Below are 288,358 nucleotides of genomic sequence, written 5' to 3' on the forward strand. Positions count from 1 at the left end.
TTATACGCAAGAAATGCCCGCTGGCCAGTGCGACGCGACACAGGAATGTAAGTCCCCGTAATCTCCATGGGACTTATCAAAGGACTTCGTTACTGCGTGCGATGTACCGCAATACTCGCGAGTTAAATTGTGCTAGTGTGCGAGAGAAAGAGAGAGCATTATGAGAAAGCCACCACATATATAATACGCGGAATGCATTATTCCCAAAGTCGGAGTATTGTATATAATAGGGGCGCTCTCTCTCTCTCACATACAAGTGGGGACGGGGGTAATATCTCTCCCACTCTCTCGCTCTTCGCATTTCAACTTCGACTTCCCCCAGGAAGACTTCCCATCGGAACAATACGAGAAGGATAATGTCGGCGCGGAGATTATAGCGCGGAGATAGCGCGTGTATAACGCACGATCGTATAATAACTCGCGCGCGCGGAACTCGTGAAATTTCAGTAACGAGTTTCGCGGTGTGTAACAACAAAGCGGCCGGTGGGCGCATTACGCGTAATTAGCCGCGATAGGCAAGCAACTCTCTGCACGATACGTGTTTTCAAGTTGCCTTCCTCCCTCCGCGCGCCGAACCCTTTTGCCGAACCGCGGAAGTCCGTTTGAGTAGCTCGCCAGTCACCAAAATATCTGTCGGCACGTTGTGCGATTCCGCATCGCCGCGCGCCGTGCTGCGATCCTGATTAAATTATTTCTGCCTTGTTTATCATCACTCATGTGGTCTAATGCAGAACCGATAATTTTGCAATTGCAAATTGTATCGTTGAGCGAGATATCGCCGCCGCGAGTTCCCAATTTTGGCTCGCGACGTAGGTATCGTCGCTTTTCGTATCTTCGATTTTCGAGTTTAACATACAACATGAAATAGATATTTCTGTCGAAGCTGAATACATAAAATAATAAAGCAGGAAATAAAATAAATTGAAATAAAATAAGAAGGATCCTGGAGTGACAGCGACACTGACGTAATCGGTCTAAGCAATATCTTTGAATTGGCTGAACAGAATGGAAAATCCTTTTATACGATTAAAGTACGCACAAAAATGTAAAGGGCTGTACATGATTTTTTTTGATAAACTAAAAAAAAATTTTATTTTTATAAATATTGTCTTCACCTGACGACAATATTTGCTTTATACAAAAATTCTGCAGTTTTTCTATAGAAAATAGTGATGCAGCCCTCTACAAAAAACTGTCAGGAATAATATCGTGCAATTAGAAGTAAGATTTGAAGCCTAAAAAAAAATATTACTTAGTTAACCCAGTGTCGTGCGTATGTATGCGTGCAATGTTAGGTGCTATCCTTGTCTATATCCTTGTCTATGCAAGATATAGGTCGATAACATATGGTAATTTTGTCGGTTATACAGACGGCTCCAGCATCACCTTAATACCTTTCTACAGCTCTAATGTAGAAAAACTCACGCAAATAATTTAAATTGTCAATTCTAAATCTGAGTAACAATGCCTGGGTGTATTCTAATAAATAGCTATTAATATTTATACGAATGTTCGTCATTAAATCGGCGAGCACGTGCAGCTTGCGGGAAAATAATAACGTGCAATTTATCAGCGGGATTGCAGCCGGCCAGTAAATGTCGATACATCTGTGCGGCCTCGGTCAACTTTCCAACGACCTGAAACGCTGCCAAGTTCTTCGACAAGGCGTAAAACGATAAATTATACGCGTTCCCCGCACCCCCATCGAAATCAGTTATCAATTATGGGATGCGACGTCATAAAAAATTTTCTCTCTTTACATTTTTAAATATACACGAGTCGTAATGTCCGTTGAAAATAATTTAGCTTGATTAATAATTTATGTATACAGTACATGTCAATCAGATGACCTGTTTTTACCATTTAAACCTGATATTATAGGATGACGTTTCTTGTGTTATTACTCGCTTTTATTTTATCAGATTTTTGCTTAATAAAAGCGTTGTATTTTTACACGTTCCGCTGATATTTTACATTAATATAATATTCTAAATTTTTATAGCATTGTGCACAGAAAATATGTTATTTGAAGATATTTCTCCGGAAAAACATCGTAACCCCATAATGCTTTTACAAGATTGTAATGAAAATGTTTATTTTGCGACAAAGTATTTAACAAAATTAGTTACATTTAGAACATATATATTTAAATCATTGCATTTTATAGAAATATTTTTATATTTATTTCTTTTCTAAACTGGACTAACAAGTCCGCTTTTAAAAGAAGTTTTCTGTCAGATTCGCGTACGTAAACTATCGCGGTATATCGATTTTGATAAGATTTTTCAAACAAAAATTCTGAGAACTTATACATCACTGTCTTACAATGGACATATTGCAACTGTCCGGAACCAATTTGATTCTTCTTGAAATATATTGTTAAAACAGTTTAAAAAACTCGTTTTTTTATAAGTGCCTATTTTGAGATTTAAAGGATAAAAGAATCTCTCAAAGCTAACGCTCATTATTCTTAGCAATTTCCATCAAAATGGATATAACAAAATATTTAAAAAAAAACTTATGTATTTCTTAATGTATTTCTTACTGTGTTTTTCAAAATATTTCTCAAAGTCGAAATGATAAGATACATAAAGAAATGTTTAAACAAAATTTTCATGATTATGAAAAAAATATAAAATTTTTGGAAAATCTAAATAGTTATAGTTATATAAAGTATGTATTTAAAAAACCATAAATGTTTTGTCTGAAAAATTTTTTTATATATCTTATCATTTCGGTAAGAATTGCTTAGAATCAAATATAAACGTTGAGTTGTTTTACCCCTCAAATCTCAAAAATAAAAAAATAGGAGTCTCTTGGATTTTTATGTTCAATAACATATGTATTTCAAGGAGAATAAAATTGGTTCCAAATAATTGTGACACATCTTTTATTAGAACTATGAGATTCATCTTGAACGAAACATCGTTCGTTGAAGCAGCCTTTTATCATAGTTGCCGTTTACTCACGTATCAGAATTATTCGCTCTAAGGATATGTAGATCCTCGCAAACACACGTGTTACGTGGAACGATATTTCCGCACGACAGCTTAAGGATTTATCAAGACAACCGGCACGGATGCCAACGCAAACAAATCCTCAATTTGCCCGACGAGCAATCGGGGCGACAGGACCGACGCGACGCGACGCACACGTAAGGCCCTTATGCACACGATCGCGTGTGTTCAATCGCGCGAATGATGCGCACCCGCCGATCGAAGGACGAAGCCGATCGTTTGGTTTTCGAGTCCACCAGTGCGCAGTGGTGCAACAGCAAAGTGGAGCTATAGTCGAACGTGACTCCCTCTCGACAGCGCGAGAATAAGAAAAGTTTCGCGATCAAACGAGACGAAACTAATACAGAGCCATTATCGGGAGTTAACGGCGCTCCGTGCCGTAACTGCACGCCAGGATTTATTGTCTTCCGTCTTCGACCGAGAGAAACGACGGGGAGAAGGAAAAGAGGAAAAAGAAAGGCGCACAGGAAAGGTTGAAAATTCTCCCGTCACCATCGCTTCACATTACACTCGCAGGATGGACAACGATCGAGGTTCAAAGAGGTTCATGTCCCACTTCGCTTTTATTTATCTTCCTGAAAGACAAACTTCCGCGAGGGAGAACTTTGCCGCGCCTTTCTTCACGCATCGCCTCGTTACTCGCCAATTCGTTCCTCGCGTATTAACATTGCACTTCGATATTCGATCAATGTCATCTGAGACTCACCTCTCGATTTGTTAACGCGGCTAGGATTATTCGACGACGATTGTCACACACGTTTCTTGTTTCACGTTTAATGATCTCTGTCCGAGCTCGCGCATGACCGTCATCGAATCTCGTTTAATCATCCCTTCGAGCAACAGCGATCGAGGATTTCCGTCGTCTATTTTCCTAACTTGACATCGATCGATGTCAATACCTACTTTAGAAACGAATGTGACGTCGACATCGAACAATCGAACTTGTCGAATTACGGAGGAAGAATAATGCGAAAACGATTTATTTGCCGCTTGCGTCAAACTCTCCGTGGTACTTGAACGAGGATCGATGCGCACCGCGCTCCATGTAATAATTGGATGACTGATGGGCTCTTTGGTTTTCATTTATTATTAAAATCGCAATTAGAAGATCGACCATCGCGTGTCATCTAAAATAGTCTCGAGACACCTCAATCAATATGGTTTGTACGTGCAAATTAAACAATTGTAACCGTCACCTTGTCGACCTTGATCTAAAATATTCATCGAGCCTCCCCTCGATACTTAAACAGCAATTTTCGTAAGCTCCGTACGATCCTCGTCGTCAATTTTAAAGGTCGTAGCGAGCAAAGCCGAAGAGTGATCCCGCTATGCGCCGTCGAATTATGATCGAATTTACGGAGACGAATTATAGACGCCTCCCATTTACTCTCGATCTTTTTTTATTACGTCGTGAAATCGCATCGTAAATACGGTCGCCTCGTTTTGAGACACGATACGTGCTGCGACTGACAACGAGTTATTGACAGTTTGCAGAGTAGGGATTTGCTCGGCGCGTTCTGCCACTCGTAATCCCTCATTCTGTCTCGAACTTGATCGACAGGCGACACTCGCGATGTAGTAATAAGATGATCCCAGGAGTTTCCTTCGCGCCGCGCCGAGTTTTCTCTCTGTTATTTCTCCGGTGCCGAAAGTTTCTATAGACATTAGCCCGTAACTTTCCACACGCCCACCGTTTTATCGTATGCGAAAAAGAAGACGCCGCGCCGAAGGTAATACATCATTTATTCAAAAATATCGTGGGAGAGAGCCGTGATACTTTTTCATATAAATTTCTTTATCACTTTACGTTACGATATTGATTACAATCGAGGCCAACGCGAAAATAAACAAGTGCTAAGAACGCAATATAATAAAACAAACAATCAATTAACGCGAACATTAAAACAGGCTGCGCGAGAATACACGGCGGCCGATAAATTTGCACGCGGAATAATAACTCCTGGGAAAATATACGAGCTGTTACAGTACGCAAGCATCATTGAATTATAACAGGCTTATAGAATGGATTATAGGGAAAATGGTTTATTTGCGCCGAACATTTTGTAATCTCTGATTGTGATTTGACGCGAAGCGCGAAATACTCGTCGAAAGAGAGAGGCGGGGTAATAATATAGGGGTAATGGAGTTAATTCCGGAGTGTTGCCCGCGTCGTACTTTACATTACGATACGAGTTGCCCATTAGCGTAATCCTCTTTTAAACTTTTTAATGCGCCTCTTTTTCGAACATCCGCGGCAAAAAAAGCGAAGTAGTTCCGCCATTCGTAGTTAACAATCTGTAACATCTAACGACCGTTTCAAGATTTACTTCGCTCCGTCAAGAAACTGCTATATTATCCCACATTTCGTTACACGGAAACATTTTTCTAAAAGCAGTATCGTATTATATCATACGAGTTTTTGTTAATAAAACGCGGTCTTGTTATTTATTTTTTAAATCTTATTATTATTATTATTATTATTATTATTTTAACTTGCTCATGCCAGGCACAATATCGGTCAAAGTTGGAAAAAATTTCTAACGATTCCTGATGAACTGGTTGGCTCATATTTTACGTATAGTATCGATTTCTACTTTTCTTCATTTCGAGTGGCAACGAAACACGACAATTTCGCGATAGTCGATGCTGTCGGGAACACGCTTTTTTCATTAGCAACCTGGATCGCTGCCACGAATTCAGCCTTATAAGAGCGAGTCCGCACTTGTATAGTGTTACGGGAAAACAATTTGTTTTCCATAGAAACCTTGCACACAATTCCGAATTGCGCTTTGATGCGGCGGATCGATCAACACGACCTGTACTCAAGGATAATTATGACGATCATCTGGCTCTCCTCGACACGCTTTTTTTTTAATTATCTCGCCTCACCATTACTCTACCCTCTATTTTAAGAGGAGACCAATGTGGACAACGAATTATAGGTAGGGCGGTTCTATGCTCGATTTGCGTGCGAGATAGTCGTTACTGAAATAAGTTAAGTGATGGATGGAAACCTCTGATCGGAATCAACGAATCGAGACCTTGTCGAGGATTACATTTGTCGGGATACCTGTTATTTTCCGTACTTACCTCCTCGACCTTTTGATTATTGTTGGTTATTATTCGCAGATAGCTAAATCATTTTTCTGGTATCCGAATAACGTCCAGCATTGATAGGAAGAGTGAATAAAGTTGTCGAAAAAAATTCGCAATTCGTTGCCGATATAAATAAATAGCAATTAATTCTGGAAGTATTACGCTTGCGGTAAACGAGGTGCCAAGAGCATATTTACATGCTCCAATTAAAGTTACCTCATTTCGCTACCGTAACGATTGCAGACGTAGTTAGGAAACTTTTACTATTTTAACTTGTCTCTTCGGTCGGGTTCCCGAGGTCTTCGTATCAAAGGCCACCGCATTATGGAATGAGGCAGGATTAGCCGGCCTGCTCTCTCTCTCTCTCTCTGTCTATCGAACGATCTTAAGACACGGCATAGGTGATTTAAATTTATGCAGCCGCAATTCCGCTCGTAGACAGTTCCGCTCCTGCAACAGGGCGAGCGGAAAAAGCGTTTGTCGATAACACTTACGACAATGCTTCCTTCGTTGCGATAGCGCCGTCCGTTTCGATAATGCTTCGAGAGGGATAAAATTCTATTCCCCTGGCACACCTCGAGATCGTCCTTGTACGAGAAACGAAGGAAATAAAAGTCGTAACGAGCGGCTTGGAATCTTTTAAAAATTCAAGTCGTCAATTTGGAGGATTTCTTCGCTTCAAAACTTAAAGCGAAAGTACGAACTACAGGATATTTCGGTCGATTATCTTAATAATCGCTAATATAAAATTGTTTATGTTATTTTACACTTAATTGATAAAAATTCTAAAAGAAGTACATCTTTTAAAAAATTAAGAATAGAGAGAACTCTCTCTCTCTCTCTCTCTCTCTCTCTTGGAAGTACATTTAAAAACATCGCAAAAGCGATGTGTTTCCGTAAGAAAAAGAATTATGGAAAACGAGTATGGTCTCATTGCCAGATGCACCGATATTTGCCTTACATTTATTTTGCTCTGCCGGCTTATCAAAAACATGTTACCGGTGCACCCGCGATGAAGCAGTCGTTGCTCACGACGCGTTAAAAGCAATGAATGACCATGCACCAGTGTCGGCAGATAGGTACGTCGCTCGCATAATTAAGGCCACGGTAAATGCGGCGACACGATGCGATAATGCGAAATCGGTCACCGTATTTTGTCGTGGAGAAATGGATCCTGTCAGCGACAATCGTGACACGAAAGACAGGAAGCTAGTTTCTCCCTGTCTACCCTCTTGCCGTCTTGTTTCTATTCGCGACCTATTCCCTTCTACAATATAAATTACATAATACGTTATTTACGTCATGTTATTTTATACCTTTTTATCGAAATTACTGGTATTCACGCAAACCAGTTTCGCAGCGCTCATTTAATTGCAAAACTGATAAATTAATAAACGAAAGGATTTATTTGCGGCAATTTAACACAAAACTAATAACGTAGTATAAATCAACCAATATATTAATGCTAATTTATTACATTTAGCAAAATAGTAATTTAATACATTATTAGACTAATTTATATTGATAGTCCCGCCGGAATTTTAAAGAGAGAAAATGCGGTGAGCGGTGAATATATATCAAAACAACGGTTATCTCGTCGCAATAGTCACGTGCATTGCATTTCGTCGTTAACTCCGGCGACAGCAACGTTGATCTGCTTAGCACCAGCTGTCGGACATGGAAGCGGCGATATTAAAAGGGATAAAGGCAAATGGAAACAGACCATATCGTGCGCAACGGATGTGCGGGAAAACGACGGCCGGTAACCGCCGCCAAATTACGGCTAGGTATCGCAGTTTGACGTTTGCATTATACGGCGGCCAATAAATGTTTCGAACACGTCGATACTTTGCCAATTAACAACAGCATTCTCACTCGCATTAACACACGAGCCACTTTTTAATTCTATATATGTGGTTTATTCCTATTGTCAGAGAAAATTTCATCGCTTTAACGAGTACCACTTGATTCTTGATTATCGTTAATCCGTTCTCGCGATTTAATAGGATCTACTTCGGAATGAGATTATTTTCAAAGCCGTCGCTGCTACTTTTCATGTGACTTTTATACAACAGTCATATGAATGTGTTATCAATTTTTCGTTCTCAATTGATATTAATGTCTTTCGTGACGAGTCCTTATTTTTGTAAGAGAAAAATTTTTAAATAAAACGTTAAAATTGGCATTATGATTGATTACCGACAAAATTACTGGCAATTTAAATTTATATGTAAATTAAACATGTATTATTTTGCTCCCTCTATCCTAAATTATATTATTATATACAGTATGTGTGTGTCTGAGAATCAGATGTTTATTTGTATTTAGAGCAGACGTTTCGCAGGATATACGGCAGCCTGGCAAACGTTGATGGTAGCTAAAATAATGCGCATCCCTTATTTTTACGCCTGCAAAGTTTCGCGGAGAGTTGTAAAATACGTCGTTGTAAAATACGTCTGTCATCGGGCGCGAGCGCGGGTCAAGGAAAACATCGTACCAGGGGGAAAAGTCGGGCGGATGATTTCGAGCGTGAGTTACGACGGAACTACACGAAGCGGAACGGAGCGGAGCAGAGCGGAGCGGAACGGAACGGTTACGCGAGATTAAAGCGAGTAGGGTAGAGAGACACAAAGTGGAAAACGCGGAAAAGGTATAGAAAGCGACGTCGATACCCGGCGAAGCATCGGCCAACGATACAGAGTTGGCGGGGATCCGATAACTAAACCAATTATCCCGATGCCGATGAGGAAGTTTTAATCCGCTCTCCCGCCATTGCCGCCGCCGCGAGTTTCCTGGCGTGGAAATTTTTCTTCCGACTATCTCCGCCGCGATACCGCGCGCCCTTTGTGTCGACGTAACTTTCTTTCCTCTTTGTCCATTCTTCAAAACGATTTACGTCTATGATCGCTGAGTCGTTATGATCGAACAAGCGCGGTGTACCGAGCTTTTCTTCTATGGATTCAAATGGCTATTTGATAACGCACGCCTCGCAAATGGCGGTTGAGGAAATTCTATCCAATGAAATTATAATATCCAGTGAAATCAAAATACGACATGAGATAATTAAACGATGTGTATTAATAACCCTGTGTACATGTTTTATAAAGGTAAAATACTCGATTCTTTAATTCGTGACTATTTAACCAAAATCGTATTAGAGAGAGAGATCTCCTTCGGTGGAAGATACAATTGTCAGACATGAAAAAGGCAAACTTATTTATTGAAAGTCAAGGACAAACGGATTGACAGATGGGCCATAAGTGTACATAATTATCGCTGTTCGATTTGTTAACATAACGAGGTATCTGACTGTCCATTAATCTAGCAAACGTTCAGCGTCCACCACTGTCCAGCGATATCCATGAAACACGTTTGCTGTTTTGACCATACCGCAATAGCTCAAATTACGCGTATGTGCATTGTGTCATTCGATAACTGTGAATGCGATACGTCGACAGATGCTCTGAAATCCATACCCGAACTCGAGCTACAAACGGCTCCGCTTTTGCGCATAACGCAATATTGCCGAGAAGTGGAGCGACGGATCGACTAAAATAAAAAAATAAAAAATTACATAGGCGCGAAGAAAAGAGATATCGAAAGGAGGCTTTTATCAGATCGGAACGAGCGTGTTTTCCCAAGCGTGCGTTTCGTTGACACCTCAGGTATTCGTGTCATTCCGACTATTCATAGTTGAGTAATCAAACTTTAACGTCACCGGCGCGAAACGCCCGGCGATATCCGGTCGAAATAGGTTCGATGGAGATTGATCGTCCCGGCCATTTGCGGTTTGCGCTAAGTCGCCCAATCGGATCTATCTACGTCCACTCGTGGCGCAACGCGCGAAATTAGATCTTCGTTCCATTACATCGCGGCGAACAAAAAGAATTCCGCCCAGATGCAACCACATTTGTCACGATTTGCACGAGGTGCGAGAGGCGAATTTTCTCTCAAAATCCTTCCCTGCAGAAATGTCATCGGCACATTTGGGGATAAAATAAGGACGCGGACGGAGATAGATAGGAAAGAAATATTCTATTATTCGCGATAACATCGTCTATTCATCTGTCAACCGTGATTTATCAAAACGCTCTATCCAATCTTAACTTAATCGTGAATTTTAGTAACCGTCACTCTATTTTCGGTTATACAATTTTCATAGCTTGTTATGAAAGATATTAGTAGCATTGTTTTACTGCATTGAGAAGCAGATCTGTGCTTCTCGTCGCAAAAACATGACATCTGTGACATTCTATTTTAATCTCCTTTCATGTAATTTAATGTACATGCAATATTGGATATTCCTTAATTGCTCAAAACGTTCGTGGACAATTATAGCGGGCACATGGATTATTCTCCAAGACTAAAATATAGCAAGAATAGACTCGCGAAAAACTTTCATTTAACTGATGATACGTTACGGTAGGCAATTTTTCAAGATCACACGTGCGTTTCTCAGGTTTTCGTCCTGTAACTCACGCGAATTACCCGCGGGACGGAAACACGGCGGCACGGCTTTACGTGCCGCGATCGATTCGCGGTGGAAACTAATTGCACGCGCGGTTCCGAGAATTCTTTGCGTTAACTGTAGCAATGAGCTTCCACCGCGTCGTAACGATAGCCGGGAAACCCGGGCCAGCTCTCCCGGCACGGGGCTAGACAAGGAGAAAGCGTCGGATTGCGTTCACGTACGTGGCTTTGCTGCTCTGCCCCGCCCGGCCCGTACAAACTGCACTTCGCAGGGTAATCATTTCTCTGAAAGGATCACTGATCCGTGACTTACGTTCGTTCCTGACGTGACGTAACGTAACGTACCGAGTCCCGGTAGTTTCTCTCGACATATTTAAACATGGAAAAATATCAGTTTTCATAATCAACGGAAACGTCACGTCTCCTATGACGGCTCCCTAATTGAGTTTTTCTTATTCAAGATAGAGAAATGTTTCATTATCGTGACGTCTGAATGAATTTTACATTTCCGCGTTCTACATTAAAATATCAGGAATGCGAGTCGCGGGGATTTCAAGTTGAACAAAAGCGATACTCCATTCGACGCTCGTATTTTATATAATAGGGATTATATTTTTGCGATCGAATTTAATTCTCGGACGAATTCGCGGTACTTCGATACTTTAATTCGATTACGGGCGAATGGGGAGATTCCTCGAAGCTCGAGTTTCATTACCCCTCGCGTATGGTCCGTACTTGTGGGATACAGCGGACGAACATACGTGCGTAGGTACCCCATTCAGGCTTACCGCGAGGACGAAGTTAACGGCGCACCGACGCGGTCGGGTTTTCCTTCTTCCTGGAACCTCGACGGCGCTTCCTCCTTTCGAGATGAATAGCCCGGAGGAGGTCGACGGGCGTTACAAGCTCGTTCGTGACGCAGTGTGCCCTACGCGGTGGTTACATTGTATTAACGCGCCCGCCTATTCGTCGTCGGGCCGGATGCCCGCCCGCTAATGTCGCGTAAAAAACGCGCAATAATTCTTGGCAGCTGCCGCAAGCCCCCCGCGCGGTGCGCTATAAGTAAGTGCGGTGCCCACCCACCCTCTCGTTCTTTTCTCGTCCTGGCAGTCGCGCTGCTGCAAATCAGGCCGCCTTAATGGGATTACCGCGGCGCGGCACACCCCCGGTGTAGCGGGAGGGAAAACTACTTCGACGAGCTTTATGATCGAGATTTTCATAAGGGGAGGAGACCCCCGGTTGGCGGCCGGAGGTCAGGGAGGTCGAGTAGGTAGCCGTGCAGGTAGGATATATTTTACTTTCAAGGACGAAAGCATGGAGCGTGCCCCAGGCGCGCTCCCGGAAGTTCGGCCGTGATTTAAGCGGCCGCGCGCCGGCCGTACTTCGAAAGTCGCGGAAACATTTATAAAAAGCGAATAACGCTCTCTCGGCCCGAGAGGCGAGTAACTCGCGCGGTTTATTAAGCGGTGCGCGCCTGCGGTTAAACGGGTATTGTCGCGAAACTAGCCGGTGTTTTTCCGCGGAGATTCGTGTGTTGCATCTCCGATGACGTTTCTCGCGTTTTGATTGCGCTCCTTTGTTACACGAAACGCCGAGCAACAATCCGGGGCGAGAAAATTAATTCCCATTTTGCCGCAAACAATTTTCATTAATGTAAAGTAGTTTAATGCTAATTACGCGTCGGGGTAAAACTTTTACATCGCGCGCCGAGTACGTTTGCGGCTCAAATTCGCTTTAGTGAACAGAACCGACTGTGATTTAGCATGTCGACGTAATTTTAGAATGCATCCTTAATGTCGTTTTAAAAACGTGCAAAAACGACCGAACGTTATCGCGCAAATTGGTCGACTGTCGGAGTATCCGTGGCTCCTAATCGACATCCTGTTGAATTTAACAGAAATTTTCCCCAATTTTCCTCAATTCGCGACAAACGTCGGTCGGTGTGTCCCCGCGCGAGCGAATCCATTTAACTGACGGTTACATACCTCACGTATGAAGGTATGAAGGTACAACACACGAGTGTCGTATAATGAAATCAGCGTTTCGCTTGCGCGCGGCTAAAACGGGCTGACTTAAAATGTAGGGGATTTTGCTAGCACCGCACGCTGAATCCGCCCGAGAATTTTCGGTCGCTTGATTTCGCCATTATGTACCCATGTTAGATTCATGCGCTACCGCCGCGAGATATCGCCGCCTTCATCAGTCACGTGTAAACATTGGTGACAGCTGATTTGCTAATTGGTCCCGTACATCTGAGCCTAGCCTTTGGATATCCGGGCACACAATCGCCATAGAGGCGCTAATGCGGCTGCAAATAGCGTCGGTAAATTGCCAATCCTGGCGATTAATCGAATTTGATTAGATCTTCGCGTGAAACTCGATTATGCTGGCGCGGCCGAAGTCTACTTTTATGACCGATTGCTCGCATACGTTGCAGCGAATTTAGCATCAATCTGTATTTGGTGTAAGGCCCTTTGTACAGATATTGCAAAGTTTTGCAATATTGGGAATTGGTCAATCGACGATGCTCTCGAAAATGTCCGACTACATGCCTCGAGAAATACTCTGCAAATTGTAGCTGTTTGTAATAATAATCTATTTTAATTTATAATCAAGACTCTAGAATGAACGGGTTAAAGTTTAACTATGTTTAACTATCTGCACAGTGCTGCACGTCGGATATTTAACTTAACGTCGCTTGGCGTGGTCGGAAATAATTGCATCAGCGCGTTGCGGTGCCCTCGAGGGGTAAGGCGTGCCCCATTTCGCGACAAAAATAATGGGATTTCGGGCAATAATGCTCTCCATACGGTGTTTATCATATTATTTGCATAAAGCGTGGCCGTGTACGCTTTAAAAACATCAAAATCAAATGGCGCGAGTGACCGGAAGGCATTGTATAATGTTTCTGTTGCGCGCGTTTAATTTACGGTCCAACGAACCCGATTTGCGCGAACGTCAAAGTGAAAAGTTCGAGATCGATCTGACGGGCGCGCATAATTGCGCGAATTTCTCGACCTGGTGCGCGTATCAAGAATTCGCGAGCGCGCGACCGTCATCGTCATCGTATCGAGATTGGGGATTTTCTCTTCTTCGGCTATTACCCCTTGACTGCGGGTTAATCTATCAACGTCAGCCGCGTTATCCGTTGTTACTAACGCTCGGATTCAAGAGCTCGGCCGATATTACGTGGCGAGTGTTATGCAACTTCAGCGGTAACGTAGCACCTGTAAAAATACTGGAATAATTACCGCCGCCGCATAAGCAATAAGAGAATTTTATAATAAAAACATTTTGAGAAGGGCGGTCGGTTTTCGTGAATACTTAGGGGAACGTAGTGTAACCGCATAATGATCTTAATGCTAGATTCAAAATTCACCCCGGGCTGTTCCAAATAATCCGTATTTTCTTATATCCGAGAAACGAGAACTATATTTTCAGAGATGTCACTTTGGAAATTCGCCATTTTATCCCGCACACCGTCGCATTCGAGTTTTGTTTAATTTTAAAACGTATTTATCCGTCGATTTCGATCATTGTTTATTTATATACATGTTCACGACTGGATATAGCAGCGTCGATCACCTTTGTTAATATTAAAACGCGCCGTTAATAAACTCATAGTGGTGCGAAATTGCGGTGTACAAAATGCAATAACTGGTGCACTCAGACTAACAATTTACTTTTTGTTCCTTTCTTATGTTTTTACAGACTAAGCATTAGAATTTGAGAATAATGAGTATATGGCTAGACGATGCTCCGCATACGTTTTGCATGAGACAGTTTAATGTCTCATAAATAAAGGTAATAGTTCATGTTTTTGTACTATAAGAAGTCTCGCTTCATCGAGTTTCTTCCAATAACAAGACACTTTTCGTTAAAAGTTAAAAGTATAGTCTCTCGCCTCGGCCTTCCAATCCGTGACTGCACGGATACAAGAAGTTATTTTTATTAACGTTTGAGCTAATTGAATGCAATTACGTAATTGTGATATTATGGCAAATATATGAAACTTTAATATTTTTCAGCAATATTATTGATAATGTAATTATTTCTTATTTTACGATGGCATTAATGAAAATTATTGCGACAACAGTAACGTGCGTTTCTAAGCATTTGTAGTTACATTTATTTTTCAATTTATTCTTTCATTATTCTGAAAACGGTATTGCAACTCTAGTTTATGTAATTTCGAACATGTTAATACTTTATTTTTATTCTAATTGTAATAAGCAAAAAGAATTCTGGGAAGATAGCTATTACACGAATGATTTTTGTGAGATATTACAGTTTCGCAGTTATTGTGTTGAATTTTTCGTTAATGCAATCAAATCATGTCAAGAATTTATGTTACATTTAATGTTATTTATTATGATGCTTTTAAGAACTCCATAAAAAAGCCAAAAAATCATGCATTTGTAAAGCAGCAGAAGGAAAAGATAAATGGATGATATGACTTCATACGCTTTCGCTCTCTCGTACAATAAATTAAAATCTTAAACACCGCCACGTCACACGATAACGCACGCCATGCATTTTCAACTTATGCAAGCACATTCAGCGCCACACGTCTTGTCGCGTTACATCAGCATCTCGCGAAGGTGTGAAGTGTGTATCGTCGATGTCGTCTACCACCGAAAAGCCCCCAGGCAATTTTATCCCCTCTCGTGTTTGCTGTCGATTTACTTCCGCGGGTTGTCGTCTCGCGAGTCGCTCTTTCTCTCTTCCTTCCCTTCCCCTCTGTCTCACTTTTTTCCCCGAGACGCTGATGCTCGTTTTCGCTGAAAAATGAGCGCTTCTTGCGGCCGCGCGGTCGTTCGTCGAATTGCGAGTCGTAAATTAGCTCGCGCTACCAGACGGACGTCTCGGTGGAAGGGAAAAAAAATACGTTCCGGAGCAGAAATCCATCCCCCTTGGATGGATGCACGCAGGGGAGGGAGCCGTACGGGGGTGAAAGAAATTTGACCCTCTTCGAGCTCGAGCGCGAACGCCGTTTGATCCCTTTCGTTGATCCTTACCGGCGCGGCGCGATGTTCTTGCATCAATCTCCGGTCAAGTTTCGGCGTGCCCTCTCAGCCTCGATCAGTGTCGAACGAGCTGTTGCATAGACGGTTACAAATTTCTCTCGGAGAATTTGTTCCAGGGAAACCGCGCTGTTGCGCTTTATACACGGTGTATGAAGATTCGTCAGTGGTTTTTTATTCATGTTATTACACGGAGAGAATTTTTTACCCTTAAATTCACTACAAACTTGGAACAACTTGGCAACCAAGGAATTTTTAAAATATACAAAAGACATTTTACAAACAACGTGATAAAAATTACCAAGCTGATTGGTAAATTTTGAAAAATTATTGAAATTTCCTAGATATATTTTAGTAAAATTAATCAAACATATTTTACATTTTAATGTAATAGATATTAATATTTTTTATTATGGTAGATATTAATCAGAATAACTCGCATAAAAATCTTGATGGTACATGTTGTTTCACAACTACCATGATTTCAGGGTAAATTTTAAGAGAAAATTCTCTTCGTGTGTACCAATCAACTTTCCGTGAAAAAACCAGGAGTTAGAAAATGCAGGATATTTATGTTCCGAATGGTATATATACTTACACCGCGTAAATTAAGTTAGTAAAAAGAACGTAGGTTGAGAAAATTATCTTTAATAAATAAATAAATAAATATTAAAGTAAATTATTTACATCAACTTCAACAATGTTACTTTCTATTTCGATTTTTCCTTTTAGAGCACGAGGTATGATTCTTATTAAATAGGCCTCAAGTTCATTAGCGCAAATCTTGGTAAGGCAACTCATCGCTCCTGCGTGCAATGAGGGGAAACCTGGTTGCAATTTAATATCGCTAAGAAACTGCATAAATAATGCACTTAAGTATCTCTCTGCTACTTCAAAACGTACGCTGCGATAATGAACTTTCACGATACCCGCGCACAACACGCTGCATTAATAATAACTTCAGCATTGCACTCGAATAAGGCACTTAGGTTCGTCTCGCCGCGTAAGAACTACGCGAAGAACTCTTGTAGTTTCGACGGGCAAGTTTGAGCCAACCAGTAAGTGATTACCGATACGGTACCTGAGGGTTCTCGCTTTAAGGTTCTCTGGAGGATTCCCAGGTATCTATACCTCGCCGGCGCCGGCGGAGAGATTGGAAGTTTAATTCTAACGTGTCGCGTGTATGCGCGGTTTACGTTTACGCGTTTGCGCCGTTATATCGAATGCGCCGTTGTATCCAATGCGCTCAGTTGCGGGCAAACTCTTGAGAAACGCGCGACGCGGAAACGCCGCTGGCGTCAACATTTGGACGGAATCTCAGTTTCTCGGGAATCTCGCCGTTTGTTGCGAGCGAGAGAGATCGGAGGGGACAAACAGTAGCGCTATTGCAATATCTAGCGTAATGTCAGCTTAAATATTTGATTTATCTGAAATCGATACAGGACGGAGGATCTCCAGCTTCTGCGTGCACGAACATTTTGGGAAAACCTTATATCTGTTGAAGCACACATGACTATTTGATAAAGATGCTAGTTTTTTGTTCTTAGTTTTTTTTCATCACGCTGTCGTTATTCATATTTTATTACCTACCTGTGTTTGAATGACTTAAAACGAGTGATTAAAATGTGATTGCGGCTCCTGAATTATTTAATTCATGAATGATGAATTTATTGTGAAGTCGAAGTATAAAAAAAACCTTATAACACCGCGCGCGATCGCAAACTTTATATTTAAATTGATCAATAATACGCTTTCATTTTGCTTGTTACGAATTGTAGCACAATCTGTAAAATCAGTACGTGGAACGAAATTCCATGTTTGTTTTTCATCGTGACATCCTCAAATATTTATTGTTCGCAATAATTAATGTGCAGTCTAATGGGTTTCTAATTTTACACAATCATGATTAATTATTCGTGATTATTCTAAACGTAGTATTGCTTTAATTATTATATGCATATATGTAGAAGTTTATTCTAAAGTGCTACCGGCAATGAAACAAATATATATATATATTGCACAACTGCGATTAAATTGGCTCGTTGTTTAATTAGTTTCATGCCTATATTTCTCAAATTTTTTTGTTCCGCGTGTCGTCAAATGTTACAAAGACGTTCGAGTTCAAAACTCTCGTTACAAAATCTATGACCAAAATGAAGATCGGAGGTCTGGGCCGCCCCATGCCGTAGTTATTTCTCATGCACACAAGTTTCCCGAGAAGCGCGAAAGAGAAATGAGAGAGAGAGAGAAAACGGGAAGCACAGGCGGTGATGTAAATTTTCCATTCGCCGCACCCCTGACCGCCTAGTCCCCGTCTGCAAAATAATTTATGTGTATGCGGCTTTCTTGGGTTTCAGGGGAGCATCCGGCGGCCATGCAGCACGGGAACTCCAGCAACAGCGGCGCGGCCACGAGGACGCTCGCGTTGCTCCTGTTGCTCCTGCACGCCGGCTCCTTCGCAAGGTGACTGGTCGATCACGAGGCGCTGCAGTAAGAGAGTAACGGCCGATAGTTTCACCCAAGCGAGAACGGGGCGACGCGCGACGACGAGAGGGTGATGCGAGAGAGAGAGAGAGAGAGAGGGGCCAGGAGAGGAGGAGGGGAACGGGAGCACCATCCACGCTAACCATCACCTGCCAGACTCTATAAATCAACTCGATCTTCTTTTCGTATAGTGCAATCGGCTCTCGCCGGGGTGGAAAAGTGCGCGGAGAGCCGAAAGAGACGAAAGAGAAGACGATGAGCGGCACCGTTAACAACAACCGCGGCGTAAGAGAGCTTCGCTGGCTTTGCTCTCGCTTCCGGAGCAAGAATCCGGCCGGCCCTGCCCGGCCGGCTCGCGTTTCCTTAAAGTTAAAGCAACACTACTGTGTCCCGCGTGTCCTATGTCTTGCTGCACGACGAGACTTGCGCTACAACAATCGAGAACAACAATCCGTAAATGTGAGACGACGAGCGAATTCGGGGATGTGTAAACTGGACGACGAATTCTCTTTGAGAGTATATGAGCGACATTCCGAAGGACGAACGAATCATTCTAACGCGTTTCGACGAGGACGAATGATTTTCTCTTACGTCAACATTTGCGACAGCGGAATTAGCATTTCTTTTCCCCCCCGGGGCGATCGCGTAGATGTGGAGATTTATTGGCGAACGCAGCTGACTGTCGTGGATCTCGAGAGGTAAGAACCGATGTGTTTTCGTGTCCGGTCAGACTAACCGGCGACCCAGATACGCCGGGCAAAACTACCGCGTGGAATTTCACTCAATTTCTGGTCGCCGGATGCGGTATCGCTTCTTCCCCCGAAGAGAACAAATATTTTGAGGTTCGTCGTACTTATCCTCACTCGCGCAAACTTCCGAGATACCTATATACACGCGCTCTGCGTCATACGAATGTCTCGTAAGCCGCCGGATGTGCACTCCGACTTGCCTGCCTGGAAAACTTTGCGTCACCGGCGTCCAAATGCAATTTTTTTCAATTGCAAATGCGCATATCTCGTACACGTTGCAATCTCATATTTTATATTAGAATATTATTTTTGCTGTTAGGACATTTAGATGCCAAATTTAAAATATTTTAAATTTGACCTATCTCAACGTGCGAAATAATCATTCTATATCTTTGCAAAAGGTAAAATATGCGGCTAATTTTTATCTCTGCGTCATTGAAGGTATGCAACGACGAGAAAAATAAATTGCGCAGATACGAAAAAATGTATTATTGTAAATTGTACGTCACTCTTTCGGGCTACTTACTAAGACCGTAACTTTTCTCGCCGCGGGGGCCTCCAGCGCTCTCTTTCAGTTTGATTCTCACGCGAAAGTTTCGACGAATATAAATATTTCACCTCAAACGTGCCCGCCGCCTACTACGGAACTAGCTAACGGAATCGGCTATGACAATAATCGATTTTCGCCTTTCGCGAAAGACGAAAAAGCCACTGAAGTATCTCTGAATTATGCGGCTCGGGCCGTGCGGAATTCGTAGTTTGGCAAGGGAGGACGACGCCCGCAGTTTCGCCCGGGCCGGGCCGGGCGTCCCATTTGCATCTCAGGACGCCGAATTTACGAGCCCGAGGGTCGTCGATCCTCTCTACGGCCACCGAGACCCGTCGCGCGTATCCGTGTGCGTGTATGATAGACTCGATAAGTTATATAACTAAGCTCGACGTACCGTCGTTCGCGAGAGGGAAATATCGGCGTGGTCGATACAGGGTTGAGCTGATATATATATTTTCTCGCTATTATGCTGACGCGGCGCGTTCAACACGCATATTTAATTAGAGATATTAATTCTACGCGATTATTTTCTTTCACAGCCAAATCAAAACTGCTCGGATTTTACTTTTATGCAGAGACTCATTCGCGCGTATATAATATTAATTTCTCTTTTTAATTCTTCCCGTTAAGAGTATCGTCACAATTTGATCGCTTAATCTGTCATATTTCGCACGTATTAAATATATATCAAATTAATTGCATTCCCATCCGAGATGATCAAAATTATATCACGTCGACGGTCGACTGTGCGGTCGCAGTTAACGCAACCAGCTGACGCGCCCGGAATGTTCTTCGAATAAAGTTCCATTCCAGCGTTCAGTTGCGGCATCCGAGAGCAGCGTCGACCCCGGGAAATATATCGGTCGCGGAAAGTGACGGAAAGTTTATTCCGGAGAAACACGGAAGCTCTCACGGTGGCGCACGATACCGCGGCTACGATTAATTCGATGCTCGTGCTAAGCCCTCGGTGCAGGGATTTCGCTGATTTCGACGCGATAGAAAGCCCCCGGATTTCGAGTTACGACTTCAGGCGCGTCGATTTCAGCTCGCGGATCAGGTATCCGAGACCTACCTGCGTTTCGACGTGTCCTTGAATATATCCTCAATCTGCTTCCACATCGCGCGATTCGATTTCTCGGAATTATCCGCACGTCCGAGTGCGCATCCGGCACGAGATTTTCACCGCGACTAGATAACTGGAAGATATCCCGCGTGGAGCTGGACACATCGAGCTACGTCGTGCTGCTAAGCGGACAGGTTGACGTTGAGTGCGGGGACTACGGAAGCGAGAAAATGGTGTTCCCGGCGACGGGAAAAGCGCGGCGCGGATGACGCGCGCGAGGGACAATGCGCGCGTACTCGCGCGCTCGCTAAGATAACGTTAAGCTTTAAGTAATTAAAGAATCGTATCGTACTGGTCTATCCGTGTATACGTCTTCATAGATCTCCGATCGCGAGTGGGTCGGTCGTGGCGTAGCGAGAGGAATCCGAGGCGCGTATGCAGACGCGATTGCGGCGCGCGACGTGGAACGACGTTGTTGCACAATGCATTACAACTATATTTTCAAAGGATATATGTGTCATTGCTAAATAAGTATGTCAACCGCGAGAAGGACAAAGTTATCGATGATCGGAAAAATCGCGAAAGAGCTCTATTCTGATGATTCGTTTATTTATTGAGATTTCTGGTGGCATTGTTTCTAGCGAACAGCTAGAAAATTATATGTAGTGCTCGTGTTACGAAATGCATTTTATATTTGGATCTGTCGGAAAGTCAAGTCACTGGCCTAGTTTATAGTGTTTACACCAATCTCTTGATACGCGTATCAAATACCTATAGTATATTTGAGCTGAGTAGCAAATAATAAAACTAATTTACTATAAGTTATTTACTATTTAATACGCGTATCAAGTGATCGGTGTAAACTAGGCCAATGTGTAAAAATAAGTACACGTAACTACCAATAATAAGCTCTTCTCTTTTTTGTTATAAATACGTTTTTATTGGTACATTTACATATAACATGCTGTGCAAAGGTTTTGGAGTAATTCTAAAATAACTTAACATCTGTAAGCTTAATTATATAATTCTATTCTATTGTTGGTTTTACTTCTGTTACACATATTTATTTTCGAATTCGAAAATTATCTCATATCAAATTGTAAAATGCGATGGATTTTAAATATTACACAAACGCGAGTGACATGAAAACGGTAGAAACTGAAACAGTAGAAAATAGAAGAAAATTTCCTCGACGGTTCTTATCCGCTTTATCTTTCCGTTCGAGCAGAAACAACTTTTGCGCCGAATATCACCCTTCGATACGCCTCGGATACGCATTATCAGCAGTACGATCGACCCACGAATAGCCGTACTGTACATACCTTCTTGAATGTAACGATAAACGATCGCTGTAACTCTCTTCGGCATGATTAAGAACCACGATGTAATTCTTACTAATTCACACTCTTAGATTGATTGAGTGCTTCATCATCTAAAACGCAGTCGTTACACGAGACTTTCGTCATCAATCAATAGTATCGATGATTGTGGTCTGCTAAAAAAATTCTTGACGCGCTTCAGCGAGTGAACTTTCCCTTAAAAAAAAGTGATCAATGAGAATCTCGGAAAAAAAGGGAAACGTTAATAGAAAACGTAGTATAAATATGTTTGGTTTCCATGATTATCATGCTGAGCAGAATCAATCGATACAGTCGAAATAGACCATCTGAACCACCGAGCGGAATCAGCCATCGAACAAAATTAGGAAACAACTCTCGACAACAAAAATAAAATAAAATTAGCAAAGACGCGGCACAGCCTTTGTAAATAAGAAAAATTCGATTTCCGATCGCGATTATCGTTCACGGTTTGCCTGTGCGAACCCAGGGGTGCACAAAACACGAAACTCTTCACTTTATTCGCCTGCGTTTTTACTCTTTTCTCCCGATACGCAGCACGCGGGGCACCGAGGTGTGAGCATATTAAATATTAATCCCTCCGAGTCGCCGAGGAGTAACTTACTTTCAAACTAAATTACAGGGGGGAAAAAGGTGCGCGCGCCGTGGTAATATTAGGAATTTTGCTGAGCGGCGGAGAGGTCAAATATACTCCGGCGCGGAGCGCGATGAAATTTTGCGCACCCCTGAGTCTAATATCTGGGTGGCGAAGACCGTGAGGTCTCCGTTACGACGAGGAGAAGGCGCGAACGTGGTTGTATGTTCCTGGAGAAGAGTTTCCCGACGAGACGCGTCCTCGACGACGGTCGTTCCGCCGATCGTCGTCGGGCGACGAGAACGAGTTCTGCAAAATCACCACCGCATCTCCCTTTTCCCCCCTCCCTTCTTTTCTCCGCACCTTCATCCATCCATCCATCTATCCCCCGTTACCCCCTGCCCCGTGCTTTTTTATACGTCGAACGAGATCTGTCCTCGTTAGTACTTGTAAATGGCTTTCGCGCACGCGGGTGCCGCTAATCCTGCTTCTGTATATTCCGGAAAGATATATATAAAAACGGGACTCGGACGCGGGCAATGATTAATTGGCTCGCGTCCGAGTCGCAAACGGAAACGAGAACGAACTGGTAGCGAATAAGTTCAACCCGATTGTACGAGATCAATTACTTGTTAGCACACGAGCGATCAGCGAATATGCTCTTAGCGAACACTACTCGAAGGATGTTAAACTATCGAACGTACCATTAATGTATATATAAACGAGCAGTACCGATTTACCGTTTATGTTGGATCCAATTGTACCAGAATTCCTAAGACAATTAAAGGAGAAGAAATAACGATTATTTGTGGGAGACATACGGATGAGGATTTTTATTCCACTCCGCCAGCTCTACAGCTGGCTGCGACGCACGCGCGTCCATTTTTTTCCAGTTTAAAAATCCGCACGAAAGAAATTGGGTCGCTTATCTGCATAATGTTTCGCCTCGACAACCGTCACATTTTTAATTAAACGATCAGATATTTGATTGAATCTATTTTAAGATCCAGCCCGCTCTGCGTGGATAAAGTGGAAATTGATAAGTTGTTATCGAACTTGGTTAATCTCGAAGAGACTCTGCGCGAAAACTGAAAATGCCAAGTACTTTGTTTCGTTTTTATCGTGCTTTGTTTCATTCAATTACTTATACTTCGTGCAGATATCACTATTATTTTTCAGTAGTGAAAGATGACAGCCATATTCTGGCGCGCGTATCTCAACGAAAATGCGTCACTGTCCTGAAACATCGAACGCATTTCAATTCCATCCTTCGTCCCAGTTATCTGTCTCCTTTTCCCGCAGTTTCCCGAATCGCGGAGAAATTCCTAGCAGTCGATACTCAGCGCGTAAGAAGAAGCATCGATAAAGACAACGGCAACGGAGCGGCCCAGCGTTTTCGTCGCCTGCTCATCGCTGCACCCGGAGCTGAGGTCCGTTTCGCCGACGGGTAAGTACCTTGGTCCTTTGTCTACGGACGTGTACTATCGACGTGATATACGGGTGTCATTTGCATCCCGGGAGTCAGCCTCGATACAGCGACAGTGTCGATAAACAGCGCCCTGAGTAACTGCGTAAATGCGTCTTCCTATGCGCGTACCCCGATAGGGAACGTTCGGGCATTCAGCTGCGCGCGGTCGATGAATACATAACACGCTCGGCCATTCCTCATATCTTACTATACTTAGCGGCACTTAAGCGGATATCCCGCAACCTGCGGAGGCCGGTTGCGAAGGAGTGCTGGGCCGACCGGCCGGCCGGCCGGCCGGTTGCCAACAGGAATAATTTCGACGTAAGCCCTTGAGTCCGGATGGGGCGCGACCAGATTAGAATCGATCTAGGTCAGTACGTGGACACGCTCGAGGAACAACGGGCAAATATGATTTCGCCCGACGTTAATCCGTTTAGCGTCCGAGTCCGTAAAATCAATCGCGATTTGCCATGAATTTCGTAACGTCTGCATGCAAGTGAGAACTTGCCCGATGCCCTTATCGAGTGTATTGGCGGTTTTATGAAAGCCCCGCGGCTTTTGGCCGACTGATCGAGAGATTGAATAATTGGTATATAGACAAAAGGAAAGTCAGCTTTTCCCGCAATACTGCCGGCATGATCAAGTTTTTTGCAATGTAAAAAAGTGGACAAAAGAAATTTTTATTCAATAATGAGATTATAAATTGATTATATTTTAGTAACTAATTTATAATAAATTATAATAAATTTACTTACAAAATAAAAATTAAAATTAAATCTTTATATAAGAATTTTTTGCAGTTTTTATTAATTTTATAATCATAGAAATATAAAGTGTAAAGAAAAAATTGTACATATTTTTGTTACATATTTTAAAATTACATATTCTAAAAATTTAATATTTCCTCTAAAAGAAGGATTAAAGGAGATTTTTGTATATATTTCTACAAAATTTTATTATACAATTTTTATTATACACATATAAATTTCCGTTATATACTTTTTTGCGCGTTCGGAGCGAATATAAACAATTCAGATTAAGCTGAAGATAGAATGCCAAAAAATAAAACACGAATTTATTGTTGAAAATATGGCTGGAAAAATATCGGTTTGAGTTATTTATCTCGCTCGAGTCATATTTACTCAATTGCGACGAAACGTAATAATGATGAATGTTAATTAAAGTAGCAGAATTGGTTTGTCCCAATTTCTCCGACGTAATGTTTCACAGCTGGCGCGTTTATCTGACCCGCTATAGTTTTTATCACTTCGTAGCGCGGCAATAATTTCGTTTTAGCCGACCACGTGTGAGAGTAAGCAATTCGCGCCGATGCGATTCTCAAATTTTGTACAGTGCTTCCGCAACAATCACTTTTACAATATAAGCGCTAAACTATATATAGTAGTTTAAGTGCGTCGTGCGCCCGTAAACAAGTGTCGTAAAAAGTGAGGACGATAGAGAGAAAGGGGGATTTTCAGGATGTACCGTAGTCGTAAATCCACTCGGGCTCGTTTGTCGCGTTCGAAATAATATTAATGCGCGAATGTGTACCATTCTCCCTTCCTCCCTATCGCGCCACAGCACATGCTGCTGAATTTTTCCCCATAAAAATTCTGCGACGCCACCCTCCCTCTCCCGTTGCGACAACAGCTTTTTACGACGTCGCCCCTGTCGCTGTCACGTATTGACGAGACGTCGCAATTAATAATTTTCTCGCAAAGCGGCGGTATCGACGGCGTTATCGCGAATGATACAAGATAACAAAAACGGATCTTCGCTGCACTCGATGGTTTACGGTTTACATCCTACATCCACGGTATTTTCTATACGTGCGGATTAAAAAAACAATATTGTTCAAGCGTTTAAGCCGTTTGTTTTGAAAGAGCTGTCCAATCGAATCGTGAAAAGGTTTATTAAAGCAGAGACGCAGCATGGACAATTGGTTTTATGTAAATAAGTTGTATTGCTGAATTTAATTTACGTGTGGCTTCCAAGATAAAAGATTTCACTTTAAGTAGCGGGGTTACCTACTTAGATTTCGCCTCGAGTGTCCGCGTAACGCATTTTAAATATTCCTCAGTCTGTTTCTTCCGTATGAAAAAGAAATCGCATTTTCTTGTGTTCCTAATTTTTAAAGATATTACACCGTAGATGCATCGCGTTACTCGTGGAGCTGCTGCAAAATTAAAAAACGCATATATTTAGACGAGTTCAGAGCAAAAATATAAAGAACAAGTAATATTCTTAATGTATACAGACAACGCCCCTGAGAGCGCAAGAGTGACAAGAGTCACAACCTATTTTTCACAGAGTGGTGGAAATGCGATCTCTTGGCAGTTGCGCCATTAAGAATTGGCCTTATACGTATAATATAATATTTTCCTTCTCACAAAAACATATTACAACTACATTATCATTACTGTATGTTATTATACGCTTTAATTATTTAGCCTTTAATTATCGCACAATATATTCTATTTCGCTCATATGATACGATTTAATTTACATCGGAAAATTTAAGTGATAAAATCTGACGGAATATTCGCTCGAAACTGGATGAAATTCACATCAATTAACCAACGCCATAAATCGAAGGGCTGTACGCGAGATAAACCGTTAGAGAGACGTATCCCCTTACCGTTTGCTGTTTCAATTCTGAAGTTAGGCTTGCGGGCTAGGTTGGTCCAAGATACAATACCACGATCGCCTTTTGATCTAGCTGATGCGCGTGCATTTGAGAAGATGCGCTTGGCATTCGCCATCGAGTTAACACCGCAATAATGGATGGACGTGTGGTGGAGGCTATATGCCGGCGTCCGCGTGATACCGTTATATGTGCCCGGGATAATTACATGGGCAATGCACATAATAACGTGCAACGCGAACAAAGGATCGCGCTATACGAAATTAACATCCGCCATAATTACCTTTGCATTCTTCGTTCGATGACGAAGAAAGTCGTTAGTCTTCGCTATTGCAGCAGCACATGGTCGAAATTAGACACAGAAGTGACACATCAAAGATGCGAGAGATGGTATATTCCGACAGTTACAATTGTGCTGCGTGTATCTTCTCCTAGTACCGGATACGAGAGTTTTAATGAAGACGCCAATTACGCGAATAGTTACGTTTCGCGATGTTTGCCCTGCGCGAAGCCCGCGCGCGCGCGCGCGCGCAATCGTAAATTATTAATCCTGACTGGATTCTACACGGTATTGCGCGATTCCTATAACGATGTGTCTAAATTGAATATTGACGTCAATATTCATACCCGTGTCGCGCGCGTACTCGCGCGGAAATCGTAACTACGAAAATCCCACGCATAACTATTGTAATATACGATATCTGGAAGTTTGGAATACCGCGGATTATTAATAATAATTCGCGAGCATATTTCGAATTTGAAACGCCAATTAGAGGAAAAACAATACGCATTAAAGCGTATTTTATCGGTACGTATTGATTTTTAGTTTAACAACAACATTTTCAATTTTTAATTATTTCCGCGATGTTGCCCGATGTATTATCTGCACCAGCGCACCAGCTCTTTTAAAGAAATATGTTTGATAAATTATTTTAATTGATCATTCGAAAACAATTTATAAAATACAATAGAAGCACAATATATTTGGCGGAAATGTACAGGAATATAATTTTACCGGTGTGTTTTTGATTAAAGTGCATGAGGTGTCTGTATAACACGTTGCTGGTAACAAGCAGACAATCTGGAATATGAAATCTCAAGGGTAAATTGCTTGTCGGGCGTTGTTCCGCAATTGCTTGTGATTATCGTTGGCAAACACCGTGTAATATTTAAGTTTACCGGCGAAAGTGGACATTCCACTCGCAATTCAGGCATCGGCGTGTCTGCGAGAATTGCAAATGCAACGTAGATTAGTTGTAGCGGCAATGTGTGTTTTGGTCTCGTGCTACGTATATATCGCGAATCAACGATAAACTACGGCACTCGCCGGTGTGACAGGTGGAACAGCGCCGTTTTCGCGTCACTTGCGTAATTTCCGTAAAAGGGAAATGTTTTATAAAATCGTCGGATTAATGGCATAATTAAGTAGGGCACGCAATAGAGTTGGTATCCGTCGGTGAAATATTTAAGTATTCCATTACGTAGGCTACGCGTACGCGCCTCGCGCGCAGGTGACATTACAATTTGCGCGTGTACACGATGTCCAACATTTTGATTGAAGCCCGGTTATTTGCCCGATAATCGTAATTAACGCGAAAAAATGAGCAGTGCAGCGTGTTTTGGTGAAATTCTTCCGGTGAAAAATTAGTCTCTGAGGAAACGTGCCTCCTACACTTAATGGCATCCCCTAATTCCCGGCTGATCTCTAAATTAATCAACTCTTCGGCGAATGCCTCATATCTCGTCATAGATTTCTCATTATTATTCATGCGATACGTGCTTGCGACTGCATTTGCGTATAATGCAAACGTTAACGTATTCGATGAATAGATTCGCTGGTCGGCCGTCCGATCTTTTCATACATATTCGACGTGTCGTATACGGTTACCGTAGCGATAATTACGTTCCTGCCCGTGGCCTCATTATGACAATATACCTGTCACTTGTCAGCCGTTCAAAGCGTCAGATACCGGCGCGGCGGGAACATTCGTCTCGCCCCCGTCTCTCCGCCCCCGTCCGAAAATAATTAAGTCGAAGCCTCGAAATAATGTTTCACCCATGGTGCATGAATATTTTATGTTTCGCTGTTTCAGGTCTCGGACGGCACATGCCGCCGCTCGCACATACGTAATTCGGCTCGCTCAGGCAGCCTAGGGCGAAACACTCTTTCTAGCTGAGCATACAGTTTTTCTCCATTGCAGAAGGCACGGGCGGATTTATGCGCCGCATTCCCGCATATGCGCTGCATCCAATGGGACTCGCGCCTTCGCGCGGCTCGTCGTGCTTTTAATTACAAAAGCGCGGTGCGCCTCGCGACGAAACGAGAAGGTATTTTACGGTGAGCGGATAAAGGATTGTAACCTTGCTTTAGTTATGCGCGGAAAAAAAAACGTAATTCTCTATAGTTGCGCGGACAATTTGTAGTGTCGGATAAAAGATTTCTCACGTATCACGAAATTTCTCATCTATCGCGAAAATTACATTTATATCTTGCAAAAAGGATAACGTTGCTCTCTCTCGGAAAACTTCGGATCGAAAGGATCAATGTACACACTTTCTTGCGCGCAGATATTACATGAAATTACTCTGATAATTTTCTGATGAATCCCATTATAGCTCCCCCGCAAACTGTCGCGCCTTAACGTCTCTGCAGGTTCGCCGGTAAGAGAGAAAAAGGAAATAACGAGAGCGTATTCGCGATTCCTGGAAGCTGCCCGCGGAATATTCATGACGCGGGCGGGCGTAATCCCGGAGCGTGAGAGCCCGGGTGTATCCTACGAAGACTGTACTATGCATATTCCGGAGACGTTGCGGCATTAGTCAGAGTTACGGCTTGCGAGTAAAGACGCGAGCCTGGTGTTTATCCGCTTGTCTGCCACGGCGACAATTTCCGCGGGAACCGGAAAGATCTCTGAAATCCGCTTCGGGGGCAACCGTGTAGCTCGCGAGCGTTAAGTAGCGCGAAATGAGATCGAAGGAGATCGGGTTACTGTTTCTCGTGAGAGAGTGCGGGAACGAGACTCTCTCGTGCAGGCGAAGCGGAGCTCGAGGAGCGCGCACGTGCTGTATATGCTCGTACGGCCAGGCTGATAAAGGCCACCCAGGGCGTTTACGACAGCCCATACGACGAGGTGCTTTCACGGGGACGCGTAAAAGTGCGACGGTGGATGAAATCACAATCGCTTAATGAATTTGCGGGGGCGCTGCGCTGCGGAATTGGGGTCGGCGTCGTCTAACTGCGCTCGCATTAGCTCGTTACCTCCTCCCCCCTCCCTCGACTGGAGAGGAAAGGGGGTACTTGGGCTTTTGCTGTAGCACGGGGCACTACGGGAGTAGTCTCAAAGCGAGGAACGAGTGAGAGACCATTACACCGAATTCGCTCCGGAATTTGCATATATAACGCGGGGCGCGCGACGGAATCGAGGGTAGCCGCTATGGGACGGGGATAAGTGCTTGTCTTTGAGCGGCTCAAACCTTAGGATTATTCAATTAATGAATTCATTGAACTGAAGCGAGGGCAGAATGCTCTGAACGGAGCTGCCCTCGGCAGCCCGAGGTAGATTTCACGGGTAATGTGTTTTAGCTTGTGCGATATTTACTGCAGATGATAAAGAAAGTTAAATCCCTTCATTAGGAGAGTAAATCACACACGTGATGTGTGTTCTCGCACATGAACAGTTTTTTTCTTCACTTTTAATTACTTTTAGATATTTTATTATATTCTCGTGCAAAATGCTCTCTTTGTGATTCTCCGTCCTTTGCCCTTTCGTTAATTCATTGATTTTATCATTTATTTATATTGACGGTCAAAAATATCGTTGATTTGTCGGTTGATAACATTAACGAGCGACGAATTCTGAAACGTGATGTTAAAAATGTAGCGACATAACAAATAAGCCAGCCTTTGCACACGTAAAGAGGAACGAACAAGTTAATTAGAAATAAATTATATAGTGATATTATTAATTTATATTAATTAAATGAGAAATACGGAGTAAATATCATTTAATATATTCCTCAAAATGAGCTAATAATGGATTCGCATTACCGTTTAATCGAAGTTGTGGCAATTGACAAGTCGCGTAATGTATACACGCAAAGGCTCTGTAATCGTTTGTCCAGCCATGTTATTTGTATAAATTATGAAAATTTGCTAATTGCTACCGAATATTATTTACTTCATAAGATCAAAGGTGTAATGTGTGATGAATGTCACGAACAGGAAACCCAGGGGGGGGGTTAGCTCTTTACCGTCGTATAGTTTTTAAACAAATGACTCTATCTGCAACAAAATAATGTTACAGTATCGTTATTTTTAAGTTAAAGCCAACGTGCAATCACATCCGTCTGTTATTTTTCCAGGCAAACAGGACCTCGCGCTCGTTCAAACAATACATATGCGTCAAAATATAACTGAACAAAAAAAATGTTGATTTTTGTTGAACTCGTATTTTAATCTCGCGAAGATAAATCTTACGCAAACTACCGCGCCTACGATTGTTTTTTGCCAAGAACAATGATTGACAACGTAAACCGGATATACATTTAATAATTCCTTTCAAACGTCCGTTTAATTATTATATTGAACGATAAATTTTTGTATAATATTTTATGACATATGTATAATGTATATATATATATATATATATACATATATATATATATATATATATATATATATATATATATATGTATATGTATATGAAATAATATCAATTATTTTTTATTATTATCCGGCAATTTCACGTCACCGGCAGTGCTGTGAAAACGTGGTATTGTTTGCCTTTTCCACTGCTGGTCCTTAATTAATTTCATACTCGAATTTTTTTGCGAACTGAATGCTTAAATTATTTTCTTCCGTACACACTCATTGATGAAACATCAGACGCGGAAATAATTAATAACAAACGCCGCTTTTGATCACATCGAACAATGCGCGTATCGAGCGCGAATGGAGCCGCGACTGGGCTGATAAGTTCCTCTTTTTTTCCCGATATTGGGATATACGGTACGCCAATAATGCGATATGTGCAAATTTGCACGATACGCACGGCCATACACATATCGTAACGTGCCTATAAAAGCCTCGTACACCTCGCGACGAGTATCGCTGCATTAACCGGATCGACTATGGCGGCGTGGACGTTCATTCGGCGTGGCTGCGCCGCCGATGCCGCGATAAAACTCATTGTATCGAGAGACTTTCGTCCGATAATTACTCGGAAGAACATTACCGGCTAAAATTGCCGTAGCGACTAAATATCGGTGCCGAAGCTTTACGCGATACGATTAGCGCTACGTCGATTATGCACTTTGTCGCTAATCAAGGGAAAGAGACTCCGGAAGTCTGATAGTGTGCAAAATTCGATGTCACAGTTTCGTTTTTCTTTTTTTTCCCACGTGCAGCTTTTGTTACTTAAATTATTAATGTTTACTTATCTGCGTTGTATTGATTTAATAGCCAACTTTGAAATGCCTTAATCTTTTCCAGCGGAACGCTAACCAACCTCCTTAATAATTATAATTGATTTAATTATGTATATGACATTTAGAGTGCTATATTTTCTTTCTCTTATTTTTGCGAAGAAATATCATGACATAAATATAAACTTATCGATTATATTTGATTTAATTTAGTAAATCAACGGGAAATTGTATTAATCTTTTCCACCGTCAAATTAATAGAGACGTAATATTCAAAACTGCACGGAATTAATTTTATAAGTGTAACATTTTGATACTCTATACTGTTAAATTCATAGTGTCAAATTATACTCAATTTGAGTCATTTTTAATATTTCTATAATAAAATAATACTGTGTTGTGTCAAAATAATGCATTTTTGATACACATGGTAGTTAAAAATAATAAAATGTTATTTTTTAATCAAGATATTAGTTAAAATTTTATCCTTTAATATTTAACAGTGTATGTGTATTTTTTTATATATATTAATTAAAATATAAACTTAGCAAAAATCGATTTAGCTACACGAGACGTTTTAGAATGCCTGCGTTTTCTTTTCTCCATCTTTACGTGGAAATATCGGGGCGAATAAACCTCCGGTCGGACGGTAATATCGTAATTGCTTCGGAAAAATTGGCTTACTCGCCGAGAGGACAGATTACGTATACAGATACACGAACGGCGACGACCGCGACGGTGAGGGAACGACGCGCGGGACGGAAACGGAGAAACCAATTAGCATTTAGACGGGTTTTGCAAAAAACAGGAAGGATGAGAATCCGGAAGGAATGGGATGGAAACCACGTCTCTCGTTCTCTTCCGCTCTTGCATGGCGGCGGCGTTAAAGCGGATCATCGAGAATCAGCGAGAGATCCGAAAGAAAATCTCCCGGCGACCGCGCGCTCTCGCCACGAAAACCGATGGTCGACGGCTATCTCGTTCTTGGCTCGCGATATAACGGCGAATTATCCGCGGGAACGAAATGAGAATATCTACGAATCGGCGACTCGACGTGGAATATCAAAGACGGCGGCTAGGCAGTCGTCCGTAATGGTAATAAATTGCGCAGACAATTAAGTTTTAATAACTCTGCAGATAGTTCGGCAGGTTGCTTTGACTGTAATTCATAAGATTCGATTTATTTCTACAGTACTGATAATCTTTTTAATCGTATTTTTATTTAGTGGAAATTTTTTAGAAAACACTGCGCTATTGGCTTTTAATTTTTATATTTTAAGCCTCTATAAAATAATCTAGTTGTAAGTATTATTACCGGTGTAACCGCATATGTTTTATATTAATGAAGATTTATATGCAAAATTTACATTTTAAGCTTTTTTTGTATTAATGAGAATTACATACTGCAAGTGCGTAAAATTAAATAAGTGAAACGTAAATTTTTTGCCTTACTGCAAGTTGGATGAAACTGAATTCGACGTTATAATTATAATTAAACAGAATCTAGTATTTTATGAAATTAATTAATTATGGCATGGTCGACGTTCAACGCTCGGGGAATATTTCTTAGCTTTGTGTTGCGCGCGTTTGCTTAATTAACGAATCCCGATAAGGAATTCCTGGAATTATTTCGTAGTGGAGTTAATTGTGCATCGCGGCGCGTATAAAGTATTTCGCGGATGTGATAAAGTGGCACGTCCAAACGGCCACCTTAGAATTTAGCTCAACGAAAATTTCGGTGTCGGTGCCATGCCATTTAAATATGTACGCGGTGCACGCGCGGCTGAAGTCGCCGCAAAAAGGGACCTCTATTTAACACCTACCGCACACCAGCCGATACACAGCACGCAAAATGGTGTGCAAAGTGCATTAACTTCCCCGGATGCATATTCCCAGAACTATAAATTATAACGAAGTAATTTCTGCGCTGACCCCGCGATAGCGGAAGCGCCTTGGGAGCTAAACGGGGTAATACGAATCTCGAATTCCGAGTGCGGATGCATGAAATGATTTGAATCGCGCGGCCGTCGCAGTTTACGCTTACTTCGGCGCGCGGAGTTAACAATTTGTTATCAGAAATTACTCGCACCTCGAGTCGTTAAACGAAGAAAATTGCAACAAAGCGATTCAGTTCGCTATTTTCATTATTTTATATAAATTATTTCTCATAATTATATGAGAAATAATTTATAAAATAATTATAACGAAATAAGGATTATTTCTTATAATTTGTCAATTTTGTATCTCGGACATATTAATCGCGAAAAATAAAAAATATTTTATTATTTCATTCTATATTGTCATAGTACACACACGTCAGTTATGTGACATTTATCGGTGTGTCGAGAAAAGAATAAGGAATATATATATGTATATTAAGCGTTCTATATATTTATATATTAAAGCATTGTACAATATATGTATGTACATCTATGACGAGTGCATAAGTTTGAATACCATGCTAGCCTAAACGAAAGCGTGTGACGAGTTTTTGCAATCGTATTTACAATTTCAGAAGGCGCGAGGAGGATGGCCATACGTGCTTCGCATTTACGCTGGAACAAGAAAATTATAGCACTCCGCGTAATATCGCGAGGTTGCCCTACTTTTGCCGTAAATACAATGTTTTCGTAAAATGGCTGGTCGAAACGGTCCGAGGAACTACGTTTTTCGAGGTGCCGTACATTGCTATGTAAATGTAGCGGCAAAGCGTTTCCCCCGACATTGTCAGACTGGTCGTAAATTCGCGAACAGACGGTGTCACGGTGCTTCGCCCCACTTATTTCCTCCCCGGAATAATCGAAAATTTGCGAGGTACACACATCGATCCGCGTAAATCCCCCGCGTTTGATCGAGATGAATAGGCTAACTTGTTTTCAAAAAGTTATATAGACAGATATTGTTATATCACCAGGGGAGAGATGGGAAAACTGTGTGATTTGTTTTATGAAACCTTTATTGTGCAAAAATTGCATCTGACAAAGACGCGCGCGCGCACAAAAAGATAAAAACAAAATAGATGAAAAAGATACGAAGGATCAGAATACGGAGGGAGAGAGATCCATGGAAAGAGCGTTTCTCTTTAAAAATAAATATAATTTTCTCTCGCAGAACGCTTACAAATCAGTTTTATTCAAGGTATACGGTGCTTATGAAAATATAAAATAATACGCATATAATGGGACGCGAGCGTTTTAATATCAGACAATTTTTAATTATTACGTCCAACCACGCGCGTTCTCGCGTCGCTTCCGAAACTATGTAGGGATCTTGCTAATTACGGTAGAGGGGGAGAGAGATCCCGGGGTATTATGAGAACTCGGTGCCGTGAAAAATTGCCCCGGCTACCGGCAACGGGGGCGTTATATCTAAATCGTAAACGCGCGAGCGCGTTTCGCGGGGGCCGTTTTGGTCAGGATAATCGGATATGGGCAGTACAAACAATCGGATACCGGTGACCTACGAAGGCATTTCGATATGCACGATTCAACACGCGGTCGCGGCCGCACTCGACCCGAATATTTAGTTAATAAGCGACGCCCAATTGAAACTAAAGTGCCCGGGGTACGAGTTGTTACGAGTGTACAATTATTCAGCATCCGCGGCACTATAAACCGTGCGCTCTCTCGTTGCCGTGCCTTCCTCCACTCGAACGAATCCGATTTCCGTTTGATCGGCTGCTCGAATCTCATTATTGACGAGTCATTGGACATAACTAAATGCCAGGAGAAAAAAATATGGAGAGAATGACTCTCATTAGAGGAATTCAATTTTATCATTTGTACAAATCCGAATGCCGCGCGTTGCCGAAGACGAAAGCTCGCTCGAAAGATTTTTATTTATCTGAAAAATCGTTGCAGCGCATCGCGTGAAATGAATATCAAATGCTTAAAATGTGTACGTGTATCACTGATTTGGGGATGATTAAAAGTTGTCCCATAAATTATACCGGCATCAGTCGCGATACGATATTCACAGCTTTGTCCGCATTGATATATGTCTCGCCTTATTTTCGTGTCAGCTTAATTATCATTGTTATTATTTTTCCCGGAGCGAATTTTTATGCCCTGTCACAAAACAAACGAGAGAAAATTTTTCAAGAGAGCGGCCAATTAAATTGCTTCTCTGTTTCTCTCTGTGTGTGATGTCCATCGCTGAATTTTTATATATTATGCAAAATTCTCCTAGTTGTATGTGAGCACGTTTTGCATTACACATCCGCGTACACACACTACCTCACACGGTATTTATAATAAATTTATTATATCTTAATCTGGATATAACGCAGAGAGAAACGTGCAATGTTTAAACATACATATGTCGAAAATGTTTTCTGCAGTTGTGCCGATCTGCCGATTATGTGTACTTACTTCTATTTTAATTTTATACATATCCGATATATTGGACGGAATTAACAACTGCAGCAATTATTATCTCTCGCTAATTATCGTATGAATTTATGGGTCCTTAAAAATCGATTATATATAAGCACTCGTACGATCGAAGTCGTATCTGTAATCGATTTTTATTATCGAGCTTATCGTTGTTTGCGGCGTTTGCGCTATTGAAATCTCCGCGGATTATATTTTAGACATTTTGCGAACAGTCTATATACTCTTTTTCGTAATAGATTACATTAATAAAGATAAATGACAATTGGCGCCTTCGTTTATTTTACTTTATTTTTATGCTTTTTATTACACCTGTACGTGGAGTGAGACTTCTGGAGAATTGGCCAACGTCTAATTGTTTATCAAATCGAAACAAGAGCGCAGAAAGGTGCGCCGCGTTGCACACATCAAAATACTTGCGTGATGTAAACGAGAGTGCGGAACGAGCTCCCGTTATACCAGAATCATAATCATGGCCTTAATTAAAAGAGCATTAATTAAAAGCGTGCGCCGCCGAGCTTGCAATTAATAACGGTCCAATTTGTTCTCGTTATCCGACAACGCGCGGTCCAGCGACATTTACCGCTCCCGCTTTTACAGCGTCACGCTGAGTACGCGCAAATGTTACCCGAATCCTTGTAACTTTTTTCTCTCTCTCTCTCTCTCTCTCTCTCTCTCTCTCAAAGAAGATTCCTTTCGTACATTTGATGCGGAGGGATTTTCTTGCGCGCTCTGACTAGCGGTAACTGCATTGCACTAATTATCAATTATTTATAATCGCGAGATGAGCAATATTACGCGATATGGCCGTCAATTACATGTCGAAATTTTGTTCGTTAAATTTTGGCACAAATGCAATTTAATGCACGAAAGAAACCATTTTACGTACATCCGCGGAAGCCGCATGTGTGTGTTTGCTAAACTGGAAAGCTGGCGATCTCATCGATACCTAGCGTAAAACTGGGCAGCCATATAGTATAATATTGACATAACATTAAAATGCGGGCTTCCATCGGCTATTGTTAACAATACAATAGCCGGTTTATATTCACGAGATAATCTCACGCTGATGATTACCGATGAAATCGTATCGCGATGGGAGCGGGAGCTATAAATAATAGAGCAATGGTCGCCGGACCGATTCGTTGTAATCAACAGCATTATGCTGATTTGCCACTGTATAATATAACGTGTGGTTCTTTCATGAGCACTTGCAATGTCATCGATGATGCAGTGATTCAATCATAATGCATGTTTTTGGCGACCGCAATGTACAAAACGGTTAACGTTGATTTACTATGGAAAATATGAATAGAGTCATTAGCATTTCGCGGTTGGTATAGCAAACCGTTAATCGATGTCGACCCGAAATAGTTCGGCTTTTATTTTAATAACGAGAATATATAAGCAACTTCTATATTTTCATATTTCAACAATTGGATTCTAGTTACACGAATTAGATAGGTATCTTTTTAACGCTGTTCGTGATCGATCATGTATCTTTTTTTAGTACCTATTACCAGACGCCTTGTATATTGAAAAAATCAATTATATAAAAAAATGTGAAATAATTATGCATTGCAATATAAACGCAATGTTAATTTTTGTAGAAAAAATATTGAAGTAAATAATATGTTGTATAATAATGTGTTGTATAACATTTTGTAATCTCGTTAAAAATGTTTTCCAAAAAAATATTTATTGATATATTCCAACATCTTCGTCAGGACTATTGTTATTGTTGGTATTACACGTAACATGGCAAGTCGAGGTTCTAAAGTTTATCATGGGAATTAGATCCTCGTTGTCCATCATAATTGGATCTGCATGTAATTGGACCTATACAGAATGAATGTAATTAGAATTACGAGATCATATTACAGTCATGTATGTTATTTGATTATTAAATCGTGACTCTTGTTATTCACATTTCTTAAAATGAAATGTTTAAACACAATTACTATTTAATTTCCGTAATACTTGCGCAGTTACCTGCGTATGAGAATATCTATTAATCACTGATTACATTAGATAATAAATAAATGGCAGCATATTCAAATTAACAAAACTTGATATAAACTTGTTCAAATAATATTGTTTAAGTCGAATAATTATAACATTTATGAAAGACATACATTAAATATTATACTGAAAATATTTCTTCTTCTTCTTCTTCTTCTTCTTCTTCTTCTTATACTAGGACTGTTGTCCTGTCTATTTTGACTCTGTCACCCCTCTTGCGAACCTGATGTCCAACTCTCTACCAGCGTTTAGGTGGTCTACCTGGCAGCCGAGTTGTGCTTGGTCTGTATGTCTTTGCCCATTTTGCGATTCTCTTCGGGCCCATTCTCTCGACGTGGTCTCTCCACTGGCGCCGTCGCTCTCTCGTCCACCTCACTATATCCTGGATCTCAATTTCAGTTCTTATTGTCTCGCTTCTTATCTGCCCTCTTTACGCCTTTGATAGTCCTCAGTATCTTCATCTTGGTTGTTCTCATTATTCTTTTGGTCTTTAATGTTTCTGCTTTTGTTTCAGCTGCGTAGGTGAGAATCGACTTTATATAGATCTTATAGATTCTAACTTTGCTCCGCGCGCACATGTAATGGTTTCGCCATATAATGTCCCTGAAGCAGCCAGATATTCTTGCTGAAAATATTTATATTTATATTTATATTACACTTTCTATAATTTTAAATGTTAGATGTTAAATTTTTTATATGTTGTACACAATAAAATATATTAATAATTCAGGATAAAAGACTAATATTTGAAATATTTACTTCTGTCGATCTTCTTGATTTTTAAGAGATTGGGGATGTGATTTCCGTGATGAGAACTTCAACCGGCATATTTCCTTCATCTATGAATTGTTGTATCATACCATCTGCATCATTATCTCCAGTTCTTTCTTCACATCCTGAATATTCGTTTATATTATGACGTTTATCCAAGTGAGATTTTAAGACATTTATTCCTTCAAATATTTTAACACGGTAATCGCAATATTTGCAAATTGCATAACGGATTAACGGATTGTGAATGTGAAATGTCGCGATAACCAGGTATGAGTAATTTCTTCTCGTATTGCAACTACTATTTCTTTATGAGCACGATTCATATGATTATTTATAAGAGATCTGCTAAATGTATCCTTAAGTGATTTGCCACAAAGGTTGCAATATGCTATACATCCGTCTCTTAAAAAATATCGCCAAAGTAAATAAGTGTTTTTTCATCTTAAGTGGTCTTCTTTATCAAATACTTCAGGATATCTGATTAGATGTTTTTTGCATTGAATGTATTATTTTTATAAATGTCACCACAAATCTTGCATTTTATTGCAGCAGCGTTTAATTTATCAAAATGTTTCCATATTGGACTAACTTTCGATGACATTATTATATTCACTCACAATCAGTATCACGGACCACATATTACTAAAAGAAACATGTTCAGTGAAACTGTTTGGGAAAGGCTCGGGGAAAGGTCTAAGAGACACATGTTAACCTTTACTAAACATAAATATTGATATTTTGTTTGAATCTTGCTAACAGTTAAGTTCAGTTAATTAGCTTTGTTTCTAATTACTCAATCCTAGTAATCAAACATTTAGATTAAAGTACACGTTTTGTTTACATTGTCAAACTAAAAAGTAAAGTTTAGTTTTAAAGATTATTATAAGAGCTTCATTAAAATTGTTTTTTTTTTTATTTTTCGTCTCTACGATTATTACAATATTAATTATACTAATTATTATATTGTAATAAAAAGTAATGTTTACATTTTTAATTTGTGTTAAAAATATTGAACTGATAACGCATAAGAAGTTAACATTAGTGTTCGCATATGAAATTAAACGTGAAGATAACCCAATGCCAATGGTTAGCTTTAACTGATTCTGAAATAACAAATTTAAATTATCAGAACTTGACACAGACTTAAGTAAATTAGATTATTTAACTCAAATATTTATTGGATATTTGATATTCATTATATCAAAATTTTTCTACTTTTATTAACATTGAATTATAATTAGATACATTTGCACCGTAAGGGAAGATGTATCAAGCCAAAGCTTTACACATTAGGTACACATATAGAAAAAAATGTAAGCAGTAAGACTCAAACAGTACACCAATTGGCCAATTAGAGCCGAGAGTTTTAAATCGTAGCCTTAGCTTTTCCACAATTCCCGATTGATTGGCCAATTTACTTCCCGCTTAAATTGAACTGCTTACGTTTTTCCATCCCTTTTATTGTGCCTGGTCCGTATATCGTGAAGGAAATGTTAAAAAAGTATTACTCTCCTTTATTTTGAAGTTCTGATAATTATTGTGCAACATTTTCTCGGATACCGGAACGGTATTATTTATAAAATAATTATGTTTGTAATACGTTATCTTCTACCATTCTTATTTCGACTAAAATTACATTATTTCACAAAACGATTTTCTTACAACGCGTGTACATTATTGAGACATGATAAAGCTATTATGGTCCAGATTCGGTTTTAAGCACATGTTTTAGATGAAAAACATAAATATGAAAATAAGATTTGTAATTATCTCTATTAAAATTAGCAATCAAAAAGATACAAAAATTTTTTTGCAATTTCTTATGATAATTTGTAACGTATATTTTATAAATTGTTATCGCGATTTTAACGTAAGAAGAGAATTTCAAACTTATTGTACCAATTTCAAACTATGTACCAAAATTATTCTTTTCTTTTTGCAGTCAATGGAACTAATTAAACTGAAGAGAAGATCCTTTGCTTTTAAAATTATTAAATGATTCGTGACCAGTATCTATATGATCAAGAGACTAAGAATTTTAAATTTCTTATCAGCAAATTAAAAACAAAAGGATAACGATATACTGTAATATAATTACATAATATAACATTATAGAATCTCAATGTTTAAAAGGTCTTTCATTCTTTCTTTTAAACTTCCTTCCTTCCTTCCTTCCTTCCTTCTTTCGTTATATTTATTCTTTTTATTTAATCTCCGTTACCTCCGTTACGTCGTATATATAGATCTATGTATATAAGATTTAACTTTATACAGTCATCGTAAAACATATTTGTACACAAAACATGTCACGAGCAGTGTTAATAATGTGAAAACGAAAATTGCTTACTGAAAAAAATATGACACAAAATTTGTAAAAAATTAAGAAGATTATAATAAAAAAGTTTTATAAAACTTGTCTGAAAAACAATCTCGAATACATCCAAAAGAAAAAGGGAAGTCTTTGTTGACGTAGAAACAAATGCTAAAATACTTAAATTAAATGTTTATAAATGCATATAATTAATATTATACTCTTATTAATACGCTATTAACTCTTCGATATACCCAAACTGTTAAAATATGCAATAACAGTCGCTCACGCGCTCAATAAGCGCAACGAGAGAATCAATCGGCATTTCGGAAAAGCAGCAACAATAAACTTTGATATATGCGAGTATTGACTTTATTGTCTTTTTGGAGAGGGATTTTAATTAATAACATTTTCATATAAATTACCTACGTAGTACATTTTATGAAAAGTGCGATAATTTTCCAGTGAACATCTCCCGCGGAAATTCCGCGGAGAGATGAGTGACGAAGACACAGCTGAGCCATAAATTCGGTGTGTTCATTTCGGTGGAAACCCTAACATGTGCCTAATTAAGTGCAGCCTTATCTCCTTTGGACACTCGGTTTCATTTCGTATGATATTTAAAATTAATGCTCATTCTCTCGGTACGTTGCAATTGCGAGATGTTTCATTATTCTGCTCGGCTTTCGTTATACGTCACGTTGAAGAAATATGAACGGCATTACGAAATATACTGTCCAATTAGCTTGTCTCAAATGTTACCATTATCCACAATCGAAGATACTGATTGTGGATAATGGTAACATTTGAGACAAGCTAATTGACAAGAATGAAATCGAATTTATGTATAATAAATGAAATCAACTATATTTAAGTATTCGATATGCGGCAATGCAAACTTTTATACATATTTACTTTATATGTGCATAGGAGAATAGAATTTATATTTATATTTATATGTGTCATTAAGATATTATATCTTTTATATTTTAAATCTGAATATTAGATGTTTCTTAAGTACTGTTTAATATTTTAGGAATTTTTATATCATTTTCTAAAGAGAAGTTTATTTGAACATATCTTGAAAGTCTCGTTTCAGGGGGCTACAAAAGTTAACAGGTTAAAAATTCTATGAAATTATATACTATATAATTTATACCATATACATTATGCATTTAACTGTGTAATTAAATTACATTTAATCATGACTATCTATTATAATTAGATATATGCTTTTTAATAATGTCTTTATAACTGCACCTTCGTGCGCGGGCGAGAATTATGGAGTTGCACCGCGAGACATATACGCGCGAACTACGTAATATTTCCTTACATCACTCAAGAAGCCGCAAGACAGCCCCGAGACAAACGATACGTCTTTTCACGACCGTCGGCGGTCGCGTTGCTGTAGAGCATTACCATCGCAATCAGCTGGAACGGACGAATACGACTGCGGATCCCGAGTGGAGCGCGTCGCTCCGAAGAAAAGTCGCAGGCAGGCAAAATAAAAACAAAAGAAATAAGAGAGAGAGAGAGAGAGAGAGAGAGAGAGAGAGAGAGAGAAGAGAGGTGAAGGAAAAAATGCATCTACCGTGCGGTCGTATTTGCGTGTAAATGGATTGTTTTAATAACACTGAAAGCCGCGACGCGCATCGAGGCGTCGCCATCAGTGTAAAACGGTTTCGCGCGAACAAGCGCGAATGCGAGGAGCGCGAGGGCGCAATGCCGTTTTGTTGCCCTCCGGGCCGCGTCCTTCGTGCCCATGCCGGGGCCGGGAGGAAACCAAATGGCCATCTCATTGACGAGGCGCTCGCTCGCGAAGAACGAAATAGCGCATCTTCGCGCGCTCAAGGAAGCCCCCATTAATCTTGGGTAATTAATGAGTCGCAATTTTCTTGCGCGACTCTCTCTCCCGGCGAGCCTCTAACAGATGCATAAGCTGCATCGTGGCTAGAAACAACCGTGGATGTACTTCTTTCTCATCCTACGTATGCAAACGTATTCGTGAAACTTCTCACAAGAGACGTGTGTGTGTGTCAACTTTACTCTTTCGATGAAACTCAGTACCTTTGTGGAAAAAAATCTCAGATTTTTTTCTCTCGGTAAATAAAGACCGCGTTATTAAAAGAGCTAAGTAATACGAGAAAGACTCGGTTCCGCAGTTGAAGATAACTAAAATTCACATATATATATATATATATATATAGTATACCGGCGTACCGGGGACACGGTTCTCGAACTTTGGACATCGCGAAAGTTCTCAACGTGATATCTCGTAAGAAATCGTTTCATTCGAATTACTTACCGAACGCATTAAACCGCTTCGTGTCGCGGAGAACTTTGTCAAACGGCGAATAGAAAGCCTTATAATTCTTGTCGCGAATCGCTGCTCGCCGTGAGAGTCGTAAGTGTACATACCGAGTGCAGATTCCGCGCACAGGCACATCAGGTCTCACAGGTAGACAGGTACGCGTCGATACTCAATCCTTCGCGTTTCATCCCGGTTGTCAATCAAAGCGAATTCGCTCCTTGTGAGCTCCCGTCATATTTCTAATCACCGGCAGCGAATTACGTGCGCCGTCGAGCGTCCGGAGAGCCGAGAATGACGTCACAACATATCGATTCGCGGATCGACTGTAAATCAATCGATGCGAACTCTCGATCGCGTAGTACGCGTACCACCGAGTCGGAGTCGGTGGTGTCTCGCCGTGACGTCACGGCGGCGCCGGCGGCGGCTGGCTTGTTCGTATTTTGGAGCGTACGGTTTTCTAGTTCGAGGTATATCGTCGCTGTGTGTATGTGAACGCGTGTGCGATGCTGTCTAGCTGTCTTCTGTCACCTTCGCGAGAACGATTCTTTGAGTAAATCGAGAGGCTGATTCAGTCGCAGATTACGGGTGAGGTCAATGATCAGCTGTCCGCGGCGATATGGTGAGATTGGTGAGTGAGCAGCAATGTTAATACTTGCTGTACTTGCATAACTGATGTCCATTTCTATTAATGTAGATTAATTTCTATATCAGTTTAACATTGTTAAATTCGTAGTGTCAAATTATATCAAATTTGAGTTATTTTTAATCATTTCTATAGGTCGCAACTTAATGTGAGTGTGTGAACACGTGTGCGATGCTGTTTTCCGTCACCTTCTTGAGAACGAGGATTCTTTGAAGAAACCGACGAGGCTGGAGTCGCAGATCACCGGTAGGCCGGTAGGTCACTGATCGGCTGTCCGCGGCGATATGGTGAGTGAGCATGTTATACACTTGCATGACTGATGTCCATTTCTATTAATGTAGATTAATTTAATTTCAATCTCGGTTTAACACTGTTAAATTCATAGTATCAAATTATAGGTTCAACTTGAGTTATTTTTGATCATTTTTTATAGCTCGCCACTGCTCCTACTTAATATGTCACTAATTTAACTAAAACAGTGTTAATTTGACTAAACTATTAAACCAATTAAAATTATAATAATTAATTATCATTAAAATAATAAATTTTGACACACGTTAGTTAAAAATTTAGTTTAAATTTCATTCTTTAATATTTAACAGTAAATTTACTTTTTATCTTTTTCTAATTCTAAACACATATATATATATAGAAATAGCTTCACAACTAGATAGAATGATAAAGAGTATATAAGTAATTTAAGATATAAAGAAGAATGTACGCGGTTGTACAATAGCTTCTCTCGAGCGATCGCGAGTAGGGCGGAAGGTGAGAGGAAAACGGAGATCGGGAAAAGTAGGGTTGCGGAGGCCGCGAATGCACATATAGATATAACGCTTTGCGAGTTCAGAAACTGCCCCGCTTCCTGAAATGGTTCGGCGGCTTTACCATGGTTTAATGGCGGCCCGAGAGTCCCATGTACGGTCCGCTTTGCAATATCGCGTGTTCAGCTGTGATAATTAAGTGTTACGGTTCTTGGTTCGTTATCCACTTAGTCGCCGCAATTACACGCTGGATTACGCCGCACATTCGGTAAGCAAAGTAGCAATTTGTTCCAAAGCGCCGGCAATCCGGATGAAGTATGACACTGTGCGGCCGCGTGACCCGATTAAGACGGTTATTACATCTAAGAGTCGTTATTTCTCTTTCCAATGATAATATTCACGAGGACACATGTATTTCTGTGACGAAATTAATAATGGGCGCTCCGATTTCTGCCGAGAAAATTAATAATGGGTCGCCGCGAATCGCGACAATAAATTAAGCAAATATATGCAAATTTATTGAGGCTGATAAATTTGTAACGTTTACTAACGGAGATAAACTTTTATATAACTTTTTTATAGTAGAGAGTAAAGAAATTATTATTTTTAAATAAAAATCAACTCTGTAACTATTTTATAACATATGTCATGTATTAACTGTTTTTGACGGCATATTAAGTACGGACGTGGATCGATAAAGAATGCAAGAGAAGTATATACAGAAGAATATTTTCTATTTAATGTATACAGATCGAAGATATAAAATATTTGATAGACAATAGACAGCTTTAACGATTACTGTATAATATTCAAGAATAGAGATTAGCCGCCTTCCCCTGGTTACTTTCTCCCTTTCTCTCCCTTTCACTTTCCCTATCTTTTCTTCTCTTTTGAACAACGAGATTATCAACTATTTATAATAGTTCTTTTTTTTCAGCGGCTTATAAACATGTACAACATTAAAATCTTGATTGAATCAAAGACAATAGCGAGACTTTACGTGCGTACGTATATGTACGTGTGGACGCACACGTATGGCTAAAGTTGCAACTTTTTTTGTGGTATTTGCGGATACTGCTACTCCCTTCTTTGATTCAATCCTCGAGTGACTTTTTGATTCTGTCCGAACAAGATTAGCGATAATACAGTCGTGATAACATTACTTACACTGCATGTCAAAATAGTATCGAGAGAGTGGCGATCGTTGCTGTTGGGCAAAAATAACTTTCGCTACACACTTTTGTTACATCTCATCTACAGCTCGACATATAATCTGCTTTCAGCTACGTAAAATATAGATAGACTTATGTACAGTGTATTTAAACAAACTTCTATCTTCTCGTTTTAAACACAGTTGCGATTATTAGCGTAATCTAGAAGTCTATACATCTGCGAAAGTCAAAGTCTTGCCCAACAGTCATTGCCGCGCACTTAAGTCTCTGCATTAGTATGGTTGATACTTAGTTAACATTTACTCACAACCAGCTGATGATTTGTGATCGATTAGCTTTCCGCTTTAATTTAGTCGAAGGAACATCATTGCACACACTTACAGATACACGGTCGACACGCAACTCCATCCTTGTACGCTCGCCCTTGCATAGCCACTCACACGCGATAATAGTAATATTTCATATATTAAACATGTATTAACGGTTAATTGCTAGTGACAAACAAATCAAGCGTTTGTATATGTACAAAGATTTTGAACTCTTAACGTGAGGAGAATCGGAAATGTATATGTATTCGCAAAGTCACGCGTGAAAATGTAAAGAAGCTAAATTTTAGCTAGAAATATAGATGTCCAAAGTAGTAGAGGTAAAGGTTCGAATATATTTTCAAACCTTTTGCTTGAAAGTTCTAAAAAACCGTAGACATTTTTTTCGAAATTCTAAGTGATTACTATTTCTTGTTTGAAAGATCGAACACAAATTTCCGAAATATTTCTTTATGCTGTTGCGTATCCTTTTAGAAAAAAAATGTCCTTTTGTCGTTTAATATCTGCTTCTCATTGAATTAACGAGAAAAGTGTGAAAGTCCGCGAAGTAGAATCCCGCGGATATCAAGACATTCAAAAAGTTATGGCCAGAGATACGCATTGCGAAAACTCGAAGGGGATCTAAAGCCCTACTTGCACTCTCTTTCAACAATATGCTTCTCGCGCGTCTACTTCGAGTGCTATACTCAAAAAAATAGAAAGGAGAATGTGCACGAAACTTTTTACTCTTGCGCACGTACGCTATTTCCCTACTAAAAATTCTTTCCTATCGCGAATCTCTCTAACCTTTTGTACGCACTTAACCCGTATGACTGGAAATGGACCAAAAAGATTCCGCCGTATGTGAACGTAATACAAATAACGTATATCGATCTCAACGTTTATATTTATAAATATGTGTGATTTTTAAAATTTGCTTAGAAATATGTCTTTTAAAAATGAATTGATTGCAATGGGTTTTAAATTAATTGCCGAATATTAAATATCTAAATATTTTTGGAGAAAAAGAATTGCAACTGCAAATCATTTCTTTCATTAATTTACTCCACTTTGCGTCTGCACCTCCGTTAATTTGTGCATAATAGAGAAACAGTTAAAGATTTTTACAAGTCTTGCTCTCTTCTGTCTTACGCTTACGTTTACCGATAAGTAATTCTTTTACTTTTTTTTGGTTTGGTCTTGCGGGAGAATAGATCCTTATCGTGTTTAAAAGATACTGTGAAATATGTTAATAGCATTGTAGATACTGTCGCAATTGACAAAGTCGGATTAATTCTACGTCGTAGTCGCGAGATATAATTTTAATCGGAGAAGTCAACAGAGACAATACTCTCTCTATAGTGCCGCATCGACATTAAGAAATGAGGTAACTTTGGTTAAGACGGTACTTTACAGCACCCGCAACTAGCCGTAGCAATTATATCATAGTTTCCAACGACGATTACATTCACAGGAAATCGAAAGACTTTAAATCGTGATTAGAATAGCGATGAGTGCTTCCTGCGCATTATTTCAATGCTTAAATCGACTGATATTATATGTATGTCCAGATTAATATTTATATTATACAAAATCTGCGATTGGTACCGAGTTGATAATTTTGAAGTAATTCAAAAGTGTCGTCTTTAAAATTCTCGTGCAGAATAATTCGAGGGTCGAAATTATTATTTTTAACATCGACTTCAGACCGTATCTTTAGTCATTAGTGTTATTTTTGCAATCATGTATATATATATAGATATCAGACGAATATATCAATTTCATAATTTTCGACGATGACCTTATTAAATGTGAATTAAGCTACTGCTTTTCTTGCATTATAAATTGTGGTGGTAAAACTGGACTCGTTTGAAGAATTCAACGCTCTCCAGCGATTAATAAATAAAAATTCGTAATTAAATTTGTACCTGCACGAGACTCAAATAGACTCATGAAATTCTCTTGGACAATTGTAAGCGCCAATCTTGTCACTTTTCCACACGCTATATCGCTAAACCGTTGTCCTATGATTTTATTATTGATAGATAGCTTAAGAATACTTGTTGTCAATAAGTTGTCAATAAGAAGAGCATCACGTTGCTTTTTTAACACGATAAAATGGCACAAGATTATACTAAATAGGTACTGGTATCTTCTTTTTCTTCATACTGATTGCGCGGAGGTCTTAAAACCCCATACGTCCGTCTTTGATTGGATACAATCAAACGGCGGGTCTTACTTATATGTATGCGATAATGCGATGTTACATTTTGGCGTGGCGTTAATAGTAACCGCGTCAATCGATAATCATCATCCTTCGTATAAAGTGAGATCTATCAACAACGATAATGGCTGCCTAGCGCAATGCATGTTCAATACGTAACTAGAGTTATGTACAAGGAAGTGTATATGACACATATCGATGTCTATATATAGCGCTCACGTGAGATTATTAACGGCGTGCCGCGAGTAAACACGAGTACATGTTATAGTTACGTGCGTATAAGTGCGCCAATAATAAAGATCGCAACTTCTTTTTTTTCTGAACGAGATATTTAGAACGTTTCAAGGTACACTTGGAGCTTGATCGCCGAAACAGGGCACCGGGATCATTTATGGTTCCGATTGGAAACGCGAATTTTCGACTAGCAAAGTTCGGAATCGGCTTACCGTCCACTATATATTTATTTATGCGACGAAACGAACAATATTTATTATTACATAATAATTTTCGCGTTCGATTTTCTCAATCTTCTTTGTTCGCAAAATATCAAAGGCTTTTTTATGTTCGATTTTTCAAATCTAAATACGCATGGTAGAATAACTGAAACACGAAATTGTGCCAATCAAAAGCCTGTCCGAATCGAAAAAAATCACTACTCTTTATTCCGTCGCAACGGCAATAAGCCGATCGCAACGCTAGACTAGAAAGCTCGCACTTTCGATCGGAATTGTAAATAGGTGCCCAGAATAGCAACTTCGTTGGCACTTTGACAGAAAAGACCGACGTAGGAAAGACATTTGTTGTGCCGCTGCACAATAACGATTAATAATCTTAATTGAACGATAGCAATTATGAAATTTGATAATTAAACTAGCTAAATAATTTTTGCATGTAACATCACATAAAAGTTTTTCTGTGATAACATAGATACTTATTAAATACTTATGACTAGCATTTCGCTTTAAATAAAATATAAACGCGAAATAAAATAACTCTCTAAAAAATAATAGATAGTATCTTATTTACCCAATGACCGATCAGATTATATCTGAAGGATGATCAAGAATTATAATTAGAATTCGTAAAGACGCTATAGCCAATCGTAATATATTCAATTTCTTTTGTACACTCTAGAAAATATTCTTCCAAGTTATATGACAGAGCTGCCTGATTTTAACGTCACGTAAAAGAACACACGGGGATAAACAAGAGAGAGAGAAAGAGAGAGAGAGAGAGAGAGAGAGAGAGAGAGAGAGAAACGTGAACGTCTAGACAGCTCTGCTATACGACGTGTTCTACGGTTACACGTTGAGACTCTGAATTACACAAACTTTTTGTTTTTGACATTTTAAGATCGATTGCATCGACGTCAACTACTGTTTTATTCATATAATTAATTGAGTATTCTTTTTTTTAACACTGCCATAGACTGAACCATAATGTAAGAGACATTGTTAATTAGGGCTGATCTCATAAGGGTTGTCGATGCAATCTCTCGCTCATCGCGCGATCTTCCTTCAAATTGGCACAACGAGGCTTTGATAAGAAGTGGGCAACCTCTTGAAATGGCCAGTAGTATTATTTTTCCAAAGATGTCTCGCGGATTATGACAATTCTTAATAAGATTAAAAAATATTACGAAGAAATTTAATTAAAAATTTCATTCAATAAAATGAAAAGGGCTTTGTGCCTTGATATGGCTCTGTTTTTTTCCATTTTATTTATTGATTTCTAATTATTTGAGCCTTCTAAAATTAAAAATTTCATGTTTCACGTTTATATTAGGTATTCATTTAATTTTTTTTTCGTGAAACCAAAAACAAAGTTAGTTTATACCATGTGTTAAAACTAGATGTTTAATAACGAGTATCGATTTTTTGGTAAATTCTTTTTATTTCACTGAACTGTGGTATTATTACTTGAATTTCCTCTTTTATTTTCAATTTAATTTTGTCATTTTACAGTAATGAAAAGAGACGTTACCCACTTTCGATTTAGATCATTCGCGACAAAAAAAATAATGAAGTCGAGGAAGAATTAGTATTAAAATTACAGGGAAAACAGCGATACGCGATCGGTATAAACTCGTAGAAATAGAAATCGCATAAATTTCAATATTTCAATTAATATTTCAAACGCAGTCGTGTCCAGTCATATGCTGAAAAGAGCAATTGTTTCAAAGTATCAAGTATTTTCAAGTAAATTTGGCTAAATTTATATAAACGTGCTTTGAAACATATACAGTTACGCGAAATAATAGTACAAAAATCTGTACAACTATATAAATTATAAAAGAATTGTATAATTCGACTTTTTCAATAAATAAAAGTAATTTAAACGCGATTTTACGATCAAACGAGATCAGCCGTCGAAAATTATCGCATGCGGTATCTGAAATATAATAGCCGCTTGAGCGAACAGGAATATTTGGATCCTAAAGAGCGTTAATAATTAATGATTGTGACAGTGATATGCTCCGTCTAATTTCTAAAATTATCCGTAAAAGATCAATCACGAATTCTATTTTTCCTCCTTTCCTTTCTTTCTATTGTCTTTGAACTTTCAATGGTGAGTATCTTTTTTTTCTCACTGGACGCTTCGTAGTTATCAAAAGAACCTACACAATATTCTAAAATAATTCTCACGATCATGACGTTTAACATTACTGCCCAATATGGACACGTTCAATCGTGTCCATTAAAACATCAATGGATTCCGCGATTTACACGGTTAATCCATCCTCTACACCTAACAGGCAAAAATCTCGAGAGATTTTTATCCAAAGTCGGTCGCATTAGTCAATTTAATTTAACGCAAAAACATTTTTAAGTAACCGATCAATTGTACGAATTAAGAAGTAATCTTTTTTTTATGTTCTATTATTCGCCTACGGTTGATACAATAGTATCGCATGTTGAAAGATCAGAGGACAGCGTGCAAACCATAAACGATACTTTTCGAAGACACAAGGTACACATATGTAGTCTGCGAATCACCCGGAGATTATAGTCGAATCGACTTTTAACGATAGCTATATAATTCGATAGGAATAACGATAGCTCGATATTTACAATTAATTAAATTGGTCGCACGTCGTCGTCTTCGAGAAGCGCAGACTTTGCGAGAGGAGAACATGAATATCAAGTTTTATATCAATTGCCGTATCATGCTTCTTTTTTCTGTATGTGGTTGGAGAGTAAACCCTGATTGATCGGAATGCCTAATATACGTGCTGTTCTAATGTTTCGATTCGCGTGGCACGACCTTACACGAGACACTTTCTCTAATTTTAAGGGATACAAACGCGAGTAGCGTCTTTTTGCCTCGTCGCCTTTTCGAAAGGCGGCGGCACACTTCGAGGAGGAAAAAAACCCTTCTTTCTTCACGTATTTGATTAGAAACGCGCGATCTGCACGCCATGATTTCCACATTTGAGCTCGAAAAGATCGTGTGCACTTTGCATGGCGGGAACGTTAAGTTTGTAGAGATGCAGAAGCGCATCCGAAAGTCTCTTAATAAACGTAAAGCTAAAAATAGACGGTTGTATATATATATAATATATGTATATAAATTTTTCGCTTGAGATCCCGCCTCTTTTTTCTTTCTTTGCACAGTGCGTGTGTCAACGGAATCCCAGTTCCAAACTGTCTGGTTATGTCTTGCTATTGGTATAAATGTTGAATAAAAATATAGAGGCGGGCAAGAGAGACATATTGATCTGGAATTATGTTAAGTATAGTTGATATGTATACCCTTTTGTATAAGATTTATGTCTCGCTTGGCAAACAAAGAAAACTTGTATGTATATAGTTTTGCATGTTTTGGAATTAATAAATGTTATTTTAACAATAAATATCCGGGTCAGAACTAGAATCGAAAATTCAAGACACGTTAACAAAACAAATTGTTTAACGAAAACGAGATATTACGATACTTTTATACTATTTTAGAAAATAATGGTTCAAGGTTTTCAGCTGTTTGACAAGCGAGTTTCTTTGCTTTGATACTCGCAGCAATAATTAGAACAAACGGAAAACAGCGATATCGTTATGCTATTGATTGTCAGAATATAATTTCCCATCACCCCTTTTTCGCTTCTCATCGATTCTCTCAAACGTACTTGTTTGAACTGCTCATACGCCTCGCACAATAATACTGGCTCGATTGAGCTTAGCTAAACTAAAATCAATGATGGTTCTCTTTGTTACCTTCACCGGAGATCAGCCGGTGTTAACGACAGCCTTTATCTTGTAAAAAATTCGGGTATTCCGTGAAATATGGATCATTTATCGGGCCGATCAAACTGACCACATTTCTGAATGAGATTATTACTTTATCAACGACACGGAGAGATTAAGCATAATCATGTTATTACGAGAGAGTCTTTCTACATTAATTAATATTTTGTATTCTTATCTTCATCAGATTTTATGTACAGAGTCACGCTTGATCTGGAATCTATACACGTTACTATTAAATGCTCTTGTTAAAATCTGCGATTTTCTTTGTCAGTTCGTTTCAAACTTTGGATAGAAATAGGACATTTATCATCTTAAAATTTTAAGTATAAATAAAATTAACTGCAGTAATAATGGAAGAGAAGATAATTGAAAGACAACCCCGATAGCAAGTTCTAATTACACGAAAGTTCCTTTCAAATCCAATTAATTTCGCTACAATTTTCTGCTACTGTTATATACCTATTAAATAACGATAAATTTTCTTTTGCGAATTAGAGGCCGATTCTGTGCGACGATGAGATCATTGTTGAGCTTATTTATATAACTCTTGCGTAAATATGTCGCGATAGATAAAAATGAAACAACAACAGAAGTTAACGGACGTTACGTTACAAGCGAAAGTGGACAGAAATGGACGGGGCTGATGGCACGACGAGTCACATTCGCGATCGTCGTCGATCGGCCGGTCGCAACAAATGGTTTATCTTTTCGAACCTAGACTTCTCTTTTTCATCCATTCTTCTTATCTAGTGAAATGAAGGTAGAGTTGAGTTGCTTCATACAGAATTTCGGGACGAAATGAACTTATTTTGTAGACACGTGGCTGACCGAAGGGGGTAGATCTACCATTAAGGTAGAACTACTCAACCTGGATGTTCTGGGTTCGAGGTCCAAGGACATGCGATACAAATCCTTCTCGTTCAGCAAGAGCGACGTGTCCAGTAGATAGTTGGTTACCTTAGTGACTAGTTCGATCTTATAAGGAGTTTGCTGAAAATGCCGTATCTCGCGGATTACGTGAGAAATCTGAAAAGACATGTAATATCTTCTTGTAATTTTGTTTATTAATGTGTGTGGATAGCAAATAGTAGATGTAAAATAATTAATAAACGGTACATGCATCATTGGTTTTAGATAAATCATTCTTCAATTCTTCTATATTTATTACCAAATAGATAATAAAATAAAGAATTTGAGGAAAAAGAGGACTTTAAATATAATTCTTAAATAATTTGTGAAGAAGTATCGCTCACCATTCGCATTTTCGAGAAATTCAAAAGACCCTCGGTAACGTTTGGAGTACCCTCTTCAATAAACGAGAGGTCGGTGAGGTAAAGACCTAAATAAGGGATACAGGGTGGATCGCATCGGTGCAGAGCGTCTCGCAAATTTCTAAAGCGCCCGTCAGATGAGACGATATGCTGTAATCTTTCTATCGTTTGTTTTGTCTGGAAATTAATGATAATCATTGTGCATAATTTGCGAATGCGTATTAATTATAATACCATAATATAAATATTACGTTGTTTAACATAAAAATCCATTGACTAAATAGACTTTACGTTAATCATAAATATCTTTTTAAACACAATCAACACAATAAATTCCTTTTAAGGGCTAAAAGTCCTAACAATATATTTCATTTTAATTGCAATAAAACTTCTTCAACATGTCGCATTTCACATGTAGTTATAATATGCAAAAGTACACTAAAATAGTCCTTTTTGCAACTTTAACTGCAAATTTTTCAAAATTGTGGCGTGTGTGTGATAGAATAATTTGGATTATATTCAATCTAAAAATTATTGCCCTCGTTCTTGCGTTCCAAAAAAAAAATATGTTTTGTTAAACAGTGTTAATTGCAAAAATGGATTTCAGTGGAGTGTTGCAAAAATTGATTTTTGCTGTCAATAGCATTCACTATTTACACAAATCTATTTTCGAGCCAAATGAATTATGTGCAAAATTGAATTTATAAATTATTCAGGAATTTTCCATCAGCGTACCGTTTTGGAAACTTTGTCCCAAGTTTTCTTCAGCCTGTACACGCTGCTGTTTGTGAACGCCGCGCAAATCTGCAGCACGCCGTTGTAATTATGCAGAACCCTATTGATGTCAGCGACCGCGGCCCATTTCTCGATAGCGGCAACTCTGGCCGACATGTTGGAGCGACGAATAATCTCGGAAACAACCAGTTGCGACACTTCGTTGAATCTCTTCGTCATAAGAAGAATATGGGGCGCGCGGGTTGCCTTATCCGTTTTCATCCATGCTTGTCCAAGAAACTCTCTGCAAGATAAATTCCTACGTACTCAAACAGCACAACGATGTGATTTAGCAATCCGTTACTTACTCGCTGGAGATAGAGACGAATATATGGTGGTCCAGATACGTCATCTGCTCCGCGATCTCGAGTGCAGATAATGTCTCGATGCTTTCCTTACTTGGAATCTGAAGAGAATTCATTATCGAACATTAGCCCGGCTAAATTTTATGAAATCATTATTATTATTAATGATTGTTTTGTTTCCTATAGTTTTTTTAGATTAAATATAATCCCAAATGATTCTATCACGTTACAATTTTGAGAAATTTGCATTAAAGTTGCAAAAAGGACTATTTTAGTATAGGGAAGACCGGGGCTAAACCGTTAACGGGGTTGAACCGTCAAATCAAATATCTCGGAACCTGTATATTGTGCGAACTCGCTATTATCATTTGTAAACGCTGCTTATAGTACCCATGTGACCAACGGAGTTTCGGCAGGTTACCTGCCGTATTATGATGATTTTTACGAGGGCAAACGTGTTTTTGGAAGGTGAAAGTGAAATTTTCTGCGCGTGGAAATTTTGTAATATCTGCAATAATATTTGCTCTCCAAATCTCGAGGCACGAATCCAGTGTAGTTTTTTCATTATCGGCCCCGGTCTCCCCTACTTTCGCATATTATAACTATGTAACATGTTGGAGAAGTTTTATTCTAATTAAAATAGAGTATACTGTTTAAAAAGATATTTATGATTAATAAAGTCCAAGTTGCAACTTATAAGCGACTTAAGGGTCTGCTAAATATTTTTTAATTATGCAAAACATGATAGAACAATTAAACAAGATCATATTTAATGCCCAAAAAAACTACCAGAGACGATTATCTTCGTTCGTGTATTTTTTTGTTAAACAATATAATATGATATTCTAATTAACACGCCTCCAGATTATGCACAACGATTATCATGAATAATATTAATAATAATTTAATAAAATTATATATCAAATTAAATTCGCGCGCGTGTAAAAATGTTACCAAAGAACTGTTCTCCATGAATGTCAGTCTAAAATGAAACAATGTGGTTGCGCACAATACTTTATTTCTATTATTAATCAATATTGAATGAGTAGATTATTGTTAGATATTACTTACTGATGGGGGAGTTAGCAATTTCTTCAAATCGACCTTGTTGCTCTCGGTTTCTTCCTTGGTAATCAATCGCAGAAGTTGAGTGGCTGCCTTGTGTTCAGCCGGCAACAAATTGGGACTGTAATTGATATCCTCCAAGAACTCGATGGTCATGCTCTTCAATTTCTGATCCATCTCGAAGTCCTGGGCGTGCTTGGACACCCAGTGCCTCAGAACGTTCAGCACTCTCATCGTCGCGGCGGTCGACATCACGGACTCCTTCCGCCTATTTCTATCCCGGCCGCGATTGTTGTCGTTCCCGGAGGACGGCCCTATGTCCGGTGGATTGCTCGAGGCGGAAGTCGCAATGGCAAACGCGGTCGCCGCCGTGGACGTGCTGCTCCTGAATTCAGGACTGATTTTAGTAACGACGAATATCGGCGACCATGTTCGTGAAAATAAAAATCAGAGTCTTTTTAGTCGTCGAATCCTCGACCTTTCTTCATCTCGACTGATCTACGCGTTCGCTTTACGTTCTACGTTGCATTAGGCGAATCTCTATCGTTTTAACCTGGCAATCAGGTCATTCGCGTTGTATTTAAAGCATGCTACAGTACTGTGCTGAAGGAACGGCACGAGGAAAGATCCGGTGATTGTCTATTTTTCTACTTTTTTTTGTAAATAATACTTGACTATATTATATCATGTAATAAGCATCGTGAGTAACTTAAGCAAATAGAAGTTAATGTGCATCTCGATTTTGCAAAAGAAATTTTAAGATATCGATAAGTCAGCGGTGTAGGTACTGTTTATTTGCTGTTTTTATATTATTGTGTCGCTACAAAGTATATATATTATTTGGAGAAAGAATTGTAACTGGCATAGTTTCAGCGAGTTCAAGTTTCGATGCTATATAAATATAAAATAATGTATCTAACGTTAGATTGTGCTGAAAGAATGGTTCGAGAAAAGATTTAATGAATATTATTTTTTCTATTTTTTTTTAAATAATACTTGACTATATTATGTCATGTAATAAGCTGATGTAACAAACAGAAATACATTTCAATAGCATCGAGATTCGAATTCACCAGAATTATTGCCGATTTCAATCGTTCTTTGGAATATCCAGCGCTATAAAAGCACGCAGTGGCACAAGGCGGCTATCGGGTAAAAACTATTTCTATTTCGTTTGGTCCATTCTCTCGTTCACTATGGTGCATTCTCTAAATGATGAAGAAATAGACTGAGTGAAATTGAATCGTGTGTAAGCGAGTAAACGGCGCAGTTAATAGCAAAGGGAAAGAGACGCGTTTAAGGATTACATTACGATTAAAATTATCGAAAATCGATAACTATAAGTTTCGACCAAGCCAGAGATTTGTATAATAACAGAGCAGAGCACAAGACACGCAAGACATTCCAGGCTTTGTTTCTAACGATGCCGCAAGCAGGAGGATCGCAGCCATGCTACACGTAATAAGTGGATAATGACGCTTTTCAAAATGAGTCCACTTACCAGATAGGTTCAGGTCCAATGCTATGAATGACACAAAACAATACATGAAAACACGGTTGAATAGAAACGGCAGCAGGAGTATCTTTCTGATCTAAGGATTCTCACTTTAGTTCGATTTTGACGACGCGACGGTGATAAAGATATAATTTAAATCAAACAAAAATGGAGCAACAGTTTTGAATTGAGTGATTTTTGCATTATAATTATTATAGAATTTTATTTATCGATTATAAAGAAACTAAAGATTGAGATATTTACAAGTTAATTAAAAAGAATACATTGTATTAAAATGAGTTGTAAATTATTTATAAAACAGTTTTCATGATACAGGCATAAAAAATTTAACGTATTTACAATATATTTACAATTCTTTTGAATATTAAATAGGCACAAACCAGAAATGTTGCATTATATCGGGTTTTGAAAAAATGAATTTTTGCACAAAGCGGGAGAAATTATATGTTAACTCTAAATTATCTACTATCTTACGGACTAAACTATCAGAAAACACGCCGAATAGTCTATAAGACATTATCCTTTCTCTTTAATATATTCTCCAATTTCTCCACCAATTTCTCCCTCTAAGAATGATTTTAATTATAACTCTGATAAATGAAACATGATATCGAGAAGAAGCTCTCATGCGTTAGAAGGCGGAGATTGCCATTAACGGCACTCAACATTCAGCAAGAACGAAATAGAGATAATTTTTATCGATACGAATGCCTTCGAAAGTTTCAGAGACACGATAAAATGCAGGTAACACGTAAAATAAAGGCTTTAATTAAAACGAACCTTCGATGACTCTGCCGAAAGCTGGTTATTACCACACCGGCCTTACTGGAAACCTGTGGGTCATGCTGATAGCCGCTTTGCTGCGAGGAGCACTCGTCATGCATCGACCGTCTGCTCACCCGATAATTCTACAAAAATCCATCGCGAAATTAAAAACATTCATTAAACCGCACACAAACAATTGTGATTATTATATAAATTATTATTTTGGGAGCTCATAAATATTTAATAATTAAAGAAAGATTCTTTTTTTCCCCCGATTAATTTAATTTACTACGCCTTTGAAGAAATTTTCACATTTTGTTATTCACACGTACGCCAGATATGGTGGAGACCGAGCCGCTCCTTGGCCCGGTGGATGCAGGCGCGGAAGCAATCGACGCCCTATGCTCCGAATATTGTTGTTGATTCTGCTGCGCCGATTGACTGATCAATTTAGAAGAGGTTACACTCTCGTCGCCGTTCGGCGTAGCCTGCTCTTCTTTACTTTCCTTAGTTTCCTTTATAAACGGAGAGACAGGCGTTTTCGGTGTTTTCGGTGTTTTCGGCGTCTCCGGCGTTCTTGATGTGTCCGGCGTTTTCGGTGTTTTCGGCGTTTTCGGTGATTTCGGCGTTTTCGGTGATTTCGGTGATTTCGACGTTTTCGGTGTTTTCGGTGTTTTCGGCGTTTTCGGCGTTTTCGGTGTGTCCGACTTGACAGACTCGACCGATTGCGATAATGACGGTATGTCGTCATAAGTAAATTGTACTTCTATAATTTATTTTGTACGTATTAATTATATATTATAAACACCGAATTTAATTAGAAAAACAAGCGGTGTAATTGGATTGTAATTAGTTTATATCTAATGAAAGATTACCTCTTGCATCCTCTTCTGATGTTGTGACTGGTGTTTCGATATCCGAGACACGACGCGAGTAAGTACCTCCCTCTTGAGGACTTGGATCCGATCCGGAAGCGGATCCGGATCTGGATCCGGATCCGGATTCCGTCGAGCCGATGAGCGTCACGGAGCTCAAGTTGCTTGGCGAAGATGGTGCGCTGATTGCTGTAACGTCTTACGTTCCAAATATTTTTCACACATCAGTATATTACAACTTTATCAAATAAACGAAATATATGTATAAAATTTCAAACTAATTTACCTATATAAAAATTCTCATTCTAATATTTCTCTTAAAGTTAAACAGTATAAAAATATCGGAAAAAACGCTTTCCCCTTTTGTCTCTAAATATTATAATTTAAACCTGCATTAAATTTAAATTTAACAATAATTTAACATTGACTTTTTACATATAATTCAAATTCTATAGCTTTAAGAGCTTGCATTAATATATAATTAATATCCGCGCTTATACCTGTGAGTGTCTCAGAACTGGACGACACAGCTATTACTTTCGGTATCGTTAGATGACACCCGTCGTTCTCACCGTCTTGATCCACACGAATACTGATTTTTCGTGACACAACCGGAGATTGTGACGAGCTGGATGGACTGGACGTTGGACTGCGTTTTATGACCGGGGCCTCGGAGATGAGTCCGAGCGGTTGTTCTTCATCCACTAAACACGAGAAATTCTATATCGCATTTTGATACACTTTTACGTTACGTTACTTTTATTTTAAGTATTTTTTATTATTACAATTGATTTTTTTTTCAATTCTAAATTTAATTATGTAATATATTGTAAACCGCGAGATACTGACGCTTTTTGTATCGCCAGTGAGTTTTTGAATTGTATCCGCTTGTATTAGCGTCAGAGGACCCATGAGATTTCGCGTCGCGGGTATCGCTCACTTCTGATCCATATCCTATATATGAAGCAACTCGCTATTAATAATTAAAAGCCGCAACTATCTTATATCGTCCTAGTAATATATTATTAATTGTTGATTGAAAAGAAGCTTTAATGTATGCACCTGATACTGAGCTCGCGCCGCTAGTTCGTCTCGGTGAGAAGTTACTTTTTCTTCGGTCCTCGAAATATTGTGTTTCGCTGGCATTTGCTCCTAGTACGTCTAAGGATCTGGAATATAAATATAAAAAATATTTTTCTATAGTAATATAATACTCACAAAAAAGTTTTTTTTATCACATATAATATATTATCGAGTTTTTTTGATAAATTGATAATTATAATCATTCTGTTCAATTCTTAAAACTAAATAAATTTTAAGCTAATAATTGCTGTCACTCGTTATCATATTTACACGAGGGATCCGGTGGGTATTTGCGCGTCCGGCGGCTCGGCTTCGTAGAAAACTTTCTTGAGAGCCTCCAGCACCGTGACGCCGTCGGTGAACACTCGGTACGTCAGCAGAAACGTGTTGAGAAAATCGATACTGAGGAACCGGAGGTCGGTCAGTCGCTGCAACAGCCGCTCGGGCGTCGCGGAACGAATCTGCGGTATTTTGCAAGAATTCAAAGTCCGACTGAACCTGATGTCCACATCGTCCTTGAACAACTTCGGATCGTTCCGGATGGACTGCGGCATCGTGACGGAGCTGGTGTCCGATAACGATCCGTGGAGCAGATCGTTAAAATGAACGTTGTCCATACATTGACTAATATCACTGACCCAAGCTGCTTTTTCCTGCGAAAAGTTTTCATAATGCATATATGATAATAGAAGCAAAAACGATCTATAAATTTTGTAATTCTATTGTTTTTATTTATAATTGTTTTACAGCTCGAATACGAAGTGGGAGTACAGCTTTAAAGTGCATGCTCTGAATAGGTAAATTAATTTATAGAGTGTATACTTAAATACTGGGCAGTATTCTTGTTTCTTAATAAATAAGAAACTCGTGTATAAATAAGAATTTCTTATTTATACATGCATATATATTTATATGCACATATGTATAAATAAAAAATTCTTATTCGCCAAGAAATGCCACGGCTATGAATATCTGTCCTGTTCGACGACAAGATTATCTGTTTTAATATTTTATAGTTTTAATATGTGCACTTACTTGCATGGTAGGTGCCACGAGGTGAACGATCACCTGCGGTCCACCGGATTTTATATCGAGTATAATCTTGAAGTCGCGATTCTGCAACTGGGAAGTCCCGCTGCCGCTACCGCTTCCGCTACTCTCGCTAATGCCACTTGACATCGAACATACTGACAGTCCTAAAATTAGTTTATGGTCGCTACTTTGTAGCATCGAATAAATTCTCTATCTCTAGCCTTTGAGACAACACACAAACACACACACGATCTATATATTACATAAAGAAAGAGCAAGGATTGTATACGACATAATTTTAAATTACTTGATCCTTTTCGTATTCTTAATCCATCGATAATTTAACCCTCAGTTACCTTACGTTTTCACTACCCGTTGTTATCTCACCAGGGTCTGAGAAACCCCTGTCGTCTTTTCCAGCTTGTATCTTTAAAACAAATGCATCAATTTGACGTCTTTTTTTTAATCGATACATCTTTTAAAGATCTACAGAACTGTGTAAGTTAGATTATTCCAATTTAAAAAATGTAAATGTTATTTAAAAAAAAAAGAAAACTTGTTTTTTCTGAAAAAGCAAAAAAAATTGCTTTTTTTTAAATTGACGTAGTACCGACTAAAAAAAGATACAAGGGTTTTATGAACGTTTTAAAAACCCTGCATGTTTTAACAACGTGCAGGGTCTCTCAGACCCTGGTGAGGTAACTGAGGGTTAATATTGATTTTTAATTTGACAAAAATTCTTTTAAAGAGATCTCGAAAGAAGCTATAAGATACCAGGTCATTACTTTTTCAACGAGTGAATAATTACCATCGTCATCTGTGGCACCCTGATCGCTCGGATCTTCAATCAGCACCGCGTCGGAAAGGGGTATCTTGCCAATCTGCGCAACAAGATTTAAACGGCCGTCGTCATCGGACTGGCGAGTCGTGAGCAACAGATGATTCGAGAAGAGAAAGCACTGTCTGACAGCCTCCCTGTCGCTCGCGGCTTTGCCGCCAAATGTAGCGCTTAATCTGCTTCGCGCACCACGCGGTTTATCCACAAGTTGTATGAGCGTACCTGAAACAAGCCGGTAGGACAGATTATGCAAAGTCGATCGTGATCCGCGGCGATTTATACGATTATTATTAACATCGTCGCAGAACGAAGTTCTCCGTTGGAGGAAATAACGCCCGACAAGAATTATTTCATCTTTCTGGCTTGTCGGCTTTCTAGCTCCAAAACGAGCTATCTTAAAATAATCGATACAATTAGGGGAAGCTGCCTATGCGCATTTAAAAATAGCAGGACGGACGGGAATGCGAAATACGCAATATCGTGCCTGCGCTGTTGACGTCATACAGAAATTGAAATTGACTATTCCGCGGAGTTCAATTTTCGATACTGAAATATATTGTCAGTAATGCAAAACATATCTTTTTGAAACTGTAAACCGAAATCTGAATTCGCCGGTATTACGCCGGCATCGTTCATTCATCGTAGATTTATCTTTCTCTAAATGGAGAAAGCTAGATAAAATCAGGTAGGTTTTAAGCCATTTAGATTTTAGAAAAAAAAGTTGAAAATGTGACTGTTCCTTTAACGGCTAGCTAAGTCAATTTAAATTAAATATCCTTCACGTCTCTTTCTTCCTAAGAAAAAGACGTTGCGCACTTATGTTTCTATAAATAAACCAAACTTATGTTTCTACATATAAATAAATCAAAACTTATGAACGAATTAACAAAGAAAGCAATTTCATAGTTATCTGATATTGACGTATCCAGTTCTCTTATTCTAGGATTTATTATTCATTTTTTGAAACCTTCAACCGAGTCCTTCCAACATCACTGAAAGAGCAACGCGTGTACCTTATCTATGTACATCCAGACGAATAGCTATAGCTGATTCTTTGCGATTATCCTTGGTCCCTACCATCAGCGTCACACACATCGCTTGGTCCCACCTTTCTCGCTATCGACGCTATTACGTTAACAGAAACAGGGCTCGCGAAACTCTCGTGGTCTTTATGCGCGATGCACCGTACTGATGGACCGACAAAATGGCAATGCCGCGGATTGGTCGCCGCTTGTTTTCGTTCGTTCGTTCATCGACCTCTAGGCTCGCAATATCGCCGAATATCCCCGGACACAGAGGTAAGGCTCGAAGAAAATCGCGACCCTCGTTTGCCTTGGAACGAATCGTGACGTTCGCACCGGCTGATTTTTTGCCGCAACGAAAGGCGAACGAGGGATGACGTTCGCGGGATGGTCTGCTCTGCCGTTGGCGACCGAAAGACGTTTACGTGATAACCATGTGATGTGGCGTCAAGCACGAGGAGGGTTGCCAGGATCGTGTTTATAGGGCCGGCTTACCACAAGACAAGAGTTTTACTACTTGTACTTGAAATAGTTTCGCTTTACTTTATTCCTTGCTTACCTTTAGCGAAAATATGCGACCATTTATTGCAAAACAAGATGTTTCAGCCGTACTTTTTATTTTATATTCTGCTTTCTTTTAAATAATAATAAAAAATTAATTTAATAATATAATAAATTAATTTTTGAACATGTATACAACTCCTTGCAAATATGGATTTAAATTAAATTTTAAGCCTCTTCTTTCAATGTTCAGGTCATTATTTAATATTCTTAGCAGATATCTAAGATTTGAATTGTATTGTATGGAATTTCGAATATTCTTTAGTAATTTATGAACGCGATTAAACACCAGAAGAGCTACTTTATCGAATTTGAAACGACTAATGAAATTACAGTTCCTGCAATCGCGCGACATTCCGCTTGCACGCAACTGTGTCGAAATTTGCTATTGAGTCATGTAATCGACGTGGCGTAAGAATTTTTCGTCTGACGAAAATCCGCCAGTAGTAGAACAGTACGTCGGCCCTGACAGGACACATTGCGCAGGATCGAGATGAAACCAAGTATATACCGACGAAAATATATCGACGCGACCAAGTTGCGTCATCGATTTCGAACATGTAACTGTGCGTTTGCGCCCTTTGATTCCCCACTTCCGCTTTCCCCATCCCTGACGATGGGGAAGCCTATCGAGCTTTACCGACAGTGATCAAGTCTAGAAACGAGTTTCCCAGCCAGAGATAAACCGTGAGGGATACGCGAGTTATCAGGTAGCCTCGATTTTATCGACTTCGGCAAAGTAAAATATTTTTTTTATATGCAAAAATAATTTTTCATACTCGGTAGTTTCAACATTGTACTGGGCACAGCTTGTCCAGATTTCATTTAAAAATGATTAAAATAGAAAATAATAGTTATACGTACCATATCGTTAGAACGCGAAATAATTTTGACTGTTCAATTCTCGCGTAAATTTTTAAATACGCAATATTTAAATATTTTTACACTTGAAATAAGCCCTTTATAATAAGCCTTCTTTAAAAAGATGAGTCCGCAAAGCATGTTTAAAATAAATAAAAGACTACGAAAGAGAGAGCATTGACGCACTCACCCTGTCTGACGAAGACCTGATTGACGTCCAGTAAAATATCGCATCCTTCGATAATCATTCGCTCCACTGCTAGATTCTTTCTCAGATTCTCAGTCTCGCTGACCTGAATAATGGGACATGTTTAATTAATATTTAGAGCGAAAATAAAATATGATTCTTATATAGAGTTAATTGACAAATACCTCGTCGTGCATTTGCCTCGAGAGGTCCTCCAGCTGTTGCTTGGCATGCTCGAGGCTCTTACGTTCCACGTGATCGTACGGCGTATGCGCCAATAACTCGCACAAAGTAATTATATATCTTGGAACCTAAACGAATAAAGTAAGTAGCTGGATTAAGGAACTTGTCCTTAAATTCCACTAAAATCAGAGAGAGAAAAAAAAGAGAAGAGAAAGTTAGGAGAGTAATCGTGACGCGAAACTTGTCAAACAGACTTTAAATTTTACTCTTCTTAGAGATATCGGTAGAGCAGAAATAAATTAGAAATTAATTAGTAGACTAATGTAGATTGCAGCATAGAGTAAAAAAAATCTCACTGCAGTATTTAAAGCAAATTTAAATTATATTTCACCAATAAATTCAGATAGAACTTTCGCGTTCTGCGGAAGGACGCGATGGAATGTATATATTCTTCGCATCAACTCCGCTCACTTTATAAGATCGTTAGGATCTCATGTAATATTCATGGAAGCTATACCAAACTATTTCATATAATCGATAATTTCCAAAGAGGTATTCGTATCACCGAGGAAAATCCTTCCATTTTTCTATCATCTTTCTCGCGAGAAGAACAGCGAGGAAATTAATATCGCGTTTGAGGCATTTTCTTAGCGATATTTCTCTCCATAGCGATAATAATACAAAGCGATACCATTGAACGTTCAGAAACTCGTGGCGGTATTCTGCATTTTACGTATGAGAATTGTATTGGTGTTATCGGTTTGCGTCAGTTTCCGCGCATGGCAATCCTACCTGATGCATAGGATATGTTAGAAAGGTCTCCAGGGATCGTCCGTGGCAGGCAGTCTTGTTCTCCAACCTATTGAGCAACGCCACGAACGGTGACGATTGCTTGCACTCAGTCAACACTTGAAGGCTATAGTGGTGGTTTCGCACGTACTCTTGATATATGGATAACATCGGTAGCAGCATGTCGAACAAGTCACCTGCATTGACGAGACATACCGTGGTCAATATACATTTACATTATTATATCCACTTACATTATTCTCTTACAAAATTGTTGTATTCGCATAAATTAATATCGTTAGGGGGAAAAAGAAATTGTAGACACTTAGAATGGCAAAACTTTTTGCGTCTTTTCGATTCGCCGAATGCATTAGGGACATAGGCCAGTATTCGTAGTCGGTTCTTATTTCAAGACCGTCTTAAGTAATATCTTATGATGCTAATACGGCTCTGTGCGTGGTTCATAACATCTTAAGATCGTACTTAAGACGGTCATAAATATAAGATCCGACTATGAATACCGGCCATAGACTCGTCGTCCGATATATCGACCTGTATATATTACTTACAGTAGTTTTAAGTCCATACCTAAAACTAAAGTGGGCCAGCTCTCCATACGCGAGGTGAGACCCTTCAGGAATATTTGATGGAGAAACAGCACGGTTTCGCTATTCAAAAATATGCTATTCACGTCCTCGTGACTACATGGGGGTTTCTTTGAACTGGCAGCCATCTTGAAAGGCCTCAGAAAACAGCTTACTAAAATCTCCATCTGCTCCGTGTACTCCTCCTCGACCTCCACCATTTGGAATACCAGGCTGAAATAGGACACGCGTTCAATACCCACCGATAGCGCAAATTAAACGAAGCCAATAATCGTCGATTTTACCATCGCTGTTATATCGCAAATGAATGAAATATGAGGAAACGCGGTTTGATTAAGAGAAAATTTATCAGCGGCGGGAGAACAATAATAAATTTATTTTTATTACGCCGCGAAATAAAATTATTATATTGTGTTATTACTGCAGTTGTATTTATATAACAGTCAGAGGATATAATTTTATTTCATATAAAAAAAAGCTACGCTGTTCTACATTTTTTTCAACCTTTTTCGAATGTTGCATTAAATTTCATCGACGCTTATCGCGTTTATTTTCATACGGCCGTGCGAAACGTAGCCGTATGAAACTCGCGAAGCCACGAACAAACCGTTAATGGAAAAGCAAAGTGCGCGAACAAGTTGGACGTCATCGCGTCGTACGACGAGGCAGTAACAATTACCTGTTCCGCTTGCGCATACTCTCGGCGTGCGGGCTCTTGATGTACTGCTCGACAATCTGCTTCCAACGCCGTCGGCACAGCCAGCCCCTGAAGAAGCTCTGGACCTTCTTGACTTTTTGCATCTCAATAGAGTCCTCCCTGATTTCACGTAAACCGGGAGCGAAGCTGGGGGAAGCGTCTGCGTCGTTGCCAAATGGATGGAATGTGCTGTATAAACTTCCGGTACCTTGGGACATGGTTCTCTGAACCGCCGGTCGGTTGACGTATATCGGCATCATGGAAGGCCTCAGCTCCTTTTTCAAGGCGCACAGCTGTAACGAGAACCGCGAAATCCGTAAATCTCAACGAAGATATAATCCCGGACAAACAGCTTTCTGTATTTTTTAAGTAAACCAAGTGGAGGATGCTCAAACGAGATTGAATTAAATATTGACCGAGCGCTTGAATGAAATATCAGTTCTTCTGACGTAATAATTTTATTAACTTCGATATGTTATCAATTTCATTGTCACAATTAAACATCCGATGAAATTTTAACGAGAGGGATTAAAGACTAGTGGCACTATTCGAGTTAAAACGCGAAGTTTAATTTTAATTCTAAAAGTGCTTCGGAAGTTGTTTTCCATATTTATCATCAGTATAAATTAAAATCAAATTACAAAACATATAGCAGAAAATACAATTAATTTCCGTGACATCGTATTGCGAGAAGTGACAAGTATATTTGAAAAGGGTAAAACTTCTATTTAGGAGAAACAATCCTCCAATAACGTCCTCTTTCACATATGTTATAAAGATCATCCTTCTGACAATGAGTAAGACAATTCTGACAATCAACAGGAGAACACAATAAGCCTCCTAGGCTGCAATGCATAGGTCTTCAACCACCCTTTGTTCAATATTATTATTAACGATTAAAAGATCTTAGCCGTCTGCACTGTTTATTAAAAAGTTGTTAAAAAAAAGTTAGTGTACGATACGAATAAGAAGGAAAAGTAGTCTAAAAAGAAAAAGCAGTCTTGTTCTTTTTATACTTTACACAGTTTTTAATCTTATCATGCAAATAGTATATATAACAAGATAAAGCCAAACTTTTGTAACTTTCGTATCTTTTGTAATTGATTCACCCCACACCGCCCGGTGCTCGTAGTGCGAAACAAAGTCTGTCATTATACAATTCCACATGTTGGAAACCGCACTGCGCGGTGTAGGGTGGACCTCGCTTCGAGTGGAAAGTTGAAAATCCATGTAAAACCATTTCATGTTGAGAAACAATTTTCTCTCATACGAGTCGCCAAAAAGGTACTGTCACAGTGATATAAGTTAAGTTTGGTTTTTTTAGGGTGCAGGGAGAGGGCGGATCCTCTTCCCTACTCATTACATGTACTATTTTCACATACATATATTTGTCATTTATGACTCTCAGTACTGAAAATAACTGTTGTATTTTTCAAACTTCTTTCGTTAACAACTTTTGTTAACAACAAACAGCGAGCTAAACAATGGTTAAAATTATTTGAAGGTTAGCAGAAAAGCAGTCATAAAATATCTATTCCTGAAAGGCATGTCCCCTCAGCAGATTCACGAAGATTGAGAAAGAAAAAGAGATTTGAAATTGAGAAATTGATTCTGTGACGTGATGGCTGCCGTAGTAACGAATGTGATTGGACAATCAGGACAAAGACTTCTATGCGAGTGGTATCAAAGCACCGTAGCCCTAGTGGGCTAACAATAAGTGCGTTGAAGTAGGAAGGGACTACGTTAAAAAGTGACAACAAAACGATAACAAAAAGATGCCAATAAGTCTCTCAAATATAGGTCAGAATATACATTTTTTTTGAACAATCGTCTATATAGATATTTTTTTTCTGAGACAGTGTCGTGAAAATTTTATCCATATGCGCTATTGTAATTTTTGAAGCATTAATATTAAAATAAAAATAAAGTGTGCAGAATCCCTCGTGCAATATATTTTTTTCAAAAATGAATTTATTCGTTACAAATGGTTTTACTCGTTACGTAACAAAATGTAATCACAGAGCAGTTTTGAAATAAAAATACACGCGGGTACGCAGAACAGAATTACCGCGGAAAATATCACGAGGTAAATATATAACACGGGCTGATATGACTAACCTCCGCTCGGAGTTTTTTTATCTCCGACGCCAATTCCTCGCACTGCTGAGTGTACTGCCACTTGGCTGTTTTCTCGCTCTCGACGATTTGCAACAGGTGCAGGTGCTTCTGCTCGAGCTCCTCCTTTTGTAGCAACAATTTGTTGAAGCTAGAATCAATACCCAAGAAAAAGGATGCCGAGTCAGAGCTTGCCTCTCGTGCGCCCCTATCTCGTGCGCCGCGCTTAAAAGTGTTATTTAAGCGGAGAACCCGTGGTACAAAGGAAAAGTAAAGCGCTCGATCGTACGTGGCCTGGAAAAATGCACGGAGTGCGCATTCCGACAGTTTTGCGTGGAAATGAAATTACGGTTTTTCCGCTTGCAGTCACGAGGCGTGTGAGAAACGGAAAATATCGCAAAATTTCAAAATATTTTCAACGACTTGAAAACCAGCGAAACAAAATTCGCACGCATACGTAGTTGTGATTTTGTATTTTTATACAGTTTTATATCATTTTTATCCTGGATTTAAACTTTTTTTAAAAGAAAGAAGTTACTTTAAACTGTAGTAAAAATTGTATAAAATTCTACAGATGAAAAACCGTTATAATCTATTTATAACGTTTATACTCATATTTAAAATGAATATTTTAAGAAAAAAATTACCTAAAATTTATAGAAAATTTTGTAGATAAAAAACGTTATAATCTACTGTTTATAACGTTTATACTTGAAAAGATTATTTCGGTTGTAAATTAAACTACCAAACTTCCCGATGCCAAATGATTGATTAGTTCTCTTAGGATCTCTCTCATTGCCTCGTGTAACTAGCGACATTTGACATTTATATCTTATCAGCATAATCTACGCAAAAAAGAGGGTGCGAGGTTCCGAACTTAGCCGATTCTGTAAGTAAAGTGATACGAATGATATAAAATACGAACCAAGGCGTAAAGTATCTTTCCCCGGAGAGGAACATGTCACGCGAAAGATGATACGCCACGTGTATATCTTTTTTATATTAAATATTGCTGCAAAATTATAATATGAATAATATATTCTTCCACAAGAAAATGACTTTTTTCGAGTATAAAAATAAGGATAATCTTTTCTCATAGCTTTTTTTTTAGCTATCTCTGAATACGATTCCGTTTATTAAATTGCTCACAATTTTAAGAAATTTGCTAAAATTGCAGAAAAAAAAATTTTATTTTGAACAAAAGCCCTTTTTTGTAACTTTAACCACTTTCTCAAAATTGTGACGTATAGACTAATACGGTATATAGGATCGAATACCATAGCGTCTAAAAACTATTGGAAATGATTACTTTCGTTTTTGTGCATTTTTTTGTTAAATAGTGTAATATGTTAGGCAAGATGTACTTTACTTCTGCACGTCCTAACGTATATCTTGTTTTTATTAAACTTTGTTTACTACTAAACTAATAACATAGAATCGTCTTGAATCTTTTTTCATAGGTTTAGAATTCTCCTAACATTAAGCAAGGATTTCACAGCGTGGTGTCTCTCTCATCAAAAAGATTAAGTAAGAGATTTCCTTTCAAACTTAAATTTTAATTAAGTTGCTCTACATGCATACCCATAAGCCGTGTAAGTACATAATACAACTCGTCCACATATCGCGGTGTTCCGAGAAGCTCCGCTTGAGTTTACGCAGAACAAGCACTCTCGAGTGGTCCAAGTTGCATGAAAAAATTATCACGGTATCGATCGACTCTATGCGTGAAACGAGATACTCGAAGAAGTATCAACCCTGTATTTTCGAGCACGACATGGCAGAATTGCTAAAGTAACACGGATATCATTATCTATGCATATTACGGTGCAGAGTAGCAGTAATCTGAGAAGGCAGCCGAGCCGTTCCGCAGGGATGCGAACGTATATAAGTCGGCCGGTAAAATGAGGACTACGCGAAAGGGAAATGGAGCTTCTCATACCGTGAAATATTTAAAAAGGACGAAACATTTTTGCGTCATATAAGCGATATCAGATAAATATATTATTTACGGTTTCTCTTATATATAAATGTCAATAATTAAGAGAAAGCAAATATAATTTAATTCTCATTGAATTTTGGATTGAGATTTAGATTTTAAAAATTATCCAGGAATAATTTACAGTCATCTATAATCATTTTTTTTTTATTCAAAAAACAAAATAATAAAAACAATTGCCGCTTAATTAAGAAATAATACTTTGAGTGATGACTAGCCAAACAAAGAAGACAAAAATGTTGGCGAAGATGACGTAGGATTTCCGAAGTCGGAACATAAACGTACAACTTTTATTCTTCTCTAGTCATTTTTAGAAGCGTCAGGCAAAAACACGGATCTGCGGCTGTCATTTTTTCTCACGTAATAGTATCACGCACGCAATATGACATTAGAACGACGTTTGACACATCTGCGGGCATCAGTGAAACGATCACGTCCCGCAGGAGACGCATCTGCGACGGAAAAGTTGTCGGCTGATTGTTTCGGACGCATCCATAAACGGAGTCGAGCTTGCTGCAAAATCGTCAGCGGAGACAAATAACTTGCGTGAAATCCTTTATCTTGTAAACGAGAGAAATACGATATGCGGAGAAGCCCTTTTACATAACTGATTTTATATTTTATTTTCGCGGGAATCGTTTCGAACGAATTGCACTAACAGGTGAACTATATTTGTAATATTTGCATCGTATCCTCGCAAGGCCTGTTCGCCGGGATTTCCGCAATAACCGGGCTGTTACGGCCAGCTCTCTCCGCTTGGCCCATAAGACGCGTTTGATAGCATGATGAAGATTACTTCGGCGTTAATGTGCACAAATTACGGCACCGGGATTAATAGAGAGGTGGTGGCTGAGACGGCTCGATGTTAATGCGGTGCCCGTAAGCGTATTTATCAGCGCATCAACGAGATTAAGGGGGAGTCTCTTGAATAATAGACCAAGAGTCTACAGCGGAGTGTTGATAAAATAGAACGATATTGGAGAAACAAAGTTAATTATTGCGCCACGCCGCGAACCGTATTGTCCATTGCGAGATTATTCCGTTAGCCTGCACGTTTCTCCTTTCGTTCTACAAAGCAAATGCGCGTCAAGTCTCAGGCGTCGCAAGACCCAAGATTATTTTGCCGTTTATTAAAAATAGAAGACTTATTAAACACGCGGAATGAAGAAAGTGAGTCCGTCCGCGCCTCCAGTGAGGCCGTATTAATGAAAAAGTTTGTTTCCCTCGCGCGGCGTGATATACCGAAAAATTATACAAATTGCTTTATAATTCAGTCGAATAAATGAAGCTTTTGTATCGCGCGCGTTATTGTCGGTGATCGCATTTTGAGCCCGCACGTGCCGGCTCGAATAACGGTGACGAATATCGGAATATATCCCTATGTCCCACGTGCATAATTGATTTATATCTGAAAAACATTTAACGAAGCCGTGGAGTTTATTGACAATGTCGCATTTAATTTTCTCAGAAAAGGAAAACAGGGAAGCTCGGTGATGTCGAAATCGATTCAAACACGTTCAATAGCCCTGGCGGTAGAATCGACGGCAAAATCGACAATGGTGGAAGCTCTTTTGTCGATTCCCGCGAATCAAATTAATTCGACGGGACCGAAGCAGTCGCGCATCGGCGGCAAATTTAATTAGACCTCGAAAACATTTAAAACGCATGGCCTGCCACACTCGATCATCGGTGTGGCTGACCGTGGTGATTTACGCGGGACGCGAAATCTCCGCGACGTGAATCAAGGCGACGCGCGACGCCGCGCGTCATTTTAATCGGCCCCGAGATCTTCGATTCGGGCGCGCGAGCCGTCGTTTACCTAGCTTCTCGTATCGCATCGATCCACGCTTTGCAGTCCGTCTCTGTAGCCGCTTTTAGCTCGTATTGCCGTTGGTTCTCCCTCCTGTACGATATCGCAAAACAGTGCTGCAACAGAGGAACGATAAAAAATTCAGTTATCTCCAATGCACGGCAGTAACGACGACGAGCGAGGGGGGGGGGGGGGACCGACCAAAAAAAAAAGCGCGATCTCTTTCGCATGTGTGTTCGATTTGCGCTCCGTTGTTGCACGTATGAAAAATGCCGTGCTCAAGCAATCGCAATGGGGGTTTCAAAGCGTCGAGAGGCAAACGAGAATCTCCCTATGCGCCGTGTGTGCCTCCGCCTCTGGCGCCGCATTCAATTTATACATGCTCTTTCGCTATTTATGTGTTATACCGGACGTGTACAAATCCGGAAATGCGGCCTCTCACGGATTTCATTAAACTGCCCCGTAAATATCCGCATAATGCAAAAAGCCTAGGAAACCGTCTCTATTCTCCACGGGTAGCGTTGTTGTTCTCCTCCCGCTTTATCCGGGGGATTTTATTCGCGCGACAGCAGCTTTTACGAAGACATTAACCATGCAAGCCCTTATTACGATTTCATTCAGCTGCATGGCGATCGCAAATCAAAATTGCGTGCAAGAACACACAAACAGCCGTGTGTCGAGCGTGGTTTTGCTCGGACAGTTTTCAGATGCGTACCCGCTGATCATGCAAATTCGGGAACCGACGGATTATTTCCGTACGACCGCGAGTATTGACATATATATACACCAATGACAACATTCTCGTATATACTTTCTCTTCTTTTTTTTAACGTGTCAGATTTTAACTATAAAAGAAATGTGACCATTTAAAGAAGGCACCGTGTACGCTGCACTTTGTCAGCGCATGCACAGGATTCTGCATTTTAAGGTAAAAGTTCTCGGCCGTTTTGTGCTCGACGACATTCCACAAAGCAATCATGCATGAGGTAGGAACGTCTTGTCAGAGGGGAAGACTCGCTTTACCTTTTCAAAGAAAATTCTCGGAACGTTTTTATCTATTCACGAAGCGTGTTCGGTAGCTCGTGAATGTCTTTCTATAAATCGAATCATTAGATACCTACCATCATCCTTTTAACTGCGAGATTGGATATCCAGTTCGATCACGCGTACAATATATTGCCTCAATAAACGCAGATATTTTGTTTCAAGTTTTACGCAGGCCTTTAAAACAGAGGAAGAAAGAATTCGCAAAGAGGAAGGAATTAATTCGCAGTACTTATTATAAGCAAATTGAGTAAACTGAAAAACTGTGATTACGTGAGAGTGCAGTTACCGCCCTTTTCGTGCGCGTTATGATATATGAGTTTACCGAGCAGAAAAATGACGAGTTTTTGCTAGGCTGAAACGGGTGTACATTTAATTACGCTAAATGGCGTTACTTCGTTTTGAAAAAAAGGCTGACTTTGCTTTTTTTTTTATCCAGCACGTGAAGAAAAAAAGAAAAAAAATTTTGTATTCGGAACAACGTGGAACAGCTCGCAGCAATTTAATATCTCCTAAATGAATTGGAAGATAGATTCTGATACCTGAATGCATTAAAATTAAAGCAGCGCGCCTATATTATTTCGTTTCCACAGCGCAACGCGGAGAGTGCATCGGTTAATTTTCGTCCGCGGCTTATAACGCATTGTACACCGATACTTTAATTAATTAAAATCTGAGGTGACGACGTTAAAATAGAAGCGTTAATTATACTCGCGGTGCATTAAAATACGATAACGACGATAGGTTTCTCCGGGCAAAACCGGATTATGTGCACGTTCCATATCGATAATTTGCATAGATCGAATATTTCCAATTTCTAGTAACGGACGTGAACTCGTCGCATAAGCTTGCGATCAGAATCGCTAACTATATTTTATCGGTTTATTTAATACCTCGGAGAATCGCATAAATCAATGATTAAAAGGATTAAGAAGGATTTTGCAAAAATTGAGATAACGTATTATATGTATATCTATTTATATATGTAAATTAATAATGCCTAAAAAATTGACAGAGCACTGTCGCTTCAAATTTATGTTAATTCGTTTTACTTTTCGGCAAATGTAGTACGTTACGTACGTTATATTTAGGATTCTCTCTCACATCTCTCACGTGACGAAGGATATTTACGTCAACGTCAACCGATCTGGCATGGATATACGCTTCAAATTAACTTCGTTTGCGCTACATTAGCTTTCTATGGGATCATTACCGGAATAATTGGTGTGTGTGTGCAGTGTGTATGCGTTTGAGCGCTTGAGAGATGCGGCTAATTAATTAAGGCGCGCATCGACGTTACTTTAGCTTCGTTAACGTGGCTCCGCGCAACATTCTTCGGGACGTTTACAACCAACGCGGACATTTTGTCGTTAACAAAATGTCCGCATTGGTTGTAACGTCCCATTGTAATCGGCGACAAAAGGCTCGCGCGATACGTACTACACATTGTAGGACATGCGCGCGTTATGTACACGGGACATGAGCAGCGGGCCAATTGTAAGTAGAATCAAGTATAATAACAATGACTATCCGCGTAAATATTCATGACCCATATCGCCGGGAAGGCAAGTCCGTGCGTACTAAGTGCTTTCTATGATATTACTTTGAAATTCGAGTCCGTGCCGTGCCGGTCACGAAACAGTCGGAGTACAGAGTTTCAATTATGAAAACGCCATTAGTTAGCACTATCGATTTGCGATGTCTAAAGATATCAGTCATTCAGATAATCCCATTATTCGAAATGGGTAATAGTTTATTAATTCCCCTGCGGAAGGTAAATGAATTAGGAAGCGACTTTTTTTCTTGCTGTCATTCCTAATCCACAATACTTCCTCGTAGAAAAGTAAGTCTGTCTACCAGGTCTGTTGAGCAGAGATCACTGCTTTAACTATTTTTCTTACTGATGGAGAAAATCTAATACATGTAAATCAATATGCGACGGATATTACCAGCTCTACTTTGGTAATATTACGTGAGGAAACAAAGACAAAAATATACATATATGGATACATTGCATATTGTTTCACATCCAATCAGAAATCTTATTCCGGATATAAGACATATACAGGTTTGGGTACATTAATTTTTTTTAAACCAAGTTAAGGGGACTATCTGGTTTGGAGTGTGTTAAAAAATAATAATTTTTATACTTTTGTTTTAACGGTTAGTACTATCAATGTTTGTACACATATATTTTATTTATATTTTATAAAATATCCATGAATTTTGATATATAAAAATAATATAAATCAGTGTGAGAACATATCTACTGCCCGTGTAGATATCTCAATAATTTTATATTATTTATCTTTTTCTTCTTCTTCTTCTTCTTCTTCTTCTTATACTAGGACTGTTGTCCTGTCTATTCTGCCTCTGTGACCCCTCTTGCGAGCCTGATGTCCAACTCTCATACCAGCGTTTAGGTGGTCTACCTGACAGCCGAGTTGTGTTTGGTCTGTGTGTCTTTGCCCATTTTGCTATTCTCTCCGGGCCCATTCTGTCGACGTGGTCTCTCCACTGGCGCATGGCGACGTCGCTCTCTCGTCCACCTCACTATGTCCTGGATTTCAAGTTCAGTTCTTCTTGTCTCGCTTCTTATCTGCTCTCTGAGGGTTACGCCTTTGGTAGTCCTCAGTATCTTCATCTCGGTTCTTCTCATTATTTTTTTAGTCTTTGATGTTTCTGCTCTTGTTTCAGCTGCGTAGGTGAGGATCGACCTTATACAGGTCTTATAGATTTTAACTTTGCTCCGCGTGCTTATGTACTGGTTTCGCCATATAATGTCTCTGAGGCAGTTAAATATCCTTGCTGCTTTTTGTCGGCCTGCGTTCGTACTTCTCTGGTGATATTCCTGTCGCTTGCCGTTTCTACTCCTAGGTAATTAAACTTCACCTGTTGGATAATGTCGTCATTAGCTACTACCTTACATCGGACCGGATCTTTAGCGATCACCATCGCTTGGGTTTTACCAATTGATATAATCATGTTGAATTTTTCGCCTTAAATTTGCATAGGAGTTGCTGTAGGTCGTCTTCCGTTACTGCTAAGAGCACGGCGTCATCCGCATAGCACAATATCCTCAATATTCGATCCCCCATTCTATAACCGCAGCCTACTTTGTTGACGCTTCGGATAATTTCGTCCATGACCAGATTGAAGAGTGTGGGGCTTAGGCTGTCGCCTTGTCTGATGCCTGTGGTGACCGGGACTTCTTTTATTAGCCCTTGATCTGTTTTTATCTTTGTTTTTTTGCTAGTGTTGAGCTCCTTGATTATATCTAGATGGCTAACTTTCCTTTGCCTTAGGATGGTGATCACGTCGCGTAGCCTTATCCTGTCGAATGCTTGTTTTAGGTCCACAAAGCACACAAACACTGGCTTGTTGAACTCCACGGACTTTTCGATGAGTTGTTGCAGTATGAATATTGCGTCCAATGTTGATCTGTTCGGTCTGAATCCTTGTTGTCCTTCGCAGATGGGTACTTTATCCGTGATCTTTTTCGTTGAAATTTTTGTGAGGAGTTTTGCTACGGAGCTTAATAGCGTTATGCCTCCATAGTTTATGGGATCACACTTCATACCCTTTTTGAATACAGGCACCGTAATGCTCTTCCATTCCTTTGGTGTCCAACCTGTGTCCTCGATGACCCGGAACAGATGCGCTATATGGATCATTAGCTCGTGGTCGCCGTACCTAATCATTTCATTGGTGATGTTGTCAATGCCTGGTGATTTACGATTCTTCAGCTTACCTATAGCTGCTAGTACTTCTTCTGATGTGATTCTATCAGCGGCAATGTTATCCTCCGTATCATCCATATATTATTTTTGTATATCAAAATTCACGGATATTCTATAAAGTATAAATAAAATATGTGTACAAACATAAAATTAATAGCACTAACCGTTTAAAAAAAATGTATAAAAATCGTTACTTTTTAACACTCCAATTACAATATAAATCATCAAATAAATTTAATATTTTATTTGTAAGTTAAGTTTATATATAAAATATATAACAAAGAAATTTTATTTTTTGTATCAAAATATATTTTTATTATAATTATGAAAAACTAATAATAGTTGTAAAAATTACATACAGATAAACATAGTGGTTTTTACATAGGATATTAATAATTATCGTAAAAGAAAAATGAAATTTTAATTAACAAAAAATGCATGCAACCTTGTTTCCACTTTGTGCTAACCATGTCTGCACGCTCTTTGACAATTATATATAAAAACGAACTACACCAATAATTACAAAACATCGATATAATACTTGTGCAGAATTACATACATCGTAGAATCGCATGTTAAAAATAATGATAGAAAAAAATATTGGTGTCCAGAGATGAAAAACATTTTTAACTCAGGAAAAAAGTTAATAAGTTTAAGTTTGTGTTTTAAAAATAATTAGTTAAAGTTAAAAGATAACTCATTTTAAATTAACTAAGCTAAGTTAAAAGTTATTAATTTTTTAACTTTTTTCTTTAATTTTTAATTAATTAACTAGTTACTACCCAACTGGATATACGTAAAATATGTCTTCGTCACATCCGGAAAAGAAGATCTACACAGAGAGAATTTTTTATTATATTTAAATTCACCCTTAAATTCACTACAAACTTGGGACGACTTGGCAACCAAGGAATTTTTAAAATACTAGACACTACAGACGCGCGCTTCGCGAGCGCTATTTAGCTTTAACATTATGCTATTACTATTACACTATTAACTCCTTGATACACACAACTGTCAAAATATACAATGACAGCTGCAAATGAAATAAGCGCAGCAAGAGAACCAATCGGCATCGCGGAAAAGCGAAAACAATAAACTTCACATCTCCTTTTTAGAAGAGGATACAAAAGACCTTTACAAACGTGATAAACATTACCAAGCAGATTGGTAAATTTTAAAAAATTATTGAAATTTTTTAGATATATTTTAGTAAAATAAATCAAACATATTTTATATTTTAATGTAATAGATATTAATATTTTTTATTATGGTAGATATTAATCAGAATAAAATAAAATTCTTGGTAATACATGTTGTCCCACAACTACCATGATTTCAGGGTAAATTAAAAAAAAATTCTCTCCATGTATATAAGCGTTAATTAAACATTTCACGCATTAAATCTTAATTAGATGCTGCTTCTTACATGAATGCAGAGAGAAAAAGGAGATAGCAAAATACATATTTTACTTTTAGATTTCCAATAGCTGCTTCTTTCTTATATCTCGTAGTGCTCTCGCATATCCCGCATTTTGAGCACGACATTGTTTTTACGCTATTACATTTATGGTTACACGTCTCTAAAATTTTATTTGTAATGTATGAGACTGCAATGCGGGCAATACGCAACGAGCAAACCGCGCGCAAGATTTCTTATACAATACTTTGCAACATGAACAAGTTTTTCTGACTGTAAAACTTATGAGAAAATTAGATGGTTGAGTTTATCTCAAGAATGCATCGTGATTCTAGCATGTGCTTGCTATTGCAAAAAAAATCATAATTTTTTGTAGATTACAATTTAAAGCCATTAGATCGCGCGATCGTACGAATCATAAATTTTATATTTCTTTTATCGCGAAAAAGTGTGACAATTAATACATTCCCAAATTTTATATTTCTGTTATCACGCAAAAATGTAACAATTAATACATTCCCAAATTTTATATTTCTGTTATCACGCAAATGTAATAATTAACAGATATATTTCCAAAGGTGTAAATTAAATATGAATTTTTTTTAAATAATATTTAACATATTTTCTGGGACAAAAGTTACAATATATTAAATACTGTCCCATTACCTTTGCTTGTAATAATCCTAACTTTTAATTTCTATCTATATTCTGTCTACGATATTACACAAGCTTAAAGATTTGTATTGCTTATTTTATAATAATACTATAAATGAAAATTGCAATAAGCCGAGTGCTTAAAGACTATATTGTGAGATGCATTTTCTTTCACTATGCGAGAAGAACATTGTGATCGATCAATGTGACTCTTTGATCGAAGGGACTTCCCTTTTCCGGATTTCTAAGAAACATGGGGATTTAACGGCGATGCGAGAATACGGGAACTCTTTCTCCCTTTTTCGAAGAAAGAAACGTCTGTAATGGCCTCTCGAGGACAGGAAAATAACGGTGAGACCGTGTAAACGTATCGCGGTTCCCACGTGTATTTGACGAGAGCTCTTTGCTCTCGAAACTAGGACGTGGGTGAAGTTCGTTTTCATCCCAACATTCCAACGAGAGCGTGTGTGCTGGAATGGAACTTATTTGAGACCGTTACAACTAATGCAGTAATTACGCTCTTTGTCGTCTTAGTCGACATGTCAGCGGTCTTTGATACCATTTCATTTAGGCATCCTACATATGTATGTTATGTGGAAAGTTCGAGAGCTTTATGCGAGAGCATAATCGCCCCGGGCGATTAATCTCGACGTTGCGAAATCATTTAAATCGAGAATTTAAAGACTTTTATTTAACAACTTAAATTGCAGATACTCGAAAAATTTTGCAAATATCAGAAAGAAAGAGTGTCATTTTTTCCACAAAAATTTATGTATTTCTAGATTTTGTATAAAGATTAAAGAGATATGTCAAACTTATCTTTGATAAATCTATCTGAGGTATCCGTTACATTCACGTCCGATACTAAAAACGACACACGCGGACAGGTCCGAATTGCCAGGTCGGTTACGCGCAGTAAACCAACATTAAGCTGGCAATCCATCACACGACTGGTAATCGCCGGCTACGGTTTACTATCCGGCCACATACTCGTAGTTAGTTAAAAACAGTTTCCAGCGATATCGTGCACAGAGGGAGAGCGTCTTGCCCTGATAACACATCCGGACGACGGTACGGAATCCTCTCAGTTTCTACGTCTCTTTCATCACGGAGCGAAACTTGTGTCAACTTGCATTTAGATTAGAAGATGCAAATTCCACTTTGCTTTGCTTGCACAGAGAAGTGCAACTGGCTAACTCTAACACACTCTGTTTAGCACACTCGTCTTTCATACCCGCGCGCGTTTCCTTATCTTAAATAATAATTTAAATAAAGATTTTACTTCGTGATTTATATCTCGTTTAGTCATTTTGCATATTCAAAATTTCAAAAATGCGACAATCGCGACAGTGACGAGCATATTGCTGGGTATACGCAGCTGTCGTGGAAGCGGAGGATCCTCGGCACGAATTCCGTTTATATCAAGGTCGAGCTGTCGGCTTAATCTAGAATTATGTACAACCCTGCATTACACATTACGGTGAATCGTAAATCTGCCGCTTTCATAAAGTCGCGACGCGACGGTGGCAAAGAGTCTCGCAGTGTAACGCGCTAACTGGCGAGTCATCACTATTTGATGGAGAAGACCGCTAATCGTATTTTTAATTCATGACTTAATGCGCGATTAATGAGCAGGCGTTTGCTCATCTCGCTACCGACCGGAGGTTTAAAGTGATAACAGCATTTCGCGTCGCTATATTCCAGCCTTTTCGTTTATTAATTACGGTTGCCCGATTCTCGGGAACACACAAACTGGTCCCAACACCTGTACATGCGGTTATCAGGACTGATTATTTAGTTATTGAGTCTCATTAAATCACTACAAATTCAAATAATTAACAAGAGAAAGGCCAAAATCACCTCACTTTGATAAAATATATCTATACTGGTGAAACATGCGGGGTTATACATTTCACATAATAGAATCAGAAAGGACTAAATTAATTTATCAATATAATGTTGAAAAAGGCTGAACATTAAAAAAAAACATTTTACTTTTATTTTCCAATATACTGACGTATATATATTTGCATTTTTAAAGATAAATATATAGGGGAGACCGGGGCTATCTGTCTACGGAGGCTATGTGTCCACAGTACTGCTATCTCAAGTTTTAAGAGACAAATGTCTCTACCATTGTAACAAGTAATTGAAAAATGCCCTACATAAGAAATTTAAATGTTGTTTGTTTTCTTGTGATGCCTCTCGCAGACGCTATATACGTTTAAAAAAAAGCGAAAACAATTATTTACATTTTTTGACGGTCGAAAAATTTGCTGTGCGACAGTAGTTTAACTCAAATTAAAGTAAGCAATTCATAATATTATCAATTAATATATAGTTATCAGGTGTGAGAAGAATCAAATCTTAATTCCGCATTATCTAAAATTGGCAACATATGTTAAAGACTGAAAAACGTGGTCGGGGCTATCTGTCCTATTTTTCATGGGCCAATGTATCCACACTTCAATGACGAATTGTTCTTTTATAAATAGATAATGATGCGTAACTACAAAAGAAAAACTTTCCTTAAGACGGATAAGATAGACATATCTAATAAAATTATATTTAGAGCGATTATAAAAGAATAAAAATTGAGCGAGAATCTTTTCGTAAAAACAGTGTTAGACTTTAGAATAAATGTTCGAGCTCTCACTCGCTACTGTAAAAAAGTGACCTACGAACAACTACTTGATCCTGCGATTCAAGAATCGTCACCAAATTTTTATTTTAAAAATACACGTCAAGTTAAATATATGACTTTGTCTTAAATTATTGAGTATTTTCTATTTCAAACGCTGCCGAGGATAAAGTAAAGGCCCCAAATAAAAAAAAAAAGATCAAAGAATTGAGGGGACAAAAGAAACTCATCACATTGATTTTGCAACGGACTCAAAATCAGTTTGATGCCATATAAAGAAAAGTCAGCTATACGCAGGAAACTTGTCAAAAAATCTACACAAAAGTGCCTACTACTTCTCTGACTCCAACGACTAGGCAGTTTTTTCAATATTATATATTAATAATAAATAATATTATAAATAAGTATAGAAATTAATATAAATAATGTGTTTTTTATTATGTGGAGAGATAGCCCCGCATATGAGACCCCGTCTACGCTTGACTTATCCACTTAAAAAATTCGTCTCTTTAAAATGTTAAAAGATCAACGATTCTAATTATGTTTTTTTTTTAATAGCAAAGTTGAAAGGTTATACCATTAAAATTTTAGCCAAATATCTTTATTAGTTTTTTAGTAAACTTGAAAAAAGCGTAAAGTGTGTGGACACATAGCCCCGGTCTCCCCTACCTACATCTCTTTTGATAAAAAATGTATATATTCCACGTAATATTTCGTGGTATTTCCGAGTAATATTTCGATGAAAGAGCAAACTAAATTATATTTGACCCACTTTTAGCAGCCTAAGGATATTATGATAACCCACGAGTAAAAAACTGAAGTAACTTCGTCGAATTCAATTTTTCGAAATATATTCGTTATAGTTATTTGTTTCATTGTTATGTTTCCGTTGTCACGAGCAAACAAAGAACTCTTTTTTTTCCCCTCCGTGTAATATACAGAATCAATATTACGTCAGTGTGAATCCCTGCTGAAAAGTTTGCCCTCGCGCTCTTAAATTTTTAAATGAAAACTGCCATCCAAGAGTCGCGCGACAGCCTCAAAATGCAATGTTTATATTACGTGCACGTATAAGAAATTGAAAATAAGTTTAAAATAATAAAAAAGGAAAGGCTCCCTCTCTATCTATCTATCTATCTATCTATTTAGCTTTCTTTCCGCGCAGAGGAATAAAAGGACCGAAAAAACGCGAAATAAAAAATGACCATTTCAAAGATGTATAAAGATAGAAAAATAATGTGTGAAAAAAAATACGTGAAAAAACAACTCATGTTGAGCACGGAATGTAAAAGTTAGTTCGTATTCGAGGGCAAAAGCGACACCCGCCGATAAACAATGCGCATTGTAAATTATAAAGAATACACAATGAACGGAGTTTGTTATAATTTTTATAAGCCGTGTACCCTTTATTCTCCGTGTTTCACGCGCGTATACGTGAGTGAGTCTCCTGTGTTACATTTAATAAACTCGTAAAAACAGTTTCTACCATCTGAACTCGTCGACGTTTACCTTATGATGTTATTTTACGGCAAAATGAAACTTATCCGAGCTGTTTTAATCCGCGCGACTTTCTGTACGCGGGATTAAAACTGATTAATAATGAGTTATATAACTCGTTCCTCACCCTAGTCCCAACTTTCTCGCGCACATATAACGCTAGTTAGAACGATCGCGTAGGTTTTCTCCGCGGGGATATAGATTTATCGCGAGCTGCATCGTAGAGCACAATTCGCGGCACGTTCGAACGTTGTTATAGATTTTCGCACGCGAGAAATGAGACTTCAATAAAATCACTCGCGTCAGAACGCGGTATATCTCCGGATATATATATATATTTCCGCCGTGCGTTGCTACGGACGTGCAGATGCGCTGCAATTCGAACAACACTGGTTTTCCGATACATTTCACCTCTCGTCAGTTAGAGATTAGATAGACGTTTCCCGTAAGGAGAGAGAAGAGAAAGAGGGCGAGGGAGAGCTCAAAATTCCTATTTATCAAACACTTGTGCCGATCGATAGAATTCGCGATACGTTGCACGAAATAACGCGTTTCAGGCATAATAACAGCCGCAAACGTACTGCCGGTTAATGCAAAAATAAGGGCCGGTAAGGAAATTGACCGGGACAGAGCGATATATCCCTGTGGACAGCTAATAAACTTCTTTAAACGCACCATTCGGGGCTCGTATATAAGAAAGGTAAATTACGCACACCGGCGCTCGTGCACACGGTCCCCTGGTCGTCGGAAAATTAAGATGAATGCCAAGGGTAAACGTTTGACAAGGGAAGGGGGAAAATAATTCGCTTCGGGTCACAAAGTTGCTCCTGCTCATCCCGTACGCAATACATACAGGTGGAAGGTAAGTATATACATATATATATATATATATATATATATACATATATACATATATATATATATATATATATATATATATGTATCATGCACGCAACAACCGCGCGCGATTGATTATTAGCTCGCGGTGTTTGCATTGCAATTTATTCGAATTAAACACAATAGAAACTGGAATTTCAATTTGTGAGGACAACCGAAAGGTATGGTATTAAATTACGCGCGCGTGTAACGAGTATTAATGCGAACATAAAAATAATATGTTCCATATCGATTTGCATATGCGGCTCTAATCGAGTTTCATGTGTGTGTATGTGTGTGATTCGCGCGTATAAATGCATGCGGAAAATTGGTGAGATAGTTACGCTGAAAATTGGTTTTCAGTATAAAGCGAAAGAGGAGTTACTACAAACTGAATAAAAAACACAAAATCCTAATAACGGATTAAAAAGTTACCTGATAATTTGCAGCGTTGAGTAATTAAATCATACAAGCTAGCCGCGCGTATAATTTGATGTTGGCAGGTATTTTCTGATATGTACGAGCGCAAAATTTACACAAAGTTTCTGCTAATAATTATGTGCATTTGTACAAATTCGTACATTTCGTAAAAATAATGTATAAAATAGTCTTTTAAAAAACCTTTATTTTATTAAATATTAAATATTAAATAAAAATATTATATAAAAATATTAAATTTTATTAAATATTTAAATATGTATAAAAAACTATATATATATGTGTATATAAAATATACATTATAGACAAAAAAACGTATGAAAAATACATACATATTTGTATGTATGCAAAATTTTTTTAATGCAAATCACATTCATCTTGTAAAACAAATGATAGAATAGTGCATAATACCTGCATTTATAATATATATACATATATTATAATTTAAATGCAATAACTTCACATGTTGATAAAATGGAAATTATTTTACGTTTTGATATTATTGTACAATTAACATATTTAAATTTAAAGCAAAAGAAGAGAAAAGAGAGAGATTGTTATTCATATTACAGATACAAATATTAATGTAGAGCGTGATCTACTAAATCATAATCAACATATTAAACTAACAAATGATTTGACTTTTCATTATCAAAACACATTGTATTATTATATACATAATTATAATGTTGCTGGCAGCATACATTTTAGCATATAGCGCTGCAAATGCACAATCTGTCTGAAGAGCACAATCATTTTGAGTGAGACTAAACTCGAAACAACGAGATAAAGCATGTTGCCATGTTGCATCATGATATGATAGATCTAGATAGATCTGGTTTAACTGCGTCAATTTTATTTAAATTGGTCGAAAGCTTTCATCGCCACGTATAAAAAAATGTTAAAATATGTTACAGCTTTTATCAGGTCATTAATTCTTGAGATACCTTAATTAAAAGCACATTTAACGTGAAATTTCTAGATAAATTGCTTGGTGACGCGGCGTTTTCTTTTTCCTTTTCCTTCTTATGCATTTGATTCTTATGCGTCATCCCGCGCTACATTTACACGCGGTCGTGCAATCGAGATATGAACGATACTTATATTATTTTAAGGAAGACGATTCTCTTGCGAAATATTTCTTCCGCGGAAAAAGAAATATTTCATAATTCTTCAAATGCATGTAAAATAATGGTTAACCCTTTGGCTACGACGAAGCTGTACCATTGTATACACCGAATTTGATTGAAAAACGTCCTTTCAATAAAACAAATGCAGATCAGAAAAATTGAGGACATTCTGATCTGATAACAAAATATTGATGGCAAAATATCAAAGCATAGGAAAGAATATCGCTCTAGTGTATTTTCGTTTCAAAGAATCAGTTAGCGGAAAACTGATTCACTACTATATAGTGGCGTGTAGTAGCCGAAGGGTTAATATACCACGATACCGGGAAAGGAATGTCCTCTAGTAACGGGGCAGACAAAACTACGTGTATGTAAGGAAGAACAGTTTTCCGCCAAGGGTCCTTTGACGACCGGCTGAGAACATTGTTCTCAGATTCCAGCGATTCATTACGTTCCGGCGCGACGCGCTCACCTACGACCTACATCCTCGCGTTGCTCTCGGCCTCGCTCTCCCGTCCCGCCGAGGTCACTACGAGAGCACCTGTTAATCTTAACTACATATACATCATCGCCACTGAAATATTCCCGCTTGAAGTCGTCCGATCGACAGGCGTTTGCGCTCTAACTCTCGACGGACGTTCTATCTACCGTTGTCGCATTGTGCAACCCCTGCCATCCCTTCGCATGATGCATTTCCACCGTTACACGATCCATTTCCGCAACGGACAGAAATTAGTGTCCCCCGGGAAAAGCCGGATGTAGTTGATCCGGCTGTTGATATGATGGGAGAAGGACATGAGAGTAGGAGAACGCGCAGAGAGTGAATAAAAAGCTCTTATTACCATATTGCCATTCCAGGACAAGTCAAAGGGATAATCTCAATCATAAAATATGGTAAAATTAGTGAAAACATTAAAACGTTTAATGTGCAAATATATGAAATTAATTAATAGGACATAAAATTAATAACATTGTAAAAGCATCATTAAGTTTACAAAAATTCAAACGTTTAATCTCAATCGCTAAAATTATGTGAAAGCATCCTAAAATAATTAAAGATAAATGAAATTCTAACAATTAGGTAACGCGCATCAAATTGCTTGTATAAAAAAAAATAAGTATTAAAAAAGGTTAATATGTAGTATTTCATTAAAATTAAAATATACGCGTACAACCTTTTATCGCAAGAAGTAAGCTAGTTAAAATAGATATGACGGATAAATTAACTGCATGCCAGAAGATGACAGGACCGTGTGTTAGTCGCGGAGTGCTGTTATGTTAAATGTGTGTCACAGGAAAATGACGCGTAAATTGGATTTCAAGTTTCAGGTAGACCTCGCAAAAACGTAATTAACGAAAGCAGGAGGGGAGGAGGGAGACGGGTGACTCGAAGGGGAGGGAGACGAAGGGAGATAAGAGATAAGCGGCGCGGAAGCTGCTCAGCGTGAGGTAAGCTCCCACGAGGAGCTTATTTTTAGCTAGAAACAGAATCGATTCATCCCTTCTGATGCTATGCCGGTTGCCGCGGTGTGGTACCAGCAACGTCGAGCCCAAAGCCGTCGCGGCGGCCGAAGGGGAGGCCGAACGAGAGTGAGAATAAGGCCGTGGGGCGACACGAGTGGTGGCGGCTGGCGCTCACCTGCATATCTACGTACGAGAGGGAGAAAGAGGCATAAAAAAGGAAAAAGCGGACAAATATATATATATATATATATATATATATATATATATTCTTCCTATATATATCGTGCTTTCATACCTATATATTATGTGCGTAATGCAGCAACAGGCAGGATCAGATCACACCAGTCTCGAATGCGGTCTCTCTCTCTCTCTCTCTCCCCCCCCTCTCTCTTTCCTTTTTTCCCCCCTTTCCTTCCTCTTTCTCTTTCTCTCTCCTCTTCTCGCCCTCTTTCCACCGCCCTTTCTTTTTCATCTTCGTGCCCCCCTAACCCCCTTCCGCCGGCCTACCCCGGTGTAGCCTTGTACCGCGCGTGTGCATGCAGCATCCGCGTAGTCATAGCAGCAACGTAGTCAGGCCGATGTAAAATTCAGTGCCTCCCCAGTTTAGTATCCAGGATATTTTTTCCCCCTCGAAATATGCGCCTTCCCTCTGCCTTCCTTTTTTCTCTTTTGATTATATTTTCTTTTATTCCGGTCGTCTTTTGATCGCGACACCCCGCGGCGCCGCTACGAGAGGAGGACCCCATTAGTCGCCACGACTTTATCAAACTCCCAAGGATTTCTTACTTTAATAATTATTACGAACTTGTAATACTTACGTTACTCTCTGACTCGCAGACGGTTATTCTGAGAAGTTACACTTTGTACAACGAGGAAATATAATGCAGATATACTTTCTTTGCCAGTAGATTCTAGAGAGAGCTAATTTTAAATTAAAGATGTCATATATAAATATCCAGCTAAATTTTAATGATACTAACGGACTGTTAGTATCTTACTGTTTAAATAGAAAAAAATCCCCACTTCCGACATAAAATATAATCCACTTCCGACAATGTATATTTAATTTCAGACACATTCGACAGGCATACATGTAGAATTAATCTGAGAGTCGATCGAACGTAAATATGTATAATTGATCGATTGGCTGGAGCACCCGACGGCATCGTTATATGTATCGAATGGCCAGTGTGTGTGCCGCTCTGATGGCCACTATCCATCAATCTTCGTAGTTGGCGATGGATTCATTCAAGAGTATTGTGAAGCGCCATTGATAGACTCCCAGATATAGATTTACGCGAATTGTCGATACTTAGCGAGCTCGCGACCGCGCGAATATCGAGGTATCGGGCCGAATTTTCGAAAATTAATTTGCGCGTGGAGTAAAATTTCGTTGTTTGCGCGCGGTATTGGTGCGCGCAACCGCGAATTCAATGCGATATATATATATTAATATATTGCAAAACATCACGAACGTTAAAAGCTTTATACGCAATTTTATAATCAACCCTCCGATGCCAACAATTATAGCTAATAGAAGTAGCGCGGTGGATTTTACGTTTCTATAAAAGTGAAGTGTTTGACGGTGCGGTAAGCTGGGCCATAAAATGAGAGACACCCGTCTCTCATATAACACGATCGCATAAACATGCCAGTTCAGATCTTTGTGGACGTGTGTGGCAGAAAAATATTTAAACGCGCGTCGCCTTGACGTTTTCAGAGAGAGAGAGAGAGAGAGAGAAAAAAAGTGCGAGACGAGAAGCATATATTCGAGTCACGCTTGACCTCTCGCTCACGCGAGAAATAGCGTGGATTTTCCCGTGGCGCGGTGGCGCGGCTTAAATTTAACTCCCGTGATATATTCGTGGGAATGGATTTAATTTCACGGCGAAAGCTCGAGAGGGAAGGACGCGAGGTGTTACGGGCGGCAGTTATCGGCGTGCGACGGCGACGGCGGGCTAGAGCGACGCGAATTGACGATAAGAACCCGTGATGGGGCGGAGAGAGCGGCGCGTGCAATCTCACAGTGCAGCGCACACACATTGCGGCGCTGTCGCGCCTCAGCCGTGCATAAACGCGAAACGGTGGCGGCCCTTCGAGCCCTAATTGTCATCGCAACTGTCCGACATGGCAGTCGTCGAATTAAACCCGCGAATGCAGAATGCATCGAACGCCGCTACATTTACGTCACTTTGCGCGCAGATCACGGAGTTGCGCGATTCCGGTGTGTTCAGTCCCCGTGAGAGCGGGCGCGATTGTCACGGGGGCTTTCTCTTCGAGAATCAATTAACGGGCGAATTTGTCGTGGCCTGCCGCAGTTGATTACCTCGCCTCCCCATCGGGTGGTTAAATAGCGTCGCGCGATTTCAGCATTCCAACGCGAGATTTTACCTCGCAGGAGTATCGAACGAAATGTTAATCGTCGCGTTAATAAAAACTGACCTCTCGCTCTTTTTTTTTTTTTTTAGTTTAATAACGAGGTGTTTAACAGCAGGAGGAAAATGGCGTTTGAATCACTATTTCTCGTTGGGAGGACTAGAATTTTAATTCTGCGGGAACAGAGCGAGGTAAAATTTTACTTTAAATCTAATTAACCGACATCACCGTAGAGAAGTCGGTGGCTCTGCGTCGAAGAGAATCTTTTGTTATTTTTTTAACTTTTTGCACGGGCAAAAAAATTCCGAAAGAATGAACACCAATCGTTCTGTTGAATCTATTTTTGAAGTTACGCGTCCCGCAGGGTCAGGTGAAACAACCCTCGAGGCAGTCTCCCGCGTAAAATTGCAATTCCGCAGGGGTTTCTGATATCCCGGCTCTCATATTTCTCGGCGATGTGTATCTGAAAATCTTTCGCGACGCCAACACATACACATACACGTGGCCGACAACAAATTTCGCTCATTTTTCACATGTACCGTCTCTCCGGTTATTTGAGCGTTTCCTATAGTTTGTTTGACCTTCTCTCCATAGTAGTTTGTTCCATTATCTTGGCGTTTGCGGAGAAACCGATTGTGCTTTTATTTAGAGATTCAACGTTTCGAGCGCTCAACAAGGCTGAAAAAAAAAGAACGATGCAAATATGGAAAAGGTTTACAGTTACACGGTAGATCGGCATTCCGCGGGGTTTCGAATTAATCTTTCCGCATTGCGTCTTTACGCCGATATCGATTATCCTTCGACCCGCGTTTATCATCGGTTCCGTTATTAACGTTAACGCGCCGATGTTAATTACATCGCGACGTTAATTAGCGAACTTTGGTCGTTGCGCATTATAGTGGGGAAATAATTAATTACATAGTTCGCGGAATTAAAACTGGCGCGCGTAACAATGAGAGCGTCCAATACCTACGCGGACTCGCAGCTTTTAAAATAACTGGTCTGGATGCACCGTTTGACGATTGAAGTTGCAATTCCACCGCAGTGCGTAAATTGAGAATCTCTCGGAGGCGGAGTGCACAAACGTAACGTTTTTTCTTTTTAATAAACGCGAGACTTTCAAGAAATTAATCTCTCAAACACTTTCAATCGTTAGAGAAACTCTATACTAGGATTCTGTATCAAAAAGCACAGCGCGATTCTGGATTTCTGTAACAAAATGAAATCTGCGAGCTTTTGAAGAATTCTGTGTAGGGAGTCAAGTGGAGTGATTGATATCTTTGGATACATACGAGTAGAAAAGTTTAATAGAAAAAATTTTCCAACGGCATTGAGAAGAGAAAGGAAAGAGATAAAAGCAAGAGATAAAAGCAAGAGATGCTTTAGTTATATTAATTAATCAAGTCCAAGCCTGTATATTTTCTTGTTCTCAAATTTCCAAAGTTGCATATCTAATCTATTTTCTCGCTATTCTACTCTCGGTTTAATTAATAAGCAGCATCACTTATCGGTCAAAGTTTTACTATTATTAATATCAGTAAAAATAAGTTGGGGGGGAGGATAAAAAAGCAAGATTGCTTTAATTATACTAATTAATCAAGTCTGCATTTCTATATTCTCCATTTCCACAGTTGTATATTTGATCGACTTTTTCAATATTTTACTGTCGATTTAATTAATAACGTTATAAAGTACATAGGTATATAATAATTACAAATGATAGCAAGTAAACATCGCGATAATATAAACATATAGGATTGATATTATTTTGTATTATTGCGAAAACGATCAATTAGAGAAGCCAGTATCCCACATGTAGGAGGAGGAAGTTACCGTGATATTCTCCGACATCTATTATCTGTACACCACGCTTCGAGAGCGCATAAGCGGATAAGCGTCAGAACATACATCGTTGATAATAATCATGCAGCTTGCACACGATTACGAAAGCAGATTGCAGCTATCAAAGATATGTCAGACGCGGAGGCGCGTTACCGACAAATCTCTTTTAACATATATGAAAGCCAACATCATCGCGGCATCGGTTCGAGGAACGCAATTTACATTTTTACTTATATTGTTCTATAATTTTCTATTTACAAAAACAATATCTTTTTCATTAAGCTATTTTTAATCATCCTCTCGTTACACATCGCAGCTGTGCAAAAGACGGTCGGATGTTGAAAAGACAGACGATACTGTCTTTTATTAGTGGAGAGTTACTGGCGAGATATTTCTGGATCGTATAATATTAATGAGAGGTACGCGACGCGCGCGCGTGAAAGACAGAGAGAGAGAGAGAGAGAGAGAGAGAGAGAGAGACCGTGACTCGAAAATAACAAAATAGCGGCTGGCGCTATACATATATTTGCGCGTCAATTAGAGATAACGCCGGGATATATTTCTGCCTCCGTGGAGGAGGAGCGTGTAAAAGCTCGAAGGTGCAGAATGCTCGATTAAGAAACGTCGGATTTAACCGTCGCACTCGACATTATATAGGGTCGGCATCCTTGACCTCCTCGACTCGATCGCGAGTATGAGCGAGTGAAGAGTATCTCGGCTCTGTCTCACACACCGATGCAGCGGGAAAATAATTTATTAGGTAAGCGTTCTTCGGGGCTGTTCTTTATATTTCCAGAATGTAACTGGTTATTCCGCCATTGTAATTAAACAAAAAAGTGGAGCTTGTGGAACGAAACGATAGCAAATAAAGCGGTATTTCGATGTACGATTATTCAAACGCTTGATGCGAGCGTTTGATTAATTAATCAAGACACGATTTACTTCCCCTTGTTCGCGTCGTGTCGCGCAAACTTATTACAATGACTGTTCTGATTAGAGGTTAATCGGGAAATTCATACTACGGGAGATAAATACAAGACAGGTGTGGTCTTGCGGTGACGGTGACGAGCAACCCGGTCGGTTTACACGAGAGAAAAATGTTTCGTTCGTGCAACAAATGACAATGTTCGATAATGCAAGGAATTCAAAGCGGCCGCCTGCGGCAGGGACATAGAATATTCCAGCAAGTGCTCTCCTAGAAAGGAAGATCTACATTTGTCCGCGTCCTAAGGTCGCAATAGCTGAATTAAAAAAGCAAGAGAACCCTGCGTGATGATGCAGCGTAATGTTTAAACAGCCGAATTATCCTAATATCGCTCAGCATTTCTCAAGTCTTATCAGTAATTATACATATAATCACTTGACAAAATTGTTGAAAATCAACTAGTGATTGTAACGATTATTATTAAAATTAATAGTTCATTTTCTCATATTATATTGTCAGAGATAAATATAGTTCAATAATTCGTAAATCACAACTAACATAGTAATTAGCATATTTCGCGAGTAGTTGTCGATCTTTCAGATCGCAGAAAGGAAATTAATTCTAACATAATTCATAACATAACATTAATTTACAACATAAAATGAAAGGATTTAAGCACATTTCACTTACGCGAGTTAAAACGCGGTAAACTGCGGTAATATATTCATATAGCAACGCGTCAAAATCACGGTACATTTAGACGGCTATTCATTTTGTTAGCTGGCGCTTTAAATTTTCATAATTTTCCTGCAACTTAACTCGTGAAACGAACAGTCACGTTTACCTCGAGAATAGTCGTCGGCAAATGAGAAGCTCGCGCCAACGCGAATGCGTCGCCCGGATAATTCGTATGCGGTCGTCAAACGGATCCTGTAATGCTAATTCCGAGGTTTGCATAATCATTTGTCACCGTGATCGACCAATGGAAATATTATGCAGCTGTGCGGAACGATTGGTAATTCCGGGTAAATATGTAGTTAATAGGCCGTTTGAACGAAAATGCAATATATATTTCCTCGATTTCCCCCATTTGCCACGGCGCCCGATATTGGAATTGGGTATTTTTTACGGTCCTCTTATTCGCCACATGTATTTTCCGAGTCCTGTTGTTGCAATTGCGCCAAATCCAACATTTTATAAAGAAACATTTTCGCTCGCACAGTAGCATCACAAATATTTACTATAGTATACATATATGTATATATATAGGTAAAAACCGCACGAATCAAAAAACTATATATATATACATATATATATATATATATATATATATATATATATAGTTTTTTTATTCGTGCGGTTTTTACGCATCGATAGATAAGTTACTCGCGCGGGGCAAAATTCGTATGAATAATATATCGAAATAATTTTTTCCACGTATAACGTGTGTATGGAAAATAAAAAACGGAGTATTATTGTAGCCGGTAGCTTTAATTGTTGGCGATTGCTTGTTGAATTGACAACTACCTGTACCGTAAAGTGACGCTAAATTGGAGCAGATGCTTGCGGAACAGCCGACACTCTCGTGTCGATACCGTGCGAACGCTTCAATAAGTGAGCATCCCACGTGAAAGCCATCCAATTGTACCCGGTTATAATTGTACTCTTGTATAACAAATGCATTGCTTTATCTGGCTTATACCTTCAGAAGTACATAGGCGCATTCCCTGTGAAAGATAAATGAAGCGCGTCACCTAAGACACGGCAGGCATTCAGCCGAGCACGAGACTATCACGAGGAAGAAATGCTGCGGCGTTATCGAAGTATCGGATAATCTCACCTTGTCGCATCCCGCGACGCGCGTTTGACATCCTTAATTAATTTACGTTTGCCGAGTAATAAACACGTCTTTCCTCTGCAAAAGAGATGAGGAAAAGGAGGGTGTCATGTCCGCGGAAAAGGGGGCGCGTAACTGGACCCCGCGGGCATCTCGCGTCGTTGCATCTCACGGCGCCATTGACGGACAATAGGGTACGTAAAACGGGACGAGCACATTCAGACGTAAGAGGAACGTCGTCCCGTTGTTCTTGCAACGGGTGCAACATAATGCGAACACGTCGTCGATGCCGCTCTTTCTCTCGCTACAAAACAATTTCGACTGTGCGAACCGCGCACAGAACTAAATCAATATTTCTACTTTAATTAATTCGGTTAACTAAGAAAATTGAGTTACGCAACTAAAAGCTAAAATTTAATTGAAGGTATTTCGATAATGCGGTCTAGGTCGACCTACAGATATTAAAACCATTTTCTTAAATATTATATTAAAATAGGTTATTTATTTATTACAGTCAGATACATAGCAACGTTAACATATATTCGATCTTATAATCTCGGTTGCGTTCTAAATATAAAAAAAAATGGAAAATATTTATAATTATTTTAAAAAATCTATTTTTTATTTTAATCCTCGAATCAAAGTGCTATTAAAAATTTTTTGTTTATTAAAAATTTAGAAATGAATATTTAAATTGATCTAAAAAAACCAAACCAAGTATAAATTCTGCAAATCACCTTGGATATGCTTTGCAGCTCCGCTCGGTGATAATTGCGGCGCTGAACAAAGTCGAGGCTGTTAAAGCGGCCGTTGGAGTTACGCATTATTTTTCGCAGCAGGCGCGTGCGATCGATTTATCGGGCGCAACGAAAGTGGAAATAAGGAAAAAAACAGTTTCCTCCTTGTCTAGGAGACTAAAAGAAAATAACTGAACGGCCGATATATCTTTAGAAAAAGCGGGAAAGCATGGCCAGCATCACGTGACCTTTGCAGAAATCAATACGCTCTCTATCCCTATCATCTCACGCGACCACATGTTGATGAGCCTCTTAATTGCTTGGCGCATTTCGAATTCATCCGTTTAACGGAGAATGCTCGTTTTGCGTGAAGTCCGTGCGGATGAAGGCCCGAGAGGTAACGGTATGGATCGTAATGATTTAGGACTTGCAATACCAAAAGTTTAAACAACAAACTATAGAAATATTTCCGTGCTTTAGTTATTTATAAATTGAAAAGAAAATTATTTCGTGCTATTTAGCATTAAATGCGTTCGATTTTGATCTCTCAATATTAAACCAGTTCAATGTAGTTGATAAAAAAAAGACTTCGAAATCAAACGACCATATATTTGGCGCTAATTGCGACGTTTTTTTTTTATAACAGAGAGAATCCCAGCCCGTGTCACGGTATTTCGACAGGTTTATTTTATAAATTGCAGTTTGTTCCCGAAAATTTACATGTCGCTAAAAAGTGCATGCACATATCGCGAAAATTACGGCTTTTTTTTACACGGGTTTTTTTGTGAAACGTCGATAATACTACGCGAATTAAATATCTTCAAAAAGTGAAATTATCACGGTCCCCCATCAATGTGGGTTAAAAGCGGGGTATGTTTTTAAATTAAGGCACGTGCGTACAAACGACACATTAGCCTTTGACATTAAATACATTGACATACAGTAAACACTTTTGAATTATCCATTACGCGTTTGAATGCATTATGATCGGAAACAAATGAGGCTGGAGAATTGCATTATTCTGCGTGTCGCCGTCTATCAATTTTTGTACAGTAATCTAGCTTGGAAAAAGAAAGAAGAAAGAAAAACTTAATTGACATTCGTAAATTTTCTTTTCTATAAACGTGAACTGTATGTTGGAACGACTTTCGCTGTTTTGTGAAAAATGTATAACTTTGTGTTTCTAGAAAAAGTTTAAAGACAGCGCTGCGCGCTTTATCTAGACTTCGACAGCTTCGATAACTCGACAGGCTCATATGCAATATATGCAATTCCTGTTGGCGCATGCACGATATTAAAGTGGGACAGAAACAGCGTGCGCTACATCGAAGCGAAAATGGAAGTAAAACAGGCGCGAGCGGCCGTTTAACTGACTAAAATTCTTCGATCGCGCGGGGGTGCGTCCATTGCAGAGAGCTCGTGCGCTCGCCAAAGCAACACACATTGCGTACCTGTTTATCCGGCTCTTTGCCTTTGGCGGTGATGAGTCGATCGCAATAACAGCCTTCCAGCAGAACGACGCCACTGGGTCGTGAGCAAGTCTCGTTCTCGTAATAGAATAGCAGATTCTGTAACAGACGTCATAGCCACGTATGGTAAAGCTCGCTTTCCTCTCACGAGACGGGAAGGAAACGTGAGAAAATAAGCATCTGTGTATAACTTTTTGTATATAATACGCGCGGACGCGGAAAATAATGATATGTCACGATATTTAATGTTTCACGCCTGGATATTTCACGCGGTGCTGTGTCGCGCGCTTTTAATTTCGCAAATAAAATAAACCTTTCAACAATACAACCCGCGTGTCTGGTATTTAATTCAAGTCGAGTTAAGCCACAATATTGTGTCGCTTAAGTTTCCATTACAAGGTTTCCACCGCCAGGAATGTCTGACCATACGCCGACTGTTTCTACTGAAGAACTGCTTCACTCGGTACGCGGGTACGAACCACGGAGCCGTGTTCTCTATGCTTGCATAGAGTAAACAAATTTCAGCGAGGCATTCAGAGAGAACGCAGTAAATAAAACTTAAACTTATTTAGGATTGTGTACATGTAAAAAATATACCTTTGCATATTTCAGTTACGTTACGGCGCGATATGTGTGCAATAGCATAGCGTTAAATTCAAATACGTTTTTATCTTTCATTACCGAAATAATGGCTTGTAATACACGTTTATGAAGGGCGGAAAACAGAAAACCGTTCCCCTCGGTTCTGCGCGAAACTAAAATATCGCACAAATTTACCTGCTGCGCGTTATTAGAAAATAAATGCTTACAAAATAATATCATCTGGTTTTACGTTAAATTACATGGCGCACGTGTGTGTGTGTGTGTGTGTGTTGCGCGGCGCAAGATTTGCGGAATGAATATTGGAATTGTACGCACACTCATATCATATAAAAGCCAGTTACGTTCCGAATAATCCGCCGGATAAAATTCGCGTTGCTGATACATGATACAACCTGGAACACTCGGAACACAACAATTTCGCTTTTGTCGCGCCGTGACATTATCGACAAGCATCCGAAAATGTTGTAATCGACGGTTTAAATAGTATTCGACAAACAAACGAAATTTTAATTGTCCATAATATTTGTCTAATTGCGCCTATCTATGCTCGGATTTCAGGTCAACTCGTGCCGTGCAAATTTGTGCAGAAATTGTTAACTGCGAATTACAAAACGGAAACGTTGCGCGTTTGCCGACAGGTATAATACAGTTTGCGACAACACTCGTGTTTTCGTAATAAAATTCTATGAAACGAACTTACTTCTCAAAGTAAGAAACGGAGAAAAGGAGATACCCCGGAGCACAAATCTTTGATTAACTTAACTTCAACTCGGAAATTGCATGTACGCAATTTGCCGAGCGTCACGAGAAAGAATGAGTTTTATTCCTTTTATTTATTTATTATATAATTGCTTCAAACTCACACTCTTCGGAAATTACGTAAGCGTTCTCGCGTGAAATAATAAGGCACCGATTTTCATAGATTCAAGATAAGTTTATTAAGCTATAAGAGCGCAAACTCGAGTTACCTCCATTATCCGGTGACTCGAAACGTCTCTCGTCAATATACACTTGATTATCGCCGCGAAAGTTTCGATTCGCGACGCCGACAGGTGAAACAAGACTCCGCCGCGCGACGATATCTTCGTTTACTTGACAAACTTTCGCGAAAGAATGCGATATTCCACTTTATTTATTACTTTATCCGAGATCTTATTTAAACGAAAAGCGACGGGGTCTGCGCTTCCCCCGTATTTATCTGATCCTATCAAAACGAAAAGAAAAAGGGCAATACTTCCCGGTATTTATCCGCTCCTACTTATTGCTTCCCGGTACATAGCCGTTTCAAGATCGGGTAGGTAAAAGTGCGCGTGGCAAATCCCGTGGCACTTCGTAGATTGTTTTTCTTTAAAACTAAAATTAGTTAAACGGTTCGATGACAAACTTTTCTTTGAAGAAGAAAAAAAAGAAGAAGAAAGCTGAAACTCATTTGCGATGCGATAACACGGCTCTTAATAGAATAATTAGAAGTTTCGTGTCGGTGCCGTAATTGAGCGGCTTGATGATCGTGAAAGCATATAACGAGAAGATTTACCGCTGGGCTTAAGGGATCGTGCGATATTAGAACGGGGAGAGAGAGAAGGGAAAGAAGCGAAGACCGAATTCTTGGCATAGATATGCTCCTATAAGTGAGATATCTGTCACGAACTGTATCGAAAGTTTCCTTCCTTAATTGTATCAGTTAGTTGGCTGGCCCGAAACGCCGCGGCGCCGTAGCAGTTAATGAGGCCTCATTTTCGAAGTTTGTTAGGCCACGAGTATAGACGGCATCCCCGCGAGCGATGAAGTTTCCGCGAATCGAGGAAGACGCTTTTGTGCGCAGTATACAAGTTCCCGCGGAAACTTAGGTATTGTCATTATTTTAATTCAACGATTATTATTAATAGTTGAAAATTCCGCTCTAAGGTATGACGTCGTTTTATTTAAAATAACGCTGACTACGCTGACTTGATGATAACTTCGCGATAACTTTCCCGCCGCGAGTAAACTTCTTGCGGGGAGCTTTGCCGATTAATCTCGAAAAGTTACGAACTGGTGTGTCGCATGAGGTATAATGCTAATCGCAAAGTTCGATTTTCTAGACTGTATGAAAGAAAAGGAACTACGTATTTCAGATTAATGAAGGGAGACATTACAAGAAAAACTCTATTTTTAATCAACAACATTTGGCAATGTCGTGACAATTCGACCATTGGTTTTGATCGGATCAATCGTCACGTTTCGACCATGGGGGTTTTGGTCTTTTCTAAATTGATCTAATCTTTGATACTTGTGTGTATAAGCATCTCATTTTTAATAAATTTAATTATTAAATTTATTACGAAAAATATTACCTCAGGCAAATTTATTTATAAATTCAGATTCTGATTTGAGCGTGAGATTCTCAAATTGGATCACGCAAATTGAATCGCTCCGCCTCGGTAATGTGCTCGATCTAATACACGACGATACGGTCAACAGTTCATCAAACAATTCACTGACCTGATAGAGAACGAACCATCGTTGTTGCCACTTGGTGGAGTCAGCTGTCCGCTTGTACAAATACCCTGCCAGCGAATGATCGTAATGTGCTTTCTCTGAGAGCATGACCAGCTGGGAGTCGTTTACCCTCACTGTAACACATCATGGGCACGCAGCTTTTGTGAATGAAGCGATAAAAGCGGTGCGTATATAGCTATTCAGATTTTAACGTGTGTGAAGTACGCAATGCCGCTCGAAATGTCATCGCGCGAATTTTCCCCGAACATATTTGCAAAATAAAAATTGTGTGATGTACAGAGAACAATTCATTCGCAAAAGAAAAAAAAACAATCAGCAAATTTTCATGAAAATGTCAGGCGTTCTATTAAAAATATTGCGGCGCATAATTAAATCGTCTACATTATCTCGATTAATTTCGTTCTTTGTAATGAGTTCGCGTTTTGAATTCGCTCATCTCTGAGTTTTTATGCTTTGCACCGCGACTTTTCTGAGAATTAATTATAATAACGCGAATAGAGTGATCTCCACCTGTGTGTATACCTGTAAATCAGCGTGGCGTGTGCAAACGCCAAATTACATCCGAATTGCAAAGTCACATACCGGATATATACATTTCGCATGGCACAACAATGCGCGCTGCATCACAATCGCGCATCGAATTATCTCGCCATGCGACCGTTCCAATAATACGGGGCTCAAAGTGCCGGCGAATCTTGTTTGCCGCATCGCATCAATCGTAAATATTAATAATCTACCGAGAGCAAGCTGCGATGATAAACAACGATAGTCTCACCGTTCGTACGACGAATCAATACCCGACGCGATACTTGTTGCAAAGTCGGTCTCCGTGATTAAAAACGCGTCATTTGAGCAACGAACTAATGAAATTCCGCGCGAAGGCAAACAATTCGCGGATAAAACAAAATTGCGATCGATCGCGACCGAATTGGAAGTTTAATCGGACACTTGGACGGTCGTCGGGAATGGGTCGTCCACGTTCGTCGCGCGTGCTTACCAGCGCTACTTCCGAATAGATTTCAATCTCCGACACGGCGACACGATTTCCAGAGTTCAGTTTCCGCGTGTGAATGTGACTTTGATTTAACTGCAGCTTCGCGAGCGTGACGCGAGACGCGAATCGTCGAGCGCGCGACAGTTATATAGGTTGTATAGCGATCGTTCGTCGCGTAACTGTCACGATCGTGTGTTTAACTTTAGCGCAAAGATACGCGACGTTTGAGAAACTTTGTTCTTCCGTTCGAGGAAATCGAGCCCGAAGTTTCACCCTCCGGCGAGAACGAGGAAACTCGCGTAATCCGTACCTGCCCGTGCACGCAGGCATGCACGGGCTCGCATGTATGTACTGTACTATACATACGTGCGCCGTGTGGAAAAACAGAGGGGGAAGGTGAGAGCGCGAATCGAGAGATTCGCGGTGTTCCATTATTATTTGTATTTATATCCTCGCGCGGAGATGGAAAATTTAATCTCGATATGGCGAGGAAAATTTCCCGGCAAACAATGGATTTATAAAGCAGGCACTATCGCAGATGAGAGAGAGAGAGAGAGAGAGAGAGAGAGAGAGAGAGAGAGAGAAGGCAAACTTTCCAACGCAAACATTGTAGTACCGAGAACGGGGAGCACGAAAACCTTTGATGTTTGCGCTGTTATATTTAATATATAAATCAGCAATATATATAAAATACACTATTTGTTTGCCAAAACAAAAGTACCATTGGAAAGTCTATGCTAGCAATTTTATACATAGTTACATACTAGATAGTACGTCGTGATTAAATGCACTTCGCAGTTGTCAATTAAATAAATGATGATTAATGCCTGTCGCATCTCTCCTGGAAACAGCTAAATAAATTCCTAGAATGCGAATTTACGAAATGCATTCATTTGTCACATTTCAATTTCATTAAACAGCAATGCATATTCGAATATATTAAACGTTATGCAATAAGCTTGTATTTATCATACGACCTTGTTAATCTCAAATTCGGTTATATTAAACAATTGTTTTAATCTTAGACACAATAAAAAAATAAGAAACGAGATGAACTCACCAGTTTTTTGCATCTTGGGGCTGAGCATGATTGCAAGTCGTTACCAGGGAGGGTTGTTTCCTCACATTTAATCTTCACAGCGGTGATTGATTGTCCAAATTACCTTGTTTGTGTTCGAAATAAGAAAATAATGCCTCGATGTTAAAGCGTCGAGAAACGTATCTCGATCTCGCTTTCGGTGACGTCGTAGATTCATCAGAAGCCGTGCCGCTGCATCTGCACAAACGCGGAGAGAAGAATCCGCTCGATAAATCGCGCGCAACACGAGAGCGCGGATCCGTATATCAATAAAATTGTTAGTTCACAATCCGCGCGGCGGTGTTACCACCGTGTCCGATTTACTAGAGGGTAAATATTGTTGACAGATACCATTAATATCTATTAATATGTTTATCGTTACGGAAACATATATTGACGTCCAATTTAACACTGATGTGTTCCCCGTGTAACGAAGTATTATCGAGTTTCATCACAGGGACCCGCCCGCGCCAATAACGTTAATTTGTATGAATCAGATGGATGATGGATCATTAATTCGTAACGGATAAATATTGTTATCGAGCCGATTCGACGTATAACCGAAATTATACGTGTATCCCTGAATAAACATCGGAATAACTAACTCGCGCACTGGCATCCCGCGCGATATAACTATGCGCTGAAGCACAATAATTTTATGGCGACTGAATCGGAACTGTATAAAGTAAAACTTAATTTTCCGTACACGCCGCGGTGGCGTTAATTAAAAATCCTAATATCACATTACAAATCGCTTCCGATCTCTTAACTCGTTTATTATATAATACGTCGGGATCATTTGTTCCGCGTCATTCTTATCCTCGTAAAAACGAGCGAGCGCGCGTGAACCGCCACTACAAGCAGGAAATTGAAACGACGGCATACGTAAGGACCCGAGGAAATAAGATCTTGCTGCTGTTTACGATTAAATTCGATATTCTCGAGTACTTAATAGCTTTAACGTTAATGCGATTCCAATGATAGCCGTTACGATTACTTCCGATTCCCGCTGATTGCGAGTGCAACTTTGACGCTTTTTTATACATGAATCACATTAATCCTTTTTCCGAGATATCGAGCTGCCGAAGCGCATTAATGTTCTACAATCCGGTTATATTGAATAGAAGAAAAATATTATTTTATTCTTAGGCAAGAGATGTTATATGCGTTCTAATGAAAAGTTTTATATAGGATACGAAAGTAAGAGTATTACAAACTGTATTCTCGGAAAACTGAAGATGGCAACAAAATCTTTTCTAGTATTTCTGGATTCGCCTTTCATGTGATATATGAGCTACCGCTGTCAGAGAACGGCAAGGAAGCAAATCCTTCGTCTTTTTAAAAATAAAATTATCTTTTCTTACACAAATTGGCTTCTCTCGGCTTTTTATGTAACACTATTAAACTAGGGTTCATCAAAAATGCATATTTTCTCTCCGTAAGAGATATTTTACATTTTATTCTGATATATTTTGATATAAAATGTGATATATTCCGTAAAAAGCATTCATTTTCTAATGACCTTACTTTGTATGTAGAATGAGGAGAAGAATCGATCGACGCAAAAACAGACGTAACGGCATTCGAAGGAAAAAAAAACAATTGCACATTGCGGATGCATTATATTTATGTGCAAAGAATAGAATCATAAATCGATCAAAGGTCAAAGTGAATCTTTTATTCAATATTTTATATTTTATATTAGAATATAATATAAAAGAAATCTTTATTATTTGTTGTAGAATTGTATAAAAAGAATTGATCTATATATATATATAAAATATTTGTACTTCAAAAACAAAAAGTTAATAATGGTAGTCCATATACATGAATGGCCCCGGCAAACCTTAAAATATTAAAGTTGATTATGCCATCTTTAATAATTCACAAGGAAATAGCTTGTAACTGTAATTTCATAGTCTGTATATATGTATATAATGACTGTATTATCCCTATATAATAATTTTGTGCGCAACAACTCCATAATCGATGGAAATTAATCGATATTGTACGGTTTATCTTACGGTTTATAAATACTGCCGCATTTACGCCGACAAAATGATGAAAGTAGGAGGAGATTCGCATGTAGTCTGTTTACAAGTGAAAATATGCTGAGTTATACGATAGCTTTTTATTTAAAGCTCGTAAGCCGCGTAGCTCTAGGAGTTTTCCGATAAATACACTCAGCCATACGGATCCATTTTTTTTTATAACACTCGCCAGATATATACCCATTTTAAAAATACCCCTGCGCATTTTCCAATCTCATAATCAATTGCTCCATTTATTAATTTCTAATATTCGTAATAGAAATTTTAAATTATCGTATGTTTACATTCGTTTTCTCGAATCGTTATCCTTAATCTCGGAGCCAGTGAGAGAAGAGAGGAAGGATATAATTCGGATCCCCGTATAATTTAAATCCGCTTTCCCCCCTCCTCCACTGTTTGCATTTATGTTAATGAGCTGTGATAGCAGCTCTTTCCATCGATATCTAAATAAAGATCGTCACTTCTACCAAGAGAGGCTATAAAAGACCGAGGACGCGCACGAAACTCGAAAAGACTACTTAGAAGTATTAAATAAAACAAAAAAAAATTGACACAATAGGCAGATTTGGGTGAATCTGCGAAAGGTGAATTTTTGAAAGGCGGAAGAGCTTATGCGGAAGCGTTCTTTCAAAATCCTCCCCCTTGGCGGAGAAGAACACGAAATGAGGAAGGGAAGAAAAGAAGGATCAGAAGATAAAAGAAAAATTCAAAGTGCGTGTCCTCTTTCACAGTACCTGCACGTATTTCGTCGCACGCGCCGTACCGCCACTCTCCCCGGTTCGCCCTCTTTTTCGCCAGCCGCACCGAGTCCTCCACCGAGAGAGGATCCCGCCTCGCCACCTGTTCGTGCGTGCTCTCAAGACCGCATGCCGTGTAATCACCACTCCCGTTCCCTTTCCTCCTTTCCTTCGTACGTCTCTCTGAAGAATTGCCGAGATACGGTTCCTCTGTCCCCCTCGCTCTCTTCCCTTCTCTCTTTTTTTTCTTTGTTTTTTTGCGGCCGCGAGATCACACCGGAAGAGATCCGTCGGTGCGTGCAGCCACCCGGTTTTTCTCGCTCCGGTCCTTGACAACAACGGGTTGACGACGGGGGTTCCCGGACGCCGATTTTTTATTTCCGGTACGACCAAGGCGGCGATGTAGACACGTGCGATATAGACGCTGGCGGAGACGACGTCCCGTGATGACGGCCGGCGGCGACGGCACCTGACGCTCCTCTTCTCATGGTCGGGAAGCCCGGCGACCTGCGACGTGCTACGGTGTTGGGGGTTGCGACGTGCCTGACGCGCGAGGGCGACCGACCGACCGACAAGCTCCGTCCCCCGCCTATATATCGCGGACACGCGCGCGTCCACCGCCCCGTGAAAGGATCCCGGAGGCTGCGCCGGATGGGCCCGCCAGTGCGCAAGCTCGTATGCCTCGTAAACTCACCCTTTTGCCCGTAGGCACCTCACCTTCTCGCCCTTTTGCGAGCAAGAGAGAGATAGAGAGATAGAAGGGGGCGAAAGAGGGAGGGAGAGAGAGAGAGAGAGAGAGAGAGAGAGGGAACTATCTATGCCTGCTCGCCTGACTGCCTGCCGCCTAGCTCTTGCCAAGAGGCCACCTTGGATCCAACATCGAAAACACCCCCCGTTAGCTATGCAATTCAGGTCGGACCAAGTTGGGTTATATATTAGCGTTAACAGCAAAAAGTGCTTATTTTAGTCCCGAAGAAGAGCCTTGATGGATAAGCGCAACAAGTACATAGTCGAAACACCTTGAAGTGCCATAAATGAATAAAATAGGGTGTAAAAAATGCACCACGTAAGCAAAATGTAATACAAAATGTAATGCATGTTACGTTAGCGTGCGTGTATATATTCTACCATCCATTAGAGCTCTATTCTGTTATGCCCTATAATTCCTTTAATTTATGCATGCACACTCTTTCCCGCTTTCAAAGAGACATTCTTGGGTAAAATAAAATATTACGGTCTTGCTTTTATTAACAAAGACTTTTGTCTTTACAATTTGTTCACGATTCGTCCGTTAAATACGAGAGGACACTTTAGTATTGAAATTAATGAAGCGCGGGTGTTGCGAACGCGTGTACAACCAAAGATATTACAAAAGGAACTTACGAGGGTGCGTGCCTCACTCCTGGAAATTAATAATGTGTCGCTCAGTGACAAGAGTTACGTTAGTGACTCAACCTAATTCGCCGAAGTCCACGGCGTAATCTTTACATATTTTATGCATGTATTATATATTTATGTCGCTGAATAAGCACTTATAATGTTTCTTTTGAAAAAAAAGTATCTCTTCGAAGAAGGGAGTTTTCTTATTAGAAGAATTTTAACTGAAGCTATTAAAAAGTAGAGTGTGCATAGCTTTCTGTCTCCCGAGAGAAGTATCAATTAAAAATATTTTAAGATTATTTAAAATTAAATATTAAGTAGAATTTTGTCCTCGAAGCAAGTTTTGCATCTTTCAACCTGGATTTCTGAGAATGCTTTAATTCTTAATTGCGTGTAATTAATAGTTACAGTCTCTAGACTCTATTAAAAAAAGATTTACCTCACTTTGAAATCGCGTTCTTAGAAATCGAGCTTCAAAGCTGCAAATCTTGTTTCGAGAACTATACTGTATACTTAAGAAGAACAGAAAAATTAAAATAATGTTAATTTGATGTCATATTAAAAAAATAACGTAAATTTGGTCAATACAGAAGGTCAATGTTTTACCAGTTATTATACATTTTATATCATAAAATTACTTTATTATGTACCATGACATTTTAAACATTTTCTAAATGTTTTTCATAACATTGTCAAGTTGATCACTAGTTATTTTAATACAAATTGTTAAAAGAATAATTCGTTCTTTCAAGTTATTTCCTGAAATAAATTTCTCCGAATATACACATTATCCTTTAAAACCCCCATGAGAAAATCCTCCCGCGATTATCTTACATATTTTTATATACAGAATAATGAGAAAAATCGATTCATGCTAAAAAAATATATATGTATTTCCATTTTTAAGAAAAATGTAATTGTATCTTGCAAATGTATTGGTGTATTATTTAACTTAAAAATACATAATCACAAAAAAATGATAGATTTTAAACAGTAATTTTCCTCTGTTTTTTGTTCTATTTTGATTTAAAAAAGGAGTTATAACCCAGTTCAGTTATTAAAATCGTTCTGCATACATAATCTATCTTTGCTTATAGTCGGTATAAGAGAAAGGCGCCAATCCGTGCGGCAAACGTAATTCGGTGCTGCGCCAAACGTAGGCGTTACGCGGAAAAGGAAATAATCGCGGGTGCACGAGGACACAGTGGCGCAATGACAATAATGAGCAAACTCAGTCGCGTATTGTTTCCCGCGAAATGGAATTATAGATACGTTCCTTTGGTTATAATCGGATTTACTATTGTCGGGGCGCCAATCGGAATATCGTAAAGCGCAACTGGCGGCGCAGGGTGCACCGGGCGCGCTTCGTGCATCAGGAGTGATGCGGTAAACCCCACGCTGAAACAGACGCAATTTACAGCCCTCTGGCCCTTCTGCGAAACTCCGTTGTCCGCATACGTTTCACCACGCGCGCGTTGTATTACGTTCGTATATAGAGAGATATTCTTTCCTCGACTCTCCAAGTTTCTCTCAGGTTCAAAGGAACAGTTTTCTGTCAGTTTCTGTATATGTTTGAAGGTAACTAGGATATTGCGGCGTATTACACATATACACATGCTGTCGTACGCACAGATTCCCATTACGGAAGCTTAAAGGCACGTAGCGGAGTTCTTTCGCTTTACGTTCCCCCCGGGATGTAACTTTTCATAAGGTACAGAGAGATTTCTTTAAGTATACACGTCTCTTGTAAGCAGCGTTTCTACTTCATATGTTATTGGCAATTTATAAAAATTTCCGCAGAAAAGTCACTTTTCACGTAATTTGTGCATTTATTGCAAAGTTCATTTTAAATACATATTTTTTTTACAAATAAAATAACACGGGTACAACTTCGATTAAACAAAGAATAACAGCGTATAAGTGAAAAGAACGTCAAAAAAGTTGTATGCATACCAAGAAAATAGAGCTAGTAACAAATAATATTCTAATATTTGTATAAAATATATATTGTTAATCTCTTAATGCGCGCGTGATTGTTAAATACGGCAATACGTAAAGGTAACAATATCTTGCCTCTTCCGCTTTTCCGTCTCTCTTTTTTTTCGCGCTGAAAATCTCTCCGTTACAAAATACCGCTATATTAATACGAATATCAGCGAGCGTTGCTCAATTTGTGATGTATGCTACACCGATAGATGAATTTCTCTCTCTGCCAGTCAAGCTGCAACGTATTATCGCGTGTCTACGTATTTTAGCGTAGCAGTAGCAACATAAGCGTGATTAAATTATTGCGTACTTACAGTTCTGTCTGTTCTAGATTCAGCCGATCCCGCATTTCCAGAACGCTTCTTCTCATCCTCGAGGGAACTGAATGATCGTCGTTATTGCGAGAAGATATGATCAAAGCGCTCGTCTCAAAATTAACTATTAGTAAACGTACGTAAAGTACAAATTACCTGTGTTCCCGTTTAAGCTTTAAATCGCGCGAGTATAATTCCGTTATCATCTTCTCATTATTTTCAGCATCGAGAATTTTGGAGTGAAACTTCTCTTCACTCGTTTTCCCGCTTAAAGACGATCTATTCTCCCTCGTGTACTGCTTACGCAAAGTGAATTTGTTGTAAAACCTATGCTCCTGGGTATTATCCCGACAGCTGTAGTGATCCTTCCTGGTTTCGATATGTGCGGTATTCGAATCGGCGGTATTCTCGGCCGTGTGGGAGCTCAAAATATTGATTCGATTATGCAGCTCCGACAGCTCCTTCAAGTTCAGCGACTAGAAAGAATAACCGCGTAACGAACCGACGCAAAAAAAAAGTTATTTATTAATCGATTCCTTCGCGATTACCTGCAGCCAACTGTCCGCGTCGAACGAGCTCTTCTCGATTTTCATAATGTCCTCGAATCTCGCTTGCAATCTTTCGACGTTTTCATTATGCCTTTTACGAAAAGCGTTCAAGCTGCTGTCGTACTTTTTCTTCAGTAACGTCAATTTGTTCTGATACTCCTCCGTTTGGCACTGTCAGGTGGAAGAAAAAGTATTTTTAAAACATGACGCTGTGAACGAGAAAGAAAACTTGCGTGCGTACTTTAACTTTAGTTTGCAGATCGTCTTTTTCCTGCAACAAATAGGTAATGCATTCCTGAAGGCTCTTTATTTCGCTATCTCTTAGTTTTACGTCGTCCATCAGGTTCTTAATTTCTCGCAGTTTTTCTTCATATTGGCCTTCGAGGAATTTTAACTTGCGCGCGGCGTTCTCAAAATTATAATCTACTTCTTGAGCGGCAGGATCTAATATATCCTCATCTTGCTGACAAGACTGAAGGAAAATTGCAAGCATTAGTGCAGTTGTATTTGATACCGAGACGTTAATAGTCATTTTAACGAAACATTTTGATGAAAAAAATTTAATAAGCTCTATAATTTAATGAGCAATGAAATTTAATAAGCTTTTTGAAATTTCTACTATATATCTTAATTTAATATAAGCTTTTTGAAATTTATACTACGTATATACTCAGGCCTGTCCTCTTATATTGTTTTTAATAAGCTCGTTTACGTGTACCTTATTAGCATATAATTTTTTCTGTCGCTTTTCTCTCTCATCTTCCACTTCGGGAGCTTCTTTACTTGGATAACATGTGTTCATTGTCTCTTTATCATATTCCATAATTTCCGTTCGAAGACGCAGAATTGTCTCGTAAATTCTTTTGGGAAGCGTGTACAGCGCATCCTTCAGAGACGACCTCGTGTCCTCGGAAGGATGTAACAATTGATCGTTAGTGCTTTTTACAATCTCTATATCCGCCACCAATGTCTCATTTCCGTGCGACAACGCTCGCAGTCTGCTTTCGACGCTCGCGGTGGAACTCCGGTAACTCGATATTTCGCTCTTCAGATAGTCCACTTGCGCCAACAGCCTCTCCTTATCCACGTCCAAGTCCGACAGACTTGCCCGTAGGACATTTATCGCGGCCGCACTGTCGCTTTCCCTCCTCAATGATAATATCGTGTCGTTACTGCGAGCGAGTTCAACCTCAGCCTCCCTTAACTGATCGCGCAGCGATTGATTCTCGTCTCGCAGCTTCACGACATCGCCGTGCTTCTGCGTTATCATCGCGTCGTATTTAATACTTTCGTGAGTCAGAGCGATCCGGTTCTTCTCGTCCTTACATTCCAGCTCGGCTATGATCTCGGCGTTCCTGGTGACAGTCTCGTTTGCCTGTATAAGCTTATTCGTAAGATCGTTGTTCTTCATCTGCAGATCGATCAATCTGTTGAATCGACGAGTCGACTTTTAAGAATGATGGATTGAATATTAATGGAGATTAAAATAATAACGAAATTACACTAACTTCTTTTTCATGTTCTCGGCATTATTCGCTTCTTCCTTTAAGACGTCGACGGTCCGCTTCAAGTCGTCTATCTGCTGAGTTAACTCGCGCATCTGCCGCCTCTGTGTTCTCAGTTCTTCACTTCGCGCGTCATTCTCCTTCGAAAGTAAGCTCCTCGCATCGATGAGCTCGGCGTTCTCGACTTTCAACGCGTCGCACTCCGCGCGGTAAGAAAAAATATCGCTCTCCAGTGCGGCGAGGTGTTCGTGCAGCCTCTTGATTTTCGAGTCCCTTTTACTTATTATAGCTTCCAACACCTTCTCCTTCTCCAACATCTTTTTCCTCAACTGTTCCTGAATCGCGCAGTCGCCCTCGCCCCTTCGCAACATGTGCTCCGCCACTTTTTGCTTCAATTCCGTAATCTCGAGGTCCTTCTTCTGCAGCTCCTGCTGCTGCCTCGTGAACTCTTTGATAATTTGCACGTGATGATCGCCGGCACCTTAATGCATTTTCATTATGTAATAATTATGTAATACTCGTCACGCGGTCGCTTTAAAGGAATTACACGGGATACTTGAGATAGACGTAATACCTTGAAGCACCGCGGATATTTCATGTATTTTGTCAATGGAACGTTTGATGTGCGTTGCGAGGGCACGATCGATATCTTTATACGAGATTACTTCGTTCAATTCTATCTTTTCCGATTCTTCAGAACACGTTGTGGTAGTGTCAACATCGTCTGATTGAATCTGAACGCTGACTAATTCTTTAGATGAATGACAGTCGCCATTACTCGATGTGTGCGTGGAAACATCTTCTGTAATATTATTAAATTTGACACAATTAAATCTGTATCAGATTATCTATTGATTTAAATTATTTCCCACGCGCGCTGTAGCGTCATTATTTAAATCATTTATACTTATTTAACGCGGAATACAAAATTTGATATAAAATTATTAGCGGGAGAATTCTACATAAATAAATATAAACCAGAAAGAGATATAAAATTAAAAAAGAAAGTTTTCTAACAAATCATACATAATTGAGGCAATGTTTAAACATGCGCGGTATAAAACACTGAAAAAAATCGGTAATATCTGAGATTTAATAAAACTTTTAATAGAAGAGATTGAAGCGCTAATCTTCAGGTAGTTCCCCGTGATATCTTATCAATTCGGGACGTGCATTGTTGTATTGCAACGGAGCAACCTACATCACGAAGAAATAACAAATAAAAGGTAATTCTCCATTTCTTACGAATCACTGATCCGAACTGTAATAACGCGGATTGATTTGACGTGAATACGACGTCGAATTGTTGGAACAACAATTGAGGCAAGACAGCGAAAAAGGTTTCCGGGTTTTCAAAATATACCTGCAGCCGGCTGAATCGATCCGTGTCCGGTATCAAAATCTGTGTTTGTAATTTCGCTGACGGTCTCTTGGCTGTAACATGCCACATAAGCCTTTAAGTTATCTATCTCCCGCAAACGATTACGCCGTTCTAGTTTACACTCCTCCAACTCGGCGATGAACGCTTTTAAAGCGGACAACGCGCTCTGCACGTCTAAGCAAGTGTCGTGCTCGCACTTGGTGTAATCGCAAACGCCCTCGTACGCTATCTTAGTCTCGTCGAAATTATTCAGACTGCTTTTCAGCATGTTAGTCAGATTACCGACCTCCCGCTCCATGCAAACTAGCTGCATTTCGCACTGCGAGATCTTGTCGTTTTTTGCCTGAATCTCATTTCTCAAGTCGGCCACTACATCATTCATCTCTACCTGATCGTGAAAATTATTAGTGGGAGAAATCTACATAAGCAAATAACAGAAAGAGATATAAAATGTAAACAAAAAAGATTTTCCGAGGAAAAAAAGACATACATAATAGTGAGACAAGGTTTAAACGCGCTATTACTATGTGTCTATTATACTTATGCATTTTTCTGCAAGGATAATTTAAGATTTAGGATTACGACATGTAGGCAGGCGGTAACCGAATTCATTAACGTTAATCACTTTTACGACCATCTAATTTCTTTGTTTACTGTTACTTTACAGAAATGAAGAAAGTATTAGATTAAAAAGTTATCTCTACGTCCCTAAAATTTTCTTTCTTATTATTCAAAGCTGTAATTCTCTGTGACGGCATATCTTCGCAATAATCGGTAAATCTGCAATTGCGTAAAATCCCTTTAATTATGTTCACGCCGTTCTACCCTTAATTATAAATTAGAACAATGTAACGTCGCGCACCGACCAATTCCCGAATAATTTATTTCCTATTATTAATTGAATCGACGTTAAAATTAATGGATTGCGATGTGACGCATGTAGCCAAATGACGCACACCTCACGAGTGTCAGACGTAACAGACATTTGCTTTATCAACGTCAATAGTCGTTTTATTTCATCTTCCCTGTCCGCCAGCGCGCAACTTTGCTCGTGATATTGCTTTTGAAGCGTATCACGTTCTCGCCAGACATTTTTCATCTGCTCCAAAGCGATACCGCAGCTCTCCGCCTCCCTCGATAAATGCTCCATCTCCCTCACCTTCCGCTAATTTATCACATATTTATACATGTTAATTCATTAAACCCGAACTCAAGCTTTCGCGAGTTTCGCGAAGCGATTATATACATTTTGGCGCGGCATTTGCTAAATCTCGCTCATACGAACCGTGAGCGACTCATTTTCCATGGAAAGTAATTCTGCCTCCTTAGCTTCCGTCCTAAGTTTCTGGATTTCCTGCGATTGGAAATAACAAACTTGACATTTTCTAGCTAGCTCCGCTTTCAACTGATCCACCAAACACTCGAAAGAAGAAACCTACGGGAGGGACAATAAGGACGGATAAAGACCCCAGTTGAGAAAGAGATATGCAATTCGTATAAAATCTTTCGATACTGTTACTTTTGCACTTAGATCTTCCGTCTCGCAGTCGCGTCTGACGCTCACTATTTTCAACTTTTCTTGCAGGGTCTAAGGACGCGAGAGTCAAATAATTACACAAATTTTTAATTGAAGCAGTCGAGAGTACCTAAGTACCGATTTTTACATTAACGTTACGCCTCAGAATGTTTGAATCCTCGTCCTTCTCTTTTAACAATGTTTTCAAATGCCTGTTGAGTTCCCGCAGCTCTTCCAGCTCGTCTTCTTTCATCTGAAAAGCGAACGTGGATAAAGTTCACCGTGCATAGTTGTATAGAGACTCGTTTTCAATCAAATCGGGCCAGTTTCGTACACCAAGCTCGTTCTTCAGAACGATAATCTCCGAATCCTTTTGGATGATCACTCCCTTATGACTTCTCTCGCAGACCTCGGGATCCGAGTTTATCCCTAACTCGCTTTCGGACGTAGACACGCTTTCGGTAGTCTCGTAATACTGACTGGAGGGCGAATCGACGTTGGACTGCCTGTCGTAAGCGTCGTCGTCCTTACATTCCTCCGTTTGCACACCGATCTCGCGAACGTCTTGCGCCGCTTGGGAAGACGCGTCAACATACTCGATGCAGACGCTCGCTTGCTCGCTGCGCTCTGCAAAATTTATCGCTCTGTTTGCAACGGATTGTTTTAGCGTGCTTTTGAGATTGCTCAAAGAGAATTCTATTGATAAACAAAACTGACCTCGCGCCTTCTGATTTCTGATAAATATTTAAAATAAACGCTCAATAAGTAAAATGACAGCAGTATGTCGACAGATTGATAACAGATTTCAACTGCTTATGTTCTGCCAGCAGAGTCTGTTAACATAATTAGATGGCAGATTGGCAGCAGAAATCGCGCAGGATGGTTACTGCAGGATCTGTTCGATTTCTGCTGACAATTTGCTATCTAATTATGTTAGCAGACTCTGTTATCTATACTTCTGTCGGCATTCAATCAAATCTGTAGTCTTTCTGCTGACAAAATTTGTACTTCGCAGGATCTGCTTTCGACAGACTTGGCTGTCTGGTCGGATACGCTCTTAAAGAATAATTTTGTATCTTGCAGCTTTTACCTCGCGTGGCTTTCACCTCGGTCAGTATATCGCAGGACGTTACGCGCGACACCAGATAAGTATTATTTTCCGATAATGGATGTGTGTTCAGATGATGTCTCGAGACGTGCGTATTAGTTAGTAGCGGACGGCCGTCTCCGACGTATCGAAATCTGTCAGGACGAAAGTATATCGACATATAAGCGTCCAAATGCCGCGAGGATGCAATCCTGTTTGCGTTGAATAATCTAAGTCCCTCCTGAGCGAGCGGTCTCATCATATATTCAATTCTCATTTCTTCCGCCTTATCGGTCCCGCCAGTAGCTCTGTCCTGCAAAATGGAGGATAAGACTATTATCATTGCGACTGAAGTCGGTTTAACGCGCTCGCGGAAGCTCACGAAATCTTTCTCCAGGTGATCCCGTTGCTCCGGGGTGAGATTCAAGGATCTGTATCCCCGCAGTTCTCGCCGCGCGACGCGAAGCTCACGCTGAGCCTGAGTCGTAAGTGCTATCATGTTTTCCATTACCACGTTGAATGGTATCAGTTTCCCAGGCTGCACACAAAGAGAATCGAGATAACCGACATTTTCCCACCGCCAATAACGGTCCAGATTTCAAAATCGCTCGTTGAAAAATTTCTGAATTCGTTTACACAGCTACGTATACAAATGAAATATAAATCCTTTTTCGGAATAAGCAGCGACTCGGAGGCTTAAGGCACACACATCCCTTGAGGGAAAAAATATATTCGCGTGGGAAACGAACCGTGGGTCTGTCATGCTCGTTAAGCTCGCGGAAGTAGCGCGTGCTCTCCAAGACATTCGGGCTCCAAGCACGAATATCCGTACACGAGTTGTACAGCTTCAAGCGACCCTCCGATCTCTTCTGCGGCAGGATGTAATCCCCGTAAGTCAAAGGTACACCGCTGCTTGGTCTACCCGTCAAAAAAATGCGGGGTCCATGCTCGGCGTAAGACATCTCTCCCTGACGCTTTGAGAAACACTCTCACGATCCAATATTTACAAAATTTTACCGGCCGTTCCCTCAACTTTAATAAACGACTGTAAAGCGTCCAATTTTTGCGAACACCATGTCCCACGCCAAGTTGCAGATTTTGTGGTTTGGCGCTCTACCATATTTTATTTACACACCATAGTAACCGCGATAAAGAAGGTGACATCGATACTGGGCGCGATTCCGACGGACACTTTATGCGGGATTCAATGGCTAAATAATGTTGTGGCTTAGAAAATACAATAAAATATCTTTATTTCATAAGCTGCCGTTAAAAAGAATTACAGCGTTTATAATAAGTATTTTCGTCCTTATAATTTATCAACGATCTCTTATCCGTACTAAGGAGTACACAATGCGACGTACCGCGTTAAAAATATATCTAATTTTTCGTCTCACGAATGCTAATTTAGCACTGATATCTCCCCAAGTAACAACTACGGCTCGATAAAGCACTCAGTACAGACGAGTAAGTACTTTTTGCAAACGTATCTAGTCCGTACTCTATTTGGTTAAGTACAAAAGTGATTCCTCGCTTCGAGCAATAAAATACGTACAGATTAAACTTACAATGATCATCTTACATTAATACTAATCCTTTAAATTCATCCTCTCATTCAAGTACACATACATACACACACACACACACTCTTTCTCTCTCTTATCCTTTTCGATTTGCATACCACAAACATCTTTTTCAAAAAGATATTCCTTTTTAGATATTATACATGATCTATGACGCATGGACATTCGGCCTAAGATGAGAGCATCAGAGTTAGAAAGAAATATATAAAGTGTACATCTTAGCGATCGCGGAATTGATGATGCGCATTTAATGCGATTAATAATTTGGCAATGGAACGATATGGCCCGTTAAAAAACAGCGCGCTTATTGCGGAAGTCCAAGTGATAGATTTGCGATATTACGAAAAAAATACACTCAATAGAAAAATATCTAGAATATTATAAATATATATATCTTTGTATATATTTATATATGTACATGTCTTTTCGAATTAAGTAGAAAAAGTGGGCTTGAGCGTATATAAAATGGACTCGTGTAACTACGAAGGCAGTATAGATATCTTAGAAACGTTATCTCGCTCCTCCCTCCTTCCTTCTTTTCAATGATGTAAGTATAATTGGAATGTAATATCGTTTCCTAAACAAATATTAATTCCACTTCGATGAAGGCACGGCAAAGAACAATATTTTACACACGTGAAAATACAATTCGTTATTCCCGACGTTTCCATCGATACTTACCGTTCTAAAAAAGTATTACCCTTCAATCCTTAGTCCGCAATTGGATAACAGATAACATAGATAAAAATGAAATTAAAATTCGAAAACTTCAACAGTCTAAACATGCGGTGGAGTGGACGAAGTAGATACACGAATAGGCGTGTGACTGCTTATAAGGGAACACTTCTTTTCTTTTCTATCATTCTAAAGTAGCTGGAATGATATATCATATAAGGCCACTTTTTTGCTTTTGGAACGTTATTTGTCGGGCAGCAAAATTTATATATCGATATTTTTTTTCGCGATAATACTTATAGTCTAATACACGACGCCCCAGAGCAATGAACAACAGAGTATCGAGATACAAGTATTTCTCTTAACCCTGGAACTCGCGAAGTATCATCTCAAAGAGTATCAGTCACATACAATTCATAATACTATGCAGTCTTTCCTTCTTTCGTAATCATTTTTATCGTTTTCCTATGCTTGTATCTCGATACTTTACAAGTCCATTGCTATTCTAAAGTTTGTAAATATAAGACACGTGCACCCTACAAGTGCAGTACACCCTGATCATAATTTTGGTGATGATGACCATCATCGTCACCAAAATTATGATCAGGGTGTACATGGTGGTGGTGGTAGTGATGGTGCTGAGTAGACGACGCCGAGGCGTCATCTTGCATCGTCATGCCTGTAAGATCGACGATCTCGTCCGCTTCTTCGTCACTACCAGCGCTCTGCGTCGACTGACGACTTCCTGACGACAACTGGCTGTTACGTGAGAATGAGCCACGGTGAGGTGCTGTTAGCGCTGCTCTCTGATTCGCCGGCTTGACAGTTATGATGAGATTGGAGGAATTCGCGATCATCATATCTGTCACCTGTCCCGTGAACGAATAAGCATTAAAAAAGACAGAAAAAAGAAAAAGAGTGAGTATTTTACTGTATGCAGATACTCTATATAGGATAATTTATACAGAATAATTCTTCGTTATTGCAAAGGAAGTCATTTCTTATTTCTTATTATTAAAAATTTTATCTTCTATTAAAAGAATATAATCTGATACAATTAAATACATTGTATGTATTTAATGAAAATATATATTACTGGAATCAAGTAAATAAATGTTATTTTATAATTCTGTTTTCACAACTGTGATTCTCATATCAATATTTGGTAATTTATGTCCACTTCTCCTATTTTAGATTAACTCTAATCACGGTTTCACTTACTTTTTATCCTTTTCTTAGAACTAGAAAATTCTTAGAACTAGAAAAAGATAAAAAGTAAGTTTATCTCAATCAAGATTAAAGTTAATCTACATTGGACATTACAGTGTGACTCGATAAATCATTTTTGTAAAGCTATCACTTACCTGATCAAGCGTTTTGCCTGCAACTTCTATACCGTTCACTTCCAGGACCTCATCATTCACAGCTAGAAGTCCTGTGCTCTCCGCTAAGCCACCCGGTACCAACCTGCTGATAAACACACCTGGAACTTTCTCGATTCCTCCACCAGCAGACGGTGGCAGTATGCGAAAGCTTTCACCATCTTTGATATAAAATCCTAAGGGCTTATCGGACCCGTGTTTCAATAGCCGCACACGTCGGCAGGTCTCTGGCAGTATGTCGACATCAATAATTGCGGATACCTGACAGCAAGTATAAATAAATTATGAATCGGCCGATAAAGACCACGCAATGAAAAACGAGCGACGAAGCACAAACTTACCTGTCTAAAATCATGTGGATTTGAAATAACTATAGATTTTGGCTTTCCTGGTGTGCCACCCAAGATACTGGATATCAAATTTTTCGGCTTTATAGTACCGTATCCATTATCCCACGCCCCGTCGCCTACCGTCACAACAATAAAATTAAAATGTACAAAATATATATTCCGTACAGAGTCAGGAGTACGACACGACGCGAGGAATCTCACCTTTCCTGTGTATGAAAATTCGGAGCAGGCACTTGGCGTTCGCTAGAGCCCTAGCCAGATTGTTATCATTATTGATGGGAAGTGGATCACCGTCTGTATCCGTGTACCAGATTGAAAAGCTAAAGTCCGCCCCCAAGTCGTGCCGTTGCGCCAACAGCTTCCCAAAGTCCTCGTAGCTCATCGGCTTGTTACGATTCATGGAGAATCTGATGATGTCGGCGTCGAACTGCAAAACAATTTAAATAATGCGCAATCCTGTGCGGGGGGAAGGGAAAAAAAAACGGTCGCTCCCCGTGTCGTGTTATATCCACGATCGACGGCGCGACGTGTGACACCCACTTTGCTCTTCACGGCGACGATGCCGTTGTCCACCTTGTCCTGCTTCTTGGACATCCTCGGAGTTGCTTTCACCCAACGACGTACCACTTGCTTCCTCGGCTGACTCAAACTAGCCTACGAGGAGGGCAGGAAGACGTGCATACCGAATCCGCGACGGCGTGCACGGTGCACTTTGGCTGCGATCACGCGGGTGAATTCCTAAGGATTCCTGACGCTAGGGGATTCCTAAATGACGACTAGGGACTTTTGATGACTGCGGCATCACGTGACCGCGGTGACTGTTGATTGGTCGCAACTCCATTGCCGTTTCCCATTCAGCAACGTTTGGATTGCTTGTTTCGCTTCTGTCTCGTCGATAATCATATGTGATCATATGTTGTCCACTGTCCAGTGTTGTTAATGCCGCCCGGCGTTGTCCAGCAGTTGTTGTATTTCGTTTAAGAATTTCCTGTAAGAATTATAACAGGAAAGGAGAAGATAAATGTAAGGAAAGCCGAAGAGACGAGTGAATAAAATAATTAGAAACTAACTACTGAAAGGTAAAAACAAATTTTATACTTATATTTTTACATATGCTGTATTTAATGTTGCAATTATTAAAGTAATAATGTCGTATAAACAAATCAATGTAATTTTGTGCAGATGAGTGATCAGGATCCAACGAGTATCATTAATATGATAAAAGATTTACGTTCCGGAGCTGAATCTTACCGTAGAAGTGCCGGAGTACCAGTGCGCTACTCGGGAACTGGTTACATATCGAAATTCAATGATAGCTCAGACGACGGTATTACCTCACCCAAACGGCCAAGAATAGATGAATCCGATACATCTATAAGCAATAAGACTCAATCCGACTCTGTTCCGGGTAGTCCTTGGGAATGGCGACGTATGAAAGGAGAGGTAAGAAGGATATAATAAATATAAGATTCAAGTAAATCTAGAAAAAAAAAAAGATTTTGAAAGATATATTTTTGTGCAGGTTATATCGTTAAAGAATAGGCTGACGCATCAAGAGGCAGCTGTGCAACAGCTACATAATATACGCAGACAGATGGAAGAAATCTTCGAGAAGGAGAAAGGTCTCTTGCAAATTCAGGCGGAGCAGGATAAGCAAACTATTCAACAGCTGGAAGTCCGACTTGATGTTGCACGCCGGACAATCCAGGATGTGAAAGAGACTCACGATACTGCGGAGAAAGAGTGGTCCCAAGTAATTATTTTTTATACTAATTAATTATATACTTTCTGTGACGTATCTCCATTAAGTTAATCTTGTGGCGCTCTGCATTTAATTAGGTAAGAAACAATTTCGAAAGAAAAATAGCATCATTATTAAACGAAAATGCAAAATTATCCGAGGATTTAAGAAGTGCTTCTGCGAACGAAAAGTCACCTCCTCCTAAGGATATCAACGAGTCAAGTGAATTGCAAATGAAACTGGAAACTGCAGAAGCTAGAGCAGCAATGCTGGAGGAGAGGGTGAAGGACTATCATAAGGTGCAACAGGACTATGAATTGCAGAACGTGGAACTACAGAATATGAAAATGAAGGTAGAAAAGCTCGAGTCGGAGAGAGCTCTGTGGGAAGAGGGTAAGCTAATGGCAGGAAGAGCCGCGAGAGCGAACGACCTCGAGAAAGAATTGAATGCGGCGAAAAAGACAATTTCAGTGCTAAAGGAGTCGGTTAAGGAGAAATTACTTTTAGAAGAACAAATGGCCAACATGACGAAAAGGTACTTCCGACGCGTTTGACTTAAAACGTTGTGGCTAGTTAATAACTCATGTATTTGCAGGCTAGAGCATACTGAAAAAGTCGAGTACCAAGTGGCAGTGTTAGAGGCGAAGCGATCTGAGCTTGCGCTTCGCTTACAGGAGTATGAAATGATTGGCATTACTGGCGGACCGGCGGCAATGAAGCGAGAGCTGAACAGACTTCAGCAAGCTGAGGTGGACCTAAGAGCGGAGGAGGGCCAGCTCAGATCAAAATTGGACGCAGTTCTGCGAGAATCGCAGAACCTGTCCAAGAGCTACGAGGATGCAAAGAAGCTGGCTGCTGATGTGACGTTGTCGAAAGAGAAACTGAGCAAGCTCGTGAACAGACTCCAGAAGAAGATGATCCTTGTCACCAGAGAGAGGGATAGTTACAGGCAGCAATTAGATTTATACGAGAAGGAGATAACGGTGGACGGCAACAATGCGATGATTGAAAGAATACCGGCTTTGGAGCGCGTTATAGACGGATATAGGTATACTCTCACATACTAACATACATTATATTGCAAATTTTCAGTAAATTAAATTATTTCGTAAAGAATAAAATATTCAAAATTTTCTTAGGGACTTGGTCAGCAAATTGGAGGCAGATCTTCAAGCGGTTGAAACCGGCACTCAGAAGAATGAATGCAATAAATTGAGGGCAGAGATTGAGCAATTGAGAGGCGAGCTTGAACATCGCGCGTTGAAGGGCGACTTCAACTGCAACGCCCGAGTTTTGCACTTCACGATGAATCCCGCAGCGGTAGCGGAGAAGCAAGCCGAGGAAAAACAAGCGGCTCTGTTACGAGAAGTGGAGGAGCTTCGTGCCAAGGTGGCGTCGGGAAATTATGGCGCGACCGTTTCATCCTTGCAGATGCAAGGTGGATAAATATATATTCTTATTTTATTTATAAAATATATTCTTATTTTCTGTACTCTTTATGTAAAGCGATATATCCGTATTTTCGTTTAATATAGAAATCGCGGAGCTGAAGCAAACGCATGAAATAAAGATAGCGCGTTTGAAGGAGGCTTTCAAGGCATCCTCGCAGGAGTACCGCCAAGCGTGCTACCAGCTGTTCGGTTGGAGAGTAGACCGAACCAAAGAAGGCTGTTACAAGCTATCGAGTCAATACGCAGAGTCACCAGATGATTTCCTATTTTTCCACGTAGGTGAAGAGGGTGTAGATATGTTGGAGACCGAATTTTCTGCGAATCTGGGAAGTTTGATCGAGCAATACTTGCAAAGACAGCATAGTGTCCCCATGTTTCTTAATGCCGTACAATCTGATTTATTCAGTCAACAAACAGTAACAAATGTCATGACATAATGTTATTTCATGTTTATATGAATAAAACTGATATTCTTGTTTTATTAAGTTTCACTGGGTTTTAACATATAATAAGGTAATAAATATGTAATAAATAATAAGTTTGTATGATTCTATCGGTATAAAAAGCTTTATTCACACGTCAATCTGTTAATGTTCACTTGATTTGAAATTAATTGCTTATCCATAAATGATATAACGTAATTTTCGTGATCGCCGATGTTATTCCAAGTCTGTTCTATCTTATGCTGATAATATATCTTCCGTATCTTCAGTTGTTACGAGAAGTATCTGCCATAGCAGCTCGAAATTTTCGAGATTTTTGCATATTTAATTAATGATAGTCATGAAATAAGATAGTATGTAATAAAGTTATATTCTATCTAAGATATCTTGCAATAAAATGTGAATACAAAATATTGTATTATCGAACATAATAAACGTCTCTTTAAAACAACAAATCCAATTACTTACAAAATTATAAAAATACGTAAAATGTTTGAAAATTTTTGTGTAAAATTAGCAATATAATTTTAAGATATTTAATAATTTTTAGATAGTATTAAAAAATAGAAATACGTTATGCATTATATCTGATTTATGCAACATAAAAAATTGCCAAATATTTCTAAACGAATTTATCGAAGTTAAAATTATATAGGCTTAAGTTTTGATCTTCGCTTGATAGGCTCCTTATACCGTCGACTTTAACATATATGGTCCGGATTTTATCTCCCCGTGATTCTTTGACAAAAGCGTCGAGGAGACTCACCAAACTCTTATGACGCATAAAAATCTTACGCAATATAAAAAATTGCCAAATATTTCTAAACGAATTTATCGAAGCTAATTATATAAGCTCAAATTTTGATCTCCGCTTGATAGGCTCCTTATACCGTCGACTTTAACATATATGGTTCGGATTTTATCTCCCCATGATTCTTTGACAAAAGCGTCGAGGAGACTCACCAAACTCTTATCACGCATAAAAATCTTACGCAATATAAAAAATTGCCAAATATTTCTAAACAAATTTATCGAAGCTAATTATATAGGCTCAAATTTTGATCTCCGCTTGATAGACTCCTTATACCGTCGACTTTAACATACATGGTTCGGATTTTATCTCCCCATGATTCTTTGATAAAAGCGTCGAGAAGACTCACCAAACTCTTATCACGCATAAAAATCCTATGAGGGGACGTCGAAGTTGAAAATCGCGTCGGGCCATCGGCCGTCGTCCCGCGGGAGACGTTACCGTCTCAGACACACTCGTACGTGCCTAGAAAGGGGAGACCTATCCCAGAAGAACGATTCCCATTGCTTTATTCGACGAAGGAGCCGTGATGGTGGTCTTCATTAGCGAGTATAAGCCACTATATACCTCCGCCTACTATAGTGAACAAATGCACACTCACACATTCCTAAAATTTAGCGTTTGCTGCGTGTAAATATATGATGTTCATCTGGGTGACCAAAAGCATTTCGTGGTAACGAAAAGGAAGAGAGAGACAGACAGAGAGGGAGGAAGAGAGAGAGAGATAGAGAGTAGGAGGAAGAGAACGGTCGTCTGTGCTGGAACTGACGACGGGAACTCGATATAACGGTGCCAGTTGCGAAGGGACTCGAGTCGACGGGAACTCCCGAGCTGAAACTCCATTATCCTTAATTATAATCGCGTTTAATCGCAAACTCATCCTGCGCTCTCCCTCGCATACGTGCCGCCCTCGCGCCTCGCAGACCCACCTTCGTCCTCGTCCTCGTCCTTGTCTATACGTTCTCTTCTGTGTTGCACCTCGCCTCATACCACCAGCCGCAGCCGTTGCTGGTTATCAATCCGGAATCAACGTGAGGGTCTTTCTCTACAACGGGGATGAAGCTACCGGATGCATCTGCCGAAGAAGAAGATAATCTGTTAACGTGTCACCAAGAGAGAGAGAGAAAGAGAGAGAGAGAGAGAGAGAGAGAAGCTTGTAATCGTCCTTCCTCGAACCGGCACATGTACAAAACGCATCGGACGTATTGACGGTGATGGTTTAAGTGCCCCGAGGGTACCAGCGGGAAATATCGACGCTGGACCGGGGGCCACATGCAGGTGCATGATTAATGCCGCGGCACCGCAACGATATGCCGCAGAGATATCGCATGCGGAAATTGATTCTAATGAGGCCTCACGCGAAAGGACCATCCACCGGCGATCGGTGATCGTTTCCCATCGGTGTGAACGCGCTTGTCCCGGCTTTGATCTCGCCTGGGGCTAACTTTGATCAGACATTATTTACACGAGAGCACCGGGCACACATAGAGTGTCGCGGTTTCGAGTTGCTCGCCGAAAGCGCCTGGGCAGCTTCCGAATGGAAACGTCTATTTCTTCCGCGAGTAGATGATACGATACTCTCTCTCTCTCTCGATCTGCCGAGATCAAAGCGATCTTTTCGGCGTCGAATGCGAGAGTACCACTCAGCTTCCGCTTAAACGCACGTCGAAAGCGACAACGATTATTCGACTGCAAAGACAAAACGCAACTATTGCGGAGACCTATTCTGCATTAAAACTTTGATTGCAAAATGTACTCTACAATGTTCTTGTTCTATTATCAAGTTAACAGAGAGCTGCCTTCAGCAGCATCAAGAGATTCGGCATTCGTCCAAATTATATCGGTTTCAACGCGGCTTCCGGTCTTCGATCACCTGGAGAGAATCTTTTCGGTTTTACGCGAATTTCATTTACTCCCAAGTCGATTCCCCGAGTGGCATCTTGCTCGGCAGACTCGACGATGATTTATCGCGATCTCGCGAAAACAAGTTTCGCGCGATGCTCTCTCTCGGCCTCGCACGAGCCGCTTTATTAACGGATCCTCGAGATCGTTTTGCGCCGCGCAAAACGGATACGTATTGCGTACAAATCCGTCATCGGGATCGCGGTGAAGATACCGCGGAGAAAGATAATCAATCGGGATGTGCTGGGTAAACCGGGTATCTTATCAAAGTTGGCCCATCTTCGTGAAACTTGCTTGCGTCTTCGTCTTCCAGGACGTCGGGGGAGTGCGAGAGCGTCCTTGCCTCTCCGAGGACGGGACAGATCGTATGTGTAACGTGTATAGGATGCGGGGGATGGAGAGAAACACACAGAGGGCGAACGGGCGAACGGGAGGCGCGGAAGAAGGGACTACTGGTAGACTCCGCGCGCTAACTTTCGCGTCCGTGTGCTCGCGGCACCGCCAGAAGGAACTTTGTCGATCAGAGTTGCGAAGGAGATTCCCAGTTATATCGGCAGTGCCACCCTGTACATACCTCCGGAGGAACGGTCGTGGACCTCGGTGGCGAAAGGGTTGAATACGTCAGTGGGATAATGCGAGGTTGTTTCCGCCGCGGGGTTACTCGCGCGGAAATTCTTCCGCGGAATCATTCCTCCGGCGACTCGATTTGTTTCCACCGATACGACTCGATTAATCTCTTAACATTACTAGGAAGAATTAGCAAACTTCTATCAAACTTCGCTGTTTTAAGATTACAATCAATTTCGTTGTGACGACTACTCGCAACTGCAGCAGAAATTTTCGCTACAGCACAATCTAATTACAGCCCCCCATTCTACAAAGTAGTAATTTAAGAGACTTAACTTATATAACATTGTTATTGCGTGATAAAAAAACGAGAATGATAAAAGAAAGAAATAAAGCATGGAGATACGATAAAATAATTCTAACACGTGCAAGTATAAAAAAATACGACATATAATTGATAAAAGGACAGAGAAAGATATATTCAGTGTAATTGATTGCGCTGTCATAATTCATCTTTCTAACGTATTTAGGATACATGAGGCTCTTTTTATGGCGGAATGGTATTTTCAACATCGAGCGACACTGAAGAACTTGGAGATGATCGCTTAAGACTCGGTGAGAAAGCTTGGAGAGACGGAGGATGCGAACGCGAAGTAGGTCAGAGAAGGATAATTATCTATTTCTCGGGTCTATTACACCTAAAGTACCGGCTAAAGAGGAAAAAGCTAGTAAGGAGCACGAGGCAGGCACGAGGAGGCAGCAAATCACTTTAATTTTCAAAATCGTTATGGCAATAACCTCCCGGTGAAACTTTTCAGCTGCACTCGCGTGTGCTTTTAAGCAGCGGCGCAAATTGTGCGAGAGATATTCTCGCTCGCGTTATAACGTTCAACGTACAAACTCGATATATAATTCATCTTTTTTTTTTATCAAGCCTTTAATTTATGGAAACTAAGAGGTGCGCGTAGCATGCGCAAACAGATGTCGCAATTTAGATTTTTAATTAACACGCAATTCGAAAGCCCCACTATTTCTAAATTCTCATCCCGGGGCCCGCAAATTTAATTTCGAAGCCTTTGGCGAATCTGAAATTACGATTAATCGCCCCGGATTCGCCGGCATAGGAAAACCGCCGCGAGTGACGCGTAGGTGGGAAATTTCACCTCCGCGAGAATTTCGCTTCATTCGGCCTTTCATCCCCCGGCTGCGAGCGAGCACACGAGAGCCGTAACGAAGAAATATTAGCGCTAAGCTGGCGAATGAATACGAATCCGCACTTTAAATCTTGGAGAGGTCTCCGGGCTGGGCGACGGACGCGGACGGGGTCAGGGACCCCGAAATAAAAGCTGACGCTCGGCTGAGGCCGGGCATGGGATGGTCAGAGAGTTGTAATTATCTGTTTCTCGGCTCCATTACACCTGAAGGACGAGGCGAACTGCGCCACCGCCGCCACCGCCGCCGCCGCCGTGGCGAGAAAAGCGGAGCGGGCCAGCGCGCGGGTGGCGAACGTGACGGGAAATAAGAACAGGCCGAGTGGCAGCCGGAAATTACAGAGTCTACAAGCAGCAAGCACTGACAGTGAAACTGACAATATGTACGGAAGACACGGGGGAATAGCCGGGTGGAAAAGAAGTTTCGTTGACTACTTCTGGACGATTGTTCCACGGATGTCCTCGCGCCGCCGGCAACGGCGGATGACAATCGATATATTTTCTATAGAGAAGAGAGGCAAGTCCGCCCCGGTCCTATCGCAAACATTTCATTATCAGCGTGTTTATCGTGGCTTAAAATCGCGCTAATGATGAGAGTAATAACCGTCGATATATGTATATACATATATCCATTATTCAAATTCAGACATACAACTTAATATTTATAGACTTGCATCTATTACATCTCTATAATCTCTATGAATATATTTGTACATTTAATCATCGATTATTTTTTTCTTATTTTAAAATGCATGTTATTATTATATATTTATATTTTCATATGGATTTCATATTTTACAAATTATATATAAATAATGTCTAATATACATATATAACATATCAGATATTTTTTACATATAATCTGTAAAATATATACGAAATCCGCATAAAAATATAAATATATAAAAATAGCTTGCATTTTAAAACAAGAAAAAGATACTTAAATACATCTAATATTTATAATATTATGTTAATTTATTGCATAAATTATAAAAATATAAATTTATTACAATTTATGACATATCGTTATAAATTGTAAATATTTAATATGTTACGTATAACATCTATACTGCTGACATCAGGTAAATGTGAGATGGTAACGATGGGGAACGTATTTCTAGACACAATCGCGCTTCGTATCGGACGTGTCCACTCATCATTGCCGCGAGTATGTTACGTTTCTTCGTAACGGCCACTAAGAAGCTTCCGCTGCGGGTATCTAACATCCGACAGACAATTTTCTGCGGACAATTCGGCCGCAGCGTTCGTCGTCGTCGTCGTCGTCGTAGATACGGCGAGGACGAGACGCGCGGAAACGATAGTTGGCTCGCTGGCAAGCTCCAATCTCCGGATGCCCTCTCGAGCACACCTCTATTAGAAGGGATGGGGGATATTCTCCCCCTTCACGTCCCGATCGTTTCGCGATCCCTTCCCCCCGTCCATCTACGGTGAGGGCGAGTCTGCCCCTAACGACACCGCCGTCTTCCTTTTTGCCGGGGAGAGACCGGCGGGCTCTTTTCTTAAATGGCGAAAAACGGGTGGGAGGTGCTTTTGATGAATCGGTGCCGAACTGCGTCCGGCATACGTAAACCCCCGGAGGGAATCACCGACGATCGGGATGAACGATGCGTCCGTGCGGGTGACGAAGCGAGAAGAATGGCGAAGAGAAACGGCGACGACGACGGACGGGGGTGGAAACACTTGGAGGGAAAACCCCAGGCACTTTTGCCAGTGGATATGTCCAGTATAGGAAATTAACCCCCCGCCGTCGCACGTCGCCGTTGCCGTCGTCGTCGTCGTCGTCGTCCTTTCTACCTCCGGTGGAAAAAGGGGAAAAGAACCGAGGGTGACAGGCTGCAGGTGCGCCAAGGCGAACGACGGTCGCCTGGGTGCGAGTGACCCACTCGAGCCATGATTACTTCCGCAGCTCCGTGGTATCGATATATCTTTTTCGGAAACGCGGAGGAGACTACAACGTTATATATTGTATTTAATTGCTGCGGTCTTACTTGATGGGTATCGATATTAATTTAATTGTTACGCGATATTATTCGACGTCTCTCCCCTCCGGAAACTGGGATAATTTTTTTTCCCACCCGTCAAAATTGATTATCGCTTATCGCTTTTAATAACGTGTTTGTCGATCGACGTTCGTAATATCTTACGCCCGTAATAAATCAGGTTACAAGCGGCCGGCGCTAGAGCAACGTGGAGCTTGAAGTATCGCAGAATCGAGCGGGTATACCGGGCGGGTGTAGGAGTGACGTTCCCGTTTCCTAGGAGAAGAAATTAGTGTCTAGCAACGGGAAACTTCATTTAGGTGACTCATCGCATCGTTGAGCGGCCCGCGCGCGATTGTTTCACGCGATGGGGGCGCGGGCGTGATGATTGATTAAAAAGTTGCTGATAGGCGGACGCGAGCACTGAAAGGCGGAGGCGAGGGCGAGGGCGAGAGACGCGCTCGCGATCGCGAAATATTAACGACGTGCGTTTCCGCCGAAGTTCCATGATTAAAGCCCTTAAAGGCACTCCGCAGGAAGACAATCGCGTGCTAAGCGATCCTTATAACTGGGGGGGGATCCTTATATCTCGTCTCCACACCTCTCCGCGCCCATTTCTCGTCGCGAACTTCGTGCGGCCGTTCTCCGTTCCTACCCTTCCGCCACCGCCGCCGCTGCCGCTGCCGCTACCGCCGCCGACACCCCCTCGAGACTTGCAAGTTGAAAGGTGTCTCGTAGTCGATAGTTACACCGCACAATCACTTAGGGTGGATTCGCTGCGAGCAGCCGTCTGGCACCCCGCTTTGTCCCCGCTTTGAAGAAATTGACAGGATACCGGTGAATAAAGCGGGTTACACGGGAGATCACTCTGAATCTGAATGTGCGTGAAACTGCGAGCGATGCGCGCGAGAGATGCATCGCCTTTCTTTACCCCGTGGCGTGGTGTCAAAACCGAAAATAAATCTCGGCGACAGCGATTAATATTCCACTAAAACTTTCGTAGGAAAATTCCTTTGTTCCTTATTATTTCTAGATAGCGAACAATTCACTATCTCTCTACTAACAAGTTATTTCTAGGAGGAAACGTAATTATCGGAATTGTTGCGCACTATTAACTCGTTAACCGATATCCTTTTCTCTTACGATAATTTTTGCTGCAACTGGGATAACGCTATTAATTAAGATAATAATATCGAAGTGCATCCTCTTCTCTCCGTCGACTATAACTCGCAGCATCCATGTCGTAACGTAGTCATCAAATATTTTGCTGCGGCAGGCGCGGCAGAACGCCGTATATACATATATATATACATATATATGTATATATAAGAGACGCCGCTCTCTCAGGGTAACGTATGCCAGCGTTCGCTGAAATATTATTCAGTAGTCGTGTCTCAAGGTGTACGCGGCGCAGGACCTCGAAAAATGGCCCCCGAGAATTCCTGATGCGGACGGCTTTTAGGGCCAACGGGCGTGCACTCCGCGCGCATAAAGAGGAAAGCATCGCCGCTGCCGCCGCCGCCACCGACGCCGACGCGAGAATACGTTTGAAAAATACGAATGTAAGACGTTTTTGAACGACGTAAAAGCGTCGTTAAAGCGTAACGCAGGTAACAATGTCAAGTAGAAGTAATACACGTCGAACCGGGGCGAGGGGAGGGTGCAGAATTTTAATGGCCACGTGCTTTCAGATCCTCTCCTTCTCGCGGCCGCTTGTACCTACGGATACAATAATCCTTTCTTAAGTTGTAGCATACACTTCTAATGAACATAATCATTGCAAGCTCTGCAGTAATCCGTAAAGAAAACACTTCGATAAGGATATGAAAACATACGCGTAAACAATTGCGAGAAAACAGTACGATCATCGTTAAACATATATATATTCTTACAGTAATTAATTAATTACAATTCACAAAAGCGGAATATGTCGTCGACGGAAAACCCTGAATAGAAATCCGATTAATTATATTTTAGGATAATCTCTGTAATCCTCTGTACAGCGGAAAAGAAAATTCGATCGATCATTAACGCATCCATCCGCGTCCCCGCATCGTTATCTGTTCCTCCGGATGTAACCTAATAAATATAAATAAATAATCGGACAGGTAAAACGGGGAGAACCTTTCAGGGACTCTCGAACGTCTCCGGCGTAAAAGCGGACGGCCGGATAAGAGGGTGCTTTTAAGGATATAAAATACAGCGACACGTAGGTACATCCGGCCAGTCAGCCAGCCAGCCAGCAGCCAGGCAAGGCAGCCCCAGCGCGTGCGACCCTTCGCGCTCGCGCGCCGTTTACGTCTAGAATATTACTCTTCTTCCCGAGAGATTCGTGAGGTCCTCGTAAAAGGCTCGTGCAAGGATCGATCCGGGATATACGCTCGATTGCTCGTATATCGCGGATATATACGCCCCGCTTTCTTATTAAGCCTCGCTCGCGCTTATGCGATACGTAGCGCGTATGTGTGTGTGTGTGTGTGTGTGTGTGTACGTGGAGATGCTAAGAAGGTGCATATAAATATGTATGGCACTTACAGGCTTGGTCGTGTCGCGACGAAAGCACGGCAAAAAGAAGGACGGAAGAAGAAGCGCGGGGAAATCGGCAGAAACCCAGTTATTATATGCCAGTGCAGCGTTAACGCAGCGCCTCGTTAGCGCCGCACTCGCGTGAGCCGCGAGCCGCGAGTAAAACCCCTCGTAATTCGCAGTCGGAAATACCGTGTGCCGCGCGCACGAGGAGCTATAAGTATAAGCACGGGGTCGACCCGTTTTTAGTTTCCTGAATCGCGCCGTCCCCGTCGCGTCGTCGCGATCCTCTCTCTATAGCCTCGCTCGCAAGACGCCGCGCGGGTGAGAGTAGCGGGAAGTAATTACTATTAATTAGAACCGGAGAAAAATTCCGTTCTCTCGGACGCACCGTCGAGAGGCATGCAAGCGCGCGCGTCCTCGAATCGACGATGGAAGACTCCGCGGGCGTGTTTTTTTTTTTTCATTTTTAATTACCGCGACCGCATGCACGCGAATATATTCTCGTTCTCCAGAATTTCCAGGAGCGCAAAAACGCTTCGTTTTCGGGGCGAAATTTACTTATCGGGGGTGAGAGAGACTCGCCCCTGTGATTCTCCAGGCGGAGAGCGCGGGCACTCGCCTATTCACGCTAAATTAAGCACCGGCGAGAAGGGAGGAAAAAATTAATCCCCCGGTAGCAGAGATCAGGCGAGTCGATATGCTTTTTCACGGGTCAGGTCGTCCAAACGGAGAACGAAATTGAGGACGAACGTCGCGCGGGGGAAAAAGGGGAGACAAAGGGGGGACGGAGAAGAGGCCAGGTTGGATACCGGGATAGAAGTTCTGTCGGGATAGGGGCGCATCCGGATCCCGGATGGGCTACATTAAATATAAACAGCGGAGGAGTTGGGTAGGAGCGAGATGAAACAACCCCCCTTCTTATCCAACTGAGTCCCGTGGCACCTTCCTTACGTGGAATTCCTTACAGGGTAACTTTTCCAGCCGGTCGATAGACAAATTTCGCGCATCCTCTCTATTCTATTTCTCGCCTCGGTCTCTTCCTCAGCCAATGAGCGCTTTAGTAATTTAGTTTTGCGCGCCTCACACTCTCTTTCGTAATATTTTTAAAGATCCTCTCTCGCGATATAGGTTTAACTCTCAAGCAGGATACGCCAATCCATATTTTACTCGATTTTATCACGTATTTCACTTTGGACTGATGTAATGATAAGAAAAAAGCATATGTTTTCACTAATTTCTCTTTGTGTATAATAAATTGAGCGAGAGATGCGTTCAAGAGGGATATTGTAGTTATTGATATGAGAGATATGTGACGACAGCAGCGTCATATAACACACAGTTAACATGATTTTATAACTCAACATAAAATACGAGACTTTAAAGGGTCTATATTTCGCCATCTCGCTCTCTGTCATTTTTATCGCTACGTGTAACACATCGCACAATACGAATATCCGTTTATTCGGAAAATCAACAGAATTTAAATAATCCCGAAAATGAGAGAACCTTCAGGAAAAATATACGCGAGAAAAATCAAAATTCGCCATTTTAATTTTTCGACATCCAAATCTCTCGGGATTTCGCGTTTTAGTGTCGTATGGCTATTTAAATGTAGTTAAAAACGCATTTAATTCCAATACCGTGGGATTTTAATGCCATCGACAGGGGCGGAAAATATTACGGCGCGCCAATTTTCAATTTTCACAAAGCTGCGTCTGAAAGCCAGACGCCGTAATTAAAAAAGGCTAAACATTGCTCATTAATCGAAAGTTGTTTCACTCCGAATCGTACGCGCACGCGACCCCGAAATTAATTGACTCCACGATTATTAATTAATTAAGCATCATTTTCCTACGCCACGAGCTCTAACAAATTAGCACGGTGTTTGTTTGGTCGAACGAAGTTAAAGGGAAATGAAATTTTCCAATAACCAAATGAGAGAAGAAAAGATAGAGGGGGAAAGTGAGACACGTATAATTCATTACAGATCGCTTCTACGAAATCTCGTAACTAACAACTTTTCTCAATCGAGAGAAACGTCGTTGTCCTTTGTCCTTCGCCTTTTTGCACAATCTCGACATAATTCTCCTTTCGAAAACGTGGAACAACGTTCTCGTAGCTTTTGTAAGCAATTTTATACTTAATTTTTTTTCATTCGTGATAAAAACATGACCGCAAAGTCATCCGGCAAACCTTACTTTAGATATAAAATGTTTATTTGTCTGGACCGAAGTAAATTTCTCCACACTAAAAATATCATACGTTAACTTTCAACATTAAAAAAGCGACATATCGCATTTCACGAATGCTACTCCTCTCGATTTTTTCTATTTTATAAGCAGATTTTTCCTCTTTTAAAAACAAACTTTTTCATTTAACAAATTATTATTACAATGATGATCTCGCTTGCAACTTAATATAACATCGGCTCTCAATTTCGCAACTGGCATTAATAAAATCTATCTTGCACGACGATACTCGTAAAAGGTAAACCGCGTTTTACCTTTGAGAGAAATAGGAAACAGTGTTCCCGCTCTCTCTCTCTCCCTCTCTCATCTCGCTTGAACCTTGGATTATAAAAATATACTTCACCGTCTAAGTGACTCTGTCTTTTTAGAAGCATTCCCCGTGCACGCCCGACTCTCTCTCGCGCACCTGCGCTTTGACCTAATCCCGCGGCTTCTTGGTCTCTTTAGGCGCATTACAAGGTTTGGCTTCTTCGCTGCGCCGCAGCACGACGTCACCGTCTTATATGTGTGCACAATTTACCGAGATAGTGGTTCTACGGACCGCCTAGTAAAGCCGACGCTTCACGATCGCTCTTTTCCGCTATTTAACCCTTCGCTATAAACTTCCGACACGATCTAAGCATTTATTATCTTCCGCCGAAGGATTTAAAGCAAGCCTTGCGCGAAATAGCGACCGAAGCGAAAACGAAAAAAAAAAGACTGATTTACATCGAGAAATTGTAAATTTTTTGTCAGTGAATTAATCGATTTTTTTTCCGAAAAGAGGAAAAATCGTCGCGCGTTCGCGAGACGTGTTCAAAGAAACACTAGCTTAGAGGAGACCGGGGCTCGTTGGCACTGTTTTCACAATTTCGGCATTTGAGTTTTTAAACAACTAATTATCATGATTAAACAGTACTAATATGATAAACAGAACCTTTCTCTACATTTTCATGCCAGGAACGCTCCTGTATACTGTATAGTTTCTTTGTTAATAAGTGAAATACGAACATGCTGCATTGTAGCCAACTTGCCCCGATAGTAGGGTAAGTTGGCTATGCGACAAAAGTCCATGTTAAATTAATGAAAACGAGACGAGATGAATAGAAACACAAAACGGATAATAGATATGTATTTCTTGATAAAGATTGTATCTTTTAAAGTTATTTTGTAATGATCGAATAGCAAAATGCCGTTGCAAAAAAACAATTGTAAACTATTTTAGATGTAGCTTTCTTCAACATAAAAATATTAATAGAAATATATATCTAGCTTCTATCAGTATTGTAGGTAGCAAATCACATACTCACACAGGTCTCACGCGCGCGGCAACACAAGTCAAGCTAAGCGTGCCTTGATATGAGCCAATATACCCCACCCCTATATACGTTTGATTTCAGTCATTTTATTAGAATAAATTACTGTTGTTCCTCAAAATAATATGTCGTATAGTAACAGAAACGTTTCTTTTAACTAATGATATATGTCACTTTGATTTACTTCTCAAGCTGAAGAACATTAATACGATATTTTGAAACACTCGAAAATTTACTTGCCACCTCTTGAATCAGAGTTTTCTCTTTTTCTATTGTAAGTAATACTTGTTTGATTTAAATGAAACTTTGGGGAAAGTACTTATGTCATAAAAGAGATATTTTGTGATAACTTTTCCATTGTTTTTTTCACTATAAATACATAAACGGAACGCATTGCCAACTTGTCTCTTGTGCCATCGAGCCACGGTCTCCCCTATCTCAAGCAACTGTGCAGATTGCAGCAATTATTCATTCTGACATTATTCATTCATCGACCGCCGTTCTGATGTTTTCCTCGTATCATCCTCATTCAAAAGTGTGCAGTTTACTTCCCGATTTACTCTCGTGACACATACATCAAGGCGAAATCTGAGCGGCGCTTTAAAAATTTCACGGCTACTCGAACGCACGGCAGACGTCATAAAGTTTCCATAAGTCTCTCCTCGGTATATTATTTTACAGCGCGTTCGATCGCGACGATGCGAAGCGAGTAGCGGGCTTGAGTGCGTTGCAAAATTCTCGCCGGTGAGATTTAGCGAGAGATTTCGTCGGTCGATCGAACCGAGAGCCCGCTAGCTCGTAAAGAATAAAGGTTCGACGTGTCGCGCCGGCTAGAGACCAAGGAACCTTTGCAAGCTGGACCGGGCGAGGAATGGGCGTGAAAGGCAGGGTTGACGGTGGTCGACAACGGCTAGGGGTTGGTGTCGGCATCGGGGAGGGGGGGGGAGGAAGTAGATGCTTCGGTGGAGCTCGCGGAGAGACGAAGTCCATCGGGAATCGGAGGCCCGGGGCGGAGGAGAAGGTGGTAGGAATGGCTCGTTGAATATTTAAGCTCCGGGAGGAAAGATCTCTCTAAAACGTGCATTTTATGAATGATTGAGCGACCCTCCATGGGACCCTCGCAACGTCGCCGGGTATAGCTTTCATGGTTCGACGAAAAGAGGTCGCAGGCACGATAGAAGACGTCGATGGAAAGACTATAAGTGACTATTTGCCTCTGTACTTGCATGACGCACCTCGCGTTAAAAAATCGTGCGTTTAAAGCTTCGCGATTCGCGATATCGCGCCGGAGTGACGTCGTAATGTGCCGTGTTCATAGTGCGCGTGTGTAGATTCACTGAAATGTTTTATAATTATATTATATGATTAATTTTCTACCTGAGGGATTAATATTACGTACATATTTTTACAGAATTCCCTGTATTTTTAATTTATTTTATCTCGTTTTACTATCCGTTAATTACTAAAACATAATTATTTTCTTCGCGTAATGCTCCATTTTTTGCATCAAGATTTAAAGTAAACAGAGTGGTTTTGAGTAACTGGGCTGAGCTATATATAGCTTCTCTTTAGTCAAGATAGAAAAAAGTTATAATATAGGAAATTTTTCAAAGTTTAATGTTTAGCATTCTATGATTATATTTTCTTCGCACTGATGTACTTGCAAAATGTTTTTTTTTTTTTTAAAGAATTATATGTTTTTTTGCAACGTAAATATCGAGTCTTCTCATTATTCTGCGTATAAAAGTTAAGAAAGATAATATCGGAAGGTTTTTTTTCTCATAAAACTTTTTAAAACATAATATATTTGCAGATACACTGTTAAATGTAGTTATCAAATTATGCTCAATTTGAGTCATTTTTAACCATTTCTATAGGACGCCACTGCTTCTACACACTCAATATGTCATTAATTTAATTTAAAAAATGTTAATTTAACTAAATAGTGTTAAAATAATATTGTTTTGCGTTAAAATAATAAATTTTAATATACATGGTAATTAAAAGTAACATTTTAACATATTATTTAATTCAAAGTATTGGTTTCAATTTTATCCTTTAATATTTAACAGTATATTAATTTCAGAAAATAACTTAAAAAAACAAATCACAAGAGCATGCAATTAGTGTAATTAGTTTACCTTGACAATGTTACAAAAACCATAAAAAATATTTAAAAATGTGTAAAATGTCAGGGTGGTACATTTGAGTACTTAATGTAATAAAGAAATTTCACGACATAAAATGTGTAATATCTGGCAAAGTATTGGTCTTTCCGATTATTTTATTCTAATACCTTTATACTCAGGATAAGAAAAATCGATAAAAAGAAGTATATATAAACAGCTAAAAAACTACATAATTCCATTTAAAAAAGTTATATCTTGCAAGTGTGTCGATGCGTTATTCGAAAAATATATAATCACAGAATAATAGATCATACTAAAATCCTCTATCACTTTTCTCTATTTTGACTTGGAATAGAGCTGTAACCCAGCCCAGTTACTAGAATCACTCTACAACTATAAAGCACAGTGTTGTCCGCGAGTAAGAAACGATATTACGCGCGGCGAAGTTAATTCGGCTCCTGCGCTTTTCATTCTTACGGCCTTCGCAAACGTTGATGCGCTAACATCGCGAATATTACCATCACGGCATTAATAATAATGTGTAATATTTGCGGCGTTGCGCAAGAGCTGGAGGTACGCGCGCGTGTAAGCCACGGCCGCGCTCGACTATTAATTGCATTCGCTCGTTAAATATTCCCCGTTAATTTAAATGCATTAAATACGAATATTACCTTGCCGCCCACTTTGCCGCTCGCCGATGTACATGAAATATTTATATACACAAATTACGCGGCCGATTCCGCAATTAGCCAGCCCAGGAGGAGGGCAAGAAGGGGGGGAAGGGGAGGAATGGGGAGCGGACGCGCGCGAACCGTTCTCGGTTTGTTCCCAATCCAACTGCGGATCTGCAAAGGAGAAGACGAGAGACGCCGAGTTGCGGAATGAAACTGCTTTCGCGAGAGAGGGAAGTGCGGGTGTTGATTATCCGAATGGTGTGGGGCAAGGGGAGGGGGGGATACATTCAAGGGTCGGGCGAAGTCCTGGCGAAGGACTCACCAGGAAATTGCTATGCGGGCGGTGGCTTTCGAATGATCGGCAATGGCCACCGCGGCATTTCTAATCGTTATTCCTAAGCGCGACGCGCCACATCGCACTTCGCCAGTTTCTCGCATCTTCTCCCCCTCCCCCCTCCCCCCTCCCCCTCGGTCTCGTCGTCCCCGCGCGCTCTCGCGTTCGCCCTTTTTCATCTGTCGCGCGCCTTCTCGCCCGCACGTCCTCGGATAACCGAATGCCGTTCCGCATCCGTACGCGCGATCACGATGGAGACGCGTCTCGATCGCACCTCAGCATCCGCAAGTATCCGCGTCCTCCTCCCACGCACGCTTGATTTCATAATCCGCGCGTGTTTTCGAACGCGAACGCGAGCGAATGCGTTGAATTAATCATGAACGAGCGTAATCGCTCGGACAGTGTCGCACTCGTCCCTTTTTTCCCTCGCGTTCGCATTCGCGTGTGCCGGCGCTGGGGCGGGGTGCCCGTAATGGGGTTTGTTAGGAGCAGTTTTTGGAAGCTACAAACGGGAGCTCTTGATGCATAATTAAAGGAATGATGTGTACGAAGAGCTAACACGGGTATTTTTAAATTTTTAACTCTCCTTCTCTTTCTCCTTCTTCTCTTTTTCTTCTTCCTCTTCTCGAGAAGAATATTACGTGAAGCATCGCGAGACGGCACGAAATAAACATTACACGCTACTACTCTTTTCATACTTTCTTCCATTTTCCAAAATATGCGAATGAACAAACAACCATTTCACAGACTACGCCACGATCGTCATCGGGCTAATGCTTAAACATTACGTAATGGCGCTTTTGTACAAAATGCGGCTGCATCAAAGCGCATACGTACGGACGATATTAACTATTATTATTTTCAACATCCTCATCGTCGTTATTATTATTATAAATATAACCACTTCTCCTCTCGGTCTCTCCCTCTCTTTCTCTGACATTGTATATAGAATTGTAATCAAGCCCAGCAAAGAACAGACTTTCATTCATTTCTGATAAGATAATCCATCAGGGCTGCAGACTTGTACGGCGTGTCCGCGTATAGCGCACAGTCGTCGGCCGTTACATAATTTACGAGCACGACCTACCCGATCTCGCGGCGTATACGCACAATTACGGCGGCAGCACTTATCAGATTACGTGCGAGCGTGTAACGCACTTTTTCACGCGACATAAAGTATTTCGTATGTTTCCTGCCACGTTAATGCCGTGCCGACCTTTGACATATTACGAGGTCGCGTTTGCTTCGCAAATATTACTCCGGATTTGTCGCTGTTTTTTTCAGAATTATTTACAGTATCGTAATTTCGACGAATAAATATAGGTATGTGTCGTAGCGGTATGCTGTATCGCACTTAGATATTTCGTAATTATTCCATTGCATAATTTGTAGAAAATTTCCGAAATTATTGCGAATATTTTTATGCACAAAGAATTTTGCAAAATTTATGAAATTTTCTTTCATAAAAATTGTTTGAGCCTACGATTCTACAAGATCATCAATCTTAATTAGTTTTAGTTGAAATGTTTTGATATAAAAGAGAATAATTTGCAAAAAATATAGAAATAAATTTGTATTTATGTTATTTGCGAAATTGATCAAGTGTTTTATAAATATATCTAACAATTTTTTAATATTATAGAAGAAATGGGAGAGAATATGGAGTAAAAAAAATAATAAATTTCAACAGCACGTATGTAATAAAAAAAATACAAATAAATATATATATATAATTTTTTAAAATAATTATATATAACTTAAATAAATTTTCAAAATTAAAATATGTGGTACCTATTTCAATAGATCATCAATAGATTAAAATAGATTTTCACCTATTTCAATATTATTAAATTCATCAAATTATTTTACGCAACAACAATCGACAGATAAATTACAAAGTTACATTTGGTATAAAAGAATTTTGTCGCGACAGGTTTATCCCAGCAGCGGAATAACAGGACGCCGACGCCGGTATGTTGACTTTGTATTTCCCCAACGCTCAGCTTAACAGGCGTGTTCTTACCCCAGGAAAAGAGGGTGTAAAAGTGTAAGGTAAGACGTAAAACGACCCTTGTCACGCAGAGCCGGCAGTTACGTATGATATGACTGACGTGTGCCTTTCGGGCGACGCTTTAACGAGAGGAAGAGAGGTCTTCCGCGGATTATCGCGTGTCCGTGTGCATTATTGCTGCACCGCCGCGCCCCCGTCTGATCCACCCTCACCTTCGTACACCCCGAGCACAGACCGGAGGTACCACCCCCCTGTCACGCCCCTGTCATTAATTTTCATGCCCCGGCAGGACGATGCGTCGCGTTTGTTAGAATTTACGGGGTAACTCGTCCCCTCCAGGACGAAGGGGTCGGCGGAACGGTGGCGAGAGGTCGGTCGGGAGCCGGCCCCGAGGGAGTCCGGGAACGATTAATTTTTCAAGGTAACACGTGGCGCGATATTTCGGCCTGTATTCGGTCGGCGGTGTCCGCCGAAGTTGATTCTGTCGACAGTATCTCCCGAAATGAGTCGCTGAATTTTTCTACTGTCAACCCCGACGCCACTGCTCGCGTTCGTCGCAAACCCTTTTCAGTCAATGCACCTCTCGCCACGAGTTTATTATTTTCGCGTACTGAAAGTAAAATATAGCGTCATTAAAAGCTTACGCAATGATGACGTCTATATTAATCTCTCGTTTATAGATATTTCATTTACTACCTGGCAAAGAATTATATTGCGAAAGAAAAACGTTGAAGATCGAAGATATTATACATCTCTATTTATACATAAATCTGTATTTTAATTAAATATTTTAATTAAACGTCGATTTACGATGTTGTTAAAGCTATTGCGTCGCTGATTTACTTTCACGAGCAGTCGAGGATACCTCGATACCGAGGCAAGAAAACGAGCGGCGGATAGGTCCTTCGGGCAGCGGCAAAACAACAACAACAACAACAACGGGTTGTTACGATTGGCATACGAAATAGCGACAGTTCAATTTGGTCGAGCGGTACTGTCTTCGCGACGATCGTTACTTTTGGAACAGGAGTATCATCGTCGCGAGGGAGGACCAAATTCCTGGCGGCGATATCGATACGGTTTATCAGTATGCAGGCAACGAAACCGAAGACGCTCCTCCGTTTTGCCCGTGCCTTATTCTCTCCCTGTGATACGATCTCTCCTCCCTTCCCCTCGTTTTCCCTCTCCCCATTCTCTCATCCGAGCACAGGCTGAGTTTAAAATTTCCCGCGGGATGCTCGGGATGCGGACAGAGGGATGATAAAGCGGGGGGATAGATGGATAGACCGATGACGGGCAGGGGTGACAAAAAACATAGAACTTCGGGCTACGTGCGCGAATTGCGAAAAGAGAGGGAGGGAAGGAGAGAGAGGGACTCATCGTGGCTGTCGCGGATTTTATTCACCGTACAGAATTTTCCGCTTGTCGGGATAATTTCATATCGGCTGAGCATCGTTATTGGCGTTTATGTGTCGTAAGAACGAAACGGCGATATACACGACTGCGGTGCACAGCGAGACAATGCAGAGGACACGCGAAAGGGCAATTTGCATCCAGCGAACGACTACGAGCGGAAAATAATAATTGCCGAAAGTAATAAATCCTTTGATTGCAATCGCATGAAACAGAAAGTCGATGGCCGGGCCCGTGGGGCGATCGGGAAAAAAGTGTCATGCCCATTTGTTCGTTCATAGGGATGTATAATCAATTAAGAAGGGAATGAGAGAATAAAGAGTGTGGTGACCTGGACAATCAATAGGGATATAATAAAAGAAAAGAAACGACGGCTCGGGCGAGGGCCAATAATATTTATTGATAACGTTTCAATGAGGCGGCATAAAAACCCCTTTTGAAATAAAATCCATGAGCGCCGGTTACTTATACACTTGGTTTTATCTCTTCGAGCAATTAATTTCGGACAATGAAACAGGAGAACGCCATTTTTTCCCGGAAGTTTTGCCGCCGTGAATATTCTCCGCGTTTCGAAAAAGTTCGCTAACTCAATCACAGGATAACCACGTAACTCCGGCGGAGAGGGTAGTTTTCGGAAATCGGGTTTATCCCGGACTTGGCGGCGGGATAGAAAAAATTCGTTGAACTGTGCGACCGGAAAAGAGAGTTTTCCAAGCTAGACGGCAGAGATTCGATTACAGGTTTTGTCCTAGTCCCAGACTCGATTGGTTCGGGTTCTCCGCTTCGCAGTTTTGCCTTCAGTCGCAGTATCCTGCGACATTGGTCTCCTTGCGCCGCAGGACAAACGCACGCCAGACGTAAGCGGGCTCGCCGAGGAAGGGCGAATTATCGTGATTGACCGCGGAGATTTTTCGTTCGACGGACGAAATGACGTTAAAGCCCGCAATTGCGGAATAAAGAGGTAGTAATTGCGGCTAACGCGATTAGGCATAAATTATGCCGTATTACTATTTAGTATGCTTATTAAACAAATCGAAAGATTGCTTGTGTAACTTAACTTTCTATTAAATTTTCACTTGATAGGAAAAAATCAATTCCAATTTTGTTATTCACTGCCAAGCAGAATAAAAAATGTATACCCTCAGGCCAAGGCTATTTTTTGCTGTATTTTATTGCCGATTCTTACAGTATTTATACTTTTCTATTTATCCTTTTTTTTCTTTTTCTTTACAGCTTTTGATTACTCGGTGTGCCATTTACGATACACTTTTTTTAAGAGTTTGGGATAGGCACTTCTATGTGTCTCCAACTGGGACTTCCAACTTTTTAACACACATCTTTTTATACCTTTTCCTTTTTTTTATCACTTTGTTAATTCTTCTAATAAACTTATAAACTGCTCCCATTGCTTTCATATTGATTTCTTTAACTCATTTCCGTATGTCTATTTCTCTTCCTACTTCCTTAATTATTTCATCCAGCATATACACCTGGCCTGTGTGGTTAAGTTCTAGGTGTATCGTGAATGATACACGGCAATGAGAGTGTTTAAAAATAATGTTCATAATATGAAAAATATTATGTAGAAGAAATTTTACTACGCATTGAGGCGATTATATTTCTATGCTTTTGTGTCTTTTTCAGTCAGTTCAGTTATAATAGTTGTTTGAAACTCATGACGGGAGGATACGGGCTGCCATAATTTCCTGTACGTCGGTTATACGTGCAACAACATGCGTCGTCAATGCAAAGCAGCCTGAAACTACTATAATTTTCAAAAAAAAAAAATGAGATCTGTATGACGTGTACGCGTTCGCAAATGTATAAAAGTGCATATGTAAACGAATGTCCTCACAAGAGAGAGAGAGAGAGAGAGAGAGAGAGAGAGAGAGAGAGAGAGAGAGAGAGAGAGAAGGGAGGGGTAAGAGAGAGAACAGAGGTGATAGGCAAATAGCGACCGTGAATAACAGGAAAAAAAAGGAAAAGATTCGGATCGGGAGAAAGAATGAATATTCGTCTATTTATTTTACGGTCCATATCATGTAATTTGATTCTGTCGAGTCCCGCAGAGAGCTTCGTTCCTCCAGGCACGCTTCTTGCCGTTCAGCCGCATCGCTCCCGGTCGTATTCCAAATTTTTACAGCTCTCTTTCCCGACGGGATATCATTATATTTTCACCCCGTCTCGTCTACTCCGTTTTCGCGGACAGACAGCGGACCAATGAAATGCTAAACAGAATCCAAAAAGCACGTGGAGACTGATTTATACGATTCGACAGAAAGTTTCTAAAAGATTGCTAGAAATGTCGAGATGACTAGCGTCTAAATAAATTTTTACACCGAATAGAATATTAATGTTAAACTTTTCAAAAGCGAATTTTTTGGAAAACTGACGGAAAATAATAGATTATATTGATACATGGTCAATTGGTCATATCGACATTTTCTCTAAAAACAGTAAAAACTTTTTTCTCTTGTTATTTCTATGATTTATATTTTTATTGATGTATTGATGTTTCAGATAAACGAAAAAACAGCGCGTTTAATTTTACAAAAATATTTTCACTTCAAAGCGTTCTCATCATCAGTAAATATTATTGATACTTGCCACAAGTTTTTTATTTCATTTACTTCTTGTTTTTTTCCAAGTTACTTATATTTTGCCTTTGTAACTGGTTATATATTAAACAAACGAGTATAATTAATTAGCTTAAATTGACGCACGATTTTCATTACGTCGAATTCGTTCAGGCAGTTAATAGTCGTGACAATATATCGCGAGCGGACGTATACTATATCGCACTATCCGGAAAACGAAAAAGTCGACTGGCGTCGCGAGCGAAATTACTCGAATTCTGAAAGACCGCCGTCGTCGTCGCCTTTCGTCAGCTTGTCTCAGCGCGGTTACACAAGACTGAGGTTCTGCGAAGGTTGCAAGAAGGAGATTGCTGTGCCAGGGTGGCTGCAGCAGCAGTAATCGGTAGTAGAAACGAGTAGGCGAAGCCTCGGCGCGGCGTGGCGCAGCCGGCTGGCTGGCTGGCTGCTGACTACCGGGACTTGCGACCTATCGTTTATTAATTAACCGGCTTAATTAATAATTCAATAACCGCTATCACCGAACCGCCTCTCTCCTGCCACCGTCCCATCTCGCGCCGCGCCACGTCGCTATTTTCCACCACCGTCGAAACCCTCCTCGCTTTCGCTCAGACACGGTACACGTTGCGTTGCGTACGAAACTTGCCGAATCCGGCGAGCCAGCCTCCGCAAACCTACAGTGTATATTGTTTAGCTTCGTACACACGCGTGAGCGGAACACCGAAGCGCATGCACGTATATACAGCGCAGCGGCTGTGTTCACAGGGTGTCCCGGAACCACACCCTCGCAACCTAACAACGGGCTCCTCCGATCAATCTGGCGCTTCCTCAGCAAAAATCAAAAGCCGATAACGTCTCTTCTAGTAATTTGCAGTAATTAATCAAAATTCTATCGATTCTAAAAAATTCAATATGTATATATAAGACCTTAATCCCCTTCCCAGCGCGTTTCACGAGACTTTTCGGATTTTCAATCGCGCTAATGAAATCGAGCCAAGAATCCGTATATGAAAAAGAATGGGGTGCGCGCGCGACATACCCGGTATATGTCGCACGACGTGTTCAATGTACACGGGGTGTTCATACACGTGCACGCCGGAGGTAGGTATATATACGTTGACCGTTGTACGTGCAACACACGTGCCGTGCACACGCGGATGTGGGTGGGCGAGTGGCGCGAGGGGCACGTTCACGCTCGAGCGGGGTGCCGCGACACGTGGCCGGTGTAAACGCCGAACGCGGGGATGCCGGTCGCCCTGTGTAAACGTGTAAATGTGTATAATATAACACCCCGCAGGCCGCGCAGCCAAACCACTTTGTCGTTCAAATAACATTTTAGCGGAAGCACCGCCATTACTCCGCCGCCACCCCGTGTAGATCGACGCGAATTTTTCAAACAAACGAAAATAGAGGGCTTAGAGACTCCTGAGGGATAGACTCCACCGCGGGTATCGGGAGAAGGAAGAAGGGAAAAAAAGAAGAAACGGAAAACATCGGTAATATTATCGGTAATGATATTGATGAATTAAATCGCATCTCCATCGCTGGAAAATATTAAAACGTCGAGAATCACTCTGAAGTCTGAAGATATAAAATATGAGGAACGCTCGTTAAAAAAGTGTAGATAATAATATGTATAATTCATAAAATGTAAACGTATATAACGATCGCGCGTTACAGTAACGCGAGAATTACGAAATCATAAAAATAAAACGAGATTTTATTTACGTACGAAATTATATATATATATCGCCGCGTAAAATATTATGGAATATCGCGTGTATATTATATAATGTAAATAATCGTGGTAAAATTTGCAAGGGGAGCTAGTGCGGCTCTCGTCGAGCGCACGGCGACTCCACGCGCGGTTATTCCGTTCTAATATCGGGTTTTTACAGCCGGACGGTTTGTAGTCCCGGGCTTTCGGCGCGGGTGGGAAATAAATGCGGGCGAGATACACGCTTTTCCAGGGAGAGATACACGCGCGCGTGCGGCCATTATCCGGGAGATACGCGATAATAAAAAAGGCGATTGGTCGCCATTCGATTTCGGCGTTTTAAACTTCGGAATGGCCGAAGTCCGGTGCGCATCGAACGAGACGGCCCAAAAAAAAAAAAAGAAAAAAGAATCATCCGTCGCGCGCGTTCCGGTCAATGAATTCCCTTAATTTAATGCGAGACCCGCGCGTTAACATAAGATCCACGTGTTACGGCGACGTGATCGCGCGCGCGGACTTCGCGTGTAATTCGCCAGTTTACGTTATTAACGCGATTCCCGAGGGTTAAACATAGAGATGCGAAATTTGTGGAAATTAGAAACGTGCGGAATAACAAGTGCTCGGGGTTCGGTACGGAGAAATTATTATTACGCTTTGCATCGCGTACTAGATTCCGCGATGTCGGATTATACAATAAACAAATAACTTTTCAATGCTGAGAGAGAGAGAGAGGGAAGGGAGGGTGAGGGAGGAGTGATAGAATTCATGGTGAAATCGCGTACCGGCTCTGCATCAGCAGGACGTTTGACACGCGTTATTCCCGATTTATGTTATTAGCGCGCTCCCGCGAGATATCGTGTAAAACCAGATTCTCGTAAATTGAACTTGCATACAAAAAAAAATATATAACTACCCATATTTTATAAAGAAGATAAAAGACAAATAATCATAATCCGGTTTGATTAAATTCTGCTACGCTGAATTTCGCGAACGCGTTTAACAGGGCGGAGAGGAAATTGTGTAGCAAACTTATTCCCGTTTAGAAGTCCAACTTTGCAGTTTTGGAAGATACTCAAATCCTACCTGCAATGGAAACGCCGTCGTAAAGGTCACCGTTAGTAATTTGCATCTCAATTTGCGAAGTTGCCGGCGAAATTTTCGTCGTTTTCAATTCGCATCGCTCAGGGCCATGCTCCGGTGTAAGCGGGCGAAATTTTGAGGGAACGAAAAATTAATCCAATGGATTTTGCATGGGAAATTTTCCCATTATCCGCGGGTCAAATGGTTGTTAAAATAATCAAACGGGATCTCTATGCTCCTAATCATTAAAAAATTATATAAATTATAGTCCGCTACGTTCTCACTGCTGCATCCGATATCAAGCGACGCGGTAGCGTCGCGACGCCAATTAAGTACATAAAGAGAGAGCTAGCGGACGACGCTACCAAGTAGCTTATCCGGAGTTTTCAGGCCGATCGATTTTCCGAAATCAAATAATATCTCAAGAAAGAAAACTGCGATCGAAAATCTGACGACAGTTTTTTAATATAACATTGATACGAGCTTTCGATTGGGACCAATCTGATTAAGAACTATAGTGTAGACATATATATATATTCAATAATGTTTAGTTTTTAAAAACTAATAGCATTCTTAACATTTATAGTGAAGGTCAATTTATTTATTTGGGCACGCCAAGTTTTTGAGTCTCGATGTTAAGTTTTTCCTTAACTTCTCACCTGGATATTTCAGCATTTATTATTAATATACATGCAGAGAACCAACGAATTAATATAACAAAGTGTAAATGAGAGCTAAGTACTTCTTACTTAATATATAGATAGCAGTGCTAAAAATTGTAATTCAGATTATAACATTGATACTATATATATTATGTACTTGGTTAATTGCATTGATCTCACGTCTATTTTTGATAATAAACGAAGTTAATTTTAGCCATCTATTTTTCCCAAAATCTACATATAAACGTTGATTTTTTACGTACTTAGTGTATTTTTTTTTTTTGTATTTTATGTTATCGCAAAATTACAAATGTACAAAGGCCGGCAGAAAGCAGAATGGCTCAGGGCGTAAAACCGTAAAACTCGTCTCTGACGTAGACGCCGCATTTTTCGTTTATTTTTTAGCATTCGCGTCAATAATACCGTGCGTACACACACGCGATGGAAAGCGCGCGGACAGTCGTACCTCGCGGAAAAATAATTCGCGCGAAGGTAACGCAGATTGATCTCTCCCGCGTGGTCCATTAGTTCGGGTTACAGGGCTTTTCAAATTAGACGGGAATACGCCACCTCCACCTAGAAGCAGGCAAAGCGAAGGGTACAGCGATGGCGCACTCACGTGTCCTCGCGTGTGATATGAAGTAGTACGTATCACGCATCGATCTTTCATGAGTATAAACGTCAGCGCGTAAATGCAGATGTATCTATAGAATGTCCGAAAACCTACCGGATGTCCCTTTAGCCACAAACTCGAAATATATAAGATATAACATTAGCAATATATCATTTAGCAATCATTTCGCAAAGAAATTTTCAATATCCTTTGACACTGTTGATAATTATGTGCAATTTATTTCATTTGAAAATTGCAGCGCAGATTATATATCTAAAAGAAAAAAGATAAACCACTTTCAGTCTACTAATTTTCACATCTGGTATGATGTATCGGTTGAAAGGCCGTCACTACATAGCCGGCTTCCATGGAATGGAGGCGAGAGAGCGGATTAGGCTCGAGGGCAGAGACCTCGCATCGGGCTCGAATTTGAAGGCGCCTGCCAGGCAGGAGCAACCACCACAGCCACCAGGGTTGGTTGGCTGCCGTATAAACGAGGGGTGAGATCGGTGAGATGAGTCTCGGAGACGAATGGGTTCGCTCAGGATGTTAAGACCGGCTCGACGCTACGACACCGCCCTTCCCCTCGCCGCGCCGAGCGCCGTAGTCGAGATGATAACAATCGGACGGTGCTGTTTCGAAAAATGGTTCCCTAAAACCACCGGGAAGGCAGTTGTCTCGACACCCGGGACGTCGGAAAGAAAAATATACCGGATGCGAGAGATAACGCGTCGCGGGATTAAGCCGACTCCGGACACAAATCCGGAATGAGCCGTTTATGTGACGGATTCCTACCGCGACGAGACGGCTTGAAGTTTAATATGTAACCCTAAATCCAAATCCCGATACGACAGCGGGTTTCCCGTTTACAATGATCTGGATTTTCTTCGAGAATAAATAGAATGAATTTTAACGAGTTTATGTTTAATTAGGAATGTAACTGACGTAGAATGAGCTTAACGAGTTTAATTAGGAATATATTTGACGTAAAGAGCGAAATAAGAAAGAAAGAGTGCATTAAAGTTTACAGGTGACAAAAGAATTGGTAATTTAACGTCTCGGTGAGAATGTAATTGGACGAACAAAGAATTGCGAGACAGACCGCACACATAAGCGGTCTGTATAAACCGTACAAATGTGTAAATATAACGTCCGTTACGGGGATAATTGAACAGATCTATCTCTTAGGTTTTTTCTGAGCAATCGAATGAACAAAATCGATAAGCGCGCGATAAACAAGCCGAGAGCAACTCTGCGAAATCGCATTAATCTGCCTTCGCTCGCTCGCTCGCTCGCTCGCTCGCGCGGTTCTCGTATTCCAATTTGTCAACAAAACGTATACAGCGGAAATAGCGGTTGGGTTAAAAATTTTCAAATGAGCGAAAGCAGATGTGCGGCTTGCGCACATTTTGCCGCCGATTATTATTCTCGCATTTCACGTTATTATTTATCGCAGCTAATTGAATACGTACGAGGTGTACAAATTGTACATTTAAACAATCGATACATAACAGTCTGCGATTTTCGCACTCTCTTCTCGATTTTTAGAGAGACGCGATGACGGCAGACAGATTTTGATGCACGTAAGCGCATATTTATTTTATCAATAACCTGACAAATTAGCACACACGAAAGGGAATAATATTGTTATATGTCTTGCACAAAAAAATTAATTATCTGATTAGTTCAAAACGAGATTAAACCGCGCAAAATTGAAGCGCGCGGACGCGCGGTGGATGAGAAGACAAAAGCGCGTCACGATCTATTTAGCATATAGTTACGAAAGATTCATCATTGTTGCAAAGTTACCAAAGCCGTGAAATCGCGCAACGCGTGCTTGACGGGGCATGTAATTAGTATGTTAATTCATTCACCAACAACTCGTATCCAGGATCTCTCGGCATCCTACGCCGGGATGCGGCGTGTATTATGCAACGGATAATTCTCTCAGCTGTCATTCGCGGGACAGGGCGATCATTCGAATGTATGCAAACGCCCGCGCCGAACACTTCTATTCTGCGCGCGAGATCCGGAGGCTTCTCGCGAAAAGGGATGAGATAATGTAAATCGAATATCGGTATCGATCCACCTCGACAAATCGCGGCGACGCGGCGGCGGCGCGGCGTCCCAACCGGATGATCGGCGGTAGAAACGACCGCACGACAGTTCATCGAAGTGACACAAGTACGACAGGCGCGGACGGTCGTTTCAACGTTAAACCGTCGGTTTAGCGATGAGCGATCGTCCGATCGTGTGTCGACTTCAAGGTTTTCGCTGTTTATCGCCCGGCGAGCCATCACCGACACGGCGCGGCGTGGCGCGTCGGAATAATATTTCTGCCGCTCGGCATTGGGATCACGTTGACGGTGCGTCGGCGTTTTAATTAATCGATCGCGCGCAATTAATTCATCGGCGCAATCGACGGCAGTTCGCCCACCGTGCGGGCCATAATAATGGGCTGGCGAGAGAGGGAGAGACAGAGAGAAGCGGAGTGGCGTTGTGTTTCACGGGACGAGCGATGTCGCCGCTCCCCGTCTACTTACCCCGGGCCCTTCTTATTTAAACTAATTGATTTATTACGCAGCCCGGCTGCTACGAGAGAGCGCCTTTCTTTAATAATCCCTCATTGGGCCCGGGGAATAAGGGACGACGCCATCGCGAAAACTTATGCAAGCGGCGTCTAGACGCGCCGCGCTCTAACGGAGACAATGAATATATTTAACAAATTAAAACAGATCGTGACGGTCGTCCGGATGCACGGTGTCTCAAGCATTGTGTGTTTGCATAAATTCTTTTTTTTCTTTTGTCTTTCGCTATAAATTAATTTCGATAAAAAAAATCGATCTTATATTTCACTTTTATTTCAACATTATTAATTATGACTTAATGTATGTACAATCATTAAAAAATTATCTTTTTAAAAGGAAGGTAAAAATAATCTCCAAGTACACGCGTCAGTATGAAAAACTGTTATATATTGAAAAACTGCAAAAAATTGTTTTAAAAATTGAAATGAAAAGGGCCAATAACCGAGCAACAATAGTTGTGAAATAATGAACTTATTAATTTGATGTTTGCATATATACAACATATAAATTAGTACATTTCGACTTCACCGAGTCTTCTTCAGTCGTAACATAATAAAATATTTAAAGACGGTAATATATTGACGTATCATAGAGATCAGATTGAAATAAGTCAAACGTTGAATTTTTTTCTTTGCTTACTTTTATATAGTTTGTTTCAACGGTTGACTTATTTCAATCTGTTCTCTATGATACGTCAATATATTACCGTCTTTAAATGTTTTATTATGTTATGGCTGAAGAAAACTCGATGAAATGTAAAACATACTAATTTATATATTGTATTTGCAAATTAATAAATTAATTATTTAACATCTATTGTTACTCGGTCATTGGCCCTTTTCAATTTTTGATGCATACGAGCCGTGTTCATTCTTTTGTTTCAATATATCCAATCAAAAATGTAAAGTAATTGTGCATCGCAACATAAATGCTGTTGGTTTCCGTAAAAAAATGTTCAAATAAATAATTTGTAATGTTGTTTAACATTTCACGATTTTAAAAATGTTAAACATTTTTTTCAAAAAAATGTGTTAAAATAAGAAAATTGCGCTAAATGAAAGAGGAAATATGATGAACGTTTTAAAAGATTATATATTTTTAAACTCACCAAGAGATAATAGAAATTATTTTAATGTATATAATATTTAATTAAGATAAAAAAATATTTAAAGCAAAAAATTTGACGCGCTGCTAGATCTCGAGATATAATAAGATAACAAAAACGCACATAAAATTTTTAATTTAAACCTTTTAAAAATGACACACACGTATCATACATGTTTATCATATTTATTCATTTATTTCAACCGTACTTGGTCTAGCAGCGCCAAGTTTCTTGCATTGAGTCTTTTTTTTCACTTTAATTAATTAAATATTATATATATATATATATATTTAAATATCTTCTATTATCTAATAATTCATAAAACTTTCGTAATATCTCCGAAAATTTGCAACTGTTCAACGACTGTCGTTCTTGAACAATTGTTACGTATAAATCAGTATATCAAGTGCTTAATTGTGCTCAATTAAAAAGCTGTGAAGAATGAGTTTTAAATTAGTTGAGCGTAGGGCCTCGAAAAAGAAAGGAGCAGCAGCCTCGTAAATCCGCGTAGCCTCGTAAATCCATCGTTCCGTTCTGACAGACATCGTTCCACATCCCTCTGACACGCCATACGTGGCCAAAGGGTTAAGCTTGTTTCAACGAAGATAGAGAGATAGCTTCCAATGTGGCAAGCCGATTTACCATGTCGAACAAAGGCGAGTCAAGTCGAAGAAAGTCGCTAAAAGGATCCAGCGGCGTGTTCTCGGGATAGGCGAGGGTCCGCCGAATAGGTCGCCCTCCGGTCGAGTTTATTACCCGAATTAATTGGTTTATGGATCGCCCCACTCTGACGGCAGCACCACGTGCGGTTATATGATGGTGCTGCCAAGAGAGGGAGAGACCAAGGAGAAAACGAAGGAAGAGGAGTTCGACAAATGGGAGCGAGAGAAAATGATTTGAAAATGCAGTAAATGGGGGGATCATGCGTGAGACGGAAAGCCGTAGCGGGGCAGGGGGAGGCGAGAGAGGGGCACAACGAAGGGGAAAGGAGAAAATAAGCAAAAGGAGGAAGAGGAGAGAAGGGGATCATGATCCGGAGAGTGGTGGTGGAGCATGCGCGGGTGGGAGTGGCACCTTATTCGTTGTACCGCTCCCGCCAAGGGTTTCTGTCAACTACGAACTGCCGATGGTAAAGGTTCTCGGGGTAACCTGTAACAACGGAGCCGGGTCGCTCGTTGCCACGAATCCACGGTATCACGCATGTTTCGCGGAAACTGACTTCCTCTCAAATGTGACGCGGAGAGGAGTGACGCTCGCTGAACGGCGTGACTTCTTTTTTCTTTGTTAACTTAAAAAAAAAACAATTACAAAAAAACGTGCATTAACAGTGATATATAACTTTCGCGGGATTGTTCATTAAGCCGAGAGATTCGATTGCAGTCGCCGGCGAAATCGGTGAGGCGTGTGTTCGAGAGTGGATAGTGCGCTCACGAGGATACGCGTGAGGAACCATTGGTGAAAAAGGATACAGTGACGACTGACAAACCTGAGAAATATGTGAATTAGAACGATAATCGATGCAAGAAGCCGCGTACTTCGTGACGAAAGTACATCGCAGCGGGAGAAAATAAAAAGGTGCGACAATCGCGATCGCAGCACGTGGCCAGGGAACGAAAGTATCACGTGGGTGCATCGCCGTATTTTGCGTCTGGGACTTGATTCCGCGAGAATCTGCAAACGTCGGGGGGAATTTTTTTCCGATCCGCGGAGAAAAAGGGATCGCGGCGGTGGAAAAAATCGCGAGGAATTCATTGAGCTGCGAAATAAACGCGAACAAAAATTCACGCTCACTGATCACTGACGATTTGTCCCCCCCCCCCTCTCTCTCGTCACGCGATAGAGAAATAACGGAAAGAGGATAAAAGAGGATCCGGAGGACGCGAGAGTGATCCGGCCGGTGGCCGGATGAAATTTACAACGAGGTATTTCGCGCCGCTCTACCGCGAAGGCTTTCGCTTTGACATTACTAACGAACCGCGGTCGACGGAGACGCCGGTTAATCAACGATGAGGAGTCACCGGTGAGAAAGAGAAAGAGAGAAAGAGAGAGAGCGAAACTTGTTCGTTTCCATTTCGAGCACACTCATCCAATCTCGTGCGAAGAAATCCGATGCGAAGCCTGAACTTCTCGAGACGCATCGACGTTCATTCCGCGCGTTAATTAGCGAGACTCGGAGGGAGCGGCGTTAATGCGCGCGTTTGCGAAGGAGGGTCGTTTCGCAGCGCGAACGAGGGAACGAGGGACCAGCTTCGTGAGGGAGTGATATCCGTTTGACGGGGAAATATATACGTGTACTCGGTAGCGCGGCGCGCACCTGGGCAACGTCGAGCGTGCAAAAAAGAAGAGAGAGAGGGAAAAAAAGAGAAAACGGAAGAGACGCCGAGCCTTCGCGTAAAAAGTTCGCGAAAGCGCCCGAGGGAAGTTGCGGGAGACGAAAAACATTACGGGACAACGTTTACGGCGGAAATAGCGCGCCCCGTCGTCTAACAACTGACGATAAAAGGAGGATCGTTAAGCCCGAGAGGACCTCTGCGGAATGACCGAAGTAAGCCGGAGTAATAGCGAAACTACTTTCGCGCGGATGTACGACGGCTAAGGTGCGCTTATTGCCCGGTGTGGCTTCCACGAAAAAACACGGTGTCGAGAAACGTTTCTGCTCGCGTGGAATCGAGAAAATTTCCAGGTTGAACAAATAAACCACGGGAACGTGATAATTCAATTTTGATTTAATTCGCAAGTGGTACTTTTATCGATCCTTACGATCTTCCGAAAGAGCAGAGATTAGAAAAACGACATCGGGACGCGGAGGTAAATCACGACGGGAACGTCGAGAAATTCCACGCGTTCCATTAAATCCGAACGCAGGGTGGAATTTTTTTCGAGCGCGCGTGATCGGTATTCCGGTTCTTCTTAAAAAGCAGCGAGAAGAATCTTCTGACGAGAATCGAAAAGCGTGCAAGGAGAGACGTCGAGGGCGAGGACAAATCGGCGGCGAACGCGCAGGAATTCCGCTTTCCGGTTACGATCGAAATCAACATTCAAATGCGGACGGCGCTCGACTGTTTCTAAAGCATCGAATTTCGATGCCGACGATCTTCCCTCGGAAGCGAGGAACACGTAGCGTCGTCGAATCCGCTGAAGAACGAGGAAGAGCGCGTTCGTTAATACGAGTCCGCGGCAGACTTGATTAAGCGGAAATTCCCGGACGGCGCAAATTCTGCGGTATAACTCTCATTCTTTTTCTCGACAAACGGTACAAACGGCCGCGATTATCCTCCCCCCATCTGACTTCTGACCCCACCCCGCGCGCAAATGTCAAGTGAACGATGAAGTACTCGAGGGTGCAGACGGAGAAGAAGTGGAGCGCCACTTTGCTCGGCGACGAATCGTGCTCCAGGTGCGGCAAGTGTCTGACTAAAATGCAGCTCGTACTACTGTCAGCGCTATTCTGCTCTACTCTGACGACAGGTAAGGCAGCTTTAATCTCGCCAGGACATCTCTCTCTCTCCCCTCTCCTCCCGTCTCCCTCCTCGTTGCATAATTTATTTTTTTTTCCTCACTATTTTAAGACCGACTGCGATTTACATGCTGCCCTTTGATCGCAGCGTATTTTTAATCCTCCCGAGTGAGATTTTCTGAATTTTTTGAAATATATATAAATCCGACTGTGTCGTAGCACCCTCGAGATCTCACTTTTAAATTATACAACGAGGAGTTTCGAATAGCTGCGGAACAGCTTCCTTTTCCGTACCGATATAAACGTCACGATGATGACATTTACACGATCGAAAAGAGCGAGTAAGATTTATCTACGGCAGAGCTGCGCGCAATTAGCATAATGAATAATTGTGCCGCGCGCCCGTGATACGTCATTCCACCGATAAGTGCTTAATAGGTAAATTAACGGTGACAAAGTGACGCAATTAATCCGGTAACTAGTTATTAAAGTCATCGCGGATACGCCACGCACATCCCATCGCTATTATGGCGGTAAACCTCGTTTTACCGTAGGCTGAAAAGAGATTGGGATCATAAATATTCAGCGACGTTTAAAGCGAACGCCCGGCGGGAAATTTTCACTTTGAACGATATACAATGAAATACATTGTACATGTGCATATTTACGCCTCTGTGTAAATGATACACATATATATATATACGCGATGACACATATACAACATTCATACATACATATTTATATATATATATCAGGATCGCGTAAGCAAAAGACGAGCAATTTAACAAGAACTCGGTGTCGTCCCGCGTAACGCGACAAACTTAGAGTAACCGATGTAACTCACGTGCAAAGCGACTCGGGCTCGTAACACCGCAAATTCAGTACTATTACACATTCCATCCGGGTGACTGAAATTGTCGCAGATATATACCGCAGATTGCTTACCGGTAATTAAGTTGTATTAATAATATGCAGCGAACAATTATTACGGACATTAACCGTTATTGCTTTGTGCCGCGCTCTGCGCTATTCATAACATTAATGCGAAATGATTTTACGTTGAGCCATAAATTTTCGTTAAATCTACACACACACACACACACACACACACACACACACACACACACACACACACACACACACACACACACACACACACACGTCACGTTTCACGCGAAAATCTGTGATTACAGTATGATAATTTTATACGTGATCTTTTAAACGTAAATTACGCTTCACGGCGACCCTTTTGATCGGAGGATCTCATATACTGAAGAAACGATACTTAAGTTTCCGAGATTATTTTACGTCGCGAGATCTCTCCTCAAGAAAAATATGTCGGACCAAGGACGCCCGTATAAATTTCTTGAAACAAATATTTTTATTCCACGCTGTGGAAACAATCTCGCAATTTCAGTGTGTGTCAGAGACAAGACCGGGCAATTTTTACGGCTGTGTGAAAATTTATTCAAATCGGTTATGTGCAAAACTCAGGGCGATCATGGTGTGTCATTTGTTTTCTCCTAAGAACGCGCACCGGCACGTAGTCCCTTCGTGTCACCGTCGGAGGTCGACGTCGCGGTCGACGGGCTCGCGTAAACGCAGTCCCGACCTGCAAAGAAAATCCGATCCCGACAAGAAATCGTAATTGAGACGATTCGTTCGCTCCGCGCGCGCTGACCGCGACTACCGTGATCAAGCTTCCCTCGAGGCAAGCGCGCGAGGCGAACGAATCCGTTTGTCGTGAGACTCGATCGATCGACGGATATAAATCAAGCACGATCGTAGTGGAACCTAAATTTCCTGCTTGCTTCGAACAAAGAAACGCGATCGTTTTCGTGGATGGAAGGTACCGACCGGATGGGAAAAAGAAAAGCGCTCGGGAAAGAAGGAAGAGACCGGGAAAAGAAAGAGAGAGAGAAAGAGAGGAGATCCGGTAGAAAGAAAAGGCGTACGGATGTGGACGAATGCGACGCGGCGGCGGGCAACGGAAGGAGATTATGCAAACGGCAGCCAATTCGATCGAAGTGCACTGCAAATAACCGCAGTTTTAACCCATTCGGCTAAATGCACGAGAAAGGCCGGCTGCCTGCCGTCCATTAGAATATCGCGCTCAGACGCGTAATCTCAGACGTCCACAGCCGAACGTCGCGTTTGTCGGTGTTTGTCGAGGAAGCGGGGCGGACTTTAGGCCAGGTTTCATTAAAATTTTACTATTGGTTGACTCGCTATGTCATTCGTGAAATCGCCCCTTCTACCGCCGCGCCGGTCGGTTAAGTTCCGTCGACGAAAAACGTTCCCTCGGTCCGTGAACAAAAGCTGATATATGATGTTATCTATCTCTAAAATGACAGAAATTATACAAACTGTATGAAAAACGATGTGATATAATATTATCAGTATAAGTATAATATTTATGAAATATATACACAGATGAATGAAGGAATAATAAAAGCCAATAATCGATCGATAAATTAATCTCGTCGACTTTATCGCAAATCGGGGTTTTACATAATCATATTGCATAATCAATCCAGCGATAAATATTGCGTGTATTTCTAAAAGATGCCGCGACAAAAGTGCGCTTTTATAAAGTAGTTAACAATTAAACTGCTAATACGTTGATTAAAACTTATTATCGAACGAATTGATGGGCTGCGATACGGCGCGCTACCGTTTTGCAGGATAATACGCAGCGAGCATGAAAAGGGGGCAGTCACGCGAGATTACTGGTAATACCTGCTAACTGTAGCTACATTTGATTGTGATATCCACCTATTCGCAGTATTTTCAAGAGTGGTCCGCCGATAGCCTCATCCGGCTGCGCCTCTTTGGCGGTATTAGCGAGCGAGATTCGAACTCATGCCCGCGGATTAGAGTACAAGTGACTCCATCGACGCGAACGCTACCGAGAGAATCACGATGGCAAATGGCAAAAGTTGTTTCATCGGCGCGTTGAACAGACTGTAATATACACGGTCCTATAATATACGCGAAACGCAGATTAAATATATTAAAGATAACCGGTACACGGCGGAAATGGTTGAAAAAAGAATCTCGCGCGCGCTTTAATTTATGCCAAGCGAAAATTTCGCGACGTGTTATTTGTAGCATTAATCGTCTTAAGATTAAAATGCACCCAAGGCCAAAGATTTTACTATTTATTTTACATTTGATGTGCGGCTCAGCTCGCCATCAGGCCGTCCTAAATTTCAACGTTAAATATTTCGCTCAGTTAGAAAGTTGCTGTGTAAAATTTTTAGAAATATCGATTTCAGGTACTTCTTTAATGCGGTCAGAGGCGGAATTGGGGCCATATTGGCTTGCGAAATTTTACGCGCAAAATTGTGCCGCAATAACAGAAGCTAGAATAAAGCCCAACGGCTTCTTGTAGTTTCCTGCGAACAGATGAGGAGGGATGTGAACTGCTGTATGCGTGACGTGCGAGTAGGATCGTTCTAGCGAAGCTAGCATCAAGGGAATTAATTCGCTCTTATCGCCCCGCTACGATCGGTCGCTACGAAGGGTTTGCGGTATTCCAGTCGAATTATTATCATGCTTAATAACATTCCGTGAACGGCGTACGTACGTACGTACGTAAGTGCACAAATATTACAGACACCATGGTGAGGGACACACAGGGAATAACACGTGTCAGCTTGCGTTTCACATAAAGTCTCGAGAGCGCATATAACTTTTGTATTTTATAGTCACGTCTACAGAGCGCATCTCTTACATTTACAACCACGAGCGAACGTCGTCCCGTTCAGACCGCGCGGATTCGAATTATAGATCGCGACTGATCATAAAGGAAACTTATCGAATAAATGCGCATATTAAATAGATTGCGAGAGGAACCTCTTCATTAATCAATCCACTTCCAAAATAGCGAGTGACATGTTTCATGTATAATGTAGTACAGTTGTCTGGCTCGGGGAAGAAAGTCCCGGGCTCGAAAAACCCGCTGTTTCATCCGTTCTATTCTCTTCGCGATTTATTCGCGCCTCGTATTCAAACACATGCATATATGTTATTTTAAATAGTGCCTTTCTTAAGCGTTTCTTTATCCCGCGCCCGGAGGTCAGCGAATTATCGATCTTCAGAAAATTAATAATTCGCCGGTGCACATATAGATGAGCTTCGAGTCTAAGAACTCCCCTTTGTAAGTATCGTCCGTAAAATAATGCACTTCTCAAATAATTCCCCTTAATGGCAGCTTCTGTAGGTACGCGAGATTAATGATCTCGCAAGATGGCCTTTCGAATGGGGGAAGGGATAATAACACGGCGTGCTAACGGGGGCGCGCATAATGTAGGTCATTCCCGCGTGCGCGCGGAGTCGGTCGGACCCTCGTTTCGGTGTAGCCGGGGCGCGTGTTAGGAAGCAGAATATACACCCGAGCCCATCACGCCGGAGTGCGTCATTTTCATACGTAAACACGCAAGGGGTAAAGGACGTGAGAGGACGGATTAGGGAATGGCGCGCATCGGCAATAAGACAGATGGTTTCGCCGCGTTCCAGACCGCGCGTTGTCGAAGTACCTGCCGGAGGACCCCTCCCCCCCCCCCGTGCAATCCTGCCAGGGCGATGATTCTGGTCTGCTCCTGAGATAATCCTCCCCCCGCTCCCGGTACAGCGAACGGCAAATCCAATCTCGCGCCGACGATTAATTCGAAAGAGCTCACCGTCGAGGACTTACACGATCTCGGGGAACTCCCGAAACTCGCTTAAAACTCTCGCTCGCGCATCGAGAAGACAACTTATTGTAAAGTGGCAGACGACTGCCACTTTACAATTAGGTAACTTTATACCTAATGTCACTTATATCAATGCTATTTTAACCCTTTAAAGCATATATTTTTCTTTACATACGAATTCGTTGAAACTTGGTATGCAGAGGGTTTTGAGGTCGCTGATCACAAATTTGGAATCAGATTTTGCATTAATTTGCAATTTTTTAAAACTAATTTTCAATTTATTTTTTGCAACTTTGATCCGCTATGTTAAATATACCATTTTGAATTTTTGTATTTTTATTTCATATTCAAAATCAGCAACTCAATAAAATCTTGGATATCAATTTATGGTGTAAATTTGACTTTTTGCAATTTCAGTTTCCGCTATCTTATATTTTAATAATTTGAAAATTTTCAGTAACCCCAAAAACCTCCGAATACTTAATTTTAGTAGGTATATCACGTACAGACAAAATTTTTTACTATAGTACATTTTTTTATACAACAAAAATTGCTCGGACTTTGCGCCACTATTATTGACTCAACATTGTGAATTTTGAAATTTTTATTACAGATTCGGAATCGGCGACTCAAAACCACTTAAATATGATATTTTAAAGAAATCAGAATAAAAAAAATATATTTTTTTCAAAAAACATCAAATATGATATGTGCTTCAAACGGTTAATATATATTACTTAATTATATTCATTCTTCATCAAAACTTGCAATCAAATTATTATTTTCCCCTTTATAAATCGAATCGGCGAACAGCTGGCGTTCACGTCTAGACAGACCACGCCAATTAGAAATTAACAAGTATTTGGCAATCAACGTATTAAGATCGTCGGGGCTCGAGAGTACATGTATATAATTCACTTCAAACCGCAGCCGCGTACCGGCAATCGTGTAGTCATGCACCTGCGTCATTTTGGAAGACATGACTGTATTCATATATGCTTAAAGATCTTACTGCTCGCTTGAGACTCGCGTTATCCGCCGACAACGCATTCGCCACAACGGATATCATATGTCGTGAATCTAGAAAAAAAAAACCAGACATCACTCCTGCACGCGGATCTCGCTCCGGTGAAACTGGTGAAAGCGGTTTTTAAACGGCGTCGTGTACAACCGTTAGTTTCGAAGTAAACGAGTCGCGCTCGGTCGGAATTGACAATGCGGAGCGACTCGATTCAATCGGCACGCACAATAGCGTACTTTCCCTCTGTCTCGTCCCTACCCCCTCCCCCTCTCCTCATCCCTCTCTCTCTCTCTTCAGTCCCGGTGATGGCGTCTATCTCTCCGTGATGCGCACCCGATCGAAAATATGGGGCATTAACTTCGCGAACGTCGGAATATACCTGACCACTCGACAATGGCCGCAATTAACAATGGCACCCATAATAAAGGTGCGCAAACCGATACCCGCGATTATCGGTCGGTATATTGTGCGTACACATGCACACGCATATGCACATTGCGTCGCGTGCGGTTAATAGCGCCGTGGGACCGTTTCGTGACGGACAAGCGCAAGTATTAATTTCATATTTGTTTCCGCACTTAATTACCGTAATCGGCCATGTCGCCGTGAACGGCCTATCGATCATCGTTCTCTCACGCCGCTTGTCTCCCATTGAGCTATAAGCGCACGACGATGCACGCACCATGGCGTTTCGTGAGCCGCGGCAATTGGAGTAATCGAGATGAGTGTACTTTGCGTTACGTCGTCCGCGTCTCCCTTTGAACCCCGTATATATCCTGCCGCGAATCAATTCCGAATCAAGTGAAGAGAGAACGCGAACGTAAGTACGAACGTAAGTAACTCGCGTAGAAACTCGCTTAAGAGTATTTTAATTCTCAGTGCTAATATGTTTCTAAAATCGTGATACATATTTTAATGAAATAAATTATTAGTCGTAAAATAAATTGTAAAATAATACCCCGTTCATCTCTATCCTGTTTACGTGATGGAAGGCGCGAGCTCTCTACGCTTCAACGCAGAATTTCCCCACAAGATTTTAACGGATGATTTCCTGAAAGCGGTCTCGTATTATTGCGCGGGGCATAACGAAACACTCGAAGCTCGATCCGCGATGTAGAGAGGTCCGCCGACACGTTAATGAAGCTCCGCGACTCGTGTCATAATCGCGTGCCCGTGATGACGTTAATCGAGTGGCTTTCTCGAGCATAATCGAGACAGAACAATAAGAGCGCGGGGGAAAAAATCGCGTACGGAAGAGACGACGGGTCCTCTCTTTCACTCTTTCGACCTAGCTGCGGCAGCGGCGCGACGCGTAATTGACAACGCACGAGAGAGAAAGAGAGGAAGGGAGAAGTAATTCCGTTTTGGTCCGTACATTCGATCGCCATTGTCCATGTCCACAAAACTGAGTTTTCCACGACCCGGACACGGAGAGCGAGCGAGAGGAGAAGATCGCATTTATTATTCGGCCGCGTGCTCGACGTCGCTCGCAGAAACAATAGGAAAATGAGAGGCGACGATACGCGCGGGCCCGGCACGTTGGAGCACCACTTTCGGCTGTCGATCTCGCGCGTTCGCTTAAAAGCTCCCCCTCCGCGTCCGATCGGGCATGCATCCTGCCGTATGCATGGCCACTGCATTTCGGCACATCCGCCCCACGAACGATATAATCGACGGGGAAAAACAATTTCCGTCACGTGGACGTTTCGCGGCGTGCTGAAGGTCCACGAAGTTTCAGAAGCAACGTGATTGCAGACCCCTGCGGTGTTTCATCTTATTGTTAGCCCAACACCTCAGAAAATACAGCTTAACCTTCCATTGTCCTCGTATGAGGCGAACGCTCATATCGGAGCAAAGTTCACTAAACTTGAGATTAGTTTTCTTTATAATGATTAATTAAATTTCAATCCAATCTCAATCCTAATCCGTAGAGTGATATGGGCTTAAGAACTGTGTTGATCTGAAAAAACAACGCCGTACTCTAAAGAGTGCTAACGTCGTTTGCTGAACGAGGGCATTGGAAGATTAATATCGCTTTGCGTTTTGGAAGATACATTGTTAAATATTAAAGGCTAAAATTTAAATCAATATACCTTGTGTGAGTTAAATAACATTTACTTTTGAGTATTATATGTGCATGTCAAAATTTATTAACACAAAACACAATATTATTTTAACTCCATTGATTTAGTTAAATCATCTTTGTTTTAAATTAATAACATAGTGAGTAGGAGCAGCGACCTATAGGAATGATTAAAAGTGACTCGAATTGAGTATAATTTCACACTACAAATCAATAGTGTATGTTTTGTATCTCAAATACACTGTATGATAAATTTACTCTACCGTCTGGTTTCATTAATTTATCAATATAACAATAGATATAACATATCGAATTCATTATTAGATAAATAGTTAGTTTAGTTTGGTCGACTATCGCAGAACTTTGATTATCGTAGATCCTTGATACCAACAATCCACGCCATCAGGCTCTGGCTCCAATTTTTTAAATTTTAGGGACCGCAGATTCTGAAACACGCACATCTCGCTTGATTCTGCCCAATCGAAAATTGTTTGATTCCCGAATCGACAAATGTCACACACGCATGTCGCGTCGCATCTGATTTCATGCGAGAGATATGAAAAAAAGCGCGCATAGCTTTTTCTCACCATTTTGCGGGCATCCGGGCGATCCGCGTGATTCAGCCGGGCGTCGCTAATGCGATTTGGTACCCGGTCGATGATTGATTATTAAATTAATAATCGAATTACAAGTGTGCCCGCGGGCGCGTGCGAATGCGCGCGCGCACGCAAGCACACACACACCACTCACGTACACGCGCGGATGCACGCCATACAAACGCACGCCAAACGTGTGCGCGCGAGCACATCTATGCATTACATTTCGAGTGCGCGTTGCGGTCGACGGCCAACGAGAGCTTTCGCTCAAACGCGCTCGCGATACGCGAGAAACACGCGTTTGCGGATTTCTACGCGTTGCTTGCAGCACGCGCGCGCGCGCGCGTGTATATGGCACACGGAGCGAGAAGCATTTGACCCGGATCGGAGCCGTTAACGATGCTTTTCGAAAGCGTCGCGACGAAAACGTTCGTATAGGACAGCACTCGGTGTCCGATAACGGAAGCTCTCTCACCACGATCGAACATCAAATGCGAACGTGCGACGGTCGACGTTGCATCGTCATCGTCGTCGTCGTCGTTGTCGTCGTGTCGTGTTGGAACGCGTCATTTACACAAAAGGTAGAAAAGAGAAAAGGAAAGGGGAGATTAGCCGGCCAAGAAGGGGCTCGGTAAGCCGCGTTTCCGCCGCAATAAAATTATAATTGCGATCCGGCACGTAACGAGGAGGGGTTAAAGCCCCCCGCTTACCTCGTTATTATCTGCTATAGTAAACATAGAGCCGGAGTATCGAGTCTCGAGGTAACTCCTCGCATACGCGCGCCCGTGATGCTCTCGCCCGGACGGATTGTGTCCCACGCAATTAGAGAGAACACACATGCGACATGCGAGGAATTAAAGGGAAAACGTAGAAAAATATGTAGGGACTTTCTGAGCGCGAGAAACACAATGAGAGGAACATGAGAGGGAAGAATAGAGAGAGAAAGCAAATATTATATCGCGCGCTGGATGGAATTTCCGCGCGCCGCGCCGGCCGCACGAAACGAATTATGGAACAATCGCGGCGGAGTTTCCTCTCGTTGCGAATTTGAGTGGTAATGCGGTATGGCCGGCGCGGCACACGGCGCGGCGTGTCCGCCTAGGCACTCGCTGGCAATCCAGAGACAACGGGCGATGTCACAAGCGCGCTAATTGTGTATACCTCGCCGTCCCGATGGGACTTTATTATCGTGCCGATGTCGAGCACCGTCGTCACGAAAGGGAGAAAAGGCTGGCGGGACAAAAAGCCGCGATAGGAGGCGCAATTAAAAATCACGGTCTGCATGCCGCGAGAGCCGCGCTTGCGAGAGAGATAAGCGCAATTGACGAACGTGTTGCGCGAAACCTACGATAGCTCGACGGTTATCGCTCTTCGCCATCTCGCGCGTATTGCTGCCTCCAAAAATAAAATCTATTTTTAACTGTTACACATATATGCTGTAACTATTCTCTTCTGGAAAGAGATAATTCTGCATAATAATGAAAATGATTATATAAATACTTAAAATATATGAGAAAGCACACCAAATGTTAATATATATGAAAACAAACGACTTTAAATAGAATTCAAATTAAAATTAATTAAAATTAAACTTTATATATAAATTGCTTCCTTAGGGATTAGTTGAGACTTTATCTTTCATTGTACAATGTTGTTTCATTGCGGAGGCGTGATCTGAATATTCAATGCCAGAAGGATATTGTAAGAAGTGTAAAATAAGTAACTTGTAATTGCTCAAGATGCGTATTAAAACGCAGCGGAGAATCTAAATGTAACAAGTACGCGGCTGTTCGTGCGATAGCTTCTTATTAACTATGCAGATTAACGAGAGAGAGCTTATAGTTTCGTTGCGACAATAATAAACAAATTGCACGAAAGTTGGCGTAACGAACGAACGGCGACGGCCTCTGTTTCGCACGCCTAAAGTTTGACATGCACGATATTACGAATACCTAGTCATATTTCGAGAGCATCAAGCTCAGTCCAATTGAGAGTTCCGCGGGCGTGCGCGCGCGCGCGCCAGCATTAATTAGGGGGGCTCAAAAGGGCCCCGGTACGTTACCCCTCTCCTTTCGCCGCAACCGCGATTGCTATCATCGGCAATCTCGTTATATGAAACTAGGCAACAGCGGATACGGTTATTCCTCTATTGTCGTGATTACTACCCTCCGCCCACATTGTCATTCCGCAGTCTGATGCGCCACAATTGCGCGCCCCTCCGGGATCCGCATCCAGAGGAGTGCGCAACGTTCGAAGCACAGCACAGCACAGCGACGATGATTTCAAAAGGACCGTATATAAATGTGAGAAAAATCATTTCGAAAGGAAAACCCTCGAATGAAATTCAAAACCGCCCGCGCTTCGAGTTTCTTGTCGCAATGTTCCTTTGTTTAAAATCTACATTATCTGCCGGCGACACTTTACCTCGGCGAAGAAATTGCGAGCTATTTTCACGATTGAGTACTTATCGCGCTGTATCACAAAGCACTCCCGTTTAACAAGAAGTAAATCGTTTAATAAGAAAACAATCGCGAACAATATTAAGTTAGCAGTGTCGGTGTTCTCTCATTTTATTCGGGCGGCAAATTGGAACGTGGGAGCAGCTCGCTCTCGAATCTTCTTAATCAAATACGCGGAACAAACGCGGGCGAGATAGTCGTCATTTGAAATGCCTTTGAAGAAAGATGGGACGCGCGCGGAGCAGGATACGGATTACAGGAGTCGTCGTGTGGGGACCACGACCGAAAGATTAATTAGACAGATTTAATTACGTTTCCTTTTGCTTGCAACTTACTTTACTGCAGTTTCATTACCGTAAATTTGCTTTACTTCTGTCCCCCGTTGCTGTTTACTTTACGCGGTAGTAGACAACACAATGACGCGCTGGTACACGTAATGCCGTATTGCGTTTCTTGCTCAAACGCTATACTTGCATCTGCATCGCGTCGGTGCAGCTGCAGAAGAGAAATTTGCGAGAATGGCGGGGATCATTGAGCTCGCATAATAGACGAAATAACATCAAAGTTTGCCCTCTTTTTCCGAGTCCGTCGCGTATCTCGGTATCATTTATGCAAGTTGATTCGCCGTTTGCTCGGGTATCAATTTTTATTTAACTTTCCAACCGGCGACGTTGTGTCCGTAACATTCCATTTAAAATACATTACGTCAAAGCATTAAAGTTAATGCAGAAACGTCGCTTGTTAAACGGGACGATTTTAAATTCACCAATATTTAACTTGCTTTAAAAATGGTAAGTATATAGATCAAATCCAAAATACGTCAAAAAACTATATATACTTAAATTATAATAGCTAAATCAAAATAACATACAACAAAAATTATTGTACTTAAATATTTTAAAATTGATTTTAAATTAATAGAAAAATATATGAAAGAAATACGAAAATTATAGAGAATATGTATTTGTATATTCGTGAGTTCTCTCGGCATCGTTGTTCGAATATCACAAACCTTGTCTTTGATCTGATTGGTAAAGGGAGGTATGCGGATCATACCTTAATACTATCGCGGTCGGTTTGCGGTAAGAGACACCATAAATACCGTCCCGCCGATCTGCATCCGATGGTTAATTTACACGGAGGACGACAAAGGTCTCTCCTCGGCTGCGGCGTCCCTCGGACCGACCGTCCGCGCCCCGGGGGACACCGGGGCTCCTCCGTGCACCTACATCGCCGCTTGGCCGGCGCAGCTGCAACACGGGAGAGAGAGTAGTGACCGTAACAGTAACCACACCACGCGCTGTCAGTATCACAGCGACAGTGGCCGGGCAAGAAAACCTACATGGGGTCGGCGCGCGCGCGCACGCCCGCGCCGGGTAAATTCGTAAGCAATTATCCGAACTTGGAGGAACGGTGCAACGATGGCACACAACGACGGCAGTGGCCCGAGTCGGCTATAACGACATTCCTTACTCCTCCCGCGGGATCGTTCCCGAATTAATGCATAGCCCGTGGCTGGAATACCGTGGTCCGAGGAGAGCGAGAGCGAGAGCGACGTAGAATGGTCCGGCTTTGAGAAGCAATTATCGGACCGCCACCTCTCTCTCACTCTCTCTTCTCTCCTGCTTATCGCCGTCGTTATAGTCCCAAATTAAATCCTGCTCACGTTTTTCGTGTCGACGAACACTGCAATATCTCACGGCTTATACGGACGACTTCTCCTTTTGGATATATCGATCACTATCGACGTGGCTCCTTCCGTGAAGAATGACAATCAATTAACGCTGGACATGAAAATACGTATCGTCAGATTTTTTATAATAATTTTCTTCATAACTTTCTTCCCTCTGTGTTTTCTAAACTTTTTTTTTTACCGCGAGAGTTGTTAAGTAGTGGATGATTAATGGCGATCTTTTGATAGAATTTGCCAGGTATCCAGGTTTCGACTTTGTTTACCTAGCGAGCGAAATTTATCTGATTTCACTTCTGAACGAGCAATCAATTTCCGCCGTACGCAGATTCCGCTCGGTTATTACTTGTTCAATTGGAAACGATGTTAGTACGGTACTTAGCGACGAACGGTCCTCGTTTGAGTACTTAGCGATTACTTAGCGAGGTGTCCATTTGCCGCGGTCTCCCGCGTCACACTTCATTTCTTGATAAAACGGTTTCATCGGAACTGATTACACGCATACATACATGTACATCAATTAATTGGCTCGTTCCACAAAGATCTTCGAGCGATCATCATCGATCGATTATGTCATATTGTGTAGTGGTAACTATAGTAACTCCCGCGTGAAACAGGAGACATTTTATATAGAAACGAGACGAGAGTATTAATAAACATGATTATATAAATAGTTTTGCATTTTAAGATACGTGATGTGCACATATATCATTTATACTGTAAATATACATGTATAGTAAAATGTGTAATAATTAGATATGTGTGTGTGTGTGTGTGTGTGTGTGTGTGTGTGATTTTATGTATATCAATATAATAAAATTATACATTTTTTAAGAGGACCGGGGAGAATTTGATTGTGCTGTTAAAGGTTTATAATATATTGTTCCTTTCAAATAACAGTATAGCCTTCAATCGCCAAAGTTCGTAAATAATACGTCTTTCGGGCTATCCAGAAGTGCTCTCGAGCGTTCGCAAAGAAAATGCTAAGCGGTACTCGAACGTTATTCGAATCGCAGCGCTTTTTGATGAACATCAATAAGACACTCCATTTCTCTCCCGGCTGACGACGGTCCGCGCATTGTGGAACGAGTGCGTCGTAAAGAAACGTGCCTGCTCAGCTATTAAAGGGGGCAATTGCGGGGACGGAGAGTAAACTGAACAATGTCGTCACTAATTTCAGCCAATTGCGGCCGCATGGCACATGTCCCGTCTACTACGATGTCCGTTCGCGCGCGTGTACGATCTGAAGTGAAATGCGTGTGCGTGCGTGCGTGCGCGGCGCTCGGTCACGAGCGGCGGCGAGTGAATTACGCGAGTGTATATATAAGCGCGTTCGCGACGCGATAATTATTACGAGGAGAATTGCGCGCGCTCGAGGAAGGAAGGTGCACGTCGTCGGTCTCGCGACGCGTTCGATGGCGTAGCAACCGCCAGTAAACAATTAATACGACCAATTAAAACGGCCAATTACGCCGTTAACTGCATCCGCATGTTCTTCGTAACGCTCGCAGCTCAAACACGGTCGCCATCGAAAGGATGGCCGAGATATAATTCTCCTTTAACGAGGAGGAGACGCGTCCGTAGCGCATAACGGTCGAAAATTAAGATAATGTATGAAAATGCTGGAATATGTAAATGATATATTCGAATTTTTCTAAAATCTGTCGATTATTTATCTTTCCCAAATCTCGAGGCAACTACATACGTTTGACGAAATCATCGCGTTTATTACATGAGCGTATCGTGTAACACATGATAGTTTTGTGTAGTCGCGGGTATTCATTTTGCCTGTAGGAGTGGCCTGGGAGCTTTAATATACACGCTTATCGCGTCGGTAGTGAATATGCATATGCGATAAAGCCAGCCCCGACGTTTAAGATTACCCAAACTGATTGCGAGAGTGCGCGCTGCGGGGGAGCACTATTAAATGCGTCGCGCGCGCGTGTGTGTGTGTGTGTGCGTGCGGAAAGGAGCGTTACTCGCGTGAGCAAAGTGTTAGATGTGTGTGTGCGTGTGATGTGTATGAGTCACTTAAGCACAACGCTCGACGACGAAGCGGACGTCTCTGCTCCGTCGCGGCGGCGAAGAACTCGCGCTGGTTACTGGTCATTTGACTTCCTGACCCGCCCACATCTCGTAAAACGGTCCAGCAGTCTTCCCACAGCCGCTCTTGAATTTTCGAGCAATTCGTGTTAATCAGCCCTTCCCTCCTCGCCTCCCTTCAAGAAGACTACCTATATTGCTGTGTTAAGTAGCGAGGATTTTAATATCTTCAGAAACGCGCGCGAGCTATATACACGAAATCATAGTTCTATATCTTGTTCGACAAATATTTATTTTCTTGCACTTTCCTTTATGCTCAATATTACATGGCAATTTTGGATATGAGTTGTAATGTATGTTTCTTCTATTAAAATAATATGCATATGCATGTGCTGGTAAAAAAATAATAACTGCTGCTACATTTTTAAGTATCAAACATGTTTATGTTTAATTCGAATACAAAAGAAGATTATTTGAAAGGGATTACTAATTGCGATGTAATGATGGAACAGGTAATTGCAACGTGTTGTTTTTAAATTTCATATCGCCGTTCTTTCCTTGATTGTACAGTGCTAATTAAAGGTACGACGAACGATCGATTTTCATGAATAAATGAACAATCGAAATTAAATGCAAGCAATTAACGGCAACTCGTATCGCAGTTTTGTTTCCGCGCTGTATATATTTATGCAAATTTTTTATTCAACCAATTTATATTCGTTTTTATATTCTACCTAACTATCAAACTAAAAAATGTATACAATGATATAAGTAATATTTAATAAATTTTATTTCGTATGTGTAATTCATGCAAATAATGTTTGCAGCAATAAATTATTTTAAAAGCTAAGAATTTAAGCAAGATTCAAAAAGAGTGACATATCTTGGGACTTAATAGGGTCAATAGTCTCGTTACGAAAGAATGAGAACTCGAATTACGAGCGCAAAAAATTTACTGCTATTTCAACTCTCACGCAAATAAATAGTTTCTGCTGTAACGAATCGTTTCAAACCGAACAAAGCGGGAGAGCCCGAATTAACTCGGAAACGGCCACCTGCTGTTAACATCCCGCAAGAAATTTCCCAAAATTGAACGTTTTTCCGTGCCATAGATAGGGTGAAACGCGGCGCGCCCCGGAGGGTTTTCATAAATCGCGATGCGCATATAAGTCCCGGCCTTTAACTAGAAATGTATTCCGCAAACTCTCGATACTGCAATGGCACATCTTTGGAAAAGGAAAACAAAAGGAGAGAGGGGGGAGAGAGAGAGAGAGAGAGAGAGAGAGAGAGAGAGAGAAATCGAGTACAAATACATTCAACTACGATCGTTAGTTACTCCGGTTACTCCCCGCCCGGCGCGGGCTGTAAAAAAGAATCACGAGCAAAGCGTATCGATGTGTGGACGTGCGACGACATACAAATAAACACGCCACCTCCCGCCGCCGCCTGGGCGCCAAATTTATCGCGCGTGCTTAATTAGCGGGCAAATAACGCGATTAACGCGGCACGGGTATAGTTTGTCGCGCGAATCGGAAACCTTGTGTGTACACCGCGCGCCGGAAACTGTTGCTCGCGACAGCCAGAAACGCAGCCGGTGTCCCGTGGCCAGAGAAAAACGAAAGGTACAAAGGGCAAACAATAACGCGCCTGCCGTGACTAATGCACCGGTTATGTTACGCCGAACTATTTATTTTCGACACACGGAATATCGCGATATTATCGAATATCACGAGAGAAAATATGAATTCCAGACTTATATTGGAATTGTTATTATTAAAGAATCGTATTATTAAAGAATCATATAACCGTGTAACATAATGTACCTTTACTCTTTCTTTTGTATATCGATTTACCATACCGGATTTACATCCGCCTATCCTTTCTCCGGCTGTTATTCTTTAAAATATATTCTTTATGAAAAGTTTGCATAACGCTGTCAATGAGCTACGCTAAGACATAAAAAGGACAGATACGATTTTCACCGTTACTTACAAAGAGCGAAGAAACGAGGGGACGATGAATAGTCGAAACTTTTTATTCGCCGCGGTGTAAAACGCGCGGAAGGGAATGAAACTCGAGGTATCGGCTTTGCATTTGATCAACCGTGCAATGAATAAGAAAAACTTGGCCGCGTTCGATGCATCGGAAGCTGTTGCGCCCGTAAGCCTGAATTGTAAGCTCGCACACAGCACAGCTGCGGGCGAGAAGGCGCGCATACTGAGAAATAATATCAACGAAAAATAAATGGCATGCCGATCATAAATTATTCATAATAAATCACTGATGCCCCCTTTTAGTTTTGCCATGCAATATTTGGAAAATTGCGACGTATTGTATAAAGCGATAAACGCGCGGAATGGAATAAAACCCGATTTTCATAAAATTTATTAAAACAATATAAAGGGATATATGAAGTTTTATGCACTTTATTGTAAAACAAAATATTAGCAATAAAAATTGAGTAAACTGAGTAAATTATAACGGTGAAATAATCTTTCTCGAATAATCAGTGTGTGATCAAAATCATTGCGAAAGGATGAGAGAAAAAGAGAGAGAAAGAGAGAAAGAGTTGGAGAAAGGTAAAATTAGACCCTTGCCGGATATACGGCGTGGAATAAAATTCAAAGTATCGGCTTTGCATTTGATCAGCAGCGCGGCGAATAAGGAAGCCCCGTGTCCTGTTCGTATTCGTCGTATTCGAACCCGCGACAAGGCGAATCAATCCTCGAACTTCAAAGGAATCCCACCGCTCTGATCCTTCGGGATTCCCCGATACGCGTGGGAGTCTTTAATCAGGGTACACTAGTGGACGGCCCTCGACGGTACGTCGACCTCGAAAATGGCCTCGCTCGCCATTGTCTTGAGAGCCGGGTCTGTCCGTCCGTCCGTCCTGTCGCGTGGCATATTAATTAAATCGCTAATTTATTAAGCTAATTGCTGGTTTAATTGGCTCGCAAGAGAAGCCCGCGTGTTCGCAAACAGAAAAACAGAGGCTCGAGAGAAAGGACTGACGGACCGCTCGATTGTGCGCCGTGATATCGTACCTTCAAAACACGCAAGTTAGCCGACAGACTATACGACAATATCCGAATTAGCCTGCAACGCTGGATCACCAGTCGATCGTCTCAGTCCAGATCATCATCCTACCCTGTAACAAAAACAATCGGTCTAAAATTAATAATCATTTTAAACGACCCTTTTAATTGTATAAATAATAAATTAATGATTTTAGGAACATGCTAAATTTGATCATATCATGTCAGTTTACTTGTTTGCCGTTAACGTACTCGCAATTCCACGCATTTGCGCATTCGACACGCTGTTCAATATTTACGTCTTTGGAATGTAAAGCACATCGGGGAAGCATTCGTATCCCAATACCGTACAATATACTTTACTCAATGTGAGACGAATATTTCGTATCAGAGGCACGCGCGGGAAAGAAGCAAGGTACCGCGGTTTTGTCCTAGAGTTTGCACTCCGAAACCAGCCGTGCTCGTCAGCCCTGCGGACTAACAGGCACGGGGTCAAAGGGGTCCGCGTAGCTCTATTGTGTTCTCGGTTAACTACTGCTTACTGTAACACAAAGCCCTGAAAAGCCGACAAATTATTTAAAAGGGCTCGTTATTGTTCTGCGAAGCGAATAGTCAAACCGCCGCGAAACCACTTGTTAACCAGACAGGAACTCCTCGGCTGAGAAGAAAAACACAGTCGCGCCGTATACACGTGAAGAAACGGGACTGTCAACGTCCATTAATGAAAACGTAAATTAATGAAAGCTATATTAGGGAGAAGCTATCGTATAAAGATTGGACGTGTCATGAGGACCGCGCGTTTATAAGTGTAAAACATCGTTGAACATAAAATTTCGACGTATATTGGTTTTGTGTTCCGGCTTGTGTGTGTGTTTAACAGAAAAATACGTAGCAATATTCGAAACGATGTAAAACATCGATGTGCCATAAAATTGAGTGTTATCAAAATAGGGGTACTCTCAAAATAAATCAATAAATGCTATGTAACTACGTGTTCTGCGTATGTGTTGACGCACGTGAGAAGAAAGAAAATAACTATCCCCGACGATTTTTTTCTTCTAATCTCCCGTTTTGTTAACGTCGTTATGACCGTTGTCTTTAAATAAATGGGTGTACAAAAAAATGAAATAACTTCTTATATTTTATATTGTTATTATACACATATTGTTATATGTATAGTTTTATTTGCTATAGTTATATTTCATGATATGAAAGCAAAACTGTCCTATAGTTTTCCAAACAACAAACCGAAAGAAAAATAAATACGTTATCAATACACGTGGGACACAAATAGTAAATAATATATTAGCAATCCATAACGGAATTGTGACACGATATAATGGATAGCTTAATAATGAATCTTGAACGAGGTCACAAGAGAAAATAACTTCGAGCCTGTATCTACTTCTTTGCGAGTGAGTTTTCGCTCAGCATAAATGTAACAGTATAACTATTTCGAAATAATCGCGAATTTTACCTCAAACTGCAAGTGCCAAAAAAATCGTAGGAAAAGCTACTTTAGCGAACAACTGTCATTTTGTTCGCAACATCCTCATTTTGGGATGAGATACAGTAAAAGATACTTTTGGATTAATTTCTCTCGGAAAATGGCATTTATAGCTCTTTTTGTCATCAAAGTTTCGATTACATAGAATGATGACGTATGTTGTTATCACATCATGTATTATTTAGTGCACAAAATTTTCCCGCAACCTTTGTAAACCGCATATACATTATCGACGAGAGAATGGCTGCGGATGAATTTTTTGTTTGCATTCTGAAGAGGTTTGCACGATAATAATTGGCTCTCACGACCACTTTAAATTTCAGGCCGCTTTGGCGTACTCAATTGCGTTCGGTTGATCGAATATTTTTAATTACCGCTTTATTTGTCCCGATCGCTCTGCGGATGCACGCTAAATAAATTAATGCGCGCATGTCAACTATCGCGGAGCCATTTCCCGCTGAGATTTCCATTTGCGGGGGTCGAAAATTTTCCACTAATAACTATATTTTCCGAGATCTTTCGGGAGTCGAGATTTCAACGTCGGATTAATTTTTTATAATTACCAGCCAATTAAATTATTCGAATTGTGTTCCATTGTATCATCGTACAGAGTAAATGAATTAAATTCTGGGATTTATTTCAGCGTAAGATAATACAAAGAAATAAATCAGGGCAATTTTATTATCATATCAGTATTGCATTTCAATATTAATCTAGTTATTAAATCCTATTAGCAAAATTTACCTTTATTTAGATATAAATACATTTGTTTTTGAAGGAAGATTTGCAGCTTAAATTAATTCAATACTATTTAATATTATTTGTATCCTAACGACGCTTAATATTATTATAGCGCACCCTCTGTTTATGCTATTACAATAGTATATATTTAAATGTACAGAAATGTAAAAAAATTGTTCGTGCTTTTTGTTGCACAGGTGTTGCCGGATTGGAGATACGAAAACTAGAAGTGCCCAGTATCGCCGATCCAAGATGGGAGAGGGTGATACTCAAGTGCGAATACGATCTCGGCGGTAAGGATCTGTATTCGGTAACGTGGAATAAAGACGGCCAGGAGATCTTCAGATACATGCCGAGATCACTGACGCCCAAGCGACCTCAAAATATCAGCGGGTTGTACATCGACCTCAGCCAGAGTGACCACAAACAAGTGACACTTCTGGGCCCGAACACCCGCAAAGGTGCGCGACAAGCGAGAATTACAAGAGCACATCCACTGTTATATATCTCTCGTGTAAAAAATAAATCTCTCCTGTACAATTTCAATCATTTTTGTAGCAGAATGTAATTTCGAGATGTAGACTATTGTAGAATTAAAGTTAATGTCGAAAGTTCAATTATTTATCTTAGATTTATCTCAGATATTAATGATATCTCATCAGTTTAGTGAAGTCGAAGTTAATAATCTAAAGTTGATAAATAATCGGTTCTCTGATGGGTCTTCAAAAGAATCGCGTTTTAGCATCGCTTATTCAGATATATTCATAAAATAAAAAAAAAATTTTTTTTTCGCCTTTTTTAAGCTTATATCTGTTTTCTTTGTCTTGATATCACAGGTAAAGTCGAGTTGGCGGGGTCTTATGGCTGCGAGGTGTCATCCGAAGCGCCGAGTTTTGAGACAGATTACAGAGAGGCGAACATGAGCGTGGCTGTGCCGCCTAAAAGTGCTCCGGTACTCGAGGGGGTGCGACCTTCTTACGAAGTCGGCGAGATCCTCCAAGCGGAGTGCACGTCGGGCTTGAGTTACCCTCCGGCAGTTTTAACGTTCATTTTGAACGATAAAGAGGTGAGTCGATGATATATTCGTCGAGCGAGGGTTTCAGTTAAATTTTCGTGGGGTCACATGAATTCAAAGAGACGATCGAAGACAATCTTCCGAGATTGTATATCGTATATGTATATGAGGCACGTTTTTAAAGACGTTCTCTCGTTTTTATACTAGAAAAAATCAATTTTCTTAGGATTTTCTTGAAACTGTGAATATACGTTAATTTAGGTGTGCTTTATGCGTGGTATAAATTTCAGTACCTCTTCCGGTATAAAAAATAAAGATACTGAGCCTCAAAGTTTCAAAAAAAAAATTTAAAATTTAATTTTTTTTAGTTTTGGCATTTTTTCCTTATAGAACTCGACGAGAGGAGCAACTTTGGTCCTTTTGGCCAACCTTGTATCTCTTACCGTTTGGCCTGGAAAACCTTTTCATTAGTAAAAGTTGAAACTTTGAGGCTCAGTATCTTGATTTTTTATACCGGAAGAGATACTGAAATTTATACCACGCATAAAGCACACCTAAATTAACGTATATTCACAGTTTCAAGAAAATTCTAAGAAAATCGATTTTCTCTAGTATAAGGACGAGAGAACGTCCTTAAACTTCCGCTCGCGCATTGAAATCGATTGTGTTGGACAAGGAATAGCTGTTTTATTCTAAAAACAATTGTTAATCAAATGCAGATTTTCAGTTTTTTTAGCTTGAATTTGACTTTGATAACTTAAAAAACTTATTAATACATTTTTATTAAGATTGACCGGAATATTTATCCCTGAAATATTATTTAGCTACTTTTAGGCCATTTTAGGGCATCCTATATCGTCGGCAGAACACGAAACGAGCGAAAATTTCGTAATTAATCGCGCAACGTAATCCAAAGCTCGCTTCCGCGGGCTGTTAAGCGAGTATAGTGAACTAGGAACCACATAACTCCCATTATTCAATGCTACGCTGCGCACGTCATTCGCGAGAAGGTACTACTCGGTTTATTCAACGACAATTTGTCAAGCGAGGCCAGTTCGCATGGGCATTTTTATTTCGCCCGCTAACCGGCCGCATGTTCAAGTCTCAATAAATACAGAGAGCTACGAGCCACAAATTAATTCCTCGAGAATAAACTCGCGCAACGGGATTGCTACGCTGACAAAAATATGCTGTACAATAAAAATCAGACAAAATTGATATAACAAACGACGTTTTAGAGCTGTCACCATTTCCTTCAAGAGACTCGATTAAATTTACAATCGAAGGCCGAAATTAGAATCTTCCTTTGCAGTCTTTTTTAATTATTAAATATTTCGGAAACACGCGGCTACGGCATAAATCCTACCGCCATTAAAGTTAAAATATACGGTCTCCGTAAATTACAGTTTTAAGCTCTGTGGCTGATTCTAGGTGAACAGAGCCTTAACCAAAGACTTGCGGGGAGGTGGCAACATAGACGGAAGGCTGCTCTCCGCGACGCGGTTGGGCCTGACAATGCGCCTGGAACGGCATCACTTTTCCGGCGGCAGCCTGACTCTGATCTGTCAGTCGACACTACCGGGAATCGCTGATGACCAACCTCTCAAGACCATCGAAATTGCCACTCTCGCCGCCAGCAACCAGCGTCTCGCCCAAGAACCCCCTAGATCGGGCGCAAGGTCGAACGTCGAACTTTACTCCATTTTAACTTGCTGGACGATGACCGTGATTCACGTGATTCATTACAACAGTCTCAGACTTCTGCGTGTTTAATATGTCGGCTGCCGGTTGCGCTAGTTCGCGATCGACAACGCTGGAGAATCCGCGGCGCCGACACCTTTAAAAGTACGTGCTAATTAGTGTATACGTCTCTACACGTTCTCGCGATCCAGGAAAACGTATCGCGTATCATCATCGGCTTATCTCTGTCAATCGAGTGCGGCACACAACAGTGCGTCCCGAATTTCCGCGCAATCCACACACACGTTTCGCTCGCATGTGTGCACAGTGTTTAGAACACCCCGTATATCGTATATAAGTCGGAGATATAGCAATACAACATTACCGTAAAGTAGGTCGGAACGGCGGCGGGCGCACGACGATTGTACATAGTGTATAATTGTGAATTAGCATTACAAATTGTCGTGTATAATTAAACGGACGGAAGGACCGCGGAGGATGACGGAGGAAACACGATGAAAGTAACGTGGAGCGATATATCGGGATTCGCGCGCGAGAGGAGGCTAACGCGCGGCTGGAACGTCGCCTCCGAGAGAAATATATATCTATCATTCGTCAGACCAGAAATATCGTTTAAGAAACATAAGTGTATACGGGTCGTAATCCTAAGTACGGCTCAACCTCGGCGTACGTAGCATAAGTATGTGGTTAATTCGACTATATTCTCCACATCCGATCTTCCTCAGCGAGACATGCGAGAGAGAGAGAGAGAGAGAGAGAGAGAGAGAGAGAGAGAGAGAGAGAGAGAGAGAACTCTATGTGTAAAGTAAGGGATACGGCGCTTTTGTTCTGCGATTTTACACGATCCAGAGTATCGTCGAAGCGATTGCAGTAATAAAACAATTATTTAATCAACCTGGTTTGGTACATTTCTCGCGCACCAGACATCCTCTTTAGCGTAACAATTTTATCGAATGGTAATTATCACAAATATAAAAGATCAATTGATCATTATCATACTAAAGAATAAATCGATACACGCAGCAGAAGCAACATTCGAGGCTATTCGGATCGAGGCACTCGTGATTCGATGGCTCCCTTCGTTGGCGTTTGTGACGATGGAGAACGGTCGTCGTGACTCAATATATACATCATTTGCGTAAGTAACAAAGACCCGGCGAGATAAGAGCAGTTTAAGACGTCAAAGAGAAGCCGTGGGACGGGGTAAACAATAAATGGAGAAATTAGCGGGAGAGAACAATCTTCCCGTTTGAAACCGTCGAAAGAGTAGAGGGCGGTCACATAAACCGTCTCGGATTCACCAAACGGATCCTCCCTCACCCTTCGATCCGATCTATCGGCACGCCGACTCTGTGACTCTCCTTCCTCTCCTTGATTCGATTTCCAGATTAATTAAGGATCGCTGGTCTGAAAGGACGCCCTCGAGATCCTTTCAACGGGGTCGAGTATCCCGTCCGTTCGTCCCGGGGGCCGGCGTAACGAGGCGCCGATTCGAATCGGTTTCACGAGACACCGAGCCTGATAATGACATTTTCCCGTCGGCTCAGGTAAGTCTATCTTACGACTCCATGCCTGCTTACTGATTACGGGCGCCTTCGGTGAAATCCTCAATTTAGCCTCTCGCCACATGAGAAGGCTCTCTACGACTCTCCGCGCCTCTTTTCTACTCTCATCCTCGCGAAACTTGCGAGAGTTACTACTTTATCTCGATATTTTTGTAATAAAAATTTGTAAGATAAATTTATTTCATAGAAAAATTAAATGTGGTTCTCATATTTCGTTTTTACTTATTTTTATTTCATTTTTATGCAATTATTTCAAATTAAATTCTTGTTAAGAAAAACATAATATGTTGGAATATTGTACAAGTTGATCTTAGCTAAAATGACTTTTATCTTATCGTTTTTATCTAATCGTATACCAACAAAATAACGTTTCTTTCATTATTTGTGTATTCTAAAAATCATTAACAGCCTAATGCGGATCTTTAACGTTTTCATTATTTATGATATTCTTATAATGTATAATAGTTCGCGGGAAGAGATATATGATTGATCCGAGGCGACCTACATAAGACTACTGAAGACAATAGTCAAGCACCGAACTCACAACTGAATTGTAAACGACGAGGCTTTAGGGCGCTCGAAGTCGAAGGTAGAGACTCCCCATTACCCTCTTGCTATTACTCCCTCTCCACTTTGCTTTGTCACTTCTCCCCTAACAGAGAGAGAGAGAGAGAGGGAGAGAGAGAGCGAGTGTGTGTTTGTTTGTTTGTATGTGTATATGTAAGTGCAGTTATCACACGTGCTACGACGAACACGTATGATAGCTGCACACTTCTAGCAATGCCATGCGTGCGTGCAACCGTGCGTGCGTGCAAACGCGCGCGCAGTTGTATGTATATCTCGAAAGAGATGCCAGGAACTGATACGAAATCGATAGAACCCAGTTTCCAACGACGTGACGTGCCAGCGTTATATACCATTCGCCTAACAGCAGCATCAACCGGCGACAGGAACAACCACAACACTATACCAGCGATCTTCCAGGCGACTCGCGCGTCACTCGAGTATACGCTCTGATTAGGGAGATAGATATGTTCCCTACATCTCTCTCTCTTCCCCCCTTCCTCTCTCAAAAAAAGATTGACGATACTCCGGGCTAATATCATAAATTTTCAAAAAAAGGTTACAGGGAAATTACAACAGTACATTTTTCTCATCTGTGCCGCACACAATTGCCATAAATAAAAAATTCCATATATGTATATATATTCGTAAATAATGATAAAAGAAGTAAAAGAAAGACGTAAATTTAATCAATATTTATAATATTGACAAAAAAATCAATAAAATAACGTTAATATTTTAAAGATTGATAAAGCACATACACACAAATACACATTTATATAATCGTTTACAAGGTACCTACATCATATTATCGTCTAAAAAAGTATGTCAGCAAATGTAGCAAACGATGATTGAAAAAGATGAAGATTTTATGAACGATTAAATGAACAATTTGCTCGTGCGTAATGCGCGAGTAATACGCATTTACATGGAAACCAGATTAAATCAGATTTTCATTGGTCACGAAAAGTGAGAGGTAATTGCTCAGAATTAATACCGAGTCTCATATTTTCGTTCAGCCGGTGTTCCGACGGTTTCGCGAATACAAATCACCAGTCACGAATAATAATCGAATGCTGTTTAATCGCGAGCGTTTCACATGAGGCATTATAATTGAATAATTGCTTTTGTCCATAAATATAAAATGAATACTTTATCAAACGTAGAAAATTTTAGTAGCATACATATATTTTGTAAAGCAATTTTCAATATCTTGCGAAAACAATTATTAACGCTTGTTCTCCAAGAATTAATAACTCAGTTAAATTAATTACTGTCCCATTGACGTCAGAGACGCGCCATGACAAGTCATGATCACTATAATACCCGCGTTCTCTCTCGGTGACAAACTTGGGGAACGTGGTGCGATTGGCAAACAGAAAGCCCGCATATACCGATAAGGAATTATGATGTTGACGGTTACATCACGACTGCTCGTAAGTGATTTCCGAACGGAAAATTCGCTGCCGAATGCATCATCACTCGCGGCAGCCTTCCTTTTCAGAGATTTCGACATATGCGGGTAGAAATTTTTGATTGTAATAAAATTTTCAAATACAGATAATTTTTAATTTTTTTGTTTCTTTAATGTAGAAAATTTCTTAGCGATTGTATATTTTAAATTAAATATTCGTCAAGGCTTAAATTTGTATTGTTTAAAAATATTAAAAATTAGCGATAAATATTATTTATAGCTAATTTTAATTTAAATATTAAGAGAAATTAATATTTTATTAACAACATGTGTCTCGGAATCATAATTTGCATAACTTGAATTTTTAGCATTATACAGCTCGCGAGTAAATCTAAAAATTTTATCTTCGTTATACGCGAAACTTTTGAAAAGTCGGGAACCACTTAGATAGAAAGATTCTTGTTAGAAGATTCAGTATACAGTTCAATCTCTCTTAAGGTAATAGTTTGTCTCTGATGGAAAACTACGTGAAAGCAATTCTCGAAAAATTGTCAACACGGAGAAATTCCAAGTTTTTGATCCGTAGCGAAGCAACGTCGCACAAATCCATAAAAGATTTTATTAAATAGTCGAAACCACTCGCCTCGTCCCCGCGTTGAAAAGGAGCATGAAGTTTTAAGGGAACGAGAGGCAAAAGAGGGCGCATTGCATTGGCTAGATTAAAGGAAAAACTTTGCGATTATTCAACTTTACCATTCCGCCTTTTCGGGACACTTCATTCTTTTCGCAAATGCGATTGACGAATTTGGAACATTGTACATTCATCCATTTGCGAGCACTCGCTTTATCTGCTAACTGGGCTAGGCAAAAAAATCCTAACAAATTATAATAAAACGCAACTATCTACCTACATACTTTATCAGAATTTTACTTTGATATTCGATCAATATACTTATAACATTTGGAATTGAAAAGTTGACAATTTTACGACTTCTCTTAGAATATAATGCAAAAAATTCTTTTTATATGTTAATTAAATGTATGACAAGTGTCATAAGTCGGATAAAATTTTACTACAAATAAAAATCAAATTTACAAATTATCCTAGAAGCAGAATCGATTCGTTATGCACGATTGAAAAGTCGCTTTGTGTATTTCTCGTAGGAAGAACGGCTTTCCGAGTTCTGACTTCTGACGCAGGCATTAGAAAACAAATCCGCGGAATCTGAATAGGCAACAAGATTCCTGTCGGTAGTTTAAATCAACCTTCCACGACCTTCGCCTCCCTGTTTCCTTTCCAGCGAAATATCTTCAGGTGGTTCGCTGTTATGCCAGAGGAGCAATATAAACGCAGTCGTCCCGTAGGAATATAGCAGAGAGAGAACCGTCAGTTTAGTTATTTTGATATCAAATTATTAAACCTCGCGCAGCTATTTAAATCAGCTTTCCTCGCTATTTCCCTCTCCGCCGTTTTTATTTCCTTACCTACTTTTATCCAAAACCTGCGAGATTCTTCGCCGCGTTCACGCTCAAAGAATCACTCGGTATTTCTCAATATTAATTTGAATTTTGCGAAGAAAAAAAGAGCGAAAACAAAAAAAAAATACGTACATAAAAGAACTCTCTACGGTACTCACGCAGATTGGCGCTTGACGAAAGTCACATTGCGCTCGAGTAGTCCCGGAGAATGTTTTTTAGGAAGAATCTCCTTAAGAAGGATTCTGAGCGAGACCAGAAAGCACCGAAGTTTTCGAGTAATCGCGGTTATTACTGGAAGTGCAGTTGCTAAAGTTTCACGGTAAATAACGAGCGAATTAGAATTATTGTCGGAAGAAAGTAGAGGATACTTGGTGCGAAATTTTACAAAGTCCCGGGTAGCCCGTCTTTCAATAATGTACTCTGTTTCCATCCTACGTGTCGTGGCGGTTTTCACGATTGTCCCCGAGAAAATTAAGAAGAAGCTTCCTTTCTTCGTAATGAAGAAATATCAACCACAAAAAATTTCTAGTCGTCATATTTTTATAAATATATTATAGCGATTTATATACACTGTGACGTTATCATTTGGAATCTCAGCTCGAATAACGATGTAAAATTATTATCAATTACGAATGTGACTACAATTCTCACTCTTATATTATTTTTGTACCGCAATATCACAGTGAGCCATATTATTATATTATTATATATTAATTAACGTAATTAGTGTATCAATATCACGATATTGTTATACGTCACCGGTGAAATGATTATGGCATTAAACTATACGGCGTGAAGTCGCGTGACGCGATGCACTATCTCTTCTTTTAGGTCCATGTCGAAGGATCGTTTCGCACCCTTATGATAAAGAATGACCCCTCGTTCTTTGGTACCCCCGCCAACAGGGGAGTTGCCTCGGCGGTAAGAACTTATCGTATCCGCAAAATCTCTCCCGCCACCGTCCAAAGAGTAAGAAAACTTATCAGATCGCTCGTAAAAAGTTATTTTCCGAAAATGAACTCGCCGACATTGTCTGCCGGCGTGAACAATACCCCATAGGGTTCCGGCGGTGGAAGATACGCCGCAAGATGATTCTGTCAACCGGCGCGTTGATCGAGTCGATAACTCTTATAGAGTTGACTAACTCGGATATACTTTATCCATCCCCCTTTCGTATTATACTTATTTTCGTCCATGAAAAGAACTGGGACATCTGGAAAAAAATTTTCCAGGTTTATAAGATACCTTCGAGAAAAATATACATGTAACTCTTTCGAAGGTATTCAATTTTTCATTGAAATAATTTTAACACTACGACATATACCGCTAAATATTCCCTAAGATTCTCTCTTATCAAGACTTATCAAGTTGCGTGAGGTATATATATATCTATATATATATCGTCATAAATTCAGAGGAATATTTTCTCTTCGGTCGCTTATATAATCTCATCGTTTTGATGTTTATTCGCACCCCAAGGCTTTCAGCTGGAGTCTCAAGGATCCAGGATCGCTAGCTTGGATCTTTTCAAATCTCACGTGATTCCACGTGAAACAAAAAGATTACAGAGGGATTCCGCGTATAAAGACGAGCTCGTGAAATCTCACGAGGGGGGCGAAAGAGAGATAGAGAGGTGAAGGCGTAGAAAATGATGAAATAACTATAAAGTTTCGCTTTACGAGGAAGGGTGGACTCGAGAGCTTATTGGACTCGACGCGTTTTCGCGAGGCGACCTTCGAATCCGCAATCCCTTCCGGATGTCCACGGTGATTTTCCTTACTTCCTCTTTCTCGCAGCGCGCGCACACACATACATACATCTGTGGAAGATTGCACGGGACAGGTCGAGAGAGAGAGAGGGCTCTCTCCGCGGAAAGTGTCTCGTCCCGTATGGCCGTAAGGGCCACGATTTTTCTGTCCACGAGGCCAAGGCTATGCTTTTCTCTTAAAGCGCGCGTCGAAAGCAATGGGAAGCGCGGCTTTATTTGCCGAGAAAACACTTTGCGAAACGAAATAAAGTATCACGCGGCAAGGAAGATAATGGCTTTTCTTTCCGCGCTCGCTTTCCCATCAACGAAAATGGACGCGCTGAAATATTTCTCGCGAGGAGAAAATTGGAACTTGCTTCGTTACGCAACGACTAAATGCCAAATAATGCACCTTATCGCGAATAACAATAAAGAGACAGTACGCTCCGCTGCGAAAAAAGAAAAGAAACGTCCAATCTCCGGCGAGAGCAATTCCTGAAAATCGCTCTCTCTTTCTCTCTCTTGCGTGTGCGCGCGCGCGCGATTCCGCGTAATCATCCGGAATCGCCGCCGCGGGAAATTGCGGTGGATTAGACGCCTTATTCCGCCCCGGGGGCGGCAAGCTCGCGCCCGACTTTATTCTAATTAGTCACCGGAAAGCTCGGAAAGCGCGATACTTTCCTGAAGTGCCGGCGGGCGCGCTTCCGGTGAAACGAAAAGGACCTCGTAAGAGCTAGGCGAGAGAGAGAGAGAGAGCGAGAGACAGGAAGGGAGGTGAAAAGGAGCGCGAAGGAGTCGGAAGTGACCGTGCTCGTTCCACCGCGTATTCGTCGTGTCTCAAGAATAATTCTCGGCGCGAATAATGGAGTGGGCCCGTTCAAAAGTCCCATAAATTCCACGAAACGTGCTACCTGCTGTGGTGGCTTCGTAGAGACGCCGGGCGTCCCGCGCTCCGCGCAGCTTGATGGCGCTCCTGAATATATCGGTGTGGCGTTATGTTAACAGAATAGAGAGAAAGCGAGAGAGAGAGAGAAAGACAGAGCAAACACGGTGGTGGCCGTGCTGGATACGATATTCTATAGCGAGAACGAACAGGCGAGTTAAATAGCCGGAGGCTACCAATTCCCCGGCCGCTAACAGCCTTCGCGCAGAGCAACTCGCCGCGTCCGCGTCGCGTCGTACCGGGCCAGCTGAGCACCGGAGCTCTTCCCGGTGACATTTAAGGGCTGGCGCAGCGATAATTTCGCGTATGTGCGCTCCGCTAATTAGCGACGCGACGTCGACGCCTGGAATCAATCGATAATGGTTCGCGAGGGCAAGTCGACGGCGCGCCGCACACATGCAGCGATCGTTACATTTTGATCGCACGAGATTGTTCACGTTTAGCAGCCGCGAGCTCTGTTCCATGCGACCGTTCCGGCATTTCCGGCGTGCGCACCCTCTGATTTACTGCAACTCGGTGTGTACACGCGGCCCCTAACCGGCAGACCAATAGACTTCTCGACTTGGCTTTAAGACAATCGGCCCTATTTGGAGATTGTTGACCACAGCGGATTATACGCAATCAAAACGACAATAGCGTCGCCTAATGCTTGTGTCAACGGGAAACTTAACACGAGAAAGATCAGTGCCGAAATATCAGTTTTAGAAGAAAAGTACAGTAAATTCTTGTAACGTGATACTCGTATAACGTGAATTTATATAACGCGACGAAAAAATTGCGGCATTGCTCGTATAACGCGGTAAATCAGCCCCATATAAAGCCCCAATTAAATTCAAGTAACAAAGCAATTAATCATTATGGTACTAAAATAAGTGCATAAACTTGTTTCAATGAGGCAAATTGAATTCTTGTTTGACTTTTCAAATTTAATTGTTTTGATTTTTGTTTTATTTCAAGACAAAATAAAAATTCTGTTGTTAATCCTTTCGTTCCCATTCTAGTCATGTGGCTACGTACAAATTATGAAATAAAATATTACTGCCTGCGAATATGATATATATATATATATATATATATATATATATATATATAATATCTATGAAATATATTGTAGCTAATTATAGTTTTACCTTACAGTTTTGCATAGTTATAAAAACTTTACATTTGTAGATAGCATGTAGGTATTGATATGTATTAAAAAATTTCTCGATAACAGAGTATCGTCAATATCGTCATCTTTCGTTCGTTGCCGTTACAGTTCGGTGTGTGAAAAATTATCATAAATACAATAAAAGCTTGCAAAATTATAACTTAAAATATTTTAGTAAAAAGATTTTTGTAAAAGTAAATAAAATTTTCATTGTACATATAATAACTTTGCAATGCAAATTACTATTAACAGTGTTGCAAAATATATAGATAATTACAAAATAACATGCAAAAAACATATCTCTTTAAATTTTTCCAAAATATCAAAATGTTTTTTATTAAACGCTTATTCGTCATATACACATAAATTTGGGAATAAAAGTGTTAAAGCCTTTATGTAGAAATTAAAATTTATAAACATTTCTACATACATATACATAATCCGTATATATAATGCGGCTTGTATTATACGCGAATTCATGTAATGTGAAGAACTCTCGTATTATACTGTATTTTTCTAAATAATGAAATTCGAAATCGTCATTACGGTAATTAGCAGAAATCATACGCACATTTCTAAAAAAAAACGTCATTTAATCTTAAAATTATATCTAAGTCATAATTCCTAATTCGTTATATGATAAACTAAATCTTTTAATCAATCGCTGAATCAATATATTTATTCGATTAATAGAAGTTTCGATGTCTTTTTTTAAATAATCTCGTCTCATGGATGTAACGTAATGTTACATTTTTCTTGTCAGCGGAAACTATTCTATTAATCATCAGTCATCAAGATAATCCGGGCTGCGTGTAGCAAGTGCTCTTTGTTTCGCACACCGTGTGTATAGTAGGGCACGTGTAAATTTGAAGCGCACGGCGGAGCTTTCCCCGAGTGTTGATCGAGCCTAGGAATCCGTCGAGATTGCGCGGGCGGTAAGAGTGCTTTACCGACAATCCGAGCAGAATGTCGGAAGGAATCGTGAACCGGATGATTCAATCAACTTGGTAGAATACCTCCGATGCCCGCGAGTCGGACGGGAATTGGATCGCAGCGCAACGAACTTGCGCACTTTCGGCTGCCGCTCGCGATTTTCTTTTTTAATCCCTTGATACCCTTCTCCGAGCCCCGATCCGATGTATTTGTCGCATCGTATTACACACTTCCCCGACATTTTCTACAGTTTTTCTACATCCGAGCAAAGTGTGAATGACCCCGTCGTCGACGAATTGATGATATATTTCTCACGCGCGTTTTTTGTGAGTTAATAAATTAAATAAAAATAATACAAAATTACAAAATATATAAAGTAAATTTAAATTTGTCTTGTTTATCCTTTCTCTTTTTTTCTTTATAGCAATTACATAGTAAATATAATCAACGTGAATTTTTCTTGCGTAATATATGTAACCATGTCTTCAGTATTAATTAATGTCAAGATAATAATCTCAGTCGAGTATTTCTTATTTCACTCTGTTTGTGAATATATATTTGATACAGACTAAAAGTACAGACAAATCGCGAAGCGCGTCAGCAACAACACGTGAACGTAACAAACGATAACGGTAAAAAGCCCAAGCTGTAACATCGCCTGACGAACAATCGCAGCGTGCCTCCTGTGTCTCCGAATATTAATTACTCCACTCGGAAAGAAACGAATCATCATCCGCGGAGTTCGTCTCTTATTGCATTGCAAACTAAGAAGAAGCAAGCGCATTGAGCGATCTACTAAACGTCGACGATCTTTTTCGACCGGCGGTGGTCCTACCTCTTTGCAGCAAGAACAGAAAGAAGAAGACGAAGAAAAGAGGAAAAGTAGAAAGAGTAGACGGGAAGCAAGAATAAGCAAGAAGTCGAAAAGGGACGGAGACGACGACGGGAAAGGAGATCTGCAATCTTTGAGAAAGAGAGAAAGAGAGAGAGAGACGTGGAAAGGCGACGAAGGCGAGAGCAGTGGCAGGAGGGTAAAAACAATTAGCCTAGCACCCTATCTCACCCCGGCATGCATCATAGGGTGGGGGGTACCCGCTGCTCTCTCGAGGTGGGAAAAGGAGACTGCTGGAGATGAGCCTCCATGAATATATCGATATCCCATTAGAGGGTTCCCTCTTCACCGACCGCCTCCCCCTCCCTCCCGCCGCTTCTTCGGCCCTCTCCCGCGCACCCTCTCGTCTCGTCATCCGCGCGCCTCCGCTTGCCACTAGACTGTTTAAAGAGTGGCTGGAAGCCAGGCGCTGTGGTGTTCGGATGAACGCCCGCGAGGATCGCGTGCCGAGTTGAGGGAACGAGGAAGAGGGAAAGGAAAGAGAGGAGAGAGGCTGGCGCGTTCGTGCCACCCTCCGCGCACCCTGATGGTTCCGCCAGGGTGTTCGATCCTGGAATGCAGGCTGCCGGTTTCAGGGTGGAGTTTCGCATCGCATCCCGCGCGCCGGCATCGACGCGGACTAACGGCCTCGATCTAATCCCGACATTAATGCCACGGCAGGCAACCGTTACCCGTTTTGCACCTATAAACCACCCAGATCCTCTTGCTATGCGTTTCAGTCCTTTCATCGGTGTGAAGAGGCGAGAGAAGGAAGAAGAAGAAAGGAGGCCGAAGGGGTTAGGCGCGATCGAGTGAAACGATCGTTTCGCTTGTAACGGCTCCCCTTTTCTTCTTCTTTTTTCCCCCTTTTTATCGTCGCGAGACGGAAAATATCCCTCACTTGCATATAACTACCGCATTATATTTTCGATCACGTCTCAGGTGCAGGTCCTCGAGGACAAGGCTGCAAGACACTCGCTCGAGGTCGGAAACGAGCGAAAAAGCGAGATCGATCGATCTTACCGCGCGAGCGAGCGAGCGAGCGAGTGACCGCCGCGTAGGAGAAAAGATCCGATTTAGCAAATTGCCCGTGCGGATTATTCGCGCTTCCTTCCTCGCGCGTGGAAAGCACGTGCCGCGAACTTTTTTCATTTCGAGCCCTCGAGACCACTCCGCTATATCTGCGAGTGTGCTTAACGTCGGAAAAATTTCGCCTGCTCTCCGGCAACGATGAGACTTCATCTATCCTTAAATGAGCGCGCAGGAAGGTCGTGTCGGACTCCTTGCAAGATCGATAATACATTTCCCTCGATTTTCGCGATCGATCAGAGTTTGCACCGGAGTTATACTGTCATAAATTATTAAATTATAAGTTGCCGTTGCAAATTATACACGGGCTAAATATTACTTTGTCTAATTATATAATTTGTTAATTCGTCTCAAATAATATAATGGTAATGTATAATAATACTATTATATATTCTAAAGCTCAAATAATACTCTAATATCCATTATCTTATATCAATAGATATTCTTTAATTATTTTAAATCTTTATTTCAATATTGATTTCCCTCTTAAAAATATCTATAAGATATAAATCATATCCGTAATACATCGTAAGTCATTAAATTATAAGTTACTGTTACTGTAAATTGTAGACATGCTAAATATTTTTATAATTCGTCTCAAATGCTATAAGCATCGATATAATAACACTCTTTAAAATCGAATATTCTCTAATATTCAAATATCGAGTTTTTAACTTTTTTAAATCAGAATTCGATATTAATCCCTTTTAAAACATTCACTAATAAGATTAATTAATGTTAATGTATTAATAATACAATTCTCTCAATATTTTCTATGCATTGCATTGTTTAATCTTAATATTATCCCGTAGCTAAAAAACGTCTAACAACCGTAGATCCGTGACTCGGCCTATACACACAGGTGCACGGTAAGATTGGACTCCTTCCCGCTTTCTGCTCGGTATTCCACGAAAGTTCTTCGCCTCTTCCACCCCATTACACTTGGCCAACCGAGTAAAGAGTCTCACTTTATTTTTGACCACGTACCGAGATAGCTAGGAATTTCATTTCTCGCTTCCCTAGGGGTATAGTTACGTTCAGATCAGGATATCACCCTTGCAACACTTCTCGCCCCTAAGAAATATTATTCCGCAAGAATCGCTTTCTTCCACGGCGCGGTCTCCTTGTTTCCTCTTTTCCTTTTTTTATATTTCCCATTATCTCGATCGCGATTTCGACGCGTGCAGCATCACACTATTTGATATGAAAGAACTATGATTCTGCAGCGCGAAGGAACTATATATATACGCGGATAAAATTAGAGGTCTATATCTTTCGGGATCATATAATTCTTATCACAGAACATCTTTTTACTACTTACTTTTATACGATTATTTTCTGAATAATTTAAAATAGTCGCTTTGATAGCAGCAGAGCGAGTAAGATCTTTCTTTACGGTCGGTTTCGTTGCATTTCCGCGACACAACGCGCCAAAAATTCCATGCGTCTCGGGGTGGGTTTATATATGCTGGTTAACGACTATTCGTATAAACACACCCGGCTTCATAAAAATGCGCGCGAGGAAGGGTGGAAAACAAGACCGGAGTGCTAATTAACTCATGGCTCGATGCTGAAGGCACGGAAAATGTTAGCTTCAAGCTACTCGTTGACCGCGTAGAGAAATGGATGTTTATAAAAAGGTAAAGAAGAGAGAGAAAGAAAGAAAAAAAAAGTGAAAACGACGTCGCGTGACTCGCACGATAACGGAGGGAAAGTGGTCTTATTTCTGTGAGAACCCTGGCCGGGAAGATTGCACTCCATCCATCAGTATGATCCGAGAGATACTGCGTTTCTCACACACAACACAGAAATCGAGCACAATGCGAGCGTTCGTGCGCGCGAGGCGTTCCTATCATTTGGATTTATTAACTTCAATGGGAAGAAGCACTCTCGCATTCGGCGAAATCTGTTAGCGCGAGTTAAAAATGCAAAGACGTGCACGGTCCGTTCGTGATGCAAATTCAATGCTAAATGTAGCTGTCCGAGGCTCCGATCTATATCTTTGACGCTTAATAAGAAGGAGCTTTCGCGAATACTCTTGAATTCGAGATAAATCATGCAAAGCTCGAAGTTTACGCTTAAAATACATTTTATATTTATCGCTGTGTTTTTCGCAAAAGAGCTTGGCCTTTAATAACTGCGATAACGAAAGGTTTAATAATCATTCCCAGCGAAACACGCTTATTCGTGTAAGGGCGATATTCCCGGCAAGCTGGCAGGCAAATCCCATTCAGTGCATTCTGTTCTCTTTCTCCCCTTCCTTCTCTCTCTCTCTCTCTCTCTCTCTCTCTCTCTCTCTCTCTCTTTCTCTTAACGTCTTAAACGTAAATCTAATTTTTACTCGTTACACGGCAGACTCATTCGTAGCAGCGGTTACATACAGCTCTCTCCTCAGGTTTCACGTAAGCCGCGGGCTCTCCGTTAGCAAGTACATATTCCGACGACGAGGGACTGCCGTAACCGGTGACTCAATCTCATTTACAAATGGACCAGTCACCCGCGGCAATTTCTGTAATATACTTAACCGTACTCTCTGGCGGCGCTCCGCCTCCTCCTCCTCCTCCTCTTCCTCCTTCCCCGCGTCACATCTTCCTCTTCTCCACCACCTCCTCCTCCTCTCTTTCCGTTCCTTCTCTACTTTCCCGTACTGGATAGGATTACATTGTCTGTGGACATTCTCTCGTCGGCTGCGAAACGACTACTCGCGCAATATGCATCGTCTCTTGTGATGAGGCTCGCGTTACGAATTACGCGAGGGGCGGGCGCCTCGCAATATATGCCGTCGTATAAACGTAATGCGAGATTTCGTGCCACGGAAACTGGCCGTTACGCCCACCAATTTCGAGCGGCAGACGCTGGTGCGGCCGAAGCTGTGCAGAGTGGAGCTCCGCTCGCGTCGACGCCGCGACGTGTCGGCGACGTGACGGGGATTAAGGATCGATCGCGTGGACACGCGCGATTGGGAAAACACGCGCCGAGAGAAAAGTCTCGCATCCACGAAAGTGTGCGGGCCTTGTCGGCTTACAGCTAGACCGACGAACTGACACGCCGGATCTATTATTCGCGGATTTGACGCGCCGGTATTTCGTAGGCAGAAAAACGTTCGTCGCGTTTTCGCCTGCCGATTTGCCGCGGAAATAATACCTAAATGCAAATTCGCGTAAATCAAAACGTCGCGGGTGGAAAATCGACTGATGATATTGTTTTCCGTGGGACCGCTGATCGAAAGTGCATCAATTATAAAGGTGATTATCGACTGTAATGGCACACTGCTAAATTTTGTTTTATTAATAATATATATCTATAATTCCATTAAATGTCGAAATTGAATTCATGAACGGATCTCGGCCATGATTTCCATTAACTAGAAATATCGTTCTTTCCGAACGGTTTAAGAATTTACGACACAGCGCGCGAAATGATAAAGAGAATATTAACTCCCGTTCCTCACACATGGAAATATTGCATATGCTGCTGGTCATTTAACACTTTGATAGTAGGGTAATTATTTGCGACGTGGAGTAGCAATTAACCTAATGCGAACGGCGCTTCCTCCTAATTCGAATGCAAATATTACCATATGAAAGTGCAGTTGCTGAACCAGCTTACGATCTTCGCGTAGAAATGATATTAATACGAGCGGGGCTCCCATTTAATCCGCCGTAACGTTTCAAGAATATCGGAGCTTAATCGTAAATTAAGTGATTAACGATGCGACAGTTGGACGCTAATTAAATCTCGCGGTGCCAAATTAGATCGTAGGTACGCAGTAATATCGGAACGGAATCAAAGTACGCGTCAAAACGTTTGCAGCGCAATTCAGTTCGACAATAGTGCGTCGAATTGTATTAAAATAGGCTTTGAAACGAACGCGAATGAGAAGCAATTACGGCAAAGTGATTATACTGGCTCGTCGAACAGTAGCAAAAGGATTATTTATTTGACGTGCGCTTTAATTCAATTTTTCAGATTCCATCGTCGGGATCAATTAAACAGTTTGGAATTATATTAAATTTCCGTGAAAAGTGAATCCACTTCGTCGCGCGAAGTGGATCATACTCGCGGCCAACTATGCTTTTAACGTAAGCCTTTTTGAAGTGAGTTTAGGATTCGTTCTCGGCGGCTTTTTGCGTAAGCTTAAGCTTTTCTAACGAACTTATGCATGCAATTTACGAATATCGGAGCTTTTCCGCGTTCCTTTCCGCTGCTGGATGCTTCTCGCGGAGACGGTGACATTTCAATCCGCGAGCTATATAATTAACGCACGCGAGCGAAAACGCGAGAATGCGGTCACGCGATAAGCGAAACCAATTAGATTCAAACGCGGTGTCGAACAAGCAAACTGAGTCGTTCGCCTACCTCAAGGGCAGAACTTATAATTTGCGTTGCCTAGGGAACTGCAGGTAACGTTACCGAGTGGTCGACGACAAATGCGATGCGACGTCTAGAACGCGGATCGTTCTCTCGGTTTTAATCCTGGTTGAACCTTCTGAACGATACTACATTCTACATTATACGGAGTAACGTTGAAAATTACACGACCGCAATCGTCAACGAGAACTCGAGACACTTCGTGAAAGAATTAAAGAAATAAATATTTACAACGGTTTAGTTAAATGCAGTTAGAGCAAGAACAAGCGCAAGAGAGATATAGGCATTTTTTGTATCTTTTCCACATCGCAATAAGTTTAATATTTTTTTTCGTTTATTTCACTGTTTTACAAAATAATTTTTTCGAGCACGAAAAGAAAATATTTATTTCCCGTAGTTTATTTCTGAATATGACCCCGTCTATTATAAATTACTCAATCGTGTCACAATTTTGAAACAGTTGCAGTTGAAGTTAAAAAAAACTATTTTACTGTATTTTGGCATATTATAATTATGATATATAACGTGTTGAAGTTTTATTGCAATAAAAATTAATTATATTGTTAGGACTTTTATTTCTTAAAAGGAATTTATTATATCAATTATATAGTTAAAAAGATATTTATGGTTAACATAAGATCTATGTAAGTCGCAATTTTGACGCAACAGACCTTACATTGATCATAAATATCTTTTTTTTTAACTTTTTAACTTTTTATAATTGACACAATAAATTCATTTAAAGGCTACAATTTTGATTGCAATAAAACTTGTCCAATACACCATATATCGTAGTTACAATATGCCAAAGTAGCTATTTTTGCAACTTTAATCTTAAATTTCTCAACATTGTTGTGTAACAGAACAATATATATATCAAATTGAGCGCCAAAACATTATGAGAAACGATTACCTTCGTTCTTATACATTTTTTTTTACACAATGTTTTTTACAAATCAATATTCAACAGCTTCATAAATTAAAATTATGCATATATATATATATATATATATATATATATATAACAGATTGAAGTAATTTTACTATGCGATTAACGGTTCTTATACGTTAAAACTTATACACTGTTATCATAGGATGTTATCTTCTTACCCTAAACTTAGCAAACTTGATACAAGATATAGTTCTGCCGCAAGCCTCAATTGCAATTTACAATGTGGACCTCCGTTCTAGTTCGGAAACGGATTTACCGGAATGAAGAAATAGTATAGAACTCCCAGCACTCCTATGCATATTTGAAGAATCTTCGTCTAACGCTCCACTGAAAGTATAATCAACCTTGAAATGGGGAACGTTCGCGAGTGGGGAACGTTGAACGCGCGGTGCGCGAGGGAAGCTGCGAAAATTTAAAAAGCAGAATGGAGATGAAAAAGTCGAGCTGCAGCCGCTAGCTGCTGCGGGGAGTCTGTCAAGAAGGCTGACGGCGTTTATTAGGCGGAAAAAAGGCGAGCCAAGAGAATTAAACGATAGCGTGGGAAAACCTCGGAAGTCGGTCCGAGGTAGCGCGGCGGCGCGCGGCGGCGGTCTGTGCGAAACGACGGTGACCATGAAAAGAAATTTCACTGAGCTTCCTCGCGAAAGCCCGCGGCGAAGATTTGAAGAGCATAAAAGGATTTCACGACGAACGACACAATCAGGAGCGCGCGTAAAATCGAGGCAATTTTCAAAAAAGCTCGCCGTGGAATCGGTGAGGCGGTACGCGAGGCAGAGGGACGACGGGGGGAGGGAGGGAAAGTACGCGGATGGAATTAACCTCGGCGAAAGCTTGTCAAAATAAACTCAGAGAAAATTCCTCCGTGGCTGACAATAAATTTGAACCTCGAGGTTATAACATCGCCCGGATGCTGAGTCAGAATACAGCGGCAACGTCTCTTCTATGACGAAGTTCAGAGAGGGCGATGATATTTCTATCTGATTCTCAATCTCGTTAATTATATTTGGGTGTTAATCACGAGATTATTTTCTTATAATGTACTACCGTTAATTAAAGGAAAATTTAATATCAGAAAAGCACTCTTGTATATCGTTATAATTGATAATTGCATAATTCCAGAAAAAATAAAAAAGCTACACATACTAGATGTAGTGCGTTATAACATAATTTTATAATAGCTTAGTCAAAGCTGTGTAGTAATTGTAAGTCAGAGAGTATATAAAAGAGAATCCTCTTTATATGTATATATAAAATTGCACATGCTAAGGATATATTATTAAATAAAATTTCCTTCTCCATTTCTTCACGGGATTCCATGCAGATAATGGCTCGATGATTGCCGATGTATAGTGTCGTTTTAGTAGCTATAGTCGCTACTCCTGAAGAGTTTGCACACGGCGGAAGAATTTTCCCCCGCAAGTTTCTTCGTTCTTCTCTCTCGCAGCAGGGTGTAATAATTTCGCGGACGCGCAAAGTTTCGCGGCGGAATATCTCAAGGTCCGGCCTCGAAAGGTCGTTCCTCAGGATAAATCAGCCGAGGAGCTCGCGCGCGCGTTACTCTCTTCCGCGGATGATAACTTTGGCGAATACTATTTCACGCTCAAATTCTCGGCGCCGCCGAATTACGGCGATAATGGAATTCGATCGACAAGAAGAATACGATGAGTTTGCCCGTTCACACGATATTATTGCGAGTAATGCGAATATAAATGCCCGAACATATAAATAAGTCGATATAAAATCATTTAAGATATATTTTTAGGCAATTTAGCTTTTCTGCATATAAAAATATTTATTCTTTTATTCTCTATTATAGCTTCCCTCGCTCGGGATATTAACTGAGATACCAAAAAAAGAGGAAACGCAAGGAATCCCATTACGTAAACGTTTGTTTTGCGATACGTGGAACCGAATGTAAAAAGATCTCTCTTCATCGTGGATCGATGCATGGACTATCAGATGTTTGCGTGAGCTCAAGAATTGCTCTCGATTGCTACTCACGCGCGAGTGGACTGATCCTTCGGCAAATAGCATCAGAAACATTTCCTCCTGAAATATCTACGAAGACGAAGTATCTGCTTCCCTCCCCCCTCCCCCCTAACCACGTCCTTATTCTCCTCTCTACAATTTGACTCACAGAATTCCCTCGGCGACTTTGAAAACATCCAATCGCGGTGGTAAAGGTTGGAAGTCCGGTGTCCTCCTGTGGTGAGCTTCACCCCCAAACGACTTCACAATGAACACCGACCCGAAAGGGGTAAAGCAGTGGTATAAACGACTCATTGAAAGTCCGATGGACCAACAAGGAGGGGCGAAAATGTCGAGAAAAAGGAAGAGAGAGAAAGAGAATGGCAAGCGAGATGGCAAGAGTGGAAAACGCGACTGGCAGAAAAGGCCGGGGTCCACCGGAGAGCTAATTCTTTCGACTCTCGCTCTAAATATTGGAATAAATTGAGGCTGGCCCCTTCGATTTCGCACCCGAGGTCCCATCTCCGACAAGCCTGCGGCCACCCCACGGCCGCACCACTACTCCGACAACGGTGGAGCTGTGGCGGCGTCGTCGGGGGTGGCCCTTATCACGTGTACGCTTCACTGCGCTTCTTCGTGGCTGAAGGCACCACGAACCTTATACCCCGTCCCGTCGGCGTTACCAACCCTCTGATCCCCGACCTACCCCCCGGCGGCCACAAGCGACTATTTGCAGCCGGCGGATGCGCCCGCTAACGGGTGATCCATCAATTTCCAGATAATCCTTTCGTCTGCCGATCGAAAATAAAGATGCGGCGACTCTCGAAGAATACTTTTGCATTTTGCTGCTTTACTTTGGCGCGACACTTCGATTTCTCGCGAGAACAAAATATTTATCGCTTCGCTCATGTGCACAACGTGCGAAAGATTTATATGTGACAGCGAGTTTACTTTATTCTACAGTCCGTCGGCGTTAAGTTATGCCTATCTGTCCGATTTTATAATCTCCGCGCGACTATCACACTCCCGGAATCTGTTTATCTTAATATTTAGCGCCGAGTGTGCAACGAGAGAATATCTCTCGTTAAAGCTCGCCGTGAAATATTTGTTTGAAAATCGGAGCTAAAATGTAATCGCATAAATTTGATGTATAATCGTCTCTTATTTTAAGCAGCGCCAATCACGCTTGCGTGATGACGGAGCGAGGGGATATCATCGTCGAATAAAGGGAACGGCCAATTCCGAACGATCTTTTTTTCTTCTTCGAATACCGAGCCTGAGCATCTCCCGATGCATATTTCGCAGGTGATTCCTCCTCCATTTAATCTCGCAGAAAATTTCACATCTCCGCTGCGCGCGCGCATGCATTTACATCGATATCACCTCCGCGCGTTTGCTTCCATCGCTAGTTTAGGCATCTCCGCCAAACGGATGTTCGCGAGATAGTTTTGGAACACCGGTTCTCCTAAAAGTCATTCATAGATAACTGCACTTGGAACATTAGCACGCGCGTACTCTCTCCGCGCGCTCTGTTGTCTCGCCCTTAAAGTCACGAAGTCCTCCTTCGACGACGAGCAACTGCGAGAGCCTCAGCTGCTACTACTGCCTTAACGGCTCGTCCAAAAACGATCCTACTAATTTATTTATACCGAGTGTGTGCGGTACAGTAAATAATTACGCTGAGCCGAAAGTTCGGCACGGGAGCCCGCCCCCGTGTAGCTATCATGGTTGATCAGGGAAAACTTTTCACTTTCGAAGAACTCTAATATAGAGAATCGCTTTATCGAGTTTATTTGTTACACTAGCTAAAGTGTCCCAATCACGCACGGAAAGAACGGTTTTGCTGAAGTATCTAAAAATTTAGCTATAGATATATACAGATCTGAAAATAATTTTGTTGCACCATCAAAATAATTATGTAGAACTGTCAAGCTGATTGCTAAAATGTCAAAATTTTTTACAGCATTATTATTATCTTCAGCGACAGCTGCTATAATTATTTTGATGGTGCAACAAAATTATTTTCAGATCTGTATCCAGCTAAATTTTTGGGATATTTTCAGCAAAACCGTTCTTTCCATGTGTCATTTCTCATTTTGATAACGGATTTTTTGATAAGTTTAAAGAGTCGAGCTTTCCTGGTAAAAGTTTCAAGGAATGCAACCTCGTCGCTACTTTTTAATATTTAACATCAAATTAAAATTCATGGCGGAATGAAGTTCGAGTGAATTTAAACGAATAAGATTTTCCCACATTTATTTGCATCCTGTTATTAATATAACATTTCGCGGACGCATTACATCGATTGAACGAATTCCGGTCACAGTTGTAATACCGGTGTCTTCGAATTCTTTCCGGGGTAAATTGAAATAATCGCCGTGTTCTCGGCGTGCCAGGGTAGATTAAGCGTGCATTCTCGCGGGCGTTTGACAGTAGCAATATTAAAATTCCTCTCCATCGCGGTGACATTATCGCCGACACGATCGTTACTAATTCTACCGGCATTCCGAGGAAATCCAGATTTCCATTTCCATTCTGGTAATCAAGAAACGCGCGCCAGCTCCTACATACTATCGGATTTTTATTCACACCCCACACTTTTTTAAACTGAATTCTCTCCATTAACGAAGGAAAAAATCACGATTTGTATAAACGGTTGCTATCTTCCTTTTGCCGTACCTAAATTTTTCATACCGATGATCAGTAACTGAAATCTAGGTTCGTAATAAGTACGGAGATGGAACTTGACAAATACCAATAAAGATGTTAACCTCGTAAATATAAGCGACTTTTTAAGTGCGCCGTCGGTGTAAGAAGATTTAGAAAAGAGAGCAGTATATGTATATTCCTCGGATCTTGCCAATATTCATAACTTACACACTAACTTAACTCAATTTTATGCCTCGCCCTTACACTTTGTTCTGCTTCGACGTTATGGATACTATCGCTTCCGACTTGAGCAAACATCCTGTTAGGTAATAAAGAACTTACACCAAAGTCAAGAGCCTCGGCATATCTGTTCTGTACGGTACATATCGCTTATTATTTATTGCTTGCACTATTGTTTACCAAATTTAACAATTCCTGCAATATAATATAAACTTATATGTGATTAATGCAATCAGCGATAAAAGAAATTATCCCGTACCTAATTTTTTAGAAAATATTAATCGCAAATAATATTAATAAAAATGATAACAACATGGACATTTTCATTAACATTTTATTAATATTTTAAAGATAAAATTCTTATCTCTCTATTCGTATGTTTTAAAACTGTAGACGCTCTTGTATCTGTAATATTTAGTTTAAAAAATTCGTTATTACTTCCCCATGGCCATATTGACTGCGGATAGGATATCTGCAATGAAGCTAATCTGGACTACGACAATCCCGCTATATCGACTCGCTTGATATTTCCAATTGGAAAGTGAGTTAAATTTTAATTTGATAGATAGGTATTCGCGCTTTGGTACTAAATTCAACTTCGAGTTTAGCTTTAAACTTTAAAGTGTAAATCCTGTCAAGAGGGATTCACCCGATAGCGGCTTGAACATACAGTATGCTGCACAAAATAATAATTTATATTTTATTCCGTATATACCTACATATATATATGTACGTGTATATGCATTTATATGTGTAAATATAAATAATTTATTTCACGACAAAAAATAAATGTGCGAAATTAGCAAATACACATGTAATATCCATTATCATAAATATTCCCGAAAAGATAAATATTTTACAAATGTGAAAACCAATTATTGATTTTCATAATTATTAAAAACAATGAATCATAATTCATAAATATTCATTAATTCTTGATATATAATTTATTGAAATAAAAAAATTAGAGTACATGTTATTACCGTATGATACCATATCATTGATTTACTAAACTTTTATGTTTTAAAATATATCACACTTTGTGCTAAGAGAGGCAGGAGTTTATTGTCGTAGAGTTAGAATTTCTTTTTATAAAAGAAATTATACAGATTTTCAAGTGGAATCGCGATAATAACTGCTCTTCCAAATGCGAGGATATTGATTCTGAAACATTAGCTCCTAATACGCATACGTTGTTACCGTCGGCTACGTTTCCAGCGAAATGATTCGGATTTCCATTGAACTCCAAAGAACCAGTACTTTATCTAACGGGTGTCGATAAATAATCGCCGACGGAGAATGCGCCTGCCCTGCGGGTGTAATAATTTTCATACCCATTCAAAGGCCGGGCGGCTTCCACGAGACAGAGGAATATCGGAAGAAATCGAGCTGAAAGATACGAGCGGATACGTAATATCCTCAGCTCCCCCCCAATCCTATCCTTCCTGCTGCGCGCTTTTACCCTTTCCCGATAACTTCTCTTTTTCTCAAAGCACCCCGAGACACCCCGTAGACGTTCTAGGAGAAGAATGCGCGCACAGAGAAGCCGCAGCAAAGGCGGTAGTGCACAAAGAATATTTCGGACGATTATCAAATGGCAAAAATAAAGATCCGTTTCCTCATTACACACATCACTGCTCGGTCAATATAATCGAAATTCTTTAAAGAAATAAAAATTCAAGTTTTACATCCTTGAAATCTTTGTATCTAATTTCCTCTAACGGAACAAAAATTGTTATTCTATTTTACATTTTATATTATATAATTTATTTAACCAATTACTCTGAAATACGTTAATATTTCAAACCAATCGCTAATTAATAGTATCGCGTAAAGTTACTCTCATTAATTTTCAATTAATTCATTTCTCATAACATTATAATTTCATTAAAGTGTTCTTTTGGTGTAAATTATTATTCAGAACTATCAAATCCACACATTATAAATTAAAGCGAACGGAAAAATTGCGCAAAATAGCGGTCAAATAAAGAGACACGCCGCCGTCTAGCGTCCGATCAGATGAAAGCCAAGGGGAATTGGGGATAAGATCGAGTATCGAATGTTACTCGAGGGCAATTCGGAAAGGAGCTGACGAGGATGGAGACGAGGCTTCTAACATGAGTGGGACGATTACGATCTTCCTTCGCGCGGATGAGCACTTTTACTCTTTTCTACCGACACTAGCCTCGAGAAACTTCCTATATTTAGACGCTCCTTAACAGGGACACATCAACGCGTGAGTTTCAAACTCGATTAAACTCTCTAAAAGAAAAAAAGACGAAATATACGCACCGCGAGTGAAATTTCGCTCGCTCAACTTTAAAAAACGCGGAAGTTCGACCGCACACTGAAAATGAGGATGATAGATTCCGCGGCGGGACGACGGCAGACGCGAAAGGAAGGGTCTTTCCGCGAGGTGCACGACATCGATCTACCCTGTCCTGAACACTGCACGTACAGGATCGTCGCCGGCATCGATCGTCTCGCTTTTCATCCTTCTCCCCCGCCCCTCCCACCCCTGCTTGACAGAGACGACACGCGCGTGTCAGAGATTATGAAATTTCGCCGCTGCAGATCGAACGCACGACAACGATCGGGCGATCTATCGTCCTCTCCTCATCTCCAACGACACGTTTTCCGTCCTTTCCTTCCGCATCGCCGGCCGCCCTTCTCGTTTTTCCAATTTATATTTCTCTTTTTCCCATTTTTGCTTCCTTTCATTTCTCGCTGCAAGGTACACGTGTCGTACGCCGTCAAATGTATGGCGTCAGCTGAATATACGCCGGTCCGATGTCATTTTTGAAAGATACTAACGCGAGCCTCGATCGCGTTGCCGGTAGCAACAATGCTCGACAATATCAGATAAACAGAGATTAATTTACAGCGTCGACAAGCGTTAATAGCGCTCTCAATTTTCCTGCATTGAGTGCTTAATACCGAGAAATAAATTGACTAAAAGTGTATAGGTTCATTAGTAGGCACCGGATATCATAATTTCCAGAAGTAATAATAAGTTTTCACGAAAATAGAGCCGTGTATAAAAAATATAATAACACAATACATCTCCAACTTTAATCTTAATTTCGAACAAGAGCGTCTCTTCCTACACACTACCGCTCTTTGACACTTTTTCCAATCTGCCTTCCGGGCTTTGAGTTTATAAAACTTGTCCGTTCGGCGCGTTTCGGTCGGTCATAAGTTACCTTATAATATACTGGACAAGTTACACGCGGTTTCATCGGGATTCGTTCCATCCTCCCTCTACCTCTGTTTCTCTCTCTCTTTTTCCCTCTTTCTCTTTTCCTATGTCTCTCTTGTAGTCATCTCCTCCTACAACTTGTCTCCGAGATTCTAAGATTCCATAAAACTTCCTTGTGCTCGCTGCATGCTTTTTTTCTTGTCATCGTATGTCTTCGTTCCTTCTGTTCTTACGACTCTCCACGGCCTTCGAGTTCGATGAAACTTTCCCCGTCGTTCCGCACGCTTCCCTTTCTCTCTCTTCCTTTCTCTCACTCCCCCTTTTTCTCTCTCTCTCTCTCGATGCCGCTCTCTTTCTTCCGATTCCTCTTCATCCATATTGTCGGTGTAACCCGAGCTATTCAACGGAACTTAGTATCCCCGCGTCGACTTTTTCCGAGCGTTGCAGCTCGCAATTGTCGATCCCGCGACTCTCTTGAATCCCGCAAAAACGCTTCCGTGCTTCCTTCCATTCTACAACATCACCTCTCCCGAAGCGGATATAATTCCGCGGAACATCTCTCCCTTCTGGTTTTCACTGTTCGCCCTTTTTCCGCATCGCGCCTTCCGTCTCCTTACATCAAAAACAATTCGGCCTCAAACCTTTTTCTCCTCACACCTCGCTCGCATCAAATTCCATACAATGTCCCCAAAGACGCATGATGGCACTTGAGGTACGGAGGTAATAATTTTTAGCGGCCCCAGCAGAAGCATAAACAAGGAAGTGTTAAAGGCAACCTATGTATCATCTCTTACTTTATTTAATATATAAAGAAGAAATGAATACAAAAGAGAGAATATGAACGTACGACTCTTTCGTTACGTTCTCAACAGGCTTTAAGATAAAAGTAACTTAAAAAAAAATCTATAAATATTTATAAACAAATTGAAATAAATTCGTTTCTGGATCACTCAGTGCCTGACACGCTCAAGCTTCTTCAGTTTTGGTGCAGATTCAGCCATAGTCATATTCCTCGCCATATATTTCTCTCGCTCTCTCGCGACCAGGCGTTATATCGGCGTCTCGTCTCATCTTGCCATTCGTCAAATTCCACGGAGCGTCCCTTCGTTGCAACCCCTCGTCCCTCTCGCTCTGCCCGTCGTCGCATCGATTTCGCGAGATACCGTATAGTCATCAAATCCGATGAAAACACGTCCGCGTTCTTCGTCATCGGCACCGCTCCTCCTTTTCGTCGTCATAACTCGCCAGCCGTCAAATTCCGCGAAAACGTCTTCGTTTCCCTCCCACATACTGTCGCGCGCGCGCGCGCGCGTGCCCATCAGCCACCATAAAACCGCCCGTCGTACCTTTTGCTAGCGTCCTTCCACGATCCCCGCGGATCTTCCACGGGAGGTTCCATAAAACGTTGGCGGTGAATCGCCGGAATCGTGAATCATGTCCCTGAGGAAAAGGGACGACCTCGACGAAGCGGAGAAGCGGTGTAGAAGGCGAAAAGCGGACGCAGAGGGAGGGGGACAACGAGGACAGCGGGGGTGGCCGGAGAATAGGGATGGTCGTCCACGACGGAAAATATTAGCGATAAATTATTGCGCTACATCGAGGCGCAGTAAGTTATTGCTAGTCCTGCACCGGCAATAACCGTAGTAGCGAGGCCCGCTCGGATGATATAGCCGTAATATTCTCGGCACGACGCGCGCGCACGTTTACCCACAGCAATGATGTTATACGGCGCGTAACACGAGAGTCGGTGGCGCGTCTGCATGCGGGTGTGTTTCGTGTGTATGTGTGTGTGCTCGCGCGCAAGATCCATCGATGAGAATTTTTGTAATTAAATCTCACCGAAATGCACGGCGGTTACGTATTTATTTATCGCGCGAGGCGTTAATTGTCAATAACCAGCATCGACGAAATTATGAATATCTCGCGCGCGATACTTGCCCCGTCGACTCAAGTACGTGACGGCAATCATTTCTTAATTTAAAATTTTAGCAGACTCCATTTTGCAGCGGCGGATTTTATCCACCGAACGCGATACAAAGGTGGGTCGCGAGAGAAATTACGTATTTATTAAATTAATAATCATAATGAATAAGCAAATGAAACGGCGAGTAACGAGCAAACCCTCTATCACTATGCGTCATTCTCTGTGCTGGGAATTAAATATGGAGCGCGTAATAAAGCGCGTAATAAATTAGTGTAATAAAATATTCTTATATTTCCAATTTTACCTTGCTTTTATTATTTTATCTTACAACGATACATTTTTAAAACTGACTTTAAACATCGGATTTCAGAATTATTTATACAATTTTGTGTGTCATGTAACATAAAAAATATTTGAAGAGAGAATCAGAATGCAATGTAAATATAAAATAAATATGAACACATTGTCAGAAGCCTATATATTACTGGAAGCTTAATAGTAGGCTTTTTGTTGCCTTATACCACCTATCAATTATAGACATATTAATCGGCAACAAACATTTTATTATCCATTTTATTCTGTTATTTACTTATCAGAATATATGTACTCATTTTCCGATGTTATTTAAGAAACATTCACAATACGCTGCCGATCCACTGACCGTATGTATATCCATTTCATACGCGAGCTATGAAATATTAAAATAAACATATATGTATATCAGAATACACGACATATAAAATTATAAAGGAAATCCTATTTTAAGTTCTGACACGAATTACAGATTGTCTAAAATAGATTACAGATATATAATATATAAGTTATTTTCTCTCACATAAATCTCGTCGAATCTCGTTTATTTTTATCAACTTTTAGGATATTAGAACTTCATTTTACGTATAAATATTAATATCTCCGAATATTGCGTTTAAAATACTTTAACCCATTTGTTGAATCTTTGTATCAAATAACAGTCAAAGGTATTTTTTACTACTATTAGATGGAAAATAGGTTCTTCGAAACCTTAGGTCTCGGTCCAGGAAAAAAAATCAATCATTTTATTGAGAAAAATTAATCGTTTTGAAAGAATTAATAAAATTAATATAAAGAGATAAGAAATAAATATTGATCTTATTGTAAAAATAATACACGAGGTGTGCTTAATAAATAGAAAAAGTAAAAAGAAAAATAAATGTTCAGCGACGCATATTGCAAAGAAAAGAGTTCACTAAATGCTTGTGATAAGGTCATAAACATTTCCCTGCAGGCGCTCAATAACTGATGCAATAATTGTCGTAGCAATAATGCCTGGCATCTCTCTCTCTCTCTCTCTCTCTCTCTCTCTCTGTGCGCGCGCGCGTATGTGTATGTGTATAACGTTCCGTATGCATAACGTTCTTTTGCAATAAATCAATATTTATCCGCCGCTGTCTGTTGCCGAGCGAATGGCCTGGCGTTGACTTGTCGACGCTCCTTCACATTGTTTCTGTTTAACAGAAGTCGCGATAAACAGGGCCGCTTCTGCTTATTTCTATTGTTGCAACCGTCCGTAATTCACAATCGTATGCATTAATTGTAAGTACTATCACATAGTCAAATATTATCTGTTTTCATTAAATGTCCTGCGAACCGATACATCATTGCAATATTGATAACTATACTATATTTATTTTTATTTTTTTAACATTCTCCCAATTTGTACCATTTTTCAATGAACCAGCGAGTCCACTGTTTTATGAAAATAAAAACTTATTTTACTTTTTAATATTCAAAATGCTGCCTTAATGACTCTATAGCGGAACAAAAACACAGTTCGTTTTTTTTTTCGTTTTGATGAGAGTATTTTGATGTTATATATATATATATATATATATATATATATATATACTATAAGTTAGTCTGCAATCTCTTATAAATATATTTTATATTATTACTTTATTTTAAAAATTATATAATAGCTCAAAGAGCATCAGCTTAAATGCCTGCTAATCCCTATCTTATGATATTTAGATATAATTAAGACGTAATAATAAAAATTCAGCGCAAATGCCCGACGTCATTTTCTTCCCATCCGAAGGGTGATTCGCGGGATGAGGGATTGAAATTTAGGGGGCGGTGGCTGCAATTAAGCCGGAAGTGACTGAGCGCGCGGCGGGATGGCTGCCAATCCGTAATTCAGCCAGTTAATTTATTTTGCCATCTGGTAGCGCGGGGATCGAGAAATCGGCGGTCGATTGGCCCCTGAGAACAAAACCAGCCGTACTCCCCCCTCTGTAGTATTCGCAACGGATCTCGTCCCCTAACAACACGTGACTCTGTAACTTCATTACATTGAATATAGGGTCCGTAATTTCTGGCCGGCACGTGACCACACTCTCTTTCAATCAATGAGGCGATCGATATGCAGATAATCCGGGATTAAAACGGACCTCGTTTCGCTAAATTTGTCAATGGCCAATCGGCAGGAAGATACCTGATCTGTGTCAATACGATATATACGCGCGTACGACATATTGACTTTCAATCGCTGCGGTGCACTTTTGACGGAAAATTTTAAAATGAATTGACCGACGGCGGTATATCGCATAAATTTCGCAGATTTCGACTTTGTGCGACGTACATAATTAGCCCCCCGTATCAAGGTACTGGATTTTAAACGAGTCGGGTGTATTCGACCGCTCTAGCCAGATACGAGATTAAGCATTGATATCATCGCGCTGCTAGACTATTCATCGAGTTAATGTTACAACATACAACCGATGATATCTCGTTAAATATATATCTCTGTAGGGGGGCGTCGGTTGTAAAATCAAGTTCGCGTTCTGACGAACTACTGGCGCTTTTGCAAATGCGCCAACCGATGGGAATTGCCCGCGATTAAACGACACTAGAACCCCGAACACCACTCCATTAATCATTAATCTCAATATCGACGAGCATCCCCGAACGCCTATTTTCTCGAAATTACCGTTGCTCGACGCGAACGTATCAAACCCCCACTCGTTGTACCGCCAAAAATCGTGCGTACAGACCAGAAGTACCTTAATGTCCACAAAGCTCGAGTTGTATCGGCCTCAATTATGCCCGGTAATATTCGACCGCTTAATTAATTTCGCCGTTCCACTATGCACCTAACATTCATTCTATCCGCTCTTCGGTCCCCTTGCCTGGCTGAAACCACCAGCAGTGAGACCTCCTCAAGCGTAGCTCGTGAATTCTTGACGCTATTTAAACGACTAATTAATAGATCCTCCAATTAGACAAGCATGTAATGAAAGAGTAATTTAATATGGTCGCGTTTGAATACTTTTACGAGGTGTTTAATAGAACTATTGCACGCCTCGAATATCACACTGGGAGTTTAATCATATCATGCGCACGTAATTTTACATGCCTTTTGTTGTTTGTCAGGCGATTCTATATGCGCGTAATTTAGCGCACAAAAGGCGAGAGATTCATTGGATCGGAGAGCATTGCCTAACGCGGTGTATGGACGGCAGAGTTTCGTGAGTTGTCGCATTTATTTCTCTCCCGATCGCAGATCGGCGCGTTCGTGCTTTAGGGTCCCTATAGGCAGCGCCGGGAAAAAAAATCGATCCCACCAGCAGCACCCGCACCAACGATGTCGAGAGAGCGGCATTGCTCATCCGACCTCGGTTCGCTTCGATAGCTCCTGATATTCTCGTGGGATCAGTCTCATCCCTGGGACCACCACCTTTCGGTGGATAGGCAGGCTGCGAGAAAGGCAAGAGGAAGAGAGAGAGAGAGAGAGAGAGAGAGAGAGAAAAAGAGAAGAAGGAGAGAGAGGGAGAACAGGCGATAAGAAAGAACTAGATACAAATAGACGGTGGAGGAAAAGAGATGGAGAAAGAGAGACAGAGAGGTCGGATAGGCAGATGCAGAAGAAGGGGGGAAAGGAGAGGGCGAACCCGTTTGACGTTTCGCGTTTCCCCGACATACTCCCGCGGGATGGTGGCGGCTTTCGTGCCTGGAATCCGCCACGGGATATCCGCACGAAATGGATATCGTGCACGCTCCACAGGATAACCAGATAGAAAGAGGAAGGGAGCGAAAGAGGGAGATCGGCACGATGGGGAGAACGAGAGAAAGAGCGAGAGAGAAAGAGAGGAAGAGAGAGAAAGAGAGAAAGAGGGAAAGAGGGAGAGAGAAGTAAAATCGAGAGGTCGAAAGGTGGGAGAGGTGTATTGCACCGCGGGGGAACAAGTTTACGAAATGCAGAGGGACAAATTGTCTCCTGCCTGCAATTCGCGATATAACATTTCAGTGGGCAATGAAGAGGCCACGAAAGGAAGGTTCGCAAGGAAGGCACGTTGCACAAGGAAAATGCATTTGGCTCAACGTCGCTAAAAATTAACACGTTACTATCTGCATAAAATTATTAAAAGACTTAGTCAAAGTTTAGCAACTAAAATTCCTCATAGCGAAGAAATTCAAGTTGTGTTAAAATTAGAGAATAAAATATTTTCTTTCCCCAGTTACTTTTGAATACCATAAAAATATCAATAGAAAGAAAATCAATAACAACTAATAGAAATTTAATCTTCTAGATTAAAATTATAAATCTTCTGTCTCTTAAAAGCAGGCATTATCCTAAAGATTTTGATGAACCTTTCTTCTTCCTTTCTCTGCATTTTAATTCTCTGAACCAGACGTTATAGTTTTACCTCTGATGAGGTAACGTGAATAACAGCACCACCAGGAAGACTCATTTATCTCGTATAATGCGAAAGGGAAAACTCGTACGATTTCTCGTTTGTATAGTATTAAATCCCAAATGGCCAACAGCCTTAAGCGCCGCGGATGTGATCGCATTCCTTTAGAACTTGCGGCTTAATTGGTTCTCTAAGTGGAGTGTGTACATACGTCACGCGCGCGGTCAGGACAAACTATTCCGTCCGCGATTGTTTGCAACGCGCGGCTACAGTTCGTAAGTTCACCAGACACGCGAATACAAAGTACACGCTGGTACATGGTTGTCAAACAATTTGCCTTTAATGCCCACAGCATCCCGGAGAAACATCGTCCGCCCGTATCGCTCGCCGGTGCAAGTGATATTTTATGTTTATTCCGCAAGTTCATTTTTTAATATGCTGCAGGAAATCTATGAGCGTCACTTCTCCACCGACTTTGACGGTCGACTTTAAGCGCAGTTTAATCTGCAAGGCGCGGCAGTTACTTTTCACAATGTTTCAGCGAAGTACGTGGAGCACAAAATGCATGCATAAAAACCACTTCGGCATCTCGCTTTAATTCCGGTTTTAAAGGAGGATAGAGTAAAGTAGTCGTGGCGAAGGTTAATGATCAGACTGTGTGAAATCTTTTAATAAATCCCGCGACAATTAAAAGCCAGCGTACGCGGATTACGTCGAAGAAATCGAAAGCAAAACGCGCGCGAGTAGCGTTTTCCGCCGAGTGAGAAAATATTTTCGTTCGCGTCGACGGTATAAAATAAACGGTTGAAAATAATCAACTTGGCGTAAACGAAGCCGAATATTCTAACGATAATAGAAGCTCGCGCGTGCACGTGTAGCGCCATCCGCTAGAATAATATTTTTAGATCCTTGTTCATGGTTGCGCGGTTGATCGGGAGTGGTGATCTTGTCGTCGAGTGATGTTGCTCCCTCTCCCCCCTCTCCCACGGCATAAAACCACCATCTGTCACTGACCGAAGGGCTCACCCTCTTCTGCCGCCCCAACGCTGAAGGAACTTGTCGTTCCTACTTCTTCGTGCCATTTCTTTCGAACCCACCTCCCGATCGTTCCCGACAAATTTCGGCCGCCCTAATGCGCGCGGGACGATAGACCACCCTGGAAGACGCGGAATGACATCTTATGCACGTTCGCCCGAGGGTTAGAGTCCGGAGTAGGATCGGAGCGAAGAAAGCTCGAATACGAGCTCGCGGCAAAAACACAAATCTCACGCGCGCAGCTGGTTGTCCCAGAAGTAAATGGACCGGATCTCGCGCCCTCTTTCCTGAGCCTGAAGTCAATCAAACCCCCATTTGTGAAAACGACAAGTAGATAACGGCGTTTGTAACTCAGAGCTGAGATACAAAAATACGCAATCCGTTTGCGTTACATTTACATCACGACCTTTCCACGATAAAAGGTCTGCCAAGATCTCTCCAAGAGGTCATGATTGTGACAAAGTAAATAGAATTATTTTAAATTATACCCTCGAAAGCTATTATGCGCGCCTGAACGAGTTATTATTTTCCGTGATGCTATAGGTAGATGAAAGGAAACAATTGAAATATCGTTATTATTGTAAGGGCACTCCTTACAATGTTAACAATAATCCGTGAAAAAATTTTCTATTTGTTTTCCGTATAAGAAAACGATAACACAATAATACGGTCGTGATCGGGCTTTAAGTGTTAAGGGTGACGTCGGAGGGCTTCGAGGGTAAATACGGACCATTTTCAGTCTCCCGAAAATTTATCCCCTGCGGACACGTATATGGGGCTACCCGTCCGTATCCACTCCGTAATGCGGGGCAAATCTTCCGGCAGGCAAGAGCAAGTCACCGCCGCCACGACGAAGAATGGAAGGAAAATAACGCACGTACTGGGGATGAACACACCCTATCTTCGATGATTACTCGAACGATCGATAAATTCGACCAGTCGGGCTTGATCGATAATAATGACGCCCCGGATATTTCTTAGGTGCACTTATATTCGTTTCGATCGACGTATAACGTGAAATTTATGACACACCGCTACTATTAGCAACGCCCGCGCCACCGCCGTCGAGCCATCAATAATAATCAAGAACTGACTGACCACGGACGCCAATTAAATAACGTATCTGCCCAATTTATCATGCGCGCTAACTGCGCCCGTAAATGCGCCGTTAGACGCTTTGAGAACCGCCTTCTTTTTATCGAAATTCATCTTCATGTCGGCCCGCGTAGGCGCGGGGACATTAACAGCGCGGTACCGCGCGGTCCACGTTGATATAATGCGATATTAATTTCGCGAATCATCTATCTGCGTAGAAAATTGCGCCAAATAGCTCATTAAATTTTTCCAGGAATCCTAAATGCAAAATTCGATTCGAAGTTCGTTAAACAATTTATAATAAACAGATAAATCGCGATCTTCGATTATTCACGAGGGTTAAATATATATTTCGTTTTAATATATACTGCAGGCCTCTCTGATTTATTCGCGCGCGCGCGCGTTCGCATAGAAATCACCACTTCTCCCAATCAATAATAATATCCATTTGAAAAAAGAACGTCAGAGTTGAAAGGATTAACTACAAGGCGCACGAAGTAGCGGCGAAAAAATATCGCGGCATCGCGACGTGACAAAATGGTGATCATATGTCGGCGTAACAGCGGGTGAAAGCGTTTAGAATTGCATATAAGTACGACGTCGGGCGTGTTCTTCGCGTTTCTGCGGGCGAAAAAATCGAAAGTGCGAGGGGGGGGGGAGGCGACAATCTGACGCGGTAAGCACGATATAACAATCACTGAAATTCCTTTTCGCCGGGCGCGGGAAGGAAAATTGCCGGAGCCGAATCCTTTCGACCTAGTTCGCCGCGGCGGCGGCGGCGATGCGGGCGTAAAAAGTGCGCTGGTAAAGGGTTAATAATGCAGCAACCCCGCTGAACTGGAAACTCGGCTCTCGACTTGCGACGCAACGTAATCGCGTTTCTCCGCGAGAACGCGGCCGGTAGCGGTAGTTCGGTAGAAGAGAGAGCAAAGGAGAATAAAGGAATACGCGCGCGGCACGCCGAGAGATGCATGCATACGTACAACGAGTCGAGCTGGCATTATGAAAAATTGAGAGAAAGCAAACATCCCGGCAGCTTTTGGACTTAGGCGCGGAGGACAAGAGGGCTGTAAACAGAGCGTGAGCAAAAGGGTGGCACGAAAAGGAGAGCCGGTGGTTGATCTATGTAGATCTTTATTTCGCGTCGGCCAATGCAAACGATATTTCACGGTTACATGCAGCGTAGAAAAATACAGAGGTACCTCCGCGAAGGTAAAATACTTTTTCGAGGCCTTTGAATATGGGGTCCTCGAAAAAGGCAAGCTCGCTCGCTCGACGTACGCCTTTCTGTAATATCTAATGAGTAAAAATACCGTATCCTCGTGCCAGCCTTAATTTACTTTAAATGGGGAATTTTTCGAGACCGTTGAAATATCGAGCGATCTAAAATATAGAATATTATGAAATATAATGTAATATGATATTATTAATGTAATACAAATGCGTTTGTGCAGTATTTACATTGAAAGGTAGTTATATGAAATTAGCGACGCATTTATCCAGTAAATTTCAGTAATTCTGCTTAGTATAATGTATTCTGCAATAAATCCCTTGACTGATGCTATTATGCAACAACAAAGTTGATATTGCGGCTCGGTTAATTTTAATTTAAACCAAATGTTTCAATCTGCAATGTTTGAGTTGTGCGCCTCTGGTGTATAGTTTATCCCAACACACACACACACACTTACGCGCGCGTAGACCGTAAAATGTTACTTCGTTCTGCCCCTCCCCGGGGCAGAACCTGATGACAAACGTCGTCACGTATGAGTAAATACGGTATACGCACTATAAATCGTGCGCGCGGTGATCCTCTTTTATCTCTCCTCCGCGAAAATATTATCATTCTACGGAGCTCTCTCTCCTCTCGGAAGAGAAAGGTCTTATTTGACTTCCCGCGTGCAATAATCCTACGCGATAGCTCTAGGCCAGCTTTGAGATAACCTGTAGCCACGTATGTACGCATACTCCCCAACTATGTGCGCGAGTTTATATAATACGCGCACAGCAGCCCGTATTCCTGTATTAGCATAGCGTGTGCACATACACACGCACACACACATATATATGTATACACATATTACGTACTCGTATATACGGACGCACACAATAAGGCTATAACCCGTTCGCGCAATATTTCACGTCAGATTATGTAGCCCCTTTGCAGAGTGCCCGATAGCTATCGATATCGATAGATACGGCCAGGTGTATATAGATTCTGGGACGGGACACGGTGGAAATAGAAACTGCAGCTGGACGAACAGCGCGTCCACCTCGTCCTTACGAGTATCTCGGATTTGACAGGCTCTGTCCGCCAGCTAAGAAAATGAATTCTCGCCCAGATGAATAAAAGATTCCCGGTCGAGATGTGACTTCTTACTAAAGAGCGGTCATTGGAATAATTGGGTAATTGGGGACATTGTAGAAATAGATGGGCGGTCGATAATCGAGTAATCGCGGGAAATGCTAAAAATTTCCGAGAGTACTTTGCCCCCAATTTTTTATTACACGCGCGACACTGATTATGAGACGAAATAAACGAAGTCGCGCGACTAAAGAGCGTGCATATACAAAAGATTACAGGATTTCCGACGCGCGGTGACGCAGCGGCTCGGCAAAAATATCCCACTTGCCGGGAAAATTTTTAAATCCACCACCACGCGTCGTGCTTTATCGTACCGAGCTCGCAATTAGGACGCGTACGTGTATTTATCTTACGTACGTCAACCCGCCACCGGCGCTTTTGACCCCTCGAAAAAAGGGGGAATGAAATATCAGTCACCGAGATTTTCGCTCTTTAAAGCGAAGAATCGCGTACAGCGTGCCGGAGAAACGCAATTTTTCATGTCGGATTACGCTGAGAAGAAAGGAAGAGGGAGGCAACATAGAGGGTAAAAGTGGAAAAAAGAAGAGAGAGAGAGAGAAAGAGAAAGAGAGAGAGGGGGGAGGAAGAATGGCGAGAAAGACATTTTACGAGAACGGGTGGGTCACACGCTACCATCGATATCGATATCTCGCTGTTTTAGCCTCGGTTATCGAATGATCCGGTCCGAAGAATATCAACTGAAAATGTGAAAGAATCGCGGTTTATAATTCGGCGACATTTCGCGTCGGCGTTTCATCGTCTGATCGGCCGACCGGTCAGTTTCGCGGCATAAATGAAAAACCGGAAAAAAAGTTAAAAAAAAAAAAATAGCGAGGGGATCTCGAGGGTAGCGATAAATTTCTGAATCGCCGATATCGAATTATCGAACAATTTACGCTGTTACGGAAGTGAAATAAAAAGTAAGGGCTTCGGAAAACAATGCTGGCGTTCATCAAAAGGCGTCAAAGGGCGATATTACGATGCATACCCCAGTTACAACGGCGATGCGAAGAACTCGCGCTCCTTTCAGCCTTTTTCCTACTTTACGGGTACCTATCTTCGCTATAGGAGTAGATTATCACATTTGACGGACACGGGAAAACTCCTAGGATACTTTGAATCTTGAATCTTCGAGTATTCGGATGAAAGGGCACTCTCTTGAATTCGTAAATCGCGAAATGTCCGAATTTTTGCAGCTCTCCTTCTCCGTGTAAATATTTAGGTAAATAGGTATAGGTATCTACAAAATATTCTCATTTTCTGATAATCGCCGGATATGCCGTCGATGTTTCACATTTGAACGGTGGAATGTAACCGAAAACAGGATTTACAGAGACGCGTCCGGAGGAAAAGAGTGCGCGCGCGGTTAAACTTCCGGCGACAGCATAAACTTCCCCAGCACCGCAAGAAGGCAAACAATATTTTCCGCGCATGGGGTTTGTGTGGCAAAAGGACGACGACGCGGAGAAACAGCTGCCGCGCCTCGTCGTCCTTCCGAAGACAGTTCGACGAGTTCGTCCTTGCGCGTCCCGGCGGTGTACGTCTCCGCCCTTCCTCCCCCCCACCCTCCCACGTCGTCGTTTCCGCGCGCGGTAAATCGAAGCGAGAGGGTTGTTGATTCGATTAGAACTTAGTTCCTTCTTGCACACGGGGGACCCCCGGTGGCGACGGCGTGTAGCGGTGGCCTCGAGTTTCCCTATTCTGATCCAGCCGAAATGCGCCCTGGGAATTCGCGTCGACGAATCCGCGCGCGGCCACGCCGCGGCGAGAGAAAAGCATGAAAACACGCTGCCGCGGGAGTCGGTCGGCGGATCATGGGCGGCCGAGAGCTTTTGTTTCCACGCTCACTTCACGTAAAACAGGACGAGGTTGAAAAGGGGCTTTCGTCGCTTCTCGTCTCGAAATTGTATGTATTTCGCAGTGATTCCGGAAATGGCAGAAACCGAGAACAGCGCGAATGCCGGAAAAGCGGCGATTCGGGGATTCAAGGAACCGTGCAACTGGGACATCCGAGAATGCGAGGAAGCTACCTCTTTCCGCATTTCTCGTGGCTGCCGACTGACTATTCGAGAATTTGAAAAGGCGCTACGAGTTAAATATTCGAAGATCCCAAAAACTCCGTCCGAAAGTACAAAAATCCATCGATCGGATATTCTAGAATATGGAAATTAGAGAAGCTAACAAAAATTCCAAAAATATATATATTGAAACATATAAATAAAAAATGTAATACACAAAAGTAACATACAAAATAAATTGAGAGTAAATATTTCAAATATTTTATTCGTAATATGAAAAATTGAAAAATAAAAGGCACGAGAGAGAGAGAGAGAGAGAAATCCTATGTCTTATGTAGTCGAAATATTTCATACATAACTCGATACATGCAACCGAGTTGAACACAGCGCCCAATTATCAGGGCGCTATTATTGGGCCATCGATTTTGCCGAAGAGGCGAAACGTAGGTAGTTGTCGATTTCGACAACCAACTTCTGGATCGAGATCGAATAGATCGGATCGAAATCAAGGACAGACGGCGGCGGCGCACGTACCTGTCTGGAAAACGATTTATGCAGTAAGTGCTGATCCGTAACAGCTACAGAGACGTAAGCTTATTCTGGAACACATTTCCCATTTGCATACGAAATGTATCCTCGGTTAAGCTGTTTGAGCTGCATCTAACGGAATCACAATGACCCGAGGACATCTCGAGAAACAACGAGGAGTACTATATTCGAGGTACAAGCGCACGGCGCTCCGGGTTTGTCAAAATGTTAATTATATCCCACGTTATCATAGGTAGACTTTCGTCTTCTCTACGTAGACAGACGATGGGTGGGTGCGTTTTGCCTCGCAACAAACCGGCTATTTCGCTCGCGGTTTCCTCTCAAAGAATGATTTGACCGCCGAGCCCATTTCAGCTCTCTTTAATGTCGCACTTTTAAGCATCTCGATGTAAAACGAAAGATACGCGTAACGAAAAACTTTTATATTGAATTTCTATATCACGGATACTTTTATAGCACTTGCGCTGAATATATTATAAAGGAACAGTTATATAAAATTGAAACGCATTAGTTCTAATAAAAGCATACTATTTTTATACTTCTTTTTCCATTTTTTTCATAAAATAAGTAAGTATTTTTTCCAACATTTCATTTGAGAAGAGGAGAAAGGAAATGATAAAATTTTATATAACGGATATTAATATGATATCAGAAATATATAATGTATTTTTTTTAACGTAGGCATGAAAATATAGCTTTTATTTCTCATCGTTAGCTAAAAAAAACCTATATGAGTGCAATTATAAAGCAACGGCTGGAAATTCCATTCAATTTTATTCCGGGAAAATGACAAGGATTTCTCTCGAAATCCTTAATTTCTTACGTGCGTTTCGAGCACGCTGAATCGAATCAAAATCGCACGTGCGTTTCGAGCACGTACGATCGAATCAAAGTCGTGCCATCGCGCGCTTGAAATCCGGGAGCGCAAAGAGGCAGCTTCGGTGAGCTCTCTCGAAGCTTTCCCTAGGAAAACGATTCCCCGGGGCGTTGTTCTCCAGGACTTCCCATCATCGTCCTTCGCAGCGAAACCGTCCCCGGCATATCCGCCGCCTGACTCCCCTTACCTACTACCTACCACCGATCTCGCCGCATCCCCTAAAGCTGTCCCTTTTCCATTCTGGCTACCCTCATAGACGTCGTCGTTCTCATCATCGTCATCGTCGCCGTCGCCGTCGTCCCCGACATTACTATTTACATACGAGCGCGTTACGTTTTTACGCCGGCTTCACGCCGTTCTCGAGATCATCTTGCTATCTTTTCTCGGCTTCTTGAAAAAGAAAAACAACCCCATGGGATACACCATATGCTTCTCTGAGGCCTAGCGCCGCGATAAAGATGTTACGTGCCATCAGATAAAAGGAAAAAAGGCATTTTTTGCAATAAAGCACGTAAATAATTCAATATAGGCTATCAAGATAGGCTACTATACTCGTGGTTTTTCTACATTCGCGAGAGACATTCGAATAGCGAATATACGGATTACCGCGGATGCAATGGATATATTTCTATTCATGTCACGTTTAATAAAATAATAGAGATATTGAAGATATTTCTCTAATTAAGACACTTGTTTCCGTAAATATAAGGTAAAAAAATAAGCGATAGTAGTAAGATCGTGTGTGTTGACCGTGCGCCAAGTGTATTAATATTTCTCCGTGGAGAAATTAATTGTCGAGATTCTGCCGCGTTTACCATGCAAATGCTCGCATCGCTCATCCCCCGAGCGCCACGTAGCCGTTATCGCTATTATGATCCTTCCTATCGCTATCCCGCCACGGTTACCTTTCCATTACCGCGCCGGATGGCCGGAAGAAGCCATTTTTCGAGTGAGAATTACCGCGGCGCGTTCATATAATTCACTTAGCAAAACTGCTGAATCGAGAATATGCGGCGGTCCGACGCGACGAGAGATCCGCGGACGGACGAAAAAAATGGCGATATCGCGTGAAATTTCACCGGTCGCGTGCGCGCGTGAGTGAATGCGCGCGTAAGAGAGCTAGCTCTGTCGCTCTGTCGCCGACTGACATTTTCGGTCGCAAACGGAACAACGATCTCGACGCCGATTGGCAGACGATACACGCGCATATGTACGTACAGGAGAAAAAAACAATCGGAACGCGACGCGACGAGGACGCGTTGACTCCCGATAGTAGGTAACATAACAGCGAGGGGACAGACACAGTAACGGCGGAACAATAGCACGGTGCAACAATGGTGTGCGCGCGTGAAGCATGATCGCGTGACCGCGTGCGTACATGCGTGCGTGTTCAGCAGGTAGTCAGAAAAAAAAGACAGGCAGCTATACATTTCCATTTACAATATTTATTATTCATACGCCGCAGTCTCTCTTTCCGTCCGAATCCCCATCTAGTCCTCCCCCTTTTCGCCACCCTCCTCCTTGGTTAATCGTCTGCCCGTTGTCTTATTTATAACGCACGCGAGGTGCATCAAGGTTCACGTGGGATCATATCCGCTATCTTGAGTCGCGCGTGATATCTGCCTGCCTAAAATAATGATTTGCTGATGGGCCCCGCCGCTATTAAGCGGATTACGAGGGGGATGCACGCACGCATATTCGGCGATAGCGATCGTGCGACTTATAGCGAGCCCGCCGTGTAATTTTCCAGGAACGAGGGAAGTTTGGTTCTATATAAAATGAACAGAAAAAAAGACCGCGGTGAAAACACTATAGAAAACATGACGCCGAAGTTGCCTCCGGAAGGAAAAAAAACGCGATGGTATAAACTATGTCTGGTGAAAATAAAAAAATGTAAAAATAAATGATACAAAATGTACGCGAACGTATAGGAAGATGTAAAACGTGACGACTGTTTTTGCGTTAAAATCCATCCACGTCGATGGCTCGTTTTGTGTGTCATCAGCTTTAACAAGCCGCGATAGTGTCACCAGTAAAGCTAGCCGTGTTGCGTAAACAAAAAGCCAATTTTCCCGGGCGATAAATGCCACATAGAAGGTCTGTTAATTTTTCGCGCGCCTCGCAGCATCGAATTTTGTCAATACGGGGACAAACTGGATGGGGCGTTAACTTGCTCGACAACGGCCATTTAATTCGTTGACATGAGAAATTGGAGAAGTATTTGCGTACCTGTTAATACACACATGCACGCACGCACGCACGCACACGTGTGCCAAGAATAAGTTAAACTCACGAAAACCATCGAAAATAATTAAAGCGAGGCCTTCGTGCTATCCGCAACGGTGCAATTTGACCAAATTGTAAATTACCTCGAGGAAAAGGCGCGCGAGAGGTTGCAGCTTTTCGTAATGTAATGTTCCACCCGCTTTCTTTGCTGTAAGAATAGTTTCTCTATGTGCGGCCGCCATGCAACAGCGGTAGCCATCACCGTGCAATAATAATAATCGTAAATAACGGCTATAAAGGATCGTCCTGGGTAATGGACGGCGGTAACTTCGTCGAAAGTGTATTTGGATGGGAAACGAGTGAGGCCTGTCAGACGGGGAAAGCTCGAATAAACAAGGGCGAAGTAAGAGAAACAGAGAGAGAGAGAGAGAGAGAGAGAGAGAGGAAACGAGCGGGAAGGTACCCTATTATACAGATAGAAAAACAGAGATACGTGAAATTAAAGAAACGACAAGGTCGATAAGCGTGATTACCCGACAATTATACCGCGAATGAAGCGGAAATCCATAAATTCACCGATCATTTCCGATGATCGGGGAATCGTTAATCGCGGACGAGATTACGGGCGTCGTAAATTAGGTAATGAGTAATTGCATCCTCTGTATCACCAAAGTTAATCGTCAAATACTGAACGACCCGTCCGGCCAATGGAATTTAATGCATAGTGACGCTTTCGCGGAAAGCGCCCGTGTGTGCAAAGCGGGGGCGCGCGTTCAATTAAGCGGCACATAGTGCACGCGATATTGGAAAATATAATAGGGCCCTAACCCAATCCCTCATATAATATGCATGTGATAAAATTTAAACGTCGAGCGGTCTGCGCGTGACACCGAATAAAATGTAACGGGTAAATAATAAATGGTAATGCCCGCGCACGGTAATGCATCGCGACCATAATATGTTACGCGACAATAATATATTAATCGCATATATTATTAATGCAATAACATTTGTAGTTTCTCGTAGTTCGTCAAACTCGCCTCATCTACAACACCGCCGCATTATTCCCTAACGTGACATTAATTCGGCGCTATTATTTCGTATTTGCCAATTCGGACGCGCGCCGAATGAAACGTACGGCGAAATCATATGCGATAAATCTGTTACGGATATACATATAAAATTAATGACGGCGGCGAAACTCAACAGGAAATTTATATCTTCAAGATTAACCGTCCGTCTGTATACGTTTTTTTTCTTGCACCCTCGTAGTGTATACGTGGGTCTTTCACGTTTGACGCTATTTTTCCCTACTTTAAAGTATTTAAAAAAATCTGAAAAAATTTACAAAACGTCTGTCTACGTTGTAGTTGACGACTTTATAGTTCATTTTGATCGTTTATTTAATATTTTCTGGCAGGCTTGCAAGTTTTACAGTTACGAGCAGATATCCTTTTGGCTCGGACGCTGTAGACCCACGTATACAGACGGAGGGTTGAATATTCGCTCTAAGCCTTTCCTAAGGATGTAATACGCGTATTATACAGCGCCAATACAACGTGGATGCGCCCATGCGAAACGCGACCATTTTCCATCATCGTGAATTGCGCGCGCGCGTGCACAAACGCGCACACGGACACATGGAGACGCGGGGGCGCGTGCAAAGCCGTGAAATGCGTGGTCGATTTCCCCGCGATATTCGCATGGAACACCGGCCGAACGGTTTGACCATCGGTGCTCGATGCACGCGGCTCGCTGGTTTCGATTGATTCAGAAGATACACGTCAACACAAAGCGTTGGACGTGTTAAGGGGACCCCGCGTATTCTCCCGGCAAGTCGCATTATTTCGCATTCCGAACCATCAGCCGCACATAATGGGAAATATAAATCGTAATTACGGACGGAGCCAACCTTGCCGCGTGTGTCGTCCCTCGTCGGCGCGTCGTCCCCCCCGCGCGTTGAAATTTTGCAAGTCGGAATACGAATCGCGCCAATTGATTTCAACAGCGCGCGTATTCCCGCGAGATGCTCGTCGCGTAAAAAAAACATGCATCGCTGTATAAACTCGGCGCTTGTATGGAAATATCGGCGGATCGTATTTTTAAGCCTGATAAAAAGTTCCCTGCATTGACAATAACGGCCAACATTATTAAAATTTCAGCTCCCGCCGCAGTCCCGACCGTCGGAGCTGTATTTACACTCGCGGCTATTCGAAACGAATACACCAGTTTCAAGCTTGGCGAGATTTTTTTCCTCCGAACGAATTGCAACGTACGGTAATTAACATTCTCGTAAATCAGCAGAATTTAATGACGTATATACCTATTACAAAATACGAATGCCTAATGATAATGCACGATCGATCACGATTTCGCTCGCCTGGGAGGGACGATGAACATCGCTATGATGAAAGATGAGCTAGCGCGAGAGCAGGTTAACATTTATTATAAATTAGCCCCGATAGCATAGACGGGGTAAGACGGGAAGGGGAGGGGAGGGGAGAGGTTGCTTCTTACTTCCCATCCGGTTGCTCGTACACTGTAAACTCATCTCGTGGTTATTAAGGAGTGATCGGCGTCTGCGGCGGGCCGAAACTTCCGGGCGAAACTTCTTAACGAGACGTAACAAGGTCCATTCTTTACCCGGGGGCGCTTCCGAGCGGCACCGGCCAGTAAATGGCGCAAATGCGCAACGTTTATAATTCGCGAGAACTTGGCGAATAACTAAACAAAGCCGGGGCGTACAACAAAGCCCCCTCTGTGAATTACGTGTGTGCGCGTAATTACACGGAAGAACCGTTCTGCCCGCCGAGCACTTTTTTTCCCGACGTCGTCCCGAAACAATGGGCGCCATCGTATCATCGCGCGTCCGTCGTCGTGGGAAAAAAGGAAGTCATGCGGCGCGCCGGCCGCCGCCATGCGGTATCGGGAATTTGCGATATGTTATGCGTATAGCGAATTGTCACGGGAGGACTGATGCCGTCGGCGACAAAATTGAATTTGCACGGTTCCGCGCCGCGTGCGTTTCTCCTTTCTTCGCGAGTAACCATCCAAAACATTTGCGTGCTAGACGAGACATTTTTCGCGCGCGTGACACGGTATCCGCAACGATCGGTCGGAATTATGTATGTACACCTACATTGAAATAATCGTCGCGCGGAATTGGGTGATCGTACGAGTTGTTGCGCGGATAACGAGATCACGTTCGCGTCAACGATATCGCGCGATAAGATTTAAAAAAAAAAAATCTCGCGAATGTGACGTTTGTAAGCGGGACTTCTGGCTACCTGATATTTCCGCGACACGTCGAAACTTCTCTAAAGCTGCAAGAGAAGAAAGTTTTTTCCCGCGGGCATCAGCGATGTCCGTGTTATCACCTGCCAATTTATCGCGCTAAAGCGGCGACCTCTACTGCCTGCTCATCACTTTTTTTTCCCCCAGCGCCTGTGCAAACTGTCGCAATAAAACGGCTCGTAAACCCGGCGCGAATATCCGTCGTTGGCTTGTCGGGCTCTTCACGAGGATTTTCTGTTGTCCGTTACACACGCGGACAACGCGACGCAACACACCGCTTTGCAAATATTCGTCACTTGCAAATGTAATCTCGCGACCGTAAGAACGCGTCGTAACAAAGATACATAGCTGCAATTAGCTGTAATCGATTCTTTACGGATTTAAATATTATTCGATTGTCTTTATAGGGGAATTTCAAATCGCTTGATCTTTCATAAAAGCTGCAAATCGCCAATATATCATTTTTAGTAGGATTCTAATTAGTTTCAACTTTTAATAATTATTGATATCAATGACAAATGGGCTTAGAGCTGTGACAGAATGTTCGTGTCGATAATATTTCTATATAATTTTTTTTTATATACTTATTCAGACTTAAGTGATAATTTTCGCAATAAATTCTTTAAATTCTTTACAGTGATTTAATTATAAGGATGCTGATTAGCATCGATTAGTTAAATCGATTATCGATTTAAGTATATGTGGATTTACTGTTCCAGCAAAACTAGAACTGTTGTGTTTCAAGACTGGAAAATATTCGGCGCGCAGTTCACTGAGTTGGAATAAGTATATGAAAAATTCACATATAGAAATATTATTGACACGAAATATTATTGGTTTGTACGCATTGACGGGCGCTGCGTTACGGCACAACTATGAGAGAACCTTCTTGTATGTTTTATAATAATTTCTTCTTTATCAATAATTCGTAGCAGACTTTTTCACACATCTAACGGCGATAAAGAATTTCTTACTGAAACGCGTCGCAATATATGTTCTCGCGAAAAGTGCATTTGGTAAAGGGAAAGCATTTACGATGTCTAGTTCATAGATATGTAGGGGTAGAGAGACATCTGCCAAAAGAGATAAATTCAGACGTATGCGAATCCGGTTAGCAGCGCGAATCAGGAGCTGTGCATAAGCGGACAAAGAGCGCGGAAGGGCATAGCGTAATGCGATAGAAGCAGCATCACAGGACACACAGGTATGTATGTGCAGGAAGCGACAGTACGATAAGAGGTCGCGGAAACAGCGGGGAGTGATAGAGAACGGCGAAGAACGATGAATTCGAAATGCGAGCGCGCGATGTGAAGGGACAAAAAAAATGGGATAGAGCGCGCAAGAAGGATCGACATGCGATGGAGGGATCGGGCGAGGACAAGAAAACCCCCGGCTCTCTTATATCTATATACGCAGACCCGTGAAAAATGGGACAGGGTTCCGCGATAGCCGCTGTTTTTAACCACACCTGATAGAGAAAATTTTCATCGTAAAACGACTCGCGTTTGTAAGAAAAAAAAGGAAGTAAATCTTATTAAAAATAAAGTTAATTACGAAGTTTCGCGAGTGTTCTCGTAGATCGTGCTCAAGGCGCGTATTCCCTACTTAAGATGTTGGCGGCTAAAGGAGGAAAATTTAATGCCTCAAATTTAACTCGGTGACATCGACAAAAAATTAAGTAGACGAAAACCGAATTCGCCTTTACGTAGCATCAATAAATCTCATCACGTAGGCGTTTTAGTCTGACGGGCGAGGTACTTTCCTCAGCTTGTATTTCGCATCACGATTCTCTCATGGCTACTTTATAATTAATCTTATCATCTAACTTTGGCATGGACGCGCCGAATATGCCCACAATCTTCGAATTAAACTCTTAGATTTTTATCGTGGAAGAGATTGAGATACTATCAAAAATATTAAAGTTCTATATAGGTTATCGTGTAATACACGGAAAAAAAGGATTAGCCGCTACAGCAAGGGATAACTAACATTTTTTGCAGCGAGAATTTTGTGTTAAGTTTTGCTATTATTGCTAAATTATAGCTCTCGCTGCAAAAAATGTTAGCTATTCCTATTTTGCAACTAAATTTGCTATATAGTAGCTGATCCTTTTTTCCCCGTACACCTTTGATATTTTATGAATTTCGATATTGAATTAGAATCATTCAAAAACGTAATGCAGTATATTTTAATACAACGTGAAAAAAAAGTTCTTTAAAATTGGTTTCGATTACCTAGCGCAATGATTCTATTTCTGTTTTGGTATTTCCCAATGATTGATCCCCTTCGCGATTTTTCTGGCTCGCACCTTAATCCGATCCTGTGTACGTGCGATAGAACATATATCCTCGCAGCCGAGCATTGAAAAATTGCAGTCGTCAATCTGCAGCCGTGTGAATTTTTCGAAAGAAATCAAACGTCGTCCGTGGCAGACTGACTCGTGCAATGCGAGCGGAATACTAATTCCAAATGAAACAACCACTCTAAACTGATACCATTCGGACTACTGATTTTCTGAATATTGAAGCAATCAATAGAATGCAAATACTCCAACGCGGAGGAAAGCGAGATGACGAAACCGAGCGAATTTGTGGGAATACTACTACTACTACTACTTAGCGCTTGAGAAATCGCGAAACCGTATCGACACCGATCGCATTAGCGATTTGTTTAACATCGATTCCGTTCCGACGACGTTAAGCGATCCTTTGTATAATTTCCGCAAATTGGCATTAAGTGACCTCTGCTAATCCACGAAAATACTTTCCGCGCGGGGCACGTTTTTGACGGATGACAAATTACGGTGCGTCCCGGAACTAATCGCCGGCTGCTGAATTCTAATGGGATCAGATTAATTATGACATTTAGCGTCTTGTTCGCGTCGGGAGAATACGGAGATGGAGAAAGAAAGCCAGGCGGGTTGTTGGTGGATGGCGTCCCGGCTTCAGGCAGGCCTGCCTTCCTTAGGCGAAACGTAGTCCGTGCCGGTGACGAATGTAAGGCAAATAAGATAAGCGGAAGGAGAGAATGGTGGAAGTTTAATGCCCGGGTCCTTGGCAGTCGAAATAAATTAAACACGGTCTTACACCACTCGGTTCTGCTCCGCTCGGTACTTTGGCTGGCGGTGGTTGGTGTGCCTTAGGTATCCCGAATTTCGTCTTCGTCTCTGTGGATATTTATTTAACATCCCTCGTCCCGGCCTCTCCTTTCGCCAGCGTCTTCGCCTCTCTCGTAGCTTCCGACGCCTTTGTAAATTAATAAGAGCGGACAAACACGCAAAGGAAGAGAAGGCGAGAGGCTCGTTCCCTCGCCGCGGACTTTCGCGCACAAGGATTAACAAGGAAAACGAAGCTAAGCGCGCGTCTTCTCTCACTCGTAAGAGAAAAAAAAAGCATGTGCAAACATCTCGCGGAGGTGCGACCTTTAAGGTCACCTTCATTTATTCACAGCTGAGCTCCAAGCCGTCGCGTCGGCGTCGTCGCGCCGCGCCGCACCGCGGAAAAGAGAATTTCGTCCTTGCTCACGCGCGAAAAGGGAATCCACTAATGAATATTAGCTATCATGGTTGCGGTTCGAATATATTTGCGAAAATTCCCAAGGAGCACCCAAGAAGCACCAAGGCTACAGTAACGCGGACTAAATCTAGCAAGAGACGTCATATACGAATACTAATAATAAGCAAATAAATTTTTTTATAGCGAATTACCGCGTTTACGTATGTATATTCGTAACGTCGGAATTTTTCTCCTAACCCACGTGGAGACTTCTCCGTCCTTCGTACACCTCCTAACTTCTCCGTACGCTAAAAGAGTTAAATCTGGTATTCTCCTTCGCCCGCAATTTCCCGAGCGCGAATTGAGGATTTCGAGACGTTACTCGGGGTTGCGCGCGTTACTCGAACTGTATGATTAAATTCCCAAAAGCTGTAGGGGTGCCTCCGACGCCGACGATTCAACGTCTCTTCTCGGAGATGCAGACACGCAGCAGATACGACACGTAGAGGAGGCTCTGTGGGTGGATGGCTGCTCGTATAGGTGTAAAAGCAGCCTTGAAGATGCGCTAAACGTAACTACCCTAATCCCCGAGAAGTCGATGCGTCGTCGGGGTTAACGAAGCACCTCATACAACGGATGCCCTAAATCAAGTTACCTACCGGTTCCCGTATAATTTCTCAATTTCGTCATTAGGGCAAGATCGCGGCGCGCCACTTCGGATCGTTGTCTAATCAAGCTAGTTTCCAAACCCTGCCTGCGAATCATCAGGATAAAATAATTGCGCGACCCGATATGAGAGTCCGTATAGTCGCGTCATTACGGAAGCTGGACGTAAGACAACGACATCCCAACTGGAGGGATGAGTAAGTATTATATACATATTAAAAAAAAAAAAAAATTACATAAATCTACATAAAATATTATTTCATTGCAGACTTCCATCTGAAGGGCGGCTTCAAACTTATTGGCAAATTTATTGCGATATATTTGGGATAGTACCACCGGGTATCGATCGCCGTGTATCCCTAGGGGCGACGCAAAACGCTAAATAATTCATCACCGGAGGTACGACCGTCATTTCGCGAGACAGAGAGGAATTCCCGTTGCCTCCTGGACACCCTGGTTCACCCTCTCTCTCTCTTTCCAGTCTCCCCCCCTCCCCCCTCCGGACCCCCGCCAACGATTCGATAACATAATCGCGGCGGACGAAACGAAACGTTCCGCTTGCAAAAACGTGGGAACAAGCCGGAACAAGAATCTGGAGCCGGAGGCTGCGCGCGGACAGTATACCGCGTGAAGGTGGCGAAGGGGAGCAAGGGGGGGGGGAAGAAAGGACAGGGAACTGGATATAGGAATTATATGCGCCGGCAACGGGATTTCGATGCGAGCGGCTATAAGTGAAATAGCCGAGTTAATTACGGCGCCGCGCGCCGCTCTAAATCGAGTTCTTTATGCTATTAATTTTTAGTATAATACGAAGGATATAATGTGGAAATAAAGTGCCCCTCTCGGGGGAGACGACGCGACGGCGGCTATCTCGCGTCGCCGTACTTATTTGCGATACCGGCGCGGCATCTGACTTTGAAAAGTTCGAGATAATAAATTTTCTCCGGCAAGGGCGAAGGGGGAGAATTCAGGTCGCGAGATTTTCGCAAAATTCGCCGGATTCGTACTCCGACTCTCGGAGGTGTAGGCGGCCTCGCCGGCGCGGCGTCTCTCTAATTCATTCGCGCGGTAAACGCGCGATGATTAATTTAACGACCTCGCTTTAGACACGCGATATCACACGCAATAGCAAGAGATAATTCCACGGAGTTTGAAGGGCACGTGCCCCTGTCGAGAAACTTGGCGAGACAAATTGGCGTGGATTCCCGAAGATACTGGAGAACATCCACGGGGATGCCCTCATAATCCCTAAATAACTCGCGTTTCGTTGTAAATTAAGTCACAAAGGATTCCGCCCTTTTATCCCCTAATTCCGGATTCATTAATCGTCGAGTGTCTAAAGTGCGCGCGCGCGCGCGCGCTCGCTCGCTCGTTACGCCGCGCAAGAATAATAATCGCCAACAAATAAGCAATTAATTATGCCGTGATGAATTCGCTTACCGGACGGTAGCCGCGTCGACCGTCGCCCCTCGTGCGTGACCACCCGGCACCGAAAGCTTTCCACCGGGATTGTACCATTTTCAACTTCAATCGAGGGTTTTCACTCCGACGCGAATAATGCCGCGGGGAAAAAAACGCGCGGCTAGGTTAGGTTAGGTCCCGAATCGCGCGCGCGCGACGCGATTAATCCGTTACCACTGTTCACCACTGTTACAGCGATCGCCCGGCCGGCCGGGCCGGCTTCCGCGGCCGGTTTTTTTGCGCGGGCGATGTACTTTCACCGGATGAAAAATGCGAAAAAACCCGGAGCGGGCCGGGACACGACCTCCACCCGACGTGACCGGCACGAAACTAATATGGCGCGGGGCCCGCGGGGCGCGGTGCGTTAGCGCGCGCTATTGGCTGCTTTGAATATTTCAAATTAATTCAATCCTCCCCGAGTAACCGACCTCGTGATTGCAAATACAAAGAATATTCAACAGAACTTTCATGAATATATGATGTAAAATACATACCGTTAATCTTTCATGATGAGTCTCGAACGTCTTGTGTTTTCAGTGCTCGAGATAAAGCGAGAGAAATGAGTAATTACAATAAATACAATTATACAAATGATAATCGCAATAAATATATATCTTATATTTTATATATCAATATATCATGTTTTATATATATATTAATGTATATGTATGTAATGCATATATTAATATTATGTAATATATTCACATATTAATATATTAATATAATTTATTATGTAATTATAATAATTATTTAAATTAGACAAGAATAAAGTTTTCCAGATATATAATCAAACTTTAAATCATAAATTAATAAGAGCACAGACACCAATATTAAAGCGAGAATTATAATATACAAGAAAATAAATTTAATAGAATAAGTATAAATTACAAACGTTTCAGTTTTAAGGTTTAGACCCTCGTTAGTGTATACAATAATAAAGATGCGATAATAATCTTAAATCGAGTCATCAGCCATATATATATATATATATATATATATATATATATACAATAACGGAAATGTAGTCATATTCTTAAAACAAATAATTAACCACGCAGTTGGTTAAGAAAGATCAACTAATCCACGAGCCATATCACAAAATTGACTGTTTTAAATAAAAGAAAAAAGACCAAAGAAATTAACCAACCGGATTTGTAACTCACAGGTGTTAAATAATAAAGTGAAACTCACTTACCTAACAGTCAAAGGCTTAGACTTAATTACAAAGCGAAATAAATACAAATCAAACAAACTAGTTAATAAGTAAAAACAAGTCAATAGATAAAAACAGTATGATTACGTTTCCATTATTGTATACGCATGGTTGATGACTCGTCTTTTTAACCCTCAGTTACCTTACGTTTTTACACCCCGATATTACCTCACCAAGCTCTGAGAGACCCCTGCCGTTTTCTCCAGCTTGTATCTTCAAGACAAATGCATCAATTTGAAGTCTTTTTTTTTTTTAATCGATGCGTCTTTTAAAGATCTACAAGACTGTGCAAATTAGATTATTCCAAGTTAAAAAATGTAAATGTTATTTTAAAAAAAAGGAAGACGCGTTTTTCTGGAAAAGCAAAAAACTTAATTTTTTTCTTTTTAATTGATGTAGTCCTGGCTAAAAAAAGATACAAGGGTTTTATGAATGTTTTAAAAACCCTGCACGTTTTAACAATGTGCAGGGTCTCTCAGACCCAGGTGAGGTAACTGAGGGTTAAGATTATTACTACATTTTCATTATTGTATACATTAAAGAGGATCTAAGCCTTAATATCACAACGTATAAATTTGTACTTATTATTGTATTAAATTTACTTTCTTATATATTATAAATTATAACTCTCGCTTTAACATCGGTCTGTTCTTATATACCTTATGATTTAAGATTAACTATATAAATTGTAATTTACGATTTCCGCAAACTTGCACAAAAATGTATATCTCTTCGTATATCTACTATCTACTCTTACACTTAGCAAAAATTCTATAAATCTTCTAAAATTGAACAAAATTGCGGATTGAAATCCTCATTAGTTTTCTCTCTCTTTCTTCCCTCCTCTCGCCCTCTCTCTCTCTTATATATATTACAATATAAATATTCTCTTCAGAAAACAATAGTCTAATCGCGCGAGCATAAGAACGAGCATCAAAATCCTGTTGTGCCTGGCGAGGAAAAAGGTCAACGGGGAAGGATAACGATGATTAACGGTGATAAAAAGTGCGGCAACTCCTCTCGCGCAACCGCGGGGGTAAAAAAATTGATTACCAAATAGGCGAGAAAGCGGGGAAGGCACGCAACAGGAGTGCGAGCGCGAAATGGGACGGGAATAGGGGAGAATTGTCGGCGCATTCGAGAGTTAAATGGACCGTGGACAATATAAACAAGGCAGCCGCCGGAGAGAAACGCGAGGCGGGGGTGGAAATTTCGAACGATACTTTTTGCCCCCGCGTACCTCGCACCGTTGCCCCTTCCCCCCGTCCTCCCGCATCCCTATATATCGGCCTTTTCCTCCGTATCACTCCTTTCTCCTCCCCTTCGCACGATTCCGCATCGCGAGAGAATACTTCGAGAAGAATTTTCCGCGACGCGGTCTCGCTGGTACCCCGAAGGAAATCTCTTAACGCGATCAAAGTTTTCCTCGAGAAAATCCTTCGAGAAGTCTCATCCCGAGTTCAAAGGTAAACCTTTTATCTGAGACCTCCAATATGGAAGCCTTTCTCGCCTCCGTTACGACATTTTAAGACATTTTATTCGGTCTTCCTCTCCTTTTTCTCTCTGGTCGAGAGTCAAGACATTCGATGTATCCACATTTATGTCTGTATCGCTACGCCGTTTCGTCCCGTTCGATGCACGTGATTTTGAGCACATCGAACGACATGCATCGCTTTTCGAGACTTGTAATATCAGTTCTCGGGCATTACGCTGAATTTCGGGGATGAGAAATAATGGAGAAGAGAGAGGAAAAGATTTTTCGGAATCGATTCCGATTTCAGTATAGTCTTGGAAAAAAAAACGAAGACATATATATTTGGTTCGCATAAACTTTTATTTTTTAACAAAAAAATAGAGAGGTCAAGCCAGGAGGGTGATTCTCGATAATCCGGAAATCGAATCATGTAACTGGCAATAAAATGAAGTAGTTATTCGAAAATGATATGAGGGAAAAAATGGATGATGAATAGGCGGAGGGAGACAGCCTGGAGGATCGTAAACGGATTGTTCAGGGGTCCATTGATTGAATGAAGACAGACATTCGCCTACTTCCTTCCTCTCTCATCCTTCGAAACACAAGCTGATCGTGTACAAAATTCGTCTATATTTCTTATGTTTTTCTAGAAATACAAAAGTGCATTTTACTTGAGACCTAAAGTGCTGTAAACGTGTGACGGTTTCTATCTTACAAATCGTAGGAAAAATGTTTTTCAGCTTATTTTAAATAAACATATATATAGGTATGCATATATATATAACACAAAATACGCGCGTTATCTTTTATAAATTTTCGTTTTACAAATCGAGTGCGAAGGTCGTTCTACATTAGTCGCGAGCAATCCATATTGTTGCAAGTCGCAAGAGGAATTTGAGCTTTTACATTGCAGTCGTAAGTCACAGCCAATCAAAGAAGATAACTGTTGTAAAAATGTTGTTATCAACATGTCCTAAGCAAGCAGAGCTGCTAGTAGTACAAGCAAGTAGTATTGTTTTCTTCGCAAGCAGTATTACTATTTCCGGTCGTAACGTAGTCGCAAATAGCAATCACAAGTTTGACCAAATCCAAAATTTGCGTCTCTGCGATTTGTGACAGGCAATATGAGGATCGAGCTCCGTTGTCTATTTCGCTTGCTCGTTCGTTTCGTGTTTTATTGTAACTCGCAAAGATATTGATAAGTTAGTAAATTTTATTTTAATAATGAGTGATTTATAGAATGGAATAAAGATGAATCTCTCTGAACGCGAACGTTCATGAAGATGATGGCAGAGACGCAAATTTTGGATTTGATTACACCTTGCAATTGCTATTTACGACCGGAAGTATAGTACTGCTTGTGTTCATGCAATTAGCTGCTTGCGACTAATATGTACAACGACCTTTATACATCATTCTACATTGCGTTCGATACAGTCGAGGGATACGAAAGAAATATTACGTCTGTGAAGTTAGCCCCACTTTTTCAAATTTTGAAAAAATTTATTCGAGTTCTGGGTGCCCCAGCAAGAGCTCTCGAGTTTTCTATCGACTTTAGAAAGAGTTCCGTCATTTAAAGTGACGAAAACACCATTTAAAAAATGGGAATGCTAACTTCACGCCGTCTCTCATTTTTGAAAAAAATCAATTTTTTAGATTTTTTAGGTAGATTCGGAAAGATTATGATAAGTTTTAGAGTTCCCTATAAGTTTTAGCCAGAGTTCCGTTCAAATAATCCTAAAAATCGGTGATAAAGTGAAGCCCATAATTTCAAAGTTGCACTAATTTTCAAAAATCCGCAATTCTAGTGGGAGTTCTGATAGTCCCCCAAAAAGTTCTATCGATGACTCTCATGACCCGAAGCGCTACGACCAATATTTAAAAACTTACAGCCATCCAAAGTGCACACTTGGTACATATAATTACATTGTCGACTTGTCTCAAAGTTAAAAAGACAGTGTGTATAATACTTTGATGTTTGATTTATCTAGCATACTTGACTTAAAATTAATTGATTCAAAATTTGGTATATAAAACCAAATTAGGCCATATTAAGAGTTGTATAGCTCATAGGCCATAAACCGAAGAAGAAGAAGAAGAAGACCGAGTACCGAGGCCGCCGAGACTTTGTTATCAGTCGCCAAGCGTCGTATTTTGCTCGACAATGTAGCAAAATGTTGCCCAGCTCAAAAAATGTTGCAACAAGGTCTCCATCGCCGTATAATTTAAGACCTAAAACTCCAGAGGCAACAACGTCTATAGCAACGAGTCCTATTGAAAAGTCCGGTTGTGGCTGCAAAAGCAATTGCTCTACAAGAATGTGTGGTTGCATAAAAAAAAATAAAAACATAGAGTAATTTTGATTCTTAATTAGTCTCTTGTGAAGAGAAATTCAGCGAAATGGCGAATTGAAATGAAAAGATTTCGCTGGGGTGTTGCTCACTATTGATATACTGTTACTTTGGCGTCTCTTATTGCCAGATGTAAACATAAAGGCTGCTAAACAAATGTCCAAGTACAACACGAATTGCTTTTGATATGCAAATGATAATAAATTACGCTTACGCTTATAAAATTTGGTATGTATAATGTTGATATTAGTATTACGAGGACGCACGAGAAATAAGAAAACTAATTAACAAATTTGTATTTGAAGACATACCGCTGGAAACTACGCGGGCACGACGAATAACCTTATCCAAATTGAAAAGTGACTGTTTAACAAAAAAAGAAATAAAACAGATAAATTTTTTAGAAAAGAACCTTGAACAATATGGATTATCTATAAAATCTCTGGACGATGATATAAGTTTAATTATTGAAAACAGGAATAAAATTGCGCATTGTGTAAACGAGGGGAGGTCGACGAAATTTTGAAAGATTTTTATAACTGGAGTATTGGAAAAGACACTTTACCTACACAGGTAATTAGGCAACTTTACAGCCGTGTAGCACGGAAAAGAGGCTTTAGCGGAAATGCATTTTTATGTTCTCAGGTGGTACCCGTTTTGATTACGCACTGCCGAGTGCGCGAAATTAGCAAAGTTCCCGGCATGATACCGGTATGATCGGCTGCCCCTTTTCCTCATCTCTCTCTCTCCCTGGGCGAATGCGTTAATTACTTTTCTAACAACGCGACCGGCGGAGAGTAATTTTCTCCGTGTTGTCTTCCGCGCGATGACGAGGAGTTTCCTCAGACGAGCGTCTGCTCGTTTGCGACTCGACTCGTCCCTCGCGGGCCCCTCTTTGTGCACTCGCCGCCGCGGTCTTCTCCCGTAATCTCGTGAATCGCGGCGCGAAGGATAGCCGCGATGAGCTTTTTCGCGAAAACTTCGGTAGATCTCACTCCCCCCTCCACCTCCCTCCCCTCCGGTTCCCCCACGAGCAATGCGCTCGCCGACAAAGTTCGTCGACCATAATCCAAGCTTATAATATTAAACCTGCAATAGCAGAACTGTAGTCCTGCGTCGACATTACGGATTCCTAAAAGTCGCGATGATATTTCGCAATCTCGACACCTTAAGCTTTTATCGACGAGATGATCTCCCTGTGCCGCGTTCGAATTTTCGAAAGAGCATTACAGAGACATTGAACAAAACGACATGGAGACACATAAGAAACTTTATTACATTTTATAAAAAATTTTCTATAAAAATTGCTCTCTCGGTGGAATATTATTTTTCATTGAAATATTAATTTTTATTAGATTTCCCATTATTTCAAGGATTATCATCTTTCATACAATATTATTTCATATAAAATATTGGAAATTCTCTTATTTGCGAAGTATGCGATTAAATCAATCGTATCGTAATGGAATAACTTTTAACAAATATGGATATATACAGGATAAATATTTGAGACAATCTGCTTTTGTTTCACGTCTCTACGATTATTTTCTATGGAGTTATGACGGTTCGAAGATGCCGCAGCGCGTTTATTAAGAAAACGCATAGAGGTAGGTCAGGGAACGTGCGCGTGGTAAAGGTAGGTCGGGATTCTCAGACAGCACGTGATCACAATCAGCTGATCATCCTCCGCGCTCCGCTCCGCCGCGCGGGATCGCGATCGCCGATATCTCGGATCTCGGCTCGAGAATGTTGTAGCGATTTGAAACGAAGCATGCTGAAAAGCTGAGATTTCTCCGTAAGCTTGTGAGCTCACAATCAGAGAATCCTCGTTTCCCGGTGGATAATTTTTGAAGAAACGTCCGATAAATTGCGAGGCACTATCGCATTGGCAAATATTTTACGGAGCAATTATACATATTACGTTATATTTGAGTTATGCATTTATTTATTTATGTATAAATGGAATTTGGAGAGGTCTCTTTAGAGTACACATAGTATAATTATAATTATAACGTTGGCAAATGGCACAGAATAAAATGCTGACAAGAAGAATACAAGAATAACAATTTTATAACTTACAGTTTTAAAACAGATAAGATCTAAGACAGTTATAATATTCAAACGTAATTTGGAAAAAAACCGCTATTTGTTGACGAAGAGCATAATACAATGAAATAATCTTACATCTCATACAACTATATATGAAATTTATTTATATAGAGAAATAAATGTGAGGTGTTTGTTGACGTATGGATCTCGAGTACACGTCATCTGTGAAGTCAGGGGGATTTAAAACGCTTTTATCATCTCTCTTTCATAAGTCATAAACATATACACGTGTCAGCGAAAAGATATCAAGACGTGACGAGTGTTCTCAGTTGTATCGGAACTATCGGAAGCTTGTTTCGGGAGATAGCCTCGTAAGGCTCACGTGGATTGACGTGGAACGCTTAAATCGCGTAGTCACATGCTGAGATCGTGCGGTCTTCTCTTTATTGGCATTTCGCGTACGTGCGTGGACAGGAAAAGCAAGGAGAGGAGGGGAGAGAGGAGCCGCGATTGTAAAGCTTGCTCGTCGTGCAGAAGCGCGTCGCCGTGAGGATTGGCAATAAATAGCGAAATACGAGTTCTCGGGGTAGATCGTATACGAGACATATTCATCGTGTAGACGATGACTTTTGTTACACGCAGATTCTCGTGGCACTGGCTCACAATCAGTTTTATGAAGTTATTGGAGTGGTGCGTGGAAGAAACGTAAATGTATAGGGGATAATTTGCTTGGCGTTTATCATTATAATTTTCAGCGACGATTGCGACAGAGTTGTTCTCTTATTTGCATAGAAAAGATTTTAATTCAATGAAGTTAGGTACAGCGTTCTCAAGATCGATGATGCCGAGAGAATTTGAATGATCATCAAATTTCGTCGCGCGATCCCCTTGGCGCGGGAATAATGAATGCGATTCTTTAAACGGCGTAGAAAAGAACGCTAGGGGCCGGTAATTGATTTTCGATGGACTATTATTCTTGGTATTTCAGAGAAGTGCGGTCGTTCGAGCGATACCTAAATGGTTTCCGATGGAGCGCTTGTTACTTCATTTGCAACGCATGAATACCATCCGCAATTTTTACGATTGTGAAACGAGATGAATAAAGAGCGCGGCGCGAGAAATACGAGCGATTATTACGTGCTCGTCATCAAGGAATTAAGCTGTAAAAAAGAATGCGCTCTCCTCTTTCTCGTTCTCTGTTTTTCTCTCTCGTATACAAGTATACGTGTATCGTATACATGTATGTGTATACAGTACCAGTCAAAAGTATCGTATCGCGTATGGAAACATGTGGTGATTAAAATGGCGCAGAAAGATGTGCGCTGCTCTAATGAGCCGAAGATCAAGGTTCAAATTCGATCAAAAATCCGTCGGTTTTTATTCGATCGCCACTTCTCGGCAACACACCGAGAGAGTATCTCTTGCCACGAGCTCTCTATATTTGAAGACTGGTCCTCCAAGGTTGGAGGTTTGAGGCGCTAGGCTAACAACCTGTCCCGTTAAAAAAATAATTGTTATAAGAAACTAGAAGTGGCCTCGATGAAGGCCAAACTTCAGAAGGCCATGGCTTGATCTTGAGCTGTAGTGCCATTGAAGTAGAAGAGAAATTCGATGAATTAAAAGGAAAAAAAACGTAACTTCTCTCATGATGTTAATAGTTATTCTTTGACAACTTATTAAGTAATGTAGACAAAAGCCATTCTTGTACTCTAGGAAAAATAAAGACGGTTATAAGCTACTTTGGAGCCCACGATTACGCGTTACTAAAAATCGTAATTAGCTAATTCTATCTATTTCAAAGATTTTTAAATTATACTAGTCAATTCTTTCAATTAATTCTGTTGATATCCAGTTACGCAAAGATAATTTTCACTTAAGGGGCACTAATCAAAATGTTAATTAGGGTTACGATATCCAAATAATTTGATTATTATAATCGTGGGCCCCAAAGTATTTTTTAACAGTCCTTTATTTTACTCAGAGTACTGACGAGAAAAATCTACCATTTTTTTTGTGCAAAATTCGAGATAGTTATTGAGTAATTAACTAATACGTCTGAGCAAAGAGAATTTTTACTTTAATGAAGAAAGACTTAAATACATATATAAATATTATAAAATTTTATTTTGGTACTGTTATTTCATGCTTCGATAGGAATACTTTGAGAAAAAACAAAGATCTCAATGATTTAATTGCGTTGTTTCGTATTATCGTCTTAGTTCATTTATATCACATTACCCAGTAACGGTCTAAATGATAAATCTAATTTTCGGGCTATTATCGTGAGAATTTGACTATTGTCGGAATGAGAGATGTCGTTATTGATGACCTATCGATCCTGATTGATGCTTAAATACCACTTAGATCTCTCTCGCTAATTACTTTCGCTTCCGACATCAATGCGAGACGTAGCTCGCAATCGAGTTAAATAAAGTCTATCAAATTAAAAGTATGCGACGGTTCATCCTACCTGCTTCCCAAGAATCCATGGCATTGTAAAAAAATCAGAGATCTATATCTCGTTTGCGTCGCTTGTGAAACTATCCAAAATACGCAACATACGTTTTTGATTTTCTATATTTTCAGAGATGATGCCGTGCTTTTGACCGGCACTGTATACAATATATGTATATGTAACTGTTTGCTTCAATTACAATTCGCGAAAAAAATATTTTCACCGTAATGAAAGGATTATAGATATGAGAGAGCGTGGGAATGATGATGCAGCATATAAAGTAGTATTATTTCATTTTAACAAGAATCGATAAATATTTTTTATATTTATAAATTTTTATAATTCAAGTATTTATCAATTTTAGTTATATCAATATATAGATATTTATTAATTTAAGATATTAAAGGTACATTAGAATAAACACTTTCGGTATCTTAAATATAATAATATATTGTTCCTTCTGAAAGCAGCGCACGGACGCGCGTAATTAATTATCATGGATCATTCGCATTCTATGGACCTTTGTATGCAAATCTCAATTTGCGAGCGATCTCAATATATCCTTTAAAAATATCATCTCTGCCCGCACATTGTATACACAGACATTGACTCTGAACTCTGCAATCACGCGTCAAGACTACACCTCGCTTGTCATCGTGTAACCATTGCTTCTGCATGCGTTTAAATATTTGTCGTCGAGCGTTTCTCTGTCTATGCTTTACACGTATTCGCGGCTACGTGTAAGGAGTAACATGTATCCTGACGGTACACATTGCGGCTAGCACTCTGGTTCTACATTTCCAATCGTCTATTTAGTTCGCGGTAGTTTGTTTCAATTATACGCTCGAGGAAATTTTGTGATTTTCTTCAAGCAAATTCCCTCTTACGAATTTGCAATCAACATAGAACGCGATATGTGCAATTTTTGTTTGCATTAAAAATAATGATTTTTGTGTTGCTTTTAGATGATAGTCTTGTCATCCGGACTTATATTTCTCGGGTAAAATAATTAAAGTTCCAGAATCTTTATCAACCGTGTTAGAACAAGAGTGTTTTGATTTTGTGACAGAATTGATATTATGGGATGAAAATCCCGACAATATACATTTCCGAATATTTCAATATTCCAGCAACATAACATGCCGAGTGAATAGGAGGACCGTCGATATTTGAACCATTTCTCAGATCATAGTTTTATAATTATAAAAACAGGAGTATAGACACTACAACTTAGGCGTCACACGCACTAAATTTACCAAAACTCCCAAGCTCCCCAAGCTTGACGACCAATTTCAAATTTAATGTCTCCTCCGAAAGATAGCCCAGTTTCTCCGCACGAGCCCCATTCGTACGGGAGGTGCAGTTTGGAATATAAAAATTCCTGCGATCAGGTGGACTCGAACCCGGTTTCTCGGAGTTATACGAGTCTGGCGCTTTACCACAAGACCACACTGCCACCCTTTAAGTATTTCATCAATAACCAACTTCTCTCTCGAAAGAAAAACGATTTTGAGTGTAGAGAAACAGCCTTTAGTTGGAGAAATAATGAATAGATATTATAGTTTTTTTCATATTAAATTACAAGAGCGGCCACAACTTCGGTTGTGCACGTGCCAGCCATACACGTTAAAATAAATGAATACTTTCACGTTCCACTACTTATTGTTTATCAATATTATTTGAACAAGTTTATGTCATGTTTTGTTAATTTAAATTGATTAATATTCACATACACATGATTTTATAATTCTAATTACAGTGAACCACAAGCTGCAGTTATTAAAGAAGAATTAGATCTGGATTCGTAAGAGACAAGTGGTGCCGGCCCAAGTTATTCTTATCAGGGGTAAATATCTAAAATATTAGTCTTATAAATGTTCTAATTATTCGAGTCAAATAATATTATTTGAACAAGTTTATGTCATGTTTTATTAATTTAAATTGATTAATATTCACATACACATGATTTTATAATTCTAATTACAGTGAACCACAAGCTGCAGTTATTAAAGAAGAATTAGAGCTGGATTCGTACGAGACAAGTGATGCCGGCCCAAGTAGTTCTTATCAGGGGTAAATATCTAAAATATTAGTCTTATAAATGTTAAATTATTCGAGTCAAATATAATAGTATATATTCGTAAAATATATCAAAAATTATCTGGGATGTGTGTGTTTAATAAGAAAGAAACTTATGTTGATCACTTATGTTGAAATTCAAAAATTTATTAATACCAAAAAGTTATAAAATATATGTAATAATTAGACATCTCTCTCTCTCTCTCTCTTTCTCTCTCTCTCTCTCTCTCCTTCTCGGATTTTTTATGTGATTATGAGCTAATATCTATCAACATCTAGAGAGACATCTTGAATTTAATCATCAAGATATTGTACAGACGCCAGATGATTTAAAACCAAATTTCATTAAATTAACTAAATTTCGTACACATAAATTGCATACACAAAATTCATTTGAGTCATAAATCATCGATAAAACTCTTTGGGGGAAATCTACCATAAAAAATTGATTTTTTCAAAAATAGATTTATCAGTTATAAAAAAATACAAATTCTAAATATAAATGCCCGGCCATATCTATGTAAATCCATTTAATGTGATGGTCACAACGTATCGTAATACTTAAGTGCTTATAAGTATGAAAATATCAATTACATAAATAAATTACGTTGAATCCTTGTTCTAAAAACGTTTGATCGTTTAGTGTTAACAAATTTGGAAATCCGACAATTTTTTATAATGCTATCCTTATTTTATTCCTTTTTCCACAAAGGTCGATTTATCTAATAACTCATTACATGTATATATAAAACTCATATAAATTATAAACAATATAACTCATATAATTCTTTTGACTAAATATATATTTATTTTATAAATAACTTGGAATTTTTTCAATCCTGTTATAAAACAAGAATTCAACGTACGTATATTCTTCACAATAGTGATTAAAAGTAGAATTAGCTATATGACAATACACGCGATTAATAATTGGATACATTAGTCTTTGGTAAGCTTCTATGGCAGTGTTTCATTTCCCTACCAGCGCGGAGGAGTCGACGATACAGCTTGCTGATTAATTAAGGACGGTCCACTACGTAACAGCATAACAAAAATTTCTTTAATGTGATAAACTTGAAAATATGTATCTTTTTAATTAAAACTTCTTACCTCCAAGCAATGAGAGGTGCCAATCTCTCGGTCAATCTCTGATAATTTCTCTCCAGCTCCCGCTGGTAATCCCGCTGATCGGGACCAATCAGATTCTTATTGCGCCGCAAAGCGTCGAGACACTTTTTCTGGAAATCTTTGAAACACAAACGAAGCTTGTGCTGCAATCTGGTCGGCTGCGCATTTTGTTCGCGCAAACCCGAAAGAAACACGACCGCTACTTCAGCGGGTCCTTGATTAACCGTCGTGCCAATGCAACCTTGAAGGACCATTTGCAGCATCTTTGCGTCAGGTGGTTCTTGAGCGGTTGCAGCAGCCACCTAATTAAGATTACATAAAAATGTATTACATGTGTAGGTACTGTAAAAATATTAAGATGTGAGAAATCGATCAATACCTCGGCAGTCTTCTTCTGTATGTCTTCAATTGCCACTTCGATGGGACTCAGGACTATCTGTTTTCGAGCCACAACTCGAATTCTGGTTTTCAGATATGGGAAATGTGTCGCCACCGTTAATATAGTCTTCCGTTTACACTGTTCACGTAATTCACCGTGAGCTTTGCCACCAGGAGTAAAAGGTGTCGCATAAACAAATCGTTCTGAAAACAAAAGCCATTATCGAAACAAATTGTTAATTACTGTATAATTAATTACTGTTATCACAAAATAATATTTTGTCTAAATCAATACTCACTTATGTTGAAATTCCGATGGAAAACTGTAGGTCTGTGTCTAAGCTCGTGTGCTTCGAAGTACGGCTCCACGTAAGTGATCTGTACGTAAGCTTTGTCCGGTTCCAGTTTGCTAGGATCCACAGGATTCGAATCCTTTATTATAACTATATTCTCCGCGCCGAATCTCTCGGCATAAAAGTTCTCGAGTCTCGAGAATATTTCCGGGAGTTTTGTTAAAGTTGGCTCTTTGTAAACGAACTCTTCGCCGGCGAGATCGCCGAATCTGGCGCCATAGAAACCAACTCTGAAGTACGTCCCGAAGACACGCTTGCCAGCCAATTGTTCCACACGCGTATATGCCTCGTGAAGTTTACTAAAAAAAAGTTCCGAAATAATATCTTATGCAGTAAATTTGAAAAAGATGCGCCCTCCATATCATATTAAATAATTTAAATTTTCTTACCCGTGAATGTTAGCTAATTTCTTGTAGTCATGTGCAGCTTCTGCTATAGGTAGCAACACCCTATAGACGTCAGGAATAGCTTCGTACATTCCAGCTGCGTGAAAAGAGCTAGCCGCGTGCTCCAATAAACCCGCCAATCCACTTTCTGAAAAATCGGGGCCTAAGCAAAGTCCTTCTTCCCTTCTGGCCAGTACGTCATCGCCGACGGCGCTCTCCTCTAAAGCGTTCGGTGTTACGGCGTTCAAAGCAACGGCTCCTACGGGCCGACCGCCGCCACCAGGTTCGAGTAGATGAAGATATTCCGCTACCAGAGCGGCACTGTGCACCAAACACATTGCTGCTTCCGTATGATTTTTCCTTTCCATGTGCTGCTGCGCCATATTTGCGAGCCAAGTCAGACGAAGATCAGGCGATCCTTGATAGCCCTTGGCGATTCTAAACAAAATTTAGATACATCCCTTAGCTCGTTATGTTTACTTTGAATACCACGTCACTCAGATCTGAGTGACGCATAAGTTCTCGCAGGGGCCCTATCACCCACCTATGGGTGACGATTTTATTCACTCAAGTAGAAAAGATTTCGTTACTTATAAATATATTGAATAAAACCTTATTTTTACAGTGCATTGAATATATATATTTAAAACAAAACTATCAAAAATTCACTCTTGGGCCCCGCAGAGATCACGCTCGAAATGTGCTTGGCACTCGAAGTGTTTAAGTCAAATTGTTTGCTGAGATTCAGAAATCTTACCTATACATTAGATCCAAGAGCATTTCAGGATCCTCTTGGAATTCCTTCATCTTAACAGTATCAGAGAGGATCATATGAAGATTGAATAGTAGATCCTTCACTTGTTCAGGAAAGCTCGTGTCTGAAAGCTCCGTATCTCTCTCGGCGTATACCAGCACCGTTTTCAAGGCCCTACGTAACGCACCCTCGCTAGGTGCTCTTCCTCTTCCAACAAGAGCAGATAAGGACGTTGTGACTTGCATCTTGACGCGCGCAAAGTTCTGTGAAGAATGTAAGATTAAAACAAGGCTTCATAGTTCACAACATCATGAGATCTCATGACAGCTTACATTCCCAATTTCGAAATTCTGTCGCATCAGCAGATACAGGCTTGCAGCTGCGTGACTTCTAATAGCGCTTAAGGGCGAGCTGCATCGAGTGAGCAATGTTAAGCATAAATCCCCGCAGCGCTCGCTTTCCTCGTCGAACAATGCGCTGTGATACTTGAAGACTAAAGCCCGCTGTGTATTGAACATGTGCTGAAGCACCGATGTACTTTGGTTTCTAGCCAACGCTCTTAGTAACACTTTCAATACCGCACCGACAACCGCACCTAAGTAATTTCAAACGTTTAATTCATCTATCTTGTCATATTTAAGTAGTGAAATAAAAAGTCGACGAATACCTCCACCGCCGTCAGCTTGAACTACGGATTCTAAGGTATCTAATACGACAAGAGAAGCCTCAGCCGCTAAGGCTCCTTCTATATGAGCGTCTTGTTCCACAGCTCTTCCTTCCGGTTGTTCGCAAGATCTTGAAGAATCAATATATTTATATAATCATGACTTCAATTAAAATTAAAATTAAAATTAAAATTAAAATAATATAATAATATTTGTACCTGTAAGGCATTTGATCTTTGCGCCATCTCAATTTGTCTCCGGTCACTCTCTCCTTTCTTCGCAGCATCATTTCGCTCCTGGCACTTCCCTGACCGAGAATCACATCTTCCAGTCGCGATCTAATATCGCTGGTGGCCGTTGCTTGAGGTGGCAATCTTTTAAGTGCTTTCTTGCCCTTGTACTCGAAAGCTGCGGTGGCGATATTCAGTACTTGCAGCAAGCTCAGAATACGTCTCGCGCTGAGTTCGGAACACCACTGTGCTAGAGCGGTTCGTTCTAATCCCTTCAGCACCCATAAGGCACACATTAATAAATGTCGAGTAGCTTCGGAACTCAGAGATACACGGCACTGATTGCCCGCGGTGTCCGCCGACATTCCGCCAGCAATAGCCAATGCTACCGATTGCGTGATCGATCCGGATTCATCCGGATAAACGCTTTTGTCTTTGGAGTCCCAATGATAAAGCTGGGGTAAGGCATCCATCAAGATACTAAGTAACGGCAGATAGAGCGCGGCAACTCTAGCCTTCGCCGCAGGATCGGAATATCGCAGATCAGCATCGTGGCAGCTCATAAGATGTCGAACGGTCCCAATAGCTTTATTCTGTAGCATCGGATTTGGTATCTCCAAGGTGTTTGCCAGATCTGACAGAACGATGCCGACCAGGAAGTGCTGCTGCCTGAATTCTTGACTGAGTTCCGAAAACCGGGTTCTATCCCCGGGCACGAGAGTGGATATCAGACTGCCTGAGCTGCCAGTCGATGGACTGGGCGATGCCGGAGCCGATCCCGACGTATAACCAGTGCCAAAGGGAAGATTCAATGCTACATAGTGCTCGTGCGAGCACACCGTTCTCACGAGATCGAGTTTCAGAGCGAATAACGCTGCGGAGTCGGGAATATGCATTGACGCATCCGACAGCGAGCAACAGGCGGCGCGAACGAGCGACAGCACGAATCCTCTGTCCATCACGGATAGCAGGTCGGATAAGAAATTGCCAAGGCTCGATATCAAGTTGGACGCCACGCGGATTTCCTTGCCGCAGCGCGATATCACCTCGGACGTTAACGCAGCGGTGAGCGTCGCGACATCGTCGCAGAACTGCGGTGAGAATCTAATTTTTCGCAGTGCCTCCAAGGACGCCATCTCAGACAGCGTGACAACCATGGAGCGCATTATCAGCTCCAGGAAGAACCAGGAATGAGTTATCGCCAGTTCGCGTGCCTGACCGGTGGATACAACCCAGTGCAAGGCAAGTTCCTCGTGTAGAAGTCTTCTGGTGGGATGACTGTTGATCGAGGGGGATTCCTGTCGCATCGACGCGGTTCTGTCCAATCCCCGCGAGTGGATCTCCATCTCCAGATCTTCCAGAGGCAGATCGGGATTGCTCTGTGCTCGCACGACGCCCCCGTTGTGAGTCATGCTCGGCAAAGAGCATTGATACGCGATGTAGGTGGCCAATAGCGCGTGTCTTCCATGCGCGTCTAATTGACCATCCGGTAAATTGGTGATATTTCGTACGAGCAGTCCCAGAGCCTCGAAGATGGTGGCGGCAACGTTCAACGATTGAGACGGTAATGTTGGCGGTCGCACTAGAAGACACAGTAATTGATCCAGTAATTGTGGAAGTGATCGCACCAAGGCGGAATGTGAGGCACGCGCTAATTCGAGAAGAGCTGATTTTAATTCTGATTCCATGCCCGCTTCGCCGATACGAGGCGGAACTTGACCGGTTTCCAAAAAGCCGCATAATGATAAAAATCTGTAATATGGAAATTATTTAAAAAATTATTACATATCTTTTTATTCGTTTTTTATTCCCACAAAGGAAAAAAATAATACATTATTACCTGTCAATATATTTGTCTTGCGGATGAACGCTGGAAACAGGCTCCAATATAACAGTGAAGACCCCTCGATGAGCATCCACCCATCGAGTGCCTGGCAAAAGAACATCGGGTGCAATGTAGGAATAATTTGCGGGTGGCGGATCTAGCATAGCAGGCAAACTGAATTCGCCTGATTGGAGATGACCATCTCTTAGAAGCGGTAGCCACTACAAATAAAATTTTACATATTTAGTTTATCAATCAAATTACCAAGTCCTAATTTTATTAATTACTGATTGAAATTTACTGTATATGCGACCGCCGTTTCGACGTTTGGTTGCTCTGCTTTCTTCTGGCAACTAATATGATAGAAAGTGAACAATAAGTGATGTTTTGCACTTAAATCCGCGGGTAGTCTCATCTTGATTTCGTCGTAAAAATTCGGATTCTTGTTGTGGTATGATACGGAAGTAAAATATTCGTGCGTCATCTCAGGACACGATGATCTGCCGAAGATAGCTGTAAGCGCGTCGGCTTCTTGCTCACCTCCCATAAGCTGAATTCTTACAGCGATATTACGGGCTGAGCCAGTTCTGGAGCTGAAGTTTGCTTCCTACGCATAATAAAATATAATTTCTCATGTCGTAGAATTAATAAGAAATAATTGATCGTACAATTTTATTCGATATGCACCTTGGGATAAAGATATAGGAGATTACGATACGTTAAATCGGGCGAAACAACTTCGCTTGGAAACTCGAGTATCTCCTTAACCGGTCGATTCTTTTCATCCGGATATGGAACTAATCTTCTAAGGTCGGGATCAAGACACCTCGGTAGCTCTTCGGGTCTGGGACTGAGATCCAATTTCAATATCCCTGGTAAGCATTTTAATCGTTTCAAGTTGGAACCAGGTCTTCGTAGTTCAACCAAAAGCTTATAAAGATCTTCATCGCGAAGTCGTTCGCTTTCCTGCTTGAAGAAGCTCGAGACTGTTAAAGTAATGGGCCTATAAGAATATCAAGATGTTAGTTAAGCCTTTCAATAGGAAAATGGAGCATTATACGAACCTAAAGCTATCGAGGCAATTGGCAAAATCGTCCGGCGACCAACTACGTCTTTTATCCGAACTCCGTCTTTCTAGCGAACCACGTCGCGTCGGCGGTTCCACTTTCTTTCGCCACTGTTCCAGACCGCCCGACTTTCTGTCTAAAGATCCAGCACTGCCAGTGCTATCCGTATCACCACCGCCTCCGATTACACCAGACAGATGAATTGCAGTCCACGCGAGAGGCATTCTATAACGACCTAGGCGTTCGCACGCAGCAGCGGCGGCAGCTCTGACCTATACGGAAATAAATAAGACAATAATATGAGAAATTGCCATTTTGAATGCATCAGTATTTTATTTTAACATTTTATTACCTTATCTTTATTTTTATCTTCGCGTAAATATGGTTCGGCACACTCCGATATATCGCCCTGCAATACTTTCTCGAGCCGTACGACAAGAAACAAATCGGGACTGGGTTTATTGATACTCAAAACGCAACTTCTAGCTAAGGTACTTGCATCGCTATAAGCGATGTGTCCTCCAAGCATTCTTTTCAAGCCCTCTGAATTCATATCGACGTAGAAATTTTCGGACACCTGAAATATAACAATTTGTAATTAGCATTATGTATTCTTAAAGTTGTAATTTCAATGATAAAAAATATCATACCTTTTTCTTTTCTCTGGCATCGTATAATGCGAGACTGGCGAATATTGGCTCCACTTCTAGTTCTAACTTTAATTGCAGACATTTTACGAGAATTTTATGAGCAAAAGGTTCTGTAGGTTCCGGGGCAACGCTGATTTCTTGCCACTCATCGTCAGGAGAAGTCGGAGGAGCGTAAAGCGGGAACAAGGCTTCCTGAAAAATAAATATTTAAATATTTAGTCAAATAATTTTAATCAAAATAAAACGGACAAACTTGCCGCTTTATAATCCTGTACCTGTCGATCCTCCAATCTTTTCTGCTCGTTCATCTGATCGATCGTTTCGAGGCAAACACGATCTAACAAACTCGGCAGAAGAGGGTCATGTTGCGAATGCCGCAAATCCAGACTTGCCCAAGATCCTCTCGGAGTATCTCCGGAATTGGACAAATCATCCTCCTCGTTCGGTGATACACAGCCATTTGCATCTTCTTGATCTACCTAATTAAGATAAATCGCTTTCACTTCCTGCTTATCACAAGTAAATTAATTTTATCTCCAGCACTAGATACCTCGAAATCTTGTCTAGGTGTATCCTGAAGCAATCTGTCTCGGGCGATAGGTGAGATTCTACCTTTGTATTTACGATGTATTACGACCCAGTCTGAAGTAAAACTCTCAATGCATCTTTTCACATAAGGCGACACGGTATCACTGAAAGCCAAATGATCAAAATGAAAAATGGATGGCAAGTTTTAAATAACTGTATTGTAATTAATAGCGTTTCGAATATTTTCTTACATTGATTCGTGCGGTACTACTGGCTCCTCTGTTCGAATCTTTCTCTTTACGACTCTCAATTCGACGTCTCCCGGTGGAAAATCTAGTATTGGTTTTAAAGGATCACGGTCCAGCACTGACTGATGCTGTCCCAAGAATTCCTCGTAATCAAGTGGTTCTAATACCTCGCACAGGGACATCTGCATATAAGGATTAAATATTAATTTACTCCAAGATTTTTTGTTTATTGGCAATCTTTTTATATGCCAGTTTTCCAAGAAGACTGCATACCGTGGAAGAAAATCCTGATACACTGCTACCGCTCTTGGATAAATCACGAGAATAAGAAGTAGAAGTGGCAATTTGCCGCCTCACATCGGCGGCATGCTGTTTGCTTAACTTGTGAGCAAATGCACGCTGGACCGAAGACATTATAAATGTCCCAGCAAATTAATCCGACGAGATTCTGTAACTGTTAAATGCCATATCGAAATAATACTTAGTCGTGCTTATATGTTCTCAGTACTTCTCAGTTGAATTTATATTCTCTATTTATGTTCTCTATTTACATTCTTTATTTACATTCTCATGACAAAGCGACGTATGTAGTGTTGTTTTCGTTTTAATTTCAACCTAACGTCCGAGCTTTACAAAGCGATTGATCATGTATACATATAAGAGCTTGTCCAGTTAATATTAAATTGTAAGAGACCGTTCATAATTAGCATAACAACTGGATTATCGTAAAAGAATTTTCCTTTATTTATTAAAACGAGTAAACCACGATATCATACGAAATTTACAGTAACCAAAACAGATATAAATCATTAATTAATTTGGATTTAAAAGCCAGAACCATCTGTAGTTTTGTCATATTTATATCTGTCCATATCTGTTTGTTATAATATTAATTATTAATGTATCACATATTTATTTCCTTCTTATTATGCAAATTTGATTTCGTTTGCAATAAAGCAACATACACAATACACACAGTATCTTTAAACTTACATCATTTTTGTACATGTCAAACTTGTCGATCAATCACTTCACTCAGAAATAATTGCGTGCTGAATTAATGTATTTAAAAGGACATTACAACAAATAAAAACAACGGGAAAATTAGAAAATAATGATTAATATTCATAGTTGTGAGAGTAGCTCGGAAATGGGGCAGAAAAAGTATAAACACGAGTATAAATAACGAGATATCGGGATGAGAATGTGTACTTGTTATATCGAGCAATTACTTACGTTAATCTGAATTCATTGAGAACGGGACTGCGAATTAAAATCGCCTGCAAGAATTCACTGTCTTCCAAAACCTTCCTCGAGGCTCGAGCACAGTATAAGTAAGAACAGTAGGTTCACTCCTCTAAGAAGTTGGTAAATGAATATGGCGATTCGCGCAATCAATAACATGGCGGCTGTCATTTGACAGTTCATTTGGTTAGATACATCGGCGCGTCAGTTGTATTGTATTTGTATTTATTTAAAAAAAATTTTAAACAAAAATTATAATGAGTAATAAAAGAGGTTATCTATGTGTATTTAAAGATTGTAGGATCAAAGGAAACTTTATTCCGATTTCCGAAAGATTCAGAAATAAGGTACGTATTCATTATGACAAATACATGAATACATAAATAAATATGCTATTTGTATATTATGTAATAAGATATATAGGTACTCAATAAATACAATAAAAAAAATTACATAAAAAAATACATAAAAAATACATAAAATATATATATTAATACATTAATATAATTAAGACTTGAATGCATTAAATATATTAATGTATTAATATATTTATGTATTAATTTTTTCAAATGTATTTATTTATTTTGTATCTTATTACATAATATACGAATAGCATGTTTATTTATGTATTAATATGTTAATGTATTTATGTATTTATGTGTATTTAACGTATTTATGTATTCATGTATTTGTTATAATGAATACGTACCTTTCTGAATCTTTCGGAAATCAGAATAGTTTTCTTTGATCCCACAATCTTTAAATACATATCGATAACCACTTTTATTACTCATGGTATTATAATTTTATTTAAAAAAAATTTTTTAATAAATACAAATACAATACGCGCCGATACATTGCATATATAAATACAGTAATAAAAATATGCTATTTGAATATTATGTAATAAAATAATAAATAAATAAATACATAAAAAAATTAATACATAAATAAAATGAATAAAATATACATGAATAAAATGTGTCGTGACATTATTTTTGTTTCGAATATTTAATTAATATGTATGATATATTTCTTATATTTTTTTTATTTCTTATATAATTATCACAAGCGGTTTCTATTATTCAAATAAAGCGCGCATGTATTTTTTACTTATGTGCGTGTGTTGTGACATTTTTGCTTCGAATATTTAATTAATATATTTCTTATATTTTTTTTTACTTCTTATATATAATTATCAAGCGATTTCTATAGTAAGCGGTTCAAATAAAACACGATCAGGCAATCAACATCATGGCGGACGTTTGCCACGAAGAACAATAGATCCGACACGGAGTGAACCTACTGTTCTTACTTATACTGTGCCTATACTAGCGACTTGATCGCTCTTCTCGGGATTCTTACCGTCATATGATACGCAACTTTAACATTTTATAGAATTACCGCGACAATTAATTTATAATTAATTATTAGTTTAATTTTTCTATTATTTAAGTATACTACATATATAGTTTAAAAAAATAAAAATATACACATATATGTGTGTCTTAATTAAATCATATTTACATATTGCAACAAAAATCACAAAAAATCTCAGAAAATACGTTGTTATAACTCTAAGAGCAAAAAAATGTGAGTAAGGTAAAGGTACCAATACCCGGACATGTACCTATATCTCCGGACACCTTTATTATTTATAAGTATAAAGCTGGATTTTCACGAGCCGCTGAAACCGACCGTTCGAGCGACAAAACGGATCACGTGACGACGTTTGTATCGTTTGTATGGTACAAACGTCGTCACGTGATCCGTTTTGTCGCTCGAACGGTCGGTTTCAGCGGCTCGTGAAAATCCAGCTTAACGCGTATTAAAATCAAAGATAAAAGTATTTTTTCTTGTAGTATGAAACTTAAGTTATAATATCCAAACGTTTATTTTCATATATTTATGTTTTTTTAAAGGTATCCAGACACAGATACGTGTCCAGGTATTGGTACATTTCCTATGCTTAAGTGTCCGGGTATTGGTACCTTTACCTTAATTTTTATAAGAAATTATCAGTCTTTTTACAGTTATTTGATGAATCTAATATTAAATAAATCTAATATTAAATTTGCAGCATCACAATCGATGACTCGCCGTTCTTATCATATTGTAATATGATAATACCAATCGGCACCGTTCCTATACGAAATACTTGTGCACTGCTTCTATGTGCGTGTTCTGTTAAATGGCATCAGCTCAATCAGCTGTAAAGTGTAAGCAATGGGTAGGCGGGCATCGGGTATGTCATAAGGAGAGCGGCAATAATGACGAGCGGCAGGAAATTCGAGTCAGAACGGCGGAGTCGGCTCGTATGATCGGAGAGAGATTTATAGAATTTCACGTACACGACGTACGCCATGTGTCCCGCACTCTTGGAGAACGAGGAACGATGTTTGGGTGGCATGACTTTCTTCGCGCAAAGTCACCCGGTGGAGGTATGCGGCAGCAACGGTCTGCCGCTCACGCCGAATTCGATAACCATCTACGGGAAGGCGCAGTTTTTAAAGACCGTCTACCATCCCCATCTCTCCCCGTATCTCGATATAATTAGAAGCAAGCACGGTGAGTCCTTTTTGACAACTGCGAATAAGTTTGTCTGCTTGACCGTATAATTGTTTTGCGCAAATTATTTTTGTAGAGAGGATTGTGGTCGTTACGGAATACAGTGGAGATCCGTTGAGCACCAGACATGACCTAAGTGCAGAGGAGATCGTCAAGATATCCTTTCAGAGTCTCTTAGCGCTACGGCACATGAACGAATTAGATCTGGTGCATAGGCACTTGAGTCCAGATAATATATTGATTAAGAAAAACGGTGATGTTCAGTTGTACAATTACGGATTGTATTACATGACAGACGGAGGGAAGAATGTGTCTTTCCCAATTGGGTATTTTCAAATATTCTCCTTTACTGATGTAGATATTGATAGATTTACGAGCTTGTTGTAAAATCTCAAATGAAATTCTTCTTTCCAGTTCTCCGAAGTATACGGCACCGGAGGTATTTCTGACTCCTAGTCCAAGTGGTGTTAAGATAGATTCCTGGTCCCTGGGAATGATTATAGCGGAGCAACTGTTAGGGCAGCCCGTCTGGCCTGGCGTAAAATTGTCCCAGTGCTTGAGGAAAGTTCTGAGCTTAATATTGTGTGATACCAGCATATTCGAACGTCTTGCCAGGGAAAACAATTGTTTCCACGTTTATGAAGTATGAATTTCAGAATTTATCTGTCATGCATTACAAGCTGTTTACATTATGATGGCATATATTTTATAACATTGTATCTTTATATCATGCAGAAGTTACCAAAAGAGCTGAAGGAATTCGTAGATTCGTGTCTGCAAATTCATTCTACTAAGCGCAAGACGCCAGAAGAATTGCTGGAACTGCCGATATTCGCGGAACACTTAACGAGAAATACGCAGGAGAAGGGAGAAAATCTCTATAAGAATGTTATTGTTAGAAAAATGGATGAGTTATATTATTTGTGGCAATTGGCCGGCGGAGATATTACTGTGGATCTAAAAAGGCAGAGTCTCATCAGATCGAGACCGCCTATCTTGTCTATTCCAAAGTAATTTTCAAACATACCTGTAATGTATAATAATTATTGATACAGATCGTTCAATAGGATTATATCGAATATTTAAAATTTCTGTTTCAGTTTAGTCATACTACTGGGCCAAATGTTTGGCCAGAGGGACACCGCTAGTCTACTCGACGTGAGGGTCGTAAAAGTTCCTATGGAGACTCTTCGCCAGCGTTTAGCTCACATCCCATACATAGCAAACTATCCTTGGTTGACAAATCAGTCAGTACATTCACTTTTATTCTCGTCCTATATTTATCTCGATATTATAAAATTATTATAAAAATTTGACGTTACAGAATGCGAGTTCAGGCACAGGAAGATCTAACGAATGCTGCGTGTCAGTTGCCATTAATCATAAGGGAGCGCGATACGGAATATCAATTTTACAGGCTTGTCCTGTTTGATAGACTTCTGCAGGCTTATCCACTCACTCAGGAGGCGATTATCGAGGAAGCGCACAAGGATATACCGCCTCCGGTTAGAGGTGCCGTGTGGGCAGCTTTGCTCGGTATCACCGGCGACATTCGGAAGCGTTATGACATGATTGATAAGGAAACGCCAACGCATACTGATCGACAGGTATAATCGCTATATAACGCTGTAATATGACGCTCGACATATAAATACATTCCGCTACTAACTTGTTAGATAGAGGTGGATATACCGAGATGTCATCAATATAGCGAATTACTGTCGTCTGGTGCCGGGCACGAACGACTGCAAAGATTGCTAAAGGCGTGGGTCAGAAATAATCCACATTACGTCTATTGGCAAGGGCTCGATTCACTAACAGCACCGTTCCTTTATCTAAATTTTAATAACGAAGGTATGGTAACCAACGCACACTTGTGTTCCTTAATTTCACGCCTAATCACCCAATTGGGTTTTAGCTCGAGCTTTCGCGTGTCTGTCGACCTTCATACCGAAATATCTCCATAAGTTCTTCCTGAAAGACAACTCAGCGGTGATACAGGAATACCTGGGCAAGTTCTCCCAAATCATTGCGTTCCACGATCCTCAATTGGCGAATCATCTAAAGTCCATAAACTTTGTACCGGAACTCTTCGCAATACCATGGTTCCTAACAATGTTTTCACGTAAGATTTGCTGTTAATACGCCTTTAGTACGTCATATTATTAATCGCCATAATCATACTAAAGATTACTAATGTTTTAGATGTATTTCCGTTACATAAGATATTGCATCTATGGGATAAACTACTGCTAGGAGACTCATCGTTTCCTCTCTTGGTTGGATTAGCGATATTGAAACAACTACGAGACCCCTTACTAATGTCAGGTTTCAACGAGTGTATTCTCCTGTTTTCTGATCTGCCCGAGATTGACATAGAATTATGCGTTAAGGATTCCATGACAATGTATCAAAACACACCCGCTAGTATTACGTACAGAAAACACCAATATAATACAGCCAAGGTACAGTGTCAATTGATGTTTGATATTTAATTACCAATTAGCATATTATAAAACTCTGTGAACTTCGCAGGATGCAAACTGGATTGAACCCGAAGCGGGAACCGAAAAAATGCCAAGGATAAGTGTAGACGACTTTTTAAATCTCTATAACAGCTCGCCGAACAAAGTCATAGTGGTTGACGTACGCAGTAATATACAGTAAGTTTCGTTTGTAGTAAAAAATTCTGTCTCAGAGGATTTATTTCCTAAACTAATAATCCATCTTTAACAGATTCGAGAGAGGTGCTATTCTCGGGAGTATTAACATTCCATTCACAAGTGTGCAATTATCTCAAACTCACGTCGACACACTCGGGCCGCACGCAAAACCGTTGATAGATAATAAAAGCAGTGTCGTTGTGATTATTGGACCACACGATCAAAACAATGCATTGGTAAGTAAGTCGTGTAGAAGAAAATTGTGAGAGAAGAGATTTACGCTAATGTATTTTCTAACAGTTTGCAGACTTTCTGGTAAAATGCAATGTCGTGGGAGTCTGTTCTCTACAAGGTGGAATTAACGCGTTGCGCTCCAAGTCTCCGAATATCATAGTACCTGCACGCTAATTGAATTACGTAATTGAATAACTATACATATAATACTCAGCAGATTTATTCATCGATACAGTAAAACTAATGTTATATAACCTGTAAAACATGTTTAACGATCTTGTATAATTTTGTTATAAAAGGTTTTATTGTATCATGTGGTTTTTGATTATTCACAAATAATGTTCCATATGTATATGCCTTTGTATGTGTGTATACCTCCAGTTGCTATGACAACGAATGTCAAAGCTAGCGATACAGTTAGACACGTGCGTTTCGTTGCACCTGTTTAATTTTACTTATATAATAATAGCTTAGGTAAATAAGTATGGATAAAGGTGTACCACCGGATCTTCAGAAATGGCTAAGAAAATGCTTGAAGAAGGAGTTCGGGAAAACTATACAAAACTCTTTAGACAAGGAACAGGTGCCCAGCGATATCGCCTACAAGCTCACGCATTCGAAGGACATGGCCGCTTTGCTAAATTCTATGAAAAAGGTAATCGTCGAGCAATACGTGGTGGTGAAACCCTCATCCGCGGCGTCGCAATCACAATCGTCCCATTCCTTCGCGAGTGATCTCACGGCGGACGACTGGGCCTCTCCGCAAGGAAACGGAGAGGAGTACAATTGCATCATCGACAAGATCAGTCGCGACAAACCGGTCCACGTGAGATTGGCTGGTTATGAAATTTTATTAAAAATCGAATTGTCTAACATAAATAACAGTTCTCAGTGGGACGTTCTCCAGAAGACGCTGCTGGACGGTCTCACGGACGATAACAGAGCTATATTCGAGGCCAGCATGCAAGTACATGCAAAGTTGCTGAATTGCTCACAAATGCATCATACCTACGAGAATTTATTGAGCGCGTTCAACGCACAATATCATTCGCAGAAAATGCGCGAGACTCTGCCCACTCTAATTTCTGGAATTAATTTCAAGTTTTTCCTGCACGAGAAACTGTTTAACATAATGTATCTGATAATCCGCTATCAGGAGGAAATGTTGAAGAACACTAGGCACAGCGACAAGACTGTGGAAGATGTAATAGAGCAATTTATAGTATTTCTCAGTACGCATAGCTTTGGCAACTCGTTGCAACCTAAAACCTTGAACATGCTGAATATCGTCTCGGTGTTGGAGCCGCAGGCCAAATGGAGCAAGAGGTGGCTTCATAGTCTCTCTACCAGAAGGACTTTCATCGCTGTTCTGGCCAAGTCTCCGACGTTTCTGCAAAATGTCGTCGACTGCGTTAACAGCGGTTTGGCAGAAACACCCTGTTCCTTGTCCATCTCCATCATGGATGAGAGCAACGAGCTGTGTATTTCCGGAAATACGATAGAAACTGCAACTTATCTGCATTCCTTGATCTTCGTCTCGCAACTCTGCAGCTATGAAGCGGGCAGAAAATTGCTCGCGGAGAACTCGTTAACAACGCCATTTGACGTGGCTGATTTTTTGATAGAATTATTGAACTCCTTGAATAAATTAGCAGCAGAAGCACCGAGTGGAGTGTACAATACTTCCTGCAATGCCCTTCGAAACGTGCTCAATGTTCCGGACGTATTGTACAATGTTGAATTTTATCATGCTGCATTGTGCCGCCTGATACCTCTTTCTGAAAATAATATAAAGATTTGGCCGCATACATTAAATATTATTTCTCACATGGTGGACACGGCAGATGGTCCGGCATTTTTGACCACAAATTGTAAAGAACATACAACAAATTCCGAGAATGCACCGTCGAAGTGTCCAGTCGCGATCATAATGCGGTATGCGTCGAATTTATTGAAACAGCCGTTTTCTATAATGGATATAAAATGTATCCTGGATTCCTTTAATCTGATAGAAAAATTATTTGATGTTTACGACGTTTACGAGGCCGCGCAGGAACAAATTGAGACGCAGTTCTATCCAGCCGTCGCTAATTTTTATAAAAGATTCAACAAGTGTAGCGTTGAGAACGAAAATAAAATTCAGCAACTCGATAGGTAATTTAGATAGAAAAACAGATTTGATATCCTTGAAAATCTAAGCTCGTAACAATATATAATCTCTGAAATTTTATTATAGTGCTGTCAAAAAAGTTTTACTAAAAATGGTGTCGATACCGCTCGGATTGCAAGCGCTCGTCAATGATAAATTGGTGTTCGAGGAACTGATCCGCGGATCAATCGCTCCTCTAAGAGTGATCTGGAGTTCCACCGATATAATCAGCTTCATCTCATCGGCTGGTTATTTCGATCTGGGTCATAATGTGCTCGCAGATCTCGGGCCCCATGTCCTGTCGACTTTGCTGTCAAAAATTTGCACAAACGTGGAGGATCCCAGATTCTTTTACGATCCTTGGGATAGAGAAAACATCGACGAATTTCTACATATACTTACATTATTTTCCCTCAATTTTAATTGTAAAGAACTTGGTCAACTATAACAATATTTCTTATTGTACGTATTCTGAATGTATATCCGTTAACAGGTTTTGCCGCGTTTATGGTGACCGACAGCGAATTGGATAATGACGAGGAAAAGGATTATCCCTCGAATTTGTCTGAATTACTACAGGCTGCGATAGACAAGAATTCAACTTACCATCATTTAGCTCTTCTGTCGTTGAACACAGTAATTTGGAACCTAGACGTTTGCGCTTACTTATTAAACTCATTGAACTTCCAGGTAGTACATTACACGCGATGGATGAAGAGTGACTACACTTGTACATACGTAATAATAAATACAATGTTTAGGAAGCGCTGTTAGATATTCAGAGAGACAACACGATTGTAATTGAAGTTTGTAATGAACAAACCGACGAAACTGACGAAACAGATTATGAGAAGACAGAGGACGAGGATGACGGTGATGGTGGTGATAAGCCAGAGTCGAGGAAGGAATACATAATTGACGATTCCAGTTTTCTGAGACATAATATTTTATTAAAATTATATTACATGACATATAAAAGAAAGCAATATGTGATCCCATTTGAGGAATATGAACTTTTTTCGGAATTTCCACCTCCGAGAGTATACGCGGATATGGCGGATTATCGGGAAATCGAATGCGATTCGGAGCTAAGCGATCTGCTGCAGGAGGAGAGGCCCGGATTGCTAGATATTAGTTGGGTCTTGCAAGTTAGAGCGGCTCATAAAGCCTCGCGATGCTCGATTAAGGTAATTTCACAAAAATAAATGTTATATACAATTTAATTGTGATTGGAATTAAAAATTAGGAACATAATTTTTACCTTAGAATTCGATGATGATAAACTTGTTGAGTCAAATGCACAAAGCCATTCCAACTGCGGAATGGGTGGAACAATTTGAATGGCAAGATAATATAACGTACGACACGGACTATTGGCTCCCAGAAGACATACACGCAATTAACATTATTTTGAATTATGCCGAACAAAGAGAGATTTTAAAGAACAATAACGACAGTCAGGAGAATTTGAAGAAATTCATTCATTCTGCCTACATATTCATACAGTACAATAAACCGAGCAGATTTGAAGGTTTTGATTGGTTCTTGGCAACAGTGTTCATTATCTGTGATGGAAATCTGGATAAGTATGTAACTTGATACATTAACTTCAAATAATTAATCTATTACCGAAAAAAAGCAAATCATTAGCACAAAAAATAAATTTGAGCCTCAGCTGACCGCGAATTAATCCTTTGATAGCCTTGTTTAATTTCCGGTATGGTCACATTTAGTGGCACAGAGTTCTTGTTTAATCAACATCTCTTCGCGATATTTTAATCGCAAAGAAAATCGATTAAACAAGCATTTTAAAGCTATCAAGTGATTAACTCAAGCTAATCAGATATCATCATTGGCAGGTCTCCGATTGAAAACTTAGTTTTCACCGAGTTAACGTTTCTTTTTTATCGTCAACCCGTCTCAATATTTCTTTTTCATCATTGACCAGTTGTCAGATAATGTGCTAATTAGCTAACTAGGTAATATGCTATCAGTTTAAAAGAAAATGCCATTTCCGGAGCTAAATTTGGTAGCCTAATAATATTTTTTGTGTATTTAGTACACATATTTTCCAACCTAGTAAACTACGCGCCGATTAATTATTTGTCGAACTAAACACAGCTTCCGTTGAAACAGTAAAATCCCCTTCCCCCCTAATCTTTCGATAATCAATTTAACTTTGATGGAACCTCCCTCAATCCGTGACAGGTATCTTACCAATTCGACTACTGAAATATGTGGTGATATTTTTTGCAATAACCGGTTAATAATAAGTTAAACGTCTTTTTCATTTTCAGGCGACCGACGTAAATAAACAATACAAAGAGAAACACCGTTTTGATAATTTTGATATACCTACAATCAGTTTAGAAGAAAATGGCATTTCTCTTAAACTTATTGTATATCAAAACGATCTTGTTCTCTTTATGTTAGACAACATGCTAATTAGTAATAATTGATTATAGATGCAAAACTTTTATCATGCAATTAATTCAATTTCCATCGACACTGCTTCTCTGGCCGAAATTGGGTAAAGTTATTGATGAAAAAAATAACGAAGGTACTAGTTCGCAGTTCACTTTTATGCAAGTTTTAGAAACCATGGTTAACATCGAGCTTCCAAACATTAAATATGGATTGAAGGTGATTGAATTTTATCATTTAAAGAATTTAATTAAGTTAAACTACCTAAAAATATAACGTTCCGATTTTCATACTAAAAGGATGTCTTCGGTATCGATTGGTGGATGATATTCAATAGAATGTTATCGCAATGCTTCTGGGGAATTCTTCCATGGAGTGAAATAGTTCATTTTTTTACAATTTGCATTTTGTACCCGTCCGACTATATGGTGTATTATTCCGTATCACTTTTGCAATTTTGCCAGGAAGAGTTATTGCAGGATTTAACAAGCAGAAAAATGTGGCCGGAAAATATGGTATGCACACGAAATATACTAAGAGTTCTTTACATTTAATGTTAATAATAAATAACTTGCCAAGTGCATTTTTCTACAGATATTGGACGAGTATCGCTGTCATAATTACATTACGTACATGGATAATTTAGGTCAACGATATAGAAATCGGGTTTTACCGGCAATGACTAAAAATTTAAATTCAGAAGACGAAATATAAATATGCATATCTCGTCATGTTGGTAACTTGAAGGAAAAAAAAAGATACGTACTATCTACGTTATTAAAAAAACATTCGTATCCATGAAAAAGAAAATATCTTATAGATTTTTAACACTAATTGTAAGATAATTGTACATCAGTAAAACAATGTATGTTATGTATATAACGAATAACAATTGACTATTGCGTTGTAACTAATAAAAATTCCTCTGTTTTTTCTATTTAAGTGCTTCCAATTATCTTAGCCGTATTGAACATATGTACACTTTGCACGTGTATGAGAATTGTGTACAGATTGTATTTAAAAATCTTCATGTATACAATATAACATTGACTGGTATTCATGTAATTCGCATTTACCTGCAATTCAACGATATGCGAGTTTTCGGTTGCAAGTTTTCCAATGATAATACCTCGGACACAGAAGTCAGACAGCTTTTTACATATACGATACAATAATCTCTTAATATTGTCATTCACTCTCTCTTATTTGTTAACCAAATAATCAATCTTCGTGGATTGTAAATAGTTTCGCTACTTCATTTAAATCGTCATACTTCGTATTTCCTGCAAGAACCTGAAATAGTATAAAAATTATGTTAAATTATTTAAATTACATGTTATACATATAAATTTTGAGTGCATCCAAATAAATCAGGACTATTTGAAAAAAAATTATAATGCAGAGATAGGAACAGATTAATGACGATAAATTTACCCGTCTGGCAATCGACATTCGATTGAAGATATTCCACAGCATTATTCCTACTACAACATCATCTCGCAGGTAGAAAACAACACCCTTCCCAAAATCGTCGTACTTTGTAGGTTGTTCTAACTTTACATTATTATCTCCAGATATATTTTTCTTTTCTTCTTCTGTGCTATCAACATTTTTCACAATTTGTGACATCGATGACTCCGATGTTTCATTAGATAGCGAGTTTTCAGAATGTGTCTTTTGTTCCTATGAGAAAAAACAAGAGAAATAGGTTTACAATTAGATATATCACATTTCACTTTGAGGATTACTTACATCGCTAGGATTATTAGCTGCCATCATGTTTGCTTCCGTCGCTTTCGCAAAAACTCCAACAGTTGGCAAGGATGAGTTTATAATACCTATCGCTTCATATCCTACATCAGGTCCCAAGTCTGACCAAAACATCGATTGATGCAGATAAGGTTTACCTGGAAAAAGAAATTCGTTTATATTTCAATGCTTTCACAAACTGCAATATTTAAAAAAATATATATAAACTTGCTAAATTACCTGCACCAGTCATATTTTCGCCCGCTAGTCTTCCGGAGGTAACCGCATGATCATGATGTTCGACTCTTCTTCTACCAAGTTTGACATCATAGAAACATGCGGCGTCACCGGCAACCCAAAGATTGCTTCTCGCTTCCAGTTCAGCGTTAACAAGGAATCCTCCTATCTTAGGCTCTGTCTCTAAATTAGAAGTTGTTGCTAAATCTGTATTTGGTTGAACACCTACCGCTACTATCACTTGATCAGCATCAATCTTTTTACCAAAAGAAAATAAAAAATTTTAATATCAATAAGAGTACTTAATTAATTACGTACTTAATATTACGTAATATTTTGTACATATCAACATACAGTCTGACCACCAGTGAGGACAAGGGATAATCGACCATTTTTACATTTATAATCTTGAACTTCTGTGCTAGGCATAGTGTGAACACCTTCCACTTCAGACTTTTTCGTAGTCCATTCACTCAGGTATTCTGGTAATACTTGTGCCATTATAAACTTTTCTTTATAAATTTGGAAAATATTTTTAGATTTATCTATAATAAAACACATGTTTCATTATGAATAAATTATTCCTTCAAATACTTTTTGATAATAAATAAAAGAAACTTACAACTCCTAGCGAGTGCGCAGGCAAGTTCCGAGCCGAGAAATCCACCACCGATAATTACAACATTCTTACATTTAGGATTAGAAACATTTTCTTCCACATCGAGAAAATTATCCTTTGTTCTGAACATTGTAATCTTGTCTTTAATATCATCCTCAACGGATTCGAATATCGGCAGATTTTTAGGTGATGCGCCTGTAAATACAATTACGTACAAGAAAATTCAAATTTCAATTTTGATTTTGTTTGATAAAATTTTTTTTAACAAAACCTACCGGTCGCAATGAGGCATTTGTTGTATTTTATTTCATAACCATCTTCGAGAGTCACAGTTTTATTTACAACATCGATTTTCGTTACTTTCCAACCCATGGCTACAGCAACTCCACCCTTATCAGACTCACCGAGATTAGTAACACTCGAGTAAAACTCTCGCGGCTCGTAAAATATACTATAAAATAAATATAAACATTATGCAAGGAAAAAGACAATTATGGTACTAACGACATTACCAGAAAACTGGTTTAAATATTGTAAAAAATTTACCTCCTCTGAGTTCCATTCCACTGATTAAAACGTAATTGTGCGGTTGTTTCTCTATCCATGTTATACCAAAGTTCTTTGGACAATGGTGGTCTCATATATGGAAACTCCTCCTCTTGTGCTACAACTAAAACCTGGAAGAAAATTTTTGTGTACTAACAGAAAAAGAAAAGATATAAATCTGTTGTCGCGTTATACCTTAGCTTTGGGATCTCTAGATTTAATTGACCTAAATGCTGAAAATGCAGCTGTTCCGCCACCTATCAACAGATAAGGTACCTCCTGAGGTATTAATTTTGATTCTGCTGGAACTTTTACTTTGTTTCTAGATCTATTTCTCCCTTCTTTCTTTTCTGAAAACATAAATATGATATGTAAGTAATATATTTCTTCGACATTTCAAATATTGTATCAAAATAATTCTTAATTTAACTTACGTTTGCCTTTCTGCTTATCTGTTTTGTCATCTTTCGACAAAAACGATGAGGACACCTGTCGAAAAAAAAAAGTTACAATAGATATTTAATTAGTGTTCTCAGTCAAGTAAAAACATTGTATTACCTTGTATGCGACTCCCGTTACAATCAAGGCAGCAAGTAGGTGCCAGTAGCGAAATTGATATTTCCCATTTTTTCCAGGATCCGAGCCTTTCTCACTCGGTTGCTCCTGCCTGCCATTCAGCTTGCATTCTTGAGCAGCGGGACAAGACGCTTCCACTTCACAGGGAGGAACTGTTTTTTGCGATTTGAAATATCTGGAGTCAGGCACACATTCCTCTGGCCTGATAGTGGTGCCTGGTGGCTTTTTATTGCTTGCATCACTACTGTGGCGTAAGTTACTAATATTTACAATTCCTGCAAATATTTTCAGTAAGCTATCAAAGCTATTAAACAAGAAAGTATACAGGAAGTTATCAAGGAAATAGACTGTTAGACAAGGGAGCATACAGAAAGTATCAAGGAAATAGCGTCTTTTTACTGACAAATAGCTACAGTAATATAATATGCAATAAAATGCAAAAAAAATATCATTAATCATTACTTTAGAAAATCAACAAAGGATATAAAAAATGTAAAGAGGATTCATCGGAAGGCATCTATTGTGATTTTCCTAGAAGACAGGAATGTCTTTAAGTCTCGGGTAAGTTATTAACGCATCTACAAACCGAGAAGTACACCTTTTTAAAAAGTTTGGACTTTAAAGGTTGATAAGACTAACATCCCATGTTTTTCAATCCAATTTTTACTACAGTTTTTTGACACAAAACTTCTACGCCCTGGTTCATGTCTCTTGAACTGTAATTTTTTTCCTTGTGGTGTACTATCTCTTCCCAAATCGTATGTTTATGTGGGTTGTGTAATGTGTCACTGTACGTGAGTATCGAGTACGGAATTGACATGAAATCTCGAGTCCGTAGATTCGTTAAGTCCAGAGGATCACGTCTCCCTGCGGGATCTAGAAGCACGCGTTACGTCTCCAGGTTATGTCATTCGCCGCGTGGAAGATTGTAAACACAGCTCCATTGATCCAACCGTACAATTATCGCTCGCAAGCTTACGCAACCGGAGTATGAAGTTACGGGCAATTATACGGGGAAGAGCAAAAAGGGAAACGATTCCGTCGTCTAGAAAAATTACAAAACAGGCAGGAAACGAGATCGTCCCTTCGAGTTCGACGTCCAGAACGCGGCGAGAATGAATAGAGGGAAGGGAGAGAAAGGGCAGGAAAGGGAGAAGAGAATCTTTCAGATGGTCGACACGTACCGACGTATTTTACAGGTCGATAGAGACGATTCGCGTGCGTGAGCCTGGCGGGCAGTTGGCCGACGATTCTACCGCAGACGAACATCCTCGGCCGGGCCGGTCGTCCTCCTCACGCAATATGGTGGTAATGGTGGCCGCTCGACGCTCGCCGTGTTTTCCCTCAGCCTCAGCTGCTGCAGTGCGCGATAATCAGCCGCTGGCTCTTACCGTGGACCGGAAGGACGCTCGCCGGAAGGATGCACGCCGCGCGACACGCCATTTACCTGGATTCTCACCACCTTTCCCGAAGTCGCGCCGAGTCGCGGACGAACGACTCCTTGCACTTGCCGTAACCGGAGCCGGAGGCCGGTGGGCGAGACACGTGAATTTAGACCCCGCTCCGTCGCGACGCGCGCGCGTGTTGGCACGTATGTATGTACGTGTGCACGCGTGTATGTATTTACCGTACGTGCGACGTGCGGCGCGGCGTGCGACACCGGTCGGGATGGTCGAACGATTGAACCGATTGGCGAGTCCGGTGTCCAGTCACTCCGGGCTGAGCGCGGCTAACTTCAAACGGGATCGCGCGCAGGTCTCGGCGGAGCTAAACGAAATATTGAGAAATTTTCGAATAAAACAAAAAAATGATAATTTATTTACAATTACATATACATACATGGTGACATTTGAGCGAAATATGATTTATATTGCTATAAATCACATTCCTCGTGACTCATCATGATGATACAGATGATACGGATGAAGTTTGCGCTCGATCGATAATTGTAAAAATTAGTGAAATATCTGACGGGACGAATAGATGTTGTATTATGATCTTGCCTGTTTTTTAAAATAAAAGTTTAATTGTCAAAATTATAAGAGCTGCTTTCAAAATTTTTTCTTAAATTCTTCACGCAGCACTTTATTAATAAAGGCTCCTGGTCCCTAAGCCGAGAACTCCGCGTTACGGTGACGACGTACCGTCGCGGTAAAAATAAGAACTCTCTCCAATGAAGAATAAGCGAGAAATGTTGAGAATTGACACGTTGAGAATTCTTGCGTAGAATTTCCAAATAAAAAGATATTTGCTTAAAATAACACTACGAAATCTAGTCATGCGCCCCCCTGCACACAAGCCTGCATCGTATCACATTCGTTTTTACGGCTGTTTATTAACTGTCAAGGGAAAGGAGTAGACTTAACTTCAACTCGAAGTATTTTCGAAGCGTGTTGAAGTGATCTGTAGTGTTATTTTAAGCAAATATCTTTTTATTTGGAAATTCTACGCAAGAATTTTCAACGTGTCATTTCTTGCTTCTTTTTCACATTCCAACATGGCCGCGACGAGTACCCAGGAGCCTTAAATTAACATATAAATATGTTATATTTTCAACACAAAAATTTTAACAAGGTCGAATTTAACAAAAATACAAAAAATTTTTTACTGTGTAATAATTATTTTCGGAAAAAAAAAATTATTGCGCGCTGCAATTATTTTCTGTACTATAAAAACTTTTTTTTAAAAATCTACGCGCTCCGTATTAATTGTATTCCATTTGTATTTTCTACTACAAGAGCAATGATATTAGGATATTCGCGCCAAGTGAATATAATCTATCTATAAAAGCTTACCTTTTTAAAGACAGGTACAAAGAAGGCGTCAAGTATTACGCGCCTGTCTACCTACAAAAGTATAATATAAGAAAATGACACCAAGTAGGAATAAATCTTTGGAAAAGAGCTATACAACAGCTTTTTTACAGGCATGTACTTGGCGCCCTTTTTAACAAGGTAAATTTTTATAGATATTATTTTGCAAAGAAAATTTATAATAGAAACTAAAGTTGTATAAATTTTATTACAATAAACGAGAAATTTTTTTATAAAAAATAAATACATGTTGAATTCGCAATATATTCTCTCCTTGTGTTGTGTCATATATGGAAGATGAATAATCACTCGTTATTAACGTCTATTTTGTCTTTCTTTGGTTTACGTGAGCCGAGAAGTTCGCTTGTTGATTGTTGATATAATTCTATCGGATTCCGTTATACTACAGTCCATTGATTTAAGGTGGTTATTCTGTATTTTATATATAAAATGATTAAACAAAAAAAATTGGTCGTTTTACATATTTATATATAGATGATTAAACAAAGAAAAATTTATTGATGTTTGAAAGATACAATTATGCATATTATAAAACTATAAAGACAAATTATCATTCTTAGATTTAAATACTTATAACATTTCATCAATTCAAATTCTAATAATTGTGTTTATCACAGTCATTTGTTTAAAGATTTTATGTATTAAGATTATGTCTCAAATTCAATGTTGTTATTGGAAAGTTTAAAGTTAGAATAAATTGCATAATTAAAAAATCAGATCAAATAATTACTTATTAATGACATCCTTTTGTCTTTCCTCTTGCTCAGGCGATGCCTACAACTCCTCCTTGTATGTAGCTATTGTTCAATTCAGTAGGTCTAATATAAGAGGATCGACATCCGCAAGAGAGACTGTTGATTCTGAGTTACTCGGATCATATCTGTACACGGCATAATTAAAAACAGAATATGTGATAAACTTTTCAATTATGATAGCATTAAGTATGTTATAGTAGTGTATATGTATTACTAAATCGTTGAACAAAAATATTATTTTAGTGATGTAATTAAAAAATAAAAAAGTTATAGCAATTATTTAAAATATTGCAGTTATAAAATATAAAAGAGTAAATATTTAACTACAAGGATATTATTACATTGTATGATATAAGTAAAACGAATAATTACTCATTAACAGTGTCTTCTTGTATTTTTACTTGCTCAGGCGATGCTTGCAGTTCCTCAAGTGGAGGTAATGTTTCACTCAGTTGTTCACATGCAACAAATTCGAAATCCTGAAGAGAGACCGTTCTGGAGTATTCTGGAGTACTCCAAACATTTCTGTACATTCACATGTAACATGATTAAAAATAAAACATGCAATAAGTGTTTTAATTATGATAGTATTTAAGATGTTGTAATTGTGTATAATATTCAATTGTTGAACAAAAACATTATTTTTGTGATGTAATTAAAAAGTAGGTAAGTTAGAGTTAGTATTTAAAATATTAGAGTTATAAAATATTCTCAAAAAAGTCAATTAATGGTTTTAATGTGTAAATTTTTGAATTGTATACGTCTATATAATAGATAGAAAAACATGAATGTGAGAGATTCGTTCAAATTATATGTAAAATAATTGAAAGATTATTATTATTACGTTTGTATAAGCATATTTATGATTGGAATTGGAAATAATTATATTACTTGGATGCCCTGATAAAAACTTTCTGTTCAATTTTCTTTAACTATCGCTTGCTTTATCATTACATGTATTTTATAAGTTCTAGTATTTTAATAATTTCTTGAAACATGTATACTTACTTATGTTGACTCTGGTTTATTACGAAGCCGGAATGTTTTCTATTTAAATGTGATGTCAAATTCCAATGTTCTCTATTAGATATTGTGGTACCACATTGAATACATTCTGCCTTACAATTTGGTAAGTTCGTATAATAATGCCGCAGGTTGTACGGTATGGAAGGGTCTATATACGATATTTTATGTTTAATCTTTAAGTGGGCTTTTAATTCTTTTGTAACTACTTGTGAATTAAATGGCCGAATTTTTTCTCCACACAGCCTGCACTTTGTGAGAAAATCTTCTAACTCTTTGAAGTGATCCCACAACTCGATGGATTTGAAGTTTTTCGGTAATTCCATGATCGGTAATTCCTTGTACTGCAGGATGTCTATTGAATGTATTGTACAAAAATTACTGCAACAAGCGTTTGAAATCTACTGCTCGCACAAGTCAAAAAGAAAAGTATTGTTTATTTATCGGAATGTATATAGGTATGTATAAATATTTTTAATCTGCCTAACTACGAGATCGTTCATATGATACAAAAAAAATGTAAATACACCAATCAAATTCACGAATTTTACAACTGCAGTTGCAAAGCAGCTTTCTGCCGAATACAATTATAATTAGTATAATACCTGTATATAGGTGCTTATATATACTTTTTGTATATAAACTTTTTTACTTTTTATCTTTAATATTTATTTTTAATTATTTAATTTTTTTATTTAATTTAATTATGTTTAAAAAGTAATGGTAAACACGGCAGGTTTGTCTAGAATTCTTAGATAGGTGAGCGACAGAAAGTTCCTTTAAAGTCAATTTTGTCTGTATTATGTGCAGTAATCTTTACAAAAAAAAAAAGAAAATATGTTGACGTAAAAGAAATTGAGAGTAACTAAAAAGTTCTTACATTATTTGAAATGAAAGCAAACCAAATCAGTAATCTGTCCTGAAGATAGAATAAAAAATAAATGAACTGAAATAAAGAACCAGATCTTACAGGGCGAAATTAAGATGTCTGGATTACTGATTGAAAATATGAGTCCAAATGTTTACTGAAACGTAATAACCAATTATGAAAAAAAAGAAGTAAGAAAGAAAAATGAAAAGAGAGGGGGGCCTCTGCACTCTATAAGATCGGTTCTTAGGCTAGAATTTCAAGCCAGAGCCACAAGAATGAAAGTAATTCTTAGATCTCAAGACGAATATAAACTCAGAAACCCTTGTACTTTTTTTACTAATGTCTGTCTTCAAATTATATGGCGTCCCAATGAAAATCTCTTAAGGTCCTCGCTCACTGGACCGGACTCCTCGCCACAATCCTCCCTCTTGGACGCTAGCTGCCGCAGCTCTCCCTTTCCTGGCGGTGAGCTCTCTCTGGTGATTCGACTCTCGTTCGGTTGGTCTCCAAAACACGCGCCACAACGATCAATCCGTTAAGAAAAAGGTAACGGATTCGACACGTTCGAAGAAACGCAGGCAAGTACGGCCATGACACCTAACGAGCGAGGAAGGAGGCGGGGCTGGCGGGGGCTCTTTGAGAGTGGTGACCGTGGCAACTCGCATGTCGCGCCATCTAATGTAAAACATAAATCATAAAATATTTACATTATCCATGTCTGCCAATACAATATAATTTTTTATTCATATATTGTATTCTATATAATGGCAATGTTATTATATATTTGACAGGCAAATCAAAATAGCTTCAAATCGATATCGAAATGACAAAATATTGATGTCTTAACAGAAAATACATAATATGCCTGTTTACAGTCTGGCGCAATAAATGTATGTCACAAATAATCTCTTCTTTTAAAAAATGTCATATAGTACAAACATCGAAATAAGCTTCAAATTTCGAGCATTATTTCGATATGATGTAATATCGATGATTTCAACGTCAATTAGAGGTTGATTCGATAGGTTATTTCTCGCTGGGTATAGAGGCGCGGAAGGGAGAGAAAGGACAGGAAAGGGAGAAGAGAATCTTTCAGATGATCGACACGTACATACCGGCTAACATCAGATGGGATCGCGCGCAGATCTCGGCGGAGCTAAACAAAATATTGAGAAATTTTCGAATAAAACAAAAAAATTATAATTCATTTACAATTACATATACATAGTACATGGTGACTTTTGAACAAAATATGATTATTGCTATATAAATCACATTCCTCGTGACTCGTGATGGTACAGACACGGATGAAGTTTGCGCTCGATCAATAATTGTAAAAATTAGTGAAATATCTGACAGGACGAATAGATATCGTATTATAATCTTGCCAGTTTTTTAAAATAAAAGTTTAATTGTCAAAATTATAAGCTGCTTTCACAATTTTTTCTAAAATTCTTCACGCAGCACTTTATTGCCGACAGTGACATTATTTAATCATGAAATGAAGAAACAGTTATGTATATACATTGTAGATGGCACGTGCTGTACTATTTTCTTTCCCTTATAGGCTACGGTCCATTTGATATGTTAGAAGACTTACAAGTGCTTCAAAGCATTCTTTTTCTTCTTCTTTCTTCATTGAAAGAAAGGAGAAGAAGAATGCTTCGAAGCATTTTAGCCCAGTAAAATGACTTGAAATTTGTCGATTTGGAGGAAATAATACTGACTGGGCTGAAACTTTGTAAACAGGCTTGTTTTAGGGTACTATTTAACATATTAAAAGCCCCCATGTGTAGACGCTACGTTGCTGGCAGGGGAGGGTCCAAAAGATCCAAAAAACCAGTTTTTCGCAAATAACTCGGAAAATATCAACTTTACAAAAATTTATGTAGATATAAAAATTGTAGCTTACAAAATTCCGCACAATTTCATTTTTTATTCAAGTCTGTACGACCAAATGGAGCAGAGATAGAATTTTTTTAAACACCGGTAGTTTTGCGACGCAACAAAAATGCGTACGCGCGTCGCGCATTTTTCGCTAATATCTCGAAAATGGACTCTCGAATCGAGAAATTTTTAAATAAAAATTGTAGAGAATCTAATTACGAACAATTTCGTTTTTTATTCATTTCTCTACAGTCCAAATTCGCCGAGTGTTTAAAAAAATTCTATCTCTGCTCCATTTGATCGTACAGACTTGAATAAAAAATGAAATTGTGCGGAATTTTGTAAGCTACAATTTTTATATCTACATAAATTTTTGTAAAGTTGATATTTTCCGAGTTATTTGCGAAAAACTGGTTTTTTGGACCTTTTGAACCCTTCCCTGCCCGCAACATAGCGTCTACACATGGGGACTTTTAATATGTTAAATAGTACCCTAAAACAAGCCTGTTTACAAAGTTTCAGCCCAATCAGTATTATTTCCTCCAAATTTTGTCATTTTACTGGGCTATTGTAGCATTAAATGGACCACAGCCATAATGGTGTTGTCAAGGCGTTTTCTTTTTCGTCAATAAAAAACCCTTATATTTTTTGCAAGTAGAAAAATGAATATTTGTCTGTGTCAGAACATCATCGGTTATTTCTACTTGATTGTTATTTTACACAATATGCGATGCACACAGAAAGCACATCAACTTCTTTTTAGCAAAAAAATTTTCTCAAATTATTTTCACTTCTATAATTGCTTTTTTTTTATTTGATAACAAACAGAAAAGATATTTTCACCGTAATTTTTTATGTATTGTTTACACAGAAATAAAAATGTTGTTTGGCACACGCGGGCAAAGAAATTGTAATATTTAATATCATAAAATTTTTTTTGGGAATTTGTGCAAATAAAATTCTATCTACTGTTGAATTAATAATTGATGTCCAATAAGCACGATGTTATCTTAAACTCAGAGATCTACATATAAATCTCTGTATCGCTTATTTCATATAATTTTTTATTTTATGTCGGCGAATTTGAGTAGATTCAGTAGATTATTATAATATTACTGTAGAGAGGATGACAGTTTTTTTGTATTTATTGATTTAATATATAACAATTTTTCAATAAAAAAATTTTTTTACTAAAAATAATTGTCAAAAAAACACTACTTTTCTTTATTCTAAATGTATATATGTAGCCCCTTATTGCAGTTCAAGATATCATCATAAATCATAAATCAATTGCAAAACATATTTGTAGAACTTTAAAATTATATCTTGGTTTGTACCTAATATATATGTAACGATATGTTGAAAGATAAGAATAAAGATACATACATACATAATATTGAAATTAATTTTCTTTCCCTTATTCTTTATGTATTTTATAATCATCCCATATTATATTATTACGTAAAGATATTATGATAACAATACTACGATGTAATCAGCGAAAAAGTCATGAAAACAAATTACGATTGTTATACATACAATTAAAATGATTACACAAGTGATCCATATACTTGAACATTTTCGCGACTGTAATCAGATATACCATTTCTAAAAGCAAATACGTAAATACATGCTCTTATATTTGGACATTGAAGGTGCAACGATGTTCGTTTAAACAAAAATTACCGTATTTATAAATATAAACCAATCTCCCCACTGTCACATATTACGCAATTTCTAATCATTTACACTGGTATATAAAGCAATTAAATTCAATACCGGCAAAATTAAATTTAATAGTTGCGAAGCTCGACAACGACTCACTCCTCAAAATGAAGATCTACGTGTTCGCCCTTTTGGTTATGGCTGCGGTCGCTTTCGCGCGCCAACTTCCCGTCGAAGGTACGGAACAGAATCGGAAACTAGACATACCAAAAATACAACTTCCTAATTTATAAATTAAAGTGCGCATTGAAAATAACTTTCAAAATATATTTAAATGTATCTATACTAAGCATCGATACATGATGATTCTTCAAAGTTATTTTTTAGTTACTTTTTATTAATAATAATTTAATAACATGTTGAAATAATCTTCAAGTGATTTTATTTTTAAATAATGACAATGTTATATATTTTAAATAAAGATGCCTTAAATTTAAGCAGATTTAAATAAAGATGAAGTACCCCTGGACATCCTATATTTGCCGCTGGCAAGTGAGGATGAATCCTCACCTGTCGAACATCATCGCGAACGTAGATTCACCTGTAATCACAACGCTTGTAATGCTCATTGTATCGTCAGAAACCGCAAAGGAGGATACTGTAACGACAAAAATCTTTGCGTATGCCGCAAGTAAGTAACGATTCGAATAATTACGATTTTTTCAATTATTCCTATGACAACATGGTTATAATTTGCAAAAAATGACTTTTGAATTATTGTTACTAGATCAAATTGAATCCTTGTTAAACTATAGAATTAATTAAGAATATGTCATAGATTTAATAACGATTGAATAAGAGACAATCAATATGCCCGTCATCAAATCATTTTGTATTAATAATAAAATTTTCTTTTATTATTTTTTAAAGACAAAATAATATTAGATTAATCTCGACTGCGGTAATCGTTCACTTAAAAAAAAGATTGGGTTGGGATTTTGACTGATGGACATATTCACAGTTTTTGGAATTTCGACCACAATTCCATCTGTAGTAGTAAAAGTAGTTGAGTAAAAAACCATACACACATCTATATATTCAGATGGCCGCCATTTTGCGAGAAATGAATATTATTAAAATTGGCTACGTCATACAAGGACTAGTTTTTCCATCTTTTTGAGGAAAAAAATTTTGATTTTTGTTTCAGATAACTAATGAAAATATTCTAGTTACCGCGGAAGTTGTTTTAGAAGCCGCCTCACGGAAATGGCTGCTACATCCTTAATTTTTAAATAAAACTTACAGAAGTAATAGATAAAAGTATATAATTTGAGATCCCAGGTAGCAGACAGTCGTCATAATGACGTGATTCTTACGTCATTTTATGACGTATGTTACGTCATTTATTCCTAAAGTTTAATGTAAAAATGACGTATTTTTCACGGTCCTAAGTCACATCCCAATGACGTCATTTTCTGACGTTTTATTGACGGCAAAAATAGGCCCAATGTACGACATACCGGTTTCTAGAAATGTTTTTTATGAAATTAAAATTTTAAAATGTCTACTTGATAAACGTTTATAAAAAAATGTTCTTTTTCTTTATTTAAGAAAATAAAAGCTTTTTTAACTGTTTCGTTACTGTATCGTTAGACATATAAAATTAGTGTAATATCTTAACTCAGTATTATATATAAGCAAAATGTTAGCAACATGCGCGCAGATTGGCAGCAAACTTGATCGGAATTTTACATTACATAATTAAAATCGTATAGCCACTTCTGTGTTATATTAAGATCGTGTTCTGTCGACAGAACTTGCTGACAGGCAATGTGAGCCGATTGGCAGCTAAAATCGAACGGCCCTCCATAACCAGCTGTTTAAATAAATGCGACGCGCTTTATCTTTTTAATGATCTCTGACCTATAATGCTATTTAAACATATTTTTCTTTATTTTTGATGGAAACCTTGATGGAAAAATGTCTCAGAATTTTTCAGAAATCTCAGACAAAGTAATACCCTTACAGCATAAATGTTGTAAGAACATTGTATATACATATATTGCGGATTGCATACGATTGCGAATCACTAGCCGAGAGCATAAAGAAAAAAAATATGTCGTTAGTAATTGCAAACAACCAGAGATTATCAAACAACTACGTTCGTGCAAACAGCCTACTTGATAATCCACTTTCACAGACAGTTACTTATTCAAGTAGTAATCGTGCCCAATGTTGCTTGACTTCGCTAATCCGTTGACCTCCTGGCTCCGACGAATTCTTTTTGTTTATACTTATATTTGACGCAATCTTATAGCCTTATTTAAAAGAATAGTAAGAGTAAAATTATCTTTTATTAACTACCTCTCATTAATTAATTGTTACTACAACTGTTCCCTATAGTATCCTTTATAATACTGACCTGTATACTTAAATAATATTTCAAGTTTTTCATCTTTTTATTATTTCTTGTTTCTAACAAGATACACAGTGAAAAATAAAACGTAATTTTACATTTTTTTGTCCCAGAAAGTCCACTCTAAATTTTAATAAGTTAAAATTACTCATTTCATCGTGTGTTACTTGTTGACAAATTAGAAATGTTAATTAATTGGCACTATACTTTACATTTATATTTGTTTTTTTTTACTTTATTTTTCAAGTTTAATTAACACATGATATTAATTATTTTACTAATTTTACTTGAATTATGTGTATATAATAGAAACATTTAATTTTAGTAAATTTAATTATTTTGTGTGTCAAAGTTTACAATTATTTAAAAATTTACTTTAACTTTTGTTTGTTTGTGTTAAAATAACTTTAAGACGTGTTGATTTTTTAAAGTATTTGTGTTAAAAGAACTCAAAATAATATTCCATTTTTAAAAACACTACTTTTCCTTATTCTAAATGTATATGTAGCCTTTTTATTGTAGTTCAAGATATCATCATAGATCAATTGCAAAACATATTTGTAGGACATCAAAATTATATCTCGGTTTGTATATGTAATGATATGTTGAAAGATAAAAATAAATATATATACATACATTACATATACATAATATTGAAATTAATTCTTTCACTTATTCTTTATGCATTTTATAATCATCCCATATTATATTATTACGTAAAGATATTATGATAACGATACTACGATGTAATCAGCGAAAAAATCATGAAAGCAAATTACGATTGTTATACATACAATTAAAATGATTACACAAGTGATCCATATACTTGAACATTTTCGCGAGTGTAATCAGATATACCATTTTTAAAAGCAAATACGTAAATACATGCTCTTATCTTTGGACATTGAAGGTGCAACGATGTTCGTTCAAACAAAATTACCATATTTATAAATATAAACCAATCTCCCCACTGTCATATATTACGCAATTTATAATCATTTACACTGGTATACATATAAAGCAATTAAATTCAATACCGGCAAAATTAAATTCAATAGTTGCGAAGCTCGACAACGACTCATTTCTCAAAATGAAGATCTACGTGTTCGCCCTTTTGGTTGTGGCTGCGGTCGCTTTCGCGCACCAACTCCCCGTCGAAGGTACGAAAAAGAATCGGAAACTAGACATACGAAAAATACAACTTCCCAATTTATAAATTAAAGTGTGCGTTAAAAATGACTTTCAAAATATATTTAAATGTATCTATACTAAGCATCGATACGTAATAATTCTTCAAAGTTATATTTTAGTTACTTTTTATTAATAATAAATTTAATAACATATAGAAATAATCTTCAAGCAATTTTATTTTAAAATAATGACAATGTTATATATTTTAAATAAAGATGCCTTAAATTTAAACAGATTTAAATGAAGATGAAGTGCCCCTGGGCATCCTAAATTTGCCGGTGGCAAGTGAAGACGAATCCGTGGAAGTAAAACCTGTCGAAGAACACCGTCCCGAACTTGCATTGTCCTGTGTCTCACCTTGTGCTGCTCACTGTATCCTTAAAGGATACGGAGGAGGAAAGTGTAACACCAATGGAATTTGCGTTTGCCGCTAATAAGTAAGTAACAATTCGAATAATTACGATTTTTTCAATTATTCCGATGACAACATGGTTATAATTTGCAAAGAATGACTTTTAAATTATTATTACTAGATTATATTGAATCCTCGTTAAACTATGGAATTAATTAAGAAAATGTCATAGATTTAATAACGATTGAACAAGAGACAATCAATATGCCCGTCATCAAATCATTTTGTATTAATAATGAAATTTTCTTTCATTATTTTTTTAGGAACAAATGGATTGGTTAATCTTGACTGCGGTAATTGTTCACCTAAGGGAGAAGATTAGGTTGGGATTTTGACCGATGGACATATCGCATATGACTCACATTATTTTTGAATTTTGATTGCACCACGAATTCATCTGTAATAAATATGCTTTAGACATTTAAAAATAGTGTAATATGTCTTAACCCTCTTAAAGTATTATTAGCAAAATGTTAGTAATTTGCGCGCAGATCGGCAGCAAACTTGATCAGAATCTCACATTAAAGCCATAGCCATTTGTGTCCGCATTAAGCTCGTGTTCTGTCGACAGAACTTGCTGACAGGCAATGAGCAGATTGACAGCAAAAATCAAACAGACTCTGCCCATAATCAGCAGTTTAATAAATAAACACTCGCATTATCTTTCTAATGATCTCTGACCTATACTATTATTTAAACATATTTTTATTTATTTTCGATAAAAACCTTGATGGAAAAAATGTCTCAGAATTTTTCAGAAATCTCAGATAAAGTAATACCCATACAGCATAAATGTTGTAAGAAAATTGCATATATTGCGGACTGCATACGATTGCAAATCACTTGCTGAGAGCATAAAAAAAATTTGTTAACAATTGCGCACAACATAGAAATGATCAAACTCGAAGTCTCCACAAGACGGTCACTGGTGGGCGAATGATGCCGCTTCCTGAAATTGTGGGAAGATTTTCCCATCTTGAAAATCCTAAATTAAAAAATATCTGACACAATAATGAGAAAAGCTGTTGAAAAATCGCACAACAGGAAAATAATGAAGTCAGAAATAAAGATATTCTCTAAATGAGAATGTAATCTTTTTTTCTGTGTATACACAGTTGAGAAATGCCCAAAGAAATATATGTATATCATTTCTTATATAACGCATAAATATAATTTTTTTCATGTAACAAAACTATATTGCTAGTAGGTATAAGAAATTAACTGAACAAAAACTAATTTGTTCTTACAGCAAAATAATTCGTAGATTCAGCAAAATTATATCCAGCAAATGCGATTAGTACTCTTAACAAATCGTTTTGCTGGCCATATAATAACTAATAAAATTTGCTAAGACAGCATAAAATTTGCTGTGACAGCAAATTATTTCTCTCTGTGTGTGCTGTCTAGGATTTTCCCGGCTGTACTCAAATATACTATTTTTAAGCAAATATGTAAATACTTGCTCTTATCTCTGGACATGGAAAATCCAAAGGATGTCCGTTCGAACAAAAATCGCCGTATTTATCGATATAAATCAGTCTTCCCACTGTCGCAATTTATAATCATTAACATTGGTATATAAAGGCCGGCACAAAACTAAGTTCAAAACTATATTTATATCGTATTTATGAGATTCAACAACGTCTCATTATTCCTCAAAATGAAAATTTACATGTTCGCCCTTTTGATTGTGGCTGCAGTTATGCTTTCGCGCACAAACTTCCCATCGAAGGTACGGAATAGAATCTGAAACTAGACATACCAAGAATACAACTTTCCAATTTATAAATTAAAGTACGCGTTGAAAATAACTTTCTAAATATATTTAAATGTAGGTATCTATACTAAGGCATCGATACGTGATGATTCTTCAAAGTTATTTTTTAGTTACATTTTATTAATAATAAGTTTAATCACACGTTGAAATAATCTTTTCAAGTGATTTTATTTTAAAATAATAACAATGTGTGTTATATACTTTAAATAAAGATAATTAAAGTGTCCCTGGAGTCGCCGTTGGCAAATAAAGACGAATCCTTGAAAACGGCATCTGTCGAAGCACATCATCGCGTACGTAGGATCACCTGTGATGTTATTCTCGATAGTTTAGGTAGTGGCCATGCCTTTTGCGCCGCTCACTGTATCGTCAAAGGACACAAAAAAGGATATTGCAACGAATATGGTGTTTACGTATTATGCCGCGATTAAGTACGTAATAATTCAAATAATTATGATCCTTCTGATTAGTCCGATGGCAACATAGTTATAACTTGCATAGAATGACTTTTAAATTATTGTTACTAGACCATATATATTGATTCCTTGTTAAATAAAAATAATTAAGAATATATCAATAGATTAAATAACGATTGATAAGAGAGAATCTCAATATAATAATATGTGCTCGTCATCAATTTATTTTATTTTAATAACAAAATTTTTTTTTATTGTTTTGTATAGAAAATTAATTTCGATTGCGATCATTCTCTTGGGAAGAAAATTAGATTGGGATTTTGAGCGATGGACATATCACATATGATTTATATTTTTTGGAATTTTGATTGTATCACAAATTCGTCTGTAATAAATACTTTTTAGACATTTAAAATTAGTGTAATATATTTTATATTACCTTATGTATCCCCTTTCATTACGTAATTTTTCGAAAGCGTCGGCTCATAATTAATGGTATATACGGAATTCATAGCGATAAAGAATATATAAAGTGTTAAATTTTGTATTTAGTTTTATTTTTTATTAAAAGAGAGCGGATAATACTGTGAACGATGCGTCTTTGATCTTGATCGTGCGACGCGATTAGGTTGATAGCCTAATCCTTAATGCAGTAGATGCGTTGTGCGGTAATCGATTCCGAGAGATCACACGTTAAAATAGTCTCTTCAAGTGGTTTAAAATAATAACAATATTATATATTTCAAATAAAGATAAAGTATGCCTGGTTGCGGTTAGCAAATGAAGATGAATCCTTGAAAATGGCACCTGTCAAAGGACATCATCGCGTACGTAAAGTCACCTGATCTTCTCGATGGTTTAGGTATTGTTCACCCTTTGCGCTGCTCACTGTATCATTAAAGGACACAACGGAGGACACTGCAACGATTATCGTATTTGCGTATGCCGCGCGCGAGTAAGTAACGATTCGAATAATTACGATTTTTTCGCGATTATTCCGGTGACAACATGGTTATAACTTGCAAAGAATGACTTTTAAATTATCATTACTAGATTATATTGAATCTTTGGTGAACTATGGAATTAATTAAAAATATGTCAGAGATTGAATAAGAGATAATCCATATGCCTGCTATAATCATTTTGCAAATATTAATAATGAAATTTTCTTTCATTATTTTTTAGGGGCAAATGGATAGATAATTAGATATATAATTTTGATTGCGGTAATTGTTCACTTAAGAAGAAGATTGGATTAAGATTTTGACCGATGGACATATCGGATTCGACATTCACAGTTTTTGGAATTTCGACCACTAATTCATCTGTAGTAGTAAAAGTAGTTGAGTGTGGTAAAAGACCACGTGTCTATATTCAGATGGCCGCCATTTTGCGAGAAATAAATATAATTAAAATATTGGCTACGTCACACAAGGACCAGTTTTTTCATATTTTTAAGGAAAAAATTTTTATTTTTGTTTCAGATAAAAACTAATGAACATATTCTAGTTACCGCGGAAGCTGTTTTAAAAGAAGCCGCCTCACGGAAATGGCTGTCACGTCCTTAATTTTTAATTGAAACTTATAGAAATAATAGCGGGCGCAGTGGTGGTCTAGTGATAAAGCGCCAGACTCATAACCCTGAGGTACCGGGTTTGCGCGTCCATCTGATCACAGGAATTTTTAATCCATCAAAAACTAGTATATATTCCAGACTGCGCCCCGCCGCACGAGTGGGGCTCGTGCGGAGAAAAACGGTGCCATCGTAGGCAATCAATTAAGACCCCCAAAGCTTGGGACTAAAATACCTAAAGATACCAGGATTTGGAAAAGTGCTTGAGTGACAGACCTGATAAACCTGGTACTAGGCTAAGGGCTGGCTCCAAAACACCTAGCAAATAAAAAGAGTAGGGAGGTACAGAGGATCATTAGGATCTAGGTACCGTCGGGGGCTCAAGTGGAACCACCCACTTACTACTACTACTACTACTATAGAAATAATAAATAAAAGTATAATTTGAGATGTATATGTATAACGATTTTTCAATAAAAAAATTTTTTTACTAAAAATAATTGTAAAAAAAAACACTACTTTTCCTTATTCTAAATGTATATATGTAGCCCTTTATTGTAGTTCAAGATATCATCATAAATCAATTGCGAAACATATTTGTAGAACTTTAAAATTATATCTTGGTTTGTATATGTAACGATATGTTGAAAGATAAGAATAAAGGTACCCAGATAATATGCATGTTGCATAAGACGTCGTAAAGGTATCTTAAAGATATCTTAAGATATCTTAGTTGTCTTAAAGATATCTTTACGACGTCTTATGCAACATGCATGTTATCTGGGTACATACATACATAATATTGAAATTAATTCTTTCACTTAATCTTTATGTATTTTATAATCATCCCGTATTATATTATTACGTAAAAATATTATGATAACGATACTACGATCTAATCAGAGAAAAAGTCATGAAAGCAATTTACGATTGTTATATACAATTAAAATGATTACACAGGTGATCCATATACTTGAACATTTTCGCGAGTGTATATATAATCAGATATATATATATATCATTTTTAAAAGCAAATACGTTAATACATGCTCTTATCTTTGGACATTGAAGGTGCAACGATGTTCGTTCAAACAAAATTACCATATTTATAAATATAAACCAATCTCCCCACTGTCACATATTACGCAATTTATAATCATTTACACTGGTATATAAAGCAATTAAATTCAATACCGGCAGAATTAAATTCAATAGTTGCGAAGCTCGACGACTCATTCCTCAAAATGAAGATCTACGTGTTCGCCCTTTTGTTTGTGGCTGCGGTCGCTTTCGCGCGCCAACTTCCCGTCGAAGGTACGAAATAGAATCGAAAACTAGACATACGAAAAATACAACTTCCCAATTTATAAATTAAAGTGTGCGTTAAAAATGACTTTCAAAATATATTTAAATGTATCTATACTAAGCATCGATACGTAATAATTCTTCAAAGTTATATTTTAGTTACTTTTTATTAATAATAAATTTAATAACATATAGAAATAATCTTCAAGTAATTTTATTTTAAAATAATGACAATGTTATATATTTTAAATAAAGATGCCTTAAATTTAAACAGATTTAAATGAAGATGACATCCTAAATTTGCCGGTGGCAAGTGAAGACGAATCCGTGGAAGTAAAACCTGTCGAAGAACACCGTCCCGAACTTGCGATCACCTGTGACATTCTCGGCTCTACGCGCGCTTGTGCTACTCACTGTATCCTTAAAGGATACAGAGGAGGATGGTGTGACGCCAAAAGTGTTTGCAATTGCCGCTAATAAGTAAGTAACAATTCGAATAATTACGATTTTTTCAATTATTCCGATGACAACATGGTTATAATTTGCAAAGAATGACTTTTAAATTATTATTACTAGATTATATTGAATCCTCGTTAAACTATGGAATTAATTAAGAATATGTCATAGATTTAATAACGATTGAACAAGAGACAATCAATATGCCCGTCATCAAATCATTTTGTATTAATAATAAAATTTTCTTTTATTATTTTTTTAGGAACAAATGGATTGGTTAATCTTGACTGCGGTAATTGTTCACTTAAGGAGAAGATTGGGTTGGGATTTTGACCGATGGACATATCACATATGACTCACATTTTTTTGGAATTTCAATTGTACCACAAATTTATCTATAATAAATATGCTTTAGACATTTAAAAATAGTGTAATATATCTTATTATCTTATGTATCTTTGTTTTATTACATAATTTTTTGAAAGCGTCGGCTCATAATTCACGGTATATACGGAATTCATAGCGATAAAGAATATAAAGTGTTGAATTTTGTATTTAGTTTTATTTTTTATTAAAAGGGAGTGGATAATACTGTGAACGATGCGTCTTTGATCTTGATCGTGCGACGCGATTAGGTTGATAGCCTAATCCTTAATGCAGTAGACGCGTTGTGCGGTAATCGATTCCGAGAGATTGATGTAACACTGATTATGAGCATCTATGAACGCGCGACGGTCAAAGCGAGTTAATCCACCAAGATCTATCACGCGGTTAAATCTGATCGAAAGTAAACATATACGATGCAAAAAGGATTAACATAATTATTGCATAAACCAGTTGCAAAATAGGCGAGAGCCTGTGTCACGCTATAATACGTAAAAGCGCGCGTGCAACGCGCTTCGATCGATTGCGCTTCGAAAACCGGTACGTTTTGTTTTTCGACAATATGAGAATTTATTTGCTCGCTATTTGCGCTATGGCGCCGCGGCAGCGCACGATGCATATCGGTTTCTATTTGTTTTAATAGATCGCATAAATATTTTCTTCATCTGCACGCTACGCGATTTATAGCTGACGGCATTTACGTATTCGAAATGTGCGTGCGAACAACAGCTAATATAAACTGCAAACTACAATGCACGTTATTGATAAACTATTCTTGCGACATGAGAAATTGGAAAATAAATTTCTACCATCCCGTAATCTTTGAAATGAATTCGAATTGCGACGTGCATTTATTGTTAACCGCCTATCGTTCCCTTAGTGCTAAATGTTGATAATAAAATAACGAAAATTACATCAATTGTAATTATACTAAGTTATTTGCAACTTTCAATAGATACTGAGAACAACTGAGAATACACTTCATATTCTCAACTGTTCTCAATATATTCATATTCAAAATTTTATGTTAAACAGTGTAATTAACGCTTGATATTTTACATTAAAAGAATAGTTGAACTTAGCTCCATTCTAAGGGCGGTATCAACAAATTAATAGAAGATAGAGAATTCGCATTTAAATCAAAAGGTTTAGAAAATGATAAAGCTAGGAATTGTCATGTGAAAAATCGATCAAAAAAACAAATATTGCAACACACACAGCGAATACTGCGTATGACAGAAATAATAGCTACTCTCGATAATTAAAATTTCTCGATAAAATTAATTGAAAAATAAACCGTACATGTTTTTTACACAATCAGACACAATCAATTTCTAGTACTTACACATTAAAAATAGGTATATTCGCAATTTTTCCGTTCTTTCCGTTTCATCCATTTTAATGTAACGCGGAAATAACGTGCTGGTTTTTGCAAACTTTGCAGTGCTAAAAATCAAACATTATTTCAGAATGCAAAGAGAAACTTTTGCCACGTGAAAAATTATCTTGGCAGATTTCAATTTAGAGGCATTGTAGGGATTAACTGATTACTGATTCGATGATTCATAATAAGCTCGTCGCACAATGAGTTTAATGCGCAGTTTCTTCAATAAGCAACACTTGTACAATAATTTGCACAAGTGTTTCTCAAATGTATCATATAAGAATGCTATTTAATATTGATTGGTTTTAATGCTTTGGTACCGCGATATTATATAAGCGCGACAATATCAGCAAACATTACGATGAAAAGATATAACAAGGGTACCGCAAATAGCACGTGGAAGCAGCAACTTCTGATGATCGGACGAGCATGGAATTTTCGTGACAAATATTTGATTTTACGTTTAACGCTGGATTATTCGACACACGTTGTTACCATGTCACGCACCGTTTGCGATTAATGAACATTTCCATGCAATCCGTAATATGCAAATCGTTACGAGTAAAAAACAAATTTTTGCATAGCAGTAAAGGATTAATTAATATTTGTATCAAATTAATGTCTTCATCAGGCTTATTATAAATCAGATCTCATTATAGATTAACATTTTCATTACATGTAAGAATAAATTATTCTTCAAGTTGTTCCTTTATAAAATGTTTCTATGATCTAATATTAATACTTTGTTTATTGAAAAAGAAATACACTTATAAGGTGTTATAAACATTTATTTTTAAATACTAAAAAAATTTATCCTTATTAAATTATCTCTAATTTATAACTTACATATCTAGCATAAAATAAAAATATTCTATATTTACAAAACTTAAAAAAACTTAAAAAAGCGATCTAATCAAATTATTAATCAATATACCCAACTATTAATAATTTCACTTATAATTACTAATTTATATTTTGAGATAATAAGTTGATTACTTCTCTGATACAATTAATTGTCATAAATATTTTTCTTAAAGAAGAAGATAATTGCGGTGTGAATATCATTCCAGAAATCATCACGATCTGCAATCTGTTTTGCCCACGAACCAGGAAAGTGAGATGAATATTATGACAATGGAATCTGCGAATGTCAAGAGAAAACGCTAGATGAGAAGAAAAAGGATGAACAAAAAATAAATTAAAAGAAAGAAAAATAATTGTTCGACCGTGCTGAAATTATATTCGTCTCACGTATTCGAATATCCCTAGTTTTTAGATTGATAATTAAGAGTATTTAATGTAAGTAATCCAGATGTATATAAACAATAAATCTCAAATACATACTAATGCTAGCGAGAATGCTAGTGTACATGTATATATATATTTATATATTTATATGTACATATATGTATAGGTTCTACTTACTTGAAATATAAAAGAATTTATGATTGTCATTAACACGAAATATTTTAATAGTTAATAATTACGTATATAACTATAATAATATATTTATCATTATATAAATAATTATTAGGTATTAAAATACTTCGTGTTAATGAAAATCATTAATTCTTTTTTATTTTAGGTGTAAGATACATTACACAGAGGCTCATATACCATATTTATATATCTCGACGAAAATTGCGATAGAAAGAGAGGAAGCAGACGGGACTGAGCGGTTGATGGAAAGAAAAGTGGGAAAATGCGACCGGGAAACCAATATGTTTTGTACTTCGGCGCGCAATTAAACGGTCGAGGGGGTCCGCCGGTGATATTTTTCGACCAGCGATTATTAGGATTTTTCTCCCTCGTTCCCTGAGGCGTAACTGGATGATTCTGCGGTCTGAAGGGTTCTCTAGAAACAAACGCTGCTACCGCGTACGCACGGTACTCTCCGCGCGATGCGACGCGGCTTTCATTAAAAATCGGACCCATTCATATCCTCTTCTCGTATCTTTCTCCCTTCTGATATCTGACGAACAACTCGGCTGTCCACTTGTTGAAAATGACTTCCCACATACGAGCGTCCGTCATTCGGCCGCTATTTAGACGAGAAATATCAACGTATGAGTTTATAGTGATATCTTGCCAACGTGAGTTTTGTATTTAATTTATCGTGTCTCTTTAAACAATATATTTTGATATTTTGTTATCGCGCGATTTCACAAATTATTGCAACAAAATGTATATAATAGGGGTTTACATGCTTTTTAATTCATTGAGCCAAGTTTTAATATCCACAATAATAATAATCACAATTTGAACAAATAACGATTCGTTTTAACTGGACTTGAAAATAAATCGTGTAATAATATCTGTAAAAGTATAGCTTACAGAACGAATTTCCAGCAATATCCAAATGCATTTTGTTCCGGATTATATGTCTATTATTATCTGCAATATTCCATGGGCACACGTGTGTTATTCGCGAAGGCATATTTGCATTTAAAATAACATTTAGCACATATCAATCATATGAGATATAGCGAAAAAAATAATCCAAGTAACTAAAAATATCGAATAAAGTTTGCCTCACTATCAATCAACAATGTAATTAAACTTTAATTTTACCATTTAATTTATCTGTCGTGGTATTGTTTTTCAACGAAGAAGATATATATATCTTCAGTATACAAATTCAATCAAAATTTTAGTAAAACACGGGAAAGCGAGAAACTTAATAAATATGTCGAAACTGACTTTAATTTGCATTTCAGAATTTTAAGTTCTTGCAAACGTACGTGGAATCTAAATTCGGGAACACAGCAGGCTCGCATAGTGTTCCAAATACTATCACGTATCGTGCGTGTATATGTACCGATATAAAACAAGTCCCATAAAATGTTTCAATTAAACAAACAAATTAAACCGTTTGCTTCCCGGAAATTTATCGCATTAAGGATCAATATGCATGACTAACCGTTTGACTACTTAACTGATAGTGCGACGGAAATTAATATTAATCGTTGTTTCCTACCTTTGCGTGCACCGATCTGATAAATAAAATATACATAGTAAGCGCGACCTCGCGTACGACAAATGCAATAAATATCGCGCGTGCATCCGGTTACGAAACGCGCAAAAAAATTAAAAAAAAAAAACGAAAAATGCATTAATAGGATGTAGCCCTAATTAACCATAAATTTTTATGATTACAGATTGCGGCAATGTTTATAAATTAGATATTATTATTGGATGCGAGAGAGTGAGGAGCCGCGTAACGGCACCGGTGATTATCTCATTGCGCGCAAGATTCATTTCGAAAGGATACATGCCCGTCGTGCCATTTTCGTAGCGCGTCCTTCGAACGGTATAATGGAATCGATTTCGAAAGACGATCCTTCGATTCATGCCTGCTCGATGGTGCGTAATATCCGCGGCCCGATCCGCGCGAGAGCCTTGAACGTCGTAGTAAACGACGATTGCACCTGTCACTTCGCAAATACACGTGGCGGTGCCATTGCAAAAGAATTCGCGACTACGGTTAGAGAACGAGATTCGCACGGACGAAGGAGATCCTTGACTCTTCACCAATAACCGCAACCTTCGATGTACTTTCTATTGGGCCATCAAATTGTCATAACAATATTCTCGATCACAATCGATGGTTGCTTCAAGCGTGATTTACATCCTCAAATTCCCATTGCGGTAAACTTGGTTGTGCCATAAGACATCATTTATATTGTAATCGTTTATTTTGTGAAAACATTTCTTACTTCAAATTCTACCGTATAAATCAAGCGATTTCGTAAAATTTATCCTTGATAGACAATTATTTAAGCACACGTGACATTGGCCTGTCTTTCCTAAAGTGCAATTCTCGTCTGAAATAACGTATTCGAGGCAGTCTGAGTGCTCGTGGAGCCACTTACTTCCGTCTCTTCGTTCTTGACTTTTATTTAGCTTGCTTCGCTTCTCAATCACGCGGCGACTCTTTTCTCCTTATTGAAATTATCGATCGCGGCACAGACAGGGAGCAGAGCGATGCCGTCGTTAGCTTTCA

At 40.0% G+C, this 288,358-nt stretch overlaps 12 protein-coding genes and 1 long non-coding RNA gene across 17 annotated transcripts in view; 6 read left to right on the top strand and 7 right to left on the bottom strand.

Moving 5' to 3' along the window:
- LOC139818687 (opioid-binding protein/cell adhesion molecule homolog) overlaps window positions 1-23,190 on the top strand; it is a 96,659-nt gene extending 73,469 nt beyond the window's left edge. For both annotated transcript variants that reach the window (XM_071787508.1, XM_071787509.1), the window contains exon 7: window positions 17,965-23,190. In XM_071787508.1, coding sequence (XP_071643609.1) covers window positions 17,965-18,109 — 145 coding nt within the window. In that variant the 3' untranslated portion in view covers window positions 18,110-23,190. The remainder of the gene's footprint in view (window positions 1-17,964) is intronic.
- Window positions 23,191-45,854: 22,664 nt separating this feature from the next.
- On the bottom strand, window positions 45,855-106,212 carry LOC139818597 (ras-specific guanine nucleotide-releasing factor 2). 3 transcript variants are annotated; one of them, XM_071787366.1, is made up of 26 exons: window positions 105,479-106,212; window positions 102,676-102,891; window positions 100,604-100,734; window positions 97,502-97,618; window positions 73,439-73,545; window positions 69,627-69,774; window positions 67,491-67,801; window positions 66,795-67,024; window positions 66,210-66,403; window positions 65,420-65,545; window positions 65,238-65,340; window positions 62,574-62,825; window positions 61,769-61,920; window positions 61,004-61,386; window positions 60,713-60,819; window positions 60,500-60,604; window positions 60,151-60,354; window positions 59,651-59,848; window positions 59,108-59,541; window positions 58,791-58,918; window positions 57,996-58,016; window positions 56,501-56,879; window positions 55,433-55,530; window positions 55,086-55,368; window positions 54,333-54,527; window positions 45,855-54,105 (listed from the first exon to the last, which is right to left on the bottom strand). In XM_071787366.1, the coding sequence occupies exons 2-26, from the start codon at window positions 102,701-102,703 to the stop codon at window positions 53,884-53,886; spliced, it is 4,656 nt and encodes a 1,551-aa protein (XP_071643467.1). In that variant the 5' UTR covers window positions 102,704-102,891; window positions 105,479-106,212; the 3' UTR covers window positions 45,855-53,883. The 3 variants fall into 3 exon arrangements, with proteins under 3 accessions (XP_071643467.1, XP_071643466.1, XP_071643468.1); XM_071787365.1 differs by having other exon boundaries at window positions 61,769-61,929; XM_071787367.1 differs by lacking the exon at window positions 57,996-58,016 and having other exon boundaries at window positions 61,769-61,929; window positions 105,479-106,211.
- Window positions 106,213-108,377: 2,165 nt separating this feature from the next.
- LOC139819174 (uncharacterized) lies at window positions 108,378-111,696 on the bottom strand (the record flags this gene model as incomplete). Its single annotated transcript, XM_071788372.1, has 5 exons — window positions 108,378-109,637; window positions 109,710-109,880; window positions 109,951-110,181; window positions 110,428-111,156; window positions 111,214-111,696. Coding segments are annotated over 5 exons (1,938 nt in total), but the record flags the coding sequence as incomplete, so codon positions are not given.
- A 1,613-nt stretch (window positions 111,697-113,309) lies between these two features.
- LOC139819175 (uncharacterized) lies at window positions 113,310-116,311 on the bottom strand. The gene is made up of 7 exons (XM_071788373.1): window positions 115,948-116,311; window positions 115,105-115,736; window positions 114,446-114,845; window positions 114,260-114,364; window positions 114,115-114,183; window positions 113,881-114,030; window positions 113,310-113,760 (listed from the first exon to the last, which is right to left on the bottom strand). Exons 1-7 carry the CDS (start codon window positions 116,158-116,160, stop codon window positions 113,434-113,436), a joined length of 1,896 nt encoding a protein of 631 aa, XP_071644474.1. The 5' UTR covers window positions 116,161-116,311; the 3' UTR covers window positions 113,310-113,433.
- Window positions 116,312-116,434: 123 nt separating this feature from the next.
- On the bottom strand, window positions 116,435-119,908 carry Par-6 (partitioning defective protein 6). The gene is made up of 5 exons (XM_071787414.1): window positions 119,729-119,908; window positions 119,390-119,615; window positions 119,180-119,304; window positions 118,821-119,099; window positions 116,435-118,325 (listed from the first exon to the last, which is right to left on the bottom strand). The coding sequence occupies exons 1-5, from the start codon at window positions 119,780-119,782 to the stop codon at window positions 117,993-117,995; spliced, it is 1,017 nt and encodes a 338-aa protein (XP_071643515.1). The 5' UTR covers window positions 119,783-119,908; the 3' UTR covers window positions 116,435-117,992.
- A 126-nt stretch (window positions 119,909-120,034) lies between these two features.
- Mad1 (Mitotic arrest-deficient 1) lies at window positions 120,035-123,278 on the top strand. Its single transcript, XM_071787413.1, has 7 exons — window positions 120,035-120,267; window positions 120,371-120,631; window positions 120,711-120,941; window positions 121,028-121,464; window positions 121,525-121,977; window positions 122,069-122,367; window positions 122,465-123,278. Exons 2-7 carry the CDS (start codon window positions 120,371-120,373, stop codon window positions 122,815-122,817), a joined length of 2,034 nt encoding a protein of 677 aa, XP_071643514.1. The 5' UTR covers window positions 120,035-120,267; the 3' UTR covers window positions 122,818-123,278.
- A 126-nt stretch (window positions 123,279-123,404) lies between these two features.
- LOC139818622 (uncharacterized) lies at window positions 123,405-229,560 on the bottom strand. 2 transcript variants are annotated; one of them, XR_011733463.1, is made up of 4 exons: window positions 229,143-229,560; window positions 173,398-173,501; window positions 124,564-124,709; window positions 123,405-124,465 (listed from the first exon to the last, which is right to left on the bottom strand). It is a non-coding gene; the product is annotated as an uncharacterized lncRNA (long non-coding RNA). The 2 variants fall into 2 exon arrangements; XR_011733462.1 differs by lacking the exon at window positions 229,143-229,560 and adding an exon at window positions 192,638-192,790.
- LOC139818621 (uncharacterized) lies at window positions 153,408-179,246 on the top strand. The gene is made up of 4 exons (XM_071787415.1): window positions 153,408-155,775; window positions 175,834-176,097; window positions 176,473-176,702; window positions 178,083-179,246. Exons 1-4 carry the CDS (start codon window positions 155,634-155,636, stop codon window positions 178,422-178,424), a joined length of 978 nt encoding a protein of 325 aa, XP_071643516.1. The 5' UTR covers window positions 153,408-155,633; the 3' UTR covers window positions 178,425-179,246.
- An 11,350-nt stretch (window positions 229,561-240,910) lies between the features above and the next one.
- Window positions 240,911-250,381, bottom strand: Zir (dedicator of cytokinesis). The gene is made up of 20 exons (XM_071787841.1): window positions 250,233-250,381; window positions 249,270-249,450; window positions 249,000-249,178; window positions 248,771-248,912; window positions 248,496-248,699; window positions 248,221-248,412; window positions 247,923-248,147; window positions 247,568-247,842; window positions 247,191-247,506; window positions 246,805-247,110; window positions 246,519-246,724; window positions 244,667-246,430; window positions 244,451-244,578; window positions 244,116-244,378; window positions 243,787-244,046; window positions 243,033-243,467; window positions 242,590-242,942; window positions 242,292-242,494; window positions 241,895-242,214; window positions 240,911-241,817 (listed from the first exon to the last, which is right to left on the bottom strand). Exons 2-20 carry the CDS (start codon window positions 249,408-249,410, stop codon window positions 241,763-241,765), a joined length of 5,967 nt encoding a protein of 1,988 aa, XP_071643942.1. The 5' UTR covers window positions 249,411-249,450; window positions 250,233-250,381; the 3' UTR covers window positions 240,911-241,762.
- Window positions 250,382-252,047: 1,666 nt separating this feature from the next.
- On the top strand, window positions 252,048-256,016 carry LOC139818856 (TBC domain-containing protein kinase-like protein). The gene is made up of 13 exons (XM_071787856.1): window positions 252,048-252,189; window positions 252,322-252,809; window positions 252,886-253,135; window positions 253,224-253,452; window positions 253,545-253,819; window positions 253,910-254,056; window positions 254,134-254,416; window positions 254,486-254,663; window positions 254,728-254,934; window positions 255,015-255,274; window positions 255,345-255,472; window positions 255,546-255,708; window positions 255,773-256,016. Exons 2-13 carry the CDS (start codon window positions 252,605-252,607, stop codon window positions 255,878-255,880), a joined length of 2,433 nt encoding a protein of 810 aa, XP_071643957.1. The 5' UTR covers window positions 252,048-252,189; window positions 252,322-252,604; the 3' UTR covers window positions 255,881-256,016.
- A 51-nt stretch (window positions 256,017-256,067) lies between these two features.
- LOC139818853 (protein broad-minded) lies at window positions 256,068-261,156 on the top strand. The gene is made up of 8 exons (XM_071787849.1): window positions 256,068-257,860; window positions 257,943-258,280; window positions 258,349-258,545; window positions 258,617-259,042; window positions 259,122-259,441; window positions 260,321-260,498; window positions 260,579-260,794; window positions 260,874-261,156. The coding sequence occupies exons 1-8, from the start codon at window positions 256,191-256,193 to the stop codon at window positions 260,991-260,993; spliced, it is 3,465 nt and encodes a 1,154-aa protein (XP_071643950.1). The 5' UTR covers window positions 256,068-256,190; the 3' UTR covers window positions 260,994-261,156.
- Window positions 261,157-261,277: 121 nt separating this feature from the next.
- On the bottom strand, window positions 261,278-270,108 carry Aif (Apoptosis inducing factor). The gene is made up of 15 exons (XM_071787857.1): window positions 268,604-270,108; window positions 267,968-268,120; window positions 267,571-267,720; window positions 265,191-265,773; window positions 263,989-264,281; window positions 263,865-263,919; window positions 263,626-263,780; window positions 263,431-263,561; window positions 263,160-263,335; window positions 262,888-263,079; window positions 262,620-262,810; window positions 262,269-262,521; window positions 262,032-262,186; window positions 261,714-261,962; window positions 261,278-261,572 (listed from the first exon to the last, which is right to left on the bottom strand). The coding sequence occupies exons 4-15, from the start codon at window positions 265,273-265,275 to the stop codon at window positions 261,501-261,503; spliced, it is 2,007 nt and encodes a 668-aa protein (XP_071643958.1). The 5' UTR covers window positions 265,276-265,773; window positions 267,571-267,720; window positions 267,968-268,120; window positions 268,604-270,108; the 3' UTR covers window positions 261,278-261,500.
- Window positions 270,109-282,005: 11,897 nt separating this feature from the next.
- On the top strand, window positions 282,006-283,007 carry LOC139819349 (U-Asilidin(12)-Dg3b-like). Its single transcript, XM_071788615.1, has 3 exons — window positions 282,006-282,140; window positions 282,406-282,611; window positions 282,850-283,007. Exons 1-2 carry the CDS (start codon window positions 282,071-282,073, stop codon window positions 282,606-282,608), a joined length of 273 nt encoding a protein of 90 aa, XP_071644716.1. The 5' UTR covers window positions 282,006-282,070; the 3' UTR covers window positions 282,609-282,611; window positions 282,850-283,007.
- Window positions 283,008-288,358: the final 5,351 nt, after the last annotated feature.

Source organism: Temnothorax longispinosus, chromosome 9 (assembly GCF_030848805.1).
Source record: "Temnothorax longispinosus isolate EJ_2023e chromosome 9, Tlon_JGU_v1, whole genome shotgun sequence".
NCBI lineage: Eukaryota > Metazoa > Arthropoda > Insecta > Hymenoptera > Formicidae > Temnothorax > Temnothorax longispinosus.

Bases quoted from the DNA above. Each gene is read 5' to 3' on its own strand.
- Mad1 (XM_071787413.1), top strand. From the start codon at position 120,371: ATGAGTGATCAGGATCCAACGAGTATCATTAATATGATAAAAGATTTA. The intron at 120,942-121,027 runs GTAATTATTTTT...GCATTTAATTAG, and splicing joins CGGAGAAAGAGTGGTCCCAA to GTAAGAAACAATTTCGAAAG. The intron at 121,978-122,068 runs GTATACTCTCAC...AAATTTTCTTAG, and splicing joins CGCGTTATAGACGGATATAG to GGACTTGGTCAGCAAATTGG.
- LOC139818856 (XM_071787856.1), top strand. From the start codon at position 252,605: ATGTGTCCCGCACTCTTGGAGAACGAGGAACGATGTTTGGGTGGCATG. The intron at 253,453-253,544 runs GTATGAATTTCA...TATATCATGCAG, and splicing joins ATTGTTTCCACGTTTATGAA to AAGTTACCAAAAGAGCTGAA. The intron at 254,057-254,133 runs GTCAGTACATTC...TTGACGTTACAG, and splicing joins TATCCTTGGTTGACAAATCA to AATGCGAGTTCAGGCACAGG.
- Zir (XM_071787841.1), bottom strand. From the start codon at position 249,410: ATGTCTTCGGTCCAGCGTGCATTTGCTCACAAGTTAAGCAAACAGCAT. The intron at 249,179-249,269 runs GTATGCAGTCTT...CCTTATATGCAG, and splicing joins TATCAGGATTTTCTTCCACG to ATGTCCCTGTGCGAGGTATT. The intron at 244,047-244,115 runs GTAAGCTGTCAT...CATTCTTCACAG, and splicing joins AGAATTTCGAAATTGGGAAT to AACTTTGCGCGCGTCAAGAT.
- LOC139819175 (XM_071788373.1), bottom strand. From the start codon at position 116,160: ATGTCTTACGCCGAGCATGGACCCCGCATTTTTTTGACGGGTAGACCA. The intron at 114,846-115,104 runs GCAGAAAGACTA...AATATTTATCAG, and splicing joins GCGAAGTACAAATTTTGTCA to AAATCAGAAGGCGCGAGGTC. The intron at 114,184-114,259 runs GTAAAAATCGGT...TCGCGTCCTTAG, and splicing joins TTCTGAGGCGTAACGTTAAT to ACCCTGCAAGAAAAGTTGAA.
- LOC139819349 (XM_071788615.1), top strand. From the start codon at position 282,071: ATGAAGATCTACGTGTTCGCCCTTTTGTTTGTGGCTGCGGTCGCTTTC. The intron at 282,141-282,405 runs GTACGAAATAGA...AAATTTAAACAG, and splicing joins GCGCCAACTTCCCGTCGAAG to ATTTAAATGAAGATGACATC.
- Par-6 (XM_071787414.1), bottom strand. From the start codon at position 119,782: ATGTCCAAGAAGCAGGACAAGGTGGACAACGGCATCGTCGCCGTGAAG. The intron at 119,616-119,728 runs GTGGGTGTCACA...ATTGTTTTGCAG, and splicing joins TCGTCGCCGTGAAGAGCAAA to TTCGACGCCGACATCATCAG. The intron at 118,326-118,820 runs GTAAGTGATAGC...TTCACGGGACAG, and splicing joins CAGGCAAAACGCTTGATCAG to GTGACAGATATGATGATCGC.
- LOC139818853 (XM_071787849.1), top strand. From the start codon at position 256,191: ATGGATAAAGGTGTACCACCGGATCTTCAGAAATGGCTAAGAAAATGC. The intron at 257,861-257,942 runs GTAATTTAGATA...ATTTTATTATAG, and splicing joins AAAATTCAGCAACTCGATAG to TGCTGTCAAAAAAGTTTTAC. The intron at 260,795-260,873 runs GTATGCACACGA...ATTTTTCTACAG, and splicing joins AAATGTGGCCGGAAAATATG to ATATTGGACGAGTATCGCTG.
- Aif (XM_071787857.1), bottom strand. From the start codon at position 265,275: ATGTTCGTCTGCGGTAGAATCGTCGGCCAACTGCCCGCCAGGCTCACG. The intron at 263,781-263,864 runs GTAAGTTAAATT...TTATGTTTTCAG, and splicing joins AGATAAGCAGAAAGGCAAAC to AAAAGAAAGAAGGGAGAAAT. The intron at 262,187-262,268 runs GTAATTTAGCAA...TTCTTTTTCCAG, and splicing joins CGAAAATATGACTGGTGCAG to GTAAACCTTATCTGCATCAA.
- LOC139818621 (XM_071787415.1), top strand. From the start codon at position 155,634: ATGAAGTACTCGAGGGTGCAGACGGAGAAGAAGTGGAGCGCCACTTTG. The intron at 176,098-176,472 runs GTGCGCGACAAG...TTGATATCACAG, and splicing joins GGGCCCGAACACCCGCAAAG to GTAAAGTCGAGTTGGCGGGG. The intron at 176,703-178,082 runs GTGAGTCGATGA...GGCTGATTCTAG, and splicing joins TCATTTTGAACGATAAAGAG to GTGAACAGAGCCTTAACCAA.
- LOC139818597 (XM_071787365.1), bottom strand. From the start codon at position 102,703: ATGCTCAGCCCCAAGATGCAAAAAACTG. The intron at 62,826-65,237 runs GTGAGTGCGTCA...GGCTTGTTTCAG, and splicing joins TCAGGTCTTCGTCAGACAGG to GTACGCTCATACAACTTGTG. The intron at 60,605-60,712 runs GTGCATACATTA...CTTCATATATAG, and splicing joins CGGCGCGAGCTCAGTATCAG to GATATGGATCAGAAGTGAGC.